We start from the raw sequence: 287,088 nt of genomic DNA on the forward strand, positions 1-287,088 counted from the left end.
CAGTGCAAGCAATAAAAACACCCAGAAGTTTTCTTTCCATCTTCTCAAATAAAGATTTTTTTCGTTTTGGAGAAAAGAATCTTTTAAGACTTTAAAATACAAGTAATAGAACAAATATTGATAATCATGAAAATAGAGGATTTATAGAGAAATGTCAACTTATGCAGCAGTTCACTAGAAGGATGTGAAAATGGAAATGGAAAAATTCCTCCTTCAGTGATGACTCTTGCCCTTTAAAAAACAGCCAGATGAGACCCTTTCTACCCACAGGGCTCTCCTGCAGTGACAGCTACATTAACCTTTGCTGACAAGCACTTCTCTTTGCTTGTAAAATCAGCTTAGTGAGTTCAAAATTCTTCCAGACTTTAAAATGGTTACTATCAAATGGAGATACGCTCCATGCAAAACAAAACATCCGCGTGCCTTACAATTACTCGTGTTATTTATGCTGCTCTGAGATCACTGGATGGGCTGATGCAGGATGATGTCTGGGCATCTGTCTGTTTTGGCTAATATTGTAGAAGAGATGTGAATGTAGGAAAGGACACTGGGTTTTTTGCTGCATTTCTCTCCCTGGGCATTTTTCCATGCTTATCATCACATTGTCTGTGCAATGAGCAACACAGCAGAGGAGCAGTAATATATGCTTTGATTATTAGTTTGTTGCTATTAGAGCAATGCTTCAGAATAGCAGATAAAGCCAGCGCGCTCCCTCCTGCACGCAGGCACGCATGTACATGAACACATGCTCCTTTCTGTCATCCTATTTCCCCATATTAATTTCACATCCTTCTTGCTTATACGTCTGAGCCGTCCTTTATATGCGAGGAACTCCTCCTGTGCAGAGGGAATTCTTCTGGGCTTGGGCAAAAGGAGGCTCTGCCAGTCTCCTCCCGCCCTGTAACAGCACCAAGCCTTCGAAAGTGGGTCACACGAGCCCTGCCACCTCATCAGAGTCAAGCTTCTACATCACCTAGGGCTATTTCATAGACTTTGTAGCCCTACGGATTGAATTTAAACGATGCAGCAGATACAATTTTGATGCAGTTGATACTTCTGTAATATTTCTGTGACATTTGTAATTGCTGACCAAAAATCTCCAGGACTAGGACCATGCTCTGAATCTACTCCACCCCATCAAAAAATCTGTCATATGTAGACCTCAACAAAGTACAGGAATCCAGTGCATCACTGAAAAGATAAAAAAAGTGCTTAAGATAGGATAGGATAGCATAGAATAGAATGCATTAAAAGTGCTTGAAATTACCTTTATGGGTAATTGGCTAATTTTGCAGTGTAAACACAATACATTCTTGTACTGTCTTTCCTTTAAGGCTCCACTGCCAATCCATGATATTCATTGCAAAACTCCTACTGAGCTCAAATATGCAAACCTGGCTTTCAAACCTGCCTTTTCGCTGCACTTGGAATTGCCTGAGTCAAATAATTGACTGTTAAAACCTTCAAGTAAAATGTTAATTTGAGTGTGAGAAAGGAGCAGGCTTCTGCTGCAAAAACAATGGGAAATGACTTAGCTGCAAGCACAGATGCAAATCAGCTGAAGTTACTTTTCTAATAGTTTCTAAATTAAATAGTTCTTACTATTTGCATTATTCTAGGATGTTGGACTTGTCGGTTTTGTAGAGATGCAAAGTTAACTGGCAAATCAGGCAAAGAATGCTGACTTTCTAAGAAGCTCATTGTGTGTACTTGGTATTATCAGGTGAAATGTTGGAATGCACCTGGTCTTCTATGTTATAAAATTTAGTTGTATAACACAGTTCATTAGGGAAGAGGTCCATGAACTCTTGCTGAAACTAAACCAAGTGCCTTGTGAAGTAGATTTACAAAAAATTGTATCATGATGCTTAGAGGCAAAATGATTTTCTGCCTCCTGTATGCCCACATGAAGGACTGCCAACATCTTGTTTAATGCAGGTATAATGCCATTATTTTGACACTGAACAAATCCAAAATAAATACAGCTGTGAGAATTCAGACCTGTTTTCTGTTGATCACAGAGGCACAATCTTCACACATGTAAGTCAATGGTAGCACGGCCCCCAGCTTCATTTGGGCCAGGATTTCAGCCAGGGTATTTTGTTGTGCAAGATTGCACATGAGAAAGTTTAAAATAACCCACCAAGAAAGGAAAGGACCATGGATAATGCAGCCAGGGTGCCTCACCCAAATGAGGTTTACAGCTGTGCACTACAGTCAGCTCGTAAGCCAAAGCTCCTATCTCTAAAACACAGCATAGCCCTTTGGACAGTGAGCTCCTTGGGACTGAAAGCACTTTGCTGGGTGTGCTTGTTCGGCACCCAGCACAGCTGGCCCTTGTTCCCAGGGATGGATTCCAGGTGCTACTGCAATGCTTCCAAATATTAAACCTAATTGTGGCATATGGGAAGGAGGTTATGAAAGAGAAGATTAAAGAAGGTATAAACTGGGATTTAGGAAGACTTTTTACAATGCATGTGCAGTGATGAGAAGCATTTAAATGAAATGACTAGTAGGGCTGACGTACCCCTGGAAAGCATTACAGGAACACCAGCAGCTCACACAGGTGGAGGGCCCACGCTTTCAGGGGAAAATGCTCTAAGTGCTGCAGGCTGGTAGTACAAGCAAGCCCAGAGCTGCCTCCCCAGCCTGACAGGCAGCTCTGTTGATTAAGCTATCAGAGGTAGGATTCAGAAGCAATCTTGCTGGTCCCTGGGTCAGCAGACCCTGAGAAGAATGGGAAATAACCCTTCCCAGATTGTTCAAGGCTGAGTTTGCAGGAGAGAGCATTGAGGAAGATAATGGCTTTTTAAAAGTAATCAGGAGGAACAGAGAAAAAAGCATTAATTCAAGAAAAAGGGTCAAGATGCAGGTCCTGCATGACTGCATGGCACATCATTCCTTGGCTGCTGCTGTGAGCAGCCTCTCCAGCTGCCCCCATCCCATGGATGATGAAGGGGGCAGAGGGGCTCAGCCTGCAGCCCTGGGCTCCTCTGTGCTCTGGTTCTACCAGCTGAAGTGTAGTTGGCCCCTTGCACTTTGCTGGGACTGTGGTGCTATAGACTTTGCGTGTCTCAGTACAAACCAGTTCAGGTCTGTCTAGATTTGCTAAGCTCCATCTTGCCATTAGCCAGGATAGAGCCAGGCTTGCTCCAACAGAGACTCAGGGATCTGCACTGTGCTTGGCAGCACTTCATTACCCATCTTTTTCCCTTTTCAGAGAATCATAGAATGCCATAGAATAGTTAGGGTTGGAAAGGACCTTAAGATCATCTAGTTCCAACCCCATGCCATGGGCAGGGACACCTCACACTAGTCCATGTCACTCAAGGCTCTGTTCAACCTGGCCTTGAATACTTACAGGGATGGAGCATTTACCACTTCTTTGGACAACCCATTCCAGTGCCTCACCACCCTCACAGTAAAGAAGTTCTTCCTTGTATCTAACCTGAACTTCCCCTGTTTAAGTTTGATCTCATTACCCCTTGTCCTGTCACTACAGTCCCTGATGAAGAAGACTTTTCTGTGGTACCCCAGCCCCACATGAGCCCAAATGCTGCAGATGTAACTGCAGAGGACATGGAGCAAAGCACTGATGTGCTGCTGGTGCCAGCAGACAGGCTGGCCGCTGCCGCATGAATTTGCAGGCCAAAGATGCTGGGAGAGGCTGACACCCTGGGACAACGTTACTGCCAAGATCATAGACCCCCAGGTTGGGACACTGGTATGCTTCTTTTATTAATGGACTATTTATGGATGGGAATCCAAATGATTCCAGTTAATGGAGTAATAAGACTTTAAAGTTGTGCAAGACTTTTTTTCCTGGTATCCCTGCCCATTTAGCAACCTAGCATTAACAGCATGGCTGGTGGTGATCAGCCACAGGATCTAAGATTCTTTCTGTGCAGTACATCCCTTTACTACGAAAAGAGGTAATTTAAAAGGCATATACCACCCACTTGCCTCCTGGACACCCGTCTGCTCCCCGCAACCTTAAGATAAATATCAGCTGTTCTGCTGCCAGAGGTTCCCAAGCCTCTCAGCCACTCTATGCCCATCTTGCTCAGACTCCAACACCTTCTGGCTGGGGGCTGGTTTTGTTTTATACCTTGTCAAGTGTTGAGATGCTTGGGGTTTTTATTCAGCACCAACAAATAAGTCTGATAATTGGCTCAGACAGCAATTACTTTGGGAATGTTTTTTATTTGATTTTGGTTGGTTTGCAACTAAATTGCTATGAAGAACAAAACACCGGTTCAGTGCCTCAGCTTTAAGAGGCAAATAGGGCTTCTGTTAGATTTACTTCACAGTTTCAGCTGTGAATAAAACTAATCAAGCCATGTAAAGTAACCACCGTGTCAGAACAGTTCAGGAAAAGGTCACTAATAATCTAAAACTGTGGTCAGAATGTCTGGATTTTAAAGTCTGAAAGAGCCATGGGACGGGGAGGCTGTTTTTTCCTACACTTAAACACTTAAATTCATATGTAGAAATGTAACCAGTTTAATTTCTACAACTCTTGTGACTTAGACTATCCACAGTTTCTGGTATCAAACTAGTAAAGCCTCAGACGGGTATTTGGGAAGCAGGGTGATTATTATTTCAATCTGATCCAAGATCTAAAGGAATTTCTAATTTATCCTATCAAGGTTCTCTGATGAGTAGCCATGAGGGAGATTTCAAAGGTCAGGAGAAATGAAATGCAGATTTAAATTCAAATTAATCAGAGGCAGACTCTAGACTGGCTTACGCTTACATGGGTAAACATTCACCATGGGCTATATATCACTCCAAAACATTGAAATATAATCTAGAAGGGAATTTCAGATCAGCAAACACAATGTAAACCATAGGAAAGAAACTGTGATTGAAGGTGCAAACTAGACAGTGGCTTCTGGGAAGCAATGGGGCAGGGAAAATGGGTATGTGCCCAGCCAAGCCATGTCACACACCAGGGCAACCTGAAAGCTGCTGTAATTGGTGCCATCATTAGTCTAAAGACACTTTTCCACTGTCTAACACTTGCTCCTTTTCTGGGATTTGCCCCTCTTGCAGGATGGGGAAGAATCCCTGAGGGCCCATGCCGTGACATAGAGACCGTAACGCTGCCCAGGTCTGAGGCATAGGGATTTTACACGTGAGCTGTAGGAAGTTTGGAAAGTTTTGGTCCAAAGGCATATAGAAGCTCTGTTAGATGTGTTTGCTTTATTTAATCCATATGTTTGCCCATTAAATAATTCAGAGGATGTTATATTAAACAGACTTCAGAGAAAAGTGATGCAAGTGCATTTGCTGAAGCAAGAGCTTGTATAATGAGATATTCCATAAAAGAAGCTGGACTTTTAAAGTCAGAATGGATTAAGGGCATGAATTCATGTGTCCCATGAGAACTTATAAACTCGAAGGACATTCAGAGACCTTCAGAAAGAAGCATCTCTCACTCTTGAGTTTAATTTTAATATCATTGCAGTTATAAATAAATTGGTTCTATAGTTGTTTCAGTGTGAGTAAGAATGAAGAATGCTGATCACCCAATTAGCAGTATGGGGTTTTTGTAAACAATGAGGAGTTTATTAGGGATTATTTTACACACTTCTGAAGAAAAAAAAATGTAGCTAAAAAAAATGTGCCATTCTTTTAAGACTACAAAAAAAGTGAATTTAAATTACACCAAATAAATCACTTTGAAAAAAAGCCAAATATATTCTTCCCTATCTGTACCATTGTTATAACATAATCTGCTTGAGCACTGATAACAACCTCAACAGGTTGATGGTTGATTTCATGTTCTCATACAGTAATAATTGCATTATGATCACTCTAACTATAATGCTGCCAAGACTGCAGGAAAATGATCATTTTCCTTAAAGTAATACCTTCAGTAGTGTGTAAAAAAAAGAAACCCAAACTGGAAACTTTCCCACTAGCCCCCAGTTGCAGGTGAGGGTCTTGTTCCCCAAACGAGGATGAGGAGGGCGGTGATGCAGGGGCCTCATCCTGCAAGCATTGCGTGCTGGCCTGTCCTTTAAGACATTTGTTTTTCAGAGCCTATTTTGCAAAGTGAGCTTCAGTGATGCCTCACAGAATAACGCAAATCCTCTTCTCTCATCCTGCTCTGTTTCCCTTTCCCTCCTCATTTTCACGGAGAATTCGGCTTTTTTTTGTCCATCCCTCTTTGATTTTTCTGTAGCAGCAATAATATCTCCCCTAGTTTTCTAGGAAAAAAGTTTATTTTAAAAGTGCTCTTGAGCAGTTTCTGCATTGGACATGAACTACCCCAGTTATAGGTGTGTGCAAAATGCAGTAGAATAGAATATTTCAGTTGGAAAGGACCTACAACAATCATCTAGGCTGCCCCTGCGCAATGGATGGCTTTTACCCAGCTCAGGCTCTTAAATAAGAGCAGCAAGCTCATAAATATCACCCATCGACCCTGTCTGCTGCCAGTGAGACACTTCCCTGCTATTCTTCAGCAAGGTTTGACCTCTCCTACGTGGTGGGTGAAAGACGATGACTGATCTGAGGCCTGGATCTCATTTGAATGAGGTAACATGTGGACAGGCAACAGTTTCATTAATTGTCCAGATTTTTTCTGCAGTAACTGCTGTGTGTTAGGTTCATAGCCAGCGTTATGCAAGATTTTAAGACAGGGTCTGAGAAGGGGAAATATTAAGATCTCTTAGGCGCCAGGTTGTCCCCTCATAATAATTTTAGCATTAAATAATGATGTAATCAGTTAATGTTTTTTTATTAAAAAGATCTGATCTCATTTATCAACTGCAAACTTATTTCACCTTTTCCCACCCATGAATTTAAGATTCATTTAAGGCTGATCCGCTGTGAGTAAAAGCAAGTCCTATTCTTACTTAGCCAAAGGAATATTTGCACTTAAATAATAAGTGCTCTTAAGTGCACTTAAGCCTAAGTAGCATTTCTTGCTCTATCAAGACTTTTGCATTTCAGTTGTCAAATGCAAACATATAAATAGATGTATATATTAATAAAATTATTAGACTAATATTTAAAGCACTTTAATGACTTGATCAAAAAGAAGTCTCCTTTGTTTGTGTTATCTTTGTCTAGCTGCTGTAGATAAAGATCTGCCATCTCTTGCCTTATAGAAAGAACTCTCAGTGATCACAGACAATTTCCCTAGGATCAAAGCAGTAGACTTTTAGAGTGTCTTAGCACTACCACAGTAAAGAGCAGGAGAAATAACAGTATATGAAGTTTTTGAAAAGTGTAGGCTTAGTACCTCCAAAGGCTTAACCTGTCTGTTTATCCCAAGGGTAACCAAGGGAAGGGACATAAAACATTTTTCCTCCGTCAGCACACCCCACTCCTGGCTTGGACCATATTTCCAAGCTCATTCTGATGCCTAAGTAATTCAAATCTCCCTATACCTACTAAATCACTGTCAGGGATGAGGCTTATGATTGGGTTCTCTGTGATGTTGAGATGCAGACACCTGTTAATAAGAAAGTTGACCAAGACACCAACTCGATTGACACCAGCTATTTAGCAGCTGTCAGGAGGTAATAACTCCCAGTCACTGCCTTTCTCGGCTGGGTTTGAACCAGTAACCCAGTGGCAAAGGGCTCATATCTCATTGTTGGTGGTCCCTCAAGCCACCCCATTCCCTTGCAGCAGATGCCTATTGCATTAGTGTCAAAAAGAGGTAATCATGTCCTACACTGGAAGAAGCTTGTAAAGGCACATCTGTCCAGCACCTAAAAGCACCACCCTGCACCCAGAAAGTGCTGGGGCAGGCTGCTGGGTGACAGGGATGTACTGCAGACTCTGTCCCCCTGCGTGGGCTCCTACACTCCTGCCTCCCTTTGCATCCCAGTGCCCAGTGTACTTCCAAATGGAAAAGGGGCTTCAAGTCTTTATTATATTCTTACTAAGACTACTGTGTGTGGCCTTTTAAAATAGCTGGGAGGCAGAAGCAGGGGCACCAAATTATAGACAAATGTAAAATCCATTCAGGTTAGCTGAGCTGCTCTCGCTTATCCCAAGAGAGGATTCAGCTCATCCAGTGAAGCTCAAATGACTAGGCTTACCTGTCTAACATACCTGAGAAGTACAAGGACTGCAAAATAATCTGCCTCTAAGAAGATGGATAAAAATAACAGCAGCCAAACGCACTGTGGTTTTGGCTTCAGTTTATCAGGAGTCTGATCCAGCTAGTATTCAGGAGCAAGCAGTGGCTAGACCGTATTTACAAGCTGCAAAACAGACTAATCCTGGGATAGAAATGGCAATAAACCATTAGTTGAAGAAGCTACATGTAAAAATAGCCCTTGCTCTCTCCCTTCCCCCAGCTTTCAATTTGGCGATGCTGAGCTCTGCCTATGGAAACAAACCCTGTAGGGATGCTGCTTCCAGCTGGGCTGGTGCTGAATAGCAGGCAGGGTCCCCTTGCAGGCCCCACAGCAGCTTTTCCAGTCTGTCAGGTCAGGTAAGTGAAGCAAAGAACAAAAGCATGACTGTGTGTGGGAAGGGGCAGCAGCAGTGACCTGTGACTCCCACAGCCCACCTTGCCTTTGCCCTGGCCCCCAGCAGTAAGGAGAGACCATTGCTCAGGGTTAAAACTAAGTAACTGCTGCTGGTGTCAGTGATGAGGTTTACCTTAACAGAGAAGTTGGCAGGTCTCTAAAAGCCTCTCCACATTATTATTATTATTTTTTATTATTATTATTATTATTATTATTAGGAGGAGGAGGAGGAGGAGTATTGGTGGTAGTATTAGTATCAGTATTAGTATTAGTATTACAACTTGTGTGACAGTTGCTTCTGTGGTCCCCAGTTACAAACTCCAGCCCGTGTCGGGTAACAGCACTGGCTGCAGAAAGGCTTCCTTCCCTGATCAGCAAGTTTCTCAAGAACACCAGACTTGTGTCCAGGAACTAGTTGCTCTTTATTGCCTGCACAAGAGCAACAACAACAATCCTTTTCTACAGTAAACTGTGCAAGATGTTGATGTGCTCAGTGATCGAGAGGGGAGGAAAGGGAGGTGCAGCTCTTGTGCCATCACAGATATCACACAGATGTGGTTCTGGGAATAGCTAGTAGCAGACAGGCTTGAGGGGATGGGGCAAACACCAACTAGCTTAAGAGGCTATGCCATGCACAGGAGGATCAGGAGAGTCTCCGATCACTGCTGTCTGCTTCCCAGCCACTTGGCTGGCTCCTGGGGGATATTTTCCTGGCTCCTTATGATGGTGTTAGACCTAACCTAGAACCCTGCCCTAAACTGCCTGTTGAGGGAACTTCCCCCTTGTTTTTTCTTCATCCCTCTCTCTCTCTTTTCATTACTTACACAGGGTTTGCTCAGAAATGTGCCTCCCAGTTCACGTAACATGGAAACTCCCTTTCCGATAGCCTTTCTCTTCCACTGTCCTCTGCAGGTCCCTCAATTGAAAACAAATACCATATACAGCAGTAACTACTGTGTTTCTTGTCGCAGAGAAATTCATTGCTTGGGACTGTTTCTGTAATCAAATATCCAAAGCTAGACTTATTAAAGCACTGTTAAGATGAAGCGTTGGACGCTTTATGGACAGACTGGATCCTATCTTTTGCTGGTGGCAATGCATGCTCCTCCCTTGTTTGCTACACCATTTGCCACCACTCTGCCATATTTTCTACTCGTGAGCCACCACCAGCTCTCTCTACTCTTGAGGCCAGCCCAGCTCAGTAGCAGACCAGCTACATCAGTAGCAGAGAGCAGAAGTCCACGTGGCTCAGCTGGAAGCATCAGGAGGGTTGTTTAAGCCACTGCACATTTTAACGGACAGGTGACCGGACCAGAGCAACCTCACCCACAGGGCTGGTCCTCACCAGCGATGCTGTTGGTGATCCCAGCAATAAGGCTGACCTGAAGGACATGGGGTTAAACTGCAGGGAGCACAAGGGCGTAATGAATTTGCTTTGATTGGCTCTGTTTAGCTGGAACTTTGGTTTCCGGAGTTGTCAATTCTGGAAACTCTCCTGAGCATTACATTTACTTCTAATGAAAGCAAAGCAGGGAGTACAGCAAATACATTCAAATGTGCAAGCAGAACTGATCAATTAAGCCTGGTACATCCTGCGTGCTATCAAAATCAATGTACATCATGGTTTAAAGTAGTATCTGCAGAGAAAACCTCGAGCTGTACCCGAAATGTGAGTCCTCAAGTTTATCTGCTCCGGAAATGAAGGGAAGAGACTAAAAATAAGATCATAAGGATGGGGATCTTTGCTGCTCTGGCTGCTCAGTGCTAGAACAATTCCTGGGTCTGACAGATTATCTCCGCACTGTTAAAAAGGATCAGAGCCCCAGGGCAATTAATTCCTCACTTTCAGAGTTTTACTTCTGTGGCAACAAGGATTGCTATGGACAATAATGTGGGTTGGGGAAAGGGGGGGGTTCAGAGCCGAGGTAAACAACCGCCTGGCAGAGAATGAGCGGCGAATACAAAGGCACGGCAACCTGCTAGCTGAAGGAAAAAGCCCAAGCCAGAGCAGTGCTGCTGTGACCCACTGAGCTGGGGGGAAGGCAATGCCAAGCAGCATCACACCAGTGGCAGAGGCGCAGGACATTTAATGACAGGCAGTGCCATGGTGGGGAAGGCATCGAGCCTCACCATGGCAATCAATTACCATGCTGCCACCTCGGCTTCCCCCCAGCTCCAGTGGGGAGAGTGTGGCATCCTGCCTCCACTTTGTATGCAGATGGCATCCCCATTGGTAACGTGTCCCTGTCCGGCAGCAGCGGTGAACGTGGGCAGAATGCAGAGGCAGCAGAGTCACTTGCCACCAGGAGCTGCTGTGGCCACCCAGGCCAGAGAGGAGATTCCAGCCAAGCCAGGGGGTGTACTGACTGGGAGGAGTGCTGGTTAGGAGGTCTGCAATGGCACCACCTTCCCACTTGGTTAGCATTTGCCCATCATGCGGTCCCCAGCCCCACACCACGCAGCTGACAAGGTGTCTGTGTTTGCAAGGTGTCCCTCCCCAGCACCCAGCCCAAAATACCAGACCCAGCAAGGGCCGGTCCAAACTAAGGGTGGAAGCGTAGAGTAGAAAACAGATCTGCAGGCTCCAGGAGGTTTCTTATTTTCACATGCGCAAGAAGAGACAAGCTGGAAGTGCTATATTTATTCTGAATTGCAAGCATGATTTCCTGGAGGGCTTTCCCTCATTCAGCTGGGTGTGACAATGAGGACCCTTTGGAAAATGTGAGTCTGGCTTCCATCAAAAACATCCTCAGAATTCAGGGACCTCTGATGCATCAGCACCATAAACATCTTATCTGCATCCTTTGCTTTGGAATTAATTGCTTTGAAAGGCAGTCGTTATCAGGAACAGAAAGTGAGACATAGCTTGAAGACCTGTGACAGCAACCCTGGGGTCTTGTGCAACCTCTCTGCAGTTAGAATGAGTGCAGGGCAAGGGCACTTTGTCCTTTTTTCCAATCTGGGTTCAATTTCATTTCATTTCAAATACCACACAAGGCAAAATGAAAGAGTAATGTGTCTGATCACAAAGAAATCCCTTTGGTGTATCACACCACATCTTATATCACTATCGATCATAGATCTTCCTTGGAAAGACTGATGACAGTTTTGCGTAAGAAAGAAATCTGTGGAGTTTTTATTTTTGCATAGGATTCACTAATATTGGATGTTGTCATATATGCCACTGTTCCTTTAACTTGCGCTGCTTGACACTGAATTATTCAGATATCTTTATGATATATAGAAGTGGTGTCAGCATTTTAGGGCATGACTCTCCTTTCTCATCTGCTGTAAAATCCCAGTGGCTTCAGTGAGCTATAAAAGGCAAAATTAGGTCCTCAGCGGCATTGTTGTCTTGCAAGCAGAAAATATGCTTTACCTCTGAGTGAAGGGCACCAACAGGCCTAGCTCATAGCATAAAAGCAGGTATTTGTAAGTCCCTGGTTCATCAGTACATATAAGAGGTCATTTATTCCTTTGTAAATGAGAAATAAGAGCGTAATGAAGACAGGGGATAGTGTAACATCATCTCTTTTCTCTACTGCAGAACTGCTCAGGTTTCATCGACCTCATGCTGCTAATACCAATGGCCTCGTCTGCTTGAATAGCGAGGTGTCTGGTCTGTAGGCACCAGTGCCAAGCCTAAACACAGAGCTGTGCCACGGAAACCCAGTGTATGTGGAGTGGGGGAGCCCAGAAGAGCTGTGGGGGCTGCTGCATCCCCAGGGCATGGGCTGCTTGGGGGCAACCTGCCAGGCTCGGAGGCTGATCAGGCTGTAACCACTTGCCATGGCACTGAATGCTCCCTGGGAACAGCACTGATATTTTTCCATCCTTGGGTTAATTTTTCTTCTGTTTTTAAACAAATGACAGCAAAAATAATTCAGTTGAAGCTGGTCTAAATTCATTGTTGCACACGGAACAGCACTCACTCTGCCTCACCCAAAACGTCTACAAGGGGCTGTTAGAGTCATTAAGGAAAACACGAATAGAGGCAAAGAGAGAAAAAATAGTATGCATGTAATATCAATATACTCTTGGCAAAACCAGTGTTTAAATCACCAGTGGCTTAAATGATGCACATCTAAATCCCTGGCGCTCCTTGGGCCTTATGAATGGATGGATGCTGCACACCCAGGAAAGACACAACTAAAATCTGGGAGTGTTTTTGTCCTGCAAAACCACCTCCTGCAAATACCTCCAGGCTGCAGGAACCAAGCTCTGGCTCCAGACACAGAGAGCCCACTCCTGCAAGCCCTGCATGTAACTCAAGGCAGAACTTGTCCTCAACAATGTACCCCAATGTCAGGGTTAACGGAGGGGTGCAGCTTAGTGATGCCGAGACATAAAGGTGTAAAACTTACTTCCATTTCTCCCAGCTATTTGTTGGATCATCTGTGTTTGTAAAGGAGTATTTACAAAAGGCAAAGATGTATCAAGCTATCTCTGGCCTTCTTCCCATGTTAGATAGGATGGTAAATATTTTTGGAAGGGATGTAAACCTTAATGCTTCTGGGAAGAAGCCAAGTGGTAGCAGATGGCAGAGAGGAGAAAACTCACCCTATGGGCAGGTTTTTCACAATGTTCTCATAAGCATCTGGTATTTGCCACTGGCAGAGACAATACAGGGGCCAGCGCCCTGATCCAGCCTGCCTGCCACCCTATTCCTGCTACTGGCTGATTTCTTACCCATTCAGAAACAGTTTAATGAAATTTTTATTTCTTGACACACATTTGGATTCAAGGTGTCAGTGGCATTCCTCTTTGGGTAGATTATGGGGGAGGAGGAGGCTCAGCTCACCAGCACATGGCCACAGCTCAGCGCATGGTGATACTGGTGATTCACATGTTATAAGAGTTCGGGGATTTTTCTTAATATTTGGGAAAAAAAAATCAATTACTCTGATATTGTATGCAGCCTTCTGACTGCACAATGAAGTTGGATCTTCACCACACTGAACTAGCAGTGAAATTTTTCCTCTAGCTATTTTGTATGAATTTGGGAACATGAATTTACCAACATACAGATAAGGGATGCGGCGGAAAAAAACTATATTGTGTTGCAAGACATGGTTAGAAACTTCAGTGAAAATGAACTTTTGGGAAATGCTGTGTGTGACAGGATTTTTATGGGCTTTTTCTACTTGACTCAAATGTACCATGTATGCCTACTCTGTAACTGATCTGACTTGGTCTTGCTCCAACAGCCCTGTAAGGGTCCCTGCACGGAGCAGATCTGGACCCAGCATGTGAATGTGGACCTCTTGGGTGAATGCAGGACATTTTGAAATGGGACTGGAAAATAGCTATAGTTTAAGACATACCTTGAGCATACACACCTCCCATGTCTTCCTTCAAGGACCAGCTCTCCATCTCCGCTGGTCTCCAATTTGGATGCTGCTCTTAGTAGCAGTGTTTAGAGGCTACTGCTTATGCCTCTTGGAGGACCTGTTTTTCTGGCATGGCAAAGAGTTTGCTGGTCACAACCATAATTCTTCTCTGAATATCCTGAAGGCTTTCAAACAAGTTCGTGCATTTTAGAATTTTACTAGCAGTTTCAGGGCACAAAATAAAAAGGCTTTGTGGACACAAGATGAAACCTTACACTACACCATACTACTTTTGTAAGGAGAGTGAATGAACTGGACGGCCCAGTTATATTGCCAGAAGCCAGCATTAAGGAGTGCTGCATAATCTTCCAAGAGACTGCTTTTTCCTCATAGCTCAGCCAGATGGGCAAGTGGAGGGATGAAGCCTTTCCACAGGAAGGTTCAGCTGATCTGGGAAAAGAAGGAAGAATGATGCATGGCAGTTCTCAGGTAGCTGCTAACTGGAAAAATGTTCTGGCTGAAAATACTGTTTAATCAGGCTAGAAGCGAGGTACCTATCTTGATAGCAGAGATTAGGAGCCTTGCACATTTTTTGTTATCGCACAGCTTTGTTGCACAAAACAGAGCTCCCACTGTCGCAATCTGGATGGTGTATTTCCAAACATTAATCAAGGATTAGTCCTTGGCGCTGATTTATGAGAAAATACCGATGCTGCAGAGGATTTATAACCCATGTAAATGATTCATGGAGTACATGTTTTAAGGAGGTGGGTCCTCAGAGTGTGTAAACTGGAGCATGGCCTTGATGCACACGCAGCAGTGTGTACTTCCTAGGCTGCCTTGCAAAAGCAAGGTCCTGGGAGAGTCCCACTGGGATTCCTCCTGCCCGTCTGCCCACTCCCACACACGAGGAGTGAGTGGGCTTTGGGAGAGCCACCCCTCTGGTAGGAGGGAAGCCGTAGCACAGACCTGAGCTGTGGTGGTGTCTTCTGTAATACTAATGTAGCCCTGTAGAGGGAATGCTTTGACTTCAATGAGGCGGTGTATCGCTATGTTGCACCAGGGACCAAACTCATTCTTTGTGTCCCCAACTGAGTTCAGGAGCTAACATCAAGAGCAATTTTACCCAGTAGGTGGTTTTGGTTTTGGTTTTGTTGTTTTCTAAAATTCTTATGATGCTATAATTCGCTTTAAAATTTTATCCCTGACTGAAGAGGGTGGAAGTGTCCATTTGATTCAATGCAAGAGATAGGCTTTGATGCTGTCTTACATGGGCATCAAAGCTTAAGATAACATGCATATTAAAAGTGTTTTTCACTGGAAGCTTGCAGAAGGCCCCATGGCCAGATATAACAAAAAGGAATCCGTAGTGTGTTGTTTATCAGCTTGTCCTATGCTTCATCTTAAATCGGCATGGAGAAATCATAACGCCTCCTGAACAACACTGGGAAATGGGCTTTGTTCACCAAAACTAAAAACACAAACCCATCAAAAATACTCTGACGTTACATACTACCTGTGTTGATTAAAAATCTGCTTGCAACACTGGGTTTGCTATCGATCATAAAACTGCACTGACCTAGTCCTTTCCCTCCAAGGTATCAAAACACTTAAAAAACTACCTCATTCCAGCCCCAGTTCCACTGTGCCCGTAAATCATCTGGGCCACAGACACTACCTGATACCTCCAAGCTTCACCCCTCTGCTCTAGCATTGCTGCCTTGCCTTTCCAAGATGAAGGGATTTTCCTGTACTGCAATGCAAGGTCCACCTTGAAGAGAAGACAAAGGAGCAGAATGGGTAATGATGCATGGTGTTCACTCGATTCAGGCCTCATCACTCAAACGCACTGGCCCTATCCCACGCTCTTCATTGCTAATGGAGGAGTCTTTCACTGGGCACTCATCAGGACCAGATGCCATCTGCTTACCCATCTGCAATTTCAATGCCACCTCCAGAGCATACAGGCCTCTGGATGCTAAGTGCAGCAGGCCACCATGCTTTCATGGCCACCTGGGCACCAGAACGACAGCAAACCCCTTGTGAATGGCAGCAGGGTGGATCTGTGTCATTAACATTTCTGAAAGCACAGACATACCCACCGAGTACTGAAAGCAAGACTTAATCATCACAGGGACTTCCTCTGTGGATATTAATAATCTCCTCACTTCCTCTGAGGAGCCCCCCTGTCTGCTGGGCTCCATCTCTGCAGAAGCATCAATAAAGCTCAGACTTTGAAAGGTTTCACTTAAGAAAAAACAGCTTTTCTTGGGAAAAAGATGAAGGAAACCTCAGACAAGCCAAACACTACACTGCCTGGGCTGGGCACCACCATGCCATAGCTGCACCTGTATCTGTGGTGCAGCCACTGGAGGCTTCTCCCCTCTTGACTTTGGTCAGCAATGAACAATTGCTCTCCAGGGTCCCCCTGCTCTGCTCCTCCTTTTCCGAGCCACTGGGGATCTGCTAGTCAGATCAGTGTTTGGGAGGGTCTGGGAGAAGCACTTTCTGCTTCCTGTGGGGAAGGATGTGATTACAGCCTTGTAAATAAATGCTTGGCTAAGAAAATGCCTGGGTGCCTTCAAGACACAATGCAGCCACCACCAGTGGTAGCGTGCCCCATTAACAGAGGGTGCTACCTTCTGGTGGCCTGGCTCAAGGTAGTGAGAAGCAGGAGATGAGGCATGTCCTGATCACACACCAAGCTGGCCGTGGCCTGTCTGAGGGGTCCCAGACCCCAGAGGCAGTGACCTATCGGCACAGGCGCCTGCTGGCCTCCACGTCCTAAGGGCTGACTCTGCTGCTGAGGTGGCAGCCTCAGGAAGGGCTGACCAGCCATGGCCAGGGCTGCACCTTCTGCAGAGCTGCCACCAAGCTGGGCACCCAGGTCAGAGCACAGCTGGCCCTGGGTGGCCCTGCTCTACCTGCTCCCCCTGAAGGGAGCAAACAGGCCTCACCGCTGGCTTGTACAATGTGATTCCCTCCTCTCTGGGGAACTACCCTTGTGTGGGAATGTGCTAGGGAAGAATTGTCCTCTTCACATCTTCATGTCTGTGTGGCAGTGTGTTACCAGGGATCCACCACCTGCAAGCCCCACACAAAATGAACACTAGTGTCCATGCTCTGCCCGAAGCTTCTCTTGCCCTTTTGATAATTGAGGGATAAAAGCTACTTTGGGAGAAGGGACAACAGTGCCCATGGAGGGGATGAACTCCCTCAGGCGCAGAGCCGTCCTGCTGTTCCAGTTCAGCAGGGAACAGGCACTCATCTTAATTTGCCAAGGGCATATGCCAGGAGCAGAGCCTTGTGCAGAAAAACATCCAAGAAACTGCAGCTTTACTGAGTGAGACTTAGGAAGATAACACCAAAAGGCAGAAGTTGCAATCCTCCATCCCTCTCTGTTCTGATGTTCCCTCCACACACAGGACATCTGCTCTGCATTCCATGCTCTGGCATTGGATTTGATGTTTCTTTATAACCAGAGGGTGTCTTGACCAGTTTTCCAGTGTGGTCAGAAACTTGAGGTTGCAGAGGGGGTTAACCCTGGTGTCAAATCATTTACAGAGATTCTTCAGGACCTCAAAGCTGGTGATTCCCTGGGGCTTTTTAAGGATACTCATGCAGGAAACAGCTGGCAGCACTGCTCTGTACCCACGCATCTTTCATTTTTACAACGCCAAAAAGCAGCCTAAAGAGAGATAGCATGGCCCAAGTAAAAGTACATTAGACTAAAAGTCAGGGGATATGATGCAAGGATAGAGGAAATCTGCCTACATGTTGCCTAGGAAATCCACTTATGAACTTTCTGTTCCCCTCACTGGGTTCTGATGTGTGCAGAAGCTGGCATGCCTGCTCCTGACAGTAAGGACCACTAGGACCTGGGCAGATTTTGCCGAGGAATAAGCCATATCTGTGTCTTCAGGGCAGTTTCCTCCCGCACCTCTGAGGTCTGAAGGACTATGCTGGTCCCAAGAGCAGAGAGGTGGCAGGGATGCTGGAACCGGCTCCTTCGACCTGCAGGCTCTGGCCGAGGCAGGAGGGACGCGGGGACAAAGGCGGCCGCCTCGGAGGGAGAGCGGGCTGAGGGGAGCGGGGCCGGGCGCCGGTGACAAAGGCCGTGGCGGGAGGGTGGCAGCAGCGGAGGTGCCACGAGAGATCCCTCTCCGCTCCCGGCCCGATCCTGGGTCCCTCCCCGCGGCTGGCGAGAGCGGGGCCGGGGCCGCTCGGGCGCCGCTTCCCCGGGCCACCCGTCGGGAGCGTTTTCCTGCCTGTCCAACCCCACCCTTCCCGGGATGGTGTTCCTCCGGTAGTTTGCCTTTTAAAAAAAGGCAAAACCAACAAAAAAAAAGGCAAAAAGAGGGTGGGAGACACGCGGGGGGGGGGGGGAGGAGCAGTGAGCTGGATGCGGCGGGCAGGACAGGGCAGGGCACGGCAGGGCGGGCGGAGGGAGGGCGGGAGCGGCCCCATCCCTTTGTACCTGCCGTTTGAAGGCGCCAGGCGGCCCCGCATTGGCTGCGGCGGCGCGGCTCCGGTAACCCGAGCCGGCGGCGGGGCGCGGCGCACCGGGGCCTGGCCAGCGCCCAGCCCGGCAGCCAACGGGGCGGCGCTCGGCTCAGCCCGGCTCGGCTCGGCTCGGCTCGGCTCGGCTCGGCTCGGCTCAGCCCGGCCCAGCGCTCCTCCGCTCCTCCGCCAGCAGCCGGCTCTGCTTCTCCGCCGCTCGGCTCGGGTGCGCTGGGGCAGGGCCGCGCCTCCCTGCCTGGCAGGAGGTGGGACCAGCGCCGGCGCTGCCGCCCGCCTCCTCCCTCCCTCCTCCCGAGGGCTGAGCCATTCCGGGAAGGCGCCGGCTCCCCCACCGCTGCTCGGCAGCGCAGCACCGGCATCGGCCGCCGCCACGCCGGGCTCGGCCCCACGTCGCCGCGGAGCTGCGAGCGAGCCGCGGAGGAGCGGGACAGCGGCGGCGGGTGCGCGGTCTCCCGCGGTGGGGAGCGGCAGGCGGCGGGGGGGCGGGCGGGAGGACAAGTGGCCGGAGAACGGGGCGGGGGGAGCGGCCGCCGCGTAGTTGTTTTGCCCGGGGTAAGTTGGCCGATCCCCGTCTGAGGCTTCGCTCGGAGGGGCAGCGCTTGGCTCCCGACTCCTGCCGCCCCAGCCCCCTTGGGGGGAGCGTCTTTTTTTCCTGCCCCCTTCCCCCTGGGTTGGGTTTTTATATTATTATTGTTATTATGGGGTCTGTGGGGGAGCAGATCTTCCGCTCAGACGTTGCTCTTTATCCTTGTCCAACGCTCTGCGGAGAACTATAATATTTCTTCCCCGAGATGCTGCAGTGAATTTTAGTCCCAGGAAATCAGGCGAACAAAATAATCTGAATAACCCGAACCATTTGTTACCGTGCGAGAGCAAACGCTGCCTAGGCACAGATGATGGCAAAAAATTCCCTGGAAGGGTCTAAAGAAGACCTGAGCAAAATTTCGGAAGAGGAGATGCTGAGGTGGAGCAAGGAAGAGCTGGTGAAAAGACTGAGGAAAGTGGAGAATGAAAAGATGAACTTAATGGTGGAACACGGCAACTTGATGAAGGACGTGAACCGGCGGCTGCAGCTCCACCTGCACGAGATCCGCGGGCTGAAGGAGGTGAACCAGAAGTTGCAGGACGACAACCAGGAGCTGAGGGAGCTCTGTTGCTTCTTGGACGACGACCGGCAGAAAGGCAAAAAGCTGTCGAGGGAATGGCAGCGCTTCGGGAGGCACACGGCCAGCGTGATGTGGAAAGAGGTGGGCATGTACCAGCAGAAGCTGAAGGACTTGGAGGCCAGGCAGGAGACCCTCCTGCGGGAGAACGTGGAGCTGAAGGAGATGGTGCTCATGCTGGACGAGGAGCGGAGCGGGGCCGGCTCGCGGAGCTCCATCGACAGCCAGGCCAGCCTGACCAACCTCAACGGCGGGTCGGCCACCCGGGACGTGGGGGACGGGAGCAGCACCTCCAGCACGGGCAGCGCCGGCAGCCCCGACCACCATCACCACCACCTCCACCACCACAAGGCCGGCGACAGCAAGGCGGGGGCCATGCGGAGGTCTATGGATGACCTGTCCGCGCCTCTCCACCACCGAAGCATCCCCAACGGCCTCAACGGTGAGCGACATCCCCCGACACCCAGCCCCGCGGGCAGCAGGTGCCGCCGGCCCGGCGCTGTGCCCGCTCCGCTGGCAGGTCCGGTCCCCCGGGGGGTGGGTGAGGGATGCCGGGGGAGGGGGGTCCCGGCGGCCCCCAGCCCTGGTGACCTCGGGAGGAGCAGCCCCGGGGGTCGGGGAAGGACCCAGTGTGTGTGTGTGCTCCATGACTATGTTATCGATGTCTGGGGCTGAGGGTTGGAGCCTTTTTTATCTGGAGGGTTGGTGTCTTGTTTTGTTTGTTTATTTTGGTTTTGTGTTTTGTTTTTCTGATAAAAACGAGCCTGGGTTTTCAGGGTTAAATAAACGCTCCATCTTCTCCTTCTCCCTCTCTCTCCCGCCTTTTAAATATTTTGTTTTACATTGGGCTTGTTTGTTTGCTAGTCTGATCAGGTTGATAAAGAGCCTCGCTGAGAGTTTGGAAGTATCTCAAGTGCAGGTCTGCCCCACAGAGCATCACCTGTTAGCTCCATGGGCTTTCAGGGCAGGCTGGCTCTGGAGAGCACCGCAGTTTTGGAGAGGTGCAATTCAGCTTGCCCCGCTCCGCTTCAGAAACGGGAGGTTTGTTTATAGAGAAGAGATTGCTCTCGAAGGGACGCTGTGCTCACAATTTTGTTCAGCCTAATCATTAAAGTTAGGAACAAGCTCCACTGTGAAATCATGTCAAGCCTCCTCTGACAGTTTGTATTCACGCAAAGTTTCTCCTGTTGTCTAATAGTGATCAGGCATTGAAACAATAATATTGGAATGTCTTTAAAATTGAGATTATTTTTTTCTCTTTTGAAACCAACAAGACTAAATACTTCTAGAAGCAGAAGTTTGGCCAAGAGGGTTCAATAGGAATCAAACCAGGCACCAATCCAATTAATTGTTGTATATAAGACTCCTTTTAACGTTCTTAATCCTCTTTTCCAACCAGAGAGGACTGTTTTCTGGTTGGGCTACCCTTTCCCCCCTCCATGCACAGAGCGGGGGGCTGAAGCCCCAGAGATTGGCTCTGACTTGGTGTCAGCAGTGGATGTGTTTACCAGATAACCATGCCTTCAGCTCCCAGAGGTTTCGGTGGTCCTGGTGGGACCAGGGACTGCTGGTCCCTTTTTTTTGTGATTTATGGCAAATCCTTGTGCCCCAAGAGATCTGAGGGCACACAGCACTGATTAACCCAGCTCTCAAGTACTGTGCTCATCCATGAATTTGCTGTGTGTGGTCCTCTTGCCGCAGCTGTGTGTTTCTACTCACAGCTGGAGATGTTCTGGCCACTTCACTAGGTAGTCAGGGATTGGTTTGAAGCGTGATCCAGTCGCCAGATGGTGCAGGGTGCAGCAAGTGTCTTTAAATGTTTGGTGGTTTGTTTTTTTAAATCTCTCTCTTCTATTGTTGTGTAAATCAGAAGTATTTACAAACCATAGAAATGGTTTGTAGATCTGCAGATAGCTTTTGCTCCCGATGTGACTTGACTTTCCTTTCTTAAAGCGTTGCTCTCCAGAGAGGCCCGGAGAGGACATGGTAGATATTGAATGTGCGGTTACTGTTTTGGACAGAAGGGCTTCGCGGTTCTGGTTTCTGATCCTTAGACCACATCCCTTTTAGGTATCAACAGCTGACTAGGACAAAGCCAGTTGAACTCCTCTGTTAACCCAGGGCTCTTGTGCATGCGGGACACCACCATACTCTGAGCTGTCCCTTAAACCCGGTGCGAGGCACCATGGGATGCTTTGCCTGGGATTCAGGTCTTCCCATTCTGTGTGAAGAGGAAAGTCTCTGCTTGCAGAGCGGGGTTCTTATTGCCCTTCTCAAATGCTGTGTGCGGGACTGTGCCCAGCAGCATCATTCAGAGAGGACTGATTGCTCTTCTCTCACTCATGTCCTACCCTATGTAGGGTAGGTGTAGGGAGGGATGGTAGAGCATCTGCACATGTTTATGTTTCCATGCATGCCTTTGCACCCTTTTTCATGGTCCTGTATAGAAAAGAGGAGTATGGGCTCAAGCATTTCAGGCGTGACCTTAGGTTCTGGTTCTGGGGTGCTTGTAGAAGATGGTCTCTGTGGGAAGCACTGAAGACAGCTCTTTGCTGCGAACTTGCGTGGCTTCATTTCTGAGTGTGGGACAGATACGATCAGCACTTTTAAGGCTAGTAATCCTTGTAAAGATGCAAACAAGCCTGATCTCTCTACTTAGGTAGTGAAGCTGTAGAATGACTTGAATAGTTGTCATTCTCAGATAGCATCGGTATTCAGCAAGGCCATTTCCCTGACTGTGCCTTTGGAAATGCTTCTCAATACATATGCAAATGTAAAGCTTATCAGGCCCTTTTTCTGACTGACAGCAAGAAGTCTAGGAGGGGGGCTTGCCTGGGACCAAGCGGCAATTCTGTTAAGCCGGTGACAGTGTGGAGGAGCAGAACAGGTGAACATGAAAAGCAACCCCAGTGAGTCAGGTGGCTGGTGGAGCTGTGGTGGAGGAGCCCCTGCAGCGAGCATCCTTCTGAGCATCCTTCTGAGCATCCTTCCGAGCATCCTTCCATGCATCCTTGATCTCAGCCTTCTTGCACTCTTTTTCAGATTATTTATTTATTTATGTATTTAACCCATCTGTAAAACAGAAGGGGGAAAAAGGAGATGTAGCCTTTCATTTCTAGCTTGCAAACTTCACTGTGCTTTGCTGTTGTCATGTGTCTTTAAAGATCTGGGTAACTAACTGTTGGGTAAAGCAGAGACTGCCCACCCAGCTCAGCTAATACCATGATGAACAGCCCTTGTGTACTTTCTTGTGGAGAGTGGAAGCTGATCTGAAAGTGATGTAGAGCAGAATTTAGCATCTGTAGTAAGGACACAGCAGAAGCCTTGGACAACTGATGGGGGCAAGGCATGGTGAGCTGCTTGCTAGAGCACTTATGGATGTGGAAAAATTGGAAAGTCCTGAAATTGGAAGCTGGAAAGTCCTGAAATGTGCTGGCCCTGCTGGTGGTATGTGTTGGGCTTTGTATGGTGCAGAACTGTTTCACTTGTTTAGTGCTTTTCTAAAGGAGTCGGGAGTATGGTGGCAGTTAAACAGTCCCAGGGAAGTAGCTTTTTAATGAAATCTTAACGAGCAAGTGTGGATTAAATATTTCTCCTTCTCTCTTCAGCAATCCTTTGGAAGTGTGTTGGTAAACCAAGGCTTGATTTATTGGCCCCAGTGACCCACCCCAATGTGAGGTGATGAACTTGTAGGATGAATTCAGTATAAATGGTATGAGTTTAAACAACAAAACCAACCCAACATGTGGTCCACTGTCCCTTTGTTTTTCTGGATATGTACTTTTATGAAATGGCTTTTTGAAAGCTGATGATTAATTATTTGCTCATGGAAGATAAGGTAATAAGTATAACTCATAGTGTGAAAAGGGCTAATATTAGATGACACATTAATCTTATGCAGCTATGGATATGCTGCTGAAAGCCAAAAGGAAATCTTAGTCTGAAAGTAAGTAGTATGTCCATTCTCTGTGTGTGAGCTGGGATCTGAATGCAGGGCAAAGGCATTTCCAGGCTCCATGATAGGAACTGGCCACTTGCATCTGTGTTGAGTGATATCTCACAGTTCCCATAAATCTACCCACAGATGCAGGAAATCCAGGCACAGTCACTGTGTTGTGCTTGCGAGTGCTTTGACTTTCCTTTGTATGTATGGTGGGAGTCTCTGTGTGTGCACATTGTCTTTCTGCCTGTCTGGCTTTAGGCAGACCGGTTGGAGTGACGGCCATTGCAACTGCTTTGTTTCTGCCAGAATAAAGTTTAAAAAAGAAGAAAAAAGACAGTCACATTGAGTGATATTAACATGCCCTGGGGGAAGAAAAAAGCCTTCAGGTACCATAGTGTATGTCCCTGGACTGTGAGGTATGTGGGAACATTGGGAGGAGTGACTTGAAGCTCCCCGAGGCCAGGGCAATGGCTTCCACTGGTTTTAGCCTTATCTAGATCTGACTGGGACAACTGTTTATCCATCTGCAAGCCTGGAGGCATACAGACTCACTAGCTGGTGATGTGCCTGGGACAAAATCCTGTGCATGCAGGCAAAGCTTTCAGGCCTTAATGTTTTTTCCCTCCCATCAACTGAGTGTTGTCGTTAGAACTTCACCTTCCACTGAAGCTGTTTGCTCTGGGTTCCCAAAATGGGCCATGTGGTTTCCAGTGTCTCTGACCTTATTCCAGTTGAGTAAAAGTAGTCAGAGAGGCCCAAAAGAAAGCCTGGGTACAACAGATAGCCTGTAGTAGCACAGACATTCATCTATGGCCTCTCGCTGCTGTCTGCTCCAATGAAAGAAGAATAGCCTCTCTGGGTGAGGGGGTGGGAAGATCTCTAGTTCTATTGATTCCCACTTGTAAATGTCCACATATTTACCTACAGGGTACGATATATTGCAGTTAAAATGGTGGCAAGGAGAAATGGCTGTTCCCTGTGGGTTGGTATTGATTGGACATGCAGCTACCCTGTACTTATTTCTCCACTTCTCTACACACGCTTTAGGCCAAACTCCTTTGGTTTTATTAGTGTATTTATAATCAATATATGTATTATTTACTGTGATATATTAATGAGGCCTTTGAGATGAGAAGATGCGGGGCAGAAGCAAAGGGTGAGGTTCATCCCATTTAATTTGAGATAACTCCAGTATAGACTTTAACATCTGTGTCCCCTTGGGCTTCCTTTATTGGCCATGTAGGGAAAGGCACTTCGGTGTCATGATTTATGTCAACTATCCTGCTTTAGAGGGGGAAGAGTTGTATGCTAGACATGCTCTTTCTTTCTGCTGATGGGAAGGAAGCCTGGTCAGCTGGTTCATATGCAACCATCTAAAGTCAGTTGGTGCTGTAAGCTGCTAGGTACAGGTTTCTTGTGATTAAGCCAGGAAACTTGCCCTGGGCTGATACACTAGGCGTAGAAACACCCGTTTCCATCTCTGCTGTAAGGTCAATGAGTTCTGCTAATAGGCTTATCGATGCTGAGGTCTCGGACGCTAAGGGTACAGCTTGAGTTTCTTGGAGCCAGTGGTCATTGGCCACTCATTCAAGGGGCCTCAGTGGGTGCTTGAGGCATCTTTGTTGTTGCCTGCTCCTGATTTCTTGCTGGGGACTGCCTGTGTGCCAGTGTGCTAGGCTCCTGAGCTTCAGGATAGCTGGTGTCCCTGAAAATAAGGCTTAAGGTGCTTAACCCAGGTACCAAAATTGCACCATATTTGGAAATACATTCTCCATAGTAGTGTGTGCTAATTTTATTTTTTTCTTTCAATTTTCTATAAAAATACCTTATTCTCAGCTCTCCTGTTGAAGGAGAAAAAAAAAAGTATTGATTAAATGGCTTTTTTCCATGGGCCTTTGATGGAATTATCTGCTTACACTTGTCAAAGCAATTACAATAAGGGGAATAAACTTTGTTGGTTACATGTAAATTATTTGGTCCTCTGGAGGCATTTCATCAAATAAAGCTGAGGATCGAATTAAATGGTGATCTAATTAAGTGGCAGGCATGGGAACCCAAAATGCATCCTTGGCAGGTGTTACATTCGGTGTGTCTGTGGAGATGAGGGGTGTGAGCACTAACAGAAGCATTGCATCTGAAAGCTCGAGGAGCTTTTGTGGAGACAAGGCTGGCCACATTCATGCAACCTGACTGTGGCCTTGCTTGCATCTCACACAGATGTAACCATGGCAGGGTCTGCTGATGTTGGCCCCTTAGGTTGCCCCTGCAGCATCCTTCCGTGCTGGGGCTGCCTTTAGGAGGTGCTCTGGGAGCAGAAGGATAGACCATGACCTCAGTGGTAGGCATGATGGGGGTGGGGTGCTTAACCTGTCAGAAGTGTCTGGTATACATCAGAAGGTGTGGAGTGAGGCAAGTGAAAAAAATTGTAAGTCCATATAAAATATGCTTAAAATGCTTGACCCCAGAAAGGCTGAAGTTCTTTCCGTGCTCGCACTCAGGCCTAATGCACCCCACTGCAAAACACGCAGTGTTGCTCGCCTGCAACAGGGAAGGTTTGGGAGCCGTGCATCCAGTTTTCCTGTGAATTAGCCACGACTGACTGGGTTTGCTTCTGCATTCTGTATTTTTAACCTGACTTTTTGTCTGCCAGCCAGAATTCATCCTGCCCTGTCGCCAAATGTCATCATCCCCTTGTGGTTAACTTGCTGCAATTCATGAAACACTTGGCTGCCATAAATAGTTATGTGCAGAGGTTCCTCCGCACGTGGAGCGGGCAGAAATTCGCAGGCAGCGCTGCTAGGCACTCACACACTAACATGTCCACCAAGAGAAAGTTGACCCACTTCTGCAAATAGATAACTCCTGGCAGAAAAAGTAACACTGTCTCAGAGAATCTATCTTCCCTCTGCCTACTGAGTTGTGAAGCAAAAAGCAAGCCAGCTCCATCTTCTGAATTAACGGCGATATGAGCACAGTACTCCCCATTGAAACACGAGTGTGTAAATCAGCCCTTGATCTGAGGAGGACTTAAAATGCGCACAGTACATTTGTGATTTTCATTTTTTTTTTTCAATATAATGAGCGCTTTTGTTAGTGAATGAGGAGTGTGGAGTTCAGGGCTCAGCTGCTCTTAGGCATTAGGAAACATTTATCACCATGGCAATTGAAGGCTGCTGTACAGGTTATTTTGAACACTTTTCTAGTGACTCATGTCTGGACTGATGCCATTTATGCCAGGTTACTTCAGTGCCCGTGCATACAGGTGTATATATATACTCTTCCTTCCCTTAAGTTGTTTTCTGCCTTATTATTTGTTATTCTCAGGAAGCTCATTGCTTGTACTGACTTCTTAGGGCTCTGAGCAATGGTCGTGCCAAGTGTTTGCCTTGCTCAGAGACACTCTTGTAAAAGGTCTTTGTGAAAGATAGTCCTTGTGAAGTAGATTACAGGTTATTTATCAGTTGGATTTGGGACTTCAGGGATCTTGGGGTGAGACTGCAGTGATCCTAAATCTGATGTGAATTAGCCCATCATCTTCATGGGCTTCTCCTACAGGCCTGTGGGATGGGATGTCTCCTGTTTGTGTAGTGTGCCTGTCGCGGGAGAGGGCTGTGCTCTCTGCAGCAGCATGAGCACCAGCAGTGAGTGCTCGGCTTATGGCACTGGGGCTTTGGTCAGCTGTAAACTACAGTCACAGGGGTGACACGCTAGCTGTCTTGTGCGGTTGTGTCAACTCTGGCTTGCTGGCAGAATTAATTCAATCAAAGCTGGAGTGCTCTGGAAAGTCCTTCAGACCGCTCTGTGCAGCGACACTCAGGACTGCATGCTGCTACCTTTCCCCCCATTTCATCCTCAAATTCATCTGCTGCTGGGGTTTCATTCACATCCAGGGGCGTCAATGGCATTTGAATGTTTGTGGGAGATGGCGGATGAAGTGTGTGGAGCGGATGGATGGAGCAGTGCTTAGGCTGAGAAGCAAGAGGAGATACTGTGCTGCTGTTTCAAGCCATCTCCAGGGCAGTAGGATGCTCCAGGGCTGCGTTTGCTTGGGGTTTGGTTGCCATGTCTGACCTTCCTCTGCCTTCCCTGGGCAACGAGATGAGACCACGTTGTGCTGAGATCCCCACTTTGGTGTGGTGCGGTGAGCTGCAGAGTGGGTGCTGCAGAAGGCCCATGGAGGAAAGGAGCAGGCAAAAGGACTACTCAAAGTAGAGCAGTAAACCCAAACCATTATTTCAGAGAAGAAGAAAAAGTAAGCCTTACAGCATATCCAGTCCCCAAAGCTTAATATTTCTATGGAAACCAATGCAGCAGGAGGCTTGCTGTCAGTCTCTGATCTAGTGGGATTGACTAGATTTAAAAAATGTTTGTCCTTCCCCACATCTTCCATCCTGGATCATTTGAAGACAGGTTGCTGTGTATCACAAATGCAAGATTAAAACCTGCATTCCTGGTTTCCGACCCTCCGTTAAGTGCTAATCATTCTCTGGAGGGTTGGCAACCATCTTTCATCTGCAGTTTTTTACATGCTAAGGTACATTTCATTTACTCTGTGACACTTACTGATAATGCCTTGTCCTATAAATGCCACTCCTGTGACACTGCTCCTTGAAGGATGACTGTGACTTTGTATCAGGCCATGGACCGTTCAGTGATGTGATGCTTCTCAGCGCCCAGTCACTGCAGGGACACTGTTCTACTTGAATGGAGTTAAGACTTGGACTCTTTACACTTGCTTTAGCCTTTTATTCAAAGGAGATCCATAATGTCTGTGATCTCCAACAACAGACGTACTCTGGCCTATTAGGTAATAGTCTGTTTGATTTTTATGTAGCTAGAGGACTACCCCTGGTTATCTACCTGCAGCTATTTACCTTTGTCATGTTGATGTTTTCACTGTTTTCCCACCATTTTTGTTTTCAGTGGGATGGCTCAAGGACAACCTACATAAAAGTCCACTGTTTTATGCTGGAGTAGCATCATTTAGATGCTAGCAGAGTATCAGTAGTAAAAAAATAACTCATTTTTGTTGATGCTGAATCTCTTTCAGCTCCTAACAAAGGTGTTAAGAAAATCTTATTTTTATGTACAATCTTAAAGGACTTTTGTGATACATAGTATTATTTTGTCTTCCTGGTTTCTTTTTCTTATCTCCCTTACTGGGGCTTGCAGTCTCATATTTGTATATTTCCCAGCAGCTGAATATAACTTTGATCTATGCTTTGGATCTGTGGAGCTTTTAATCCCTTTCCACTGAGTTAAAAGCTTGTTTGCTGTTGAATGTGATACATAGTTATAGGTTATATGATCTTCAGCAGCAGCTCATGCATCATACAAAGATGGCATATTATGAAAAACTCTGATAAAATGTCCCCTTGTTTGTTTTCCTGATTGCGACTCAAACCCAGTATGGGAGTAAGTCAGTCGTTTGCTCCTGGTAAGACGGCTGGTACACCCATCCTTTGCTGTTATGTATATCTATGGACTCACTTTGTTTATTTCAGTTGTTCATTCATTTCTTTGTGATGTTTACTTTTGAGGCTGCAAACCATTTGAGTACTTCAGCCAGTGCAGCAGCCCTTCTGTCTTCCAATTCTGGTAACACGTGCAGTGTTTTCCCTCTTCATCCTCCCAGGTGCTTGTTACCTTTTAATATATGGGGATCAGTTTTTAAAGCCCATATGTTTATTCTTCTTTGATATCCTGAAACACAATAATATACGCCCTGTTTGTTGGAGATCTGGAGTGGCTGCAGGTTCCACTGTGGGAAAAATAATGATTTCTGCAGCTCTGTCCTCCAGGCCATGTGGATGCAGCTGTATGTGTGTGACTCTATTCAGCTGCCTTCTGAAAGTTGTTCTTTTTGAGTTTCTGGTGTAGCTGTTCACTCTCTGGATTCTGAGCAGTTTATTTGGAAGTCTCCCCTGCTTGTCTTCTGATCTCTTGTAACAAATTGCAGTCCTCTTTTGACAAGATCAGTTAAGACTGTATTGTTTTAGGTGTAAGCTTTGAAATTACAAAAGGATGGATGTTTTCATAATTTACAGCACTGAATTTGGACTCTGATTTGGTGGCTTTCTCATTGTACCATGGCTTTCTAAGGTGGTCTTAGGTAAATTACAGGATCTGTGGTTCTCATTTTATGCAACCAGGATAATGTATTTCCTTTGTCTTTTCCAAGTTCGTTGTGGTTCATTGGGTCATTTATAATGTGCTCATACAATGCTCAACAGAATTAGACCCTTACCTCAAATGGGGCCTCTAGCCATTGCTATGATACCAGTGATAACAAACAACACAGGTTTTGAGTTATAATGAGCTAGCAAGGAAGGAGCAGCATTTGTAGTAACTCCACACATTTCTAATTCCCAGTTTTGGAGTTGCTTCAAATCTTGTTTCAACTTTACTGGGATACAAGCACTTTACGTGTTGGGAGTGTTTCTTTCTGTATTGTATATACTTCTTGGGATCAGGATGATGAAGTATGGACAGTCTCCAGCTGACTGTCAAAAATAGAAACTTCTCAAATAATAATTATTCTCCCAAATGAGAAGACAAGGAGCAGAATAAGATATCAAGAGCAGTGTTTGCCTCTCCACAGAGACAAGTGCAGAACAATGCTGCTGCTGTCACAGCAACAGGTTACCTCAGTATCTTTCAGAGACTGGGGACAGTTTGTTGTTATTTCAGCTTATCCCATTTGCATTGCCCAGTTAGGTATCATACTGTAGATGTGTATTTAAAATACAGTTTATCTGGCAGCCTTGTGCAGTTTTGGCTGAGGTGAAGAATCTCAGCTGTGAAGCGGATGGGTTCTTGTCGCATTGCTCCCTGTGTCACTGCAAAGCAGCAGTGTCTTTGATGTAATTGCTGAAGACACTTTTCCTCTTTCCAATTAAATTCTTACCTTATCCCTTGTTTACTCTGACGCTGATAATTTGGTACCTCCTAACAAGTCCTGATTGAAAAGTCATCAAAGTCACTCTTGGGGGTGAGCCCAATCTTTCTTAACCGTCCTGGGCTTTTATTCCCATTTGCGTAGTGGAATTTGTAGGGAGGATCTATTTGCCAGCGTATCACTGAATCATTAGGAGGGTGACAAGACTGCAATAGCTCTTTGTATGCAATTATATATGAAAGATTGTCAGTATGAGTAGTAGGGGAAGTTAAAAACCTTAATTTTCATTTGGAATTGAAACCCTAATGACTTTCCACTCCCACAGCTCATAAAGACCTTGTTTCAGCCTCAAGTTGACCAAAAAAAAGAAAGGGGAAGGCCTCTTTTATTGCACTTTTTTATGCAGGATTTTTATGAAAATGCAGATTTATGAGTCACTGTTCTTTGTATAAAAGATAATTGCTGGAGTACGAACCTCAGAAAAGTGACATTTTATAACTTCACCGCTAGCCACACAGCGCAAGCTTTTGCTTTCTCTCTTCAATTAGTTAAACATCTCAGTTTGAAAGGACTAATTATGTTCCTGTTTGTTGTTTGCTTTATATGCTAAATGTTTTCTATATGTAAAGCTAAGCAGTGGGGATGGGGAAAGAAACAATCACCCCAAATGCATGCTATTTAATTGTTTAAAATGATAGGTGTAGATCCTATGGGGCGAAGTGGATTGTTGTATTCAGTCACATCCATCACTCACAGCGTAGTGAGGAAGAGAAACTGGATCACGCAAATCCTTTTGTTAACCCTAGGAGCATAATTTAGTTTCTCTGGAAATTTGTTCTTTTAAAACACATTCCTCTGAGCAACAATATTGATTAATCCATGCTTAAATGTAAAGCTACATGTTTATCCACTTCTGTGTTGTTAGTTGTTATTGGTTTTGTGTTCTTTGTTTTGAGGTAAAGGGAGCATTTTGTAATGCAGTAGCACCTGCTGCCTAGTGCAAATGAGAGCTGAGGGTGAGTGTGGGCATAGGGGTGGTACATGTAGGTCACAGTCCTCCTTTGGCTCTGCAGCAGCAGGTCAAGAGTTTGCACAATGGCAGGTGATCCAGAGCATCTGTGGTTTTGGGGATCCATTGGGATACCTGGAGGGCATCCTCTGTTCAGAGGACAGGTGCTCTGCATTTTCAGCATGTTAAGGATTCTGAATGTCATTCAGACTTTGCTCTTGGAAGTATCTGAGGTGACTAGATAATTTTCCTGGCCTTGGGGCTCTGTAGTTGAGAAAGCATTGTTGCATAGCTGTAAATACCTTCTGTCTGTGACAGCATAGGTGCAATAAGCTTTCTGATCTCACAGCTGTGGACACAAGCCTGCTTGGAGTCCTGCAAGATGAGGATCAGATCACATAAATAGCAGCTGATGCAGTTGTTGGAGAGCCCTCTATTTTTCCTTTCAGCCCATTTTATAGTATTTTGGCCAGGTTGGACAGGGAAGGTTTCCGATGGAAAAATCTGCTGTCCTGTCCTTTCATTCTGCCTTATTTGGATAAAAATTAGAAGGCTGTCCTTTTTTTTTTATTTTTCATTTGGCAGTTCGAAGTGAAGCAAATGCAGGATTTTTGGGAAAGGCTTGGAACTGGCCCTGTAAAAGGAATGTTATCTAAAGGGTAAAACTCCCTGACTGTGTTATGTTTAAAGATGGCAATATTTGAATTTGACCTTTTCTTTTTAAATGAGAGACTTCATATCTGGATTTAAACCAAAACCATATCAAACACAAAGGGACAGGGTTGTTCTGTCAAAAACAACATCTATAGAGCCGGAGGGAAGGGCTGGGCAGCATGGAGTGTGTGTCCTGGCAGGGGGGCCATGGAGGTGCCAGCATCCTGGACGTGCTGCAGGAGGGTAGAGAGCAAGAGGGCAGTTGTGGGGAGAACTGTCAAGCTCAAAGCTCTTGTGCAGCCCCCATGCCCTCACAGTGGGTGAGGAGCGGGCATCACGAATTGCCTGCTTAGCTCAAGATGGAGTTGGAGACCATCACAAAGGGGTGCGGCAGCAGCCCGAAGGAGGAGATGGAGTAAATGAGTCCAAAGATGTGGTTTGGGAGCTGGCTGTTATTTTTAACAGCCAGTTTCATTGAACTGGATTGAACTCCCTCCAGCATGGCATTGATGATGGTGCCTGGAGCTATAAAGATTGTATTTTGATCAGCAAGTCAAAAGCAAGTCTACCACTAGTTATGAATACATTTTCAGAATTGCAAGCATAGGAGATCCCAGAATAATAATGGGCAGAAAAAAGTTGCCTGAAGGAACCAGATTCCTCGATAAATGCTGGAGGAGGTGTAGACCTGAATTTTGCACTCCTTCCCATCTCAGCTTTTTAAAATGTGCAGACAGATTTAGTTCCTGAGTTTTGAACCTGTTGAAATCCTGAGCAGACATAATGTAAGGTGGCAGGAAACCCAACAACAATAAAGTTTTGAAAATATAAATAGATCAATTGTAGATGTGTGGGATAAATGAGGAAAAAAAGTGCGTGTGTGTTCTGTGCTGTATATTGTTGACCCAGTTGGTTATTCAATGATGAAGTCTGATCTGTATGTTTCGAATGACAGATCTGGGTTCTGATGTGCTTATGATTAGATTAAGACAGTGTAGTAAACCTTAATGGTGCATGAAAAGCTACTGCTGGATTTGCAGTAATACATACTTTTCTGCCTTAGAACAGCATGAACAATACTTTATGGTTGTATAACTCCTTCCAGACGAGGAGTCCAAGAGTGCTTTGTAAACACTAATGAGTTTGGCCTCATGGCGTATTTATAAGCCTGAGAAGTAGCGTTATTCCCCCTTTTTTTTTAATGGTTTGGATGTTGACTAGCCTAAGTATGCAACGAGCAGGCAGCAGAGCTTTTATCTCCTGGCCCTCAGTCCTGGGCCTTACCTGCAGGACTGGAAAGGCTTCTTAAGTGTGTCTGAGGCATGCTCAGAAATTTACTGCAGATTCAGTCCAGCAAAAGGGTTGTTTTTTGAAAACCTCTGGGTATCCTTTGTAAAGCAAAAAGCATTGTAATTATTTGATGGTTATTTCTTGCTCGCCTTTTCGTTCTACGGCAGCAGAGATTGAAGCTAATCCTCTAGTGGAATGGAATCAGTTTGGGCATTATGAATATCATTTCCTTGCCCAGAACAAAGAGGCTAAGCTAATGTGAATGAAAACTCCTGTTATCTTTCCATGGGAGTTGCAGGTGGGTAAGGAATGTGAGGTCAGCTGGGATTGGGAGCAGTTAATTGCCTGTGTCAAAGGGCAGTGAGAGTGATGCCTGTGAAAAATGCCTTGCAAAGTAGGTGGGATCGGGCATCGCAATGGGCACATGCAGATTTTTCTCTAGCAACTTCTTCATCCCAGAATGTCTTCATTATTTGTACAGATTTATGTAGTGGGATGTTCTGCAACGTGAGCATTGTGTGGACTATAGATAAATTTTATAAATATTTCATGTGTGAATTCAGTGTTTGGTGACAACTGCTGAAAGACAGTTCTAGAGGGAGAAGTCCCTCTTTGGCTGTAGGATAAGCATATGCAAGCAGACATTTCACATACTGCTTTCACATTCCTAATCTGAATCCAGATCTCAGTGCTTTTTCATGGACTGGAGACCAAGGAGGATCCCAAGGAGTCTGTCAAGTTACAGATGTGGAGGTGGTGATCTTCATGATGTAGCCGTGCATCTGCTAGCAGAATTTGTTGTTAGGATGAGCAGCATTTGTGGTCTCAAATCACAGAATCATAGAATGCTTTGGGTTGAAAGGGATCTTTAAGGATCGTCTAGTCCAATGACCCAGCAATGAGCAGTGACATCTTTAGATCAGGTTGCTCAGAGCACCATCCAGCCTGAACTTGAATGTTTCCAGGGATGGGCAACCTGTTCCAGTGTCTCCCCACCCTCATAATAAAAAATATCTTCCTTATATCTATCTAAATCTAACCTTTTTTAGTTTTAAAACCATTAGTCCTTGTCCTGTTGCAACAGGCCCTACTAAAATGTCCCCATCTTTCTAATAAGCCCTCTTTAAGTACTGAGAGGCCACAGTAAGGTCTCCCTGGAGCTGCCTTTTCTCCAGGCTGAACAACCCCAGCTCTCTCAGCCCGTCTTCATAGCAGAGGTGCTCCAGCCTTCTGAGCATCTTGTGGCCCTTCTCTGGACCTGCTCCAACAGGCCCATGTCTTTTGTGTGCTGAGGGCTCCAGAGCTGGATGCAGTACTCCAGGTGGGTCTCCTGAGATCATTGTAGAGGGGCAGAATCACCTCCCTTGACTTCCTGGTCACACTTTTGATGCAGCCCAGGATATGGTTGGCTTTCTGGGCTGTGAGCTCACATTGCTTTTCATCCACAAATACTCCTTCTTGGCCCATGGTGGTCAAGCCAGAAGACTAAGGAGCTCCTGAAGCTGTTTTTTGAGCTCGAAGTTGGGTGGGATAGTGACTGTAGTGGAAGTTTGGTGGTGAGGATTGGAAATGGGAAAACATACCTGTGTTTTCTACAAGTAGTTTCTTTAGAACAGACTTGGGGAGTTTCCTAGGAAGATTTACATGTGGTTGATAATTATTTTGTTGGCACGATGGTGACTGCAATAATAAGCTAGTTGGCACTTGAAAAAAGGTGCTGATTTTCTTTTTTTCAGAGGAACTTCTTTGTTTACTTTGTCTTTCCACATGTAGATCAGGCTCGTCTCAGATTTTGAGATATTACTGCACTGAAGAAGGCTATTTTTGAGGCTGTTTACATTCAGTAACTGAGCTATACCAAAGGTGAATTTAGCTCACGGTCCCTTCTGCTATGCAGGTTATGACCACGTGAACGTGAAGAGGGTTGTTTGGTTTCCAGCAGATTGATTCTAAACATATAAATGGCAGCTGGGGTCATAAGCAGAAGGAAGGAAAGATATGAAGTGTGTGTTAATGGACATTACCTGAATGATTTCAGGAAGACAATCTCTGTGACACCAGTATTCCTTTCTACCATGACATCCACGGCCCAGAAGTATGAGAGCTGTACTACACCATGTGTTCTGGTGGTGAAATTGTGTTCAGTATATTGCTGCACTTCAAATGTGTGTCTCAGTGAGTTAAATGGCATTAAAGCAGTTGGCTGCTCCATGTGACTGGCCTGGGTTTTTAGTCTGATTCTGGTATATTAAATGCTATATTGGCATGTGGCCTTTTTCCTTATCTGGCTACTTCTGGAACATAACCTAGCCTTAGCTCTTCAGCACAGAACAAAAATTTTTCTGAAACACTGTTTGCTCAAGGGTACAGATAACAAACTTCAGGTGATTAACAAGAGGTTTTGGCAAGTCATGCAGATATACAGGGTATTTCAGTAAGTGACGTGGCATCCTTGCCAAGCCAGGAGCTGGAGCATCCTATAGAGAGGCTCTTAGTTGACTCTGCAGTGCTTAATCTTTATAATACAGCTCATAATATGTAGTGAAAGATCTAGATAATGCAAGAAAATAGTTATTTATCTGGGATTAGCCTACATAAAACACTTACACTGAGCAGAAACTAGGCCAGAATACCATTCTTTCGTAAATGCTGGTGATGAATTGTGACCTGATCCAAAATCTTTTGTAGTCAAAGGAGCCATTTTAGTTCCTTCAGTGAATGGACTTTGGACCCTGGGCTTTGGCTTAGCGTGGACTCTTTGGACCCTTGGACTTTGGCTTAGTACTACAGTCTATGTGTTTCAGTGTTCTCATTGCAAAGGGGAACGTCTTTTAGTTTAAAAAAGAAACAAAATCCACTTCAGGTCCCCAAGTACCCAAACAAGCATGCCAAATAAACAGAGTGCAATTAATGTAATATTTGTAACAAACTCTCAGGTTGGCTGCTTATCAATGCCTCCTTATGAAGAATAGCCTGCCTGCTTTTCTGAATCCCTGCTCTGCTAGCGGTGCACAAGGCATTTTCCTCATGATTTATTATGGTGGGAGCTACAGAGTAATCCTTAGTAAATAGATTTATACATGTGACACTCTACTGAATGGGAGATTTATACTTGGCTATTCCATGTCTGCTTATTACCATATGATCTTTCATTGAATGCAATTATATGTCTGCCTCTACTCTTTAAAGTCAAGAAAGGTTTCACAGTATTACTATCTTCTGCTCAGCAAAGCCTCACAAAGAAAGAGGCACTTTCCAACATGATGGATAGAGTTTGCGGGTGGCTTTGTCCCTGGTAGGCCTGGTTGGTGAAGGTTTTGGCTGTTAGCAAGAACTATTACGCTGATGGTGTTTTAGAAGTTGAGCTTAACTTTGCCAGCTGCCTGAGCTCTTACAGTTTTGCACTGCAGAAATGACCTGGTCTTATAGGCTGTTAGCTGGGAAGATCCTCATAACTCCTACAGGTGTTAGAAGGATGTGTAGATCTTTCCTCTTGATGAGTTTAGTGTAACATATTCATCGCACCAGCTGAAGATCAGAATAGAGTATTTTCTTTGACATTAGAATTTATATTTTTATTTTTCACCTAGTTTCTTTGGCACAGATTCTAATGCTACTGTTTACTCTGCTATCTGCCACATTTTTAATCAGAAAACATTCCCATTAGACTAAAATAATTTCTTTCCCCCTTTGGAAGTCAGTACAATTTAAAATCTTTTCAAAACAGTGGCTTAAAGCAGTGAGGTCTGCTAGGTGTTTTACTTAGTATAGGTATTTCAGGAGACACCCTGGCTGCACTGAGGTCTGTGGCAAAACTTCCCTTGTTTTGGAAGGACGAGGATTTCACGTCTTATTTTCCAATTGCCCATAACTTTTCGTTCCTGGCTAGTGCATATTACATCTTTAATGATTTTATTTTGACATGGCTTTTAGAAACCATGACCTTTTTTGTCCATGGTCAAGCCCTGTGTTGCTGCACCCTTGTGATCTGAGACCTCATTCATAAACATTTCTCCGCACACGGCTCTTTATCCTGTGTCCAGGGATGCGAGAGAATCCCAAACAATAGCGAGGCTGAGACAAAAGCATCCATTGTGGAGGGGGCGACAGGGCGGGAGCATGGAGGGGCCCGGGAGCCTTGGCGGGCTGGGACTATTGTGCCTGTAATTGGATTTCTGCTGGCGGTGGCCATCCGGTGGGAGCGGGACCTGCCAGGGCAGGCATGCCCACCGCTGTAAACCTGGCACTGATTGGAGGAGGCAGATGACCTTTAAAGCCTGTGTTGTTGAGCGAGACCTAATACGGTACAAATGCACCAGGTTGCAACTTTATTAGTGATTAGACACAGAGATAAGCCTCAGCACATTGCCTAATCTGCAGAGCCTAATTCCAGGCATTGAAACCAGGGATGCTGATGCAGACTGAGCGTCCGTTTAGTCTGAGTGAGCTGGGGCGACTGCAGGCAATATGGTAGGAAGTTTCTGGATAACCCGGGTCTAGGACAGATTCTGATTAGCGTCTACTGTGGGGGTGCTGGGGCAGGGAAGCAGGCACTGAAAGTTGTAACTGGTGAGAGCGTCATACAGCTGTTAACTTCAAACCCAGCTTAACTTCTGTGATGGTTGATCAGAAGAGTATTTTCAGTGAGCAAGGATTGGTCATTCCTAACAGAAATAAGGTGAAGGCTACAGACCGAAGCAATTAACAAGTGGAGTATTTAAGGGGGAACCAAACTTCCATATTTCCATTTTTCCGTCTGAGGCTGTTCCTGGGTGCTCTGGAGCTAATTCTGAGTTCTTCTCATCTTCTTTTGAACAGAGTACCCTTTCCTGAGGCTCAGGGTAAAGGCTAAGATGGGTTTGGCCCATTGTAATTGATCCATGCTGGATGTTTTAGACTGTGGCTGAATCGTACTGATGTGTCTGCATGAATGGTGGTGGAAGATGTTAGAGGTTGCAAGCAAAGATGAATTGCCATAGGCCAAGGGTTAAGACAGCATAGCAAGTATGCTGCTGTGGTATGCTATGTTATTGGATTTCCTCCAGCGATTGCTGGCCTCACGGCATGCTCCAGAGACCTGCTGCTTGATGCCATCCTTTAAACATAATGTGGGAGCCTCCAGTTGGATTGTATACAGATCTTAGTCTGTGTTACAAATATATGCATTGAAATGTTTGGCAGATACACTCTGCAAATCCAGACAAGCCCATGCAACCCTAACTTTTAAATCCATGGCTTGGAAATCTGCCTTCAAGAGCCACTGCGGACTTCCTTATCCTGGACTCTCTTGGTGGCATCTGCCTTGTCGTCAGAACCACCTGTACAAATACGCAAATATGATCTAAGAAACCAGCTTGCTAATAGCCACACTCTCTTAGCTTGATCGATTGGAGGTGCTCTTTTTGACCTTTATTTGGGCACGCTGGTATGAAACTAATCCCACCTGATCTCTGTAGTGTCAGTGTGACCTTTTTTATTTTTTAAATACTGTAAAATGATGTTACTGAGGTTACTGCATCCCACTGCCTTTGCCCCTTGCCTCCAGGCAAAATCCATGTGGGATTCCTGCTTCTCTTTCTCTTAGCCCTTTGTGACTGTGTTTTGACTTGTGTTTTGGAACACCTGGCTCTGCTTTTGGGGCTGAAAAGGGGTGAGAAGCTTTATTTGTTGTAAGAGAAGAAGTATCACTGGGATAACATGCCAACAAGAGGTGACAGGCCATAGAAATTCCCTAGGAGAAACCAGAACCTTGTCCTTGTGATGTTAAACTCTCCAGCTTCTTAAGAGGTAATTGGGAGATGTTAAATTCTGCAATGGTCTGTTCAGAACTGGAGAGTGACCAGGCCAAGGCTGAGCTATAGGTGAGTCCTCGGTAGGTCCCAGGCCAGGGCCCCCGTCCCTGGGAGAGCACCTTGTTGGGCTACTGTATCAGCTTCCCTGTGGCTTTACATTGTTTTCCCTTTTATCACCCAGCCAGGGCTTGTTGTCAGTGTCTTTTGTCTCCAGAGTTTTGGAGAGGAGCCACTGGCTTCCCTTTCTGTTCAAGGAGGCTCTGCATTAACTAGTCCTCTCCTCTGGCTGAAAAGGTGTGAATCTGGAGAGGAAGTTTCTGTTGCTTTGAGCAAATCTGGGCCTGATTTTGTGAAGTCAAAATCTATGAAGAGAAAACGATAGAAACTGCATGTCTGGTGCCAGGTGGCATGTCCAGGCCCACTTGGTCATCTTCCCTGCAGCTCTAAAATGAGTATTATTCCACTGATCTTGTGTTTCATGCATCACCTTTCCTCAGGGTAGGATTAAACTTGTTTCTAGGGGTGCTTGGAGGAGCTGAAGTGGGGAGAGGTCGCTCAGCTCACAGCTCCGTTGCCTGTCTGCGATGGGCAGTATGTGTGGTTTCCTGATGCAAAATTTGGTTTTGTGCATAGAATCATAGAATAGTTCGGATTGGAAAGGACCTTAAGATCATCTACTTCCAACCCCCCTGCCATGGGCAGGGACACCTCACACTAGACCATGTCGCCCAAGGCTCTGTCCAACCTGGCCTTGAACACTGCCAGGGATGGATCATTTACCACTTTTTTGGGCAACCTGTTCCAGTGCCTCACCACCCTCACAGTAAAGAACTTCTTCCTTATATCTAACCTGAATTTCCCTATTTCCCCTGTTTAAGTTTGAAGCCATTACCCCTTGTCCTATCACTACAGTCCCTGATGAAGAGTCCCTCTGCAGCATCCTTGTAGGCCCCCTTCAGATACTCTGCTGGTTTTGTTTTCTGCTTGCATCTGATGCAGCCAGAGCACGCTTTGCTCCAGAGCAAATGTTATTGCTGGGAGCTCATTAGAGTAGGATTGGATCTAAAGCTTTAAGAGAAGCCTAAAACCTTCTGCAGCAGAAGAGAACTCCTTGTTTGCTCCATTGTCTTGGGAAGTAGTGATGTGACTTTTTCCCACCCACTTCCTTGGCGGTAAGGCCAGCACAAGCAATAGATGCTTGAGATAACTTGTATTTGAGGCTTACTGAGCAGCATGCTCTTCACTGCCTGCTGGCATCTCCTTCCTCTGAGCCGGCAACATTGCAGTCCTCTGCTGTGCAGACCCTTCCTAACCCACCCTCAGCAATGGGAGCTCCTGGGGCACGCCGTGGGGCCAGGCAATACTTTGTTCACTAATCCCCAGACAGTGTGGCCTTAGTTAAATAAAACCATGCCTATGGGCAGCTTTCTGGGGCTCATTATAATACTAATTCAGTTGAATTCCTAATTGGAGACCAGTGGTTTCGTGTGGGTATTGGAAGTTGGTGTAAATTTCTTAGGGTGGAGGAGCCACTGAAAGCTGCTTTGGGGACAGAGGCTGAAATGACATCAGAATCTCAAAAAACCCCAAAGATGTCTGTAAAATAAAACAACTGTTTTAGGTGTGTTATAAAGCTGGTGTATTACTTCAGATCAGCTAGGGTGTGAAATTATTCTTTTAGTTGACTTTTTATGCAACTTCAGCAAGAGGACTGTGTAAACACGTCCACAGATGAAGAGATCTCTCTGCCTTGAAATACTAGAGAGAACAGTTATCAAGCCCAAGTCCAGTGTTATTTCTTTGGGTTAGGTGAGGGGGCTGGTTCAGTTAATTTGAATTAAGGTTAATTAAAGACAGCTTTCAAGAGAGAGAGAATCCAGAGCAAGCCCTGCCTGATGCCTCAGTATCTGTGAAGAAATCCCAGCAATATCCCTGTTTGACCATTCAGGATTAGAAATCTCCAGAACAAGCACAACTAATGATTATAACCTGTGTATTTTAATTTTGTAAATTGGAAGAAGTAATCTGTCCGCATTCTGTACCATGTCCTGGCTTAGACTCATGATCTCTTCTATTTATCCTGCCTTTTCTGTTTGGAAGGGCTATGCTGCAAGGGTTTAATTCAGGAAGTGTTTTTGCATGTGTTTTTGTGTTGGTGTTGCACTCTATCATTGCTCTAATGGACCTCTGGAGGAATGTGATACAATAGTTAATGCTGCCTATGCCGTTAAATAGTAGCTCCTTCAGGAAGGAAGTGAAGAAAAATTTATGTACAGGAAAGCAGAACAGGTATACAGCGAACAATAAAAATAGGTAAGCTGTGATTTCATTAAAACAGTTGAGCCAGCTCCTATAGCAGGAAGTTGCTTGGGCTCTGTGATGCCTGTGGGTCCCTCCAGCATGGTGCCAGCAGTGACAGCTCCCTGAGGCTGGATGGCCAGGGCTCCAGGAGCTTGAGCTCTCAGGAGGACATGACGGGGAGAGGGGCAAAGCCTGGGAGTTGTTCAGCTGGTGCTGAGTACTGACATATGTATGGATCCAGCAGCCCCAAAGCAACGTCCTTGCAAATGCACTGCAAAAATAACACACTTGTCAGGGTTTCATGAGGGCGAGGGTGTTACCCCCAAAGTACAATTTTGGTGTGAGGGGCACTGCTGGAGCTTGTTTATGCTGGGATTGGACTATAAACTGTGAGCTGCCTTTTGATTGTACCAATACACTTGTTCTTGTCTAAATAGATTTGTGCATTAGCATACTTATAGTCTGCTGGACACTCTCAACTTCTGTTATGATAGCCTTCCTTTTGTATTTAAATGTAAATAAATATTGATGGAGTAGATGGGGCTCCATCTGGGCAGTGGGGCTGGAAAGGAGGCTGTGCCCTTACTGTGTGCCTGTGAGCTCCTCAAATAAACAGAGACCTTCTCAAGGGCTACTGAGAGAACTCCCTCACTGTTAATTTTAAAAGTAACCTATAAATCAAAGTATATCTATCACTTTCCTTCCTTTGGAATTCCACTTTTGAGAGAGGTTAACTTTTGCAGTGCACAGCTGAAATGTCAGATTTTGATTACTCCTTGCCTTTGGTCATAGAGATGTATTATTTAAGTGTAAATACATTCACATGAGAAGTTGTATCCTGTGTCTAAGCTGTTAGGAAGTGATCACCGTTTATCTTGTCAAAGAAACTTCTTGGCCTATCTGCAGGCTTCACCTGACCCCCCTGTGCCCCAGCGCCTCTCTCTCTATTTCAGACATGTACTGGGACCCCTGCAAAGCCTCTCAAGCAGGAAAGACATGAAAGCAGGGAAATCCCAGTTGCATTCTTGTAAAGAAGCAGACCACCTATGTGATAGGGCATCTGGGCACGTAGGTCAGCAGTATATTTTGAGAACGTGGATTACCTGTGGTGGGGCTGCAGTTTACATTGCTGTACAGTGGGGGACTGGGTAATGCTGTCTGGTACTTCTGGCTACAGCACCGCTATCGCTTTTCTACTAAAGTTCAGATAGTAATTTTAAACCATGGGAAAGCATTTTTTCTCTTTGAAGAGCATTGTTAGTCACTTGAAGTCTCCTCCTTTGTTCCTTCTCTGAGTGCATCCGCCCTCGATCAGATTGTGGGTAGCCCATGATTCCCCAGGTGGGGTGGGAGGGGGTTGCCCACTGCCAGGATGGATGCATGGGGCAGAGGGGGCTGGCATCGTTTTTCTTCTGGGTTTGACTCATGTGGGTGTGGGTGCAGGAATGAGAACAGCCACATTTGAATTATTGTCAGATCAAATTAACCAACATTTTAGAAGAGATTTTTGCATATTTGCAAATTACAGTTATGTCAAGAAAATACTAATTGCCTGCAATTTTCCCTTTACCCCCTCTCACCTCCCAGCGTATCTGTGTTTCCTCACTGAATAAAATTCCACCTCTCTGGAAATGTAGTCAAATGCCTGCATGTATTGCAGTGGAAATGTCATTACAGTAAAAGTCCTTAGTTTCTTACGTACTGTCAGGTGTTATTGGCACAGGGGGGAAATCTGCACTTTAACAGATCCTTGACTTAATAAAGTGAAAATGATGCCTTGTATCTTAGGATTGTTTTTTTTTTAAAGCTATCCCTACTCTCCCAGGAACAATGCAAATTCACTCTGAAGTACTTGCATATCAATAGCACTGTCTGGTTTTTTATTCCATACTGGGATGAGTGAGATCTGATAATGCTGTCCAGGGTGGAAAACCTTGATAACTTGAGCTGTTAATATGAAACAACATACTGTGTTGCATGAAAAGATAAGGCTGCAAAGGTGTGGTGCCTTTTTTTTTTATACATTTTGTGGGTTTTTCTTTCCTTGAGGCAAGAGCTGTGTTTGGTCATGGCAAAGTTCGAGCAGGGGGGAGCCCAAATTTGTTGCTGGTGGAATTGCAACTGTGATGAATACACACTACCTTGCCACAGATCCTTTTATAGATGTTACAAATACAAGGTCTCACCTGGAAGGTGATGAGTGATGGTAGGAAGCAACCTAATGTAATATCTTTTTGAAGCTTTCTGCTTTTTTTTTCCTGAGCTTCTGGAAACCGTATCTACCAAACACCTCTGCAGTGCTGAGGAGGGTAAGGAAATCCCCACCAGCAGGCTGGTGCATAGCGGGTGTGCTGCTTGCCCTTACGTTAAAAACAAACCCCAAAACCCCAACAGAACTAGAGCAAACAAAAGGCAAGACTGCAGGGAAGGGTATGCTGAGAATCTGACCCCAGGAGCACAAAGCCAAAAGGGCAGCGGTGGGAGCAGGGTTACGGCCATCCTGGTGCGGCAGCTTCCAAGCTGTTTATTCAGTTGCCTTTTAATTAAAAGCTGGGGAGGTAGCAGGCACATTGTTATTTATTTATTTATTTGTGCCAGCAGAAGCTCTTTTCTTTAGGAAAGTTTATTTCTGAAGGGGATGTAGCTTGAGTGCTGGAGAACCATGGTTGCCTTTCTGAAGAGTAACTTGTGGCATTGCTTGTTACCTGATGGCCTCAGTCCCGTCTTCTTTGGTGGGCTCGCTTCAGTAATAATCTTGCAGCTACAAAATCGGAAGTAATGTTGATAAACTAATTACTGTAGAACCATAAAATCATTTGGGTTGGAAAAGACCTTTAAGATCATCGAGTTCAGCCGTTAACCCAGCACTGCCAAGTCCACCACTCAATCATGTCCTTAAGTGCTACATCTACATGTCTTTTAAATACCTCCAAGGATGGTGACTCCACCACTTCCCTGGGCAGCCTGTTCCAATGCTTGACAACATTTTCAGGGAAGAAATTTTTCCTGATACTCAATCTAAGCCTCCCCTGGCACAACTTGAGGCTGTTTCCTCTCATGCTAATTATGAGCATCTCCTTCTAATGGAAAATGGGTATCCAGAAAAGGCTTGTGCCTGGTGAGGGAATATTGGTCCATTTAGTTTGTTTTCCCTGGTACAGACCCCAGGTTGAAGCACATCCTCTGCCATTTGTGCCCCAGACCTTATTATTGCTGTTTCTGCTCCACGCAGGTGAAAGAACCAATCTAGATACCTGTGTGATCCTGTTAGATCTGGGCTTAAATGCATGGGCATTCCCAAAAATGTGATAAGCTGATGGATTTTTTTTTTCAAAGGAGTAGAGCACTGTTGATCCATTGATACCAGAGGATTTGTAGGTATATTTTCTTGTGTGCACCAAGCCTTGTGATCTTGATTACATCCAGGACTTGATATTTCTGTGAGGTTTTCAGCAAGAATATTGAATTAAAATTCAATGTCACTCTGCTGTCTTTAATGATACCAAGGCAGATAGTACAGGCAGGTAATTTCTGAGATAGGCAACAATCTTCATATATACTAGGAATAATCTTGCATTGAGTATGCCTTAATTAATACAAATGCTAACTACTCTTATAAATAAGTTACATTTAAACGTCAAACACTTGTTATTCATTGCCTGTGAGTAATTTTTCTTGCTTACATATGTGTGAATTAAGCGTATGTTTTAAGTAGTTAAGTATCCGAGGTCATAACTAAAAATAGTGAGCGTGCATTGTTTGTTTGCCGGCAAGAGTTAGAAGAAATTCTTCATCACAGACGGTTTCTTCCTGTGTGGAGTTCAAAGGAGAGAGAAGCATTTGTGTGGTGCTGCGGGATCTTCCTGAGCACTGGAGTTTGTAGGTTAGGGTAGATTTTTTACTTTTCATTCTGAATTTCCTTGTTTGTACAGCCTGCAGCATGGGTGTCCTTCACAGGTGAAGAGCTGTGAATCCAGATGTGCCACTTTAAAAAGGGAGGGAGGCAAAGCATGGTCCTGCTGTTTGCTTTTCCCTTTGTGTTCACCAGTGTGTTTATCCTGTTCCAAAATGATCAGCAAAGAAATGGTTACCAGCCTTTGCATTTTAATACCCGTATATGGAAATAAGTGGCAGCAGTTTGAACCCTGCGAGGGCTGTGTTGGCTTGAACTGTTGTTTCCTGGTAGTTTTGCTCATTGCATGCTGACACGGGCCTTCAGCTGCTGGGTTGTTGGATCTTGCAAAGGACAGAGCAGGCAGGGCAGGCTGCCCGGTGGCCCAAACTGCTCCAGCCCCTCACTGCTGGTGGGGGATGCTTGGAAGAGTCCACAGTGACGATGTTTGGAAGAGTCTTTGTTGGGGGTGCTTGGAAAAGGCCTTGTTGGGGGTACTCGGAAAAATCTTTGTGTAACCAATCCTTGAAGCCATTTATCTGGAATGGGTGTTGGGTTTTCTTCGTTCAGGAATACCTTAGTCACAGCTTTTGCTATTCTAAGAGGTGGAAAGTGAGGTTTTCCTGTGGTGAAGGAGGTAGAAAAGGAAGCTTTTCTAGGAAGCCACAAGGCAAGTGCCAAGGTGCTGCTCTCCATTTGTGCTTTAAGGCTTCATGCAGCTGCTGCTGCTGAGACACCTGGTTCATGAAAATGCTCCTGGAGCTGTAATTCTCCTGGAGCATAAGCTGGCTCATGGGACTGTGCATGCACCTGAAGGAAAAGCTAGCTCACTCTGATGCAGAGCCTGTCCAACACAGAAAGGTTCATCTGTAGAGCAAGCTGAACTGAGCTGACTCTTGCCCTTGAGCTGGCTTTCCATGTCCCCTGTGGCCTGGCCGTTGAAGCTGTGCTGGATGAGATGGAGGTGCAGGGACAGAATAAGCGCTGTCAGAGTTGGAAGCTGGAAATGATGCTCTGTATCCAGGCATGCTACAGGGAAAAAGTATCTGAATTTTGGCCTCTCCTTCAAAACTTTTTGTATCCATTTGCACCTCTTCACCACAGCAGAGCCTTTCTTATTTTATTCTCTTTGTGGAAGAGACTGGGACGTGGTGAGGAGGGAGTGCAGGTGAGGAACAGCAGCCTGTGGAGGATTCAAAGTATGCCCAGCTCACGCATCGTTCAATGAACAAAGCTGTGAACCTGTTCATGTTGCTGGAGGAAGGCTACCAGGAACAACAGGACTGGGGCTCTTGTTTTGGAGCAGAACTGCTCCCAAAGCAGCCTGGTTTGGCAGGAGACTGCTGCACGGACCTGGCTAGCCTCCTGCCCCCTGCTTGGCCCTCTGCTTCCTCTGATGCTTGGTGCTGCGACCTGGGAAGAGGCCTCTGATTATTTTATTGCTGGGTTTAGGGCTGCTTCTGGAGCTGTCTTGAGCAATGTGGTTCTGGGGAGAGTTAGCCTGTGCTGTGGTTAGGCAATCTCTGCTTTGAGCAATAAAGAGCCTTAATTCTGCTGCACTAAGGGTCTTGAAAGGCAGACATCAGAGCTGTAAAACCAGAGGTTTGAGTCAAAGGATCCATCCTGAGTGTCTCAATTCCTTGGCCCTAGGTAGTAAAGAAGAATTATAGCTGGCATTTCTAATCCCTTCCCATAACATGGCCTTGGGTGACAACAGAAGAAAGAATATTCAAGACTTTTCTCCCCTGTAATGGACGAAATGAATGGTGACGCCCCAGACTGTCCGTAACCTCCGAGCTTGTCAGAGATTCTCTAGCAGATTCCCCTGCCAGCCTAGGTTTCTGCTTTGAAATGCCTGTGACTTTAATCTCTGCTAAAGCATCCTGGGTGATAAGGGATGTTTTTATTTTCTCCATTCCTCCTCATGCTTTCCAGGAGGCGGTAGGTATTTCACAAAAGCAAAAGGTGCCATTTTAGGCAGCAGTACGCTTATTAGCTACTGGAGTCAGGTGCCTGTCTTCCTCCAGGTTTTGTGCAGGACTGATCCCTCTGGCAGCAATAAATAACAGCAGTTCCCTGTTGTGCAGATGGAGGTGTCTAAACAGTCCTTGCTCGGAGGTAGATGTAAGCCCTGGGGTTACCCTCAGTAGAGTTTCCAATGTCTACATTGAAATCTGTAGCGATGTGGTCCTATTTGCATTGCGCTGAGGTCGGTATACATCAGGGGTGGCTGTCAAGCTCTGAAGTTCCATCCCATGAGCTGAGATCATGAGCTGATTACCCTGCAGAGCCACCAAAATGTGCCCATGGCCTGCTCTAGGATGGACAGATGGATGGACTTTGGCACCTGCTGGGCTCTGAAGTTGTACCCGTGGGGCCAAACTGAAGGTGCTCTGGTGGCCTGAGCCTTCCCCTAGAGCCAAGCTGGCAAAACGGGTTCAAACAAGCTGCTGCTGCTAATCTGCTTAATGTCTCCACACGCAATAGCGCATCATCTGCTGCCGCTGCTGGGGAACAGGGCTGTTAGCAGCAGTAGTTTCAAGTGCTTGGTCATGCTGCTGAAATGGATACAATGCAAGTTGCAGAACTGACCCGGTTCATTAAAAACTTGGTGTATGAATTTATATTTTTGTTAAAATTAAAAAGAAGTCATTATTTTCTCACATGGGTTGAACCCAAGAAGGCCCCCAGCCCTCCAGCTTCTAGCTGTGGCTCATTTAATGCCTTTGGGTTTCTTTGTGCAGTGTGTCCCTGCAGCTTGGTGTAATGGTTCCGCTCTGAAGGGAGAGCTGAGAGTGAGCGCCATGCTGGGAAGGAGGAGGAGCACTGGGGAGCTAGACCTGTTCTGTTCTCACATGCTTGCCAGGGCTGGGAGGTGGAGGAACGGGATCCTCCCAAGGTGTGTCACTGCAGCAGTGTGTACTCAGCTCTGTGGGTTTGGTGCCTGCCTCTTGTGTTTGTTTGCCGTAACCTGTGTAGTTACTCCTGGCTTGGGCATAGCTTTAGCTACAGGAACATGTCATACGTCACTGTGGCTTGTTCTTGGTGGGAAGAGGGTGGTGGTGGTAGCGAACACACGTGTATGCTGGTGTGACAGCATTGGAGCAAAGAGAAAAGGGGCTGTTTCTTCCTCGGCTCCACTGGTGCTGATTCAGTGATGCAACTTACTTGTGTTCAAACAAGGCTTTGTGCAGAAAAGTGGCATTTTTGGACCTGGCTGCCCTGATGGAAGAAGTTGATGTTCTTGGCAAGGTGAGACTTGCCCTTTCTGATTAGTGGCTCCACTGATCTGCCAATGCAGCAGGTCCCTAATGAAGCAGAATTGCCATTCTCACAGAGTGCCTGGACGAACTCTTCACCTAACTTGTCTGGAGCCAAGCAATCAAACTGCTGGGGAAAGAGTATATTTTGTGTAAAGGGAGGAATGAGTATATTGTTACTTTGCTTATTTAAATATGTGTATTTGAACTGGAAGTAAAGCATAAAACAGCAGCAACAGAAGGCACAGAAGCAGCGATTGATGAAGATGTGGAGGAGGAGGAGCGTCAGCAAATGAATCTAGAAGATAGGAAAATGTAGACGGGATCAAACAAAACAAATGCAAGGCAAAGTTATGGTCAGACATAGCTCCCCTTGAGCAGAGGGTGTGCGGTCCCTCTCTTGCAGCAGCCCTGCCTGGGGATGTGCTGTGGGATCTCTCTGCCTTGGAGGGAGCGGATGGTCTCCTGGGTCGGGTCCAGCCTCCTAACTCCCTCCCATTGCATCAGCAGGGATTTTGTCTGAGGAGGAACTGCTTGCTGAGTACTATAAAAGAGAGCAGCAACACAGCTGGGTTCTCTTCGGAGAAAGGGTACAGACTTCAGTGGATTTTTTTTGTGTGTGTGCATTTAAAAACAATGGTGACGAGAAGGCTTTTCTGAAGCGTATTGGTCTTTTCAAAGCCTAGGGAAGATTTCTTTTTTGCATGTCCCACCTATTTGAAAAGATGTGGGAGGGTAGGGAGTGATCCACAGCACTCATCAATACATATGTGAGCTCCTTATACAATAGCTAATGAGATTGCTCTCAGAATGTAGTCAGTGATTTATATGAGGGTGGCTGTTAAGCATGAGGCTTATGAATTGCTCTGGGATTTGAATAATGTTTGTATTTTTTACGAAACAGCTCTCCAAGCCTTACGAAACAGTATTTCATTGTCAGAACCAAGGAATGTCCAACTCCCTCATCTGAGGGCAGTGTTTCAGCGTATGAGATCCTTATTTGTCTCTGACGTTCTGCATTGGTGCTGCTGTCGCACCATGGGGTGAGAGCCTCCAGGACGAAAGCCCCAAGGCCTTAAAAAAGAAATCTCTTGTAATAAAACTGTACTGCTTTCACACAAATGTGGAACCCAAAATAAACTCTTCTGTCTTAACAGCCATTTAGAACAAGGTTTAATTTGATTTGGGAATCACTTTTTTCCTTTTGTTTTTATCAAGAAATGATTTTATTTTTGCTTCAGCAGAAACCAACCTCCCTTCAGTTGTATGGGGTGTTGTTGGCTGCTGCACTCAGGCTAAGTTAAAGGTTTGCTGGGACCATCTGAGGCTTTGGAGACCACTATGGTTAATGTATGCAGTCTCACCTGTGTCTGTGGGTGGGAACTCACCTCAGGATACCCACTTTCACAGTGCCTGGGGTAATGGGGCTGTAATCCCTTTAGGAGTCTTTAGGTACTTCAACAGAAGTAACAACCAGGTATCATGCGCAAATTGAGAACTGGTCCCTGGTGTATGTGGGGCAGGTGGGATGGTTAATCACAGCCTTAGATGGGGATGCTCTGCCATGGTGGGTACCAGTACAGGATCACATGCACTTGGCACAATTAATCTCCGAACAGAAGCAAGGAGGCAGCCATTGCAAGACTCCACAATTCCTTGTGTGTCCCTGCTTTAGCTGTGATGTCTCCAGTCACTTGGGAATGAAAAACTTGTCTTTATGTTTGTGTCTGAACAGCAGCTCAGACAAGACTTCTTGTCTGTGACTAGGCTTATAATGCAAAAAACAACTACATAATACTAATATTTAAGCAAAAAATAGTAGCAGGATGAAGATTGCAGTCTGTTGTTTTGGTTTTTTTTTCCCCCTAATGTTTCCTGGGGTTTTGTTGTTAAGTAAATGCTCATCGGCCCTATCTGACTGCTTGTCACGCAGCATTTATGGAGAGGGATTCTTGTTAATGCATATCCTTTTATTGAGGTTCGTGAGATGAAATTGTGCAGCTGTTTCACTTCAGAAATGCTCTGTTCAGTACTTCTGGGGGTTTTGTTTCCCACCGTTTTTCTGTCCATGTAAGACTGGCATTCGGTGTGATTTGGAGAGCTTTAAAACAGGCCGAAAGCTGTCCCTTGCTTACGACCATCCAGATTGTCTCACACTTTTGGGTGGAAAGGGGGATTTTGAACCTTTTCAGTTCAACGGATTATTTGTTTATTTTGCTGAAGTCAGACAACTTGTCTCCCTTTAGAAGCAAGGTGCCAGGTCTGGTACTGGATTTGGGGAGGGGGCTAGGAAGGAGCCTAAGGACCGGGCGGCGTGCCCAGCCCCTGGCTGTATGTACCCCCTGTGGGACAAGTCTCTCTTCTCTCATCCACTTCTTTTGCCAGAGAGGGTGGTCAGGGGGAGCTGGTGCTAATGATTTGGTCCAGCCCAAGTGGAGGTGGGTGTCTTCGACTCAGGGAGAGGAGTGAGGAGGCTGGTGGCTTGTATTGATGCAGTTTTAGTCCCTTTGAGAGAAGGGGAGAAGCAGCACTTGCTGGACTCTGGTCGTGTCCCTGCTTTGGTGGCGATGGCACTTTGCCCTGCTGCTTTCTGACTTTTTCTTAACCCCTCTTGTGCGAATGTGGAAATAACCTGATTTCAGGAGAGTAGGTCTGTAGCCCAAATTGAGTTGAATACCTAAATGTTCTTTGAGAATGAGGTCCATTGCTGTGGTGTTTTGGTGAGTTATTTGCTATATTAGTCAAGTAATGTCCAGAGTCTCAGACATAAGTCAGGGACTGACCATTGGGGCAGCAAAAACATTGTGCCCGCTCCAGAGCATTTCTATTTAGAGATTGGAGACAACCAGCTGTACTGGGACACATCATCACTACATGTTATATTGCCTGGCTCTTACTAGTGTTTCTATAATACCACTTCAGGGAGTGCAACCAGTAATTCTGCACTTGTGTTGTTTGGGGTTTTTTTGTGATCAGTTTTTTCCCTAGTAATTCTCTGAAGTAAGGGATGCAGGAAACTGCAGATCTGGCAATCCCAATCTTGGATCCTCTTGACCCTTTCAGAAATGGAACAAACATTATCTGACGGTTTAAAACCTCCCCCCCCGCAGGGCACTGTGGATGGGAAGCTGAGTGTGTTTTAGTTCTTGCAGAGCTGAGCTCTTAAATTGATAGTGCCTGTAGTTACATGTAGCTCTTGTGAAGGAAAATAAGAAAAAACATCTTAAATCTTTAAACCTCTCAAGGCCATCCTTTCTGTGCCATGCTGTGAGAAGTGTGTAACTCTATAGTGTCAGAAGAAATCCAACATGAGTGTAGCCATGCCAATATGTGCTTACAGATAAGATGCTGGGCATGAATGAGTGCCTGCCAGGGTCACTTGTGGGGGTCTTTCAGGCTCCTGTAGTCTGTTTTTAATGTACCTGGCTTTTGAAAGTGTTGCACATGTTTCAGAAAGCAATAGAGTGATGCTGTAGTTGCTGCATTCACATCGTGTAGATCTTGAAGATTGTTAGTTTCTGTACTGAAATACTTTTTCTAAAATAAAAGTGGATGGCATGTATGTCTGACCAGATCTGCTTTGAGCTCTGGAATGAATGTGGGTTGCGCTTTCATTTTATTTAGACTTGGTTTAACTATTGAGAAGCACAAGTAAATGTTGTTTGTTGCCTAGAGGGAGATCTTGAATGTGGATCATTAAGAAATGGGGTCAGATGAAGAAGAGAAAATATCACCGTCCCCAAACTGGAACTTGCAAACCCATGCACTGTGCAATGCCCCACGGAGCTGAAAATCTTCTGTCAATGCTGATACGATTGTGATGGTCTGCAGTGGTGATAGCAGTGCCTGGCTTCAGGGTCTGTGCTATCCCTACATGTCACAACCGCTGTGTTTCAGAAGGCTGGATTGCATTTCCTCCTGGAGAGTTTGTCTGATTAATTGCTCACAGCACATAACAATTTGAAAATGAGTTTGGGTTTAGTAATAAACCTTTATGGCTCTTGCAAAGTGCGTCTCTCCAGACTGGTTGGGGCAGAGGAACAGCTCTAGCTGACCTCTGGTTTGGGAAGACTGCCAGCCCACATGGAGGGAAGATGAGGTTGTCAGGAAAAGGGGAAACAAAAGGGTTTTCTCTCACTTATTCTGAAAACCCACAGCTTGGCAAAATATATGTTTCTCCAAAATTCTGAAAAAATATTGAATTAATGTAGCTGTAAGTTATGTGAAATGAAATACAGAGGCATTAATTAGAATTCTGAACCATATGGTCATGCAAATATGGAGACCCACGCAACTGCATTTTCATATCTAATGTTGACACATTAAAATTCATCAGTTTGCAGCCAGAGTTGTCATAGTTAATTTAACTAATACCATAACGTTCCTGAGATGCATCATTACACCTCATCATGTAAATATAAACCGGGATGATTAGGGGAGAACCACTTGCTTCAAAGACTTAATATAGCTGGAAAACTGCTTACAATTTAGAAGAATTAAAATAAAATGCTAAATATGTTTCCTTATGCCCCTTGTTAAAGCCAGACCTTTATTAGTTTACACAGTACCTGATTTCTGATGGTGTATTTTAGCCAATGGCTTCTTTACACTTACTTGTTTACAATGTGCCATTGCGTTAGATGTTTGAGTGTTGGGGGCTGTAATGCAGGTTCTGAATGGGAGCTTTAAGGAAGAGGTTGTTCAGCTTGGTGGGCTGAATTGGCACCTTGGCTCCAGAAATGTGTATTCCTCAGTATGAGCTGGCCATTGCCATGCCTTGGAAGGAAGAAATGATGCCCTCAGGGAGAGGGAGCTAGAAGGGAAGGCAACTGTTTCAGCTGAAATGCTGACTGAGGGCTCACCTGCGCTATGGTGGGATGCAAAGCCTGGCTCACCTCTGTTGTCTTTGGCAGGGAGCGTGGTTGGACCTTCCATGATTGTGTATAATCTTTGGCATAGGAAGGTGGAAGAGGCTTGGGTTTCCCTTCATGCATCACTGTAACTAGAAACTGTCTGCTTTGATCTGTGTCTAATTAGATGCATGTTGCAAGACCGTTGGGTTCAAAAAGTCGATGCATTCTTGATGTCTGCTTAGATACTGTTTTTTTTTGTCCTGACTGTAAACAGTCATGTTTTGTGTCTTGAATATCTGTGCACTGTAAAAACATACAAGGAGACAGAATACACCCCTTGTCATTACAGCACTCAGCTTGCAGATTTAGGTGTCCAGCAACAAAAGCATTCATGGGGTTTTGCTCCATTTGTGTGTACAAGGTTGGGGCTGCATTGGTGACAAGCTGGCCAAGGGACACCAGTTCTGGAGAGCAATGGCTGCGCTCCGGAGTTTTGTGTGATTCTCTGCCAGCTCCGCTGTCATTTGGAACTCTTGTCCTTGTGAGCAAGACCAGCTGCTCTGGAGCTCCTCCACTGCGTGAAGCCAACAAGCAAAGCAGATATGATCTTGTGGTTACCTTTTTTGTTAGTGGGAATTTGGGACCAGCCTCCTATAGAGCAGTAGTCCCGGGAGGACTGGGCTTAGCGTGGAATTGTGGGCGTTGAGAACAGGCCTCAAAGCAACCGATTTGAAAATTATGATATTGATTTGTGAACCACTGTTACTAATTGTATAAGAGACAATAGGACATGAAAGAGTCTTCCTGGGATCATCTATCCCAGCTCACTGCCCTAAAGCAAGACCAGCTTGTATCTAAATAGATATTTCTTATAGCCTGGTCTTGAAAACCTCTGCAGATGGCAATTCCATAACCTCAACAGGCAATGACTTCCAGTGTGGCACTGTCATTCCCAACTGGAAGGCTTTTCCTAACCTCTAAGCTAGATCTTCATCATTGCAATTTAGGTCTGGTTTTGCCTTGTCCAATCTGCTGTGGGAAAGGATAACAGGTTCTTGTTTCCAGCTACTTGTCATGTATTTTAGAGATAGCTATTGTGTCTCTTCTCAGTTTTTGCTAGACTAAACAACCTAGTTCCTTCAGTCATTCTTTGTAGGTCATGTTTTCTAGGCTGCAGAGAAGTCTTGTTCCCCAGTGGACTGTCAAATCAATCTGCTTCCCTTTTTTGAAGCGTGCCCCAAACCAGCTGGCTGTGCAAGGGTGATGCCAAGCAGAGAGGGAGAAGTTGGTACGGGCTGGCTGCTGGTCACCAGGAGCTCAGTGTGCCAGTCTCCTTGAGCAGGGCATCGTAATTGGCACACATGGCCTGGTCTCAGAGAGGGAGGAACCTCCTCGGTGCATGGTCGTGCCTCTGAGGTTGCCACGTGTCAGAGCAGGTTGTTGGAGCTCCAGTGGAATTTGCAGCCTGGGCTGAGTTTGTTGGGAGGGTTATAGGATCCCGGAGGTATCTACGAGCAGGTCCTTTTGTAGTTCGATCTTCCATTTTTAGTGTTACCATCTCTACTGTCAAGCAGAAATACATGAAAAAGAGGAGGCTGAGGGAAGGGAACAAAGTATTTCTCCCCTTGGCTTGTACAGTGAGTTACCTGAGTTGCCAGAGCGCCTCTCAAGTTTTGCCTCTTTAAAAACTTGGCAGGTTGCCATTGCTTTAGGAATTTATTTTATTTTTTTTTATTATTTACTCCTAGTGTTTCAGCTGATTTCATAAGAAACTGTGGAGTGTGGTGTGTGTAGGGACCTTGTGCAATGAAACCAAACCAAGGGACCATGCTCATTGTCTTAGTGTGACATAGGTTGAGGAACCTCCTCTGCCTTGAAATCACAGTTTCTGCTCGGGCTCAAAATAGACCTCACACAAAGCGGTTGCATGGGAAGGGCCAGCTACCCAGCATGTTTTCTTCTGCAGCAAAACTGGTTGCTCACCAGCCTTTCCTTCCATGCCACCAGTCCGCTATAAGTTATCTTGTCTTCCTCTGCAATGACCAGGAATTCCAGCATCAAAGTCAAGCCACCTCCTACAGTCACACATATGACAAAGGCACCTCAGCAAATCAAGCTCCCAAAATGTGGCCAACCGGGTACCTTGCAGCCAAGCCGCTTGCCCAAGGCTGGGCGTCAAGCCGTGTCCCAAGTGGCATTACCTGTGGCAAAAGAATGACTAAAGGAGCCCTCCAGCCTTTTTCCCAGCACTCAGAATCACACCCCTGCGCATTCTTCTCTCTGCTCCCTGACAGATGCCCATGCTTTCCCCTCCTTGAACCAGCGGGCCACATGCCAGCCCTGGGAGTTGCGCAAGTGCTCGCTTAACCTTGCCAGGCTGCCAGGCGCAGGGATGTTTCAAGAGGACACAGGGCTGTTCTTGCAGTGTTTTGAGGCAATAATCCTAGTTTCCCCTTTCTTCAGTACTGGCAACAGCTTTAAAGGATGGAAGACAATTATCCTGTGAAATAGATTAGATTTCCTACTAGGCCTTTTGTCCCTGCCAGGTAGTCTTAAACCTCGATGGGTTTGGAGCAAGAATTTCATAATACATGAACGATCATTCAACAGTCCACATGTGGATTTGACCTTGGAGTGTTTGTACAGACTCATTGGAGCTGTTGAATACAAATGTTTTCTTTTTACTTCCTTGGTATTTGCTAAGCATTTGGGTCTCAATCATCTGCTGACTTGCCGTTTGGGGCTGCACACGCCAACAAGCAAATGCTGCTGTTTGCTCCGCTCCTTTCTCCCTGCCACACTGTGGGTTAAACAATAACCGAGTTGGCACATTCATTACTTGGGTGAAGCATCTCTTGGAGCTCTGCTCCAATTCATGGCAAGATTTATGACCTGGTGAATAAATTGGATTTTGCAGAACTGAAGCTGTAATAAAATGATTGTATCAGATTGCAGCATGTAGATATGGGTGTGGGGGTCAGGTGGGACTCAGATTCCTCCTGAGAATACTCACTTTTTCATCCTCCTTCTCCTTTAAAACCTCGCTAAAGCAGTGAAGAAAAACAAAGCAGATAGGTTTGGAAAGGATCACTTCTGACTGGCTGACTTCAGAAGGATGGGTAATTTTAAAACAACAGCATTATTTCTTTGAGGTTGAACTGACCCGGAGCATTTCTTCTCCCCTTCCTCCCACCCTAAAGGATAGAGTTTATTTTGTTCCAAGTAACAGGTTCAGCCTGAGTTAAAAAAAAAAGGTTTCATTATTAAATGTTTTTGGGGGGAATCCTCAAGGCGAATTTGGCCTGTGTGTTAAAATCTTTGAGAAATGGGCTGTACCTCAGTGTGTTTCTTTCCCTGCTCCTTTGCTATCCTGCTTTGAAACATCTGGTACCTAAACCAGGGAAAAAGCACTAAGAAAATGCTGGCGGTAGAAGGAAAGGAAGATGGAAGATCAACATGATCTTCCTACTCTATCCAACACCCTGCTGGGATTAATGCTTTGGCCTGTGATTGTTTGTTTGTTGGTTTTGGACAGAAGATGGGATGTTATTGATGAAGTGCTGAATGGAGGCAGACCAAAGCTATGGAGTAAGCCAGGCCAACAGTCTAGGCACGACTGTTGATGCATCTGGAAAGGACAGCCCTGTACCTGGCTTCAAAACTCGCATTCAGGTTGTTGCTGTTCCTGTCTGAGTAGGTCTGTCACTGGCTAGGATGGCATTGGATGTGTATTTTGGGTTTAAGCACCTATTATTAGTGTGGTCTCCCTGGCTGAGAAGGGTAGGCCAGCACCACATCTGTATGGTGGCAGGAAGCTGGTCCTGTTTATTCCTGGGTCTCCTCAATGCAGAAGAGGTGTTGAAAGCTTTTTGGACATGGTTGTATGCTCCAGAACTCTCTGGGAGGGGATGAGAACTGGCCAGCCAAGCACTGTAACATCCTTGGGATTAAGTGACCTCTTCCTGGAAAAAAGGAAGGAGGGAGAGGAATATATCAGGGCATCATGGAGAGGAGAGGTGGTTCTTCCCCTCGGGAGCAAAGCAGCTGTCCTTCGCAGTGCTTCAGAGCTCCACATTGCTTCCAGGAGCCTCAAGCCATACAAACTAACACGAAGCACATTAATATAGTCAATCCAAAGCCTAATTTTATGATGGCTACAAAGCAAACTGGATTGGGGAGGCAGGTCAACTTTCTCCCTACAACTAGTTTTCATTAAAATGATTTGTAGGGTGTGCCTGTAACTTGTCATGGAGCACAACCCAGGGATGGACAGATGCCTGTGGGAATGAAGGCTGTAGCGGTGGATCTGGGTGTAACGTAACCTCCTCCGGGGAAAGTTGTGCGTCAGGACTTGTTCACTTGGCCGCAGTGCTATCCTGCTCTACTCGCTTGAGATCTGCCTGGCGTTGCTCTTGGTTCTCCCTGCCACACCTTCTGCAGAGAGCAGATAAGCACTTTTGGGGGATGATGTAAGTTTTTCCATTTTGAAAGCTACAGCGCTGATTTTAGGGTAACAAAGTGCATCCTACCTAATGAGTGCTGCTTGGATGGATTCAACCGCATAGCTTCAGATCTTGTGCAAACTGGAGAAACAGTTGATGTTCATGGAAAACAGGCGATCCCAATACAAATGCAGCACTGACTGAGAGAGGTTGTCAGGGTGCACAGGAGATTTATTTGCATTATATATATATGTGTGTGTATATATATGTACACACACACAGAGGTAATAGTAATAGTAAATCAAGTAATAACAATAGTTATTGCAGTCTGAGAAGCATTTCTGGACATTTTGTGGACACAGGCATTTTCTGGCATTGAGGACTACGGTCAGTAGAAACCGTGCTCATTCCATTAAAAATAATGCTCATAATTGGTTGGTTCAAAATTCACCAGTACAGATCATTGCTTTCCAGGAGCAGCGCTTTATGCTTTTCATTGGACATTGCTTACAGCATCAGTGGACAGTGCAAGGAGAAAATGTACTCATTAGATATGAGCTTAATTGAGAGTGACATGGCTGGGTATTAATATTAGTCTTGCCGCAGGCTTTTCCTTTCCTTTTTTGTGTTTATAGTCATGCTAGTGGATACTGAGCATGTTATCCGTTTACAGAATTCCACAACAGCGCCTTCAATAAAAGGCATAGATTTCCCAGTTCCGTTCTAAATGGAGATGCAGCATCAGATGTTCATCTCCTCCAGATGTGGGAGCAGGACCATTAAAGCAGGAGGGCAGGGCTCTGCCTGGCTCCAAGCATAGGTCATCCTTGTTACTGATGTGACCTTTTTTTTATGTATTTCAGTTTGCAGGAATCTGCATTTATAGTGGTTATGGTGGCTTATGGAATTTAACTTGGCATTTGTTTTCCTGGGGAATGTTGTGGTGACAAGAAACTGATGCAGATTTCTTTGGGGTCCTGTCCCTGGGCACTCCTACCTCTTTCCCCTCCCCCTGAATGTGCTTGGGAGAAGAAATAAATTAATTAGAGGAAATGAAGGGGTCCATTTTCACTGGAAACAAGAGAAGCACGCCGGGAAACACGGGTGAGCGCGGGGCTCTGATTGGTGCTCAGGGAGGCGGTGGTTTGTATAAATAGCAGGATGTGCTCCTTTGTGCTTGAGAGGTTTCCCATGTAAGGCAGGGCAAAGATGCTGGATGTGTTGCTGTCGCGACTAATGCAACTCTTTTTGGTACATAAGCTTTTTTTTAGGGCATGTTCCTTTTTTCCCAGCCTTTCCCCCTGCACACACACTCTGTACGCAGACCCATTGCAGGGTGTTTTTGGCTGCACGGTCCCTGGCTCCATGCGCTCTCCTGCTGCTCATGGCCAGGATGAGCAATTATCAGAGCAGTTTGTCTCACAAGTCAGTGCCATCTGTTTGCTGAACAAAAGGATTTGGAGGGTTTGAGGGGCTATGGCTTTAAAAACCCCAACTGAATGGAAGAAAGGATGCTGTCACCTGCTTCTAACTACACGCTGGAGCACTGTTTCCTCCCAAAACATTCAGTGTCAATTTTATTACCTGCAGCCATGCCAGCTCTCGGCAGCACAGTGTTTTATTTGGGGACAGGGTAATAGATTCAGTCCTTCTGCCTGCTACTGATATGTTTTGTTTTGTTTATATATATTTTACAGGGTTCAGTCTGACAGTTTTGTCTCCTGGGTAATTAAGCTGAATTATTGAAGGCCCTGAAATGAACACTGTCATTTTTAATAATTAAAATAAAGTAAATCCCAGCCTGTTTCACGAGTTATTTCCTCTTCCTGATTTTGAAGGTGCGTGTGAACTTGTTTAGAAGAATGTGAGCACTCGGGTAGCTTGGTTTTAACATTTTGTTTAACAAAATATGGGGGAAAACCCTAAGCTTCCTGTAAGGTCTCTCAAAACATCCAAGCCTTAAAAGAAAAGAGAGTGGTAGGTGGGGGAAGTCAGTGTATGTTAGGCACTGCTGGTAGTCTTTCCTGCCCACTGCTCTAAGCAAATACTAGAGAATAAGAGTGTGTTGGAGAGTATCCTGGAGCAGGGAAGGAGCTTTACAGGCAGATTTACCTTTCTTTTTTTCTTCAAAGTTTTAACACTGTCCTCAAAATTTTTTACATTGTGTGTTTAGATCTTTTAAAAATTTTTTTTCAAAGATTTCATAAAAAAGAATTTCATTTTTCAAGTCGATATTGAAATTTCCTATTTGCTGTAGATTTGGGAATACTTCTCGTTGGCTGTTTGGGAATTTTGGGATGGTGGATTTCAAGTCCCACCAGTGCTGCTGCCTGGTATGTGTGAGCATTTTGTAGGAGTGAAGAAGCAATGGGAGTCAAGGCCAGGATGGTCAGACTGGAAAAGACCTCAGGAAATATCTAATACCTAACTGCAACCTGCTGCTCAAAGCAGGGTTGGTCATGAGACCAGAGGAGGTTCCCCAGGGCATTGTTCTGTTCAGTCTCGAAAACCTCGAAGGCTGGAGACCACGTAACTTCTCCAGGCAGCCTGTTGCAATGTTGGACTGAAGGAATGAGGAAACTCCGCAGGCCAGTAAGTCTGTGCCTCTGCTTGTGTGTGTGCTAATGTTTAATGCCGCAGAGAAGGTCACAGGTAGGTTAGAAGAGCTGGAGAACAGGCGGAGTAGCTCCAATCCCAGTGAATTTGTCTGGTTGGTCTGTGCACACCCAACAAGTCTTATTGATAAGCATATTGTTGTATTTCCTTGGTGACACACTCTGTTATGTCAACAGCTGGCTCTGAGTTTGCAGCCTGCAGATAAAGGTGAGTAAGTGATGGAGTGTTGGCCAGGGCAAGAGCTGGGGCCGAGGGTTTTTCTATGGGGATAAATATGGGCCATAAGCTCCAGTCACTGCATGAGACTTCACCGCTGCTCTCGAAGTTGCTGGCAACTGTGGGGCACTTGCCAAGGATGCCAAGGCTCAAGGATGTGGCTTTGCCTTGCAAAATGTCAGCAGCTCTTAAGCTTCAGACCGGTCACCACATGAAAGAGAGGAGCTGGAGTGTGGTTAAAGCACTGGATTGGGCCTCGTGGGACTGGGATTGGCTGCATACTTCTTGTGTGTCCTTAGGCAAGTCACTTTGGTTCTCTGTATCTTGGTTCCTGTTGGTCAAACAGGGATAGCAAGGCTTCCTCCATTCATTGTGTCCAGCTGAACCATAAGTTCTTTGGGCAGCAGTAGCATTCCTGGGCATTGCAAATGGGACTTCAGACTCTGCTGTGGGTTGTCCGGGTGCTGGTGTCACAGCCAGCTCCAAGGCCAACATGCTGAGGTAGACCACTGCTTTAAAAATAAGGGAGATTGCTTTAGCATCCAGGAGGACACGCTTCCTAAAGCTTGCCAGCCACTAGTGAGTTTGAGCAGGCTGAGGTGCTGAATGGCCCCTGCGCTTGGCACTGTATGGGGGATGTCTCTCCTTCCCTATCCTGAGGAAGAGATTCTGCTCGCTTACCTCTCCACAGCTTTGCGTTTTAGGTTTGTAGAGCCTCTTTCGTCCCCACAGAAGCAGAAACATCTCTTACCCCATTTAGAGTCCTGCATGGCAACATGTGGCTCAGACCTGCCTGGAGGGAGTTTCAGCATCTCTCATGGAGGACCTCTGTGGGCTGAGTTTGCTGAGTTCAGGGGGAAAAGGGATGGGTAGGAGGCATTGGAGGTGGCCCCATCTCCGAGGGGTTTGCAGGCTTCCTTGTTTTTGCTTCATCTTGTGCTTACTTGTTGCTGCTGAGCACCTGCAGGAAATTGAGGCATTCATTCTGAAATAATGCTGTTGTTAAAGCACACATCTTAAAGATTTTTAACTTCGTCTACCTTCTGGCCCACTTTCCACCTCATTCATTTGCTGAGGAACAGGTAAAGTGTGAAGGGATCGCTTGAGCTGTGTATGTTCCTTATGTTCCTGTTTCACTGGAGCATCTCCCAAATCACTTGCAAAGAAACATTTCAGCATTCAGATGCTGAGCTGGTACTTCAGAAAGTCCCTTCAGATGAAATACTTGGCAAATCCATTTTCACATCTCTGAAACTGTGGGAAGGTTTTTTTAATTGGAAGATCTGGTTTGGTCCCTTCCTAATTTTCGGGAAAGACTGATGGAAGGATTATGACCAACCCTAATTTTGCAACTGAGGTAAGGAAGCAAAGCCCGTATAACAAAACCACAGGGTAATGTGTCATCTTGTGTTCTTTCTTCACTCACTAGGCGCATAACAGTTTAGTTGTAATGATGTGTGAACTTTTCTCCAAGTAAATCTTCTGGAATATGTTTTGCCAAAGGAAAGAAGTCTCAGTAATACCAGATCTCATGATATCTCCCTGCTGTTTGGGGCATGCAAATTATGGGCGAGTTTCTAATGTGTTAAGTTCCCACAAGCCTAAACCAAATCCTTAAGGAGAAGCCAGTGGGAAAGGCATTTCCCAAAACAGCAAGACTGTTTTTCCTCCTAGCCTTGCAAAGAGTTTTTTTTCTTCTAATTTTTTTTCTTTTTTAATAATGAGCATCAATATTAGCTAAGGTTCCTCCTCTTAGGAACATAAAGCATGAACTTTCCCATTGCCATGTGGGCACGTTGCCTGAGCAAGGGCTGGTGGATTCATCCTGTGGGGCTCGGCGCTCCCAGCATTTTCATATCAAGAGCTGACTTCTTAATGCTGAGCAGATGAAAGCCTGGGTGACCACGCAGGAGGGTGTGAGGAGCTGCCCCAGAGGCGAGCAGAGGGCAGCAGGGCTGGGAGGTGCAGGGCATGATGCTGACTTGCAGATGAGTGCTGCAAGAGCAGGTCTGGTGTCTCAGGGCCTGTGGCAGCAGGGGAGAAACTTGCTGTGGGATCACACCTACCAGCAGTGGGAAAGCTTGACTGGCTCATCCTGCCTATCTGTCTCCCCAGTGCTCGTGTTGAATTGGCCATCTAATGTGTGTAATGTTCCCAGGGAATTGCTTTTCCAAACTGGTGTTCCCTGCATCTGGCCGATACCCGCCACTGTTGCTGTTTTCTTGGTTTCCAAGTGGTGCACCCTATTCAGCCTGGGAACCAGGCACAAAGCGGTTGTCCGGTATCTTTTTCCCAGGTAAACATTGCAGTAGATGCTGCAGCTGGATTATGCAATGCAGATAGGTGGGGATGGTCTTTTTTCTGCTAGTGGTAGAAAGGGAAAGTTGTTTTACTAAGATAAAAGTGGGATTTTCTCCAATAGCTTGGTGCACAATATAACACCCCTTTCTCAACTGTGTTATCCTTGGCAGCTGGGGACGGCTGGAGCTCTGCTCCTGGGGAGAGAGGCAGTGGGTAAATCAGACCTTTGGGAGTGCATCTTTTTTGACCAGGGTTTTGAACATTTCTCTATTCTCCAGGGGAAAGGCAGGGGAGGGGTGCGCTCTGCATGCACCTAGGGTGGCACACGGGGTGACCTGGGTGCTGGCTGTCCCTGCGAGCCTGCCTGTGCTTGTGGGCCAGCACCGTGCTCCTCTTGACATCGCTATCCCTGCGCCTGTCAGCTGAGATGCAGCCCCCGGCTGTGTCCTCACGCCGTTACCCTCTGCGGAGCTCACCAGGGGTTTGCTGCTGCTGTTGTTAGGGCTCAGACACTGGCTGCCTGTGTCTGCGCGGCTTCCCCAGATGCTAGCAAGGCTGTTAGTGCTAAAATTAGAGTGGCAGGCGGTAGGTCCCCAAGCACCGATGGCAGCACGTGCATCACCATGGGGCTTCCTGCTCCCTGCTGCAGCTGTGCTGTGGGCACAGAGAGCCGCTCTGCAGGCAGAGCCCAGCCGGGCAGCTTGCCTGCCCCCGTGCCCCTGGCTCTGCTGCCTTGGCGGCACCCGGCACACAAGTGGTCTGAATGGAATACAGCAGTTTTGTGCTCTTGTGCAACAGACTTGCTGACAGTTTGGGGGCCAAGAGGGGTAAGGATAAAAAGAGTTACATTTTCTGGTTTATGTCTGTGTTTTCTTGCCCTTGATGGTGTCCTTTACAGGCAAACCCACAGACAAGTGTAATATGTGTGCATCATTTTAATATCACTATTCATAGTTCACAACAAGGCTTGATAAAGTCAAGGATATCCCAGTAACTATGGTAAACTCCCTGTGATAAACTTCCCAAGGGCTTTGTGAAGGCCCCATGGCTCTTCTGTTGATTGCAAATCCATTGAGTAAGTGTGTAGAACTGTGAGAAGCTGCCAGTTGTTACATGGAAATAAAAGAATATTTGTAACATATTTTGTTCTGGCGCTTTGTAAGTTATTGTCACTGCACCTGTGGTTCTGACATCTGAAAATTGGAGATCCTCTTAAAAAATGAAGATGATGCCAGTAAAAGCAAAAAAAAAACAAACCCCAAGGAGTGAATCTTTACTTTGTGTTCACTGTCTAAATTGAAAGTAATTACCAAGAGCAAAGTATTTGCACTTCATTGTGTGGGGACTGACTTTTCTGACTGAGGGATTGTGAGACTGGGAAGAAAATTCAGTTCAAGGATGAGCCCAACGTGAAGTCTGTTAAGTAGTGTCTGTCATCTTCCCTTCTTCAGTCAAGTTGTATTAATCTGTCTGAAAGCTCACATTCCCAAGAGCCACCCAGTGCTTGCTATGATGTGGCAGTGACCTGAAGGAAAGTGTGTTACTTGTGTTATTTTGTAGAAAAGCTGAAACTTAAGTTTTTACCTAACCAAAACCATCAGTGAAACCAGCAGTTGAAGTGCTAGAGGATCCTACGACAAGAGGCACTTTTACCCATTGTCTTCACCCTGGACATGCCCATCTCTACATGTGATCACATGTTTGTCCAAAAGACCCATTACCCCTTTGCGGGTTCACAGCTCATCTGGTAGTAATGAGACATGGGTATTCAATTGGCCAAGTTCATCCCTGGGGTCATTTCATTGACTTCAGTAGAATTAAATCAGGACTAAATTTGCTCCTGAATCTTTCTGTTTGCAAATTAATTTGGGTGGAATCTCCTTTTAATTATGCTTTACCTAATTATTATACCAGATTTACCGTCACAAGAGAGGAATGCTCTAATACCCAAAACAAGCACAGTGAGTATGGCTGTCCCTTTAGATTAATGTTACATTGATGCTGTGTGTGACGTGATGATAGTGTGTGTGTATATATATACATATATGCAGAATGCACCAGTGTTAAAGGACATGTGAAATCAGAAGGGACCTTTGGGGTTGGTGAGTGGGATCTTGTGCCACAGTGAGCACTCTTACTTGACACTGCCTGCCTTCTGAAATTTTTGAGTCTACTGCTTGTATTGCAAAGCTGCTCCTGAATCTCGTGCCTCCTTTTCCTGATTTTTCACCTAAATGTCTTCAAATCTAGTCTGTATTAATATTTTCATCCCTTTCAGCTGCTGAACATTTTGCTTTTCCTGCTATCTCGTTGCCCAAGGCAAATGCTGCAGGGTCCTGAAGGAACGCAAATGTGTCTGTGTGAATCCTGAGTTCTGGTGTCATTACATCCCTTTCATCCTAATAACAGTTTCTAACCTCATGATGTGTGCTACAGATGTCATAGGCAGCCCTGCAAAATGACTCTCGACCTTTCAGTTCCCACCTGGGAACCTGGGCTAATGCAGTATGCTGGAAGAAGATCCATAGGAGCATAGTCAAGGGCAGTGTAAAATTCCCAGTAGGTTGTTATGTTTGCAGAGAAACATATTTGAGGCAGTGTTGGCTCACAGAAGGGCTAGTGTAACTCCTCTGGTGTGCACCGTGCTGCTGTGCCTTGCACCCCTCTGCTCAGCATTTTTACTTGGGGTGCCCTCCCTAGGCCGTTTTGAGTGAAGATGAACATTGGTGCTGAGGAGCATGTGGGGACCTGCCGGGGACATGCTGCACTGAGCATCCTGTGCTAGCAAGCAGGATGTGTCCTGGCCCTGTTGGCTGTGCCAGGCATGGGGGGAATGGTGCGGAGAAGACAGCCTGCTGCCTGAAGCATGGGGCCTGGAGGTAGGCGAGGAAGGCTTTGTTCCTGGCTATACTGAAGGCTTGTGACTCACAGCAAAACATACGGATGTGTGACTGACTTAGGCACTGGCTTTTTAGCATTCCTTGGGTTACTGAGCTGTGCAGCCAGGGTGTAACACTTCCCTACCTCTGTGGGAAGCTTTGCTTTATTGGTACGAAATTTATTCACATTTTTCCTCTTGATGGGGGGGGGGGCAGGGCAAAGCTCATGGGGGTGTTTGTATGGTGCCATTGGCACCCAGCAGTGCAGACCAGAACCCAGGACTGTATCAGGTTTTATGGGAAGTGCTATCAGTACTATGTAGTGCATTGACAGTACCAGATTTGTTGGTACCAGATTTATTAGCGCTGCAGAGACAATAGGTTTGCTACCCAGCATGGCTGGGATGCTATTTGGGCTGAACCACCTTGGTATAACAACATGTGCTTTTCATTCTGCTCAGCCAAATATCCTGCGCTACAGAGGGTAAAAACCAGCAGGGAGCTATTAGCTCCGGTTTGGCGATGAAGCGCTCGGCATGTGGTTTCACAAGCGGCTTCGACTGACCTTGTGCTGGGTGGCTGCCAACGACCGGTGCTGGGTCCCCATGCCCAGCTGCACGTCCCCTCCTGCCTCGTGCCGTCCCCACCCGGGGATGCTGTGCGTCACTGGCTCATCGCAGGATGCCATGGGGTAGCATCACCCCTTTAGGCAGCTCTCTGCACTTGAATGGGCACAAAAGCCTAGGTCTTGCCCATTGTTAGTGGCAAGCTTTTAAGTATAACATAGACTTTGCAGCTCCTGGGCTTTGGCTCCCTGCCTCCCCCATGCTCCAGTCCTTGCCCTCCTGCAGTCACTGTTACAGGATTTCCCAGATCTGAGATCCCTAGCCAACTCTGGTATCTTCTGTGGCTGAAAACAGCACTTTTATGCATTGAGGGAGTAAGTAGGAACCTTTTTGTTTTCGTGATACCTCTTAATGCATTTTGCTTGAGGAAGCGTTTGTTAAAAGGGTTGAGCATGGTTAAAGAAGATAAATTTGGGCCTCTGGGTGTGCTTGATGGGCACAAAGCTCTTTCTGTCTCTGCCTCTGTCAGAGACTTGCAGAGCCATCATATCAAAGCCTGGCACCAGCTACTGTACCATCATCAGCACTCACTTCTCTCCTCCTTCTGGCAAGAAATTTGCTGGGAAACCATTTGTATTATTTAACTAATGGTGGCCAATACTTGAGAGTGGATATCTGTAGAATGTAGGACTGTGCTTGTCTGAGATCTCAGCTCTTACCCTCTCTTTTCTGTGCCTAAGAACACAACCTTCCCTAAAAAGATAAAAATGAAAAATACCTTACAGGAATCTTTTTCATTCACCCTTTTTGAGAATGAATCATCCTGAAAAAGAGTTCTCTAAAAATGCCCATCTCGGTGTTTGTTGAGGCAAAACTGGGTGATAAGTAGTTTGGGGGAGAAGCAGAGAAGTGCTGGAGGCCCTTGTCTCTTCCGGGACATGCAGTCTTGTGTGCTTTTGGCAGGGGTTGTCCTAGTGCTAGTGACAGCCAGATCTCCAGCATCTTCTACCTTCACTCCCTTGTGTGTGGAGGCAGGCCTTGTCCCTCTGGTGTAGGGACAAGGGACTCATGTCTCCATGCATCTGAGGCTGCAAAGGCTCGTCCTGGCTTCTGGAAGCAGCTGAGGATGGCTGGAGGATCCCTCAAAGGGCGTTGAGGGTGAAGGGCAGCTGGGCTTTTGCAAACATATACCCCTGTGCAGTCCCATCCCGGTTGCTGCAAGGAGAACAGCAACTCACAGCCCGGGCACCCTGCGCCAGGCAAAGTCTGAACAGCTCCTTGGAGGTCCCAAGCAGCTCCGTATGATGGAGCACACCAAAATTAGTCCGCTCTGTGGCATGTGCAGCTGGTTGGGCTGAGCTCACCAGGAATGAAGCTTTTGCCTCGTGTGCCATTTTTGAACACTGTGTTATGACTTGCATGTTGCTTTGCTTTGGCTGGTGTGTCCTGCTGCTGGGTACTTATGAAGCCTCCAAGGTCTGAGAGGTCTCTGTTTAATTTAGTTTTATTTTTTTAGTTTTTTTGGAAAATGATTTACCCATTTGCAATCTTACTCTTTTCTCCCCATCGCCTTTCAGGACAGTGCCTGCTTCTTTCCTAAAGAAGCCATTAGCTTGCATGCGCCAAACCAAAATGTTAGCTCAGCTGTAACAGATGGATGGGTATGGGTATCGTCTGGCAACTTAATGAATAATATATGTCACCTAATTTCCTGAAAGTTGGCATGTAATGAGGCTGGTGCCATGACTATTACCTCTGTAAATCATGACTTTAAGATGATGACAATCCTTCCTGCCCCAAGGATACAGGACAGCCAGACAATAATGTACATTTAATTGCTGTGTGAGAGAGGCAATGTGTTCAGGAGCATGCCATTGCCTCTAAATTATCTTCTGCAGCACAGACGCTAGAGGAGATTAGTGCAGATTGGAGGGGATGGAGGGCCCTGCCATGCTGTGAGGTGCTGTATATATGTGTGTGTTTATTCACATGAGCCAGCCAGTGGTGGTGGCATGAGCTGGCTGGGCTGAGATGGAGGTGTGACTCCCAGGTTTGATCTCGGTCTCTCCCCAGTACTGAAGAACCAGGAAACGGAAAGGGGATTGCTCACAACTGTGTAGAGATGCTTCCTTTGCTTTTCTGATGAGTGTTTGTGGTGAATACTTCTGTGGACAGAGGATTGTGGCCTCCCAAACAGCGGCCTTGGCTTGGGGGATGAAAGCTGTGAAACCTCTGCCCAGACCTCATCCCTCTACAGGAAATCTCTGTTGCTATTTTCTTCCTACCACAAGCCACGGCTGGCCATAAAGCAGAACTGATGCCCACACTGTGGCCTCTCAGCTTGCTCACGTGACTGCTTCCTAGTCAAGGGAGGCATCCCTGCTTGCAGGGCCCTCCCACAGCATCTTGTTCTTCATCAGTGGATTGAACAACCACTCCTGGTGAAATTATTACTCTGCTGGGCTTTTAAGGTGTCTTTCATTAGGTGCTATGTTAACCCTATGACCGTTGACAGGGATGTGGCTGGGTAGTGAATGAATTGGATATTGCAGCTGACCCTTGGAAAGCAGCTACTAGCAGCCTGCCTGTACTGCTGGTTAGTGCTGCTCTTTTTTGCTGCATTGCCCCTTGTTGCTTGAGTACTTCTTTGTGTTTGTTTCGTTTTTCTTTTCCTTTTAATTCTGTCCCATCTCCCTGATGTGCCAGTCAGCGTGGTTGTGAGCTGGCTGGAGCAGTGGACTGCCGCTGCTTGGTCCTTTCCTCCACTTCGGTGCTTCCAAGCCATGTGATGAGAAGACGTGACAATAACCTTAAAACTGTGGCTGCTTTGGGTTGGACCAAAGATCCCCCTGGCCTGATGTCCTGTTTCCAGCAGTGCCCTGGGGAATTAAAACTAGGGAAACATGATGATCACATACAATGATGTGTTTCACTACAATACTTGCCCAGCCACCAGTGATTTTGCAGCTCAAGGACTTCCTAAGCCAGGAGTTTTACTTTAGAGTTTGGTGGCCCCTGTGCAGCCACCATCAGCATCATCATGACTGCTTTCCACTCCTGCAGCTCAGCTCCCAAACCCAGATGCTCCCCTGGTTTGTGGGGAGACATCTGTAAAACCAGCAATACTGTGACTGGTTGAATAATGTGAGCAATAGGCCATCTCCAAAGCCACCCAGTGCTCTGAACCCTGTGGGATGGGACTGCTCAACTGTGTGATGGTGGCCACCGAGGTGCTGGAAGAGGAGACCCATAGCGCTGGTGGACCTCTGCATGTGCAGGGGGGTGGTGTGCCTTAAATTAGCCTCTTGTCCCTCTTTCATGTTATCTTCCACAGCGGTGACCAGTGTCACCCTCCTCTGTCCCTGGCTTGCAGGGCTCCCAGCTCAGGTTCCGCAGAAGGAAGGTGAGGGTGCGGGCAGCCTGCACAACGCAGAACCAGAGGCCACAAGTGTGCATCCCTCATTAAGATCTTTCTGTGGCTCTGTGAGCAGCCGCCTTGGGAACACCCTTAGGTTTGCCATTCCCTGAGGACATTTGCAGCCAAAAGGTGGCCTGGAGCATTTCTTTCTTTCCTTCCCCCAAATAAGCATCCTGCCAGTACTTTGCAATGCCAGGAGATATTCCCATACCTGCTGGAAAGATGCTATCTGCTAAAGCAATGGTGGCCATGCTGGTTGGTTTCCCAAAGTAATGTGGTTTCTTCTCTTTAATTCTCCATGGTGAATTGGCTGCTGTTGTTCTGAGCCTGCATTGAGCCTTTTTGTCACTAAAGACATTGTAGTGCTTATGGCATTAGCAGTTGCATAAGCTGGCTGTCTCTGAGGGGATTTTGCCATGGCATGATGCTCCTTTAGGGTTAGGTAAGAGCCAGCCGCCGAGCAGGGGGATGTGAAGAAAAGATACATATCTGTAGTCGAGAGACTTACTTGAACTTAACACGCCCCACAGGAAAACCCAGATTTCGGAGTATTCATGTATTCTCTCTGGCTCCACAGATTAGAGGGGGGACCGTGGGAAAGCTGCCAGGGCTTGGAGATCAATCCAGCCTTTGTAAATCCTTTCATCTGACTGGCGGCTTCATACAATTGAGTATTACCCAGTTTATTATTGTTCGTTGATTAAATTCCTGTTGGTCAACACAAATAGTGCTGTGCAGGCTGTGCATTAGTGGGATGGAAATTGGCATTGCAAAGCACTTCCTAGAGAAAGGCAGGGACAACCTGTCATTTAGAACTGCATTCAGGGGACATTTTGCAGGGGGGAAAGGACAAATCCCTCCATACAAGCAGCTTCCCAGGCTTTTCTCACATGCCTGTGGAGGCTGCGCCTGCGGCAAGCGAGTGTGAGGGTCAGGTCCCTGCTTTTCTGGCAGTGGGGCAAGCGGCTTTGACAGGGATGTGCTCACCAAGCCCCCATGTCTGCAGGGCTGGGGAGTCACAGTGTGGGGTGGAACCAGTGTGTATGACCAGGATTAATGGGATGAAATTAGGTGAAGGAGAAAGTGGTCAGGAAATGTTTCCTCAAGGTGAAAGCTATTAGGCTGTGACACAGTTCCTCGAGGGAAGTGATGGGCACTTACTTGGCCATGTTAAAATGAGAATGAGAAAAATCTGGCTTTGGGGACAAGATGGGTGTTATCAGCGGCTTCAGGGGGCTCCAGGGAGACATGAACACACACACACGCACACACAGGAATATTCCTGGAAGGGATGGAGGGGTTGTGAGTGGGACGTTTGCCTTTCTGCAGGGCAGGATCTTCAGTTGAGGTTTGTGCTTAGGGGAGCTGTGGACTGCTGTCTGCCAAAGCAAGGTGTTACTGGTAAGCCAGCAGCAAGGACTTGTCCCAGTGTGAGGCAGGGCTCTGGTAGGCCCCAAGACAGCACTCCCTGAATTCACTGGTCTTTTAGAATACTCTTTCTAAATACTGCCTGGCTTGTAAGAGAGGGCATAGGACATATCTCTCAAGAGAGAGTAATTGGCAAGCAAAACAGTTTGGGAACCTCAGTGGTAGATGATCTGAAACATCTTTATGTTTTTATGAATGGTGTTACCTTGAACACACATGTATTTTCTTTCCCTATCCTTGAGCCTGAACCAAAGCAACCCTCTTTATCTTTGGGTGTAATGATTCATCTCTCATTTCTGTGCAACATGCACCCCTAGAAAATGAGCCCACTTGGTTATTTGGGGAGGAGATGGGGGATATCAGTGGCTTTAGGGGGCCTGTGCTTAGTAGTCTTTTTTCTTTTGACAAAGAACTGTCCTGTGGAAATAAGATCATTTCCCCTTTACTAGTTCTCTGGTAGTCCTGGGATGCAGACACAGAGGAGCCCCAGGTGCACCTCTGCAGTGAGCAGACAGGAGATGCCTGGAGCAACATGTGGTTGGGAAGGAAGACGTTCCTGTCAGGGTCCCCTTCCATATTCCTTCCCTTTGCCCCAGCTCTGCCATGATGTGTGTAACCAGAACCAACTCACGAATGTGGCACTCCGAAGTGAGCAGGATCCACGCTACTGAGAGCCCACTCTTCAGGGCCAAAATGCAGAATATGCATTTGAGAGGCAGTGTGCGACAATGGATCCTGCAGGCGCCTGGTGCTGCTGGAGCGGCGAGGCCAAGAGTCAGCCAGGGGGACCGCTTCGGAGACCCAGGGAAGCGCATGTTAACTTGCCTTGTGGGGAGCGGTCAGCCACCGGTCCAAAGGGCTTGAGTGAGAGGTAATGAACCTGTTAATAAATAACAGGCAAAGCTGGCTGTGTTGCATAGTTTTAATTTCTGAATGTAACCTCAGGGAAGGTTTGCACAGTCCTTTTGCAAAGCTGTAGCAAGCACTTGTGAAACCGCTTGGCTTGTGGAACCACTCGGCTTGTGGAACCACTCAGCTTGTGAAAGCAGAGGCTCTTCCGATTCCCTGCTCTCTGAATCGTGTAGGATTGATTTTATTCTCCCTGGTGGCCAAATGCTTGGGCTCTCCTGGGCTGCCCTAGGCAAGGTGACAGTGCAGTTCCCTGCTTTGCTGTAATTGCTGGGAGACATCCTGCGGGATGCTCCCCAGCCACCTTCCCTCGCAGCGGGAGTTGCTCAGCATCCCATGGAAAGGGTCAGGGCTGGCAAGCACTGGCTTTGTAGAGCACTTCCTAGAACTCCTGGCTGAGGGTGGCAGCATCAGAGTAAGTCACAGTTATCAGGGAGATTTATCTGAGGATTGAGTTGCTATTTCTAAATGATTTATCCTATTTACTGTAGTAGCATTGTACCATTAACTTATTTTAAACCAGGTTTTGTTTCCTATTGTCTCATTATTTCAATCCATCACAGTGATACACTGTAATCTGCTCTTCCATCTTGTTTCTACTCCCGTTAGACATTGTGCAGTTAGGAAATGCTTAGGTATTGTCTAGCCTTTCTTTCCAGGCATTAATTATACGTTTACTGTACTCAGATTCTTAAGCCATACCACGTGTCACTCGCTTAGGTATCTGGAGTCCCTATTCTGCTCAGTTTTGGGTTATAGCATATTTTTGGCTGGCCTACTGCTGTTCCCAGCTGGCCCTGACAAAGCCCACGCTAGCTCAGCATAGCCAACGTGTTACACTTGACAGCCATTCTCCTGGTTTAATTTCCTTTTGCTAACTCCCATGGCAGGGCAGCGGGTACAGGCAGGACAGGGGGGCAGGTAGGAACTGGGGCAACACTGCTTTCCAAAACAAGCAGTGCTTTATCCTTGTGTAAGAATATGGGCAACAGCCTCTGGCTCCATTCATGTAATTCGATGGCAAAAACAAGCTCCTCTATGACCCAGCTCGACACTGAAGTATTATGAGTTAACTGTACGTACTTTATTGGTTTCATGTGTGGCTGTTTTTCCTGTCTGTACTGAGTCCTTAAAGGTGTTTGGGAAGAAACACACCTTCCTCCCACCATCATGCTGCCGTTAGTACTTAAGTGAGTTAAATTACTAGGCAATTACAGCACGTAATGTTTAACTACAATCTGCAGTAGAAGAGCACAAGGCTGAATGGTTTTGTGCTGCTGGGTGGAAAGGAGGAATTGGGTAGGCGAAGAGAGAAGAACTGCCTCAGAAAATACCCCAAATCAGAGGGGGGACCAGGGTCCCCTCGGTGCTCTGGACTACAGCAGAGTTTTGCTTCCTGAAGCACTGGCTTTCTGCGAGAGACCAGCACATTAAACCAGCTAATCGCAAAATATTCATTCAGAATGGAATGATGGGCGAATGTTGGGACCTATGCAGGTACCCATCCTAGCTGGTAGGAGTCACTAGCCCTACAACTGTAGTTAGTTTTGGCAAATAGGGCTGGGCGCAGGGTTTCTGCCTGCAGTTTAGCAAGGCTCGGTATCCTTGGCCATAGAAATTTGTGCGTCTTTGACACAGAAGCATGCAATCCCCAACTCCAGAAGAGCTTAGCATGCAGGGATTTAGACATTCTCTGGCGATTGCCTTAAGCCATGGGCTCACAGCTATTTTAGGCTTTCTCCCTTTCTTTCTCTGAGGGTCTGACCAGAAATTTCATCCTGAGCTAAAAATGGCATGAAATTGGATGCCTGTGTTAAAAAATGCTCTCTTGATAAATCAGTATTTTCCTATAAAAACCTGCTTTACCTAAAAATTCCCAATCAGCCCTCAGCCCAATTAGTGTGGCAGCAGTGGGTGATACCATGAAGCCATGCGTCTTGCTCATCACTTGGGCAAGAGCCCTTCCGCACCAGCCGCAGGTGTGGGAATGAGGTTTGTTACTGGTACGTAAAAGCCAGCCATGACTGGGTAAATGCTTTCTGCTGGAAAAAGGCCAGCAACTTTCAGCACCTTTGCTACCTTACACTTCTTTAGGCACAAGGGGAGAGATGGGGCAGCCAGCACTAGGGCTAAGGATGGGGTGTGGGGCAGCCTGGACGGGGAGGGGGGGGGGGATAACAAATTCCTGGGCACATGATGAGCAAGCGTTGGGCTCCGGCGGGCCCCTGGGTGGAAGGACTTTGATCTGACTCCAGCCTTTTCCCACTGAGGCATCGCTTTTGAATGCGTTCCTGCTCTCAGCCTTGCCGTGCGCGCTAGACAAAGGCGAGGGGAGCGGGAAAGAACGAGAGGGGGCTGTTTACCCTCATCAGGAATGGTCGAGTGGCCCGAGTCAATAGAGCCTATTTTTCATTAACCTAATCATTATTTTTTTCTCACTGCCAGTTACATTTTTCCTGTTAGTACTCAGAAGGGCATCATTTGCATCTATGAGATTCATTTTTTAATAGGGGACTTCCTGGACGTGGTGGGGGTATTTGAGGAGTGGAAATTAAAGTTCAGTTTCTCTCTGGACGGAATAGGATTTTTGAGTTTTAATTATCACGCAGCTTGGATTCCTGACCGCATTGGAAAGGCTGGATTTCATTGTGTGAAGTGGATAATTATGCAGCCCTCTTCCAGGCTCGCTGCGTTTATTGTCCAGAAGAATCTTCCCAAGCAAAAGAGGGGAGCAGATTTACAACCCGAAATGCATTTCAGAGCCTCCAAAAGTTTCAACTTGATGTTTGCAAAGAAAGACTTTAGCAAATATTTAAGATCTTCTTATTTACCCTTTTAACAAAAAAAGCCCACCATCAATTAATCTGGTAATCTGCCTTTACCCCTGCAGGTTGCTTAGGAAGTAGTTTTGTAAACTAAAGAGAGCACTTCTGCAGCTGGACTGATTTGTGCTATCTGTTTCTAAGCAGGATTCTTTCGAAGGCAGTGGGAATTTCTGCATAAATCCTACCTGCCAATTTGTATGTGCAATGTCAAACATAAGATTTACAGCATCTGAAACTTGGCAGTGCTTCTTACCTAGGAGGTAATGTTAATCTATTCAGGAGAAATTACTGAAGGATTCAAACAAACCTAAAATTTCAAAGCGAAACTCATTCACAACTCTTCTGTTTCACAAGGCTTTTAATTAGCCTGGTGTCTTTCCCACAGGCTTTTGAACCACTGATGGTCAGTAAGTTGCTGTGAAAATGGAGAAACTTTAGCAAAGGTCTTGTCAAATTCGGTGAAGCTTTTGCAAATGCAACAACTGTGCCAAATATTTCAAGGGTGGGATCAAATCTGCATGTGTTTGGGTGGGTTCAGATATGGGGGCAAATGTCTTGTGCAGCTTTGGTCAGTGTGATGAGTTCAAAGAGAAAAATACCGATTGTGGATGCTCACTGTTCCTTCTTGCTGAGAGCTGGAGCAGCAGTAGTGCCAAATGGAAACCAGGGAGCTGATTCCGGGATACACTTGCACTCATTTCAATGGATTTGCAAGAGGTAACTAACAGGGCACCTGGGTGTGTAAACATTGCACATCAGCCTGTTTTCCAGAGCTTTCTGGCTGTGACAGTGAGAAAGGGCTCTAAACCCAACTTGGCTTTCATTTGCAACTCTTTTTGGTTTCACTGGTGCAAACTCAAGAATCTTTGCGCTGCTGATAGCTACCTTCCTATCTTCAAAGATCATGTGGTTATTTTGGGGAAGGTAGCGAAGGTAGCAAAGGTAGCAGCTTATTCTGGACTATTACAACAGTTTAGGACAACCTGATCTCCATCCCCCACATACTCAGTTTTCAAATTAGCACCTTCGTACTTTCAAATTAGTACTTTTGTACTTTGTACTTTACCTTGTGCTGCCCTAAGACTCGTAGACATGGTCACGGCTGTGTCTGTAGCCTTCTCCAGCCCCTTCCTCTGTCACGGTGACTATGAGCCTTGGCCGCAGTTGGACTGTCAGTGCTGCTGAGGCTGTTTCCTAACCCACATGGTTTCCTGGCATTCCGCAGCTTGTCTGTATTTATTGAGCTCCTCTTTTTTAGGCTCTTTCGGCTAGAGACCATATGTTGTTACTATAGTCATACCGAGCCTCATGCATGTTGGCCTTCTGTGATTTAGGACTGTGAATTTCTTTGGGAAAGCTGGAAATGATAATGCTAAAGATAAGAACTCTCTTTTTGTTGTGGAGGTACTAACTCTTAAAATCTCTGGCTGTATTTTAAAACATCCAACTGTTTCCAGTATAACATTTTTACTGCAAACATCCTATTAGTATTGGAGGGCCCTACTCCAGCATTTGTTCTTCTCCACACTGTCTTCCCAGCCCCGCTTTCTTCTTTGCCAGCCACCGTGCAGTTAGGTGAGACTTTCTGCAGGTGATGGAAAACCAAAATGTGTGGATGGTTTCAGATTTATTGAACTGACATGCCAATCAAAGGCTGTTTAATGATTCCATTTTTGCCTTCAACTAATTGTGGTGCTTGCTTTCTCGAATGTAAGTGAAATAAATAGCCTGAGATTTTCTCATGTGATACTTGGACAGGATAGGCATGGCAAACAGAACTGAAGGGCTCTCAGGGTCACTTAACCATCCCTTTGCCTCAGGGCAGGCTCAGCGATACCTAAACTACTTCTGAGAGATGTTTGTCTAACCTGCTCATGAAAGCCACCTTCAGTGGCAATTCTACCACCTCCCAAGGCAATCTCTTCTAGCCCTTAAATTGTTATTAGGGAGCTTGCTCTTGCTGTGTGGACATGAAGAACAATTTATTCACTTCATCTTTTTTTGACAATCATTTACATATTTGAACCCATTACTACATCTGTGTTTGGTCTTTTCTTCTCCAAGTTAAACAATCTGGATTCCCTTAAGCTCTCCTGCTAGATTATGCTTTCCACACTCTGATCCTTCTTATTTCTCTCCTGAATTCCTTCCAACTAGCCCGCATGAGTCTTGAAGCGTGATGCCTAAAACTAGTCACAGATCCCTGTTCAAGATCTTTAATAGCACCAATGAAGGAGGATTATTCTCCCTGTTTACATACAGGGCTCTTGTTTCTGCATCACTGTATACTGCTTTTGCCCCAGCATGACACTGATTTGTGCACAGTTTACAAACTGCAACAGCCCCCAGGATCCTTTCTTACAGAACTGCTGTGTATGAGGAACTGAAGGATGCTGCCACAAAAGTTTAGGTTGCCTTTGGCAGAGGTTTTGAGTGTAGCATGCTGGCAATGGGATTGGCTTAGTAAGCCTTTGGTTGCTATTGTAGAGAATGGGACAGCGGCTACTGCAGCAGTAGCCCAAGTCAGGTGGGAAGGGTTGAGTTTTGGAGGTGGGAGGGAGGAATTAAGTAACTAGATGGAAAGTGGAAATGAGTACAGCCTGTCCCCTTGGTTTCAGGGATTTCCCCTGGGCTCATAGCCTCTTGGTGAGTTCTAGAGGCTGCAGCATTCATCAAAGTGCCGCCAAAAGGAGGGCATGGAGCTAAGCAGGCTACTCTTTCTGAAGCCTCCAAACCATCCCAAATGTTTTGAGTTCTTTGTGGCCGGTGGAAAGCCACTAATCGGCTTTGGGGCTTTTTTTGACTGGGTCACGTGACTGTGCTATCAAGATTAAAGCAGCACGAGGAAGGAAAAGAGGCTTAAACAGCTGAGGGTGCCTGGCAGGTCATTTTAACCTTTTCGTAATCATTAAAGCTGCAGAATCCCATTAGCGGTGAGTAACTTGCAGCTCCAGCCCCCAAATGAGCGCTGGTGACACAACTTACTGTGCACCTCTGCCTTCCCCTAAGGGAGAGTCCATCACAAGTGGCTGGTAGGGCCCAAACTTCGAGCAGAGAGTCTGGCTGTTGCTTCCTGTGCATCGAGGAGGCTATCGCACCAATGAGAAGCAATCCATGGGTCTATGAGAAGTGGAGGATTTATCTCTCTGTATCTAAAATTAGACTCTCATGGAAGGTCCTGCTTAAGCCATACTGTGGTAGATCAGCCCTTGCCCATCTGTGGCAATAGTAGAGAGGTACAGGATAAGGAAGATTATGATGATCTCCTAATTCACTGCTTTGGCACTGGTCAGTTCGCTATGGCTTTACTCTGCCTGGATTGGCAACAGCAGAAGATCCTGCAGGGCAGCTCTGACATGGAAAGCAAAGCTTTTTGGATGGAGTTACATTGACTAAGGCATGAGGCAGTCAAAAAGCCTCCAGTTTGTTGATAATACTCATCTTTTCCTCTCTTACAAATTTTTATGAGCACAGTATCATGTTCAGTTGTCAGTCTGATCTTGCCCTGTACTTTCTCCAGCTTCTGCATTTTTTATTGTCTGCCTTCATATCAGCTAGGAAAAGCTGATAGCAAAATGCTGGTATTACAGTGTCTGGAAGGGAGAATTGCTCTGATCCACCTATGATTTGAATATTGTTGTAGAATTGTCCTTTCTGCATTCAGGCAATCCTTCACTGAGTACATCTATGTAGTTGCACAGTGTGCCCGGGCAGCTGGTGAAGGTGCCATGCTCTGCAAGCAGATCCTCTTACAAGGATAACTGTGGAAAGCCCTGGAGAGCTGCAGCAGCACTGTCTGTCCCTTCCCACTCCCAACAGCAGAAGAGCCGCTACCAGTTGTCCCCCTCAGGAGAGGGGAAGTGTGGTGTCACACTACAAGACTTACTACCTTCCCTTTAAGCAGGTTTTAGGGGTTGAGTGGGTTAGACATCCTGAGATGGAAGCGATTCTAGTGGTTCCTGCTGTGCTATTCCTTGATAGAAAGACAGGTCCCGTGAAGATTGTAATGTAAAGGTCACCCAAGCAAAGAAGGAGAAACTGGTGGCCACTTTCTGATGGGACAAGACAGCTCTCTTCCAGCTGCGCTGCAGTACATGGACACACACATGCACGCGCTCCTGCTTCACTATCAGCCGCCTCCTAATGGAATCCTGGTATCAGGATATCTTGAGCTCCTGTTGACAGTTGTCACAGGCAGATGTTTTGCTGTGTGCAGAGATGATGTCATGGCTGGAAGTTGCAGTGGGGAGGTGTAAAAACCCAAGTCAGGAGAGACCTTATCAAATGGTTACAGACTGACTTGAGGCCGCTAAGCTCCCAGACAGGCCTAATGAACTGGAACTGAGTTGGGAACGTGTGGTCTTGAAAAACTTGAGAGCTCATAGTTACAGGCTTGCTATGAAATGTTAATTAAATAGCTGCAGTGGCATATGTTGCATCCTGCCAGAGCAGCATTTAGCAGCAGCACAGCACATCGCCAGTGGATAACCACTGCCTTGTGAGAGTTGAGTTAAAAAAATGTGTATTAGTTAAGAACAGATTTCTTTGCTATTTGTGATTGGACTGATAACACACTTCTCTCTTGTTTTGACTAACATTTGTATACCTGTTCTATACCTGAGTTATCACCTGCACCTTAAAAATGAGGTCTGATCCTACCAGTCTTATAAAGACAGATGTTATCATGGATGGCTTTGGGTGCTCCATATGAGCCTTTTAGTTATTTAACATAGTCTAATGCAGTGTCTATTCAGTAGAAGTGTGCTGCATCATCTCAGCTATGGAAATAATGACATTTGGCCTTAGTTCTGTAAGTGCCCTCCTGACACCTCTTTAACACTGCCCAGCAGAGTGCAGAGGAAACTATTCCCTGCACAACCCACAGTGAATGAGGTGGAGGGACAAGAGATAGAGCAGGTTGGTATGGTTTGCTTGCAGAATATCTTGCAAAGCTACTAAAGGCTGGGAGCTTCTGTCTGCCATAGACCTTGTCGTTGCGTATTGTCTTACCATATCCCAAGGGAGATCCTAAACTGTGCACAAACTCCTACCTGGAGAGGCATGGGGATTGGGGTTAGCAGCGTAAGGTATTCCAGACCTGAGAGAAGAGAAGGAGGGTTTAGGTCAGTGAGGTGGTGGGCAGAGGTGGTGGGCAAAGGTGGTGGGTTTGTCCATCTCTCAGTAATTTGCTTTAATGACAGTGTATGAAGATATGTGAGATTCATCTCCTTCCCAGATGCTCTGGAAGAGTGCTGTTGGCTTGATAAATCAACTTCCTTACAAGAGTACTGGCCTATTTTTCATCCTGCTTGTCTGTGTCAAGAAGCAAAACCAGGAGAGCAATACACATCTGAAATATGCTGCTGAAGAGCAGAGGTGTGATAACAAAACTGCCGACAAACAGCAAAATGTTTTATTGAGCACAGGTGAAGGCCTGTTTATGAGACAATCTTTGATGGAAGGGAAGGAAGTGAAAATGTCAGCATCTCATCACATGAAGGAGAAGGTGGCAGCTGGCCACAAGGTGCTAACCTGGCACAGCATCACTCCTTCCTGCATCTTTCCTCCTTGGGTTTGGATTATGGAGAATCGTGTTAGGGATGCTGCTTTTTATGAGGACAGAAAGAGCCTTGTTTGCAGGACATCATTGACAAAATATAGCTGTGCATACTGTCTCAAATCATGCTTAGTAAAAGCAGCTCCTGGAGAAAAAATGCAGCGTGAGGCAGCAGGTGTCCAGCCTTGCTGCTGGGGGTGTGGGGCACCCCCGTGGTGCATGTGAGGACAGTGCTGGAATGGGGCACCATGGTCCTGACCTGCCAGCCAGCACCCCATCCAGACACTGCGTAACCCCCTCTTTGTAGCAGACGTCAAAAAGACAAACCAAACCTCAGTGGGGTGCTGTGGAAGGGGACTAAGGCACCTCTGTTGGCTCACGTCTGCTCGTGGCAACTTGTTCCATATTGCCCAGGCTGGGCGTAGGAACCATCCTGCTGCGAGTCCCATAAGAGGGCTCTTGGCAGCTTTCTTGTCTCACGGACACCTACAATAACCTTTTCTTGCAGCTCTGTTGTGAACCACCCTAAGAAAAGCAATTTCATTTTTTTCATTCATTCATTTCAATGCTAAAACCTCGTTAGTAAAAGGTCTTAAATGAAAGTGTCTCAATCCCAACCATGTAGCTATCACACAAACCTCTGCTCTGTGTGCCTGTGGTTTGGAGAAATGACATAGAAGGAAACAAAAACATTTATTTTGCTACTATCAAAATAAATGTATAATTCATAGTATTTACCTCTCTGACACATTCTTCTGAAATCTCCTATGAGAATCAGAATGGTTCCAGTATCTCCAAGTGCCTCTTCAAACAACACTGTTCTGTGCTTTGCAGGCTGAAAGTTTGTTTTCATTGTTAAAACAGTTTCAAATTTATTTTTAAAAATGCTTCAGGAGCCAAGTGGTTCCCTGCTCTCTCAAAGGCTGAGTTAAAACAAGGTAGAGTGATTTGTCTTGCCTCAATTTAGCTGTAATGAGTATTAAGTGGTTTATCTATGTGGAGAAAAGTTGCTCAGCTAGGTTACATCCAAGTTGAATTACACCCTGTTCCAGGTGGAGTATATATTTAAGACAGTAAATCTTGAGGAGGGTGGATAACAGTAATGCTCTTTTTTAGGCTGGAATGTGACTCTTCCACCTCTCTTGGAGAAAATGTGTGGCGCTACATCCAGTTAGTTTTTCAAAGGCTTTGTGAAGAAACGGGACTTCAGGTTTTACAGCTCTGTGAACAATTTAGCTTGAAGCATCTACACTGTACAAGAGATCAGTGGCTCATGGTGATTATGGTTTTCATCCATTTTGCTGTTGCAGGTAGCAGCCTGGAGGGCATGATACCGTCTCTCTCCCCAGCTTCCTCTTCTGTACCAGTGTGATGGTTGGCTGTGACAGGGAGGGTGTTGTGTGGGAGGTGAGGTGTTCTGATGGGAAATTCCTTCCCTCTGGTGCCATCTGGTCCACTATGGCACCCATTGCTCATGCAGCTGTGCTTGTGGCCCTGAGGAGTAACTGGAGGAGGATGTTGGCACTGCTGTCATCCCAGATGGCACTGAGTGCCAGACCGTCCTCCCAAAAAGCTTATCCTTGACCACCTTGCTTAGCCTTGGCTGTGTGGCTTTGGCCTTGTCTGCTTCCCTGATACCGTAGCTCCCTTTCACTGTGCTAGAGCTAGCTGGCTGGTTTTCCAGCCAGGCTAGGACAAGGTGTCAGGTCAGTGGCAGGGCACCAGCAGGCATGGGTGGACTCAAAGTCGGTGCTGCAAGGTGGTGGCTGGGTGGGTGTGCTGGCGGTACGCCCCAGCACCCAGGTCTGGGAGCTGCTCCTGCCAGTGAGCAGAGTGCATTGGGGCTGGTGAAGGTGGAGCATTCCTCACAGCGTGTGGCAGGCTTTGACAAGGCAATGAGGACATTTTGTTTAATTTCTAATGAAGGGGGTGAGGGGGTCCAAGCCATGAGTGGTTCAGCTCTGCTGCCTCTCTGGGTGGGTCAGCAGGGCTGTCCTTGCCCTACGGCTCTGGGGGAGGCAGGAGAGGAGGGAAGCTCTGATAAGAGGAAGGTCAGAGGCAGAAAAATGTTGGGAATGTGTTTCTTGATCTAATATGGGAGAGACGCAGCCTAGAGTTTCTCTGCTCAGCCCGGCAGTGTTACTGCCTGCTGCTATGAGAACTATGGGGTTTTTAAACCCAAGATCAAGATGCAAATGGCTCACTTGGCACCTACTTCAACACAGGCAGGTGGAGGCAGTTAGTCTGTGAGGGCACAGTAACAATGGTGATGGCTCTGAGTGCTGTTTCTCAGCGTTTGCCTGAGATGGAGCATCTTCTTCTGACAGAACAGCTCATTTGCTTTTTTTCTTTTTTTCCTGCATATATTTTATGTTGCTGTGGGGTGTTGTCTGGCTGAGGTCAGACATTGGACATGGTTTGGGGTTGAACAGTGGTGATTGAAGAATTCTAGTGAATCTCAGAGCAGGCTTTCAATACTGTGGGTAACTGTAGAGAGCCATGGGGATGCAGGGATTGCCTTCCCAAGGAATACCCTTTTTTTGCGAGGAATATGAAACCAAAGTGAGGAAATAATTCTCTTTCAATTTCCTTTTCTTTGGCAGACATGCTCTATTTTTTCCATCAACCAACCAGTCAGCCCTTGTAGCATTCGGGGCCTGAACACAACAGCTTCTGTGACACCGTTCATCCACTTAACATAAATTTCCTGTAGCTGTTAGCAGTGCTGGAACCCACCACAACCACATATTGAAGAGGTTGCTCATGAGGTTCAGGTTGCCTGCCTCCACCTTGGGTAACTTCCCACTGTGCTTGAACACAGAGCTGCTGGAGAAGACCTCCTGCAGTTTCTCTGCTCTCCATGGGCACAGAACTCTGAGAAAGAGCTTGTTTGCATCAGAAATAGGGTTTTTTTGGTTGCTGCGGATGTGGTGTGGTGGTTCACAATATAAACACTTAGTAGTGGTAAGAGAGTACAAAGGTAAGGGGGAACGCTGCATATAGCAGGCTCTCTGCCACCTGGGAAACAGGCTTGGGCTACTAACAGGCAACAGGATTAGTTGGTGCTGTGGTTCTTGTGGCGTCTGTGTCTGTTACCGGCATCACATTGAGATCTTCTTTAGCATTATCTAACATTTTTACAGTTGTTCATGCAAGTGTTGCTGTCTGCGCAAATTATGCTCGCAGAGGCTGCACTCGATCCAGAGGCATATCTCTGATTCCCAAGCAGGCATGGATGGAGCCTTTGTTTGACACCACTTTGAATCCTTCCTTGAAGCTGCTTTGAATGCCCTGATACTTTGAGATAAAAATCAGGATCTGTTGTATCAGGATCACTGCATTCATTGTGTAGAGGCACTTGGCCCTGCTGCTGCCCTGGCAGCATGCGGGTACAGGGCAGAGGGGGAAGAACACCTTATCTGACCAGATCTACTGATGGAGGCTGTTGTATCCAGCACATGAGTGGAATGGCAGAGCCTCTGGTTGTCTTCAGACAGACCTGGAGGCTGTTCCTGGAAGTATTTAGCCAAACAGTATTATTGGACTGAATTTAGGGGTAAGGTAATAAAGTGTGGTGGCCTGGGTCCTGTAGGAGTTAGTAAAGTGTGGAGGCCTGTAGTCCTCCTGGCGTTGTATTTAAGAGCCTCAAACTCCCCTCTTGTCCTGCTGGAGGACAGATTCATTACTAATTCAGCAAGTTGTTCAAGCTGATGCTGAATCTTGCTGACTTAAGCACTAATCTTCAGCAGCATGATACTCACCACCTTTTGATATGCATGACTAAATTCAGATGTTGTTGGCACAAGGCCTTTGCGGGGAAGGTGCTATGGATTGATTCTATAACCTATATAACCTACCTGGTTTGCCCTCTTCTCCTCTGACCTGGAGATCCCTCCCGCGTTGGGGTTGTTGTTGGACAGTTTGTGGTCCCTGCAGCTGAAGGTGATATTGCTGTGAACCTTACCACCAGTTGAACTATTCACTGAACTTACATAGCTTCCTACAGTGTCATCTTAACCTTTTTCATGAGGACAGTTTGGATTTCCTCAGTTTGGATGAAGCACAATCCAAACAAAAAAGTGAGCATGTTTCCTCTGAGAGTGTTTGTGCTTTAGATGGGCGCTTGACTTGATCCATCCTGCTGTTCCTTTATGTGCGGTTTGGCACTTGTCTATGGCAGCACTTTTTCAAGCATATTCCAATTTTTCTCTTGAATGGTCAAAGCACTCTCAGTGATTAACTATAGCCTGCATGCTAGCTCTTCTGCTAAACTGCCCCCAGAGTGGCCAAGAAACAGCATCCAGGCTTGTGCTGAGTGCATTCGGTAGGTATTGGCAAAGGCAAAGATAAGCTGTTTAGCACAGAGCCAGCCTAAACCTTATGTGTGTGCATGGGTGCGTGTTCGTGTGCGGGGAGATGCAGGCAGTGGTGCCTGCTAACCACGGTGGGGCTGATCCTGAAGGGTGCTGGCAATCAGCAACACACACTGGCCAGCATCAGCACAGCTGCTCATTGATTCACGGTTGGTGAGAAGCCCTATGGTTGAATAGTGGCTTTTGCAGTCATACCATGATAAATGAAATGAGGTAAAATATAATTCCGTTTTGCAGAGCCCCTTTAGCAGTGCAGAAAATGTTTGGGGGTTTTTGTACACTTAAGCTGCAAAACCCTTTTCCTGCTGCTGTAACAACTCACAGCATCTGCTACCAAAGTGGAGGAGAAATTCTGCGAACATCTAGGTGGCTGGAAGGGACTATTGCAAACCACTAAGCTGTAATGAAAATGGAGAAAAGGTTATCCCAGGTTCCTTTATTTTCTTCCCTTGGAATTTGCAAATGTGTTGCTTCAAAGCACATTTCGAAACAAGAATCAGATGTTTTGGAGAGCAGTAAGCCACCCACGTAGCTCTCCAGCAAGTTATCTTCTATGCCAAGTCACCCTATCTGGTGTTGCTGTCCTATTGCAATGGAAAACTGGCCATTACATTCTTGCAGGTCGAATATTACCATTTTATGTGAGGGTTTTCTGTATTTTATTCTCCTGGAATTTTTCTGTTTGGTGTTATGTGCTTCCACTAGAAAAAACAGATGTTCTGGGCAGGCACTTGCTGTGTGCACCAGGCTGTGTGCATGCTGCAGCTCTGTGGCCTTGCTGTGTACAGTTCTTCCCCTTTTACAGCACTGGGAGTTGTGGCAGTGATCTCCTTGTAGGGCTGTGCCAGCCACTTATTTTTGTAAGGTTTTCAGATGTTTTTGAAAGAAAAAAGGCATGTGTGTGGAGAGGTTGTTTGTTCAAGCCTAAAAGGAAACATCTTGTTCTGTTGTTGAGTATTTTGGTACATTTTAGATGAATGAGAATGGCTTTCAAAGCTAGGAAATTACTTTTATACAATTATGAAACACAGTATTTCAACTTCAATTTCCTTCTTTACTCCCTCACTCCACAACCTAGTGGCACTGACGTGAGTTCACATGGTAGTCCCCTCCTCACCCTATACACTTGGGATTTTATTCGTTTGGTCTTTCTAGAACATGCCTTCCATGGAGTGGGAAAACGTATCACTGTCTGTCAGTACTTGCCTGTAGCACAAGAAGCTTAAATGTATTTTTTTCTCTTTTCCTAAAGATTCGTCTTCCAACTATATCAGGCAACTTGAAACAAAAGTGAAACTGCTGGAGGATGACAACAAGCTTCTTTCCCAGGTAGGTTTTTTATTGCCTAATAGATATTAATGTGGCTTAGTTCTCCTGTTTCCTTATAGTTGTGTCTGACTGCCCACTTGAATGCACAAAGGCTTTTGGTGGACATCCTGACAGGGAAGAGCATAATGGACTTTCATGTCAAGCACCCACTGGTAGAATTTGGTCTCCTTTTGTCAAAAAAAAAAAAAAGGGAGGAAAAGGAAAAAAGGTGAACCCTCTGTTAGTGTCTGTGTGTGTTTCGGAGATGCATTTACGCCTCCCTGCAGAACAGCTTGATCCATCCTGCTTTTGGGGATGCTGCGAGAGTGTGGTGCTGCCTGTGCCCTTGCTGTAGGATTTTGTCTCGCTTGCCCATTTACATTGACTTTAATCTTGTTGAAAGAGGAGGCTGTAGTCAAAAGACAGCCTTGGGAATAGTTTTGTGTGGTGCTGGCTCCCAGCTTTTATTTGAGATCTTGCTTAAATCTGAACAGAACTCTCTAAACTGGCACTTTTTGCTTGCATCTGCCCTTCAAAGTCTACTCCACGTGCCACTGGGCTTTTGATCACTCCTGGTGCTTACCTACCTGTATACAGCAATGTCAAGCAGCGGGAAGAAAACAGTCATTCTGTCTGGTATGTCCCCTGGATGCCCCCATAAAACACCGTGCTTGCTGTAAACAGGGGCAGCTTTGCTGAATTCAACTGTCTATTTAAACTATTGCAAGAGCTAGCCTTTTTCTCTTGTTCTTTGCATCCTTTCACTGTTGTCTGTTCTACCTCCCTTGCATTTTAAAGGTTTTTTCTATACTTTGCTTCTTACTTCAAGCACCGAGTTTCACGATCATTTTGTTCCAGATTCTTTCCAATTATAAAGACTGGAAATGAAAAAACCCTCCTAATTATTTAAAAGAAAAAATACCTTTTTGCCAGTTTATGTTGTGCTGTTCTTTGCATTTCACCAAGTCTGAAAATGGCCTCCTCCAGGATCTATGTTTCTAAAACATCCCTGTTAAAGGATGAAGGACCTATGCTTACTGAAATGTCAATAAAATAATTTTGTCAAACCTTGATTTTACTGAAATACACATTTTAACCTGACTGTGAGCTTTTTTTTTTTTTTTTTTGACATTCACCCCAAATTTCCAGTGTACTCATTGGCATTGCTAGCTGTGAAACAAAACTCACAGGGCACCAAAGGGTTAAAGCCCCAAAAGGGTGCTCAACTCAACAGCTACCGAGTGGCTTCATGTATTAATCAATTGCTAATTCAATTTTAACTCCCTTTGTCTTTCTCCCAACCCTGAGTGAGCTGGTGGCGGTCGAAACCCCAAGACCATTTAATTGGAGCTATTGATAAGCAGACGGGCTGTGTGTGGGCAGCTGAGATGCACATGGATTCAGGAATGGGCTTGATGTGCCCTTGGCCCAGCTTTGTCCTGACACAGCTGAGCACATTACTCCATCAGATCTGCCTTATGAGGTCAAAAAAAAAAACCCGTGGCTGGTAATTAGTCGGTGGTAAATTAATAGGAGCTGAATAGCTGCCTGGGCTTATTGCATTGGGAAGGTGAAGCCCAGTCAGTCTAGGAGAGCGTGGGGCTGAAGCAGCCCCGTGAGCCCTTCCCCTTCTTGCTGTCCTGGATGGGAAGGCTGTGCCTTTTCCTCTAAGTGCAACTCTCCTCAGGTGTCCTCACCTTTCAGGCTGTGTCGCTATGGGTGTTTGAATCCAGGAGGGAAATGATTTTAAAACAGCTCTATGCGATGGTGAAGGGCAGCTGCCTCCCCGGCAGCAGCATGTGCCAATGACAGCATGGCTGTGACCTTCCATGCAGCCCATGTGTGATGTCTTAATGGCCCTCCAAAAAGACCAGGATCTGATCTATTTTAGGTCACGCTCAGGAATACTTCTTTTTATCATACACAGCTTTCCTTACGGCAACAGGAGAAGTGTTGAAGCTACCACGGTCTGGGTGAACTCCCTGGGAATACTGAGCTGTATCACCTCCAAATCTGTCATGCTACAAACCTAGATTTGGATTTTTTCTTTTTCAATGAGAAAGATGAGGAAAATCTGTATAGGCACAAACTCACATGCATATGTACGTGTTGCTCCCAGCACTTTCCTGGAAAAGTGTAATCCACTTACTGTATTCTTACTTGCTTCATCTGATTGGGACGTGTTTAGCTGTTCCCATGCGGATCTTAGGATAAGACTCTAGTCAAAAAGGATCCTGGCAAACTTTCTTCTGTTTTTAAAGCTGCCTGGTGATCCTGGCTGTTTGAACTCTGCAGTGCCAAACTGGCTTGTCAACACCAAAGTCACATTTTAACTCGGCTTGGCTTTCTCCCTGGGAGTATTGACATTGCAATAATATTTGCAGTCTGGTGTCAAGAAGTTCTATCACCAGGATGCCGAGGAGTGATGAAACCTCACGTCCTAAGTAACAAACAGTGCCTGTGCGTTAAAGGATTAACAAATCAGTAGTGGTTATGGAAGTCTTTCTGGCTTCTTTCCAAGTGCTAAACATAGAGCTGAAATGGTGCTTCATCCAGAGGCACCCGAGAAGGCCGGTGCTGCAAATGATATTGCAAGTTTACAGGAGGATTTATATTACGGTGTCTGGTGACACAATGCCTCTTTGCTAGGTGGTGCATCCTGAGCGAGATTTCTTGCTTTATCTTCTTCAGCATCTGGTGCTGGAAGCTATGCTGAGAGGTGGTGTCTTTGTACCACCTTCAGGTATGGGATTAAGTTGGTGCAGGGGTCCCCAGCCTGCACTTTTTCTCACAAAATCTCCTTTCTCTTCCATCAGAAGAAGAGCTCTCCAGCCCATGCCGAGGCAGCTGCTCTGCGCTGTGTTACGTACAGTGCAGGCGTGCTGGGATTCACAGTTCTCTTTTTCTGGTGACTCATTTGAACAGATCAATGGCGAAAGCTGTTCCTCCCCTTGGGAGATCAAGAAGTACCATCTCAAGAGCCACACTTTGCCATGGGAGGAAATTCAGTGGAGAAGCGGATGTTACTTAAGATAGCCATGTGTGGATTTATTTGGTGCCTTTGGTTTATAAGCCTATATTTCCAGTTGGAAAATGAGCTGCTTCTGACATTGCCAACCCATCAGTAATCATGGCTTTTCCCAATCTCCTTTCTCTGAGCAGAAGCGGCTCCAGCTGTATACCTTTCTTTGACTCAGGTTTACACTGTAATGTTTTGCTGGCATGGCTGTGTTAACTATAAAGTCATGCTCTTGGATAGCATTACTGTGCTGGCAAAATCCCTGGCAACAATTGTAACAGTGCACAGCTTTTGTTGCCCTGGTTTATATGGGTTGGGGAGATGCAGTAGTGAATGCTGTTACCAGAAAGGGCCCCTTATTGCCTGCTCAGCGATGCTGGTAGGTCTCTGTGATGTAAGCACAGTGGCAAAGCCTCTGCAGGGCAGGTGGGGACCTCAGTGTCTTGGGGTGGATGATGTCAGCCTTTCTCACAAGTGTACCTGGTTTCTGGAAGTTTTAGTCAAGGTGTAATGAAGATGAGTGTAAGCTCCGAGGGTTGTGTGTTGGCTTTGGAGAGCTTCACAGGCATCACTTTTATAGTCTCAAATTCTCTGTGGAAGAAGTGCACTAAGTTCTGCTGTGTGCATGCAATTGATCTGTGCAATATCATGTGGGAGAAGTCCTGCTTTTCCACTGTGTCATTGTAGAAAGCGCCCAGAAGAGCTGGTGTTAATGTCTCTTTTGTGGTGTCTGGTTGCCTCGGATGAGAGTGCCTTCCATATTGCTAAGATATAACCCCTGAGATGAGAGACCATATTTGCTTTCAATTCCTCTGAGCTGAAAGTGTCTAAGCAGAAAATAGACCCCTTAAGCCACCTCACACTGCCCCGTAAACTAAAAATGAGTTTGTAATTACACCCTTTCCCCTCAAGATTTGTGAAACCTGGTTTTACGAGTTTTGGGAGCTCCAAAGGTAATTCTGGTTAGTTTTATAACTAGTGTATACATTTTAGAGATAATAACAGTGACAAACTTGTGGCCATTCTTTCACATTATTTTGCATTTTCAGCCATTCTGTACAATGGCAAGGGTTGGGCACTTTTAACTAAAACTGAAGCTTACAGGCTTTGTGGACTCATCACCCTGTTCTTCCTCTTCACAGCATAGCATGATGGGCTGTCTGTCAGGACTTCTTTTGGTTTATAGTCTTTGCTGAGCTGTGTCTGGGTTTTCCCTTAAGAACAGGAATGCCTGAGGCCTTTTCCTGCTCAAGGGCATGTTGTACACCTTTGTTTCAAAAAGCCCAGTTTTGAACAGAGCGGATGTATTGGGCAGGTGAGACTCACTCAGAGTAACTGGATGTTTGACAATGAGGTCCTGGTGTATCTCTCAGGGAAAATTTCAGGTCCCCTGGTCCAGATCAGAAATACAAAAAATTCTTCTCTGGGGAGTGGAAGACTCTTGGGATTTATGAAGAACATAAAATTATTTAATTAAAATTGCCAAATAGACTTCACTATTACCAGCACTTCACAGCATTTCAGCATCTGGCTGCTAGCTGATGGGGATTTAGAGTATCCTTGGAAGCTCCTTAGAGCATCCCTGGAAGGTCTTGAAAACTGTGGTTAGTCTTATTTTTAAGAAACTGCATACTTAGCCTGAATTAAAAGAATGCTGCAGCTGTACAGATAGATAGTAAAATAATAGTAAATAATGTCTGTAAACACTGCTATTAAAGCAGAGCTGAGGTTTTTGAACTGGCAACTTCCATGGCGAGGGCTTCTACAGGCTGCCTCAATTCTTCTTAGGCAAATGTGAACTTGGCACAAACATGCGCTCAGCAGGCAGTTTCTAGCATATTGTTCTGAAAATGAGGGGGAAAAACTGGACCCCAGGATTGAAGAGAACCTGAGACTTGTTAGTACTGCAAAGAACAAAAATGTAAATGCCGTTCAGCAGAGAGCTTGATCTCTTTCTGAAGAGCAGAGGACGGAGGAGAAAAAGAAATTGCCCACAGTATGCTGGCTGGCTCCAGGAGAGTCAGAGTGCAATTTCCTCTCTTGTTTTATTGTCAGACACTTTTGTGCCAAGTCTGCCATTAGCAGATCCTGCTTGTGGAGTTGCCTTTTGGCTCTCGGAGCTGCTATAGGGTCTTAACATTTGGGCCTCTCCTTGAATTGCGGCTACAGGGTTTTGTTGCGAGGCCATGGCTTGTGCCAGGAATGTTGCACATTCCACACAAAGCGGAACAAAATTACAAACCTGTCTTATTTCCCCAAAGTCTACCTACTGTTTGTGTGTGAGGAAGATAAGTATAATTGCTTTAATTTAAGGTCTCACAAGGGAAATTGGATTTTTTTGTAATAGAAAGCAACTCAGACATGAAAGCTTTCCAGTTCATTTGGTCTCCGTTTAAATTCAGAGTACTGAAGGGGACATGCCCTAGGTTACTATATTACCATTTTTATGCGCTGTTTAAATGTTTAGATGCATATTAATTGTAACTAATCAAAAAGGAGATGCATATTTGGGGACTAATCCAAATATTTCTTTGAAGTCAATGGTGGGTCTTTCTGTTGGACTCCATGCATTTTGGAGTACATCTCATGCAGAACCAGATTTTCATGGGGCCTTTCATGAGACCACTCTCCAAACTTTGATTTAGGCCTGTAATTGCATTGCATTGCTTACATGTGTAAATGCAAAAGATGTTAACAGAATCCACGAAATGTAGCTTCCTTAGCTGTGGCAGCACTACGTCGAAGTGTGTTTCATTTCACCTCCTTCTTACATGATTTAAAATGTCAAGACTGATCTGAGCAATTTGCTATCAAATAAATGGACCTGAGATTTAAGTATACAATATGAATCTATTGAATAAAATGTGGTTGGTTTTTTTTTCCCCAAATAAGAAATGTACAGTTTTGTAAGAGCAGTTCGACTTGCATCCAAAATACTTTCAAGCCCTTTAAGACAATAGAGTTCCTTCTCTTGACTTTGGACATCAGGGTCTTGGACTGCTATCTAGCAAAGTAAATATTCTCTTGGTATTCACCTCCTATTCATAGGTAGCAGCCTGTCTAAACAGCAGGATCAATGGCAGAAATGAGCTTTTGCAACTTGTCATGAAAGCTGGGTGGTGTAGTGTGTGATCTGGGATTGTCACCTGTGGAATCAAGGGATTTTGCAAGAGTGCCACCTGGCATGTATAAATAGAGTTCCCCAACAACCTAGGAAATAAAAATTTGAGGAGTTCTGAATCCAGAAGTCAAACTACAGACAGAAACATACAGTATCGATTGAATCTCAGGAATTTGAGATAATCATATCATTTCTTTCAACTGAGTAAAAATTTTCGAAGGACTGGAGCTGGATTTCTGTGTAAGAGTGTGAGTGTGAGAGATGCACACATGCAAAACTCTGCCATGCCCCATTTGTTTCTGTTTTGGGTAAGAAAGGACATTGGGTTTAATGAGGCTCAGTTTAACCTCCAGCTGTGAAGTGCAGGATTAGTCATATCCTATGCTTAACCAGCTTTGTGATAATTTCAGGAGATGCCACTTTTTTCTGTATATGAAGACAGGGTCAGGGAAAAACCTCTTAACTGCAGTTAGATCAGGCTATGAAGAAGCAGCATTTTCTGTGTTTGTAACTTGTAGAGAGGTTCAAAGTATACAGATTCTCAGTGACTGATCCATCTGAGAAGGACTGAAAAATGTTTTAAGGGGAAACTAAACAATAGCTGCAGAGGCTTAAAACCAGATTTTTGCAAGAAGTTCAATGCCAAGTTCAAGATCAGCTCAAGAAAATCTTGGTGTCTGGTATGTGAAAACAACTTGGGGAAGTATGAGAAGGATGTTAATCACTCATTGCTTTGAGGTGGGGAGGAGAAAAAAAGAGGCTTCACCCAAAACTGTAAGTTTGTGACAAAATTTTCAGTTTTGTTTTGCTGTTGATGAAGCCAAAAATGCAAATTAAATCTTTGTAGGAGACTTTTAAAGAATATTCAAGCTATCGCATAAAAATTTGGACTGGCTCTAACTGATTCTTCCCGACTATTGGAGTCCTGGTTCAGTAGAGAGCTTTGAACATCTGAGTGGTGCTCCAGAAGAGGGGGATTTGAGTGTCCATCCTGCCCTGAGTGCTGCCCAAAGGAAGAGAGAGGTGGCCAGCAGAGCCCTTGGCCAGCTTGGTCCCAGATTAGTTAAAGCCTGCAAGAGACCTCTTCTGATTTGTGAGAAGGGGATTGAGGTCTTTGCCTTCCTCATTCCCAGCTCCCTCATTTTATGGGATGTGGGGGGTGTCTTAAAGGCAGCCCCAGCGGTGTTGCTGTGGATGAGCTTCGGGGAGTAGATGTGGTGGTTCCCGTTGGCCTTGTTTGTTCCCTGAAGTGCAGTTAACAGAAGAAAATGAATGGTGATTCCAGGAGATGGTCCAGTGAGTTTATTTGAGTGTATCCACATCTATATCCACTGGTCTGGCGGAACTGGGGCAGCATTCCTTAGCTTCTTCATTGACATCCCTAATGAAGAGATTTATTTTGGTGCTAATGAGCCACGGATGGGTTCCATTAGTCTGAGACTCTTAAACTCATTACATACAAGCCACAGACCATACCAATGTTTGGTTTGGTTTTGTTTGGTTTTGTTAACTATTGAGCTGCATTTCTGCTTGGGTTATAGGCTGTGATGCTTGAATCTCAGCTGCACCAGCCCATATTCTCTCTTGAGCAAAGCCTGCCAGTTGTGTGATTATAATTATGTACTGCAGTTTGATTTGAGCTGATTATCGGAGTCTCCCATGAGTTATGGGATTGATCTTTCTCTGCTGATCTAAAACAAGAGGGAAAAAATACAGACACTCTTGAATATTAACAGTGTACTAAAGTTCCCTACCATAGTTGCTATAGAGAATAGAGAGGTTTGAAACTTGCACTGCTTTTATTGCCTGTACCCTACTGAGATACTAATAAAAATATTTTTCAAGGGTGGTTTTACATGGCAAAATCTGCTAAGCTTCTTACTGACTGTCTCCTGATATTTATTAAGCTTATCCTGGTGTTAGCTCCCCTGACAATAGAGAATTCCAGTTGTCACCATTGCAACCAGATGAATTCTGCTCCTTCAGCTTGTATGAATACAATGCATGATATGAGGAGAAGGAGCATAGGCAGAAGTGGGGATGCTTGTTCCTGCATTACGTTTGTGAGTAGCTGATATCCAGCCACGGCACAACATCCAAAATGCACCCTTATAGCTCCCCGTGCTGCTGCTGTGCAAGGACTGTGAACATGATTCTCAGGGTCATACCATTTCCAGTTCCACATGAACAACTGAAAATGGCTTTACTGCTGAAGCTGGCTGAGGTTGTGCTCATGACCTGCTGGCTGAATACTGGAGAGAGAATTGGGACAATAGGTGCCTTGGCAGACCGTCGTCCTCTAAAGCCTTTGTCACCAGTTGAAGGAATGATCCTTGGATGCACTGCATGTACAACAGGAATATGAACCAGTGTAGAGGAATTTAATCTCTCCTGTTACAGAAAGCTCATATTATTACATGACATGGAAGATGTTAAATAGTTTTAATCTCATAATTTTTTTTTTCTTATTTGCAGAGTTCTTTCAAAATCAAAGACGTTGATTTTTTATTGCACTCTCGTGTGTAATTTCCAGCTTGCCTGATAGATGCTGTTGAAGCTAATGGGACTCTTCACATATACTTAAAGTCAGATATGTGCTTTGCTGAGCTTATTTTTGCTTGAATATGTCTTGTAGTGATAACTGCAATTACTGAACCTTAATTCAATTATTTGCTAGCTTCACACAGTGAAATTGCCCATCCCTCAACTTCCTGGTTCATGAGACCCTAAAACATGGATTAATGAGATAAGGAGGAAATCTTTGTGCAAAGTCATGTGGTGTGGGACATTTGCTGGAGCACAAGGCCGCCTGAAAGGGTCACTTGTATGTGGTGCTGAGGTCAGAAGAAACCAGGGCCATTTCCCTGATGCCTGTGTGAGACTCATGCAAGGCAGGCTTTTTGCAGCATCTGCTGCACAGTATTTCAGATATGTTTCTTTGCTTTACCTGGGCAAAATATTGCTGCTTGCTGCGATTACTAAGGATATCTTGGGCCAGGTTGTTCTTACAGAATGGTGTATTCTGATAGTGCCATTGAACTCTGCAGGTATGGTAAAATATCTGAAGAAAAGTAAGTTGATCAAGCTTTAGCAACTGTTTGTGGGGTCACAATGCTCTAAATCAGGATAGTAAGATGTTAATGTTTGTGTAGTTAATGATGGGTTCTGCAAGACTTCATTCATTAATATGGGGTTAAAGTGGGGTTAATATGGGCAAATGGGGTTAAAGTTCAAAGAGTGGTATTATCTTGTCAAGTACTGCAAATACTACATGCTTGTTTTAGTCATTCTGTGGTAAAGATAGAGTTATTTCTAAGATTATGAAAGAACTTTTTTCTTCTGTGAAGTTTCCAAATGTATAATGTTCTTCTGTTCCCTTCTAGCTGGCTGACTGCAACAGCTTGCCACGAAATTTCAGTAAGGTAGAGAGAGCTAATGCATCCAACAAACAGCTTCTTTCTTGGATCTGGGGCTGCCTTTTAGTATTGCTGCTGGTTGGTTGGGGCTCTGATTGCTTGTACTTTCACATGCTAATGTTGGTGATTTCCATTTTTTAATCATCTGAATCATATTAAATATGCCTGTAATTATTTTTTATTTCCCTCCTGTACTTGTGCAAAAGACATTGGTTAGTAATATCTGAGTTTTGACCAACTTCAAATCAAAGCCATTCCCCTACCTGAAGAGAAGTTGGTACTTTAGCTAAATTGCTGCAGGAAATAACAGGAAAGGATTTTGAGCTAAACCTTCCATTTAATTACTCGGTTGCAAACAATGGGTTGTTGAGTGTCAAAATTGAGGCAGTTTCAATTACTGGAACAATTATGGTTTAGAAAATTGTTGCTGGTAGGTTTAAGAATTTACATTACAGTGACAGGCAAGTAATTCAGGTAATGGGCAGTACAAGAGTCCATAAAGATGAAAGCAGCCTGACACAGTGGACTGAAATAAAACCTTTCTCCTTCACAACTACATAGAATTACAAGCCAAGCAGAGTTTTCCAACTAAACCCCGAGATTTGTGGGGTAAAACTAGAATATGAAGTAAGAAGAACGACATTTTTTTCACATAGACTTTTTTTCATAAAGCCCAGATCCTTACAGATTTACATGATATTTAAATGACAACTAAAGGAAATCCTGTGCTTTGTGAAAGGGTGGAGCAGCCACTAAAAAATGGAAATTGCTTGTCACTCTGAGGGCTGGGTGATGGTGTGGCATCTTCATTTGGCCAAAGAAAATCTTCTGGACTGGTGTCAATAGGGGTGTCTTCTATTACCAGTATTGAGTTCTTCACATTATGCTTTTCCATCTAGTTGCACTTCATGTTAAGGTACATAATTTCTTCTAATGTTATGTTGAATAGCAGATATAATATTAATACATTTAAGTGATGCGGTGTGTAATCCGCTGTCTCTTGAGCTTAGTGCCACTAGGTCTGCATTGTGGGAAAACGAAGCTGATTATTATAAAGCCTTCAAAATGACAGTCCTCTGGGAAGTCTGCTGTCGGTGACTCACATACGGTTGATTCTCCTCTTCATTCTGGACAGAGTTTTCCATCCCTTTATAAAGGGACTCCCCAGAGGTAAACAGAAAGGGGATTTCTAGGACTCCTGGCCTTCAAATTGGTGCTTGTTTTTTGTTTTTTTTTTTTAATGGCATGTAGGTCAGGAGACGAAGCTTTCACAATGCAGGATGTTACAAATGAGTTACACAGAGGTGAAGCAACCGTCATCTCAGGGACTCAGGCATAGTCCTCAGGTGCCACCAGCGCCATCCCTGCTGCCTCCTGCCATGCGGCAGAAGGATGTACGACTCTAGCAGCTCTTCATCACATCTGCCAAGCCTCCGCGGTTGCCTTGGGCACGCTCAGGCACGGGATGCCCATGTGTAGACACCTGAATTACTCCCAGGTGACCCTGCAGCCCGTGGGGAGAAGGGAGGCTGTGGCCCTTGTAAAGGCTTTAGTATTTTGCATGGCACAGGGTCGAACCCATCATTTATGATTAATTTTTTTAAAGCTCTCTTTTGCCTTCAGCTGTTACAACTTGCACAAAAGGAGAAAATAGTGTTTTCAATTAAAGGCTACTTATGTAACAACCCTGTTTTGAATGCTAATGCATGTATTACTTGTGTCACTTTTTAATTTTCCTTGGTCACTTCAGCGCCTAATTCAAATTGAAATAGTTCTGGGTTGTTTTCTGATCTCTTTCATGAATGCCGAGAAATATCTGCCAAGTAAATTTCTGTCTTTCTGTTCTTAATTTCTGCTAAGAGTGATCCATTTTGTTACATGAAAGTATTTCAGAAATAAATCTTTGTCTTCTTTTTTCTCCCTTCCAGCAGAAGTAACACCAAAGGGTAACAGAAAAGATAATTTGTCTAACTTGTCTGTAAGTTTTCAACACTTTATCTTCACAGTTGGTTCAACATGGCCACAGCACTGCTCCAACTTTACTGGACAGAAACGGAAAGGAAAATAAATGTTTCTTCATAGTACTTTGACCTTAAAATACCACAAACTATCCATCTTCTTGTGTTATTTGTGTTATTTTCAAATTGAATCACTCAGCACATCAGGTCAAAAAGTCAAAGGCCACCATTTCTTCTCCTTGCTATCAGGATAGAAAGCTTTGATAGGAACAAGTGTTCGCTGATTTTTTAAAAATGTAATTTTTGGCTTTGGTAAGCACCAAGACTTTAATTTCTGTCTGGGGAACTTAAAATGATTCATTATTTTTTATGGAAAATACTTAACCACTTTCCATCCATGTTAATCAGATTGCTTCTGGTTTCTAGACAGAGAAAAACTTGTGTTTGCAATCCATTTTTACTAAAAACCTGATTTGTTGGTCCTGTTATTTTCTCACTGATATGAGTAGGCAAAACTCCCTTCCCTGCCAGGAGGGGCTTATCTAGGTCCATTTCTTTCGTGACAGGGCTGACAAAGATCTTGGGTTTTGATCCAAGAACAGCATCTTCCAGGGTCACTTCAAGTTCTGCCTAGTTGAAAAATTTAGCAATAAATGTCATGTCAGTATTTCCAGATAATGAAGAGTTATTGTGTTTGAGTGACCGCTGTGGAGCTGTGAGCACTGGTAGTGTGTAGCACAGGTTGGTGCTGAAGGCGAAGCACTGGGTCTGCAGATTTGTCCCTATGCTAATCAGCTGATAAAGGGAGGTGACACCATGTAGAGTGATGCTGAGTTAGACCTAGGGGAGGTCTTGCACTTTTGTACCATTGTAAAAGTTAGTTAGGAGATGCTTCTTCCCTGTTTCCTTCCCTTTTCCTTCCCCTCCCCCCTTTTTTTTTTTGTTGTTTTGTTGGGGTTTTTTTGTTGTTTTGTTTAATATTTGGATGAAACTAGTGTTTCATAAAAATTCACTGTAAAAGAGCAAGAGCTAATCTGGAGTAGTCAATGGCCAGTTGTTGGCATTTGCTGAGAACAACTGAATTTCAGGTTATGCAAGTTGTAAATTTAATCAGGTTAAGTGAAGACTGACTGTGAGTCTCCTCAGCTTTCTCTTGGTCTCCTTTTCTGTGTCACTCCCACTCTCTCTGCTCCTCGTCTCAGAAAACATTCCCAATAATAGTTCAGTTGAAACAGCACTCTCCTGTGGAGTTTTAGTTCAGATGTAGATGATTTTGCTCATAAATTCCTTGAAACTCCAGAAATGTGAAGTGATTTTACCTGAAGGGTAATTTATTATAGACATGTTGCCCATTAATTGAGATAATCTCCAACAATGATGATGAACAGAGATGATCAGGGATTTTGTACTTTTAAAATGCCATTCTGACAAGAAAGGCAATTTGGGATCCACTTACATCTCAGTAATGAAAATTGGGTAAGGTAATAAGAGATTTCGTTTTGTGAATGAATTGACAATGCAAATACCAGGATTTTTAATTTAGGTTTAAGTGGAGTAATGGCTACTCATTCTGATGCGCCATTAGTCATACTGCCTTTTAATGAGGGATTCGCTTTCTTTTCCTGGTTAGCTCTAACACTGATAGCAAAGCCCAGTGAATGTGTAAATGTTTACGGAGGTCTGATGAATACGTTTCAGTGCACCATTTTAATTTAAAACAGGAAGAAAAAGCATTATGGTGAAGAAATACACATTTGCTGTTCATGCAAGGAAAATAAATAGTGCAGAGCTGTGATTAGTTGGGTGTTGGAAAAAATAACTAGGGTAAGATATATTCTGAAACAAATTCTAGAAACTATAGAAGGAAAATTGTGTTGAGGGGAATGCTGGTGAAAGGGACTGGCTTTATGGCTGACAGTGGTAGGAAAAAGAGGTCCTTTGGCCATGTCCAACACGGATGTGTTACAAATAACAGCAAATGAAGATTATTCTTGCACTACCAAACCCACCCTGTGCCCCAAATGTGTTTGTTCAGCATTTTTATTTCTTAGATGTCCTTTCTTTTCGCCTCCCTTTTTTTTTTTTTTTTTGTCTTTAATTGAGAGCTTGTTTTGATGTTCATTGAACTCAGTGGGAATCTTTCCATCAAATTGAATGCATTAGGTCAGATTCATAATCAGCAGTCACTGAAACAACCAACAATAGTTTTGTCACACACAAGTGCACTGTCTTAAATGGGATTTGCTTAAGAAAAGCAATAGAACTAATCCATTATAAACACTTGTTACAGCAGAGTTTTGACTGTATCTGTGTATTTACCAAAACAATTTCAACCAATTTAAGCCAAATTGAAATTAATGCAGACTCTTGCTCCAGGCAGGAGCATAGGGCAGTTAAATTAAATCGATTTAAACTAGTGTATTTTTAGCTCCAGCAGTATGATCTTGTGTGTTGGTTAGACTTAGGTCCAGTTGCCTTACTGCCTTACTTACTTACTGCGTTACGCTGGGTGAGGTGTTTTGACGTTCTGTGGGGACAAGCCAGAGTGTGATGAAACACATGCTAGGTCTCTTGCTACAGCAAGAGAACAAGTGTCTAGGAGGCAAACAAATGTCCACCAAATCTCTTTCTCGTGCCTGTTTCTACACTCCTGATGCCTCCTAGCATGTGACATCTTGCAAGTCTCAGTGTGGTTTGCAAAAGCCTAAGCAATCCAGAGCCTCTAAACACTGGTGAGGCAGTACATGTTCTTCTGGAGCAGAGCCTTCGAGGAGATCAGTGACCTTTGGGGTCTCCAGCACAAAGCTACAACCTCAGGTTTTCACTCTGCTGTTTTATTGTGCTTTTCCCTTGCTTGTGTAAGTGCCCATTCATTACAAACATCAGGGAAGGGTGCCTGAGCTGACACACTGAAGAAGTGGGTAGCAGAGTGTCAGGACCTCTCCAGGAGGTTGCCATCCCCCCGTGCACATACAATAGTGAAGAAGAAGTTGCACAAAGCAGGGCAGTGGAATCGTAACCAGCCAGGGTAAAATCCTTTCAGAATAACCTCCCAGAGACCCCTACATATCATATGCCTGGGAAAATGCCAGTAAATGAAGAGTCTTCTCATCATCTTCCTTTGTGACCCACTAACCTTCCTTTGAAAGCATATACCTCCCAGGCACGGTGAGGGAAACTCAGTTTTGCAGCAGTCACATTTTAGCTTCAACAAGTTATCTCCTTCAGATCTTTCTCTGACTCTCTGTTGTGAAATGTGAAAGAAATATAGGCCACAGTCATCTTTGACGCCACCTTGTAAATTTAAGGCAATCCCAGACATCCAATATGCTGAAGTCATTCTGTAACACTTGACTCTATGTGAGGCATAACAGTTCCCAGCAGACTGGGTGATACAGGACTAGCATCCTTTTCTCCTGATGGGTTTCTTGAAAACTGCCCTTTTTCTTCACAGCTTGTAAAAGGAAAGTTGATAGGGTGAGTGCACCAGAATGGTTGTGAAAGCACTGGGTCATGCTTGATGTTTTAACCTAAGAAAACAACATTTTGAAATAAAACCAAAGCTGAACGTGTCCTAAAACAGGCCATGGAGCTACAAGAAAATATTTCTGACACTGATAGAAAATGACGTATCCAGTCTAAATGCACCAATTCTTCTCTGCTAAATGGGAGCAAGAAATGGAAATTAACTTTCTCTATTTCCAGAGAGCTGTGCACGGCCGCAGTCTCCAAAGTCTTGGTTATGGTCAGGCCTTTGGGGTTACTGAGGGGTTTTTATATACAATTGACCTGATTTATGAGATTTCCTGTTAAATTTTATTGCACCAGTGGCTTTTCTTTGGTTCTTTTGAAGTAGAAAACATCATTTCTGCAGCATATGCAAGTCAAAAGTCTTAATGGAGCATAAAAATCTAAAAGGTTGTGATTTTATAGGTTTGAAATAGAGGACAGTGCACTGCTTGATACTCTTAAAAACAGGAAAAGTTAATGAGGATGTTTATCGGTAATGAAAAGACATAAGCATCTCCTGGACCTTTGATTTTGGCTATTTGTGTATTGGCTTTTTAAGGGTGTACTTTTATAAATAAGAAACGCTTCTCATTTCTAGGACTGGCCTGCTTCAGAATCGCAGAGAGAACTGACAACATGAGGCAGAACCTTTGTCCCAGGGAGATTATTCAGTGCTCTTAACACTCGGTGCTGATTCTCCCTTTGAGCACAGACTATTGATTACGTTCTTCTGGTTTCTAGGGTCATGTAGACTACCTCTGTTTATGTGGCTTTGTTTAAGACCTGTGGGGGCATGCAAATTTTAAGCAAATAAGAAACTGTTCCTGTGACACACATTTTGCAGGCTTAGGTGGATCACAGTAGCACTGTTTACAAACTGTCATTGCTTTCCACATATAGATGATCGGAATAGTGTACAGTGTTGTAAAATGAAAAATCTAGAAAATGCCTCCTGATGGATTTCTTCTGTGGATTTTGATTTAATCTGAACTCTTAAAAATACTTTTTTCCATTTGCATATTAACAAATGTTTTTAACGAACATGTGGGAACTTAGGCAAAATAGAAAAGCCTTCTTGCTGTATCACCTAATGGAGTAGACCTTGAATGATTCACTGCTTGCAAATGTTTTCTCCAGGTGTGGGCATGGAAAAAGCATTTTATCACATTGTTCACTGTACCTGCTGTTGCAGGGAGAAGTAACGGGAGCAGGTCACAGGACAGAAGTGGTCATGGAAAAAACCAGCACAGCACAAGGGTCACAGCTTTCCTTCTTCTGGTTAATACAGACTACCCTGTTTTCTGTCGTTGTCTTTGCAGCAGTCCAGCACGGGGGACCTGAGGACTCTGAGGAAAGGGTTGTCTCCATACCACTCTGAGTCACAGCTCTCATCACTGCCGCAGTATCAAGATGCCCTGCAAAACGTAAGAGACATTTCCTTACCTATACACACAGAACCACAGGTTTCCCCGAAAGCGGTCATGGCTAGAGGGGAGCATGTGAAGGCTGCAGGGGAGCTCTCCCAGCTGAGAATTCACCCTGAAACCAGTGGTACAGATGTGCAGCTGAAACCTGCAGCTGCAGAGAGGATGGGGAGCCCCTGGAAATACTGATCTTTACCTGAGTTTAGACCGTCAGCTTCCCAGCATAGGTTTTTCGGTTAGCTGATGGTCACTGTTGTGCATCTTTTAAAGCAAGGGTGAGTCTTGTTATACCTGCTGCTCCTTCTTTGTCAGTGCTCTGTATGCCTGCTGTCAAAAAGCTAGTCATGGATGAAACAAAAGGTGGTTTGCCAAGTGTCTGACAGTGCGTGGTCAGGGTTGCTTTAGCAATAAAGTTCTTATGACTTTAGTTACAGGTTTTTCTGTATCATGAATGAGGTTTATTTTTCCTGAGATTTGCCTGCATTGCTTCTTCTCAAACAACAGAGGAATCTTGATTAAAGCCTCTTGCAAAAGTTGGATACTGTGCTGCTGTGCCAGGGTTCCTCCTGCACTGGTGTGCCAGGCATGGCTGAGGAGGCTGAGCCCTGCCAGGCCCTTGTCTTCCAGGTGTTTTCATGACTGCCTGAGACACTGCATTTGCATGGTGACATTGTTTTCCAGGCTGCAGGAAAAGCGTGGATGCAGTCAGGGAGCCCTGCTGTGAGTCTCGTGAACGTGAGCAGCAGCCTGATGGCAGCACAGACAGGGGACCTCCCTGCTGCCCCGTGTCTTCTGCTCCATGCCCAGGGCACCGGTCAGCAGAGCTGCAGGTGCTGCAGGACCAGTTGTACGTTGGCTGCCTGCTTGGGTGAAAGCCATTCTGTAGATTTAGTGTGCCTCTTGCAGCTATAAAACATTGGGTAATAACGATTTAAGATAGTTTGCATAAATAAGACTCCGTGAAAGCAGAGCCCCTTTCTACCCCTGCTGAACTGCAGGATGGATGGAGACCCTCCAGCAAAAAAAAATGTACAAAGCCATGCAAATGATACGGAAGACTGTGGCTGAATATGCCATTTTCTAACTTTGTGCCCCATATATAAACTCAGGAGACTTTATAGAGAGGGCAGGGAGAGACGAGCCTCGAGGTGTTTGGCTGTGCCAGTGCCTTACAGTTTTGGGGGTTTTGCTTTGCTTCTCTTCTGCTTGGGCTTCTGATCCCCAGCTTGGTTCCAGACACAATTTTATGTTCATCTTGTGGGTCAGGCTGGGGTACAGCCAGCAGCTTCCTGCACAGGAGCTGTGCCAGGGCTGGGAGCTGGCAGGGGACTTCTCTACCTGAGCGCTGGCCCCCGCAGCTCACCAGTGCTGTGTGAGGGCTGGTGGCAGATGGTGCTGCCTGCTGGAGCCCTTCCCGGCCACTTGTCCCTGCTTTCCCTCCTTCCTTAAGGAAGAGGTGGCACCTGGCATTTATGGAGAGGCCCAGGTGCTGCGTGACACTCACCTTCATCTGTCACCCCGGCTGTGGTCTGCCTTCTTTGCGGGAAGATGATAGATTAAAAACAAAACCAGCTCTGGATCCAGATCCTCATCATCTGGGATACTTATGTAGCCGTTTGTATACCTGTTCCTACCAAAATCCCTTTGGTTTGTGGCTTGACATGATGTATTGTTTTTGTGATGAAGAATAGCAATCACAAATTCATGCAGGTGTCTTTGAATGTCTCAGGCATGTCCCAGAAGGTGGACACTAAGATATACCTGACTTTCTCTGCAGCCTTGTTTTTCTGACAGCAGGCATGAGTTTGTGAGAAATCGTTCCTCCTTGTGCTTGCACAGGCTTCACACATGTGAGTGATGGACGATTGGTGTTGGCTCCAAAGCTGTCACATCCGTTCAGGGTCTCATCATCGTCACTGCCAGTGTAGCTCTTTGGGGAAGTTCCTCAGCACATCCCTCACTGTCACACAGTTCGCACGTAGGCACCACTCCAGCTCTCTCTGGCCCTGACGTACCTCAGTTAATGAAACAATTTGGTGTTTCCAGTGGATCCTGGATCACGGACACCAGTGCACGCTCAAGATGCATAATCAAGACAGTTGCAATCTGTGCACTGTTTAATCAGTGGTGCATTGTTCAGATGGAGGATTATAGATTTGCTCTGTGGGTCTGCAGCAGTTACCAAATATCCAGGAAAAGCAGTCCCAGGGGATTAGTTCTGACCTACAGGCCCCTGGCCATTGCGAGGGAAGGTGTGACATGCGTGTTAGCTTGAATTTAGAGCAGGCTGGTCTAACTCACCAGCCCTGGGAACGGCAAACCAGAGTAATCTCATGGTGTAGTAGAGGCTCCCTGTGCTGTTTGGAAGATGAAGGTGATTCCCTTGGGCTTGGACTCTGGGTGAGGCATAAGAGGAGGTGACAACAAGCAGCTCCTTGTGGGACCAGGATTCCCCTGAGATGAGAAGGACAGGCTCCAGGGCAAGCTGGTTGGGCTGGCTTCATCTTTCCCATAGCCAGCAGCCTCCAGACCTGCTCAGCCTTGAGTGAGATGATGCCCAGGCGTGGCAGCTGATGTTGAGGTACCTGTAAGCAGTGCACCCCTTAGGGCCTAGTGGCCTGGTGTTGAGGAGGACCTGGTGTCTGGGCGTTGTGGTTTAACCCCAGCCGGCAACTAAGCACCACCCAGCCACTCACTCAGTCTCCCCTGGCGGCATGGCAAAGAGCATCAGAAGAGTAAAAGTGACAAAACATGTGGGCTGAGATAGAGAAACAGTTTAATAGGTAAAGCAAAAGTTGTGCACACAAGCAAAGCAAACCAAGGAATTCATTCTCCACTTCCCATCAGCTGGCAGGTGTTCATCATCCCCAGGAAAGCAGGGCTCCATCATGTGTAATGGTTACTTGGGAAGACAAATGCCATCATTCCGACCGTGTCCCCTTCCTTCTTCTTCTCCTAACTTTATATGCTGAGCATGACACCATATGGTATGGAACATCCCTTTGGTCAGTTGGGGTCAGCTGTCCTGGCTGTGTCCCTTCCCAATGACTTGTGCACACCCAGCCACTCACTGGTGGGGTGGTGTGAGCAGCAGACCTTGACTCTGTAAGCACTGCTCAGCAATAACTAAAACATCCCTGTGTTATCAACACAGTTTCCAGCACAAACCCAAAACGCAGCCCCATACTAGGTACTGTGAAGAAAACGAACTCTACCCCAGCCAAAAGCAGCACACTGAGTGTCAGCAGTGGAAGTGGTCCCAGAGCATCCTTGGAGGGCTTGTGCTTCTAGTTGCTATTTGCCAGGCTGTTGCTATGTCTTCAGTACTTTGTTTCTCCATGGTAGCTGGAACAGATATTTTTCACCTATGTTGTTCCATGTCTTACCTGCAGTGCATGTGTTCCCTTCGTGGCTGCTCCATGTGGATGCAGCAACACTTGGGATGAGTTACTGCACTCAGATTAGCAGCCCTTTGATTTACCGCAGGAAGCTGTTGGAGGAGTAACAGGTCAGATGCATGTGTGGCTTGAGTGCATAGAGAAGGTGATGCTCAGTCTGTCCTGGAGACTCTTCCAGATCAGAGCTGTTCTGGAGTTTAACAGTACCAAATGGAAGTTACCAACTTCCCATTTTGTTTGTTGCCATTGTCCAAAGAGTCTGGATTGCCTGATTGTATGGTTTCACCTCTGGTTGGTGAGATGGAAATTACATCTCAGTAACACTGAGGGGCTTAGGAGAATAACGCTGTGTTTGGGTAATTGCCATTGGAGGAGAAGAGGAGCCCTGTTGGTGTAGTGCTGTGAATCAGGACTGGGAGCCGTGTCTGCCACCGTGGAGGGACTCTTCTCTGCAAACATATGTTCCTTCTTTTCACTTCTCCGTGCCTCAGTATTTCCCTTGAAGGAATTGGGTGGGAAATCACTCATTCCATAGCGTGGTTTTCAGGCAGTTCTTTACTATTAAGCTAAATACCACTAAGTGCTCCACAATCCTCCAGGGGTGGACACTAAAAGGTGGTGTTTAATTTTTGGAACAGTATAGTGTTGCTGGAGAGTTCACTTCTTTTGTGGGCTTTCTGCAGCTCCATTTGAATGATGACTGGAAGATGGAGCTGTCCACGCTCAGTGTCAGCTCTCACGTCTCTCATTCTCTGTAAAGCCACCCTACACAGTACTTAACCTATGGTCACATCTAATGATTGATGAGTTATGATTCTGACATGGGGAGAATGTACGGTGGAAAAGGAAACTCGCTGTCCACAGCAGTAAGCTCTTATTTTGTTACTAATAGTCATGTTTCAGCAATTCATTTTCTAAGAGGTGGAATCTCGGCTGTTGAATTCTGGAGCATGAGATCCCTGTAGCACACAGTTAAGCATGAATGTGGTGGCTGAGGCATGTTCCAGAGCTTGCATCTCTGTCTCTTCTGTGCTCCCTTTGGCCTCTTGGGTGCTCTGGCTGCCTACCTGGATACATGGTACCTGCAGACCTCCACGTTCCTGCCTGCTGCCCCAGGCATGTCTCAGTGCCCAGGCATGGGAATGTGGCCTGAGGACTGTTCATGTTCCTATTATTGGAGGTACCTTCACCTTGAGAAGCTTATAAGCCAGCTGCCTGGGGGAGCCATTTATCCACATTGGCATAAAACACCATTGAACCAGCCTGTTACTACAGTCAGAGCTAGCCTGGCTGGCTTAGACTTTAAATTTACTACCAGCTTTCATGTGATTTATAATAGGAACCCTGCCTTTGGTGGGAGTAACTGTAGAGGTTTGTAATGGAAACATAAAGATTAGCATGGATGGAGTGTGAATGGAAAAGTATGTGTGAAAACACCAGGAGGAATACTACTAGAGCAAGGGACGTAGGGATGGCCTGTGCTGATGGCCAAAGACACAACTGACAGCAAACAAATGGGTAAACATGGCAGGATGCGTGGTTTGTGTCAGGACCAAGAGGTCTGTGCTGTGATAAGGCCACAGCACAGATGGCTCATCACTAGAAGACCTATTCCCTGATAACAGGAGGAAGGTTACACTGTGATGTGCCATGCGCTTCCTGTCATTCCAAGAGGAAGTCTTAGATAAGGTGCCCAAAATGAGGGAGAAGCAACAGGCAGCAGCTTTCCATGGTTTTATGGTGGGTGAGTAAAGCAAGATGCTGAGATAAGGGTCAGCCTGTAATAACCATTGACTCCTAAAGCATGTGAAAAATGTGTCCAAACCCCAGATCTTTGCTACCAATGAGGAGGGATGCCAGAGCTGTCATTAGGATTTGCTGGTGTGTGTCCCTTGTCCTCTGTGTCACACACAGTAACTCTGACCACGCCACATGGACATCCATCTACCTTTTGGTGAATGCATAAGCATGAGTTTGTAGGTGTGGGGGTGTGAGTGACGCGTTAGAGAAATAAGTTTTATGTTAAAAGAAATATCACCTTCCCCCTCCTTAAGTGTTTGTATTGAGTTTGTGCTGTGGTAGTTTTCTGTGTGACCCCTTGCTGAGGAGCAGGAGCATCCAAGGGTGCCCTGGCGGGTGCAGGAGGACATGTCTGCAGGTGCTGTAGGTGGCGGCCGGAGGAAGGGACCTGTGCTTATCTGGGATCTGGAGCTGGGAGTCCCCAGGGAAAGCACCTTTAAATACGCTTTGTGAGAGCTGAGCAAAGCTCCCTCTTCTGAGAAGACAGTGGTGATGGTGCCTGTGCTCAGCCTTCATATACATCCCTAGGGACTGCAAGACGTATTTCCAGAAAACAGTGAGGTTTCCATTAGGGTATTCAAAGCCACATCTCTCAGGAGTCTGATTTAGACTACAGCCCAGGCTGGGAAGAGACAATTTTGTTTTCCTTCCTAAATCTACCCCAAACCCAGCAAGGTCATAGGAAAATATGAAGAAGCAGGACAAGCCGAGAGCACTCAACTGAGGGCCGCCAAGTCCCTGACTTCCTGCCACTGCCTCTTGTGCCTTTTCTGCAGTGCCTGTTTCATGCAGGATGCAAGGCCTGGGTGATGGCTCTGGCTGCCCAGCTACGGCACTGACTTCTTGGGCTCCTATCCTTGATTCCCACCATGCTGTCACAGCCAGTCGTGTCTCATAGCTGTGCTTTGTAGAGATACTTGGGAGAAGCATATTCCGTTTTGCCAGATGGCATGCATACTATTATAAAAACAAACCCAAATGTTTGCGGTCCGTAGGTGTAAAGAAAAGCCATTAGATGGGGTGGGAAGGGATGATAGGAGCATCCTTGGCTGACGCACTGACTGTCTCCTGAGCAGAGCAGCAGTGAGGGGAGTGGTATGAGGACATGTAGCCACTAAATCCCAGCCCCAGTGGCAGTCATGTCTCTTCCTTTTGACTGGAAAGATGGTGGTCTCCATCCTCTTTCATACAAAGGCTAAGGCAGAAGAAAACCCAAGAAGGTGACTTGGTATCTCTCCCTCAGCTCCCTATAGAGGAAGGACCAAGCTGGCCCCTATGCCAACCTTCTGTCAGCAAGGAGATGTGGCTGTGGCCCAAGCCTGGTCTCGTGTCTCAGTGGGGGACCCAGAACAACTCTGCTAGTCCCTTACTCAGTCTGCTTGGTAGTAAATCTGTTCCTCTCAGCGAGGAGAACTGGATCGTCTCCTTAAAGCCAACCTGACTTTTAAAATCTAGTTTGGAATATCCAGAGACCACTGTTCCCATCATGGTGCCCAGGAGATGCACCCAGAAGAGCCAGGGGAACCCTCTGGGCATTGGTGCCCTTGCAGAGTCACCTGGAGCCCTGGGGACCTCAGTGTGGCCCCAAGGTGTCCCTGCACAGCACAGGGACCCTGTCACCGCCACCATGGAGCCCTCAGCCTCTGGGCGCAGGGATCCCCAGGCTGCCTGGTGCCTGTGGCATCCCTGGGACCGCTCTTCACAGCTTCGGCATTGCGTCACGGCCTCTCAAAATGCCTTCAGCCCCTTCTGCACTCCCCCAAGCCCATCCTGTGCAGCACCCCGATGGTCCCCTGCCTTCTCCCATCCATGCGCGCCATCCCTGCGGCTGTCAGTTGAGCTTAGCGCTGCCAGCATGTGTCAGAGGACGCCCCAGGCCTGTTTCTCTCCTTCCAGCGGTGACGGCCACAGTTCCTTTTTAGGCAGGAGGAGACAGTGATTGAGGAGCATGGCACAAGGCAGCTCCTTCCCACCAGCGTCACTGATACCACCAGGATGCCATTAGGCAGACAAAGAGAGAAATTCAAGGCAGCCGTTTTGCTGCTGCAGCAACAGCGGCTGCGGAAGGAAAGTAAAATGAAAGGTTTGTCAGGATTTGCAGCCTGGGGAGCACTATTGTGAAGCTTCAGAGTGTATTACCCGCAGCTGAGAACAAGCTGATCCATTTTGGAAGGCAGCTGCCCTTCATCAGCAGTTATTACAGTGGTTCTGAGCAGTGGGTGGCTTTTTTCCCTATGGCAGCCAAGCGGCACGAAGTTTGTCAATGGCAAAGTTTGGGGATTTGATGAGCAAAAGAAGCACGGACAAGCTGTATCCATAATCTGCCCTTACAGGTGACTGCAGGAGGTGAGAAAAAATGATCTGCTTTGAGGATCTGCTGTAGGTTCTCATGCTCACTTCTCGCATGCATTTGTGTGGGACTGGCAATGGGTCAGGGGAGAGATAGGGGCACAGCAGATCTTTCCTCTGCCCCAGGCCTGGGAGGAGGCAATGGCCAGGGCAGCCAAGCTGAAATGGGGACCTGGAGGGGCAATACAGACGTGCACGGGTATCACTCCCTGTCTGCATGCATCTTGCACCCACCCAGAGGCTTTCGCCTGGGCCACCCACAAATGAGGTTTGCTTCAAAATCAGGAAAGTCTTAAAAATACCCACGTTTTCCTTCTGAAATCAGATGTGCTTGATGTTCCTTTATTAAAAGAACTAGCACCTCTCAAAATACGCTGAGAGTGCCCCTGTGAGTCGGTCGGAGTTAGTGCACTTTGTCTGTGAGTACAGCATGGGCTCACTGTGTCCGTCAGACTTCTTGTTTGCTTGTATCAGGTAGTTACAGGCTGAAATTGCTCTGAATATGTCATGTGTGTAATAGTGTCACAATCCCAGGGGGCAGTTGGAGCTGTCGATGGGGCTTTTTAACAGGGCTGGAGCTGCAGTGCTGTGAACAGACACCTTTCCTGTTTGTAGATGAGATCCAGTTGCAAACAATGTCCTGACTTTGTTTATGCTGTCTTTGGCAGTCCCTGAAATCTTCCCTTTCCTTTGGTGCCCCAGCACAGCCCATACAGCCAGCGCTGTCATGCCTGCCAGGGAGAAGAGCTATTCTGTTGTTGGATGTCCTTGATGTTTATGCTCAGAAAGCAATGAAACAGTTAAATTATTTCTTTATTAATCAAAACGGCCATGTGAACCCCTAAATAGATACCCATGAATGCAGCAGAGGCCATGAAGATGCAGGAGGTGGTGGCTGAGCCATACAGACAGGCTCCGCCTGGCTCCTGTGTGGACCCAGCGGTTAATGCATGGATTTGAATGTTTACATGAGCAGCTGCTCTCCATGATTAAAGGCTGCAAATTAAGTAATGCCAAAGGAGATTAGCATCTGCAGTAGAGTCCCTTGATTTGATAGGGAAGATGCTAATACAGAGTACTGATGGCTCCTGCACTCACTCCTGCTGGTGGCCAGGACCCACGTTGTGCTGGGAAGCCGGTGTCCGTCTGCAGAATCCCCCACGTGTTCTTTCTCCCGTGCCTGGTGGCAGGGTGACAGGGTGTCAAGCGCTCGCAGCTGCGAGGCAGCCCGCTGTGACTTTGGGAACATAGGGCTGAGCAGCCATTTGAGTGCACAAGAGGGGAGCGGGTGGGTTGTTTTGAGCGGGATGCTGGCAGGCTTTCTGCACAGTAGGCATGGAGTAACAATAACCAAGTGTCATCCTTGGTTTGGATCATCTACCAGGCAGACTGGACACATCAGGGACCTGGGTACTCCCTAGCTCTGCCGAGGGTGTCCCGCGCTCAAGCATGGGGACAAGAGTCTTGCATCACCTGCAGCAGAGTGGCAAAAAGCTGTGCTTTGCACAGTGTGGTTTCCAGAGGAAACAATGCTGGTTGCTTCTTCGTGCATCTGGGAAATCTCCTTGCAGCCAGTGAGGAGCCCTGGGGCTGCTGCCGGGGTACTTTCAGCTAGCCTTGTCCCTGTGGGGCCATAAGAGGAGCTGGACCCTTTCAGGAGCACCGCGTGTGGTGGCAATGGCAGAGCTGCCGTGGGCATGAGAAGATGCAGCAAGGAGGGAAGGTGCTTCAAAGGGAGAGAGGGTGAAACGTCAGCCCAGAGCCATGTCACGCTTCAGTGCCGCACGGCTCCGTCTCTTTGTTTCAGCCATTAACACCCCTGCAGCTGCAAGGCAGAGGAGAATGGGAAACATGGCCCAGGCTGCAAAACGGTGAGGGGTGTGATCTGCCTTTGTGGGGCCCAGGGAAGTTCTCCAGCTGGTGGTAATGGGAGGTATTTTTGTGTGTGTCATCTGGGGATGTCGCTCATCTCTCCGTGATGGCACATTTCTCTTTCTGAATGGACTGTCTGTCTGCCTGCCTGAGCCTGGAGCTTGCCCTTGGTGCTGCCTGTGCTATGTTTCTGATGGGACACCACGCTTCAGGGCTTCAGTGCGTTCCCTGCGAGGGTTTGGGGATGCTTCTTCCATGCCAGAGTGGTGGCCCTGTGTTCTCAGTTTTGCTGCTGGTTTTCCTGCTCTGCCCCCCAGCACTGCTTCTGGCTGGAGCTGCTCCAGGAGCTTCGTAAACTTGATAGCCACAAGAACCATTCACAAAGCCAAAATATGCTGGGCTCCCATTCTGCCAGCATGCCAGGGTTGGGGTTTGCAGTCAGACATGGCACCTTTCCGTGTTACTGCCCAGCTCTGCTACCTGTTTTCCACATGGCTGTGTGTATGCTACTGCCTCCTGCTTGTCCCTTAATTTAGTTGTTCCTAATTAACAGAGCGGTGTCGGCACCTTTATTTGTGTAAAACAAATATGGTGGCAAGGTGCTAAGGAAGGGCCCAAGTATAATTCAAACCTGGATAAGCAGGCTGCAGACAAAATCACTGCGAGATAAGTAGATTTGCCTGGGAATTTCATTGTCTGACAGGGCCTGCCTGTAATGTAATTTTCCTTGTTCTGTCTCGGCAATAAAAACTTCACAGTGTCTGAAATGACTCCATTTAGCTTTAATATTGTCTGAGGAATGCCATTAGAAAAGTGTGGGTTATTTAATCGGGTTTGAATCCTAAATGTCTGCTTGTTTTTTGAAATGGTAGAAAAAAATTAATAGAAGGGAACAAGAAGATGTGAGGTTCAGAAGCATTAATGCTTGCTCATACGCTCTGTGTTGGTCTGAAGCATCCTCACTGCCTGGTCTGTGACTGTTAGGTGAAGTAAAATCAGCATGATGTTCTCCTCTGGGTTTTGAAACTTAGTCTTTTGCAGTCTTTCTGCAGATCAGGAATAGCTCTCTTAGAGCAGAGGTAGGAAAGGATGTCATTAAAAGACAGAATATAATTGAGCAGAAAGAGATTGAAAACTGATGGCAGGACTAAGGTCTCATGTCTTTTCAGATCCCCGGAGGAATCAAGGAGAAATTGTTTATTGCAATTTCTTTGTTCCTTTTTGAGATTTCCAACCCAAAACCTCTAAAAGAGCAGACACCTGTCATCCCCAGTTAGACTCTTTTCTTCTTGGGTTCCAAAGCATTCCCACTGTTATTAAGAAATGTTCATATTTTAAGCCTTACTTTGCCTCTCTAGAGGTGTGTTATTATCAGGAGTTCCCAGCATGCCCTATTACAGAAAGTCCTATTAATTTTGTTCCTCCAAACATGTAGGAATAGAGTGTCGATGGTGGTACTTGTCAGCATCTGTGCTGGACCACATCCCATGCAACCAGATAGAGCCAGCAAGGACTCATTAGGCAACTTGGTCTTAGACATTGGCAATGCCATCTGTGGCTTGATAGTTGCAGATGTTCTTCAGCACCTGCAGGTTGAGGCCTCTGTTCTTCATTTTTTGTGTCAGATTAAAAAGGATCACTGGCAGTATTCATGGTCTTTGGATTTTCTTTCCCACATAAGTGCTGTTGCTTTGCTGATTGTCTTTGGATTCTGGGCTGGAGCAGTGAGTGGGGATAGCTTGATTTGATTTGTTTTCTGCTTTGGATTTGAGGCTGTTATCAGGTCAAGTATCATTCTTAGCAATAGAGAACTGGGGTTTTATCCCCTGTGCATAGCATATTGCTTCAAGGATGCTCTGGTATGAGAGACTGCAGAGTTCCTCTCTCCTTTCTTAGTCTGTTAATGAAACAGCTGGGCTGTGAATCTCCTTACTGACTTGGAGATTGATCCGCAAGCCCTGCAGGCTCCAGTGAGAGGTTTCTGGGAGGGTCTCAAACAGAACTGGACTTCTCTGGTGCACTTGTGGTTTGAGCATGCACGATGTCGGGCTGGTGTGATGGGGATGGGGGCTGATGCTAAGTGGCATTGTAGCTGGCTGTGAATGAAACAGAAAGTGGTGTATGATGCAGTTCTACCCAGCTGTCCATTTGACACCACAACATAGATACACAGTTGTTTCCTTTTGAATGACGAGTTCATTGTGTAAGTGATGAATTAAACAAAAGCAAACTTCCAGTCTTGTCTCTGCTGCTGTAAACTTGGAGCAACTCTAAAGCTAGTTGGGCCAAAGAGAATAAAGAAACTTTGCGCTTTGAAATGACTCAGCTTCTCATTCTGCTGAGGTTCAGCCTCAGCAGAACTAGAAAAATTATCAAGTTGGTATTTCTCAGTAACTTTATTATAAATGTAGTGTCATTCTTTGGGTGACTTCAGAGCTGTCTTTTAGCACTATTCATTTATATAGTTATGTGACACCTCAGCCACATGTCTGAAGATGAAGAGTGAACCATCTCTGAGCTACCAAATGCTATGAAAACCTATCTAGTTGAAAAGCCAGATGTCCATCTAATATAGAGATGGCATGTTTGAGAAACCCAGGCAGGGAGAGGAAATGGAGTGATTCATGCACCAGAAGACACCGTATTGCTTTTTGCCTGTATGGACAATTTCTGCTTCTTAGGATGTAACCAGATTAACCTTGCTGTTATTGTCTGTCAGGGTGCTGAGTCAGTGTGTTCCCATGGCTGTGAAAATATCAGCTATAGGGAATGGGAAGGGCATGGGTTTCTGCAGTGATGGAGGTCCTCAGAGTGGCTGAGTTAGAGTGCTGGGGTGCAGCTGTGGTAATTCTTACCTCCAGTTTCCAAACGCATCTATTTTAGGCATGAGGAATCTCCTCCATCTGTGCGGTTTCAGCTACTACATTAACAATGACTTCCTGAGATTTCGCCCGCCCTCCTGCCCTTCTTCCAATCTCCTGTCTCGTATCTCTGGTTCCCCCTCCCCTGCATTTCATCTCAACTGGTTTCCTGCTCAGAAAATGTACATCCTCTTCTTTCTTCCCATTCCCTGACTTTTCTCCTATGTTGGCATTTTTCCAGTCCAGCAACCTTGACCTTATCTCCAATTCCTTCCATTTCCTCCCCTTCAACTAACAGTATCGGTGAACTCTGCCCGTTTTCCTCTCCTCCATCCTCCAAAGGCTGGCCATGCATCCTGCTGGATATGTTGTCATTTCTTTCCTTGCTGACTACAGCCCCCTCTTTTCTGGCCTCCTTTATGTATGCCTCCATGCAGGAAGCTGATAGGAGTTTAGCTGAAGCTTTTATTTTCTGTGAACTATACTGAAATCAATGGGAATAAAGCACCTTACCCCTCTTATAAAACTCTGTTTCTTTGTGTGTCTGGAAAGAGCCTTTTCTAAGGGTGCAACTGCACAAAAAGCACTAAGTGTAACGATAAACATTATGCCACTGTTAGCAGCGTGGGTATTGTTACTTGTGCATCCTACACTTGGAAAGAGTGTGGATGTTGGTGGGGTCTTTGCTTGTCTCCTACTTTCTTCCTGTGCATGTTTGGCCTTTTGCAGTGACAGTCTGATGTGGTGGGTACGCCTCTGTGGCTTGGGGCATAGCGGGTCGCTGCTGTGGTTGGTTGGTGCTCTCGCCATTGCTGACAATTGCACTCAGCAATTTGGACATCTGTTTCAGTTGGCTGGGGGTTTTGGCTTCCAAGCTGAGGATCAAGGATCATGCCTGTTTTAGAAATTAAGTCATCTGTTGCTGAGACTCCAACAGCAAGTTTGGGGCCTACCTCCCCTGCTTCATCCCTCTTTCTTTAATGTTATTTTTCTCTTCTTCAGTCAAATTCTCTACCTGTGTTCAGGTGGAGCTCAGTTGATAGCTCTTGATGAATTTCAGCAACTTACCCAAGAAGGAAGGTGACCCTTTTCAATGTTTTTTGTGTTATACAATATATGCCCTGCATCACCGTGCTTGCAAGATTACTTTTATCTTGTCGGTATGGTGATCTGTTAAGTATGTTCAAGCTCTTTAGAAAAAATTTCTCTCTAATCATTCTGGTTTCATTTGCATTGTATAATGATTTTGAGAGTGATTACGATCATGGAAATGCTTTGTAGCTCATTAGTGACTTCAGTTCTGTGAGGAGAAGCTGCTGCTGCCTGTTGTACAGGAGACCTTGTGATATACTCTAGTTTGGTCAGAAAACTGTGTTTTAAACACAGTTTTTAATCTGTTATCAACAGCCAGATCCATCAGAATTCCTTTTACTTTGTCAGATTACTCTCAACTCAGAAGAAATATTAGATGTTAGACCTTTGCTTGGTATTTCCTGTGTTATTTCTAAAGAGGGCTGTGGGGGAAGATCCATATCAAGTGTCATTCATGGCTGCAAACTCCTGAGTATTCTGCTTTCAGTTGTCATAATCTTGGTCATTTTTGGAAAGAAGGCACCTTTCATGCTGAAGCCACAGGAATTATGCATGTGTTGGTGTCTTTGACCTCTGTAGGAGGCTGATTCTGGAAGGACTCTGTTGCATTTACCAGCCCTGTGGGAAATTGGTAACCCAGTTTTGCAGTCTTAAATCACAGCTGTGACCCAGTCCCTGGTCCCCAACTTCTGCCTTTTCTATGTGGTGTTATGGATGGGATGGCTGAAGACATGTCCCCATGTGGCCACAGCTCCAGCAAGCTGTAACCCTCTGCCAGCAAGTCCAGAACTATGCCCAGCCTATGAGTGTCTGTTGGTCTCTGTGCTTTGTCAGTCTGCTACATCTCCTTGGAGAACTACTGTGGAGTTACTAAGTCTTATTTTCCTTTTTCTGAGATGCCTGCCTCTCAGAAGGAAGTTCTTGTATCACCAGCATCTCAGTTATGAGTATATGGCTGTTGGTCATGACAAGGGTTAAGCACAGATCAGTGGCCTAGACATGAACAGCTCCATGCCTTTCATGTTATTTTTGTCTGTAGCCTAACGGATTGGCCCATCTTTTTCTTTAATGTATGCACATGAATACTTTTATTAGTAAAAAGGCTCCCACAACTTAAAACATTTGGAAAGGCAAGAGGTGGCGAAGTGCCCCTCCATTCGTCCTCCTTTCTGGCACAACTAGCTTGCTGGCCTGGGCTTAGAAGGCAAAGTGATGAGATGAAGTATAAAACATGCTGTGTTTTTAAATGCGGAAAAGATGAGAAAGGAGTGCCTCGTGTTGTATGTGAAAGCATTCTTGTGATGGTGCTACATGCCGCTCTGCCATCCTAATTTGCTTTCAAAGACTCAGTATAATCATTCTTTGTATTTCCTAAAGGATGTGAAGACTAAATAGAATTTGGTCAATGGTTTCATTGTTGATTTCTCCCACTGCTACAAAGCAGTGCAAAAATATTAGGGACAGGCAGGGTGCATCTCACTGAATAAAGATACTGTGTCTCTCATAATCCAAGTCGGATGCATTTAGAAAAAGGGAAAGCCCTATGAAAAGTGCTTACAAGACTGTTTGGACAGTAGAAATCTTTCGTAAAATGTAATTTCGGCATCCTTCCCAATGGGATCCTTCATGCAGGAGGACTGGCCAGCATTTTGGAAACAAACCCGGCCAACATTAGGTTTGGACATCTGCTTGTTTTAAGGTTGCTTTCACAATTCTCTCTGTAGCTGAAGATTGGAACTTGATGTCTGTGTATGTAAAAATGTTGCCAGAAAAGCAATGAAGTTACACCAACTGTTTCTTTCATGAATGCAGCTTCTTAGTTCTTAGCAATGACTGCTTTATGCTGGAAAATCATCTTGTTTGCTTTGTGCAAAAATGCTTGTTTGCTCCCTTGGCTAGAAGGATGAGACCGTTTGATCTTGTCCTTGTACAAAGTTATCCTAAATGAGCGAAAAATGTTTCTTGAATCAATTTAGCTTTGAACTGGGGTGATCTCCTGCCCGAGTACATCTAGGCTGAGTGATGGTAGGCTTAAATGGCATTAAGTCAGGTGACTTGTGAGGAAGAGTAGTGGTGTCTTTTGTCTTTGCAGGTGGCTGATTGAATTTGAGAGAAGATAGATAGCACTCAAATTTTCTTGTTATTTTCTTCCTCCTTTCTTAAACCACCCAAAAGGAATTAAAGCATATCTTCTCTTATTTCAACAGGGACCAGCTCGCATGACATCTGATCTTGCATCTTCTCCTGCAGCAGGATATGTCCCTGTGGGTCAGAAGCCAGAGGCTGTTGTGCACGCTATGAAGGTAAGGATGCTGCACATCCCGCATGGCTGTGCAGTGTGGTGCCATACCATGTGGTGTGGTGCAGCTAACACTGAAGTGGCAGAACTAGACGTTTGCTCTTCTCATGGAAACACAACAACTGGAAAGTTAGTGCTCAGGCAGATTGTTGGTAACCAGCACCTGTATCATGATGAATAAATCATTGCTTCAAATAGTTGTTGAGTTAAGCAAGATTGTGCATGACTATTTTTTGGTGTGGGAAACCTCCAACAAAAGCTGCTGATGCTGAAGGTGTTGGTTACCCTTTCTGTTCTGTTGGTTACCCTTTCTCTACTTCAAAGCTTTGTTGATTGCTAGGAACGGCTGGAAGAAATTCTCCTCTGCAATTTCATAATTTGCCCAGTGTGGTATGCTTGTCTGTTTCCAAACCCCTGGAAAGCACTGTGGCTGGGGTCAGGAAGCAGGTAGCACAGCAGTCACATCTCATGGGCCATAAATGATCTCACATGACGTGTCCTGCTCACACACAGGGTTAAGAGTATTCTCACATTTGAAGTGAGGAGGAAATTCTCCTGTAGGTCAGTGTGGCAGGGAGGCATAGAAGGTGTTTATTTTTCCATCCTGTGGCCCATTTCCAAGGATCAGCTGGTAACTGAAAAGACTGAGAAAACTGGCCATGTTCTCATGTGGCACAGTGAGATTGTGGCTGTTGGTCTCCAGCTGCGGATCTTAAACTGGGTAGAAGATGATGTTTTTTGGCCATGGCGTGCTGTAGCATATGGGGTGGGTCTTATTTACACCCTGCAGAACTGGATAGCTTTTCCAGTGCCAGCCCCTGCATGTGGGAAACTGGATGCAGCTTAGACCCTCACTGCCTGAGATACAGTTCATGACCTTGCCTTGAGGAGGGAATAGAGAAGAGAGTAGCCTACAAATGAGACTTTATGCTTTGGCTATACCACATCAGATATTAGAAGAAGCCCTTGTTGGTTGTGTAAAGGACTCCTTATGGCTGTAGCAGGCTAGCTCCTTACCATGAGGAAAAGCAAGGAGAGGTGGAAGTTGGCTTTGCTTGTCTTGCGGGATGCTTGCATTCAAGTCTGTCCAGTGCAGTCAAGCGAAGGGCACTGAGGGGCTGTGCACTCTGCAGGGCTTATGGATTGCCTCATCTGCACCCATCTATGTAGTATTCTCTAGGCTATTTCCTTGGCTTTTTCTGGCAGCTGAATACTGGCTATGTGGCTGAAGCGTTGTCTGCCATTTAGCATAAATAAGTTCTTCCTTTAGCACGTTTAGGGGTTTTCTTTATTTTTGCTTCTGAAATAGTTTTTGTTTATTTGCGCCTACTAAATAAGGAGCAAAATGACAGGTTGGCACTCCTAACAGCTGTTTTTGCTAACAAGAATAAAAGGTACATATGCTACAGCTCAGTATCTCACTGAACATCAAAGCACTTTTCTTGGGAATTGAGAAAACCTGCTAAAGATGTGGGGAGGTGAGAAGCAGGCAAATGTGAGAGAATGACATTCAGCCTATAACCCAGCCACCCCACAGCAGCAGCCTGGGCCTTTTCCATGTGCACAGAGCCATCAACAGGTGATCAATCACTCCTGCTGATCTTGGGTAAGGCAGGATTTGGCCCTGCCAAAACTAGGGAAAAGTCCTAGCAGGGCATGTAGACTGTTCCCTTGCTGAAGCAGGATGACATGTTCCCCAGTGTTTTGTCCAGTTGAGTTATAAATCAGTAAAATCAGTGAGGCTTGCACCCTTCGGAAAGCATCCCTCACTCTCAGAGTGCTTTCTGGTACAGAAACGCTTAACCCCTACTTTCAGCTTCCCTTCCACAGCTTTACTACAGTCATCCAGACTCTCTGGTGGGGTTTTTTGTTTATTTGTTTGTTAAGCATGCATTGCATGGCCATGCAGGGCTAGTACAGCCAGTCAGAAGGGAGGTGGATGTGATGGACTGGGTGACTTCGAGGTGACACTGCCTTGATCACAGACTTCAGTGAAGGACAACTAAATATACTTGAGGTGTTCCTCACAGTTCACACATTATCAGGGAGAAAGCCAGACAAGCCGCATGCTCACTTAGAGCGAGATGCAGGTTGTCTTCAGGAGGTGGTGTCCCCAGGCAGAGGAGCAGCATCACCCGGTCCAGCCCCATTCGCCTGCATCCGAGTGGAGCAGGCTGCCCGAGCTGGCTGCCATTTTATCCAGGGTCATTGCATCGCATTGTGTCCGCAAAGGGACAGGTGCTGCCAGTGCACCTTGAACAACAGCAGAAGGGAGGGGATGGCATGAGCCACTTCCAAGCGTGGGGTACATTTGTCTGCTTTCTGTGGGCTCCTGGGTTGGGATGTGGCAGGAACCATGGCAGGATTTCTTAGATCCAAGCTGAATCCACAGTCCTTGAACTTTAGCTGAGCCATAGGCAATTTATGTGAAGGCACATCCGTAGTCCCCAGCAGTGTAATTGGAGGAACATTAAACTGCTCTAAACAGCTGAGGAGGCGCCTGGCAGGATCTGAGAATGACTGGGGCTGGGTCAGCACTAAGAGTCCTTCCTGTCTTTCTTCAGGACCTGATTTCACTCATCAGAATGTATTTTTTTCTAGCATGCCTTTCCAGGCTAGGCTGTTGAGTTTAATCCCCCCAGACTGCTTTTTCACATACCCAAGATGCTAATACATCTTTACAGATGCCTACGTAGATGTGAGGTGGGACTTGGGAGCAGGATAGTTTCCAGAGTAAATGAGTCCCAAGTCATTCAGAAATGAAATACAACCATAACTTCTGTCTGCTCAGCTTTCAGCTCCGGCTCTGCCTGGTTTACACCATTAAAAGACATTTCTACTGAAAGAAATGGGCTGTGCCATCCTTCCACACCCCCTGGACTAGGGAATGTGGTTTTAGTTTAAGCACAAGTTCTAGAAAAACAGTTTATTTTTGTCCACTGGGACTCTTGTGCCTGCAAGATTGATGGCTGGTGGAAGCAGAGGCTGGAACTGATGTGATCTTTAGCTAATCTAAACCATGGCTGTCCTTGATGCTTGCCCTGTGGACACAGCCGGTGCTTAGCTGCCAGCCAGGCAGCCCTGGCGCTCCGCGAGGGGATGTGATCCTGCAGGCTGCTGCCTTTGCAGCTGAGCGTTGGAGGCACTCTGACTCCGGACGAGCAAATTCGATGTGCCAGTCCGGCTGGATCAATAATTAATTCCCTCCTCTTTAGCAAAAAATAGATGCTCTCTTTGTCAGCACGCACATGCCTTTTGCATCCTTCTTGCCCGTCCTCTACTCTTAGAAAAGATGAAGATAATTCTTACCTGTGCAAAGATTGGTCCCAAGTAGGTTAAGGGCCCTAGGAGAATGACCTATTTTTGTTTGTAACACAGTTTGAGTATAGCAAGATTGCTGTGTGGAGGCAGACGCAGGGATAATCTACTCTGGTATCCCATTTCATGGAGCAGCCAGTGCTGTATACCTCAGGAAAGGATGAAACCCATCCTTGCACTGTATCTAGCTCTGTACTTCCCTAGGAGGTGTAGGAATAGTTTCACACACAAATACACCTGCTGTACGGCTTTATATGCGTGTGGACGTATCACGATGAATAAGAACAGATGCTGTTTGATGGCATCGGGTGATTCCAGGAGCTTTGACCCTGCACAATGAGCTGACCACCTTGCTCACCAGTGGGAAAGCCCTGGGTGAGGTATGTAGGTCACTCATCTGGAGGTAGTCCTGTGCTGTAATGCACCCAACTTGTGCAACACGCCTGTCTGGAGGAGCAATCTGAATATGTGCGGATGCGACGGAGGGGGTTATTGAAGGGGCTGCCTTGTTGGGGCAGCTGCCTGGAAGGTGGAGCTATTAGCAGCCTTCCTGGAAGAGATGTGTCTGTGGCAGCTCACTGCCACTTTCCACATGGTCCCCCAGGACTGTGGTGGCAGCCATACCGTGCAGGGAGTGGGACAGATCCATGCCATCACCAGTGAAGGAGGAGGGTGGAGGCACCCCTCTTCATGTCATGCTTGTCTTGGCTCATCTCGAGGTTTTGTGACTCCTGCCAATTTAGATACTGATTAATGATGTTGTTAGGGGCACATAATTATTTGAGGAGAATAATGCTTTTGTAATGTTTTTTGTAGGTCCTTGAGGTCCATGAAAATTTGGACAGGCAAATGCAAGACAACTATGAGGAAGACCTGAGTGAAAAGGAGAAAGCGATCGTTCGTGAAATGTGCAATGTAAGAAGTCCTCTCAGTAACTCTAGGGGTTTCTTTCATGGTCTTTTGTTGTAAGTGTGGAGGAGCAGGGGTCTGCTGTCTGCAAGCTCTGCTTGATGTGAGATCCACACGCACAAGGGCAGAGTGAAGGCTCTGCTGATCACTGCTTTGGGTATTAGTAACCTGAGTGCCTCATTCACTGCATGGAGCAGCCTTTGCTCAGCTGCTAATTCCCACTTTGCTGCCTTGAAGTGTAGAGTAGCTAGTCAAGCTGACAGAGAGCCGTGCAAGTGGCGCTCCCTGCCTAGGAGAGTCCTGTTAGCAATTGGCTCTGCCTGTGCCCTTAGGGACTCGGTTTGGGCTGAGCAGCAATTGGTTGCCATCTTTACAGCTGTACAGCTTGAATGGGTTTGAACCTAAACCGTAAGATAACATCAGAGGGAGAATCATCTTGTCTGAAGCTGTTGGACAGCACCGTGATGTGTGGAGTGCTATCAGCACTGCTAACATTTTGGGCAACCACACTGTTAACTGAGCTTGCTACATCCTGTATGGTGGGCCTTCGTACCAAACCTCTGCTCTGCTGTGCCCGCTGCCGTGGCACTGCCTCCAGCTGCAGAGCACCTCTGCCACGCTTCGGCTTTGAGCAGAGTTTGAGAACAAGCATCCTTGGCAAGGGCTGAGGTACTTCACTTTGGTTGCTGGATCCCGATAAGCAAAGCCAAGACCAGAGTAAACGGGTACATGCTCTTTAGGGTATTTTGTCTGCTTAATGCCACATTCCCTTGTGGCCATGCAGGGGGAAACATAAACACCGTAACTTCATCCTTCCAAATGGACTCATGTCTGTTTGTCTGTCATCAGCTGGTTTTTCTTTAAATATTCATTTGATGTAGGCAGATATAAAGTGCTTTGCAGCTTCTTATTTTTAAAAACATTGTCTTCCTCCACCCAGTGGTCCTACAGTGACAAAATATATGTTTTTAGAAAGTCATAGATGTGTATTTTTACTCATTGCCTTTTTCATTATTTTTGTGTTCGAGGTAACATCTTTTCTGTAAGCATGGCACTGCTGACCTAACATTGAACTTAACTTCTGAATCTAGTGTATTTGTTTTATGCTGTTACCCCAAGCAAAAATAGTTCTAATTTCAAGAGGGACTAATTAGAAAAATGCATCAATGGTGTTTTCCTTGGGAACTGGTGCGCAGGTGCCATCCAGTGGCTCTGCTGAGAATTACAGCGCAGCTCTAGGAAACGGCTGATGGTGGCTTTCAGACTGCACTTGTAGAAATACTGCAAATCACAGAATCATAGAGTCATAGGTTAGGGTTGGAAAGGACCTTAAGATCATCTAGTTCCAACCCCCTGCCATGGGCAGGGACACCTCACACAAGACCATGTTGCCCAAGGCTCTGTCCAACCTGGCCTTGAACACTGCCAGGGATGGAGCACTTAATTCCTCAGAGGCTTTGGATTTTAATTCCCGTCTTTCCCTCCCTCACCCTTTATTTTCTCTTACAGGTTGTCTGGAGAAAGCTGGGTGATGCCGCAAGCTCCAAACCCTCCATCAGGCAACATCTGTCAGGAAACCAGTTTAAGGGCCCCTTGTAGGAACAGCATCCCGGAGACTGGAAGTGATTGATTCTGTGAAGACTGAAGAGGCAGAGCTCAGCGTTTCTGGCTGCCTGTTCTTTGGGAGTTGGGGTTGAGTTTTTTCAGGGTTTCCTTTTTTTCTTTTTCTTCCCCCAGCTTTTTTTTTTTTTTGTAACAATAGTGTAAATATGGCAGCTAAAGGCCTGATTTCCAGGCTGTGGTGCTCTGGAACTACTGTTCAATGGGTAACCATCCAATAATGCCAGACTTGCATCATTTGTATTGTAGTTCAAACCTGCTTTGTTGTAATGGTCTGTTTGTAGAATTGACTAACTTGAGAGAATTTCTATGAGGAACAAGAAGAACCCTTAAACTGCAGAGAAGTCACAGTTTGTATCACTCCTGTCCACCCGCTTGTCAGTGATTCATAGCTGGGTTAGTGGCTCCAGGCAGCACCTTCCAAGGAAGATGCAACTTGAATTCATTGGCTTACTGCCTGCCAAGCTCCTGAGCTGCTAACACTTGCTTTTGGAGGTCCTTACTCAGAAGAATGACATGCAACTATTTTCACAAAGCGCTGTGGAAAATACTGAGTGGCGAGCTAAAAAACACTGGCACCACTCTACATTGTACGGTGGCACTCACCACACAAGCCTACAGAAAGGCGTGAGACTCCATATCAGCTGTTAATGAACTATTTTTCCTTAAATTGACACGAGATTTCTGCAGTCACAATGTGAATGAAGTCACTTAGCCACACACCAGTATTCCCTACAAACACGGCAACACTTTCCCTGTAAAGCTTTTACTACAGAGTAATTCAGCAGAAACTGCCGTCCTCACAGTGCTTGTGGTGTTCACAGGATCTTCGAGAGCAGCAAACCTTTCACATAAGGAAGATTCGGGTGTTTTTTTTAATGGTCTTGCTGGATCCTTTACCTATACTGGTTCCTGTGTAAGGTAACTGAACAACAACCTTGCAGAGCTGAATAAAAACTCCATAAACACAGGCTGTCGGCTGAGACTACTTTCTGCCATTCAAGCTTTATTTTTGTTAATGAACCAAAACAAGTGGGTTTTCCCTCTTCAGATGGTTGTATATAAAACAGTGGGACTTACTTTCTGCTATTGTGGAGTAGCTGCTTGTATAGTTGTAAGAATTTGCCCCCCTTCTTTTCCAAGTTGTCACAGCAGCTGTCCCTGTATTTCATTAGATGTTCTTTCCCAATAGTCCAAGGAAGCAGGGCTTGGTTGTTTTAAACTCATTGCTGTAAAATAATTTTAAAGACAGGCCTGTGAAAAGATCAAAGCCTCCTCTTCAAATATGCATTGATTATAGTGATTAGTTTGAAGCTTTAATGACCTCAAACACCATCACTTTCTTTTTATCTATCTCCATAAGAATCGGTCACAGCTACAGACAGCTGAATTAGCTGGACATGTTCTTCCTCTTAAATTAATTTGTTCTACCAGTTGAGTTATTTGACTTGTGGTATTGTGTTAACAAGGAGCACCGATACAATGCCAAGGAGCCCATGCTGCAAGTAAGTTATGAAAGGTAATTGGTCCCATGGTATACAATAAACTAGCTGCCTGGGTGAAGAATTTGCAGTGTCAGAGCTGGAATCTGTAACCAGTAAAAAATAAGGAATACAACCAAAACGCCCAGTAACCAGTAAGCACCACTTCATTATTCATTTCAGAAATAAAAATGGAACAGTCAAGATAGATAAGATGAGTAGGTTATTTTTAAAAAAATCAAGAACCATCCCTCAAAACACAGACACATACTCTCACTTGCACATTTACCAGTAGCTTCTTACTACTTGCTCAGTCAGCAAACACTGACTTAGCTAACTCTAAGTGTAGTAATATTTGCTACATAAATATTGTAGTGGAGTCTGGAAAAATCCACTCTAGAGTCGGTCTCCTTTAAAATATAGCATCTTTGGAGGATTCTGGATTTCCTCCTCTTTGCCTTTTGTTTTGACTGCCAGTTTCTAGTCACCATTGATTACTTGTCTTCCTCCTGTACAATTTATACCTTGTTGTACCAGAAAAGGTGATGTAAAGCAGAGACATCATTCTTCCTTAACATCTAATATTGAACAGAGGGTTACTTTAATCTGTGTGCTTGAAAGCCCATCCTAATTTTGATGGCATCTAATGGCTGGATTAAGCAGAGAATTTAAGCATATTGGGAACAAGGTTAATTTACATCAGTGAATTTTGACTAAAGCAATGCAAATGTTGCCAGCAGTTGTAGAGAGTTAATTGTGTTGATGACATGCTTGCTATTTTAGGAGTGTATTAGACTAGCAGGTCCTCTCAACAAGACAAGAGCTATACTACTAATCAGATTACTAGTCTCACCAGCCATGTAATTCCCAAATATTCCCTGCTATCAAATCTCTCTCAAAATCTATTCAACGACTTCAAGCAAAGCTTGTTTTATTCCACCTGCAGAGATCTCATCTCCAAAGGAAAGAGTGCTGCAATTGGGGCCTATTAGCGCTGCAAATCCTGAAGAGCCAGTTTACAGGGTAGCCAGTAGTTCAACTGAACAACCTTTATACTCCTAGGGTAGATCCCACTTTTTTTAAGATTCTCTTTGGCAGCATAAGTCTTCAGTGTAAGCTGTGTGTCACTGATTTTGCAGAAGAACATGCTGTACGTTGGGATGCTCTTGTTTGGGGGCTTTCAGAATTGCTACTCTTCATAGTTAGCTCCATTTGAGCTGTAAAGTGTCTTCCTTGGGTAAAATGACGCTCAACGACTTTACAGGATGACTTGGGTGCTGAATTTTCAGTTGTCTAAAAAGATGGGGTTTACACATATTTAGATGCACTTACCTATGTGCTAAGTCTTCTGTGAAAACTATCCGAGAAGCTTTATGTATTCAGTTGGAGGGAAGCATCCCTTGAAATAGCAGCCATTAATCTGATCTATTTAGAGCAATAGTCCAATTTCCTCAAGATTGAAGACCTGGGTTCTGCAATCCTCTGGCAAAGAAAGCATCCATTGTTTACACATGGACTTTGCTTGCTTAAGGAAAGTAAAATCTCATCCTTCACTTTTGTTGGAGTGGCTGAAGGAAGCAGCATTTCCTTAAGAGTTTTGGAAATGCTGGGGTGTAACCAGCTTCAGCTGGCACTCTGCACCTTGAGAAGAATGCTGAGCACAACCTTGTTTGAGAATGGCACATTTTTATCCAAATACCAGATATTAAAAGAAATCAGTGTTAAAGTGACCTTTTATCTTTCTAGAAACTGTGGGGGAAGAGTACTACTGATCTTTTTCAAAGTGCATGACTGTAAAGTGATAAAAATGTATATTTTTCATAATGTGGGGAAAGTCTATTTGTGCTGCTTTAGAAATCAGTTTTAAAAAGTTTGATTTCTGTTAAACCTGTGATCTTACAGCCCTGCTCTATTTTCTGTATATGATTTACAAAGAACTGGAAAAGTCAGCACCTGCTGTTGTATATATAACAAAATTCTTTAGACCGTAGCACGCCTTTTTACCTATTATTGAACCACTCTGGCTTTTTGGGGGCGGGAAAGTAATAGTACAGATTTTTTTAATAATGTGTGTAATACATTCATTTGAAATATTTTAGTAAAAATGAAGTAAGAGATTGATTGTGATAGTGTATACTTCTAGTTGAATAAAATAAAATACATTCTTTTTAAATAAACTGATGAATAAGATTTGGGAGACCCCTGCTGAAATATCTTGCAATAAGTACCACAGTTATGAATCCTGAATTAATATGAAAAACCTGGAAATCCACTAAATTCAGAACCAATTTTATTTGAGTAGATGTGAGCAAAGTAGTCCCATTTATAACCAGGATGTTCATCACAGTAGGTTGTTACATTCAGACTTTCACACTTACAAAATATATATATTATGTACAGGAATTTGCAAATAGGTGTAAACATACAATACTTTAAGATACCAGTACATTCCAAAACAAAAATATCAGCAAGGCCAACACCTCAAAATGATTCCAGTCAGCTAGCACTCAGAATCTCTCTTAAATACAGTAGCTTTTACGCTTGGCATTGTGGTGTTTTAATTATTAAACACAAAAGTTTCCTATTACAGATCAAATTTCATGGTATCCGGCTATTTTAGATAGGCAAAAACAGGCACTGATTTCTAGAAGGAAATTTTCTTCTTGCTGATATAATTGAGCCAATATGGCTGGTTTTGCTAGTACAAAGTAATCCAGTGCTGGAATAACTCAAGACAATTTAAACTTAAGTCAAATGTATAAAGTTAGGATACTGCAAAGCTGATTAAAATCTAGAAGCCTATATAACTCACCATAAACAATACTGCAAACAGATCAGCTAAATTTTCAATTCACCTCCTCATTTCTTCATCTAAATTATACAAATTACCCTCCTCTTCATCTTTACAATGTACGTTTTGGTTAGCTACTCCTGCCTAGAAAGGGATATGGTGCAAATTACCTCATGCTATCTCATCCACGTAGCACGTCCAAGTCCTGCTACAGGTGGCATACCAGGTGGTGGAATTGGAGGTGGTACAGGCGGCTGTCCACCTGGGGGAACAGTAGGTGGGGGGTAACTAGCTGGTGGCATTCCCAGCCCTGGAGGTGGATGAGGTGGTACTGCATGAGTTGGAGGCAGTCTTGGAGGTGGGAAATTAGGGTTGTATGTGGGTGGAGGAGGATATCCTGGAGTGGGAGGTGGAATATTGGGCGGGGGGAATGAAGCAGGGGGTGGAGGAGGAACTGGTGGTGGAGGGTTGGGAGGATAGACATGAGGATGATACGGTAGATGAGCTGGTGGTCCGTAGGCCGGTGGTAAACCTCCGTAAGTTGGTCCTTCTGTTTTCATCATTGACTGAAGACTCTGATAACCCTCCCCTGACATATAGGAATTTGTAGTAGACATCCCTGTAATATAACTGGTGGGGGGTGGGGGCGGGGGACGATGCGGCAGAGGCGGAGGTTGATGTACTGGGGCAGGATGAGCAGGGGGAGGAATCTGGACCTTTGGCATATCTACTGAGTCCACAGTAGCAGATTGCTCTGCTTCTCCCATTGAAACTGCAGTTGTCAAAGGAGGCTTGCGCTCTGCAAAAGAAAATTTCACTCATTTTTCTGAAGGATAGCAGCAATATCAGCTTCTGAATACTTTATATTTTTCTTCCAGTTAACATATCAAAAGAGGACTCAATTCTCCAAGTCTCTGAATGCCATCTGATATCCAGTCAGACCTTCTTATGCCACTAGAAAATAAGTAAGCTGCCTAACAAAGCTCGAAGGTCAGCTTTTCCCATTCTAAAAGTTAAATACATCTTCCTTTCTTACTACTATTTTCTTACAATTTAAATATTGTTCTACAGTCAGCAGAAATTAGCAGATTGGATGGACAGAACTACAACTAGCAGATGCAGAAGTCATGGGACCCAAGAAACCAAAAATCTTTTGATCATGCTTCAAATCTTCTTCAGTGCAGGAGGAGGACACCTTTCTACCTCTTTTATACTCCAGGAGGTGGCCTGGGATTACCCTCTGCACTTCACCTGCCTCCCACATTCAGAAATTATTTGAGAATACAGCCTGAAGTCTCAAGTCTTTAACACTTGCTTCTAAACCTGTTTGTAAAATGAAAACTGGAGGGTAAGTAAGAAAAAGCAATAGGTTGCTTGGGACATGAAATCTGATCAGCTTTGTTCCACTGATTAGTTTCAGGGAACTCATTACCTGACAGTCTGGGGAAGTTCATGAAAAGGTCAGAATTTTACAGAACCATACTTGGCCATTTCTGAGAAGAACATGCTTTAAGCTGTCTTCTCTTTAAATAAGAATCAGAATTATTTCTTTTTCCTCCTAATGCAGATGTTATAAAGTAAGGAATACCACAATAAGACGACTGACCTATGGCAATATCTCTGTATGGTCATACAGTCAGTACTAAAATGCACAACAAAACAAAAGTTTGCGGCACCTTGACATCCACCTTGCTTGTATATATAAACATCTAAGACATTGTTCAGTAAGAAAAGTTATTCAGAAGCAGATGTAGGGCAGTAATTTCCAGTGACATACAACAACTAAACTGACAGTGCTAAATTTGAGATAAATCCCCTTTCTAGAACTTCTGTTCATTTGGTCAATAAATATTCTTGATTTTCACCTCAGAGTCCCAAAAGATGAGTTGGCCTCTAAAGACTGTTGTTAAAATATTTCAGTGCTCATAGAATGATTTGCTTGTATAAATTCTAAGAGGAAAATTTTAGATAACATGGGAAACAAATTCGTTACCTGCCTGCATAGGATTTACCTTATCTAAGCAGTCATAATTTTAACAGCAAAATTGTCCCCTGGGACAACTACATAATTAGATCATGCAAGGTGGGTATGCTGGCTGTGGTACCTATGATTTCAATTACTTCTAGTTCCTAAATTATAGCAGGTAATAATTTCCCCATTTGCTCCTTTTCAGAATAATTCTGGATGCAAGACGTGCACTCAAGATTTTAACAACTGAAGGAATAATGAACATGGTATTTAGAAGAACCCCTTCATTCTTAATTTAACAAACAGGAAAAACGGTCCTACTATATTTCAGAGCACTTATTCTCTCTTATAGTTCCCTATTAGAAGCTGTCATCTTAGAGTTACATTATGGACCATGCTTTATAAAATATTTATGTCATATTTAAGGGTCACTGGAAGGACAGCTAATGCATCAAGTCACTGGAAGCACATTTTTATAACAGTACGATTCATTTTGCAAACATAAGATGTGTGCAATGTTAAAGTTCTCCGGCAGATACAAGCCCTCTTTTGGGACACAGCAAAGAAAGCATCTCCCTTACTGTTCAAAAGTTACACACCTGAAGAATTTCTATACTAAGGATGTAACATGGAGGACTTCTATAGGACAACTGGAAGATACTTTAGTAATATGGCATCTGGCATCCTTTTGAGCATGCAAGTCCCTTTTTTGCCTGCTAGTGGCAATTACAGTCTTCTAGGCCTTTAACAGTAACAACTTTGTTTTGCCTTTGTCCACCTGGGACAGTCTTGCTTCCATCATAACTTCTTTGCTTCTGCCTGGAAAAGCCTGTGCTACCAAAATCAAATTCCCTCTAGAGCTTACCGACCTAATGCTTTTACTTGCCAAGCTGATTAATCAAGGCAACAACCCCTGGCCCCACACTGTGACCATCATCTGAATGAAAAGCAAGGCAATTAACAGCAAGAGCAAATGTGTTTATGAAAATGAAAGCTTACCTGGAGGTGGATGTGCAGGAGGTATTGGTGGATGTGAAGTTTCAATTTTCGGAATTTTAGATGGTGGTGGTTCTAAAAAACATTTGGAAGTTCCTAATTGACCATTGCTCTGCAATATTTTCCAAATTCCAACTCTGGTCTTACACTAATGATTATCATATCACTCTATGCAAAAGTACAGTGGAAATCCTATATACTAGCTATGTTTAATAAAAAAACCTAAAATATAGACCTTTGTATGAATAAAGTGGCATCAAGCACCACATAAAAGTCTTCCAAAAGAACACATGGCTACAAGTTCAAGCTGTGTATTTTATAACTAGAGATGAGTTGTCCCAGGAACAGTATGTAAGTGAAGATAAGCACGTGTACATTTTCTAGCACAAAACTTGTAAATAGTTAAAACAAATCTAAGAAAATGTTGAATTATTTTCTGCTAGGGGAACACGTGTCTAGAAATAAAACAAAACTACAATTGCACAGGAGAAGGGAAAAGAGACAGCTCTCTGGAATCTATCTGCAGAGCCATAGGGGGGGAAGTGCCAGACTTACTTAAGAAAAGGTTACAGAATCACATCCTAGCTATCCTAAAATACTTTGTTCCAGAACAGCAAAATGAAGAAAAAAAAACCGCAAACAAACAAAAAGAAGTAGATGTGATCACTGCAGTGAAGCATTTCTTAATCTAGGCTATACACTGATACAAAATACTTTTCAGTGGCATCCATGCCAACAACTGATAACAAATGTCACTGACTACCAACAGACTTATCATTAGTGCAGCTGTTTAATGACATGGTACTTTCAATTGCTTCAAGGTCCCACAGCTTGCTAAAGAACTACTCTAAATGATGCATGGAGTTATACATTGAGAGTTGAGTAGGCTAGCAAGACTTCTACTGACCAGACTGTATCAAGGGGCTCCACTCGGGGAAGAGATATACTCCATTTTTTCAAGTTTTGCACTTAGGAACATTTTAAAAATAATTACGGTATATATTTAAAGACACATTGCTAGGACCAAAATAGTTTAAATCTGCCAAGCCCGTAAGCAAACAAAGTGTACATGAGCAAATGACTTATTTTGGTTAAAACAGTAAAATGCAAGCAATACAGAATATCATAATTTACCTGATGTCTTTGTATCTTCTTTTGGAGATACAGCCTGTTTAAAAATAAATAAACAAATAAATAAATAAATAAGACCTTTGCAAAATACAAAGCATTTTAAAATGGTAGTAAGAGAGCAAAATAGGAAGCAACTTATAACCTGCTGAAGAGCTTTTGTACAGCTCTGACTAAACCAGAACCAGTCTCCAACTCAGAACCAGTTTCCTCCTCCCTTCCCTAAAAGGAGGCAGGACAAACCCTTTATTCATTCCTGTATTTTTACTAGAAGGCTAATAATGTCCAGTCTCTTTAGACAGATGCAATACAAACACTGACCAAAGTCAGATCACATTGGGAAAGCCCAGCTTAACTGGCAGAATGAACAAGACTGAAAAAAAAAAATAAAATAGCAGGTTATTTTAGACACAGCGTTTTCCTGCTGTTTTCACTGTTGAGTACTGCATCTCATTTAACTTATTTATCATCCACTGCACATACGTCACGGTCCAGTACACTGCTCACTGAGCTGAAAGCAAGAGACTTGGACTCTGTTCCCGATTCTGCTTTGACCTGTCATTCAACCTTTGCCAAAATCACTTCAGGCCTTTATGCTTTATTTACCAGGACAGGAGGGCAGTGAAAGTGTTGCTCAGGGTAAAACATTTCAGAAGCCTTCAGATGGAAAGCACTGTATAAAAGCCAAATGTTATGGTAGAAAATAAACTTTATGCACACTGAGCAAAAGTGTGCACAAAACCTCCCATCATCCTTTCAATCCCAAGTTTTTGGTTGGGTTTTTTTTGTGGTGGTGGTTTTGTTGTGAAAAGTCTTTCCAGCTTGCCTAGTCCAACTGAGATGGGTAGCTGATGGTCTTCGAGAAAAGCAGAAAACCTCACTGAAATTTTAAGTACAATAAGCATAGTTACAAACATATTTAAAATCAATGATAAAAGTTAGAGGGCTGTGGTACATGGCTTCTCTGTCTTTTGAATGAAAGGGTCCTTTTTAAGGGACCGTCTACCTCAGTGGCTTTACCTTCATCAAACTGTTGCTCAGCCCCCATCACATTACTTTCCATGCCAAGAAGGAACATATATTTCACTCCAACTTGAAAAATGTTCCTTAATTCTGATGGGTATCCTCAAGATTTTTGCTGTCCAATACAAAGGTACCCAAGGCCTGCTTGTGGCTACCTCATTCTTATATTCATAGTCATTTCAATTCATCTCTAGCCACCTTCTTTCTGGCTGCTCTCCTGCTTTTTAAAAACAATCTTTACCTTCCCATTCCAAACATACATACTTTTCCTGATGACTCTCAAAAACTCATCTGCTGCCTTCATTTTGCTGGGTGGTCTTTTCTTGATTTTCTAGCACTAAATTCTTTGCCTGTAAAACTGCATGCAAACATCAGATCTCCCTGCATGTTCAAATAGAAGCAAGTCTCCACTACGTATTGCAACATTCCCAAAAATCACTCATTCTGTGAAGTCAGTTGATTACTTCAAGAGGCAAGTAACTCCATTATTGTGCATTTGCTAACATGAAGTAATGTTCAGAATATAATGTCACTGAAGTACAGTTAGAAGGGAAGAAGCAACTGGAGCCAAGAAAAAAAAAAAAAAAAATAAAAATAAAAATCAAGAAGCAACAAAACCAAAGCCTATAAAAATTAAATCACTTCTTTAACAATGGCAGCTGCCAAAAGAGATGAGGGATTTTTTGGTCCTTCTACTGCACCATAGTTTGTATTGCTCCAGCCATGACATCCCAGGGTCAACATTATTTTTTAGCACACTGATTGTCATTTAATAAGCTAAATCCATACCTCAGTAGAACTGTTCTTTTAGTGCTGTTTCCATGTGCATTGAAATTGTTCCCACTAACAATTTCTAGTTTAACCAAACTAAATATACTATTTACATCTAATGATTCACCAGTATATTTTTAGTGAAGTCAACTGAACATTAAAGCACTCTTAACTACTAGAAATGTAAAGGATGTGCAGATACTTTAGACATTTGATATAGGTCTGTAAGTCATGGGCCAATGCCTCAGCTAGTTGAAAGTATCATGGCTCAGTAGAAGGTAATGGAGTTATATGAGTTCTTGTAAATGGAAAATCTAGCCTCCAGGAACAAAGTGTATTTATGTTCTTGTACAAACCAAAGGAGAAGTCACACAAAGCCCTATTTATAGGAGGCAAACATTTTAAGTAAGGTTTATGGACATCTAACTGAAGAACATTTTAGAAGCACCAAGCAGATCTTTCAAACGCTACACATCTTGTTCCCCTAGACTGCTCTCCGAGAAAGAACAGTTTGAGACCATCACATTTGCTTCTCTCAAATTCATGCTGTTTGTGCTGTTCTGCTACAGAAGTGCTACTGAGTCACACTTTGCTCTACATCTGTTCTGGATGCCTACGATGTACCAGGACTTACCTTTTTATCTGTACTATTCACTTCCACTCGTACAGGCTTCCCAGAAAAGTTGTGGCTACACAATTCCTGGAAGTGTTCTAGGCCAGCCTGGATGGGGCTTCGGGCAACCTGGTCTAATGAAAGGTGTCCTGGCTTGTGGCAGGGGGTTGGAACTACACTTTAAGGTCCCTTCCAATCCAAACCATTCCATGATTCGATGATGTCCCAGGCACTTTTATTGGGGGTGGGAAAGGCTGGGTGGAGTGGGGAGGAGAAGTTCCCTGCCCCACAGATCTAACAAGCCAAGCAAGCAGCATTTATGCCAGTGGTAGAAGTGGTATGAAAAGAAATACATACTACCTATAAAGAGCTCTCCCAATTTTCAAGCTAATTAACAAATTTTATCAGCTTTCTATCCTGAACAACTCTGAAGTTCAGTCCAAGACTATACAAATCAGTGCAGAGTTTTCCCTCTAGTAGTAGGATATGTCCTGCAATTACAAGAGACCAAGGTTTTACAGCACTACATTTTTCTCTTTTTTGGGACGCTGTTACCAGAAAGGTGCTGCACACTTCGAATTCTATCTCATTCTATCACTTGTTGCTTCTTCCTGGGTTTTGGGTTGGTTTTTTTGTTACTGCTTTGGTTTGGGTTTTTTTATTTTTTCCTCTTGACATCTGTTCTCTAATTTGGGCATGCATTAATTACAATGAGCAAAAGCTACAAAAAATTTCATTTCTAAATGGACTTGTTCCAAAGATTTTACTTCTTAAAACACTCTTCTTACTAAGTATATGGGAGAAGATTTGGGTAACACCTTAACCCTTTTTTGTTCAGTTGGGGTGTTGGTTTTTTTTGGGGGTGTTTTTTTTTGGGGGGGGGTGTTGGGGTGGGTTTTGTTTTTTGTGGTTTTTTTTTTTTTTTTTAAATTAACTTACAAGTAAAAAAACCCCACCAAACAACAAAAAGTGCAGATTAAAAATCCAAAGCTTCAGTTGAATTTGATTACTGTGGGAAAGCACTCTGAGTACTTGTAATATTATCCAACTGCTAACATACCTTCTTATTTTCAATGAGGTGATACTACAGACAAAGTGAGACCTTAATGTATGATACATTTATAGGCTTCTACTGTTACTAGATTATTTTGAAAGGCTCTTTTTAAAAACTTTGACATACTTTTATAAGTCAGCATTCTATGTAAGAGAAATGTAATCAAAGACCAGAGTCAAATAACGTCATCAGCATTGTGCATATATACATTCAGGTATGGCACAAGAGACCCTCCCTAAATCAAGTCTGATTAATAGCAGAAACAACCAGAACTTGATAGTACAGAACCACAAACAATCAGAACCTTACTAGCTTGTGCTGACTTAAAAGCCTCTCCACTAGTTTTACCTCAAGTGGAATACAAATGCGGTATGCCAAAACTAACATACTTGCCATATAACCGGTGAAGTTTACCATCTACACTAACATACCTTGCCATATAACCAATGGAAGTCTACCTACCATACCAACTTCATTACCAGGCTCATTCTTAAAGCAAACACAAGTCTGCTGCACACTGCAGGCTTTAAATCAACTGAATGTCAGATCAGCTTGAAAATAAAATGCAAGTTAAAGTTCAAAGTTAAACTTACTGCCGGTCTTTTAATCTGTCTAGGAGGACTTGACTGGGGAGAGGGCTTTTTAGATTGCTGTGCCTGTGTTTGCTGCTGCTGCTGTTGCTGTGCTGACTGCTGCGAATCTTTTTGCTGCTGAGTTTGTGATTGCTCTGAACTCTGAGACTGTTGTGATTGCTGTACCATAGGTGTCTGGGGTGTGGATTGAAGAGATGGTGGCTGCTGCAACTGGTGAGGAGTATGATGTGGCATTTGCTGTTTTCCCTGTGAGTATAGATCCAGGATCTGATGACAGATGTCTGGAAAAAAAAAAAAAAAAAATTCCAAAGTATTATACTCCCATAATATACAAGTGTATATTTAACATACAATTATAAACTCAGCTTAATTCTTTTAAAACAGCCTATTTTTCAATTTATACTTGCATTTCAGTTTCTTCTGCCTGCGCTGAACAATATGTAAAGGTATATGCACACCTTCCAGAAGAACAGTGTCTTGGTATTAATATACCACATGCCATTATTGTGCACTTGGAGAGCCATGTAACTGTGTAACTACAAGGTAGTAATACAGTAAGAAACTGAGGGAAAGAAGATTATATGTTAAAACTTACATGTCTAGTTAAGCTAGTCAAAAAAGTTTTAGGAAACTAAGTAAAGGGCTAGTACTAAACTCTATTTCCAACACATCAGCAGCTCAAGGCTGTAAGAAACATGTAGGACCAACTGATAACCAGGTGCAAGATCAGCACTCAAGAAAACCTTTCTAGGAAAGCTAAATGAGTTTTTTTCATGAGCATTCACTGGTGCAGTAGCAGAAACTGAAGAAATGCCCATACTACAACCTTCTTTGACAAGGATTCAATAAAGGATCTATCTGAAACTGAAGGAACTCTGAAAAAAAGCCATAATAAAAACACAGCAAGTAACCGTCTAAGAAATCATTAGAACTGTAGGATGTTCACCTAAAAGTTCTAAGAGCAACACAGGTCAAATGACCTGAACAGCAACGCATGGTATTTCACTTAAAAAATCCTTAGAATCCAATGCCAGACTGTAATAAACATCAATTTTTAAAGGCATCTAAAGCAATTTACAGAACTAGAAGTATGCTTCGCCTGACATTTATTCCAGCTAAGACATTAAAAACTTTAATGAAGACAGATCAGTGACCACATAACCACTATTTACTTAACAAGAGTCAAGAAAGGTCTAGGTTTATTTTATGAACTTCCTGGGGTTCTCTCCCTCAAGAGGACAAGCAGCACGTAAATGTAAGCAATATCTATACACAAAGGCAATAGTATCAAGATATCTGTATTGATGAAAAAGATTCATAATTCATCCTCTGTCAGAATTCACCCTCATAATCTGTTCCTCAGTCATGCTACACCACAAAAAACAAAACCAAAAAACGAAACCAAAAAACCACCTAGCATAATTTGGTTGAAGAGGTCAATCACCAATGAGAAAACCACTGGAAAAAGATCAGGCTCCATTAGTTCCAGTGTTCATCAGGCTGCTTATTTAAAATGGGGAAAAGGGAATAATTAAAAAAATAGAAAACACACACCATGACAATTTAGCAGCTAATTAGCTATGTTATAAACTAAATAAATCATAAAGCAAATACTGACCAGAAGACTAATCACGATAACCAAGTGTGCTTCCAGACTAAGCCAGTCTAATGAGTTTAATTTAAAACCTGGTTAAGGCATAGCACATGTGACCTGAGTTATATACTCTACACATGATTATTTTGACTAAATAGATAGAAAGCTAGATAGAAAGCAATTTGCATTTATTTACGACCTAGGTCACACAGTTAAAGGAAATACTGTGTCTGTGGCAAATGTTTTTTCATACCTTCCAGAACGTCAACAGGAACATCTTGGACAAACTGCTCCCACCATCGTCTGTACATTGGTTTTGATGTCCATTCCTGTATTTCAAACTTACACAAACGGCCTGCTAAGTACATAACTGCAACAGCTATGATCTCAGGTTCCCACTGCAGCGACAGTGTAGTGCAGAGACTGGAATACGAATAAATAAAAATAAATAACAGTAGTAAGAAATAACCCCCACAACTATGAAGATATCTCTGACTGTCACATTACAACAGTTCAATGTACAACAACTATAACTAACAGGATATAAAATCCCACAACACTTCAACATCTCAGGCAATTAAAATTAAGATCCTTGTTAAACAAAAGAGTTTACTAACTGTTTCTGCACTACTGCTATCATGAAACAAGGTAATTTTACACAGATAATGCAGAGGGCACGTCTATACAAGCAAAACACCACTTATGAACATCAAGTTTGGAGTTTAAAAATAGAAAACCTAAAACTATATGAATGTGGAAGCATTATATTCTAAGTACGGGCAGCTACTTTCCACTGTATTTTACCTGTAGTGTTAACTAAACATAGTGTTCATGTTCATTGCTACACAAGTGTGCTGTCACTGCATTAACTGGTTAGGGAATGATAGACACATTTGGATTTTGGAGTTTCCCAATGTTTTGCTATAAAATGTAAACAAATACTACCCATCCCTCTCTCCCCTAAACAGCCAACTTGTAAAGCACGATATAAGTTTTACATCAAGCTGTAAAAACTGTAAAAGGTTCTCTCTTGAATAGCTTCTGATAAAGCTAATGCTAAGATAACTGGTATTATTGATATTAACTAAGTTCCCGTCATAATCAAATTTACTGCTTCCTGATATTAAATTTAAATGACAAGATCTGGTTTTCTTTTTCGTTTTCCTTTTTTAAGTTTTCCTCCAAGATTCTGTAACTTACGATCTGCTTAAAGACTTTTAACTCCAGCTAGCCAGCTAAGTTTCTGCAAATTCATTATTATGTCCTTAAAGTTTTCCCTGTCAATCTCAGTGGTGACAGTCAAACCATATTTTTGTGCCACCTGTAAGACCATCACCTGCAAGAATGACAGCAGCTGAAGAAAGTATCTCCTGACATCCAAATACATTAAGCAAACTTTGGCTCAAATTAATTTGGAGATTTTAGGTGGTATCTATAGGATTTGGACCCACACTGAGGTACTACAAATTAGGGTATGAATAAAAATGCACATCTGTTTTTAAGCTGTTCTACTGCTGTAGGTATGACTGAAAGCAGTGTATTTAGCATTTCTGGATAGTCAGACCACTTATACATTTTCTTCAGGTTTTCTCTGGAAATTAAAAATTACATTTAAGCATCCTTGGTGAATTAATTTGCCCAGCTCTGCAGAATCCTCCTCAACAAGTCTAAGATGCATTCGGCTGTTTTGTGGGGTTTTTTTGTTTTGGCTTTGGGTTTTTTTTTTCCGGTGCCACACTACACATGAAAAGTGCTTCTACATACACTCCTGTTAAATGATGTGACCCTTGTATTGCGAATCCAATATTTAAGAAATTATAAATCTAGCACTAAAACCTGTATTCCTCCCTGAATTTAATGGCTAGTTTACTTTTACCAAAATATCACTTAAATAAAAAAAAATTGACCAACATGATGGAATTAGGAAGTGGCAGCTTCTCCCAGGAAGTGCCACGTATCGCAGATTGGGCACGAAGTCAGCTTCTACCCTGGACATCTACCATTTCGTTTGGCTCTTTCGAACAGGAACTTTTTTTTAATGCTGCACTAAATCATTACCACAAAACTGCAAAGGTCTTAATGGTCTACTTCTATACTCATCCTAAATTTCCTGCTCAATGAAACTATCATGGTAATGATAGAAGAAAAACTATGAACACAATCATGAAAATATGTAACAAGCAGAAAACAAACATTTGTCAAAGAAATATCTAATCACAGACTAAAGTAAGCAACAGTAACTGTTTCACTTTCAAAAGGTTTTGTAGGAGTGCCTTACCTGTCATTGACAAAAGTCCATGCCATTTGAACCAGTTTTTGAATTTTATTTTTGTCTCCTGAAAAACAATCGGGAAAGTTACCAGAAAAAAAATTAGGAAGGACAAACAGTTGGAATACAGTATTCTTGCACTTTTAATGTAAATTAAGTTCTGAAACTTAATAGCAGGTATTACTTGCTCACCCTGTAATATTTTACCTTTGAGCTGTTTGGCATACTTGAGAAGAAATTGGTATGGATGTTCCACTTGCAAATCAAACTTTATTGTTTGTAGTAAGATTCTTTCAAGGACCATCACTTCTTCCTAGAGAATGTTACAGGGTAACCACAATATTATTCCTTCTTTTAGGCACAAATACTTTATGCTGATATAAAGCATGACTACATACGTCTCCAGGTAAATGTGCTTGTCTGCTTTTGCTTGATTAGGGCTTGTCCCCGAGAAGAACAAAAATCTTTCTAACTTAAAACATTATCTTGAACTCAGATACTTTTTCTTCACATGTACTTGAGTCAGGAGAGAAGATATGGTGTTTAAGATTCCTTTCCCTTCATGGAGGAAAGGACTGAACCAGACACAGCATGAAAATGCCAGATCAACAAAATCACAAAAAAAGGTAAGCTCTCACCACACTTCTTTCTGAGTTTCAGATCCTTCTGCTATTTATAATAAGCAAATTTTGAGAGAAGCATACTTTTGCTAAGTCAAGTACTCTAAACAGGAAACTTCTCAATACTTTTGAGATTTAGTTCTTTTACTTGACCTCAGATTTGCTATTAATGGCTTCCTAAAATGACACTAAGACTGTCGAATATGATTTATGTCAATGACATTTCTAGCTCTGACCAGAATTACTCAAAACTACTTTAATTTACAAAATAACAGTGGAACTTACCTGAAATCAAATGTAAATTTTTTATACAATTACCCCAGTAGGCTCCCAAAGCCTATCACATTACCCAAAAGAGCCATAAATGTATGCTGAATGTATAGTTTGAATCTGAACAACTGAAAATCGGCCAGTGCTCTTAGGAATGCATTTCACTTTGCTTGAGCAGTAGGATGAAATCAATTTCAACATGAGTGTTTTTACCTTTGGGTCATCTCCAAACTGTCCAAACTGTACATCATTTAGCAAGCTACGAGCTGTTTTAATTATATCTTTACATTTCTTAGGTGTTTCTTCAACTTTTCCTGCTAGGAAGAGACAGCAGGCTCCTGTCACCTAAAAAACAAAGTGCTTTCAAAAAGTTGTCTGCATGCAGATAGGCAATACAGTCTAACACTGTAAAAGCACTGTCAGTTTCCATTAACAGTTCTGTAAAAGTTTCCCCGTAAAGACTTAATGAGCATATTAATTTCTAATTTTATTATAGTGTTAATTTAAACCTTTACTTTCTCACAGGAAAAACTACAGAATTTGGAAGACTGCCTGTTTTATACAACTTTATTTCAAGGTCAGAAACCCAAAGCAGAATTTGACCTGGACTATCAAGGAGTTTTAAATGCTATTACACTTCTTTTTTTCTTTTAGCCAACACAGGAGTGCCAGCACTATAGCTGTTATTCCTTCTAAAGAACAGTATCTTCAGACATAACTGCAATGTCAGTGTTTCTAAGCCTGAATAGAAATGTATAAACAAGCAAGAACAGTGTATTTTAAGCTGTTATGATTAAAAGCTAAAATGCTTATTTTTCATCATTCATAGTGGTGGCCAGCAGTAGCACCCAAGTGACTTAGCACCATTTCAATAGCGCATGCCTAGTGCAATCACTGCACAAGGTCATCAATACTGTAAATACTTACATATCTTGGGAATTGTTTGAAGGAATGAAACATATAAAACCGATGGAAATAAATTATTCCGGTTGCTAGAGTATCATAATGTCTGTGGTGCAGAATAAGGACTTTCAAACATAAAACAAATTTAAAACCAAACATGCACAGAGGAAAACATATATTCTGCTGTATCAAGTACCTCAAGTTCAGTGACCAGCTAGAAAACAACACAAGTAAAATGGGAGCTTTAGGGGAAAAAAAGCCACAAAACCCCTTATGGCTCTGTAAATGTTATGATTCAGCCCAGAAGCATTTATTGGAAGTGTGCAAAGTCACAATCACATCTATAAGAGGATCCATGCAAGGTCATCCTGATGTTAAATCACACCTGCTTCAGGGAAGGTCAAAACCCACAATAAGCACATAAAAGAACAGAACAATTACCATTTCACATTAAAATGCTGGTGTGGAAGAAGGTTACTAACTATTCACACCTACAAAGGGAAATAAACTCTGAACATACTCCCTACTCTTCTCTTTAGTAAGAGTAAAATTTCGTTTTCACCAGGTTTTATTAAACAAAGAACTGAGGGGATTAAAAGAAGCATAGGAATATAACAGGAAGCAAGAAGTTTAAGTGGCAGTCTATGAGAGAATGGAACTTACTAATATATACAAAGTTGTAAACTCCAATCTAAACAAAACAACCCAAAACCAAACAAACAAAAAACCAAACCAAAGAAAAAAAACCAAGAGTGGGGAGGCAGAGGTTATAAGACTCAGAGGCAAAATACGGAATTGCAATATTCAATATAGCAAATTGAATGTTAAATACAAGACTCTAGAAGTTACACAGATTCATGTAATAAAAGACTGAGTTTCACAACTGCCAAAAGTTATCCTTAATTGACAATTCTGTATCACCTCACTTCTCTGTTGCCAAAATGGTTCAGCTGAAATGTTGTTTACCCAATGAATGGATAAAAATTGTGCAGAAACACATTACCTCAAAAGTAAACGCAAAGAGATTTTGGTTAATGATTAAGAAACATTTGAACAGCTGAGCACATGACATTCCTGTACATTCATTCATAAAGTCCCCATTCATAAAGACATTTCACAGTAACATGAGTTTAAAGGATACAGCCCTAAACGTGTTCCCACATCGAATATGAATCTGGCCCCTTCCCTGCGGTATCGTGCCTCAGTAGCTGGATCAAGCCCTTCTAGCTGTGACGGTGTATGTGCCAAATCCTTCTTATCCCAGTACCAACATGGCTTTGTATGGTCCAGGTTTGCCAAGTTTACAGAAGGGCTGGAATTTTCTTTATTCTCCTTCATTTATTAAAACAGAATTGTTCTTGCTTTTGAAGTTTTCAAAAAGGAAGTCTTCAGATAGTCGCTTCAGAACCTTTAAGAAAATACAAAAGGAATTCTTAAAAAAAGGAGGGGATTTCCCCCCCCCCACACACACACTGCCTGCTCAAAGATGAGTAAAGAGGAAGGTGTTTAGCCTTGCCCATTAGAAGGGACATTTTCTACACTCAAAGACAAAAAATATTTAACCTTGCCCTTATCCTCCCCATCTTTGCTATTACCTGTTTAATAAAGAAACTTCAAGAATGCATTATCAGCTCTATCGGCTAGCTCTTAGTAGAACAACTTTCACCTATTTCGTCCATAAAATAAGGAAAAACAGTTCAGTGATGGTAGCAGCAAGATTTTAAAAGCTGGTGGGGGATATCAACTCACTATTCATAACATTTGCGTATATATATTCCATGTATGTACATCACCAAGCTCTACAGGCAACTTTCTGGTGTGTATGACTAATGTTCAGCCATGCCTCAATTTACAGACAGAATGGAGACTGTCTCACTGCCTTTATTTCTTTCCTGTACCAGTCTATTCTCACTGTAATTCAATGAGCTACAGATACTATGCTCAAATTACTCCAATCACCTGCAAATGTCGCTTAATAAATAACGATTATGATGCAACAGATTTGCTCTAAGCAAAACTGTAAGAGGAAGACCCAAACTTAAAACTCTTAATTTTAAGCTGTTAATTTTCCAGATGTTTCCCTTCTGAAAACGGAAGGAGAAATCACACGAACTGCCAGAAAAACGATGCCTGTGCTCAGCATCTCGATCAACGTCAGAAGTTTCTGGTTTTCAGAAAAAAGAAAACCGTCTTTGTTTCACGTTGGTTTTGGAAAAACCTTCACAACCGATGATACCAGTCACAGACCAATTCAAGCTTTACCACAAATAAGCAAATGGCTACTTAAAACTATTTCGAAAAGCAACAAAAGGGCATCCTGCCACGACCACACGTTCGTATCGTATTTAGCAAGAAAGCGTTACTTTTTACAGCAATTAAGGTTCTTCTTCCTTACAAGCTATTTCGCTTCCTAAGCTCTGAACAGTTTAAAACTCAATTAGCACTAAAACCGCCCGAAGCGACGAGAGCTGCTTCTATATGCAGCGAAAGCATCTCTGAATGCAAAAGTGGAATAACCGAAAACATCCTAAAGGAACTATCTCAAGCACCCCAATCCAAACCATACGGACCGACAAGAGCCATGGAAGCCCTGCTGCTGCCTTTCCACGCACCCGATTAATAGACGATCCCGGCAGCCTGACCCCGGGTTTTTTCCATCCTACCTTACACGAACCAGCCGCCCGAGAGCCCAGCCCCGTCCCCTGCAGCTCCGCGCCGGAGGGGGTGCTCAGCGCTCCCAGAGCCGGCCCGCCCGCCGCTGCCGGTGCCCGGGGAGGCGCTCGCTCGCTCCCTCCCGCCCCAGCCTCTCCGCTCCCTTCCCCTCTTCGCCAGGCCCCGGCTCCCGCCAGCGGGCGGCCCCAAGGCGGGGCGGGAGGCGCCGGCCGCCGGCGCCCCGCGGCCCCGCACGCGCGCGGCGCACTCACAGACCAGGCGCGGGAGAGGAGACCCCAGCGGAGCGCCGAGCCTCTAACGACAGCGCAGCCTCCGCGCCCTGCGCGCCGCCATCTTGGGAACCAGGCCAGGCCGCCTGCTACGTCATCACCCCGGCGTCACACAGCGCGCGAGGACGGAGCCCGTGCTTGCCTAAATGGCCAATGAGAAGCGGCAACCCCTACACCCCTGCCAATCCCGTCTCCTTCAGCAGCGGCTGAGGGCAAGAAGCAGGCGGGCGACGTGCCCCCGTAGTCTTGAAGAAGGCCAATCAGAAAGGCGGCGGGAGAAGATTGCAAGCAATAGAAGCCAATGGGAGCCTGAAGGCACGGGTTAAATCCTAGCCAATGGGGGAGCTGCCATGCCCTTTTTTAAGGCCGGTAGCGAAGGCGAGCGGCTGGTCGCTGAGGATTGGTTGCCGGGGGCCCCGGAGGGGGTGTGGCCTTCCGGCCGGACGCGGCTCAGCCAATGGCGGCGGCGGGGCGAGGGAGGGGGCGGGGCCGGGCCGGGAGTGCGGGGCTGGGGCGAGCTCGGCCGCCGCCTCCCCACCCGCGGGCAGCGGCGTCCGGCGCGAGGGGCTGGGGCTCCGCACCGCTCGCAGCAGGCGAGGCAGGAGCCGCCGCCGCGCGGGAGGTAAGGCGGGGCCGTGCCCAGGCCCCCTCCCCTGGCTGAGCCGCTCACTTCCCAGCCTGGGCCACCCCCCCCGCACCTATCCCGGCGGGACCCAGGCCCTTCCCCTCAGCCTTCCTGGGGGGCCTCGCCCCGGCGCGGTTCGCTCCGTCGCACGGGAGACGCCGCTCCTTCCGGACACCGCTTTCCCCCGCCGCTCCGGGACACGCTCCGTGGGCCCAGGCCTCGCCGCCCTCCTCCGCCCCGCGGCCCCGGTCTCCTCCCTCGTCCGTGGCCTGGCGACCCGGGCGGCCGCTGCCCCACGCGCGGGGCGCCTACGCGCCACGCCCCTTGTGCGGGGCCGCGCCCCCCCCTTCCCCCGGGGAGCGGCCGCCTCCGTGGCGGGGGCGCGGGGCCGGCCCCCGCTGGCGCTCCGCGGCCGCGCCGCAGGAGGCTGGCGGGCGCTCCCGGCCCGCCGCCGGCCCGCTCCGCCGTGGGTGGATCGGACTCGTTTCAACCCGGTCTGCGCGGGTTGGAAGCGAGCGAGGCGATGACATTCGCGTGTTCACGCGCGTTTCCCTTGTCCCACCACCCCCACCCCGCCCCCCCGAGAGGCTGATCAGAAACCGGAGTAAAACAAGTGGCTTAAAACTGCTTTCCCCGTGATGTAATGCCTTTTTTTATATGTGACACATCTTGAATACTCCCCACTCCTACTTCCTCAGCTTTCCAGAGAGCCTCCTGTACCTCCAGCGCTCGGGGTCTGGCTGAGGAGTGTGCTTGCTGGTACGTGGCTCCTCAAGAGTCCTCCCCTGGCAGGAAAAGAGTGCTCTGGTTTCTTTCCCTTTCTCACCCCGTCTGCAACCTGCTTTAGTAAAGGGGTTAAAGCTTTGGAGGAAAAAGGTGGGTTTTAAAGTTAGAATAATGTAAACTGTTTATCTGCAGGGGTGTTACTCCTGAAACAGGAGTTTCAGCCTCCCCCTGTTACTACAGCAGCTGCTGAAGTGGATCTTCTCCTGAACCCTTCCTCTTCCTTCTTACCCAGCAGCACTCGCTTAGAGTTGCTTAAGCTGAGGTTGCGCTTTGCATTTGTCTCTAATTCTTAGCAACTTCCTAAATTTTGAACTAAAGTGGCATTTGTGTTTCTACCCAAAGGCAACATTTAGCTGCCAGGACAAGCTCAGTTCTTCCTTTTGGAAGTTGTCCCTCACAGCTTAGTTCAAAGCTCCTCTTCTTCCAAGCTTGGTATCTGCTCTTTTGGGTGGACTTGTCCTTGGAACTTAATCATGAGATAAAGTTGAAAGCAAATTGCCTTTGTCCGTTCTAAGAGCATGTAACATAAATACCTGTCTCTTTCGGTGACAGCTTTGTTCTGTGGAAATTGCTGCTAATGTCTCACAAGTGTTTTCTGCTTTCAGTTGTTGTAAGCTTGTAACTATAAAAGGAAATAAAGCATTTTGTAGGTGAGTAAACAGCTGTAGCATTCTGCATGTCTGCTATCTGGTTCCTGGTATAAAATAGTAAGCCAGTGTACAAGTTGTTGGAAGGAATAGCATGATGGGCACAACAGAGAGAGTGTTTCCTGATAATTTTGCTCAGTTAAGTAACTTAACATGGTAGAGATTCAAGCATGCCAGCTTGCACTTCAGTAGAGCTCTCAGTTACATTTAGCAGGCTGGATTGAAGTATATGTTGAAGTACAGTTGAAGATACATCCTTGGCATGGTGAACCTAGAAAAAATTTAGGGTGTTGGGGGAAGAAATGAAATCATTTGTAGTCTCTTTGTTACTGTTCTCAGACATGGCCTGATCTGTAGCTGAAGTCAGAGGAGTCTTGAAATAGGCTTCTAATTTGAGTAGGGCACGTGATTTAAAAATAAGCCATATTATGCCTCTCTGTATGGAAGAATGTACATCTTGACAGTGTTTTTATTGTAATAAATAGAATGTACTTAGACACATCTGCTGTATCAAAAGTATTACATACTTTCTCATGGTGGTGCTGATTATCTAGTTGATGTATTTGGTAGTTTCAGCAAATGAGTGTTCGAGTGGTTGCTCTTTGAAAGAAAGAGGCAGTTTAAGGGTATTGGAGATCTCGGGAGATCTCTGTCTTTACTACCAGGATATCATAGTGCTCAGGGCTTGTTAAAGGACACGTCATGATGCCAGTGGCTTAAGCATTGAGTGTTTTTGGAGGCCTGGGCTGTTCTGTTAGGTCTCTTCATGCTGATGACTGAAGTTGGAGTGACTTGCTTCATTCTCAATCAGGAGTTATATTTATAAAGTGACATTAATATTTCCTAAATTAAAAACATACTTAGAAACATGCAGATAAAAGCAGTACATTAGGTTTTCTAATTAATTCTGCTTGAAAGGAATTTGGGGGGAAAAGTCTGGGAGTCTTCAGGAGGAGCTAAACCCAAGCAAAGAAATGAAATGACAAAAACTGGCAAAGTAGTAAAGTTTGACAGCTTCTTTTCTGTGAAGAGTAAATATTCTTTTTCTTTTCTGGTCAAATAGTTGTCTGAGAAGCTGGTTCAAGAGGTGCAAGGGAGTTGTAATGATTAAGAAAGAGTTTGAGTTGTTCCCTGGGGGGCAGTTAGTAAGCTGTCTTGCCTAGAATATCAGTGAGGTGTTTATAGTAAGAAGCACTCCTTCTGCCTAAGAAAGCTTTAATGGAAAGTGGGGGGACGTGGGGACAATCCTATAGTTATTAATAAAATAGCTCAGAATCAGCAAGCTGGTAAAAATGATAGTAATTATGAAATATGTACTTTTCTTTCCGATGTTGTGGATGTAGCCATTTTTCTTTGCCCTTCGGCATTTTCTGTTACCTTCAAATTAATAATTTCTTACCAGAAGTTTATATTTAATTTATGAGGCAGTCTTGTATTTAGTATCTAACTAGGTTCAACTGCGGGCGGCGTGGGGGGAGAAGAATGTCAAACTGACAGTACTTACTTATTTTTTTGGGAGATCAGGAGTATCTTGAGCATCCCAAGTCAGAATATTGTCAAGATGTGTTCTCTTTGATTCTAATTATAACACTAAATGTCTTCTGAAATTTGCTTCCCAACACATAGCTAAATTAGTTGGTGTTTTTTCTAACTGAATCAAATAAACATTTAGCTGATTTTGGTAACTTCTTTTGATATTATTCTGCAGTGTGGCTTCTTCCCAATATCACAGCAATATTTATATATCATCATTCTTTCCTTAACCTGAAACCAGAATGGGATTAATAAAGTTTGTTCTTTGCAGGGTAGATGCATACACTGTATACAGCACTGGTTCAATCTTCTCTCTTTTCTAGATGGTTTAGACTTGTGTTGATGTTGACAAACCTGTGATGGCACAGCTTTTTTTTATAGAGAATAGGGGACAATTAGTTTAATTCTGGCCATCCTTTGCCAGCTAACTTATTAGAGACACTTTACCTTCCTAGAGCTGGTTTTATATGTCTAATAATGCTTTAACCAAGACTACTAAGCATAAAATACGAGAGGACCTCTCAAATCTAAATAAAGTACGGTAGGAGTTCTTCATCATTCCATAAAAATGCCCCATTAGTGTTGTCTGGCCTTGGTCTTGTATATTTGGAGCTAGACTTTGAAGAGGCTTGCCTGTGTAGGAATTAAAAGGCAAGTTCACTGCCCAGGAGTGTTTTAACATTGCTTTACATTCTTGCTCTTGCCCTTCCTCTGCTGTAACCTTCTTTGCTCCCATTTTCTGTTTTTAGCTGCTCTGCCCTACATTGGTTCTTGCCTGTATCTCTTCCACCAAATGACTATTCCAGTTGCTTCATCTATCCCTGTCTGTCCTTTACCACTTCCCATACTGTTCAGCAATCTGCTAATGCTTTTTCTTCCTTTGAAGCAAGGAAGAATTAGAAACAAAGTCTTGCATTTCAATCTGGGATCTGTTACCAGGCTAGAGCAGCAGATCTGTCAGCTGCAGGGAGGATTCCACCTGTCTTTCTAGCCTGGGCTGAAGCATGCAGAGATGGGAATGACTGTGCTTGAGATCAGTTTTATCTCCAGTGAGTGCATGCAAACAGGTGTGTACATGCTCTGAAGCTGGACACAGCTAAGTAATATATAAGGCATGCTTCTGAGACTGTAGCTGCTAATATCCTATTATGAATCAAAATACAATGTAACCTCTAATTTGAGAGGTTTCTTTTACTTTACAGGATTTTTTGATCCCAAAGTGAAAGGCTGTTAATTTATTTATTAGAGGATGACAGAGTAGTATCTACTTCCTGTTTTGTTTTATTCTTTGATATCTTCCCAATATCTCTGATGGAATTGGCTGACCTGTCCTGGAAGTGCCTGAAAAGCAGTGCTTGAACCACTATGGTTTTCAGCCAGTGTGTTTTAATGTAGGTCAAAATTGTCCTTGTGGTTGAAAATGGACTATAAACTGTATCCATTCTAGTAAGTTGCTTTTCAGTCATTTCTGTTAAGAGTGTAAGCAACCTGCATCGAAAGGAGGGAAGTCCATCTCCGGGGCTCTTGTTTTAGCTGTCTGATTCTAGCCTTTTGTGTGTGGATCAATTGTCTTCAATGCTTTATAGCACTAATGGCCAAAGCTTTCATGCAGTATTGTTTTAGTGGAGTAGGAAGAGGAGGTGACATATGGGTTTCTGCTTCCGTGGAACCTGTGTTGACTGTTCAGTACCTCTCCTGTGCTGGGTCTTGCTCAGTGTGCCCATTCTGATGATGATTTAAGGGAATGTGATTTACTTTGTGGGGGGGAGACAGTGGCAACCAAGCATGAGGCACAGGCTGTTTCCTGCCGCTTCCAGGCCTTCTGAGGGTTTGGATTAATTGTCTGCTCTTGGAGCCATTTGGTTATTTTTATTTGATGACAAAGTTTACAGTTGTAGCCACCATAAAAACTTCAAGTACTGAGAGAAGGAGCTTTTGAGTTTAAGAACTTTTGTATGGAAATATTTGATGACGACTACTGAAAGATCTAGTTTAGCAGATTTTGCTTCTGGGTAATTCAGGTGAACAGTATCTCGGCATCTGCAATTACACGAATTGTGAATCTGTATGTATACTCTCTCCCATTGTGCAAGTCATCAATGAGGATGGTAAACAGTGTTGGTACCAGTATTAATCCCTGTGGTTACACCACTGTGACCATCTGCACCTGTGAACAGCATCCAGTACTCTTCCATCAAGGTTACAAGGTCAGTCAGGCATGACTTCTTCTCCGTCTGTCCATGCTGACTGGCCCCAGTCACCTTGCCCTTCATATGTTTGGGAGTGGCTTCCAAGTTTACTTGCTTCAACAGCTTCCCTCCACTCAGTGCTGGTGCGGCCACACCTGGAGTACCGTGTCCAGTTCTTCCAGTGTGAGATTCTGTGAGATTAAGTTTGCTTAAATGTTTCCTATCCTGATCCTCTTTCACTGAGGATAAGTCTTCCTTACACCAGGTCTTAGGGCCTGGGATTCCTGAAGGCAGATCTTGCCAGTGAAGAAGGCATAGAGTACCAAAATTCCACCCCTCCCCCCCGTGTCCTTTGTCACCAGGTCCCCTGCCTTCATTCAGCAGCAGGCTCACACTTTGCCTAGTCTTAGCTTCATTTAGCTCCTGATGTACCTGTAGAAGCCATTCTTACTGTCTCTGTTGTTGTACTTCATGTCCCTTGTCAGTTTCAACTCCAAATGGGCTTTGGCTTTCCTGACCACATCCCTGCATACTCAAACAGTGCCTTGCTTCCTCCTGACTCACCTGGCCCTGCTTCCACCTCTTCTGTTTGAGTTTTGTCAGGAGCATCTTGTTCATTCATGCAGGCCTCCCTACCACCTTTGCTTAACATAGGGAGGCACATAGGGATGAACCATTCCTGAGCTTGAAAGAAGTCATCGTTGAAGGTCTTACCTCTTAAAAATGGAGTAGTAGCAGAATAGCTTTCTTTCCATTGTTCAGTTTTCAATTACGTATGCTAAGGGGTGAAAGTAGTAGGCCACTAGAGCATATTTTGTGAAACTAAGAACAGATGCCTGAGGTAGCAAATACTGAGTTACCATCTTGCATCAATCTCTGGTTCCAGGAAGCTATATAGGATTTGTTGGAGCATTTGTTGCTACTTCCCCCTTCCCCCCCCCCCCCCCCAAAAGCAATTTATCATTTTGAAAACTATAACCAAAGGTTAAAGTGTTCAGGCATATATATGACTTCATTCCATTTTTGATACCTGTATAGACAACACCTCAGTGTTTGTCAAAACAGTTCTGGTTTAGTACTTTGACAAACACTATACCTTATTCTGGTTTTAAAATTTCTTTTCTGGACTTGGTCTTTAGCTGGGATATAATGAATAGTTACCAGTTTGCTTTTCCATTGACTATTGATGGAGTGGAATGGAATAGAGGTTGATACCAGTGTTCACAAAGTTGGTTGTCTTAATCTTTCAAATCCAGTGATAAAATGTTTGGATCTTCCAGTCTTTGCTGGTGCCCTGCCTCTATTTACGGGTTAAGTTATTCAGTTCTGCTAATTGAATCCTTGATACAAAACCATTTCTTTATAGAAATGCATAGGTTGTTTCTTGTTGAACATGTTACTTGGAAATAGCTACCGGTATGTGTCTAAAAAAGCCTGTGACCCATTTGTCCAATTTTCAGGTTTTTACATAAATAAAACTGACTTATCAACATAGGCTCTCAACCTTCTGGGTCAATACTCCTTTGACTTGAGCAGGCTCCGGGTGGTCTGTGAGCTAACAGGTGGCATGGCCTAGAATTAAGGAACTTGATGAGACCAATACATTTCAATGGTCTTTTTTGTGGTACACTGTTGCTAACCTCTAAGCCAGCAGCACCTTTTATAACTACTATGGCTCACTGTAGAGGGTAATACCGCCTCGGTTTGGATATTCCTGGTGTGTCTTAATGTTTGGAGGCTGTTATATATGTATCTCTGATATCGCAACTGGATAGTCTTTTGGAAACTGTCTTCTCAAAATAAAGTAGGCCTCAGCAGGAAGTTGAGCTGTGTATGGGTGAATTTTTCCTTGAGGAACTTTGCATGTTGGAATAGTATTTTTAGACTTGCAGAAAGTAGCAAAGGTTGGCTAGTAAAGAAGTAAAAATGGCTGTCTACTTTGGGTGACCATGTACAATGTTTAATCTTCCCCTTTGCTAAAGAGAGTTGCATTGATAGCATATTAATTTATTAACTCTCCTTAAAATAGAGACGCATCCATTCCCACTGGAGTATGCTGCACCTGATTCTGTCAGTCAGGAGCAAGTAAAATGGATGTTGTCAGACCAATTTGGGAGGCTTCATGTGCAGATACAGTGAAGACTGATATAACTGTAAAGCTTAGAGTTGCAGAAAATGACTGTTGGGTTTTCATGTAGCTGTCAGATTCGGGTGGCTATCTGTTCTCTGCCCCTTTTTCTAAAATTCAGCATTCAAGCAGTTTATTTCTCACTTTGTTCCCAGCTGATGCTTGGGAACAATAGTGAGCTCTCTAAGAGTTCATGAAATTACAATTTTTGCATTTCTCACTGCTGTATTAAAAAAAATAGAATTCCTGCTTTCAAGACAATGACAGATAATGTTGTGATTTCCTTCTGTCACCATAGGATGCATGGCTTGTGCAGCCTGTTTCTCTGGCTCATTAAATCTTTGAATCCGTGCCTTAAGATAAAAAACTGTCCCATTCACTTTGGTTTTGGGCATTTAGACTAAAATGAAACGATAGCCTAATGCGATAACTGCTTGCTTTGTTTTGTGGTGTCTTCTAGTTGGTCTCTGCAACTGATGTTTGCAAAGTTTTTGGCTGTTCACTAGTAAGTGGTGGCTATAGTCTTAAAGGTACAGTGTATGTCTACTTTGAAGGTGGGAAGTTAGTGTAGTGATGCAGCTTGTGTTTGTTTTACCAGGGTTTTACTGTTGTACTCAAAGAAAGCAAAATTCTGTGCAACTTTGAGGAACATTTTACCTTCTGTAAAAATACAACTTTATCTTTTCCAGAAAACTCTGAAACGCCAGATCAGGTTAAGAACAAAAGCTGGTTTGAGCACATTTCTGCAGACTTCTACCCTGACAGTATGGGACATGTTGGCCTAAGGCATAGGATATGAGCAGTCTAGTTCTGGAAAGTACTGCTGCTCCCAGAATGCATTTTTCTCTGATGAATAGAGATTTACCGGTATCCTCTGCAGCAAGATGTCAGGAGCAGCTTCTCTATGGTAGTAGTCGTGGTGTTTGTACTCAGTTCTGTCCTTTGTGCTCTCTAAGGAAGAATTACTTGCTCTGAGTGGAAGTCATCTCTATCTAGAAATTTGCCAGGCTACTAGATAGTGGTTCTATTTGTGGAAGCAGGAAACTCAGCTGCAAGAACTGGGATACAGAATATTAACAGTAACAGCCAGTCTTGTGAGGAGTCATGCTGCTAGCCCTCCTCTGGGTTTTAGTGCATGGCCTTCCGTGGGGCCAGAGGGATAGGCTGGTGACATAGCTAATAGTTTGCATCAAAATAAGGCAGAGCAGGAGAACTGATTTTCAGCAGGCATGTTGACAGTGCATTAGTATACTTGAGGCAGTCAGCTTGTGAAAAGATGCTGTTCAATCTTTCTCCCTTAATATACAGAAGAGGACTTTGTTCAGAAAGTGGTGTGGCCTTCCTGGATCTGTTCTGGGACTGGAGGGGGCAATGCATTTATTCTGTAATGTGTGTGCTGAAATAAATGTTCAAAATATTTCTGCTTGAGTCTGTTTTGTCACCTGCAAACATGTTAAAAAAATTCTTACCAAGCAGTTCTACCATAGCTCTTCTGAGTTGAGGATTAAAATTCTGAGAAGCTGGTGGCAATTTACAGTGTCTGTGGTCTGTATACATTTGGTTATTACTTTATCAAACATCTGAAAGCTCAGGGGTGAAGCCAAGTAACACTTAATACTGCTGCATCTTTCATGTTCCTGAGAGCCCAGTAAATGCCAGCTTTCCTATTTCAAGTGTCACTAGTTTGAGTAAAGATGGAGGAGACTAAGGGCTCAAGTTGCCAACTATGAATGCCAGACTATAAAAAGGGGCTTGGAGGAACCTGCCTCTTCACTTTCAAGGTCTAGAGTAAAAAGAAAACTGCCAGTATTTAACCTGAAACTTGTAGTCACACTTTCTAGAATAGTCACCATTTTAACCACTAGTTAGGGAGTGGGCTTAAGGCAAGTGGATTTGGATTTCCAACAGTTGTTAAGCTCTCAATAACGTCACTTACCAGGCATTCATAGCAGAAGTTCTTAACTTTTTTTTTTTTTTCTTCTGCAGTGTGCATAGCACTTAAATATTGTCAGAAGTTCCTCTCCACACTGTCAAAATAGTATTCTTTGGGGATTTAAAATGCTGAGTGCTTGGTTTGCTATGTGTGTTTTTCAAGGACACTAAAATTACAGTATGTTGAAATGTAATCATAACTGGGCTTTAGGGCTGTGATCTCTTTAGTGAGAGTTCCCCAGCAAAAAAAAGCCCCTAAGCATTAGCACCTGTTAGGGGGCAGGTCTTTAATAATCTTATTGGGAAAGATTTTTCCTTTGAGCTATTAAATGCTTTGGAGGTGCACTTCTTACCACTTGCATTGCAGTAAATCTGTGCGCTGCTACAGTTTATGTTGGCAATCATTGTATGACCTTACCATATAACAGAGTTCAGTTTCCCTCAAATTTCACATGGGTGCATATGGAATGAATGACCAGAGGGATTTCTTTTATATATACAGCTAGCAGATGTCAGTCTGCACCCAGAGCAGGAAGGCAGGCAGGTGTGTTATCTGGGTGTAAAAAAGTGCAGCATGGTCTCACAGCAGTGGAGTGTCACTCCAGACTTCTGGTTTGGTTTTTTTTTTCCTTCCTGCTACCATGAACTCAGTCTTCTTTCAACATGAGCAATCTGGTGTCCTTCAGAATTGTGCAGGGCGCATGATATCACTTAAGAGCAAGCACATTAACTGGTGTAGATACTCTCACATGTCCTAGAAAGGTTAAGAAAAGGCACACAAATACCTATTGGAGTTATCCATACTGTTACCTTTTTCACCCTAGTTTGTACTGTGGTTCCTGGCCACAGCTCAGAAGTCCTTGGCATTGTATAGACATGTCTGTACCATTCAGATGTGCTTTCTTCATTGTGCTCTGATAGTGATCCTTAAGCACTGCTGGTAAAGGTGAAGTGCCAGCAGTACCATCTCTGAGTATACCTTTAGGGAGTTCATCTGCTGTGGGCAGAAGCTTGGTGAAACAGTTGTGCTTCATTCAGCTAGAGAAAATTACAGCAGTTATTTTGAAACTGCTTAGATTCTCTTCTGTAAGGACAGGGTATTCCAGGAAACAACACAAAACTGTAGCTGAATTTAGCTATTTATAACTTCAAGTACAATTTAATTATGTACACTGGGTAGTGTCAATTCAGTATCCAAATATAGGTCCTTAAGATTTTCCTTTTTTTTTTTTTTTTTTTTTTTTTTTTGTTCCAGCAGTGGTATTGAAACATTCAGCCAATTTAAGTTGTTACAAGACATGAATGTATAATGAAACTCATTTTGAGGGTAAGCCTCACATATCCTGCCATATAGAATAAAACAGGCCTTGAAGCTTGTAGAAACTTGTTTTCTGCTGTGGATAGCATCTTTCCTTCCTTCTTTTCATGAGAGAGACTTGCAAGATGTTTTTTGTCACTTAATGTATTACAAGGACTGTGTGGGTAGGAAGTCCTTTCAAATAAAAAGGGATGTGGCATATCTGGTGTACAGCTACATCTGTATTACCTGGCTGCTTGCTGGAGAAACTTCATGTGGATTGGAACTAGGTATCTTAAGGTCCTTTCCAACCCTAACCATTCTATGATTATTAGAAGGGTGCAGGGACTGTGGCAATCACTTTTATAGGATCTCTTGCCTATGCTGTGATCAGAGATGTGGGTTGTCAGTATGATGGTCCTACATAATTACCTGATTGGAAAGGAGCAACCTAGCAGGCAATAGTAAATCATATTGGAGCTGAAATATGTGTAGGAAGCAGAGGGCAGGGGAAGGTGTTAAGACAAAAAATAAACAGAACTGATAGAATTTTTCAGTGTGTAGAAATAATCATGGGCCCAATTGCTACTAGGCTGCTTGAGGGCATTCCACTTAGGTGGAATTATTGTTGCAATTAAACAGTAGTCCTTGGCATTAAGCATCTTCAGCTTTAAATCTCTTCCTTAGAGACAGTCCAGTTAATTGGAATATATGTTATTGCCTAGTTTTGTATTATTTATGCCATTGACTATAACACAATTAAAAAGGACTTTAAAAAAAAAAAAAATCTATGCAGTGATAGCCAAGAATTTTTTTTTTTCTGTTCAGTTTCTTCTGCACTAGCTGTTACATGAAGCAGCAGATGCAGTGATACGTATCCAGTCTTTTCTGTGCATCTTGGAGAATTTATGTACAAAATACGTAGGTGATGCTACACACACACTTTATTTTTTTCAGTAACATGTAGAGGAATAGGTTAAGTTCTTGTTAGAAGTTCTTCCACTGCTTTAAAGAGGTGCTGCCTCTTTTCTGGTGGTTAAATTTATTATGATTCTTAGTGACTTAGAAGGCGCGGTGAGGGCTAACCCATGTGAAATGTACAATTTGGGTTAAAAAATAAATCCTATTGAAGTGTGTACACTTAGGGTGTCATCATCATAAAGTTTTTGGTTGCATGCAAGGTTTTGTCAAAATTTCAAAGCACATCAGTGGTTTTGAAAGGGGACTGAACTTCTCCTCTTAGTCATTCACTTTGGGGCAATGTATTGAGTGATGTACTGTTTTGTTGCACCTCTATTACACAGTATTGCTGAATTTCAGCTCTTACTCATCCCTTCGTAGTCATCAGCGGTGACTGATTTTCTTACTGTTGTAACTTTAGTCTGTCTCTAAGCAAAATACAGGGAAACAGTGATAAAAGGTCCTAGTTGTTGATCGTGTAAGTCATGTAAGTTTTACATAAAGTAGTCATAGTGACTATCCTGTATTTACCCTGTAAAATAAGTTCACCGTGAGCATGCTAGCATGGCTCAAGAAGTCACTGTCTGAAAACTGACTAAAGTGATCTTGAGCGTTGTTAGCAATGGTAAGTAGGATAGGTTGTGTTAAGCCATCACAGGAGCTAATTTGGAAATTTATGGAATTTTTGGATCTTTACAGATCGGTTAAAGTACATGCAGGGGTAGCATATAGTTTTTAGTTCATGTCTTAGCATATGAACGTTTGGAATTAAAGATAGTGTAGTATGTTATTTCCTGATGTATGTGTACAGAGTAATAGGTAAAACCAAAGTAACTTTCTAACTGTAAGTCCTGCACAGCTGTGACATACTGGCTAATGAAGATTTGGGGCCGTACTAGCATTTCTGTATTTATGGTTATACCATTTGGGGATATTTTCTTCTGTGAGCATTGGGAGTGTAGCTTTTAACAACAACTAATATAATTCCTTTTGTAGACCAAACCTTTTTAAAGTTCCTTGTATATGTTGAGGGGGTTGTTTTGGGGATTACACAGTCATAGTAAACAGATCCTCCAGCATGAAACATGTAAGCAGTGTTCTCACAAAAAATCAAAATGTATTTTACATCTGGCTTTATTGAAACACAAGTCAATTGTGCGACTGTCCTATGCCTTTTGTAATTCTACAGCCCTGTTGTAGAATTAAGTAGAAGCAGCATCCTGTTCAAAAACATATGCTTTGCGTGAACTGGATTTTTCTGAATAAGTACAAATGCAAAAATGTTATCTCACAATGGTTTTTGATGTACTTATAGAATCACAGAATCATAGAATAGTAAGGGTTGGAAAGGACCTTAAGATCATCTAGTTCCAACCCCCCTGCCATGGGCAGGGACACCTTGCCCTAAACCACGTGGTCCAAGGCTCTGTCCAACCTGGCCTTGAACACCGCCAGGGATGGAGCATCCACAACCTCCCTGGGCAACCCATTCCAGTGCCTCACCACCCTCACAGTAAAGAACTTCTTCCTTATATCTAATCTAAACTTCTCCTGTTTAAGTTTGAACCCATAAGTTTGAACTTAGTTGACAACTGTTTTTAAAGTAGTGACAAATGCATATACTGTAACTGTATTTCAGACCATCCTGTAGGAAAAGAAATAAAGCATTCATTTTGAAGCATTAAGAATATAGTCATATATTTCTAATGATTTTTTTTTTTTTTTTTTTTTTGCCAGTAAGTTCTTTTCATTAGTGCAAACTTGGGATATGTTTTCAGTTTCAGGGTTTTGTGTGGGTTTGTTTTGTTTTGTTTGCTTTTTGGGTTTTGTTTTGTTTGGGGCTTTTTTGGGTGTGGAGGTTTTGGGGTTTTGTTTTGGTTTTGTGTTTTATTCTTCCTTTTTTGGTTGTTTTTACTCTTTCAGTGTTTTAAGAATTTATTCTTAATAAATTTTAGGTAATTGAAGTTTTGATATAATACTGTACCTACTTTAAGGAACAGTGAAGCTTAAAACCGTTGGCTTGGAAGACTTCTTGATGAAAATAGATGTTTGGGAGAACCAAGTAGCCCAGCAAGTGGAGACAAGTAAAAGGTAGCTGCCTCCTAAAGGGGATAAAATACATCTGCTGTCTGGTTGTGAAAGAAGAGAAAATGTTGTGGGGAGAAAACACCTGAATCAAAAAACCTGAGGCTTGCAGAGAGCTTATTTCAGGAAGAGTGTTCTTGATAAGAAGTGATGGGGACAACTTACTTCATTTGCCTTCCCTGAGAGGTGCAGAAACTACAGATGGATCGTGTGGCTAAATTGGGTCTTTGAAAGGAAAATAAAACTGAATTTCTGTATTAAGTGGGAAAAGCTGACCTGAGTAATTTCACAACCTTATGAAGAAGGAAAGCTTACTACTTTGCAGCTGGGAGTGCAAGAAGCTGGGTGAACATACTGCAGAAAAATCCCTTCGTGTTTTTCCTGTAGCTCTCTAAGTACCTGCTCTTGGTTGCTGTCACTGTTACTTTTCCTCTGGTAAAAGACATGATGGGGAGAGAAGAGAAATAAAGATGGCTATGATGAAGATGAAAACTGTAGACCTTGAAAAGAAACAGAGCAGAGCAACTTCTGTTGTCGCTGTTCCTCCAGCAGATGGTGGATGCTGCTCAGTGCTGTTCTTTAGAGATGGGAAGATACTAGGGGATGTGGCAAGTCTTTTTTAATCAAGAAAACTGAATCTGGGGAGCAGACATTAGAAAAGGAGGGAGGAATGATAAGCAGAATCTAGTAAGATGGAGCTAGAAGAAAACTGTAACCGATACATGCGACCAATACCAGTATCTGTCTCTTCCTGCCAAACATGTGTATCTGGAGCTATCGGCTGTTGCCCAGAATGCTGATGGCATTCTTGACTTGATGATCAGATGAAAAATCTACACATGGCAGTCATTTTATATAGGAGGGAGTTTACATTTTCTTAACTAGCGGAAGGAAACTGCATTTGGGGGGTGCAAGTTGTTTTGGGAGAACAGAAGAACCTAGGGCACTCTGTATTAGTTGAGCCATGAACTGGACTGATTCAGAGTATAGCATCTTGCCATAAGGAGCAAGTGTATCAAAGGTAGCTCTTGAAGAAGGAAATAGTGTGAGTATGGCTAAGGAAGTTCTTGAGAAATATAAATTTACATTGTAAGCAGAATGCAGTTCTAAGTGGATACAGTATGGGCTTTTCTATCATTAATCTTACTAGTGTATCCTGTAGGTAATTTTTGTCAGCGTTGTCATTGGTGTTATGGCTATACTTCAGATCCCATTTAAAAAAAAAAAGATTGCCTTGTTACAAGCCCTCTATAATCACCAGAGTTCCCACTTCCAAAAGAGCTTACAATTTAAACAGAAGAACAGAAACATGCTGGAGAAGGAAACTACACACAGTGGACTGCAATGACATAATACAATGTCATTGTATGTAGTGGGGCTTTTGGGGCAAGTTTCTAGAGGAAATGAAGAAATGGAAGAAAAGGAAAGTGCGCGGTGGTGGGAGAGGAGAATTAATAGTGAGAAGGAGTAGAGTGCAGCAGAGGTGAGAGGTTGAGAGCTGGGGGAAAGGGACTGAATCCATAACTAGTCATTTATTTAGTAGGAACACCTAGATTAATACCTTAGGAGTGAAGTGAGTGTTAATGTGGTTTCCAAGTGACATGGCGTAGGTGGTTTTCACAAGCAAACATAATGTTCATTGTAAATGCATAAGCTGAATTTTGCTTAAAGATCACAGATCTCTTCCTCCACCCACGCTGTTCTTACACTTCTTGATATCATGCTTTCTATTTGCTATAAAATGTATTTATCTTTTTACCTGCAGTCATAAGGTTGATGTTTAGGAGGGGGGGAAAAAAAAAAACCAACAAAAAACCCACACCAAACTTGGAACAGTGGAAGCAAAAGATCACATTCCTGGTAAACACTGGTCATATCGAGTATAAAACTGTGTTCTACATATGGATTAGAGAACTCCTGTCAGTTGCCTGTAAGCATTAAGCTTGTCCCTTAAGACCCCAGCTGTTCAACATATGTTGGTACAAGAGGTAATACGCTTCCCTCTCAAAGTAGAGGGGCAAATGACTTAGTCTAGGCAAACAAACTAGAAAAAAAAATTGCAAGCCTGGTTTGTGTGCCTGGTACTTACCTGTCCTCCCTCTCGATGCAGCCCAGGAACATATCTCACAACCACCTGCTATGCTTACCTCTCCATGCACTTTGCGTGGCTTGAGAATTTGCTCGTCTTCTCCTTGCCTGCCCTTGTTGAGCCATGTCTGTCCTTCTGATACTGGTTCTAGATCTGCACTCCTCACCTTCTGTGCTAGTGTATGCCAAGATGATGCGTGGGGTGGGAGTTATTATGTAATGGAACATAATGTAATTAGCATCTACAGGGATCTGAATTAAGAAGATACAATGTTAAGATACTGCACTGGAAATACACAGAGTCCTTGAAGCAAAGTTAAACTTCAATGGATAATTCTTGCTGTGGGAATTCTTAACTTGGTTGTTATTGTAAAAGCTCAGCAAATTTTTGAGAAGCTGGTTTACTATTCTGTAAAGTAAAAAGTAATAGCTGAAGCAAGTAAGGCTTCTGTCTGCTGGGCAGTTCTTCACGCTTCACCCATCAACTTATTGGATGTTTTTAATCAATTCTGACAGTGGGAGAACTCAAAAGTAAGTTGGTGGGCTTGCTACAGGAAAAACTGTGTTGGGAAGAGTTTATCTGCTGGTTGGCCTGTTCTTTAGCCAGTCAACATGTGCGCTGACGGTTTTGCCCAACATGCACAGTTAAATCGAAACCTTCAAAAGAAGATGCTGCCTGGCTAGTAAGGTCATGTGGTGAGGGAACTGAAAACTATGTAGAGTCCTGGAAGAGATGAGAAGGGTAACTGAGAGCTCTGTGGGGATTCTGGGACCATTAGAAAAGGCCTGTGTGTGTAAGAAAGGGAGATGCACATCCGGAAGAAATCAGGCTCCATATAATCTGCATCGTGTAGGATAAATAATTTAAAACTAACTCAGTTAAATACTTAAAAACTAATATAGTGTTTGCTTAGCACAATTACTATATTCACAGTTTTGTAACAAAGATTGCAAGCTTGTATTTTTACCCAGTGAGTGAGAGGTAGGCGTTTTTATAGTGTCTCATGATAGATTTTTATGTTTTTTTCCCCTCTATCAAACTTAACTGCAGCTCTACGTAATGCCACAGTAAACTTCTTGGTGGTGATGCGAATCTGAGAAGTGGGGAGAGGGACGGGGAGGTGTTAATGATTAAATGGATTATTATTTTCTGAAGCATTGTTTGGTAAGATCCATATTTTATCGTGTGAGCTTGGCATTGCTTCTGTAAGGAAATGTGGTCCTGTGATGTAGTCAGGTTCTTTTAACACCAGAAGTATAGCTTGCTTAAATAAAATGTTTAAGCAGTCATGGGTTTTTAAAAAACAAAACAATACCACATGCACTTGGTGGTAGTTCTTTAGTACTCTTGGGATTTTTGTACAGACACCCCGTGGTTACCTTCTAAAACTGTTAGGTGAACATGCTCACTTTTAAAAGCTGTAAGTCAAGAGGAGGCATATTTTACAGCTCATTAAAATATTATTTGTGTGTGATGCAGAAACAAGTTCAAAGTCTGACACAACACAACTGCTCTTTGATAGCATTAGAGGGGGAAGATGGATCATTTACACCCCTCACTGCCAGTTTTGGAGTGATTCTTTTTGCCAAGCCAGCTGATACACTATATTTGGAAATGTGGCTGTGTTATGTATTACGAAGCTTATTCATCATTGCTGTCAGTGTACTCTCTCTCTGCAGAATGCTTTCAGGAATTTTCAACAGAGTTCGTTTGAAAGGAAACATAGCATAGTACTTAAAAAATATTCACCAGAAGACAACCAGAAAAGCAGACTTGCAAAAAACCCCCCAAAACGTGTATTGCTGCTGCTTCAGATATTTATGAAGTCTGCAGTTCATCTCAGTCCTGAAGGATTTTTTGGTGTAATTTTCTCCACATGTCATGCAGCTACATTTTAAATTGCCACTTCTGTTGTCATGCATGTACTGGCAAAACAGCCTGTCTTTCTCATTGCTGTGTTGAGAAACAGACTCACACTTCATTTATTTCGAAACAATAGCTTGTCACTTGCAAAAAAGATGCTTTGTATCTGAAATTTTATTACAAATTAAAAAATACTGTTTTCTCTGAAGTTATCTATCTTTTTAGGAATTCCCAGGATTTCTTTAGAATTGAAATTGTACTCTAAACTGTTTCATGAACTGTAATTTTAATTACAAAAAGCAGTTTCACTTAGGAACCACACTTACTTTCTCCATATTGGATCTCATCATTGAAAGTCATCATTTGCTGTTTAAATATGGCCGAGCATTGCTCAGCTAAACTGGTTTTTGCCAAATGTGAAATTATATTACGTTGTATGTTAGTTTTCAGAAATTTTGAGGAAAACTTTCATGATCTATTTTTCAATCATATATTATATAAAATATAACGTGATTGTTTTCATGCTACCCCTGGCAGTGTTCAAGGCCAGGCTGGATGGGGCTTTGAGCAATCTGGTCTGGTGGAAGGGGTCCCTGCCCATGGCAGCGGGGTTGGAACTAGATGATCTTTAAGGTCCCTTTCAATCCAAACCATCCTGTGATTCTATACATAGCTCTACTGGGTTGGTATTTGGAATACGTTTTCTAGACAGCTATGTATAGCAGCAATTCCTTTTAAATTGTGGCTTTCACTAAACAATACAGCTGTCAGACACAGATTTTAAATAGTTATATCTGTAACTGAGCAGTGAATGGAGATAAGTAACATAGGAAGTACATTTCTGATTGGATTTTAAAAAGTACGGTTTTGATCAAGATAGATGATTCCTTAAAAGGAAATACTTCCGTGCCAAGATATCTCAAGATATCAGTCTGCTTGGTTTTGCTTTTTTGTGCAGGAGACTTGCTGATTTAATCATGCATGCAGCATATTTTCTCTATAGAAATTCTGATGACTAAGAAGCAATAGTTTAGACAAGATACGTGCATCAAAGGAGAGAACAAAGATACTTCCAGAGCTTATTTCATGTTCATCTACTGGTAGCATCCTCCTGAAAAAAAAAAATATGCATTTCTGATTACGGCACCATCAATCCAATGAGTTGTGTTCACTGAACTTGGTATGTTTGCTGCATGTTACCTGAGCAATAGGAGATGTGACATCTTGTGTAGCCTTGAAATTCTTTCTTGGGCAGATTTTGGCTAGAGATACGAGGGTTTTTTGCCTCTAAAACAATATTCACCTGTGATATTCATGGAAATAAGCATTGTTTGAATTTTTTTTTTTTTTTTGGTCATATTTAGGAAACTGAAGTTCATATACTCTAAAATGCCCCAAGATTTCACAGTCTCCATGTACTCAGGGGTAGTCCTGTTCCTTCTGCTGTGTTCAGTGTCAGAAAATGAAAGAATTTGGTTTGTTTGCCTTCTTTTTTGAAAACACCTTATGGTTTTGCTTTAGATTTCCCCCCCCCTTCCCCTTTTGATACAAGGTGTTGTCTTTTCAGTTGGTTTTAAGCTCCTTTAACTTTCAGTTAATAAGTTAACCATGTTAACCTTGACTTGCATTGTGATCATTCAGGGTTACTCTTTAAAATAAGCCTTGGGTTTGGCAGTTTGTTGTTCACTCTAATTTTAATGGAAGATGAAAGCAGCCAGATTATGTACCTTTCCCACCAGATTTTTTTTTTTTTACATATAGCATTTGTATTTAAACAATCTGCCATGTACACTTAACATGGGTTGCAATTGTTTCAGCCTTGGTCACTGTGGAGAAGCAGCTTTTCAGCTGCTGGTCGATACATTCCAGTATTAATACCAGCTGCCAAAGAACAAAAACTTTTTGATAGGAGTATGACAGGAAACATTTCATTTTAGGTACGCTACACTGACTAAGGATCAGAGGATCCCTTTTATATGTACAGAGTGCTCAGAACACCTGGAATCCAAAGTACTTCTGCGCAGTGTTTTTTAGGATTTTTATGGATTTTACTGTGCAGTGTGATAATTTAAAGCTGCTATGGCTGAGGTGATCTTGATGACTCAGGCAGCTGAAATCCATCAGGTGTCCAAAGCTACCTGAATATGTCTGACTCTCCTCTCACTGTGAAGTAAATGGACATAGAACCTTCTATACTGTACAGGAAGATGCTGTATACCAGGAAGACCACATAGGCTGCCTATACAGATGTGAAAACATTGGTTGCAGTAATATGTAGAATCATAGAAGAATGTAAATGGGAAGGGATCTCTGGAGATTGAGAGACTCAGTTTTCTTTAACTTCAAAGTTAGATCAGGTCGCTTAGAGCCTTGCCCAGTAAAATTTTTTAGTTCTCCAAGGTTGCTTGGAGATGCTGTTACATCTCCATCCTGTTCAGTGCTCAACCACCTTCACGGTGAGGAGTTTCTTTGTATTTATTTGGGGTTTTCCTTGCAGCATCGTGTAATTGTTGCCTGTTGCCTGTTAATAAAGTTCGTGTTGCCTTTTCTGTGCTTGCCTGAGAAGAATCTGCCTGCAACCTTTGTATAACTCCCTGTTATGTAGGTGACGAAAGTAGTGGGCTCCTTTTCTTCTCCAGACTGAACAAATCCAATTCCCTCATTGTCTTTCATCTCACGTGTCAGGCCTTTTGCTGTTTTAATGGCCTTCCTCTGGATGTGCTCCAGTTTGCAAGCACCTCCTGTTCTGTATGGCCCCAAACTGTACAGTACTCTAAATGTGGCCTCACTGCTGCCAAGCTGCCACGGTTTAAGCTGAACCCACGACACAAGCAGAAGGGAATAATTATTTCCCTTGACCTGCTGCTTATCATCTTGCTTATACAGCTCAAATTACAGTTAGTTTTCATTGTTTTAAGGGTGCGCTGCTAGCCTGTGCTCAACTTGCTGTCTGCTAGAGTCTCCAAGTCCTTTTCTGCGGAGCTGCTGCCTGTCCAGTCTGCAGCTGTAAAGCTGAATAGGACTTTTCTTTCCCAAATGCAGAACACTTTATATTTGCCTTTTATAAAGTTCCTGTTGGCCTCTTCCTCCAGTTTGCTGAGGTCCCTCTGAATGATGGCCCTGCCTTCAACATGTTGACTGCTTTCCCTGGTTTATATCACCTGTAGATTTACTGAGAATGCTGTCTGTCCTAGCATCTAAATCTGAAGGAAATGTTTCCCAGCACTGACCACTGTGGAATACTGCATCTAACCAGTTGGCATTAAGACTTACAATTATTGACCACAACTCTTTGAACCTCATGGTCCAAGGAATTTTTTTTTGCCCTCTTTGTTGTCCACCTATTCAGTCCATGTCTCCTCAGTTTGTCAACCAGGATGCTATGGAAGATAGCGTTAAAAGCATTGCTTAAGTGAAAGCAACTGGCAACCATTGATTCCCCCTGGTCCCAGAGCCACTTATTTCTTCAGAAGGCAGGCAGGTTGGTTGTACAGTTTGCATTTAGAAGTCTGATCCCAGTCACATTCATGTCCATTATGCCTGGAAATAGCTTCCCTTTAGGACGCATTCTGCATTTTGTACAGCAAATGAGGTGAGACTGACTACTATGTAGTTTCCTGGATCCTTTATCTTCTCCTACCGCTACCTGGCTTTTCTCTTGGGTTTCATTTGTTTGTTTCTAAGTTACCTGTTTTCCTGTCAAAGGCGATCACCGTGACTTTTCAAAGATGATAGCCAGCAGCCTTCAATTGACATCAGCTGGCTTTCTCACTACCTTGGATGTTTCCCATCTGGGTCTTACCTATTTATACAATAGGTCCAGCTTACCTGAATAGTCTTTTAACTTGATAGCTCTTCTCCCTCGACCTTTGCTACCAAATGCAGACACCTGGGAAGCCTGATAGCAGACCTTGCTGGGAGAGACCATGCCCAAGGATTGGGTACCTCAACTTTTTCTGTACCTTTCATCACTAGGTTGATTTCCAATTCAGCAGCTGAACTACACTTTCCCCATTCTCTCCTCTGCTCATGGTGTACCTGTTGAATTGTTTCTTCTTACATTTCACATATTTCTTTAGTATCAACTCCAGACAAGCTTTGGCCTCCCTAATTCAGTCTCTTCTTGCCCAGACAGTGCATCTATATTCTCCAGTTGCTTGTCCCCACTTCCACTTTACATATGTTTGTTTCGTCTGAGCTCAGTCAGTGAGGAGTCCCACACACAGTCAGCTGCTCTCCTGCTATGCCTGCTGATTTTCTTGTGTGTTGGAAGGATTGTTTTTATGCTCAGAGAAGAGAGTTCAGGAAAATGACTGGGTGTCATGGGCTCCTTGTAGCTTCCCAGGGCATTCTGGTTACCGTTTCCTCAACAAGCCCCTGCTCTACTGTTGTGAGTCCAGAGTCTTAGTCTGCTTCTTTCTTTCCTTTCCTTCCTGAAGTTCTTGCACTACCATTTCACAGTTACTGCATCCAAGGCTGCTGTTGGCTGTCATATGCATGAGTAGTTCTTCCGTATTCATGAGTACCAGATCCTGTGCAACCCCAATCCCAGAAGCTTGTTCAGTGCCAGCATCTAAAATTGTTCCCAGTGCATGTGAAAAACTCATTGGATATTTCACGCCCTGCTGTGTTGCCCTTCTGGTAGATGTGTCATTTAAGAAAACAAAGGACTCCGAATATTGGAAAACCTGCTTAGGATGATGTTCCATTTATTGTGGTAACTGAAAATAAGTTTTCCTTAACTAGTATTGAAGAAGCTGCTGCAAAGACATATATAGTGTTTTGATTTTATTTTGAAATGGAATACTAAATTTTCTATTCATTTTGAATTACTAGTTTAGTGCAGTCACAAATACTAATTCAGCTGATGTCTGGGGTGCATCTGATGGGGTAAAATAATCTGGTTATATAACATGGATACTTTGTTATCCATAATATTTGTTCACAGCTAATGAATTTGGAAGTGATCTGGATGTTTTCTTTTTTTTTACCTTTAAGATTTCTGCTTTTTAAATACCCTGAAGTAATTAATGTGCAACTACATGAAATACTGCTTCAGATCGCACTGTATGGTTGTCTTACATTCAAGCCGTGCAATATTTGCACTTATATATGAGCCAGAAACAACTCTTCATGCCTTATTTTTTTTTTTTTTTTTTTTAAGAGACTAATAAGAGAAGATCTTGTCCATTCATCATTATTGTATTTTGTTTCTTGGTAATTGGTGACAGTGTGCTGCTTAATCTGTTTTAGTTGGAAGATGGGGAAGAAGAGCCGAGTAAAAACTCAGAAGTCAGGCACAGGAGCCACAGCGACAGTATCTCCAAAGGAAATGTTGAATCTAATTAGTGAGTTATTGCAAAGTAAGTTTGGTTTTTATGCCTCTCTGGGAAAAAGAATGGTGTGCAGACCACTCAAAAGTGTTCTCTTGTTGAAGTCAGTGAAATCTATTCATTTCCTGAAAGTGGCCAAGCTTGCTGTTTCAGCTTGCTTAAGATAGTATAGTATGTATCTCTGTTAGTATCTACCATTACTAGTTTATTTATATGTGTATATATTGGATGTACATATTCCTGGCAGCTTTTGGCTTTGTATCTAAATGCAAACATTAAATACTGGGTGAGATTAGATTTTAAAAAAACCCTAGATAACTTGACATTGAAGCTTTGTCAATAACGTTTTTCGTCTAAACCCCGAGAATTGCACTGTTTCTGTTTATGAACAGTTCTTTGAACTGATATCAGATTAGATAAATTAACTGTGGAAAGCAGCAGTACAACTCAGTACAATTGCACTGATATTCTTGTTGCTTAAATAAAAATTTTGTTGTTGTTGCTGCTGTTTGGAAACTTTTTGTCGTGCTTAGTTCTTGGGTATAGACCAAAGGTTGATTCACTTGTTGAGGAACTTGGAACTCATCCATTATTTTTAGTAAATATGAAAAGCAGAGCATAATTTCATATGATGATGCTAAAATATTGTTCACTCTTTCTCCTGTCATCAGTGACTGCTAAGCTACACTTCTTGTTGAAATACAAGTCCAAATTTTTATATCGTGGACACATCTAAATGTTGCCTTAGAAAAATTTTTCTTTAGCATTGCTCACAAAGAGGAGTCAAGGAGTTGGCAGGGCTGTTTGCTTATGATACGATTGGCCTCTGCTTTGCTACCAAAAATAAAACATAGATCTAACTTTCTAAGCAAAGACAAGTATCAGATGTTCTTTTTGCAAGCTGCAATATTTCATTCAATGCAAGGTAATCTTCAGCTGTCCTCTTAGATTTATCCGGCTTAGATCAAGATATCCACACACTGGCATTTAGTATATTGTCAGAGACACTGTGGGTATAATCTAAAGCTAAAGCTTGGCTAAGTGTTCCTTTGCTTGTCCTTCCAGTACACACGCATCTATGAAAACAGTATTGGCTAGGCAGGTCAAGTGTATGTACCAGCAGATTTCTCAATTACTTAAGGTAAGCTCTGTGCTATTATCATCTGCTTTCATTACAGCAAGAACGATGGCAAACAGGCTAATGTAAACAGAGTGCTTTGCTTGGATTGTTGAAAACATAGACCTTTTTTGTTTGTTTGTTTATCTGAGAGACTACTTAATGGTCTAGTTGTTTACCCATTTTTCTTCTTAGCTTTTAGGCATTTGATATTTCTACATTTGAAAGAATATTGAAAAAGTGCTTGAAGCAAGTTGTACTGTGAAAATTTCAAAAGCCTCTATGTCTCTATCCCATGTTAAAGAACAAGATGGTTGTAACAATGGGGACTATTGTGTTTACAATTTAAACATATATGAAGGACAGGTAGTACTAAGGTTCAGTTAAAGTTTCTGTGAAACCATGACCTTTTATCTGATGTGAAAATATATATATACACTTTATTAAGGAAAATATTTTTATTTGGTGTTATTTCCAGAATGCAGCAGTCCTACTCCTGGCCCTGGAAAAGAATGGGAAGAATATGTACAGATTCGCTCACTTGTAGAGAAAATTCGCAAAAAACAAAAAGGTAAATGCAAAAGACTATAAGATAAGGGTGCCTCAGAGTATTGATTAGCCTAAAGAATTGTCTGTTGACAGCTAAAAGGAATATTGCTGTTATTATATAAGTATTATGAAATCCTATTACTTTGTGACAAAAAAATATCTTAATTCTCTGGCATGCAGTTGCTTTTTGTACTTGCAGGTGTTTCTGAAACACTCTGGTGGGCGTGACACTGGCATTAACCATTTTAATACTTAGAATTCTGAGTGAATATCAAACAGGTGATCATGTGATAATTCCATCTTATAAGTAGAAAGAAAAAGGAGCTTGAGATTGTGATGAGAGGACAATCTGAAGGACTAGAAGTAAAAATCCTTTGAGAATAATAGGCCTTTTTGATTCCTGATTGCATAGCCTGCCCCTCTGCCTCTATGAATCTGAACATTTTGAATTAAATTTCATGATTATTTTAATATGAACACTTTACTGGATATGAAAAATGTTTTCAGCAATTCAACATCATGACATTAAAGCATAACAATATAAATATTATGTAAATGGACAAAATAAAGACATCAGCTAATAAATCTGCTATAAATCAAGTACATAATTAAAATAAATACCTATAGTACCACAGTTAATATGGAGCTTTATTGCCATTTTTTGTAACTTTTAAGGTATACTTATTTTTCACACTACAACAGTTTTCTTCCAGTATGTTCTGCAACAACTATCTGTTGTTGATACTTTATTTTCATATTAGCTTTGTTTTTACTCGGAGATATGTTCTAAAAAAATGCTTTTAATGTAATTTTAGTAAAAATAACCTCTTTTATGACTGAGCAATAACTTTTTAACCTTGGAATGAATAGATTTGGTCTGGACATACCTGACAAAGTCCTGAAACAATTCTTTCTTCTCTGGTATTTATACAGTGATGGCAAAAAAGCCAGACTGCAATTAAAATGGAGTTTGAGTGGTTTGTGTATTTGCTTGATAAAGCAAGTACTTAGAGGCTTGAAATGTCCTTTCACACCTGTTTTTAATGTATTTTGACTGATGCATAAAATCTTTATAAAAGAATTCGAAGCCTCTGAAGATCAGATATTGGCAGAGGTCATATGGAAAATAGATGATACCATTTGAGTGACTGCATCCCGTAGCTGTGTGGAGATGAACTTGATTCATTGTTTTGCTGTCCCATAAACAGCTTCTATAAACTTATGGTAGATGTCCATGTTCTTATGATGCAATACATGTGTAAAACATAATTTGGGTTAACAAGAACAGAGTTAGCTTTGGGATTGGCCTGTTTATCAGCTGCACCAGAAAGACCGAACCATCCATGGGCAAAATGGCTGCTGGCAGAGGTGGTAAAATTAATATAACAGTATTATGTTAACAAAGCATTAATTTTTTTTTCCTTGAAAGATGCAAAACCTAGTAACCACAACACTGTTGACATACAAATATCTTTTAATGTAACACTTTTACAGACATAATGTGAATATTACGCTCTCTTTCAAAACCATTTTTTAATGGAACATAGTAATGTATACTACACATACACAGTTTTCTAGCTTAATAAAGGCTTTAAACAATTAGCAAAGGAAATATAAATTGCTGTTGGGAATTGAGATGTACAAATGAATATATATTGCCTAAAGTGTTGTACTTCATACTTTTTTTTAATAGACCACTGGCTTGCAGAACATGGACTAAAATGAGCTTGGTTATAGAAAACTTTTAATGTGAAAACTGAATATTTCTACTTTCTAAAATTTTTTCTCAACTCATTAGCAAAATCTTAAAGCTATTTTTCCAATATGGATTTTCATCAGGATAGCTATATTGTGTTCAGTATAGAAATAAATTGTTCCCCAATTTGTAGATGGTGCTTATAATTTAAAGGAGCTGCTCTTTTTAATTTGGTAAAATGTGTTAAGTGTCAGACCACATCATGTGTGAGGAACAGAAGTATATATGAATAGATATGAATTCATATATGAATATATGAATTTCAGAGATGCCTACAGAATGGTTCCAAATACAAGCTGGAGGTTAAAGACTTCCAGTAGCCTTATTTAATATTTGCTTTTCAACCCTTATCAAGTAGGAAATGTTGGAAATCAAAAGAGCAAAGTCCTGGACAGTATAAACACCTATAAAGTTCTGTGGAAGCTATGCAATTAGTCTTATGAGGTTTGTAAGGCTTTAATTCTGGATATATTCCACAGAAAATGGCATACTGAAGGGAGGATGAAATAAAGCAGAAATGCCAACTTTAAGGAAAAAAAAAAGAAAAAAAGACCAAAACACTGTACCACATTCTCATTTCATTCAAAAAAACCCTTTATCAATATTGAGTTTTTATACTGCATCATCAAAGACTATAGTTTTAGATGATACTTGCACTTTTAACTGCAAATTTGATTGGTCTGGGGGCTTGAAGTTCATGGTTTGGAGGGGGAGGAAAATTTCAAATACCCTAATGCTTCTTTTCTGAAATCTCTTTAATCTAAAGATGTATTTATCACCTGTACTTAACCAAAATATCTTTGGATGTAAGCAACTTGATGATGACATTTTCATAGAATCACACAATGGTTTGGGTTGGAAAGGACCTTAAGATCATCTAGTTCCAACCCCCCCGCCATGGGCAGGGACACTTCCACTAGACCAGGTTGCTTAAGGCCCCGTCCAGCCTGGCCTTCAACACTGCCAGGGATGGGACATTGACAGCTTCCTTGGGCAACCTGTGCCAGTGTCTCACCACCCTCAGTAAAGAATTTATTCCTTATGGCTAACCTAAATCTCCCCTGCTTAAGTTTTATCACTCATAACATGGCCTGAGCATTTCGGGAGCATATGGACACTTTTAACATGATCAGACGTGAGTTTGGGTTGAAAAGAACAAGAGACAAAGTACAAAAGGAACTGGTTGAGTGTAGCCAGGAACTATAATGCATAGGTTCAAATCAGATGACAGAAAAGGGGAAAACTGAGAAAATGAATGAGGCTTGTGATTTCACAGGTGGATCATGTTTCTGTTGGAGAAGTAAAGCATAAAAATTTGGACAAGCTCTGTGTTGTTGGGAAGATGATCAGTCCTTAGTTGTTTCAGAAAATCCACGTGCTACAGGAAAAAGCTAACTGCCTTGTATGTGAGAGAAGAAGCTTGAGATCTGCTTACTGTAATTTCCAGTGCTGAATTAATGAAATTGCAGCTGCCTCTCAAATTCCTCCTTGTGTCTGTATTAACATGTGGTGATGATTGCATTTATCATCAGTATTAAGCTGGAAAATATTTTTGCTCAGCTTATTTAAAAGGGAAAGTGTAGGGAGTCTTCATATTTCATCGCAGCTCAGTTTAGGTGGTTGTGTTTTTAAGATGACTGATAAGCCAATTTGGCAGATTTAAGATTTCAGCAGTTTAAGTTTGTGAAAATTGGGTATGACACTTACATGCTATTGACTAACACTTAACAAAGACCACTTCTGACTCAGCCACTTCACAGTAGAACTGCTGCGGGATAGCAGGTTGCTTTACATATGCATTTATATTGAGCTTCTTTTATCTTATTTCTGCATTTGTTTTTAAAAAATTGTGTATGTAGGTTTGTCTGTTGTCTTTGATGGAAAAAGAGATGACTATTTCCCTGAACTGATAAAGTGGGCAACTGAAAATGGAGCATCCACAGAGGGTTTTGAAATAGCTAACTTTGAAGAGGAGGGGTTTGGTTTGAAAGCAACAAGAGAGATAAAGGTAAGCATGTGAACGTTTGGCTTAGATTAGAAAATTGTGCTTGGAATGTAGCTGAAGAGCTCTGAAACACTTACTACCTTCTCTCCCCCCTTCTAACTGCTTATGAAACTCCTGTCCAATCTGTGTGCTTGAAATAAATTTATTGATAAAATTGAGTGTTGTTTTTTGACTATTGGATAGTAATGTGAATTTTTAATTGGTCTTTTTTTCTCTCTGTTGCCTATATTCTTTACCTAATCACTAGAATACTCTACCTCATTGATACATCCCTGTCTTCCATGTTTACTAAATACTTAGTCTCTTCTCCTCTCTTTTTTCGTGTCCCTTCTTTCAAAGCACTGGGCTTTTTGCCTCAGAAAGAGGTATTTGCAGTACTTAATTTCCAGGAAAAATGAAAAAAAAACCCCAAAACCCCAACCAAACCCAAAACAAATTACCTGACAATTGTAAAGAATATCTTTTGATCATCAGGTAAGGAATAGAGACATACACAGCTAGCTAACTGTTAAAAGATAAGCATTTAAGATTGCCTCATTCCATTCCCATTTTACAGATGGGAAAGAGCTTTGAGGAACAGTCAGTTGCTGTAGAAATAATATTAGAAAACAAAAATATTATCTTGATTTTAGGGCTTTAATAGCAAGTAGTTGATAAGGCTAGCATTACTGGTTGATAAAAATCTGAAGAGTAGTTCTAAAATAAGAATGGGCAATGTGAAAAACCTCTACTGGGAGAAAATATTTGATCACATAGTTAATAGCAATATAATCTGGTAGCTTTGAGGTTGTGTGGGCAATCTACATGTTAGCAGTTCCAAACTGAAGCACTTTATTTTGTAATCTAAGTCTTTGTTTTGAGCTTTGTGTAGTGCAGACTGGAACAGTTGGTTACCACAATGTAAAAGATAGCATGTTTGTTTAATTTGCAGTGGAAGAGAAAGAGGAATTTTGGTTCACAATAATTTTGACTTAAAAAAAAAAAACAAACCCAAAAAAACCCCCAACCCAACCTTTAATTAAAGATGATGCAGATTTGAGACACTTGGGCATATCATATAAATGCTAACTGACCCTCTGTGCTTTTTTTTTTTTTTTAACTTTCTGTAGGCTGAAGAGCTGTTTCTGTGGGTTCCTAGAAGACTGTTGATGACAGTTGAGTCAGCTAAAAATTCAGTACTAGGTAAGGCCTTAAAGTCCCTAAGCAAGAAGTTGATCTGTATGGGATCATTAAGTAGAAGAAATTAATTTTTTAGCTGATCTCCTTTATTACAGGACTTGCTTATCATGCCAACCATAGGGTTTAGAGTACCTAGCAACTTGAAGTGTCAGTGAAAAGAATTTAATTTTCCCTTTGTTTATGGCGGAGTGCACTAGTACATGAGACATTTACAGTGTCAAATAACTTGCAGCATAATACAATGTGGACAGCTAAATATTCTAGAAACCTGAAAAAGCTGCGGGTTTGGGTTTGTTTTGTTTTTCTAAATTCTTACGTGTTATCTCATCATGTTCATTTAAAGTAAATCTACGATGCTAGTTTCCTTAGGCAATTAACTTAGTGCATCATCTTTCTGGGTTAATTCAGGATCGCTGTATTCTCAAGATCGAATTCTTCAAGCCATGGGCAATATAACATTGGCATTCCATCTTCTTTGTGAGCGAGCCAACCCCAACTCTTTCTGGCTGCCCTACATCCAGACACTTCCCAGTGAATATGATACTCCTCTCTATTTTGAAGAAGATGAAGTGCAGTATCTTCAGTCAACTCAGGCCATACATGATGTTTTTAGCCAATATAAAAATACAGCTCGACAGTATGCTTATTTCTACAGGGTTATCCAGGTAAGCATCTTAAATGTAATATATAGTATATGTTGTTCTCATGATGATGATTGAGGAAGGTGTGAAAACAGTGATGCTAAATAATAGAGCAAGTGTATTGCTTTTAAAGGTTTGAATCATTAAAGCAATTTCCTGCTGTTTTTTGAACTGCTGTTACAATTTCACAGATCAGTAGGCTTATGAATATGTAAGAATGTATTTAGTTGGTTGAGAGGGGTGATTACTGCCTTTTGTTTAGCATTGGGTGAGGCTTCATCTGGAACACTGTACAATTCTGGGCCCAGCAGTACAAGAAACATGTTGACAAACTGGAATGAGATCAGAGGAGGGCTATTAAGATGTCATTTGCTTCAGCCCTTTATCCATACAAGGAGAGACTAAGGGAGCTGGATTTTTTTATTTTGAGGAAAATGAGATAAGGGATGATCCAGTTACTGTTTTCAATTGCTACTGATAGCCCATCTCAGAAGTTTGCCTGTGGGAAGTCGGGCTAGGTGACCTGCAGAGACCTACAACCTATGCCTCTATGACTCGTAAAATGTATAGTCTGCAGTAAACAAAGTAAAATTGTAATTGTTATTGACATAGAATAAAACCATTATGTGTGTTGTATTTCCAGCGACGTGGATTAACTCTTATTTTCTATTCTATTTAACACAATTATTTTGGTTGCTTTCAAATAAAAATATAAACCCATCTGGTAACTATTTGAGTATGGGGAGGCTTGAGATGGGTGAACTTTTCATCATGTTCTGAATTAATGATTTAAATTGAGTTTCTCAGAACTGTTACTCTGATGCTTAGAGATAATGGATGTTGTAAGTGAATGGTGATGTAGTGTTGTCAAGGTAGTACTTAATGTCCAAATATCCGAAGCTTTTTGTGTCACAATCTGTAAAAAGTGTATAACTCTACTTGAATTTCCACGATTGTGTGATCTACAGACATTTCTTTTTTTTTGGCCATAGGAGACGTCAGAAGACAAAACAATTCTGTTCTCCTTTAACATTATCAGAGTTGCAAAGCTTTTCTATTACCTATTTTAAGTCCACAAAATTAAATAATTTTGCATAGCTGTTTGGTGTTTGAAGAACTTAATATATTTCAGATACAGTGTCAATTTATCAAGTATAAGGAGTGGAGGAATACATTTTGAAAACCAAAGTTATGAAAATAGTGTGTGAAAACCAAATAAGAGGCACTTAATTTTGAGGCAAGGAGTATGGTACGAACAATGGGTTTGATATAGGGAAGGAATAAAATCCTTCCTTCCAGGTGTCACAATTCAGGAAACGATAGTTTAGCTAATCTCTTTTCTTGCCATGTCCTATTCTAGGCTGCCAGTCAACGCTTGACCTTCCAGCTTTTCACTTTGCTTCTCAAAGTATACTGTCTCAGCAGACAGAACTCCTAAATTTTTTATCTTTAGAATGTCTTTTTACCCCTAAATAGTTCTACTGTTTTCAAAGAGTTATTAAGCAGAATATTGTGTAACATTATCCAGTTCTTCCAACTGCTATTCATGCTCTTGCATGTGCTTGATCAGACAGCTAAACTCTCACTATGGCTAGTTCCATCATTTTCATTGACTAATCCTGCACTAGTAATATTATGTGAGAGGTTATGTGGTCACAAGATTAGTTTAGCAAAAAAAAAAAAATAAAATACAGTTCTACAGAGAAATGAGATCTGGAATAAAACCCTGGATTTTGACTGCCATGTGTCCAGTGTTTCAGAACCACTTCTCAGTGATTGATTAATGCATGAAGACTGATATCAAAGTGATGCAAACACAGCTGAAGAATGTATATAAAATGCAGTGGTGTAACATCAGTGAAGCATGAGATACCTATTAAATGAAAAGCAGCTTAAATGTTTGACAAAACGTTTTTGTTGTGAAAGTAACAATTTGTTACAATTTGTTACAATTGCTTTCATAACAAACTTGTTATTTTTGCAACTTGTTATGCACATGAGTAATTTCGTGTGGCATGTACTCACTGTATCTCCTGTTGTCTCTTGAACTTAATCAAAGATCATTTGTACAGCACTTAAGCTAATGTGGTCCAAGTAGTGCCTCACTAAAAAATAAGTTATATTCTGCATCAAAGTCCATGCAAAGAAAATAATATACATGAGATGACATTAGGAGCAGACTGTCTTTGGAAGCCCAGTGATGGTGATCTGCTGTACTTGGTAACAAGCCTTTAATACTCTGCACTTATATTTTCTGCATTTACAGTTCTATGGAAGCTGATATGGCAGCTCATAGAAGAAAATTTCTCAGTCTGAGATTGTTGAGACTGATTCAGTTCAGTTCGATCTACAGCAGTGGGAAACCTTTGTGGAAATAGTGTTTAAATAAATTACTATATTCTCTTTGAGCTTCATATTAGTGTACCCAAGAAAGTGGTTAGTACTATACTGTTGCCTTTTGTATGAACTGTTAAAATGTAGGTTCTGGTCACTTATAGTCAGAAATCAGACCAGATAATAATAGACCAGATTTTTTCTTGTTCTTCTGACAAATTGTTTTTATTACTTGTGTTCTTGTATAATACAGCTGTTGTTTCATGTTGAACGTGAGCATGAAGGTAGGTAGGGTAGGAATAATTTGCTTTATTTACTTGTTCTTTGGAGATTGAGTGGTAATAAATATTAGGCAAATTGTAGGTATGTTCTGATTGTTTGGTGCCATTCACTGCCACATAACCACAGTTTCAGCTGAATATTTCTTTAGTACTTTTCAGTAAATGTCACAGTAGGAAGATAGATAATTTCAGCTGTCTCCAGGAGTGCCAAGTGAATGTGCTGGGTACCTATTATTAATGCTTTTGATGAAAACTCTGGGAAAAGTTTCAAAACTTCTTGATTTCTATTTCTCCTCTCAAAAAAAAAGAGCTTCTAATTTATAAATGGTGGAGGAAAAAAAGTCTGGGGGGAGGGAGGGAAGCCTCTTCCTTAAAACAAAGTACCATTTTCCACTGCTTAGAAAAGCTTAAATGAATTTTGGTATCATCTTGCATGCACTTATTTTATGAACAAAGTTGACCCACAAAATACTTGTGCTAAGGGTAATTCATGAGCATGTAGAAAAGGGAAGGAGAGGTGGTAAGAGAAAAATTCATCATATAAATGGAAACAAAGCAAAGCAAAACCACTTTCCTGTGAAAGGCAGTATAAAGCTCTGTAAGCTTTATGAAAGTGAATGCTAGTTTTGTGTATACCATAATTTCATTTGCTGCTGCTACTACTATTTTTGCATAAGTGTTTTAATGAAAGCTGTCTTGTGTGAACAGGATTTTGATATTGCTTCAGGTATGCAGACTAGTATTTTTTAAAATTTACAAATATACTTTTTGTAATCCAAAAATCTTATGTAATGCATAAATCTTCAACATATTTATTTTCTTGATAGCTATAAATCTTCTAAATATTTTCTCGATAGCTACAAATCTTCTAAATACTTATTTTCTTGATAGCTATTCTACTGCAGAAAGTAAAACTAGTAGCATCTTAAGGTTGTTTTGATATTTGGAGACACTGAAAAAGGGAATATTTTGTGCAGGCAAAATATCTTCATTCCTTTGTAGCATTTTTAGTCTGCAAAATGTTTCTAATGGCTGGAGAAATAAAAGAGCTAACAAATAATTTCTTCAAATGCTTCATTTTCCTTCCAAACAGGATTGCTAGACTGTTATTAAAATAATTTGGCGTCTGATAGGTGTGCAGTTTTAAATGTTGTTTGACAAGTGTTGGTCTGTTTTATTTCCCTAGCTTCTCTGTAAGGGTGGCTTTCTCAGAATGCTGCTGTTCTAAGTCTTTCTCCATGTGCTTAGTCAGGATACAGATGAAGAATGGGCAGATTTATGAATTTCGCAGCTGTTGCAAGCTAAACCGTAGTCTGGTTTGATAAGCAGAAACAGGTGGGATGTTGAGTAGACAAAAATAAACTCTTGAGCATGTTAGCCAGGCTCTGCAAACCGCACTGACACCTTTCTAAGCATATGTAATCTGATAACTAAAAAATAGTTAGTTCTTACAGATAGACTTTAAAGGCATATTTGGCCTCTGCATTGCTACCAAAGTACAATGAATGGTCAAAAGAGTACCTTCATTGCAGCAGACATGTAGTTTGCAAAGTGTTTTTGTAGCTTGATCCAAAGAGAAATTTTGTAAACTGCAGGGTTATTTCTTCCCCTGAAAGGTGTGTGTGTGACTTCCGTTAACATTTACGGGTACTGCGTGTCTACTGAAGGGTGAACAAACACCAAATACTTACGGTTTAATGTGAATTTTTTTTTTTGTACGCTGACATGTGGTAAAATAGGCACAAGAGGGAGCCATATAGTTTACAGACATTCACAGTGAGATTATGTTCCTAAAGAAAATACAGCCAAGTTTGAACCTTTTTTAAAATAATATGCAGTGGTCTTCATGTTTGACTTTCAGTTGTATCTGTATGCCTGTTTGTAGTCCACTACAGAGAATTTTTTGTAAATCAGAACAAAGACATCAAGGAGTGCTGTTAGAGAACGTGGAAAACTATTTGTATTTTAGAATGTGCTCAAGCTCAATTTACATCTTGTATACTATGGGTCTGAAGCAGTGTTCTATCTTTTCCCCAGGTGTAGTAAAGGCTGTTATCTGCCTTATTAAAAGACAATTTTATGTGATAGTTTTAGTTAACTTTTAAAATCTTTGAAATGGTAAGTCTGAAACCAGCAGAGCCCATCAGCCAGCCATAGCTTTTGCCACGGTAGTCAGCATTCAGTGGAACTCTGTGTGTAAGTAGTGTGTGTATGTAGCTGCCCCTCATGCACTGGAAAAAGGATCAGTTTGCAGGTCTGTCCAGGATGGCAGTTTGTCATTGCTTTAGACAGTGCTTTCAGCCTGTAGTCTCTAGACCACTGGGGGACTGCAGATTTTTCTGAAGGGCATCAGCAAGCTAGCTGTCTGTAAAAACAAACAAAAATAAAACAACACAAATAATATGGGTGACGCTGTATTGGGTATCTGCTACAGGCTGCCTCATCAGGAGGAAGGAAGGAGTGGATGAAGCCTTCTACAGACAGCTAGAAATAGCCTCATGTTTGCAGGCCTTGGTCCTCATGGGGGACTTCAACCACCCCAGTATCTGTTAAATGGAAAACACAGCAGGGTATAAGCAATCCAGGAGGTTCATAGAGAGCACTGATGACAGCTTTCTGACCCAAGCAATAGAGAACCCAATGACGATAGTTAGTATTTACATCCATGTACCTCATACTTACAAACAAGGAAGGTTTTGTTGGGGATGTGAAAGTCAAAGACACCTTGGCTGCAGTGACCATGAGATGGTGGAGTTCAGGAGCTTGAAAGGAGGCAGCAGAGCAAAAAGCAAGATCACAGTGCTGGACTTCAGGAGAGCAATATTGGTGTCTTTGTGGATCTGCTTGGGAAAGTCACATGGGATAAGGCTCTGGAGGAAAGAGGGTCCCAAGAAAGAAAACATGGTTAATACTGAAGGATTGTGTTCTCCGCATTCAAGAGCAGTGCATCCATGAGCAGGAAGTCAGGCAAAAATACCAAGAGACCTGCATGGATGAACAAGGAGCTCCTGGGAAAACTCAAAGACCAAAAGGAAGCATACTGAGGGTGGAAGCAGGGACAGGTAGCCTGGGAGGAATATGGAAATACTGTCCAATCATCCAGGGATGAGATTAAGAAAGTAAAAGCCCAGCAGGAATTAAACCTGGCAAGGAATGTGAAAGGCAACCAGAACAGCTTCAATAAGTCTATGGGTGACAAAAGGATTACTATGGAGAATGTGGGCTTTCTGCTGAATGGGGCAGGGGACCTAGTGACACAGAACATGGGGAAAAAGCTGAGATATTGAATGGTGCCTTTGTCTCAGTCTTTACTGGCAAGACCAGCCTTCACGAATCCCAGTTCCCAGACACCAGGAGGAAAGGCTGGAGCAAGGAAGATGTACTCCTAGTGGAAGAGGATTGGGTCAGGGAATACTTAAGCAAACCAGACATAATTCAAGTTCGTGGGCCCTGATGGAATCCACCCACAAGTGCTGGGGGAGCTGTCTGATGTTATTGTGAGGTGACTCATGCCTGAGGGATGGGATGTCAACCAGAGGGACCTGGACAAGCTTGAGAAGTGGGCCCATGTGGACCTCGTAAGATTCAACAAGGCCAAGTGCCAAGGTCCTGCACCTGGGTCATGCAACTGCCAGGATCAAGACAGGCTGGGGGATGAAGGGATTGAGAGCAGCCCTTTGGAGGACTTGCGAGTACTGGTGGATGAAATGCTGTACATAAGCCAGCAATGTGTGCTCACAGCCCAGAAAGCCAACCATATCCTGGGCTGCATCAAAAGAAGCGTGACCAGCAGGTCAAGGGAGGTGATTCTGCCCCTCCACTACACTCTGATGAGACCCCACCTGGAGTACTGTGTCCGGCTCTGGAGCCCTCAGCACAGGAAAGACATGGACCTGTGGAGCAGGTCCAGAGGAGGGCTGCAAAGATGCTCAGAGGGCTGGAGCACCTCTGCTATGAAGACAGGCTGAGAGAGTTGGGGTTGTTCAGCATGGAGAAAAGGCTCTGGAGAGACCTTATCGTGGCTTAAAGGGGGCTTATTAGAAAGATAGGGACAAACTTTTTAGCAGGGCTTGTTGCAATACAAGGATTAATGGTTTTAAACTAAAAGAGAGTAGATTTAGATAGATACAAGGAAGAAATTTTTTATGAGGGTGGTGAGACATTGAAACAGGTTGCCCATCCCTGGAAACATTCACGGTCAGGTGAGATCATGAGCAACCTGATATAGTTGAGGATGCCCATACTCACTGCCAGGGGGTTGAACTAACTGACCTTTAAATGTCTTTTCCAACTCAAACCATTTGGTGAATTTATGACTCTTGGTGATTGGGAGAGATGCCTGAGAACAGGAGGAAAGCAAATGCCACCCCTGTCTTCAGGAAGGAGGACCCAGGGGACTACAAGCCTGTCAGCCTCACTTCAGTCCCCTGGAAGGTGCCATCCAGGGACCTTGGCAGGCTGGATAAGTGGGCTGACAGTTGAAGAAGTTCAGCAAGAAGGTCCTGCTCTTGAGGAGGAAGTGTTGCCAGCAGGTCAGGGGAGGTGATCCTTCCCCTCTGCTCAGCACTGGTGCGTACTGGACACAGAGTACTGTGTCCAGTGCTGGGCTCCCAGTACACAAGAGAGGCCAGAAGAATTTTAGAATTAAAACAAATAGAGAAAGCAAAGTCACCTGTTTAACATTTTAGCAAGTAAATTTGATTTTCTTTGACTCAGTTTTATGTTTCTTTGCTAGGTTAATGAGCAAATACTTGCAAATGCTTTCTTTGCCTTCTGTCAAGCTACTGTTACTCAAGAAGGCAGAAGCTGCCCCATGAATCACACTTTTTTTTAAAATAGAATCTTATTTGGTAGGAGTCATTAATACTTTCAGATAATATCTGTTGTCTGGTTTGTATCCAGTGTTCTGTAGGAGCACTCGTACCAATTTTCTGACTAGTGTGTACTGACATCTGGACAGCGCTTGTGAAAGTGTTATTGTAGACCCATCGTGAATACAGTCCTTGCAGGAATCTATCCAAAGATGTTTTGATCTGTTTGTGTGCATTATTGGACAGAGAACTTAATTTCCTGGAGGCTGTAATCCCTTTTGATCAGATACTAAATTTGATTTATTATTCATATAAAATTTGACTAATTGATTTAGCGTGAATGAAATTCTAAAATCCAGTTATTAGCTGTTGGGCACTGCAATATCATTTTAGTTAGGACGCTTTAACACATGAAGTTCTAGATCTCAAAATAATATTATAGCTTCTTTAAAATCTGGTATCACATTTGACTCATCAATATTGGGTATATTAGGTGAGATTTCACGTCTCTAGCTTAATTTTGACACCAGTTTTTGAAGTTGCGATGATACTTTCAATATGACTTATGCTGCTCTTTCGTTATTTTTCTGTTCTGTTTCTGATCTATCCTATTCTAATAAGCATATGATTTTCCAGGTCAGCGTGAAGTACAACGTCTGGTGTCTCTCTGTACTTGGCTTTAAGATACCACCATTTAACTTCCATGTGCTAAATAACATTTGAGTTGAATGCAGAGAACTATACTGCCTTTTAAAACACTCTTAAGATATTCAAATGTTTGGAAGTTGTTTATTATTTTTAAGTTGATCTAATAGAGAATATTTTAATACTTCTAAGGAGTTCAACCAGTATGCAGTTAAAAGCAAATATATTTGGAAGCAGAATACAGTTTTGATCATGTATCAGGTAGGTCCTTGGGGTTCTCACTTCCCCCCTGACTTGATTTATACTCATTGGCATGCTAGTCAAATAGCCTTTTCCAGAAGTGATGTCAGTGACACTCTAAACAATGGGTGGAAGAAAGATGTCACAGTTTAATCCCTATAAAATCTTTCCCTTTTGTTCCCTTGTCTACTATACATGTTACCTTAAGGAGAAATTTAAAATTCCATTGAGTGGGCAGTTACAAAGGTAAAATTGTGTTGCTATTTGATTTGCTTTGTCTGAATTTCAACGCCTGAGTTGTTTTGCTTGATCAATAATAAATCAATAGGCAGTTAATAATGGAACATATTTATGCCTTTCTGTGTTCTTCCTCTCTGTGAAGGCCAAAATATTGCATTAATCTGTTTTGCTGGCAGCAAACTGAAGATTGACTGTATGCTTGTACCACTTAGTGTATCTAGTGTAAGGTGGTTTAGACTTTGCAAACATGTGCCAAATTCCTGATTTTTGTGTCACTTCTGGTATATCCCACCCCCAGCTATGATGACAGTAATGGCAGATCCTGGGGCTTCACTGGGCCATTCCTGTGGCTGCCCCTCCCCATCACAGAAGCAGCTACAGGCTTCACTGAGTTGCGTCTGTCCATCTCAGACAAATGAAGAGCTCAAGTCCTTGTGTGGGTAGGAGGTCTGCTGCCTTCTTCCCCTGTTCCTTCCTTGCCTTCCACAGGAACACGGTGACAGCTCTGGGCTTTCAGCCAGCCGGACACAGGAGGAGGTGTTTGGCTGTTCGGGCAGCATTTGCTCCTCAAACAGCTGTTCCCTATCTCCTCCAAGGAAAAGGTGGCAGGCCATATGGAGGTATCCTGTGGTCCAGATTCAGCCGATGGGCGCCAGTTGGACTGTGATGGCCTAGATCAGAATACCGGCACGTCCTACTTGATGTCTGCTATTTCTTACAGTCAAAATGTTTTAAAGTTGGAGGACAGACAGGATAAAACATATCTTTCTGGATATAGACGTTTTCTTTATTCGGACATTTCATTGTTAAGATCTCCTAGTCGGTAGGTTTTAATTTATTTTATATATTGAGTGGTTTGGATTCTGTTATACTAGCCCAAACGCCCTCTTTCCTCTGGAGAAGCAGAGATGTACTTCAAAACGTATATGCCAGTGCTAAACAAAATCTGCTTCTGCACGGTTTAAACTCCATTTGGGAGGAATACTACGTTCTGTTGTTAGTATTATGGGCTTTTAAGGCATTTTTTTGGAAGATGGAGTTCTCAACCACTCTCCTGGTTGAGAATGCAGATAAGCATCTGTTTTTACAGCCAATAGAGTGGAGAGGGGGTTTTGTTTGCTCTTCTGTTGGTTGCTTTTATTTTTATTTTTTAACTGAGTTGCACTTTCTGGGGCAGTTGAGTTTATCCCCAGAGTTGCTGTCTGTGTCTTGTGGAAGTGAGTGCCTCAGCAGACATCAGGAGATCATCACGCACTTACACGTATACTTTCTCATATAAAGTTTGTACTTATTGTGCGGATTTAATATTTTTCCTGATATAACAGCAGTTACAAATGTTCCATAAATTTAAAATATGATAACAAGCTGATGTTTCTTAGAATGGAATACTCAAAGGATGTATTCTTTAAGCACTGCAAAATTATACAGGGGACTTATCTTTGTTAAAATTAGTAATTTAACTAAATTACAAAGTGGATTATCCTCTTCAGTCAGACCCAATGCTAATACTCCACACAGTAGGAGATTGATAATGTTGCTAAGTAAACCAAAGTTTATTTTCTTCTACTATGGTTTGAATGCGAGTTGAAGAGTAAGTGGTAAGTTTTTAGCATGTGTCTGTACTGTAGTCTTAGTACATCTGGTTCCAGGACTCACCATGCCCCATGTGCCATGCTGGTTGTGCAGTGCTGTACCTTGGTTGTAAGATGCTTATGATCCAAGCTTCCACCTAAGTGGCTTCTGGTATGATCTGTAACCTTGAGTCGTTGATTCACAGGTAACAAAATTTTGGCCATACTGCATAATATTAATGCTTGTTAGGAAACTCTTTGGATGTGGAGTGGTTGTGAATAGGAAATACTGTCCCTGTCCTTTTAAAGAAGTTCACTTCAGGCTTTCCATCACAGCATTTTATTTGTGATTTACTGAATTAGTAGTAGAATTGTGTGATGAATTTGTGCATGAACATAGTGCACATGTGTTGCACTAAACAAAATGAACAACGTAAACCTTGTACCTCAGGAGGAGACTAAAGAGTAAATGACATCTTGTGGTATGCAGGCATAGACCCTTGTGAGGAAGCAATTTACTGTAGCTGTGTTACTGTACCTTACTGTATCTTACTGTGTGAATGAAGTACTGCATACTTATGAGCTTATCAATCTAAGGCTCAACATGAACACTAAAGTCATATTTTGTTAGGAGATTTGCCACACAAGATAATGGACCTAGTGTATCTTTCTATTCACATGAATGGGGACAGTTGGGAGGGTGGTCTCATTGCAAAACATGTCCAGTCTTAGGCCAGCTTGCTCTCCCACTTCGTCTCATTGGCCCCTAGTGGAGCTACATTCAGAGCTAAGTGATTTTGCAAAAGGACAGGAAAAGGTATAGAAAAATTTGTGTCATATCTGAGTACCTTCTTTTCTGAGAAAGATTAGTATTTTAGAATCTTGTATGTTAGGAAGTTTTCTGTAAATGGTGTGATCAAGAAATACATGTTAAGAAGTCCATCACTGTCTTGCCTCTGTTTAATAAAGGAGATGCCACAGGTTTGTAGGGAGGGTGCTCATTTGCAGCTGGTTCAAAATTTCTGTGTACTCAATCAGCTAACTGGTAATGTCCCGTTTGCACATAAAGTGGGTTTTCAGTCCTTCAGACTCCTGAGGTAGTAGTTGGTGCCATGGCTTGAGTTGTCTGTTATGCCACTGCTGTCACATTAACTAAAACCAATTTTTGCAGGTAGAAGGTACAGTAAAAGGTGCAGTTAAATTCCATTGCACCAGAAGGAGTCATTCCACTCTGCTTCCGCTACATGAATCCCCTAATAGCCTGGAACAGTACTTTCTTTTGTATATTGGCAGAAAGTAAATAAAAATTGCGGACATAAAGAATAAGCAAGAATGTTATTTAAATTTAATAAGTTTCAATCCTGTGGCACCTTTTTAATTTCAAGATTTGTTCTATTAAGTTTTGCAAAGTAGGATGATCTTTCTTCGGTTAGAAAAGTCATATAACCGCACAAGTTTGTGGACCTAATTCCTAGTGCTTCATGAATTGGGCTGTTTGAAAATTCCAGAGCATTCTTCTGTAGTTATTAACTGTTATTACAAAGTAAAATAATCTTGGCTTTTTCTCCTGTCTGTGGACTGACTTCACCTCATTAGCTTACGCTTCTTATATTGAATGGAAAAAGTGAATTCTTGTATCCCTATAGATCGCTAGGATCCTCCACTCTGAATTCTTTATTTTACTTAGCTTTAGGGCAGTTAAAGCCTCAGCAGCTCCACAGAGAGGAGTTTCTGTTCAAGGCTGCTGCTTCAAAGGATTTCCAAAGCAGGGAAAGGGACAGTAACCAGCAAACGCTGACAGATCTTCCTGCTTCTGGCCCTGAAAGTGTGCGTGTTGTGTGTGTTTGTGTTTTTGTACACCTACACATTGGCCTGAAACCATCAAGTAGCATCCAGCGAGGCTCAGAACAAAATCTCCCAATGTTAACGAGTACATTGGAAAGAGGGGAGAATCCACACAGAAGAGGAGGAAAAAATTGTTTGGTCAAAAAGAACAAACCCTTGGCCTTCAAGTTCAAAGAAATGAAAGTTAACAAGGTGGAAGCTTAAACTGGTTTTGGCTTTCACTGGCTTTAACCTCCATACCCTTAGTGTTTTGGGGGCTGGAAGGGGAGTGGACTGATGGCCTCAGTATAATCTCAGCACTTGGTTTGATGCTTTCCTGAGTTAGAAATGGAGCTGTCGCTACTTTAGTGGTACACAAGAGGGACATTTTTGAGGATACTGAAATCTGATTTAGTAATACTGGTACAGAGATTGCCCACAACTTTGCCCTGGACTTGTGAGTACTTGAGAGATTCTTCACAGAAATCCAACAAGCTTTGTGTCTACAAACTCAGGAAACCAACAAAACCAAGGATTTTATTGTTGTTTTTTTTAGTTATGTATTGCAGTGGAATAGTAGATGGCTCCGATGGTCAGCTTATCTTAGCTGAGGAAGTGTCTTTAAACCTAATTTTTTTTCTTACCCAGAGTATACAAGGGCTAATGGCCCAAAGGAATATACTGGCCAAAATGATTTCACACCAAAATACATCAATTCTTTTCAAGACATGTGGTAGCATAGATAGGAACACAAATTTAACACTATGTAAACTTGTACACTAATTTTAACTTTTACTCAAGACATTTTATTGCATGTTACAGTAATAGGACTTGTACTTTGCATCACTTGGTAAACAAGCAAATATTTAATTTTAATGGAAATTCCTCATCAAATTAGGAACTCTGATAAATGGAAAAATTTATGGATAAATGGATAAATTTATGGAAAGAAGTGGATAAATGAAAAATAGGAGCTTTTGCATTTTGTGATTGAATGAGGTTACTGCCTCTAATAGACTGGCCACTCTTTTACAGGAGGTTAATGCCCTCGCAAGCTGAATTGCAGAAGTAAAGGTTATGATGGCTTCTCAGACGGAAAAGCACCCAGCCTTTCCACGTTGAAACCTTGATGGTGTCCAAATAAAATCAAGCCTTCTGAGAAGTGGAGGAGTCCTCTAGCATCTAGTTTATAAGACTTGAGAATCATTATTTTGTGATGTCCATCCAAAGATGTGATGGAGAGATTATTAGTACAAAGGCCCCTATGGGGCATCAGGAGTTGTGGTTTCTTGTGAGACATTAAATATGAGACACGAACCCCTGGATATTACTGCTTCCCAGAAAAATGTCTGAAAGTGTCTTTTCCTTTTTTGCTTCCCTCCCCCTGGCTCCCCCTCCCCCCTTTTTCTCTGGTTGCCATACTGAGTAACTGGCTTCTAGTCTGATAGTGTTTTAGGTGACTAGAATAACAGTCTGTCTCTTTCCGCAGTGGCTGCAGACAATCTGGCAGCAATCACTGTTACTTTTTAATATTTCTGGTTATTTTGAGATATCCTCCAAATGTCTCAAAGAAGGCTTGGAACGTTGAAAGGGAAGGAGCATTTTTTATTTTTTTATTTTTTTTTTAGGAATAGCAGCATCAGGAGGAAAATGAAATTCAGCGTGCCACTATTTGTTTTTGCAGTGGTCATCACCCTGATTGCCAGCTCTGACAATATTTTCACAGAAAGGGTAACGAAATAGATGGTATTTGTTCTTTATAATAACTCTTTCAGTAGAATGTCAGGACCTGCATCTAAATGAATATATTTACATTTTCATGTTCCCATTTCTTATTTAAAGCTTCCCCTCCCAACTTTTTGAAACTACTTCATACAGACTTGGTAAGTTAAAATTAGGGTTCATGCAGTGGAGAATGTCACATTTCAAAGCTAATCTGTAGAGACCTAGCTGCGTGAACCTATAAAAGCTAGATCTGATTTTTTCTACGTATTAAGTGTTTGTTTAGTTTAAATATGTCTGTATCTTTTTTGATCAGCCTGAGCAATTTGCATGCTGTGCAGCAGTCATCTTCTATACTTTATTAAATATCTGTCAATTATAAATATCAAGGTTTTACATTAATGTCAAGATAGTACATCAAAAATTCATGGAATATGTGACTTTTTTCAAGGGTATTTAATACTTAATGCATTTGTGTCATTTTTCTTTCTAGATATATTGACAGGTTTTATTAAGTGTTTGTTAGGGAGATTTCATTTTTACCAAGGGACTATAAAGAGAAGCTGCATGCTAAATCAATTTTTTAATCAGAATATTGTTCTTTTTTGTGTGTCTTCAGATTGTTGTAATCTGTAGGGTTTTTTAAATTACATAGTAAAATATTCCAAGTCAGAAATCTAACATGGTCAAATATGGTGATGTATTTTAACTTTAAAATAGCTATGAAATATTGTACCATGGAATGTTATAAATATGGTGATTATGTACACTGGGAGTTTATTCTGCTTCATGCCTTTTAAGACCCTGTATTTTGTCCTTTATTGTAATTTACTAGTGGGCTTTTGTGAATGGTGTCTGGACAGTCTCCATATAGGGGCAGTAGTCCCCAAGTTTCACAGATACACAAATGGGGGGGTTGCAGAGTGTTTTGCATCCAGAATCTTTGCCCATGGGATGTGCTTTCAAGTTGACTCGTTAGAGAGGGATTACTTAACGTCAAATGAACAATTAACCTCACTGTGATCTGCTGATATAATACAGATTTTTCTTAGGGAGAGGACAACGGCAACATGTATGTATCATGCTTCCTATGTAGGTATTTGTTCCAAGTTAGGGCTGAGCATATTGGCTGCTGCTCCCCACATAGTAGGAACTGTGCACGGGCAACATGTTTGCTCTGTAAAATACTCCTTTTGCACTGTTACAGTCTCTGTAATGCCTTCTTATTTCTAGTGCGGTATTACCGTAGTAATTATCGCCATTTGGAAAATAATTTGTTCCGTGGAAAACTGCAGTTTGGGAAGAGGGAAGAGAGCAGCAAAGGGCAGAGAGGAAGGGCAGGGGCTGTCCGTGTGCATCTAACCTGGGATCTTTCTCCGGCCGTGAACTTGTCCGACCCTCGGTTCGAACTGAGGCGGCAGCGTTCATTTACCCGAAGGGAAGCTGTCCAAAACCGGGATTTCCCGATGCTGGAACAGCACCTCGGGCCGCTGCGGAGGAGCGTCGGTTGAGTTCTGTGTTTGGTGCCGCTGGGAGCGGGCGGAACGGCTGCAGGCGGTGCCGGTGGCCGGCGCTGCTCCGCTGGCGCCGGGGTTGCGCGGCGGCACCGGCAGGTGGCACTGACGGTCCGCGCGGGCGGCGTGTGGCCGCCGCCCCTCGGCCGCTCGGCACCGGCGCCCCCGGTACCCCCATCGCGCCGGGTGTCCGCGCTCGGGCCGGGAGGACTGCTCAGGGAGGGGGGGGGCGGAGAAGGGGCAGGCGCGGTGTTGGAAGCGGTGATGCGAAGCAAGGCTTGCTCCCGCGCAAGCTGGGCGCGTGGTGTGCTAAGAAACGGAACGGTGAAGAGGGGGGTTGCTTTGGGAGCCTGACTTCTCCGCTCGTGTGAAACATCTGCTTCAGGTGCTCACTGAGAGTCCGACTTACCCCAACCAACAGTAATAGATGGGAACGTTATAGTGTTTTTAAACTCACAGGCTTACATGTCTCACTGTTGGTGTTGACTCCCTGCTTAGCTCATGCCACTGCTGTGAAACAGATTAATAGTACCAGCAGTAGAAGTTGAAATTAAGTTGTCATAAAGAAATAATACAGCGTTGTGTTTGCTTGTAAGAATTACTATTTCCAGTTGAAGGCTGAGTTCCCGAGTTCATTTCTGGAATCGAGTCTGGACTGCTCTATTGCAGGGAAGCCACCTCCTGGGATGTGTTGGCTTGGGGTTCAGTTCTGGTTCTGGGTGGAATGTGTTGGTGAGAAGAAATAACTGTAAAATGTGTACAATTAAACTCGAGGGGATTTGTTATGCAGTGGCCATAGATAGCTTCCATATGAATGAAAATCGTAGGGAAATGTAGTGTGTTTTAAAAAGAGAGAAAAGAATTAAAAAAGGAGAAAAACGTGAGGGAAAGGGACAGGAGGCGCTGGACCTGTAACTTCTGTCGGGTTTCAGAGAAACCCCATCCAAAGGGTTAACTGGGGGGGCTGAGGGAGAACAGGCACCTGGGACCTCACACCCGATTGGCAGTCTTTTGTAATATATAATTTGCCTAAAATTGCTCACTGAGCACAAGCTTTTGTTTTCTAATTGATTTACGGTTTGAGCCACTTTTACCTCATCCCCTACTGTCCTGCACACAGTGCCAGCAAGTACATTACAGTGAGAAATGATAAATTACTGTGCACTTGTGATGCTAATGCATCAAGAGTAAAAAAACCTGCATACTACATGGAGCTTCATGCATTAAGAGTGTCATGCAAAGATAGAGCTATGCAAAAAATCATTTGTAACTTCTGAAATAACCGTTTGATCATTTACTTCAATTCATCTCTGAGAACTAATTGAACCTGAAGGTTAAAATTTACGCTGTTATGGCTTTCCATCTGTGAATTGGAACAAAGTTCTAAAGAAGGTGTGTGAGCACTTAAAGCTGCCTGTGTTTTTTAAAGTTTTAATGAGCTAATTGATCAGGAAAGCTACAGGTATTGCAGGTTCTTAAAGCCTTTTTCAAATCTAAATACTTTGCTTGTGTTGATGACAATTACAGTATGCATTCCTAAAGGGCATTGCTCAATTTTTAGATAGGAGCATGTGTAGATGGGTTAATGCAGATACTATCTAATCAGTGTTTGTCACCAAAACTATTCAAATAGTTTAATCTGATTTGTTTCAAAGATATAACGCAACTTTTATTGAACTAGTATAAAGGAAGAATTGAAAATTTTATATATTTTTTTCTTGCATTTGTGAAATACTGTACTGATATCCCAGAGAAGAGGAAAATGTAGAAGTTGGTGAAACCCAGTGTGTGCGTATTGTCTAATTTCTCTCCCCCACACTGCATCAAGGGCTGGATTTTGTTTTACCTTCACATACTCAGTCCACCTTAAATTTTTTATTTTTTTTTACAATGTCTGTGGGTTCCAGTCTTGAAATATGAAGAAACAGATTTATGGCGGCTGCTGGGCACAACAAATTAAGTTGACAGTGATGTATGAGAGCATAATAGCATGATGATCCCTCTGTAGCGCGGCTGGACGCCTCCTGCTTCATTTGGCTCTTGTTAGGATCTGTTAGGCAGCTAAATAATGAAATTCTGCTGACTGATTTCTGATTTCTCTTTTCTTTCTCTTTTCACCTTTTTCTGAAACTTGCATTTCCCAGACCAGCAAACTGCCCTTAAAGGATTCTTTCACTTATGACGACTACAGGTTGGTCTGTTGTTTAATTTCTTAATAAATAATAAATAAATAAATATTTGATAAATAAAAAATTTCTCGATAAATATGCAGACTTTAATTGTTACAAAGGAATAGTCATTATGAGCAGTTAATTTAGCTAACTGCCACACGTAGTCTGAGATTAGGACAGTAATTCGTTGTTTCTGAAGAAAATCCTTCCGCTGACGTTGCAGGAGGTTTGGGTTTAATTTTTTTTAAATTACTTTTTTATTTTTATAAAAAGGCTTTACCATCACATACTAGTAAAAACTAGTATTTACAGTGGCTGTTGAACAGGAAGAGATGGAGAACTTAAGTTGTACATGTGAAGCAGGAGTGTCATTTGGAGGTGCTATAGGGAGCGACTAGATAAAAATAAGAATAATTAAGATAATGAGAGCTTTAATTCTGTTAAGTAATTAAAGTAGCATGAATAAAAGGCATTCATGAGGTCTTACAGGGACTTTTTTAGGCTAGTTGTACTTCTGGGTAAGTGTATGAAAGTGGGGTTTCCAAAGCATGCCCCCTTCCCTGATATGGTCCCTGAGGAACAAGCCAACTTGCATGTGAAGTGGTCTAAAATTTTGCAGATAAATTACCACAATTAAAAAGAAACATATTGCTATGATATTTAAAATAGTGTTTGTATATCCACAATTTTAGTTTGCTTTTTAGAAATTAAGTAGATTTCAATTTGACAGCATCTTTCTAAGCAATCTGTAATCCTTCTGAAAGTCTAATTCTGTATATTAAGTACTTGAAGTCTATGCAAACTAAAATTATTTTGACCTTCTCCTGGTGATATACTTTTTTTTCCTAAAAAACCCATAACAAATATATGTATTAAGGCCAGAAGCATTCTTTTTTTTTTCCCATTTAGCATTTATTATTAATTTTTGTCTGAAATAAAACCATAATTTTAGAAAATACTGAAATGTTAAGATTTTCTGGAGTAGGTAGCTGGCATTCTATTTGCTTAACCTGGCTTAGAAGGGGATTAAATGATGTCTGTGTGATCTAAATTATGTTACACTTTCATCATTCTTTTTACCTGGATATCTGTTTGGAGTATTGAGGTTTTTTCTCTTCTTTATTCTGTTAAGGAAAAAATTTAGCAATACTGATCTAAGTCAAAAGTTTGCAAACTGAAGAGACGTGCTTACCAAAATATCATGTATGTATCAGGTGACAACACTGGTTTCCAGTTCAGGCAGTACATAAGCTTTTTAGGGAGCAAGGGGAAAAATACGTTCTGGCTCGTACAAGAGTCTGCGCGTAGATGAGAGTTACTGCTGCCAAGCAGTAGCTGTGAGCTACTCTGGAGCCTGCAGAAGTAGCTGACCCCGGGTTTAGGATGTGTGGTGAGAGGTGTCTGTGCAGTGAAGGGTTGGGGCAGCAGAAGGAGGCACAGGGGTGGGCACTGGTTGAGGTAACGGAAGGTATGAAGGTTCTGTTGCAAAGAGTGCAGAAGAGGGGCGGGATTAAAATCATGGTTTGGGAATTGGTCTGTGTGCATGTCTTGGAAACCTTAAGAGCTGCTCCTTCTCCTATGAGTGTATTGCCTTCTACTGTTACTATAGTCAGTGTGACTGTTACTATAGTCAGTGTGATCTTTAAGAAAACTAAATTTGGAAACTCCCAGCCTGAATGATTGCTTCAGGTTGCACTACAGTCAATTAATCATATTTTGATGTTTTGAGCATTGACCATCTAATGTTTTTAACTTTTGTAGATGGGCAGTTTCCTCTGTTATGACACGGCAGAACCAGATTCCAACAGAAGATGGTTCCAGAGTTACGTTGGCTCTAATACCTTTATGGGACATGTGTAATCATACTAATGGACTGGTAAGGATTTCTTCAGTGTAGCTGAAGACCTTTAGGGCTTAAGTATTAAGCCTTTCAACTGCCGTAGAACAGTTCAATAACACTTTTCATTATGCTTCTTAACACAGGTGTTTTATCTTCCCAAGTGACCCTAAAAAACTAATATCTGAAAGAAAAGTTTGTCAGTTCCTTAAATGTCTTACAATAGCTTTTCAGGGAGAACTTTCTTCATCTAGAGAAAACTTTAGAAGTTGTTGGATACTTAGAGTTATGCCTCGTACATGTATAATCAGTTTTGTTCCTGTTTCCAGGCTGAAAAAGATTCACAATACTGGACAGAACTGTTCTGAGAATAGGAGAGCAGACAGTGATGGAGGCTGCCTCTTGTAGCTACCACTAGGGAAAGTGGTTAGAAATTTGCAACTGAGAAATACTGCCTGCTCTCCTAACCATGCCCAAAGAGCCTTGTTATAGAGACAGCAACAAGAACAAAGCCTAGTTCAACAAAAACAGAACATCTCTCACTACATCAAAGAAACAAAATGCAAAAATACAACTTTAGGGCATATTAAACATTTAAAAGGTGACATATGTATATAGAAAGCCAGACCTGTTGACATTTTGGCTTTCGTGAGCTAGCTCAGAGCACAAGGTCTTGATTTCATTAACAGGCTAGTTAATGTTGAAGTGAGGAAATGGAAAGCTGTAAGAGGATGGTTTATCGATGATATTTAGGCAATCTCATGTATGCTTCAAAGTTCATACCCTCCAATTGTGTTTCCAGTAGATAGTATTATTTATTGTAAGCAATGAATATGACCATACTATTCAAGTAATCTGGCTCTTTTGTGGGAGAGTTGAACTGAGTGTTAGGACAGCAGCTTGTGTTAGTATTGTTGGTATAAGAAAATTGTAAAGCAAGTAGTTTCTCACTTGACATTTAGGTAATTTATAATTAGTATGACTGTACCAAATATAGCACTTTAGGCTAGGCTACAAAGTTGCAAGTGTTCGGGGTTTTTTTGTTTATATATTTTCCTTATTAAAAGGTGATTGCGTGTTGTTCTTTAACAGTGATTCTTGCCTTTCACTGTTTGTTATGCAATCTCATAACTTTGATTTAGCAATAAAGCTTGAATGAGAGTTTTCAATATAAAGAAAATTCAGGAAATTGTAAATAAAATTCAGAAATGTATGTTTTTGTAATAGAAGTCTTAGCTGCAAGCATCAGTACTTCCTGTACCCTTTTCCTGCTGGGCATCTCTTTCAGGTGCTTTTGCAGAGACTTGTCTGTATTCATTAGACAACTCTTAATGAATGCCTTCAAAGTTGGGATTAGAGAAAAGAGGAAGAGAATTAAGGTTCTGGGAGGGAAAAAATTAAGTAGCCTATATTAAAAGAGCAGCTCATTATGTTGTTTTAATCATTCAAACTTCTATTTAAATTGATAAAGTAATTTTTATTTTTATTATGCTCTTTAGCAGTGGGTTTGATATGGAGCCAGCCTCTGGAGCTAAACCTGCTAATGCAGTAGTATGTCAGGGTTGGAAGCACTTTTTTATGCTGAAGTATATCCTAAAGGGTGGGGGGGTGGGGTGCTGAACTTAAGCATTTTGTATGTGTATACAGACTTCACTCACTTGTTTCATATTTCTCCAGAAAATAGTTTAAATGTCTATCCTTCCTAAATCTATAAACAACTGGAATATGGATAACAGCTTAAGAAAAGCTACTAAACCTACTTTTGTTGTGTTTTGGTTTCCTTCTACTACCAGAGATGGGGGAAAAACTGCTAAGATAACTAAGCTGCTAAAACAACTGTAAGCTGTCTGTATTATAGTCTATATTATTGTAGAGTGAGAAAAGGGTAGGTTCTGCTCTAATCATAGCGCATCCCTTGAAAATACACGAAAGGAATTGTTCTTCATTTCAAGAAATTAGGAAACAAAAGATGGCATAGTATGTGCCCGTCTTGTCTATTCCAAATGTAGTGCTGAAATACTTCTCAAATTGGCCAGCTACTATATATCCCTGTTCTTGCTTTATTCCACAGGGCCCCTTTCCATTGGCTAGATAATAAAATGCTCTTTGGGTTTTAACTAGAGCTAGCTCCATCCAGCTTTTTTGTTCTTCTGACCCTATTAATTAGATCAACCTGGCTCTAAGAACTATATCAAAATGGCTGTCTTCATGCATTTCTCATTGTTATTCTTTAGTGGGATTGTATTTTGACAGTCAGAGGTTGATTACCAGTTCTGACAGAGCTTTGAATAAGCTACATTTTGCCCGTTGGGCTGGGTCCATCCTTAATCACTGACCAAGCAGACTACTGCATGCTTTATACACAACTTGAAATTCATGTATCAGTCTGTTTCAGAAATAAAACTGAAGGGATGCAATTTGTCAGCTATCATGTGGGAAGAGAAGTAAACACCCTGTTAATTCTCTTACATGACTACTATTAAAAGAAAGAGGAAATAAGAGTCTAGCACTCCATTATGTTTTATAGAAGAGCCTTTCAGAAGCACTGCTGTTTCTAGTTTTTTTGATGTGTGGTGTTTTTATATTTGCCTTTATGGAAGAAAAAAAAAATCCAAAAAATGAGCAGTGTTCTAGTGAAGCATGCTTCAACTGACAGAATCCTTCTCTTAACATACTGGAATTTTCCCAGTCCTTGAAAGCCTCCTTTTCCACAGGCATTTCAAGAGACTGGGATAGACTTTTCACATTCAGAAGTCTTTCATTGAGTTTACACACGAAGAAAATTTTAGGCTGTATTGTGTGGCTCTCGTATTCTTTTCTGATCTCGATACACCACAAACCCATAGTAGACCTGTGGTGGTGGCATCCTCAGGCAGAGTAGTGCTGCAATCCTCCACAGGGCCGGACTGCTCGTGCTTGGGGCTGCTGTCTTGGATTTGCTGCATCGGGGACAAGTTCCCCATGCTCACTTTGTGAAAGCACTGTTATGGCTGACAAATGCTTGATGATGCAAGCAGCCTAAACTATTATCGTGTAAACCATCAACCAAGCTTTCAAAATAATTCATGGAGTTCTGTCTTTGGACAAACTGCAACCAAGGTGGGAATCCGGGTATACTGCAACTCATGTGTCTGCCAGCTTACAAAAAAGTATGTTTTCACTTAGGAAGGCTGAGAGAGAATCTTCAGCTTATTCTCGTTTTGTTTTTTTTTTTCCCCAGGCCAAGAGCATATTTTTCCATAAGTTAGCTTTGTCAGGGCTGAATTCAGAATACCTACCGTAAAAGTTGCTTCCTGATCATTCAGCAGCTTATATTTCATCCTGTGGCCGAACCTGTACTGGCATCTAATATTACTCAAGAAGATGCTGTTTGTCACTTTATAAAAGTATTGCATTTTTAGGATAGCCTTACTTGGTAGTGTAAAGACCCCTTTACAGTTCTGTAATTTTTTTTTTGAAAAGTACAGGTTTGTTAAAGTTTATCCTCTTCCATTGCCTGCTACCATAAAAAAAAAATCTTTTAGCATTTTAAGAGTATTGCTTAACTTTTAGATAAAGGGATTATTTGCAAGTAAATTATAATTCTCTGAAGACTGTATCCCCTAAAGATCCACAGTTATCTAATCCTTTTTCATTGAGAGATCAAAAATGTGTTGGCAGTTGAAGGATAAAGCATAGCATATAGTGCTGTCAGTGCCTTGCTCCCTTGGGCCTCATGGGAGCTACTGAAAGCTCCAGAACTTTTTAACAAGCTGCTGGCTTTAGCATGGGACTGCCTGTGGTCTATGGAGGGTACTTCTCTCAGAGCCTTCTGTTCACTTCAGGTAAGTTACTTCCTCCATTAGATTTCTTTAATGCAGAGATTTTTTTTTAAAAGAGATTGCTCAGGAGTCATAAAACAGTCAGTACCAGCTGTGCTATATTGTGCAGAGAAAGAAATATATGCAATTGCTGTTGTTAATGTGTTTCCAATAGGACGTTTTGTCAATGGTGGGAGAGAGAAATATAAAATGCTAAAGGTGCTTTTGTTCCTCTTTCCTTGGATAGATCACTACAGGCTACAATTTAGAAGATGACCGTTGTGAATGTGTAGCGCTTCAAGATTTCAAGGCTGGAGAACAGGTAGTGTGAACAGTTATCTACATAATTGTTCTTTAATTAAGTTTTGTGGGCACTTGGTAATTCCATACAGCATTTTAATAGCAGAGTGGTTGTGGATTAAGCCCTGCTACTTTAGAATGTTATTATGGTGAGTTAATTTTGTGGGAACGTGCTACCAAACTAAGTGCGCATTTTTCAGAATAAAATATTTTCTGTCACTTGGTACACCCCAACTTCAGAAGAGTTTTGATTCCTCATATTTTAGAGAACTAGTTGAAATATTTAATCACTGGTAAATGCACATACATAGGCACTGAGTTTGGTATTCTGGATAGGTTAATAAAAGGCCATATCAAAAGGACCGAAGATAAATATATTTTAGATTTGGGGCACCACTTTGAATGCAGTAGCATATTGTAGAGTCTTTCTTGACAATGTTGTTGGTTTGTTTGTTAGTCTTCATTTAACAAGAGGTTAAATGCAGTATGGTGGCCAGTCATTTACCCATGTTGTCATTCCCATACTTGGTGAAAATGAGAAAGGACCTAAAAATGTACTTACTCCCTTTCACACAGGCATGCGTGTACACACCCCTTCATCCTCAAGCAGCAAGTACCAAGGGAGAGTCTTGCAAAGATGCATGAAACAGTTCAGAATCCAGTATTTTGTTCAAAGCTGCTAAGAAACAAAAAAGAGTGTTAAAACTAGTCATGGATTGAAGACAGTGGTTCCAGGAGTGTAGGAAATCTCCAGTAGGAGGGTTCCTGTGCTGTGTCAGCAGTCAGCCTAAACCTGCAAGTGTAGTAGCACTCCGTTTTTCCTGCTCATTGTGCAACTGCAGCCAGCATGGCCAGAAAAATACTTTGTCTATGAAACATCCTGCATCTCTTGAGTTATTACCTTTAGAGTATTATTTTGCCAGTCTTACACTTTATAGTCTTTTGATTTTTCTTATATATTGTTACCTTCATTTTTTATAACAAAAATATGTCTGAAATTTTATTTTTAAGTATGTCTTTCCAGAGGTATGTTTATCCTCATTGCTATGCCGAGTTTTACAGTGATTGTATATTTTTTGTGTTGCTCTTAGAATTTGTTATGGTAGTCAAATATTTGCTGTTTTTTCCAATACTGGTATGATGAGTTAAAAGGGGTCCACAGTTCTTCCACAAGTGATCCAATTTATAATTTTCCACAGCTGGCAGTGGATGTGTCACAAAGCTGTTCTGGCTGCTCTCTCCATTTCAATTATAGAGGCTTCTTCTATTTTGATTTTATTTTAGTAGTTTCACTTTGTCTGCTATTTATCAGTTTGGGGTTTTTTTATATTTCTGTGCAAACTTTAACTGTTATTGACATCATTAAGGCACTTTAATTATATAATGCTTCAGTCTTTAATGTACTGTGCAGATGTTATTTCTTACAGTTTCAGCAGGAAGAGGGTATGATCTCTGCTTTTACTACTAAAAAATGTGAGGCAGCAGAAGTCCACAGAATCTGTCCAACACTGGCCTTGAATAACGCAGCTCTCTCATACCATTTGTGTTTTTTATAAAACAGTCTTAAAGTGTAAAAGCATACTGTATAGTCTACATATGATATGTGACTTTTATTTTAATATGGGACATATCATGGTAGTTTTAAAACCAGAGAGGGTTAGCAACTCTCTCCTTAACCACTGCCTTAAGATACCTAGGCAGGTCATTTGTTCATTATAGGAGTGTGTTACAGTACAATGTTTACTATAATTTAGTGTCAAGCATAAGCATTTAGTGCTTAGGATAAATAGTTCTAATCTGAAATTGAAAACAAAGAAAGTAAATGTCATTGTCACTACTGAGCCCTTAAGAGAACACTGTGCCTTTCTCTGTAGCTAGAGAAGAGTAGAAGTTTACAGGTATCCAGAGCACTGCTGTACCCTAAGGTTAAAAAGGGAGTCCTGTAAGTGTTGAAACTTTTTCTGATTGACAGTTCCATTATCAAACAAAAGGGGAAAATATCCTCTTGATGCTGGAGAAGACAATTGCTACTCTGACCTCTTGCCCACGTACTTCATACAGCCTAGCCCTGAATTAAACACTTCTTGGTTATATTTAGGATCTTCTACAATGTGAATTAAGTAACCTATATGCTTTAGATGAAGAGTTCAGAGTACAACACAAAAATAACTACTGGCTGAACATAGATCGGATCTCTCCGTGTGATATACTGTGGTATATCTATGTCTTAAGGTAACATCTAAACAAAAGCAAAGTTGATTCATCAGCAGTGTAGGTTACTCTTTTGGGTGGACATAGGGAGAGGAAGATGACCCCAGAAACACCATTTCTTTTAATAGGCCCTCCTTGTCTCAGATTTTTTAGTCTTTGAAAGGCATAGGATCATTGAATGCTTATTTCCATGTATGGGTATTCTATAAGTGTGAGAAAACAAAGCATTTTTATTTTAAAGTATAGAATAAGAACCTCTTTTTTCCTTTCAAAGTCTCTCAAACATGGATATGTTTACATCTACCTCTAAAGTACATTGCCACATTCTATACAGCATTTGAATTGACGTCGGAAAACAAAGCGTGTTTCTTTCTATAACCAAATATACCTTGTACTCAGAATAGTAACTCTTTCAGGAAATAACTTCCAAATTATGTCAGTTTTGTGAGCTGATCTTAAGCTTTTTTTCCTGTCCCTTCAACTTCTCTTTTCATCCTTCTAGATTTACATTTTTTATGGCACTCGGTCAAACGCTGAATTTGTGATCCACAGTGGTTTTTTCTTTGATAATAATTCACATGACAGAGTGAAAATAAAGCTTGGCGTGAGTAAAAGTGACAGGCTGTATGCTATGAAGGCAGAGGTCTTAGCTCGTGCTGGTATCCCAACGTAAGTAAAACACAATGCCATGGTTTTTTTAAATATTTCTGAAGTACATAGTGTCCAGTAGAGCACATATAAAGCTGTTCTATGATAGTTTTCTCGGGTGTAATATTTCTCCTGTTTGTGTAACAAATTATAGTTATTGTAATAACATTTACAGAAGTTCTCTGAGCTATATTATCATCTAATTTGGACCATATATAAGGGAAAAAGCCTTTGCTTTAATAACCATTTGAACAAAAGCAGAGTAAGGATTAATTTAAAGCAATCTGTGGGTTTTCTTTCTTTCCTATCCCTTGCAGACATACTATGATGCTCAGTATGCGAACCACAGCATTTTCCTTTAGTCTTTTCAGTCTAGAGGGTACTGTTAGGAGCAGCAGACGTGAAACATTGCATTTTCATGAATGTACTATAAAAGCTGTATAAAAATAATTGTAAGTGTAAAATTGTAGAGATAATTGTTCTTTTCAGACACAGGTTAGGGGAGCTTTTTTCCAGTTAGAACTAGTATTACCTAATTTTTTAAAAGTTACTTTTATAACAGTGCATTTGTTGTATACTTGTAAGGTGTTTTATGTTGAAATGAGTTCAAAGGTACAACAATAGAGCTTACATTTACTGTTGTTGTTTGTTTCTTTTATTAGTTCTAGTGTTTTTGCCTTGCACTCCACTGAGCCTCCAATCTCTGCCCAGCTTTTGGCTTTCCTTCGAGTGTTTTGTATGTGCGAAGGTAAGATGTTTTATAAAGATATCCAAACCAAATGTTAATTAGGTTATGTTTGGGGGTTAGTTGTTTGTTTGTTGTTGGCATTGTGTTGTTTGGGGTTTTTTTAATGCAGGAATGTGATGGACATTTATATAAAATGTTAAGCTGGAAGACTGGAAAAATTGAGGAGTTGAGGTTAAAAAGGGATCTATAAACCAGTGAGAAACTCAGTCTTTTGCCATGTTGCCTGCAGGAATATTTCAGTAACATAGGCTAACATAGGCTATTCTGCAACTCCTAAAGCATAGCCGATACATTTTTTTATGGTTGGTTTGTTTGTTTTTTTATCTCCCAGGCTGTTGTGAATGAGTGAGCTTTGGAGCTTGATCTTTAGTTCTTAGGTTAAAAAATGATTCACAGAACAAGATTATGCAGGACTTGGGGGTTGTAAAAAATGCTTAAAATCATAGCAGATTAGCCATTGCTGCTAGAATCACTTAGCTATGATATTGGAATGTTCTGTACTGTAGGAGAAATATGAAAGAGACATTTCAAAGATTGGTATTTTAAATATTTTTGTTAATTCATAAGCTAAAACCAACTTATATATTTGCAAACTGTTTTTGTAGTGTTTCTCTTATGTTAGGGGTTTGGGGAGGAATATGTGTACAATTAATAAATATTCACCTAATTTGTGCATGTGAAACTTTTGATTAAATGTTTGTAATAGCTGCTTGCTGCCTAGGTGCAGTTTTGGAGGTTATAGATGTGATAGTGTTTCATGACAGTGAATTTCCTTGCAGTTAGGGATGCTGTGCACATGACGTGGATTTTAATACCAGTAGGAATACTTAATTTGTTAGGGTTTTGCATGTGCTTTATTTGCTGTCTTTAACAAAAACAACCTAACTTATTTAGTTTCATGCCTTCACTGCATCCTGTCATCCATCTTTTAGAACATAGTAAGAAACTGGAATAGAATAGTTCAGTTGGAAGGGACCTACAGCAATCATCTAGTCCAACTGCCTGACCACTTCAGGGCAGTAAATTCAAGTAAAGAAAATTTTAGGATGCTGATGAGGGGTGAATTTTGGCTCGGAGAAGAAAATGTAGCTAGTGGACAATTTAATTGCATTTCTCTGATGTGAATAAGCTGAGCACAATCATATATGTCTTAAATACTGTAGAAGAAAACTGTTTGTTGAGAAACTACATGCAAGTGGTCTGTGAAGTTTGTGATAGCTGCTTTGCAGGAGTGAAATTTGGTAATTAAAAGATTAATGGAATTTGTGTAATGTCAAGGAGCTGCTAAACATTTTCTGCTCTGTGTGAGGTTTTTTTGATGGATGTCTTTTCTGACCAACTGTAGGGAGTTTCTGCTACTGAAAAAGATTACCAAAACAATAGGGGAAAAAAAATTCCATTGCTGTTTGCACACTCTGGCCTGTTCCTTTTATTACCAAAGTTCACTGAACTCTTTCAAGAATTGCTCCCTTTGGCTTATCAAGCATTATACAAAACATTGTCTTGCTGTTACAGAGTTATGCTGTGTTTGAGAGGCTATGACATATAAAGTATCTTTATTTCCATATGGAGCAGAAGGTTGGTCCATTTTTTGCTAACTTCAAGACTTCCAGTTGTCTCTTCAAGGAGAACCCTAGAAATAACCAGCATATCTGATAATTCTTATTTGAGGAGAGGTGGTTTTTTTGTTAGCTGCTCAAAGCTATACTATTGAAAATAAAGCTTTCTGCAGTTTGTCAACTGACAAAGTGAATGATGAGATTATTTTTTAACAGATTGGTTTTATGCTTATTGCAGAAGAGCTGAAGGAACACTTGATAGGCGAGCATGCCATTGACAAAATCTTCACTCTAGGGAACTCTGAGTTTCCCATTAGCTGGGACAATGAAGTTAAACTCTGGACATTCCTAGAAGCTAGAGCATCCCTTCTCTTGAAAACCTATAAAACAACTGTGGAGGTAAAATTATCATTATCATTACATGTAATTTAAATGTCTGAAATGTCCTGTGTTATGATTGTAGGAAAAGATATTTTGTCCCCCATCTTGTCTTTACAAACTTCAGTCTGAATGTTAGCATGTAATTAATTCTGTCCTTTTTAAACTGTAGAAGCAGATTTGCATTATCTAAGGAAAATCAAATAAGATTGCAAAAAAGAAAATTTTGTTAATGTAATTTTGTTAATGTATTTTTTCTTTGATTCTCCAAATAGAGGCTACCTGCTCTTTCTCTGCAAGTGAAATGGGGAATCAGTTTCAACTTGCTGTCTGTTAGACTTAGTGTCACTTACTGTTAACTCAGAGAAGAGTTGAGCGATTTTTTTTTATTGTGTTGCTTGTTATTAACAAACTTGCTTTTTTCTTTTCTAACAGGATGATAGGTCCTTCTTGGAGACCCATGACCTTACTTCACATGCGATAATGGCCATCAAATTGCGCTTAGGTGAAAAAGAGATCTTGGAGAAAGCAGTGAAGAGTGCAGCTGCTAGCCGAGAGTATTACACCAAACAAATGGCAGAAGGAGCTCCGCTTCCTAAATATGAAGAGAGCAATATTGCCTTGTTGGAGAACACTGTGGCAGACTCTAGACTCCCTATTGTCTTGAGAAACCTAGAAGATGTGGGAGAGCAAGAGGACTTAAAGATTGATGAAGCTATTAATGCTGAAGTCACAGAGAATGGGTTTGTAAATGGTGAAAACTCTCTATTTAATGGGACCAAATCAGAAAGCGAAAATCTAAATAAAGAGAAAAGCAACAGAGAGACTGAAGATGCCAAAGAATCTTCTTCAGAAAGTACTGATGAGGTTAAAGAATAGTCCTAACATTTTACTTTCTTGTGAAATTAAATTAGCTGAAGTTTATGAACAGTGCATTTATGTTGGTGTGTTTCTTTGTTAACATTTCTCTTTCTGCAGAGAAAAATGGTTTTGCTGCTTTATATAAAAATGAATTTTTAAGTTATTTAAAAGATTTAGCATCCCTTTTCAATTAAGATTGCCATCTTGCTTTCAGGCAAAAACTGGGGAAAGAGGTGCCTTTGGAAGATTTTGCAGCCCTTTGTTGAACCAAATGTATTTTCTTCCTGGGGAAGAATTAAGCTCTTCTATCTGCTGTGCTTTTGTTGTTCTGTCACTCTGACTACCGAAATTAAAAGCTTGCTCTGCCTCCTGCCAAGAAAAGCAGAAGGCAGGACTGACTCGGTATTCAGCATGAAGGTGGGAAAGCAGTACAGCAGAAAGCTGGATAAGAGGATCAGAAACTTGGGAGACTGGAGGAAAACCTGTTTAAAATCAGGTATGCCAGTCCAGAGAAAGGTAAGGTGGCAACCTTATGATTGGTAGTTTTAAATGTTGATGAGAATCCAAATTGTATACACTTAAAGTGATCTCTGAAGATTTCAGTTTACTTTGTTTCTTGTTTACTGTATAAAAATATCTCATCTTTCTTCTTCAGTCAGAGTTAGGCTGCTACAATACAACATTCACCAACTTTTAAAGGCTGACTTCCTTTTATTTCCAGGTGGTACTTTTTATTTACAAGGTTGGCAGATGCTGCTGGAGAGTTTGAAAGCAGATAGGCCAAGCCACGGCTTTAAACTGTACTGTTCAAAGCGAGGTCGCTTCCCAGCTGCTTCAGGTTTTCACAGCTAGCTAGAGATTTTCAAAGCTACACTTTTGACTAAACCATTATTAAAAAGGAAAATATGATTAATATTCCTGTCTGCTACTCCTTCCTTTCTCTGTTGTTGGATGTAACATTGAATGTGACATGGTTACCTGATCTTACTCTACTTATCTTTTGGTTAAGATATTAATTGATGCTGTTTTCTTGAAGGAAATGGCAGGCAGGCTAATGTATCTTTGGCCCAAGTCCAGACCACAGCCAAGTCTGCAGTATGCTTTGCCATTTAGATTGCATCTCCATCTGATGCACATTTCTTGGGATACCTCCGCAAGTTAAGCAGGTCTACTGTCTTGAGCGGTTTTGGTCACCCTCATACTATGTTTTGATTTCTAGATGAAAACAATACAATCATAGTATAGTGAAATACCAGAACAAGGGTAATTCCAAGGCTTGACTTCGAAATTACCTGGGTACTGGGAGGAGAGGAAGGCGGAATATTTTTATTTTGTGGGTGAATGGAGAGGAATGTAAGTGATTTAATTCTGTTCTCAATATTAAGGACTTTGTCTTTTACCTTTGTGTCCTTAAGTTCAAGATAATGCATAAAATGGACAAGCTTGGACAATTGTTTAAAGCTGTTGAAATTGTTAAAGGTTGATGTTGCAACCTGCTCATCCAAGATCAGTTACAGTAAAATATCTCTTGGCATATTCATAGTTTTATTAGATTTTGCTTCTTTTATACTGCAACTTGGAAATGTGTTTTTGCATAAATCTTTGGTGCAATACACATGATAAGTAGTGACTTTCGGGTTGTCATAGCAGTTTTGGTGTTCAGCTAGTATCAGTGTGGGGAAAATAGGAAAAAAAATTAGTTTTTTAAAGAATATTTCACTAAGAATGGCACATTGCCATTGCACCTTGGATATTGCTTCACCACTAACAAGATGCTGGACCGGTATTTTTGTAACTATATGCTGCCTTTGGTAGAATGTTATGAATTATTGTCTTGACAGTTTAAATGTCATACAAAAGTCATTACATTAAGGTTTTTATTAGGACCAATATTCCATTTCTGTTTCTGCCACTTACATTGCACAACATTGTACTAGATACTATGATGCAATTCTGAAACTAGCCTTCCCTGAAAACTATAACTGTAATTCAGAATTTAAATGCTTTGATTCATCTGATACACTGTATTTTGTTCCAGTATTTGCTGATATCTATGGCTTAGCAAAGCCTGTGGTCACCATAGGACAGAATGTGTGGGTTTTCTTGAATAAAATATAGTTCTACCATGTTTACTGTAGTGAGTGTATTCCACAAACAAACCTCCTACCTGCTACCGCTGTATCTTTTGGGATCTGTTCGGAGAGGAATAACTGTCCAGGTACAGATAAAGATTCAAGGAGAAATAGCTGGGGGGAAAATAAAAAAGAGTGATTCTAGTAAACAGAAAGGGAAAGTGGTCTGTTAAGCGCATGGTCAAATTCTTATCTTCATCTGTTACTGTTATTTAGAAAAATATGTTGCACACAATAAAAATAGTGAGTAATCTAATTTTGCAATTTGCATTTTTCCTCTGTGCATGTAATGGTTTCTCAGAAGCACTAACCTAAAACTTAAGCTTTTGAAAACTGAGGTGAAAACAAAAAAAATTGGCACTGATGAGCCCTTATTACCATCTGTCATGAAAACAGACCTTTCAAAGCATTTTAAAGTTAACTTTCTTCATAATGTTTGGTTAAGAGGCTGTTCACACTAATCCCAGGCTAAATGCCAAATCTTGCTTCTGTTTAGCTAGCTATCTGAAGTATTCCTGTAAGAAAGACATCACTTGGATTTCTCGGACTGTTCTCCAAAAACAAAATGGGAGGGGGGAAAAAAAAAACCCTTTTGAATTTTACATGAACCTACCTACTGATGAATCATTTCCCTAACAACCCATAACTCCTTCAGCTCTATGCTGCAAGATGATGTCCGTACAGCCCTGTTGATAAAGTCAAATATACAAAATGGAGTAACAACCTCCATTCTGAAAAAATGCTTTTAAAGTATATAAATGCAACCTTAGCTGAAGTGCTGTCATGAAACAAAGAAGAGCTGAGAGCCTTTTGGCTCTGGAGGTAGGATCTTGGCTAAAATAAGTTGTGTTTTAGCATCTTGGCTAAAATAAGTATTCCTTCGTTTGGATGTCATTAAAAGGCAGTATGAGCAGAAAATCTATGCAACTCAACAGTAGCTGCATTCTTGAGCCTAATTTGCCTTTAGAGAGGACTGATCATGATAAGAGTCATGGAACTTGCATGTTTCAAAGGTACACTGGAAGATTTAGGTTACACAAGCTGTTCTCTAATTCACATGTTTAGAAACAGTATTTAGTATCTGCTGCTGCGACTTTTATCACTCTTACTTTATTGAAAGGCATGTGAAGTAATTATGAAACGTAGTTAGAAGTGTTTCAGTCTGACACAATAAATGTGCTTCCAAAATCTATTGGTTTTTTCTTTTCTGGATGGAAAGCCGGCCCTTGCTATTTCTCGTACTCTATGCCAAACAGGAGTGTTCAGAAAAAAACATTGCTCTTTCAAATTTATCTGGTGAAGCAGCACCCATTCCTTTTTCTCTAGAAGCTTTTTAACTGATCCTTGAAGTCAAATATGACCCATGGTTTTCACATAATTACCATCTATATTTAATAGTTTCTAACATGCTTCCTTCTCTGAGTGCACTGCTTGCTATATGAACTACAGCACAGAAATTGGTGACTCATGGTTAGAAGAGCTTCCTTAGCCTTTCTCGGTTTCTCCATCTACTTCCTAACAAATGCCACAAGTTTGGAAACTATGTGGAGGATTTTTCAGTTAAAATTAAAAAAAAAAAATCATACTTAAGAAAAAAAGCCACAAATGGGTTCCTTGGGGGTTTGTGTCTCCTTACGTTCAGTGCTGTACTCGGTGTAGTTCAAAACTGCATGAAAGACTGCTATAGAGTTAGTGTACCTGACATGAACTTGACCTTCAGTAACAGAAATGAAATCTATAATAATTTATTTGGTGAAAAACACAAATTGGAATTTTGCCAAATGCCAAAGCACGCACCCTGCAGTACCAAGCAGAAACCAGAACACCCCCTTTTTAAGATTTTTTTTTGTAGCCTTTTGCTGAATATGGAGTGCTCTAGTGCTTATATTCCTGGATTATCAGTTAACAGGCTTTAAAATATGCTTGAATAAGCTGTTTCGTGTAGCAGCGTACATTGGGTGGTATATGGTGCTCATGTATTTCTAACATGATTTTTTGCCTATTGTTAGTCTTAAACAATGATATTTTCAATGTACGTAGACATCAAACTTCACTTACAAATTAAATAATATCTTTTTTTATCCACATTGCTAGCATCATGAACTGAACCTAGCCGTTTACAAAAGCAATCAAGTTGGTTGTCAGTGTTTGCGTTGCCCAGAAAGTGTTGTACAATCTGTACTGGAGGAGTTGGAAACCAGAAAGCATTTGACTTTTGCCTTTGTCTCTCCTGCTAGGAAGCCATACCAGCTGGAGTTGGTGCCTGTTTTCATCATGAAAGATTAAGCCAGATAGGGGAGGAAAGCAAGGAGGTGTCTTTCCTCAAGTGGAAAATAAAAGCTGGACAACTGTACACTAGCTTGTCTTGGATGCAGGGGTTGCTATCCTAAAAAGTAAGAAATGTAGGAATCGTTTCAGTGTGTATTCAAAAAGAGAGTATCTCCAATTTGTACTGTAATTACTGTGGATTTTTAATCTCTCAATTAGATAAGTGCTTCACTTTCCCTAGGAACAGGTAAAAACATATGAATTACAAACTGTTGTAATGAGTTAAACTGGCAAGTGAGGAGCAGATGTAAGTGGCTGCTTGCCTTGTCAGCACAGTGCTGAGGGCAGCCTGAGTGCAGTCTGGGTTGGAGCCGCTGTTGCCCATTAACTTGCTCCTTTGCCATTGTGGGAGAACTACTCACCACTGAGGGGTAAGGAGAGGCTTCGTGAATCCAGGATGGATGTGGACAAAGCCACAGAGAGCAATATGAAAATAGAAGGCAGTGTTGAATTCAGGACCCTCACCTGAAACGTAGTGTCTTGACTTAGGGACCTTTGTAATATTTTTGTGTATAAAGCTTGTTATTATATAAAGTTGATCAAGCGCAGAAGAGGCTTTTGAACCTGAGTCTTCCATCTTAACATCACAATTTAGATAAGCTAGGCAATCGTTTTCCAATTAAATACAGTTCAGACATGGCAAAACAGGTAATGCAGACCACCACAACCTGTACCTTTGAGGAGCTTAACGTGGAGTGAAACGGATCTGTAGCCCTTTGAGACTTGACGTTGCTTCTTCAGAAAGGCGTTTAAAATCTGCATGACGATAGGGTATAAAATCTTGCATGTGTGAGCAATGCTGATTTCCCAACTGAATCACCATTACTTATGCACAGATTTAGACACCAGCAGAATTAGATAATTTAACTTAAACACTTAGCTTTTTATTTATATCAAGCATATATTGTTCTTGAAAAAAAGGCCAGCTTGACAGCCCTGAGCACACAAGTCATTTGTCCTTTGAATAGAATCAACGGGGGCAAGCAGCAAGATTCCCTGCAGCATCCCACACATGGCAAGACTGAGAGTAGCTTAATTCTAGCCTGGTCCTTGTTTCACTTATAGATGTTACTGGCCAGGTAGCCTCTTGCTTTGTGTCAGGCTGGGGCCACCTACCCTTTCCCTAGATGCACTTGCTATCCACAGGAGGAATACTGGCTGTCCTCCTGGCCAATTTATCAGTGTTTGACACAGTGAGTGGAGGATTTGTGTTGTGCTGCTGACTCAGATCTGTGCAAATGGACTTTGGGGTTGAGGTTTTTTTAAGCTTTATTCTTGTGAATGCTGTTTGATTTAAATATTCTGCAGTTTGTTTCACATTTACGAAAGTTGTCTGTTTCTCCTCTGTCAGGCTGAAATTTGGGAACTGTGTGGGTGTCCTTCATCTAGTAATTGCTTTATGGTATGGGTGAAGGCAAATTCGTTTCCCTGTGCTGGTTCACCATTTTCAGTGCTGTTAGTAACTCAGCCATGGCTCCTAATTTCAGCACTAATAAGTGGGGTGGTATACAGATCTATGGTCCAAAGGTAGGCATAATGTGCTTAAAATTGAATGTCCGTACACAACAGACATTCACCATCAGCCTCCTATGAACTGCAAAGGAATTTATAGATTTACTTGAAGATCTGCAAGAAAGCCCCATTGCCTTGCAGCAATTAGTTCAAGTGATTGGATGCTAGGAACGGTTTATTATAATTGCACACAGGTAGTAATTTATTAGGGTGGCTGTTTCTTTTGGCATATGTCAAGAAGGTCAGAGTTTAGACTTTTGTGGACATTAACCTAGTCTTCTGAAACTCTGAAGTTCCACTTTTTGGTCATTAATTTCATACATGCTGAGATTGTGACAATTAACCCACTTAATAAAGGTCAAGTTTCAATTTTTTCCAATTTCTGGAACACTTAACTTTATTCCTTCTTGAAAATGGGCAGATACAGAATGATAAATAGTTATTAAATGAGAACGAAGATGTTCTTCTGCTGTCAAGATACTTTGAACGGTTAGTAACAAAAGGACCAGAACTGCTATGGATTTGAAGTAAAAGGAATAGCCTAAAACAGACTACAGGAAAATGAAACAGAAAGGTGAAGATTACAGTAAGCTGTTTAAAATAATTTCCACTAACATCCTTGTTAACTTATTCTACCTTAGCTTCTAATTATGCAAATCCATAATTTGTCCCTTTAATTATTTTCAGGTATACATGTGATTTTTTTTCCCTACAGCTGTAAAGCAGCATCTAACCACAGCTGAAAGGCATAAGCAAGCAAAGTGAATAAGGAAATGGTGGTGATGTTTTCAGATGACCAAAGCTTAGTTATACTGCATTTTAATAATACTGGATTTCAATGAGCTACAAGATTAGATAAAAATAAACCCTTGGTTCTATGTAGTCGCATCAGTTCCTAATGGATACATTGGTAGGTTGGTTCTGTCACTTGAAAATTAGAACTGAAGTATGCTGTCATTTTTGAAACCTCTGAAAAGTATGTATCAAAAATCATATTTAGTCATTTTAAATTGCATCATCCATTGAAGAAGTGTTTGTGGATGAATCGGAAGTAGTAATTTTCTATGTTAATAAAATCATTGAACCTTTAGTATTATGTCACTGACAAGTGTCTTTTGGACACCTATTCTTCACGTACATTTTTGAATAGTTTTTAGGTATCAACTAAGATAGTGAGTCCTTCTGGAGCATTACTGCAGCAGTTTTATAGGTTGATGCTGAACACTACAAAGTAGGAATGACATCCAAATCTTACAATGATGTGGATTGAATAGTGTTTCCTGTAAAATTTTTTCATGAAATAACGCAAGTACTATTACCCAAACCTTAGACAGGGAGGTATCGTCACAAATTCTCAGTCCTGTTCTGTGGAAGCTGCAGCTTCTGAACAGGCTCATTTCAAGTACAGATGTACAAAGCGTGTGGCACTATTAACACAGGCACCAGTCTAATTGCACAACATTCATATTCTAATATCCTCACTCAAGATTAGATGAAATTATTTTCCCCCTGGAAAAAAGTGTGACTTTTGAGTTTAAAATACTGAAATACAGTTTGGCACTGATGTCCCTTATTTTTCACGGGTGAGGTTTAGCTGTTGCTTTAAAAGCTTGTATTGTCCCCAGAGGCTTTTACACACACACACAAACACACACACACAGAGTCTTGAGGTACTCTCTGCCCCTTCTCCCTTTGAGAGGAGTTATTAGCCTGTGCTAATGCTGCCTAAATGCTCACCAGTTAGGAATAATACTTGGGGGACAGATGATTTATAGCCACTTGATTGAAAAGATTTTCAGCTAAAGCTAAGTAATAATTTCAAATGATCAAATATCATCTGCCACAAGAAGCAAATACACGGCACAATGATAGTTACCAAGCTTACTCTCAGCAAAGTATATTAATCTTTTCCTCGATTTTACTTTTGGGAGTAGTAATACTCTCTGACAGAACAGTTCAGTCATCTTAAGCTGAGTTTCAAGAAGTAGCAGCATTTTTCCTCAGTGAAATGAGGTTCAACAGGTAGAACTTCAGCCTAAAAATAATGTGCAGTCTTGAGGTGGACCTCATGATTTTGCACAAGAAATTGGCTAGCCTTTTCCTCCTCTTTCTCTTTATTAAGAAAGCTATTTTTGTTGTCCATATTGGGCAACTGTATAAAAATAGGCAAGTTTTATATCTTGGCAGGATTAAATGAGAAGTATGTACGTCTTTTTTCATATCCTTGAATAGCAAAACAAGGCAAGCCTATTTAGGAACTAGAATTTTATTACTTAACATATATTTGCATCATGCAGAGAAGACATTCACTTTCATGGCACGTTTTCTCCCAATGGTTTCCAAATGCCTCGCAGCTCTCACAAAGCTGAATTTTTGCAGTACTTTTCTCAGATGAAGAAGCATTATTTTGTTTTCTGACATGAAGAAGGGGCTACAATAGGGTGGCAGAGCCTGAATCTGTGGTTCTGGTCATGAGAAATGGTTTTGTTAAATGTTTTCAGGATCAAGTGAAATAGTTTTGTGAACAAACAATAAGATTGTTTCTAGAAAGAGAAAAAGAAGATGCACCTGCTATTTGTTTAGAACAAATGTTTGCTAAAATAAGCTGTTCATCTTTAGGAATAGAAGATCATTAAGCATTGGTGGCTTTTTTCTCCCTAGCCATGGATTGGGGGAAGAAAGGAATGCTACAAAAGTAGTGCTAAGCCTCCCGCAAGAGAACACATAATGATAAAGTCTGGTCATCCCATTTCTGAGAAGATATAAAGGGTCAAATACAGGCAAAAAAAGCCAAAGTGGAGCTTCTGCATGAGAGAGCCTCTAAAGACTTTAAGGTAAAGAGTGGTTGTGATACAGATACACGAAGTAACAAAAGGCACTGTAGGGGAAAGCATAGCTGGTTGATTTAGTGACAAAAGTGTTCTCTCAGGAATGTGTTGGTCTAAACTGCACAAATCTAAACTGCAGGAAAGGGTGAGATTTAGCATGTCTTCCTCATGTGTAAAACTTCTGAAAACATTGCATCTATCAAAACCTCCTACTTTGATGTTGCAAGGCTGATTTGTTAGAGGAACAAAACCTGGGCAGTGATGCAACCTTTTTGCACTCCCCTACATGTTACTTAAGTACTTAAATTACTTAAATGTCAAGTGTTAAGAATTTCATAGAATCACAGACAGGTTTGGGTTGGAAGGGACCTTAAAGATCATCTAGTTCCAAACCCCTGCCTCTTTGGTCATTTTCAAATCTGAAAAAATTATGGAAAGCTCAAAGAATGCTGAGTCCCATAATGACAATCACCAGCCAGGTAGTGCCCTGCTTTAGGGACAGACCTGCTTCACAATCTCATGTGTGCTCATGCATAAAATCCATGTGAAGACAGCAGTTCATGGTTAGCCACGAGAGCCAGAAGAAAACCATGCCTCTCTCTTCACAAAAGCAACTTACATTTAAAATCTCTGATTTGGGCTTGAAATGACCTTTTAAGATTGTAAGATAGCGTGATTTAAAGACTTGAACCGATTTATTTGAAATATTGAAGTAAAAGATTCAAAATTATCAGTATCTTAATAGGTTTTGTCCTCTGGTGCAAATGCTCAGGAATGAATTTTACTGCAAATCGAAGAACAAACTAGAATCTGAATTGGAAAGTTGCTTTCTGGTCCAGCCCCAGCCCCATTCATCCTTCTCTGTGTAGGAGCACCAGGGGCAGTCTGAAAGGCAGAGAACCCCAGACTGACCCAATAAAACATAGTTGACCACTGACATTTCATATTATAGCAAAAACCCCAAAAAACTCAGGAGGAGTCTGAAAAAGCAAAGCATTGGTCTTACTGCTTCAGATTTCTGTTAAAGGAAATAGACAAAATTAAGAAGACAATTAGCTCTCCACCCTAAAATTACAAGCAGATTCAGATTGAGGGTTAAAGGTAGAAACTTATCTCATGGGCTGGCAATTACGCAGTTCTCTAAGGAGCAAGGTTTTTGCATTGCTTTTGATGCTTTTTCTATGCACAACAGAGTGGAAGTTCAGTGGTCTGAGCTGGATTTCCTACATTCCTCGAAAGACCAGTCAGACTGAGTCTTTGATAACAGACTCATCAGTTTGGCAATATGGAGTTTGAGGAAGTGTGCATAAGTTTCCCTTCTATTTTATTTTATTTGACAACCTTTTTTTGAAGATCAGAGCATACTTAAAATTTTTATAGAACTCCTAAATCATTAAACTTACCACATATGCTTATAAATGGCTTTTGTAGTCTGCTCAGCTTTTTCATACACTGGGTTTATATCAGGTAAACTGGAATAAATGCAGGCTCCTGACTCCCACCTGATTCTTGATATCCCCATGAACACTTACTGGCAGATTGAGGTAACTTTCTACCACTTGAAATAGCCACTAAATAAGGTCCACATGCTTTTCAACTTTCTAACCTTTTTGGTCCAGTTACAAGTCAAATGGAGCATGTAAGTGGTATACCAACCTTCGTAGGGGTTGATACGACTCTCCATCATCTTCAGCCTTCACAGGCTCCTAGAGAGTACAACTGCTTTGGTCACCTGGCATTTGGCTATAGGACCTCACCAGTTATTAATACAAAGGAGGAGAACGTGCATAGAGCAGGTGCCACTGAGGTGGTCAAAAAGTCTGGGATGAAATAATCCAGACAGAGCAATAGTAATGAGTCAGTTGAAACCATAATCTCAAACACAGAAATCTTAAACCTAATAAAACTAAAAATCTGATGTGTGTCAATTTTCCTGTTTGTTTAGGTTTGTTGGGGTTTTTTTTAATGTCTTTCGTATTTGCAAGATCTCTAAAGACACCCGTGCCCTCTCTGGTAATGGGATAAATACGGTACTTACTGGAATGAGATCTCATTTTGTTCAGTTTCAAACCAAGTAAGTGTGCTTTAGAGATCATCAGAAGTCTGTAAAGGGGTTTACCTCCAAAGCTAACAAACCAGCCAGGGAACAAAGGGAGAATAGCCCTAGTTTGAAGTCAGTGGTTACCAAAATGCAGTACATTGGCACTCTGAGTGCCAGTTTTTCCTTTTGTAAAGCATGCTGCAGTGTTCTGGAGCAAGTGCCTCATGCTGTGGTGCAGGATTTCTACCTTTGCTGTCTCTCTTTCCCCTTTCACTGACATGCAGACAAAATTACAGCATGGACAGTCTTTGCTGCATCACTCTCCATACCTTTAAGCAGAGTTTCAGATGTTGTACTGCTTCTGTCTGGTTCAGATGGATCATGGGAGAAGATTATTTCATTAGTAAATGTAAGAACTGCAGAAGAACCTCATCTTAGCTGAATCTCAGGCCAGGACCTTAGACATGGGCTCCAGGTTATCCCTTCAGCCTGCAGCAGGGAACAGCTGACTAAATGCGCATCCAGAAGCGCCTAACATGAGACATGACCCAGCCAAGTTCACAGGGTAGGTGCATCCCTGATTTCAGCACAAGTAATATCCCCCTTATTTAAAAAAGGACCTGACCATGTCCTGTGCTTTCTGAGGGTCTGGAAAAACAAATGAAAAATAAACACAAGCTAACTCAGCATCAAGCTGTTCTGTTGTGCTTCTGGCTGAATCTCATCAGGCAATGGCTGGTGCCATGTTCAGAGCACTATTTCTTAATTCTCTCTCCTTCACTTTATACTTATCTCACTTTAAAAAGTGTGAAATTTTTCAGTTCATTATGTTCTGAACTGTTATTTAATTGAAGCCCGTAATGTTCAGTCAGTATACACTGCACACAGTCATTTAAAATATTCCAGCAGTGCACATTTTTTATAAGTGGTTCAATTGGAAGTGATCAAGGTTTGAGACTTGCAGCCTATAAAGGCTTCTGCTGTGGAAATGTGAAGTGCTGCTCTCAATAATTTCAAACTGCTTCCTAAGCAGGCCTTCTGTTCTGACTGTCTTAAACTGCAGCATAATTTCTCAGCACGGTATGCCCAGAACCTCCATTTAATGTCTCGCTCAGAATGGAGCAAGATTTGACAGAGGGTTTGACAGAGCCCACTAGCTGTGGAGCATGGTGGGAGCCCTCCCCTCTAAAAAGAGGTTGGGTGGGAGATTTTTGTTTCCTTCACCCCATCTTGTCCAGAAGTACTGGAACTGAGTGATTGCCCTTTGCTCTGCATGGTGTGTGCCATGCTTGCAGCTTTGTCCTCAGTTCCATGAGATCTTGTGTGTGACTGAGATACAAGCACAGCATCTCTCTAAATGGATTTCCTCCAGCAGTGCACTCTGAAACTCCAGTGTTGTAAAGGAGGACGGCACCCTAGAAGAAACTTAGGAAGAACCATGGCATTAGGAGCTCATATCAGAACCAACTGCAGTTTCACTGCTGCGGAGTGGAGCCGTGGTGAAGAGAAAGTACTACCCAGGGATAGGGGCAGCAGTGCAGCTATTTAAAGTTTACTCTGCTTGTATATTGGGCATGGCTGCAGCCTATTACAACACAGACTGCAAACTTAATTTTCTTTCATTTCCTGTAACCTGTGCACTGATGATAAAAGGATCTGTGCCAGGGGATGGTTGTCTTCAATCTTCCCCAGTCTGATCCTTTGCAGCAAAACAAAGACTCTACTTGTGAGGGAGAAAATGAAGCTCACCACCTCCCTTCTCCTGCTGCTCAGAGCAAAATGATACTCAGGGATCGCTAGCTGTCTGTTGTGGTGGGGCAGGACAGTGACAGTGGTAGACCACACTGTGTACCACACAGAAAAGAGTCTCCATTATTTTTCTGCATTGAAGTTTAAAGCCGAAGATGAGTCAGAGATTCCAGTTTTATTGAAAATGCTTGGTAATCTCTAGTAATGACCTAGTCTAACTAAAGAACAAGCACTCGTTAAAGGTCATTTATCTGAGCAGCGAAAAGTGTTCATTTTCCAAGTGCTGTCATCTTCTACTTTAATTAATATCAGCTGTGTATGCTGTTGGCAGTGGCTTCAAATATTGTAGCATAGGAAGACTGGACTTCCAGTGACATTTTTAATGAAAAAATGTAAATCATCTCTTGCAAACTCTGTAACCAAAGTGTTCATTATCTAACCCTGGACTGCAGAGGAACACCTACAGAAACAACCTGAACTCTGTGAATCTTGGAAAATTCTGTAGAAAAGAGAAGTCTTGCAGACATAACCCAGGAAGTTGCTATCAGCTGGGGATATGTCCGAAGAGGCATGGCCTGGGTAGCCAAAAAGACCATGAAAAAGACAGATGAAGCACAAAGAGGCAGAATTTAACTACTGATGCTTAATGGAAATGTAAAACCAGTAGCTTAGGAACCTGCAGATTTGGGAAGCTGCTTCTGTGAAGATCCTTCTTCTGGTCCTGTAAAGAGTTTGATGAAAGCCCTGAAGCACAAGCATACATCCTGTCCAGAATGCACCAGGAGTAAACCACTCCAACTCTAGATTTACACCTTGAGGCTGGAAGGGTCCAACTAGATCACTGACCCTGCCCTCCTCAACTGCATCCAGTTACCGCGCACTCGTACATAATGTGCCTTTGGCTAAGACAAAGGCATCCAATGTTGATACAAAGATAGGAAAAGATGGTGATTCCATTGTTATTCCTGGCAGCTTGTTTCAACATTTGATCATTCTCACTTTCAAAAAAAATATTTTCCTATTGCTTCAGGTCCTAATGGTAAATTTTGTATTGCTTTGTTTTGCTGGATGCAAAAGCACTCTCTCTAGTCCCCAGAAATTTCCCTCTGTGAATATACATGTATGGAATAATCAAGTTCACCTCCCAGGCTTCTTCTTTTGATGAGATAGGCAAAGCAAACCTCCCATTGTAAGCTGTTTCCTCCAGCCCGAAAGTAATTTTGGGGTGTCCCTTCTGTGTTCCTCTCATTTTTCAGCACTCTTTAAAGATTTCTCCACTAGAATATATATAGGTACTTGTAACACCCAGGCTGTTTATAGTGGTATTTATGTTTTTAATCACCATTTCTCCCGGTCAAATATCAGAGTAGTTCTTTACATCTTAGTGCTTCTTTGAAGGTCCCATTGAGTTCCCTGCACATCGTTCGAATCACTACTACCAACGATACAGTTTCCATAGTTCACAGGTAGTCCCTGTATTCCAGCTTCTAGTCATCTGGCTGTGAATTCAGGTGTATTAAAAAGTTCTCAGGTTTCATAATCCCATTTTAGCAAGGACATTGGGCCATACCAAGAGCTCCATGATCATCTTCACTTATCATGACTGAAATTGTTACGTCTTCTTCAATTCGTTTCTCAGATTAATTTGCTATTTTCTTATTTCTGTAAGTCCAGTGTTGTTTTGGGGGATTTTTTTTGATCGTCATAATTTTATGTGCTGCATGCCATGTTCTGACAAGAAGCTCTATAGTTAAGTTTAATGTCTTCCAGAATATTTTTACTTACACAGATAAAAATAGGGACATGTTCTCCAGTACATTTTTTTGGAACAGAGATTGCTAAACTCCACACTTTTCACATTTAGTCATAATTTTGGAAAAACAACAGTGCCAAACTGCTTGCAAAGTTTGTGAAGCTCAGCTCCAAATTCAGTTTTCCCAATAGTGGGATGAGACAAAACTTGTCTCTCCAGGTACCTTCACTTTTTACTGTGGATGAGGACTATACAGCATGGGTGTTTATGGCTTTTGTTAAATATGTTCATGGTCAGCAGTTAGTTTGTACAGTCCTTCAGTAAGGAAGAACGTGGATCATCTGCACTAGGCAATTCTCGAGGCAGGCATCTCGTAGAAATGGTCTTTAAGAAATGCTTCTGCCCAGTCAGGCTGTGTCAGGCCAGAGACATTTGCAAACCATGTCAGAGCTGAATGGCTTCATACCAGGGACTGTGCAAGCCTTCACATCAGAGAGAGCAACTGGATTCTCAAAGGGAAATTGCACCTTCAAATTAACTTTGTATGCAAGTTTTAAACATGCTTGTGTGAAGGACTGATGGGTGGCAGGCCCTTGGTGACAGAGGAAGGCTGAGTCAGAACTCATTTTAACTGCCCTGACCTTCTGGAAGGGCAGTAGGTGCTGCTTACCTAAAGCGGTTTCTGGAGGTAAGGGCTGAAGTTGCACTGCAGAATGGGCAGAGACTAGGCAAAGGAGAATGGGAAAGCTCTGATGACTGAGGAAAGTCTTTGAATTCTCTGTTTTCTATCAATGCTATAGAATATTTAGGTTAATTTTAAAAAAATGTTTTCTTGTATGTGTTTGTTCAAAGTAGCTTGGCCTGGGTTATTATCTATCTTCCCTTGGCTCTCAATTTCCAGTACTTCCTAACACATCATGTAGTGACACAAAAAGTAGGATTAGGCCCTGTTCATCTCCCACTGGAGGTGAGAGTTAAGATCAGCCCATCCACATTTAGTTGCTGAATAACTCCAGTGGACAATCCCTGTGGTATTGCCTGGGTTGCTGTATGCTCACCTGCAGAAAAAGACCACGGCCATTCATACAAGAGTGGGATTTTATGTGAGTGGGGTACTGCCAAGCCACACATGCACGGAGCGGAAGAGCAGCTCTGGCACCTTTCTCCGTCCTGAGCCATGCTTTTCATTTTGTTCAGACATTATTTTTCTCAGTTCCTACTGCATTTTCTTCCAGCCACCCCACTGTGTACCTGCCACCACAGATGCTGTAGTCTTTGTCTTTCACTTATGTCCTTCACACACATCCCACACAGAATCTAAACACAAAACCAGGAACCCAGCTGATGTAAAAGTGTGCAGGATTTCTGGTTTTTACGTTCACATTGTGGTGTGCATACATGAATGTCAGCTTGTAGCAGGTTCTTGTGAAACTGAAAATGTGTACTGGTAAGTTTTGCAAACAGCTGGGAAAGGGAAAATGTAATGGTAATTATTTGTACCATCCTGATGCTGGCAGCCACTGGCAGACTGGTAACCCATCGCACTAGAAACAAATCCCAGAATGCTCGTAGCCTACTGGCCTGTCATCATTTTGTGTGAATGTTACATTCCACCGTTCCTAATCCTAATGACAAGTCAGAGAGTGAGAGGTGTAAAGCTCTGGAAGAGAAGATTTCTAAATGAAAGATCACAGCTCTTTCCAGTGTATATGCCCAGTTAATACTCAGAACTCCTGATTCATACTATGGACAAAATGAGCTTATCTTCATTTCACCATGAGGCTGTATTTATACTCAGAAACTTGCAGTGAAGTTCTCAATGGCAGATTTATACAGCATTTTAAGAAAGTATCTTGGAAAAAGTTTGAACCTTGTTTGCTTAGGATCAAGCAGAGTCATTATTGGCATTTGAGATGAAAATTGCTCCCTACTTTCCTCCGAAGCTTAAACCAAATTGGTAAATACGTTTTTTTTTTTATTAAGTTTTAAATAACTCTTTTTATTTTGACTGAAGTCTATTGTAACTACCTTGTGTCTGAATCATAGAAGTCTTAGTATTTAGTTACCTTAGAACAGGTACCCTAATTCCCAAGATGGATGGCATGCTTACTGTACCCAGGATGGGCAGAAACCTCTGTATTAGTAACATTTGGTTCCCTGAAGCTACGGGTTTTCATATTTATCTATAAACCATTCATAAACTCATAAAGTTTAAACCAGTTATGTTTCTTGATCTCACTGCTTAGTACTTAGAAGTTGCTTCCCAAAGCCCTGTTGATATGCATGTGAAGAGTCAGTTCCTTCTGCTGTTGAAAATGGGTTTTTTCTCTAAAATACCAAGAATGATTTGAGAGATATTGCTGTCTTACATGCAACTTGTTAAGCCTGAGGCTGATTTTATAGCAAGAAAGGAAAACACAGTCAAAATGAGATGAATGAAAGCGTATATCTGCACATTGTACTTACAGGTGCCATTAAAGAAGAAATAATCGCAAGCTCTGTGAACTGTGACGTACCCAGACCATCTTCACTTTAACTCCTTTTACTTTCACACTGCTTCGAGCATCAGCATTTGGCTGATTTGTGTGGAGAGAGTTGCACTAAAATACACGTTTATAAAGAGTGAGAAGCCTGTGTACTCTTCCCTAGCAGGGACATGCAAAATCATAGAATCATATAATGGTTTGGGTTGGAAATGACCTTAAGATCATCTAGTTTCAACCCCCCTGCCATGGGCAGGGACACCACACACTAGACCAGGTTATTCAGCCTTGAATACTGCCAGGGATGGAGCATTCACGGCTTCTTTGGGCAACCTGTTCCAGTGTCTCACCACCCTCACAGAAATATTTTTTTCCTTATATCTAACTTAAATCTCCCTTGTTTAAGTTTGAACCCATTACCCCTTGTCCTATCACTACAGAGTTATATTATGCAGATTTTTCCTGACTTTGTTTAACCTGCAGATTTCAGTAGACCCTTTTGCTAATACAGCCTGGGTAAGTTTTAACATCTGTAAATGCTTGACCTGTCTAGGAACGAAGTTACTCAGGGTTGTTGAGCAAAGTTTAAACATCTTGCAGTGGCTCAGCTGACAAAACAACCACAGTGTGTGGAGGTGATGCTGCCCAGGAGTAGAAGGCACACTGAGGGTCAAGTATCCCAGCTCTTCCACTGCCCTACCCTGTGATCTCGAGAAAGGGCTCTGTTTTTCTGTGCCTGCTTCTCTGCCTATAAAAAAACATTTTGAGCTAAGTGCTTTGAGAGTAATGGATACTGTCCAGAGATTCCCTGGAAGAACTGAGCTAATTTGGTATCTAGGGTGTAGCAGAGTGAAGCCTTGTTTGGTAACATAGTGGTAGGATGGCACTGGTAATACTGAGAAAGAAACACTCTTCAAATCTCTGCGGTTTCTTGTTCTTGTGACTGGTGAGTTTAGGCTTAAGGCTAAAGTGCTATTTCATGAAATGAATAAGGAATGAGTGTGTTGAGCTATGACCTAAACTCCCTCACACATTAAAATGGGCAACAATATTTGTAGCCAAGTGTGAATCATGGTACCATGTACCATGGTGCCACATACCACGACAAATCATGTCATCAGTGACAAAATAGCATAATGATACTTTGCGGAGACAAGGCATTATGGACCTGCATTTCAGGAAAGTCGTCCACTTACGCTGCCAGCCCAGTCCTGAAGAGCTGCACCTGTTTGACTCCCTTGGTTAAATCCAGAGGCACTGGTTGGAACCGGTGGCTGTGGGGAGGCTGACTTCTGAGGAGCCATGCAATACCTCTCCAGCACCAGCAACACCCCACCGAAGGGGATGCAAACAAAAGTGGTGCTTCTACTCTCAACACTTGCATTTATCTGAAATAATGAGCTGAAGGGAAAACAAAATGCCTTCTATACTTGCAAAGCTGGGAGGAAAGGAAGTGCATCTAAGATTGCTTCAAATGAAACAGCAAGGCTCAGAGGAACCAGAGACTTCTGCTTGTATGCTGCATTCCTTACTCCTGAGACAAGTTTATGAAGGAACGGAGTGTCTTTAATCATTTAATTTGGTTAATTTAAAACTACATATGCATAATTTATTTACAGAGAGGTAAAAACCTCTAATTCCCGCATTTATTATTGTAACACACAGTATTAGAGTGATTTTTTTTTTTTACTATTGCAATCTGCACACTGTCTGAGAGACTTAGTGTTGAATCATGCTTGAATGAGTGTGTTTGAGGGGGTTTGAGACTCCAACCCATACCATCCTCCATAAATTATGCACATAACTTTCCAAAGGCGTTGCAGATATTATAATACAAATTAATTTACAGAGCTTTCATTCCCAGCCATTGTTTTATGCCCCTTATCTTAAAGGGAAAAAATACAAAGTCTCCTATTTCCCACTCCACACTGTAAGGGGGATTTGGTATTGGTGACACTGCAATAGTGCCTTATGTTGAAGTAGCATTTAGCTCATTCACAGCAAAACCCAGGGAACCTGTCTTGTTGAAACTATCTCCAAATACTATTTATGCAATCTATTCATGTAAGTGGGACACCTTTTCTAATTCTAGCTCATGGGAATTTAATTGCCAAGTTTGAGCCTTTGTCAGGATATCTATCACTTTTCAAGGACTTTATGGATGGATAAAGAATTCAGTGAGGTCCAGATCTTTTACAAGGCTTGACAACTAATTCTGACCTTCTCAATGTGTAAAACGTGAGCCCTGGAAGACCTGGCTGAGGCAAAGAGAGAGAATTGATTCCAGAGCTGCCTTATTCCCAGGTAGCTTTAAATTATGTTCCAGCCTGACACAGAAGGTTTCTCCAATGTAAGTATCAGCCCACTCACCTTTAGATAGCTGAATTTTCCCTCAATCTTTTTCTGACCTGGGCTGTACTTTGAGCAGCCAGCTTCACTGAAGACATTGTGTGTCCACCATAATGCCTCTCATCACTAATTCACAGTCCCCTGGTATGTATGAAAGCTTAAATTATTTCCTACAGTGTGCATTAGCTTGCACATGTCTATGCTGAATTTCATCTTCCATCATGCTGTCTGGTCAAGTCTTGCTGGAACACATCGTAGCTCCCCATAGTCTTGAGTAACCTAAAAAATTCTGTGTCATCCGGACATTTTGCTAATTCACTATTTACATACCTACTCCCAGGTCACTAAGAAACATCTCTTGCTACAAACTTTGGGCTGGCAGGCATAAATTCTTAATGTGTATTGAAGCCACGAGCCAATCCAGGGCTATTTTTTAGTTTGATTTATTTGAAGTAGCTTTTAATGGCTTATTAGTAGCTGTTGAAGGCAATGAAATCTGCAGCAGCATTACAGGTTTTGCTTTCTATAGCTGGGGTTGCCACTGAAGACAGCGGGGCTCACATTCTGCTCCCTTGAACTAGAAGATAGCTCTTTCCTAAATCTGTGTGGGATGTGAGCCTCTTCCCTTCACTGTATTTTTCCTGTGCGGGGAGGATAACAACTCCCAAAGGCTGCAGCAGCTAGCCGTGGTGCAGAAGTATGTGTCTCTATTCTAGGAAACTGGGTTGACCTATTCCCCTGCCTGCGCCGTGGTGGTTGGCACAAGAGAAGGAAACAGGGGCTGACAGAAGCAGACAAGAGCATGCAGAGGGGTAGGGAGAAGGAGTGTGAGCCAGTACTGGCTGTTGTCGAGCCTCCCACCAAGGTTATCTCCCCTATCTCTGTTTGTGTTGTGAGGCAGTTACTGACTTGCCCCTCAGAGTAGTTCCCTGTCTGCTTTCCCTGGAAACGCTGAAGGCAATATGGTCATATGGCTTTTCTTCCCAAAGATGAGATCCTTAGGATTGATGGGCCATGTTGAGCATAGCAAGTGCACTGTCTAACAGTGTCCCTTGGGAAGTAAGCATGACACGGCCTCATCCTTTTACTGTGGGATGTACCTCAAGAGATTCATTTAATCCACCTGGCTCCTCACCTACCATTGTAGAAACATTATATTTTATTATGTAAATACCCTCCATTTCTACTCTTAATACTCGTAGTGACAAAGAGGAGGTACTGTGGGGTATTAGTTGCTCTGGATGGAGAGAAGGGGATCTGGGCAATGTAGGGGATGTAGGAGGTAAGGTCAGATTTTGAAATTTTAATTTACAGAGAAGGTGGAATCTCCTTTTTCTTTGTCCCTTGCATGTGATCTCACATGATCTAAAATATTTGGGGGTCATGAGCATACCTGGCAAAGCCAGCACCACGCTGAAAAGGTTACCACCAGTTTCTGCTGTGATGTCCAGCAGCAGCAAAGGGAAAAAAGAGCTGAACACTTAAACAGTGAATCGTTGGCACAACAATGATGCTTTGTGGACAGCAATAGGATGGTATCTATTTCTTACTGATATTTGTTGTTCTAGGATATATGCAGGCTTCAGTGTATGAGACTGATTTGGTTTATGGTTAGCAACACTTAGAAGGTTATCTTTCTAATCAGAAGAAAAGACACTTTCAATTACATGCACAGTAAGACTATCAAGCTGGGGCAAATCCTGTGTTTAACTGTGTGCTACTGATCTGGGGTTTTAGCTGGTTCAGATTCTTGTCTTTGACTATTTCCTCATGAAATCACTTCCTGGGCTGGATGTTTTTGGTAGAATCATTTTGCATTAAAATGATGGAGGGCAAAGAAATATTTGACTGTCAGGCTGAGCATGCTTGGGAAAATACTGTTCTGCCCACAGCCCCCATCTGAACACAGATGAAGGCCACAGAGCTGCACAGGTACCTTTGCAAACCATCGCTCCTTCATACTGTGGCAAAGGGCTGGCATTGCCTCAGCCACCAGCTCAGGCCTCTGGTCCTGCTGGGGAAACAGGCAGCATGAAGCCCCCCCATGCTGTCCCAGCATCACACCAGGTAAAGACAAAGCGAAAGTCTCTGATTCCAGCTTGTCAACACTACCATATGGAGCAATGCTTGTTCGAACTTCTCCCTTTGGTGTTCACATGTGGGTTGCATTGATTCAGAGAGCTTTGGCAGTAAGCTAATGAGCAGCGTTACCTCTGGGTGGGGGCTGCGCTGCAGGTGCTGTGAAGGCATCTGCTTCCTCCAGATCATGTTCAGTCACCTGGTTCCCAGGCCGGAGGCTCAGGACAGGTCTGCCTTAGATTACATCTCCCATGTCACCCCGCACCTCATCATCCTTTCCACCCTCCTCCCTGTCACCCAGCCTTTCCTCCTGCCCTTGGCCACCCTCCTGCTGCCTCTCCGCCCCTCCAGCCATCCCCACTCCCCTGTCTGCATTCCTCTCCGTCTGTCCTGTTTGCCTCCAACCACAGCATCTAACAGACCCTGCCTTTCCACAAACAGACTGGGGCAATCGCCTACAGCTCTCCATAGAGCACTGGGTCCCAGCAGGCAGCAAGGCCTTTTCCCTTCTTCTGTGTTTGAGGCGGCTTGTAACACCCTGGGGGCTCCATGAGCACTGGAGCCAGCTCAGGGAGCTGGAGTTCAGCAGCGTGCCCCCCAGAGAGATTTCATTTGCTGGTTGGGGAGGTAAGGTGGGCAGGTTGGTGGTTGCCTTGTTAAAAAGGGGTTGACTTTGGGGGTCTTCAACTAAGCAGATGAGGCAGTGGGAAGGGGAACAAGAGGCAGGAACGCTGAGGAGCAGGGTGCGCTCAAGGCTGTTTGGGAGCTGTGGTTTCAGGTGCGAGCTCAACCATAAAGTAAAACTGCCTCCAGCACTGCCCTGCCAGGGCATGGAAATGTGGCCAGCCCCTGCTCAGGGGTAACATAAAGTCCCTCGCCTTCCCATGGTGCCCAGGCCAGGCCTGCCCTTGCTTTGCAGAGGGCTGCGAGCCCCGGGGAGAGCAGAGCCACTGGACTGTGGGATCCCACCAGGCAGGAGCTCTGCCTAGCCCCTCTGCCCCGCAGAGCTGGCGGGACCCAGCTGGCTCGCCTCCTCCAGGCCCTGCCAAGCAGCCCGACATGGTGGGTGTTTGCGTGGCGCTGGGGCTTTCACAGCACTTGGGTTTTGTTAGAGGAGGAGGAGTTTCTCCCTTGACATTTTCACAGCTCCGGAAGGAACAGGAGGGATTGATGACTCTGAGCACAGCAAAGACAAAGAGGTGATCCTGCCCTACCAGGCTTTGATAAACCCAGGCAGCCAGCCACCACTTGTTCTTACAATTCCCTCACTCCCACATATGCACAAGAAACACTATTATGGGGCCTCTTCAACATTAATGCATGCTTATTAACTGATGTGCCTTTGTTTTCTCTTAAAAATCTTGTTTCTAAACCTCTCCTTAAAACTCGCCACATAGACGCGTACGCATGCTTATTTTTCTGTCAAAGAAATCAGCTCTGTAGCATTTGAAGGGAAAAGTAAAAGACCATTTTAAGCTAAATTCTTTTTTTTTCTTTTCACCATTTTCTGTCGCCAGATAACTCTTAAGCTATTAATTTCACAGACATTGTGCTCAGTCTCAGTAGCCTGCACAGGTCTCTCGAGGTGTGATTGGGCAAGTCTTTTTCCAGCAAAACCTTCTTCATCTTTTTCTCAGAAGCACAATGTTTGCACCTTGCAAACCTGACACTGGTACTGAGGTGCAGATTTGTAAAGGTATTTTGGCATCTCCCTCCCAGCAAGTCAGACTCAGAGATTTGGCTTTTCCAGTTTGATAGTTTGCTCTTTTATTGGTTGGATTTTCCTTCTGTTGGAGGAATGGCAAATCTGAATTGACTTCTCTGGGAGCAAAATCACAGGAGCATAAGGCAAAATCCTTTACAAATAGCACCTGATTAACTCAACAGGGAAAACAGGCACTTTAACCCATTTTCTCCCCACAAACTCCCAGGTAAAGCAACTGGATCAGAATATGAGAACCCACTTCTCATTCAATGTGATGGCTACCTGGCTGGATGCAGCAACATGGAAGAATATGTAGCACAGAGGCTTCCTAACAGCTCTTAACGGTTCCCGACACCCGGGTGCTTTTCCAGCACTAACTCAGTAATTATGCAACACGGACAGGCCTACTTTTTCACCATTGCTTATGCATTTCACTGTAACTTTGCAAAATGATCAAATGATTGAGATCTAGAAAGTTCACGCTCTCTGTCCTGTATTCAGAATATTGCATGACACTATTGTGCAGTTTAGACCCTCAGTGAAACTAATTCTGTTTGCTGCTGTCCTGCCTAGAGAGCTATGGAGAACAGGACCCCGTTGTGCTAATTTCTGGATAAGCGTATAATGAGAGTCCCCATACTGACAAATCCATTATATAAATGGAAAAAGAGACCCAGAGAGAGCAGGGACACAAAAGGGAGCGAACAATACAGGAGCTGCGAATATCAGGTCAGTGAGGCTCTCGGCTTCAGTGTCCTACTCTCACTTGAGGCCAAGCATCTGAATAGCTTTCACAGGGATGGGAGTCTGTTGGATGCCCAAACCACAGCTGAGGTTGGAGCTCAGCATCTACGTCTATTCAAAGGGAATGTCAGGCCCGAGATGCTCTACTTGCTGTGCCATGTAGGATGCTGCATCGTTCTGTGAGGGAATCTGAAACATAATTCCCAAACAGCCACCAAACCCCAGCAAACTGCTGAAATGCAATTGAAATGGAGGAATTCTGATGTGGTCAGTTAACCCCCTGCTACCTCAAACCCTGATATCTCTGTATAAATAAAAGAAATGATAATAGCGCTGGATTGTTGGTATAGCTGGGGAGGAAAGCAGTGATACCATGGGACAGTTTCTTATTAATTATTTATTGGGCACTATGATCACGGCTAGGTTTAGCCTTTGCCCTGCTCTAGGTCATCACAAGTATATACTCCATGCCCTCACTCAAAGCATTAAGCATCCATGCCAAAGACAGGATCTTTGCATGACTGCCTCTAGATCTCAACACATACCCATGTAGCCCCTATAATGGACAAGCACATATATTATTAAGCAGCAGAAAGCACTCGTACAAGGCTGACGGCACACATGACTTATTTACACTGACCTAAAATAGCAGCACTTTAAGTGATACAAACACAGAAGACTTTTAAAGTGCTCCATGGAGATTTGTGAATACAGGAGAACCCTTTGGCTAATCCTGAAACATTGTTTTCTTAAAAAGTCAGCTCATTCTCTTTTATGCACCTGCCATTACTTTCCTTACCTAGAAGGATCTTCCTTCATTTTTCCCTATATATTGGATTATTAGCAGCTTGGTTAATAACAATCCTCCTACTTTTGTTGGCAGATGCAGTCTTTCAGAACTGACAGTTCCTAAGGGCTTAGGAATACTCTCCCGCAGGCTTGTAGGGTGGAGAATTCGTGGGGTTTTCCCTCCTTTTAGCTGGGTTTCCTGATGGAAAGTGGCTTTAAATGGGCCTGCTTCAGCTATGCCCACTGGCCAGGCTTGGCAAAGGTTGTCCCCACTGTCACTCAACGTCTGTTTGGGGACAGGGTCTGGGTGCCTGGTGTCCCTTAGGAAGTGTGTGCCCAGATGAGAAGGGAGGTCACTGCCAGGGTGGCTGGGGAAGGTTCCTGGGGGTATGCCAGGAGCGTGGGGTGGGAAGTAAGAACCAGTAAAACATTAAAATGTATGTGTGTGCATGCGGGGGGGGGGACCTTAAAGATTATTTAACCAAAAAAAAAAAAAAAAACCTCAACGTCTGACTTATATGAAATTTAATTTAATTTATTTTTACACCAGCAGCTGTCAGTTCAAAGAACAAAAACAAAGTAGCCATCTGTGCTTAATTTCATAAATCTACTGTAGATTGTCACATGATAGTGGAACTTGGACAAAAACGTGTCATGTGATTGGGTCCGGTCCCTTTAAAGTCACGCTTTCATACATGGTCTGATTTAGCTGCAGCTATAGGCATGAGGCCTGACTAAGCAGGCAGCAACCTGCCATAAGTGGAGTGGGGTCAGTCTGACAAAAATCTCCATTTCTAGAGCTTCTAACATCTTCCCCTCTTTTTGTAGCAAAAGTGGGGTTTGGGTTTGCTTTATTTTTTCTTTTTTTATTATGTTTCCAGCATTCGAGCAAAACCATGAGCCTATTTGATAATAACAACACCTGTAACATGAAAGAACTCCCCTTCCATGAGACCTAAAATGATACGGAGAAAACAGGGTGCCAGAAAGCTGTGGTGGACCAAGGGTGGTTGCAGAACCAGGCAATCTCACCTTATCAGAAACCCTTCCCTGGCTCTTCAGCTGGGAGGAAAAGAGTTTTCTTTAAACCTCCACAGATCACAGGTGAACCAGAGAAATGTAAAGAAATGACATTTCTTTTAGGCATTCAAGAGGCAAGGCTAATATGGAAAGTCAGAGTGTGTCTACTCTCCAAATTCATTACTAAGAAAGTGCAAGGGAGAGAGATCAGAGGGGGTGTAATTAAAATACAGATCAAAAAGTCGCATTTTTCAATTCGCCATGTGAAAAAAAAATAACAATCAGCTTGTCATATTCTCATTAAATACCAGATGGTTGAGCATGAGTAATAGATCTCTGGCTGACAGAAATCTGCAAACTCTTTTCTTTGGAGAGTTTTTAACTTAAGCAATCCGACCGTATCGAATAGTCAATAATGCTCTCAAGGTGAACGTATTTGTTTAGTATTTGCGTGCATGTATTTGTCTCTGCGTGTCAGAGTGTAACGTGCGTGTGGGGTGGAAATGAGCAGAGCCTTAGAGAAAGTAGAATTAATTCTTAGCAGGTAATTTTAGCTGCCTAATGCTTATACTCTTTACTCTCACACTCACTGACACAAGAGTTTCCTGAGGTTTTAATGCTTTCCACCTTCTAGGGGATAATTAAGTGATGACCACACCTATGCTGAAAGGAAAAGGCCACAGCTCCTTTAATGCAGCTACATAACCATAAATCAGGTTGTCGCTCTCGTGTCGAGCCCCACAGATCAATTGCTTTCTCACAGCGCTGCCATCCCCCTCCAGCGGGGCGAGCAGGCAGCTGCCGGCAGCTGCCGTTACTGAGGCCAGCTTGCCCGCAGGCTATCTCCAGCAGAAGTTTCACCATGGTCACGTTATTTCTCTGGTTTGCTGTTATTAGTGCTATATTACAGTAACACCAACGGGATGTGGCTGTAGACCACGACTGAGATGGTACAAACACAGAGTTAACAATATGCTTCTTTTCTTCCCCATATAACTTACTCTCTCAGTGTGCAGCATGAGGTAGCGCCTGGACATGGTCGGGTGGGGAAGTTCAGACCTAGCTGTATCAGAGGGTGCTCATGGAGACAGCACTGGCAGCATCAGCATTGCTGATCTCCTGGAGCCAAACCTTTATGTAGCCGGGTGCCTGTCTTGATCCCAAGTACAAAGACACATATGATTGCTACCTTATTGGATTTTAGCCATTTGCGAGGCTTGATATCAGCGCAGCCAAATGACTAGGAGCCCTGAAAGGCCAATGTAATAAAGGAAACGTTTAAGCCTGCCAGCAACATGAGGAATTTCAAAGAAATTCTGCATGTGTGCAGAGGCAGCAGCCATCTTCCTCTTGCCTGCTCCAGCCTGTCGCGGAAGCGAACCCGCGCTGATCTCTCTTGGAGACCTTGCATTTTAATTCCAGCCCCCCCCCTCTTCTCACTGCTGTTTTCCCTTAATCTAAAAGAAGTCATTTTGAATGAAAGTAGATGATCTGGTCCTTGTATATGGAAAAACAGCAATTACTGGCAAAGAACAGCAGTCTTTGTGGTAGGAGTGTGGTAGCTTTATTCTCCTACAAGTTTGGGCTGGATTGCTACTTAAAGTAATAGACATTACTGCCAGAAAAGAGCTTGTGAGGTTTTTTGGCCTAGTCTTTTTGCCAGCAAGGGATTTTTCCCTACAGGATATTGTAACCAAGCTTTAATTAAAAAAATTAGAAGGCATTAAAGCAGCACACAGTAATAGCCTCCTTTGGTGTACCTCACATTACCAACCAACTTGTTAGTCTCAGGCCTTCCTCTTCAACCTACTGACACATCTGTGTTCTTGGCAGATCCGGATCTTGCAACGCTGTGTAGTTCAGGGATACCTAGAAGTGGTATAGCTACATTAGCACGATAAATTAGCATGGGTAAAGCACCATGCTAATAAGTCTGGATTACTTCTCGTCCTCAAGCTAGTTCTTTTAGAGCTAACTCACTTAAGCATTATAATGTGCACTGCTGATGTACCCATGTGCTATACTAGTCTTTGGGAATGACACTGGTATTATGGGGAGCTCAGAAAATCCATGGGTGGTGGAAATAGTGGAAGTGGAAAAGCTGAAAAGCTTGGGCTCTCCCTGCTCAAGACTTTCAGTTGGTCAGAATAGTGGTGTTCTCTTTTCCTATGACAAGGCTCCTAGGAGGAAGTCTTGGCACCAATGAGACCTATAGAAGTTTTGCCACCAGCTATAGAAGTTCTAAAATTTTATCCTTTGTTAGTTTTCCCAGTCAAAGTGTTTTTTCTGGTGATAATAGGCTAATTCTCAAACTGTTGATTTCTTCTTAAATTCCATAAGGTTTGCCAGTTTCACAACATTTTCCTTATGTGCTTTTCATGTTTTTAGCTAATACCAGCATATATTACTGCCTGAATCACCTTTTTTGGGAGCTGCCATCTTATCACACCAGGCTCACTTTTCAGCTGTTACTTTTTCAGGAGTTCAACCCCCACCTCCCCTTTTTTGTTTGGCTTGACAGGACTGTCAGAGGCACATGTAAGCACTTGCTTTCTTGATCCTGGGCTTTAATGATTAGCTTAAGAAGTCTCATATGCTCTTGTCATACCTATTGCTACCTCTGTCAACTTTCTTTTTAACACAGCAGACTTCGATCACGCCTAGAGACAAGGTCTGCAGCAGCTGCTCTCAAAGGAAAAGGAAAGACATCTTCTGCTCATGAAGATTGACTAAGTAATGACTAACAAATTCACCTGGAGTTTTCATATGGCTCTTGAGTCTGTACTTCTCTAGTCTGGTGGCATTTACTGAGGGTAAGGTAACAGGATCCTCAGTTGGCCATGATTTCTGGCAGCTTCTAGGCTGTCTGGCTCCTCTGGGACCTGTGCATGTTCTATCTAACAGACTGTGTCCTTCCCGCCTTCTGTCTACAGGTAAGGTGGCATTGGAGATCTGCTGATGAGCCTCTTTCAGTGGTTTGCCTACACTGTCTTCATTAGGGTGACACGTCCAGCCACCGATACTCCAACAGACACCTAACAGGCACAAACCATGAGGAAGTTTCCATATGGATTTAGCCCATCTGACAGCTGTTTCATCTCTCAGGACCTCACGACCAAGGTCAGAGTCTTGGGCAGAGTTGCTATTTGCAGTGCCTGTCATCAGAACAAAAGAAGTCTTTAAGCTGGTTTTACAACCTTATCAAACCTCTGTGGGTGAGGCAGAAGAGAACAAACAAGTTTTCAGGACCACAGAGGTATACAAATCTGAGGGCAAGCAGATATACATATAGGTGTCTGATGAGTCGTCTGATATACCTGATTAGTGAGAAAGGACGCTTTTGAGGTTAAGACACTGGATAGGATTCAGGAAATCTGGATTTGGTTCCCAGCCTCACCATAGATTGCCTGTGGCATCTTGAGTAAGTTTGTTTGCTTGCACCTCAGCTCTCTGCGCAAAAAGGGGGCACAGGGCGTTCTAGCTTCTAGTTTTCTTTCAGATAGACGGAGCAAGTGCACCGATGCCCCCTAACCCATGTGGGCCCTCATCTCGCTGGGGATCTCCTGATACCGTCAGTGTGTGAATCACAATGCTCAAGGGAAGACAGCAATGTATATTTAATACATGTATGTACAAATGATGAACGGTTCCAGAAGTTATCAGTGAAGTATCAGAACCTGGCTACTTTAGAGAACACTAATAGTCTTACTTGCATCTGTCTCTGGCAGTCTCAAACTGTCAACCAAAATTTCAATCAAATCAGGACTGAGTATTTTATTTCATGGTTCACTGGGCAGCTAAGTGTTTAAACACCTCCATTTTCTTTCCTTTATGCCAATGCATATCCAGGTCCTGGCTGCAAGAATAACAAATTTGGAAGAAAGACAGGGCAAGACAGAACTACCTGGACAACATAGAGGCAGTGGACAGCAACACTGTTTCTCTTTGTTTATTGGTCTTTGTTAGATGGGCCTAAGGAGATGACACTCACTGAGCACCAAAGAAGTTCAGTGTGATAATTTGTCCATCGTCCTGTTAGATTCAAGTTTTCTCCTTGCTGGTTGAATTCCAACACAACCAGCCCCAGTCACTCGAGCCTCCACACTCTACAGTAACCGAAAAGAAAGAGTAGTATTATTATTTGCAATAGCAGTAACATCAATGAGTGAGAATCTCCAGAGATGCCCTATTATGTTCTTTTTTTTGTTGATTCAGTGGTCTTTCTATCTTTTTAATCCCTTCTAGGTTGTTAGTCAAAGATCCTGCTTTGAGGTTCTAGCTTGCAATGTCTTGCTTTAAGGCTGTTGTATGGCACTCTCTCTCGAGTCTTTTCTTGGCAAACTCTTGCAGCAGCAGGCTTTGTAGGCAGACTTCTTTCATTACGTAACCTTTTCCTCTTGATAGGGCATCTGTAGTACCGGAGGGAGGAGGATGCCTGATGCAGACAGGTTTCATCCTCCCACCCTGTTTTCATGTCCATGCATTTTCTTGTCTTTGAGAGGACTCTAATACTTCCCCTTGCTGCAGAAAGTAGGTGGAGGAACAGCCAGTCTTTCCTATCCTTGGCAAAATGCTGCTTCTGCTCTGTTACTTATTGTGGAGCAACGAGCACAAGCGCCCTCACTGTTGCAGTGATCCAGGAGGAGAAGCAGTGCTCCAGCTAGATTTCCTGGGCAGATATGCGACCCATCAGACATCCACTGAGAGCATCAATAGTTAACAGCCACCTTTGAAAGTGGGGTACCTTGGACTGAGCCAGGAGTTAGTTGTACGGAGGGTATTTATGCCTAGTGTTCAAGTGTCACCGAGATCGCCTTGCTCAAAGCTGCTCCAGAGAGGACCACTGGCGTGGATTGCTTGGGGAGGTCATGGAGTATCTATCCCCCAGACATTTTAAGTGACATGTATAGCTGATACTACAGTGGTGCAGGAAAGCACATTGGATTACCTCCTGGCATGCTCTGAACGTGCCTAGTGGAGTGGGAAATGCCTTAAAGTCTTCTGGGAACCAGTCCTTTCATCCTAGCCATCTGAGCCCATCTCCTCAGTAGTAGTGATTTAAACTTGAATCTCTCACATCCTTTGGCCTTACAGAGAAAGGTGTAAGAGTCAGGTTTGGTTTATAATTGAATGCAGGTATTTAATTAGCTATGGCAAAGTAGACCAGATTCAGCAGAGGGTATTAAGAAAGTCCTGTTCCCAAATACCTGAGAGGGTAGTGGTGAGGCCACTCTCCTCAGTGGGAGACCAAGGTTCAAATCTGCTTTCTAATCAGGTGTGTGGGCGAGGAGAGAGGAGGAAGACTTGAAAGCAGATTTCCTACCTCTTATGTGGCTAAGGGAAAAATATGGGGGAGATAACTGTTAGTTGTTTTTTAGATTTTTTCTGATCTCCAGGGAAGGATTTACAGCCAAGACTCCCAAAGGAGATAGATGCCACCTTCTCTCCCAGCAGTAGCTGTGTAACTGCCTCTGCTTAATTGCCTCACCACTAAATACTTCACACCACAAGGCCTCTTGTAGACATTTCTTACCTGCCAGCTTGGGCAGCTTCTGTTTTATCCTTTCCAGCTTCTCTAATCCCGTCCTGAGGTATCGGATTTACTCTGTCCCCTATGCCAGGCCTGGTACCCTGAGATGCCCGTGTCTCTAACCCAGGGCTGAGGATTCCAGTATGCACAGGGATAAATGGAAGTTAGATATTACAACAGTGTGTTTTTTCCTCTTTTGGTGTGAAATCTCCTTTTACCTCAACTATGAACATGCTAAACACTGAGGAAAGGAGTACTTTGGCTAAAGCATGCACACAATTAATCAAGCCTTGTGATCCTATGACACACAGCTCTTTGTCTCAGATCTTCTGTAAGGAGTTCCCTTTGGCTAAAATTATATGCTTAAGGCCTTTGTGCTGTTAAACCCAGCCTACTTTATACTTTCTGCCATGTGTGTGGGTCTTGAAGGGAGCTGGTGAGAGACAATGCTTGTATTCCTACTGGTACGTGGCTCTGCTTTTATAGATCAAAAAGTATTTCAGTTACCAGCCAGGGAAAGATAAATGTATTTCTTGAGGTTTTTTAATTCTTAATGAACAAGTTGAGTTTGTATGGGATGTTTCTCAAATTCTTTGCTTTACCATGGAAATTTTTATTTTCCCTTCTTACACTTAAATTGCATTTGCTTCAGTGGAAAATATCCCCATTCCCACACATTTTAACCTCCGTACTCTCCTTCCTATGAGCAGAAGTAGAAGCGAAGAGGAGTAAAGCAGTGAAAATTAACAGAGTTGGCTTGGGTTTTAGACCTACAGCTCTCTGATACCTGAGCCTGCTTGACAAATGGAATTAGTCACATTTTGTAGCATTTTATTTCATTGTTTTTACCTCTCTGGTCACTCTTTCTCTAGCCCTGGCATTTCAGGAAGAAGAAAGAGGAGGAGGAAAGCATTAGTCTTCGTTTCAGGACAGAGTACCCTTTTTCCCTTAGTCAAGTCGAAGATTATAGCAGCATGCTCCTGTCACAGATTCCCCCACAAATACACCAGGCCCATCCCTTGCTGGCCCCACTAAGGTCTTAAAACTCTCCCCCTTCAGGAGAGCGGGTAATTTTCACTGACGATGTGACATGTCTTCAGACTCAAAATTCACAGTGGTGCTCCCCACATGCACATGTCCCTGGCCCCGGCACCCACAGCATCACATGTGTGCATTTCCTATTTTTACTTGCATCACAAGATCAGGTTTTCCACCTCTTACCAAAGGTGGTCCACAAGTCTCATGACCTTCCAATTGGCATGGCACCATTTCCTGTGCTGCTGAACTATGGCTGTATACTATCCTCCAACTAACCTTTTAAGTGACATATTTCTGCACTCTTTCCTGGATCTGGTAGCTGGTGTTCAGAAGCTCACCAGAGCTTCACTTCTTGGGTTCCTGTTCTGCAGGTCTTCAGGTTAACCTTTCTAGCTTTAATCAAAAAAGATGATGTCACCAGGAATCATATTGTAGGCTTTCCCGGTGCCGATTGTAACCTTTATTGTTGGTTAATTGACAAAAGTGCTAAAAGTCTGTTTCAGAATTTCTGTTTCATAAAAATGTCTCCTTTGTTAAAGTATCAATTAGCAGTCTTGGTTCAAAGTTTATTTCTCTTCCATGCGGCCATTTATTCTGTAATAATTGTCTAGATTCTGACATTAAATACTGTAATTTCTCCTGCTATGTTTAAAACCACTTCCAAGGGCTTCTAAGTTTTATTTCCTTCCCATTTTCTACAGAAATAGCTGGAGTTTGTTCATGCTTGGGGAGATTAATAAAACTATATAGTAGATTGTGAAATTCACCCCAAACCAAAATACAATGAGCTCCATTCTCAGACCTCCTGCAGGCTCCATTTCTTTAATTAAATATATGCCAAGGTTCCTCTCCATGAAGTAAATATATAAAACTGCATATTTGAGGGCAATTATAAGCTAGTGTATTTTGACATTTCTTCACTGCAAATCTTTTAACCTTTATTAAGGGAATTCTAGTTGAACGGATTTCTACTTGAGATATATATAGCAAAAAAACTTATAGCCTGTGTGAAATTATGGACAAACTAAAGAGAAATCCTAGAAAATGTGAGTAAATGAAACCCTGATTTTGGTCTTACCAAAGGTTGTGGCCAGCAAAGGCTCATCATTAGCAAGAGCTACATGCTTGTACTGAAGCCAGGGAAGGTGTTTGCACTGGGGAAACTCCACCTTTCTCCATTCACAGTCTGGCTTTGCTGGTACAGAGCAGGACCTGTTTCCAACCCTTGTTGCCAAAGTGCCACAGAGAAGGCAAGGAGATAGGGCTAGTTGCAAATGGAGCAAATACTGAGTGTATGACCCCACTTAGCCAAGACAAAAGCTCTCTGCTCCTGCACTCTGTATTGTTTTAAATGGGAACAAGACATTAGTTGGCTTTTTGGTTAATCTTCTTTATGTCTCTAAGTTTCTTCTGACAGTGGATAATTGAGAGCATGAGATGTAGCTGTGAGGGTGACCCTGGATAGATGAGCATGGCAGGATGGGCCGGAAATGGGAGCCCTGAGTGGGGAAACAATGCTTGGAGGTCTTTTCCAGGTGTGCTGGCACTAACGGGGAGGACAGGGGGAAATTCCTAGGCTGCATGGTCCTTCTGTCCTCGGGGGTAGGGAGCTGATGCACTGCCAATGGCCACACTGTGAGTGGAATGGCCAAGGCAGAGGTGGGTGCTGCATGAGAGCTACCAAAGTCGTGGGGTGGGCCCAGGTTCCCACTCCTGGAGGACACCAGAGTCCTGCTGATCCTCGCATCTTTATCTCAGACTATCAAACCTGCTTGATCTTTTCCCAAAACTGCTCTGGATGTCAGAGGAAAGGGATAGGAAACTTTTCTGGGGAGGCCACAAGAGGGGTTAAAGCAGAGGGCATAGCTGGGGTTCTGATTCAGGTGTGGCCTGGAGCAGTAGGAGCTCCAGCAGCCACTGCTGCAGATGCTGGCGTGTAGGTACATTAATATGGGAAACCCCTGTGATATGGGAAACATCCTGGCAAAGAAGCTCCTGCTTGAGCCAGGAGACAGCAGTATGCCCATATTTTGGCATAGTTTGGCTATCATTTTGAGCAAACCCAGCAGTTTTCGGAAGCTGCTGGAGGCTAGTGGTTCTTTGCAAACTATCCACATGGTTCTGCCTTGGATATAACCTTGAACTTTATTTAAACTGTCCTAGAAACACAGACCAACACATGCTGCACTTTATGTACTAATAAACCCAAGCCTGTTCAAACCTGCTTACTTGACAGCAGGCTACTAGATGAAAGCAGGGTTGGTTCACTTATCATCCAGAAATAGAGAGCTCCAGAAGATTTTTCTTACACAGCATAGAAGTTTCCAACTTCTTTCTTTTTTCTTTTTCGTTTTTTTTTTTTTTTTCAGTGGTAATCATTCTACCATGGGAACGAAAGACAGCAAGAATAAAGCTCAAACTTGCCATTCTTAGCTGGTCAAAACAGAAGTTCTGTCTCCATAACTCCAACTTTCCCTTCAAATACATGTGTTGAAACTTTGCCATGGTTATTTTTCTGCCTTCTAAGAAAAAACATTAGATGATCCATCTATAAGAGGATCTCTGACATCAACTGGTAATGGATACTGCACACTAAAAAGATTCATTCTGAACAGCTCCTGCCCTGCACAAACCCTAAGCCTGTTTGGCCTGACCTTCTGTGGCTTTTCTTGCCTGCAGAATAACTTATGAAATTTTTAGCATTCCTGCAACCATAACATCTGGGCCTCATTGTTCTATACCTCGGAAAAAGGGGGGGCAATGACAAACATACTTTGCATTCACATCCTCTTTCACCTGTTTCTCTATATGTTTTGAATCAAGATGCTCAAGCATAAACTTCTGCTGGTCATTTCTGGATGCCCTCCTGAGGGGCAGCTCTCAGAGGAGAAGGGAGATAACCCAGCAGAGTGATTTTGTGCATACAGCACAGAGGTGATGCTTCGAGTTGGGCAGGTAAACTGAAGAGTCACTTATTCAACATATGCTGTGTATTGGGTTTATGTGGCAAGGTTTTGGTAGCGAGGGGCGGGCAACAGGGGTGGCTTCTGTGAGAAGCTGTTAGAAGCTTCCGCTATGTCAGATGGAGCCACTGCCAGTGGCTCCGAGATGGACCCGCCACTGGCCAAAACTGTCAGCAACGGTGGTAGCGCCTCTGGGATAACATAGTTAAGAAGGGGAAAAAGTTACTGCTCAGGAAACTGCAATAGAAGCTGGAGAGAGGGGTGAAAATATGTGAGAGAAACAGCTCTGCAGACACCGAGGGCAGTGAGGAAGGAGGGGAGGAGGTGCTCCAGGCGCCTGAGCAGAGATTCCCCTGCAGCCCATGGTACAGACCATGGTGAGGCAGGCTGTGCCCCTGCAGCCCATGGAGGTTAATGGTGGAGCAGATATCCCCCTGCAGGCCATGGAGGTTAATGGTGGAGCAGATATCCCCCTGCAGTCTGTAGGGGACCCTAGTCCAGAGCAGGTGGATGCCTGAAGGAGGCTGTGACCCTGTGGGAAACCCATGCTTGAGCAAGACTCCCGGCAGGACCTGTGCAGAGTGGAGCAGGTTTGTGACTCTGCAGGGGACCCACGCTGGAGCAGTCTGTTCCTGAAGGACTACACCCCATGGAAGGGATCCACACTGGAGCAGTTAATGAAGAACTGCAGGCTGTGGGAAGGACTCATGTTGGAGAACTTCATGAAGAACTGTCACCCATGGGAGGGACCCCATGCTGCATCAGGGGAAGAGTGTGAGGAGTCCTCCCCTAAGGAGGAAGGAGCGACAGATACAACAGTGTGATGAACTAACCTCCGTCCCCATTTTCTGTCCCCCTATGCCTCTGTTGGGGAGCAGGCAGAGAAATCGAAAATAAAGTTAAGCCCAGGAAGAAGAAGGGGTTGGGGGGTGGGGGGGAGGTTTTTTATGGTTTGGTTTTATTTCTCATCCTACTCTGGTTTGATTGGCAATAAATAAAACTGATTTCTCCAAGCCAAGTCTGTTTTGCCTGTGACAGTAATTGGTGAGTGATCTCTCCCTGTCCTTATCTCTACTCATAAGCCTTTCCTTATATTTTCTCTCCCCTGTCCAGCTGAGGGAGGGGAGCAATAGAAGAGCTTTGGTGGGCACCTGGTGTCCAGCCAGGGTCAACCCACCACATGCTGGAAGATTTTTGGCACTCTATTAAAAATACCAAAATAGTGCTGGTATATTTTTTCTAGTCCCTTTCACAGACCTGCAAGAGTTTCTCTGTTGCACATCACTAAACTGTAAGCTATGCACATTAAGAAGCCTTGGATGATTTGAACAAGATCATCTTCCTGTGGTTTTTGCAAAGTTAAAAAAATAATAAGATCCTTCTCCAATCGTTTGCTTTTGCCTCGGTCACTGACTTTATCATCTTACATAGTGGGTAGGAAATGCCATCAGTAACTTGTAAAGTTTCAGAAGTCAGGGGTCACGATATCAGTTTTGATGGACAAAAGTATTAGAGGAGCCACGTGTATGTCTTGGGGCTGGAAAGGGTAGGATCGAAAGGTGCAGTCATAGGCTCATTAACTTAAGGAGTACGGTGCTGCTTTGTTGTTATAATTTGTTAGAGTGCTTGGAAACAAGCAAAAGATCAGTTTGTGTTTGGGAAGGAATAATTCAGCCTCGTGTGGATGCCTTTTATTTTTAGAGAAATGTGTCTCCCTTAGACCCTTTTAAAAATAAATCATGTGGAACAGAGGGACAGTGCCTGAATGCAGAATCAACTATTTGCCAAATGTTTTCTTTGTTTAAAATATGCACTTGCTAGACTGAAGCCCAAACTGCAAAGTTCAAACCAACACTCAAATTCTAAACAGCGCAGACTTTAAAGTCACTAAAGTCCAACTGGGAATCGCGGCACTACAAGCAGTCCTGGAGTTGAATTTCCGCACCAGCCTTTGCTTACAAAATATCAGAAGAGGTGCAAGTGCTACCACCTGTTTCCTTCCTCACCACTCCCAGTTTTTGCAACAGCTCAGCGGTTGTGTGCTCCGCCAGGATGGGGATGACCCAAGTTTGGTTTCCAGAAGGATGGAAAAACATTTGAGCCCACAGACTCTCAGGATATCCTCAGGAGGGACTCCTTCAGTCAGTCCTGTGAAAGGCATTTGCACTGTTTCGATGATAGATAATAAATATAATAATAAATATAATAAAGAAATAAATATAATAAAATAAAATAATAAAAGATTTTTATCATGATTCCTCCCCCCCAGGCAAGATTACCTGAAATAAGGAGGCATGGGTATCAAGCTTTGCTCCAGGAAAAACTTTTTCAGGGCAAAATACTTAAGCAGGGGTTGGAGCTAAGAGCTGGAACCAGTGGGTTTTTTTCCTAGGTGAACACCTACATCTTTGCTAAATTAGTGTCAAGCACATGCTTTATGTGCCTGTCTGGCCTCCTTATAGTACAGGATTTTACTGCAGGCAGGGCAGTAATTGATAGCCTGGAGTTAGGAGGGGCTGATCGTGCAGGGGAGTGGAGAAGGAGAGAAGGGTTGTCTCCATCAGTGCAGAAGAGGGAGGCCACATTCTGGGCGAGGCACATTAAGCCACCAAATAGAGCAAAGGGGTAATGAATGCCCTGATATTCTTTACCCAGCCCAGTCTGGTAGGCACATTTGTGGCCACTTACTAGACAACCTCGTTGATCAGGGGCCATAATCAATGACAGCCTTTGGGGGATTTTGAGTTGCCAGTTGCACATAATTAGTTCAATTGGTTTAATAACCTATGAAGATCTTTGCAGAGAAGGAATTATTTGGTAAAGATGAAGGTTTCTTTAAATCTAATCTTTATAACGAATGAAGCATCACCCAGGACAACAACCGGTGATAATGGCTCCAGTATATGAAAACAGGATATTTATTATTTAACATCTCACAGTGCATGGCTTGAATCTCCAGTCTGGAACAAAGAGGTGCTACTCAGCAATTTCAAGATGATATCAGTGGGTGTTGGGCACCTGGATACTTCTAGATCCTTGGCCAAAGTGTCCAGGCTATCCCATGAACCAGATTCAGAGCTGTCAGTGGGGAAATATCCTGTGAAAGAGTCATGCTTCCTCTGTCATCCCTGGTAATCTTTCCTCAAGAGAAAAATCTTCGGGATTTTTCCACAAAAAAATCCACAGCATTGCTGTGGCTTGATTTAAATATGCAAGCAGAATGTGACTTCTTCCCTTACTTTGTAGTTAATGTAGAAAGTACCCATCTCTTGGCAATATCTCTGGTGCGGTGTGTAACACAGTAGGACTCAGCCCACCTGGGCTCCCGAGCTGGGGTTCACTCTGACACCAAAGTGGGCAGTACCTGAGGATAAAAAAGCAAACTGAAGGAAGGATGCAGTGCTCATGACAAAGTGACCTGAAGAGAAAGGTCTGATGTGCCCAGCTGGGATGACAGCCATTGAGAGAGCCCAGTGGACATCCTCAGGGAAGAAGCTCCATAGATGGAATCCCCGCCGAGAAGGTTCAAACAGCAAACCCAAGCGCAGCAAAACTGTACAGTTAAAAAAAAAAAGAAAGAAAAAAAGATAGTTTTCATGTTCCATAAGGCTATGATTATGTGATATACATATTTTTATTCAAGATCAAAGCGTTGTTTTTAATAGTTAAATATTCACAGATGCAAATGATCTTTGATTTGCATAAAGTGATAATTATGTTATTCATTAGGACTTGGTAAATGTTGTGTTCAAATTCCATGATCATTTTGCTTTAGGGTTACTGAGAAACAAGTTTATGAGTTTGAGGGGAAACCTATTGTGAAAGTAAATGGCGGGGTTTATTTCAACTGAGCTGGGATGATTTACCAACCTCCTACATTCTCAGCATGGCATGTCCAGTCTAGCCCATTATATCAGCTAATGTCTGTGGGGAGGCCCAGGGCTGCTGTCCCTGCAAGGTCATCTGTCAATGCCAGACGGGGAGGGGGAGCTGTCAGTCTCCCCGTGTAATTGTGCCTTCCCAGCTGCACTGCCTGCCTGCCACTGCCCGCACTGCCCGGGCCCCGGCTCTCGGTGCTGTGGGAGACCCATCTTCCCTCCCCGTCTCACACACACACACCTTCCCCTGGGTCAAGAGGAACAATGGAGCAGGGAGGACAGGGCAAGCCTCTGCCGAGCTGCAGACACTTGATAAATGGGTGGGCAGGCGGCAAGTGACAATATGCAGACAAGTGATATCATTTGCAAATGGATTCGGCAAGGAAGCAAGAATATAGAAAGGGGGGAAGACAAAGTCAGGGGCACAGAAAAGGTTTCTCGTTAACCCTTGCGGGAGGGTGGGAAATATGATAGCTTGACTCTCTGGGAAGAATGGTTGGGAATACTGCTTTTCAATCCTTCACCTACAACTTCTGGGAAAGCAAAACACGCTACAAGGAAGTCAAATGACACTAACTGCCTTCTTAAACCCCACATTTTTAATATCTGTACTGCGGGCTTTCTCTCCTGATGCATAGGTATGGGTGCCTAGGGATTTACCTGGGATTTACCTTGCTTAACTCCTTCTTTGAAGATATTCCCATCCCCTTGTCAGAAGCTGAGATTGGTGCCTCAAAATAAGACCCAGTGCTCAGGCTGCACTGACCTCCCTCTTTAGACACCCCAGCACTGGCATCACCCCACGTGATGATGTAGCCCCATCATCTCAGTGAGTCAGCATCTGGGATGACATCCATGTCCCACTGGCAGGCCAGCAGAGTCGGCGGGGAGATCAGGACCACTGCAGTTGCAAAGGGCTCTTCAGGAGGGGCTTACTGAGCCAGGCGAACTCGCCAACAGGAGATGTGCTATGCACAGTTTAAATATTTGTGTATGTAAATACTTTGTAAAGGTCAATCGTGAGATTGAACCATCTCCTTTCCCCAAACCCTTTTTAAACAATGGTATGAGAAACACTCATCATCCAGTAGGTTGGATCCACAAAGGACTGGACAGCCTACTTAAGCTGTAGGACCGGTTATTTTTTTAATTACAAAACTATTCCATGTCTCTCCTAGTAGCTGATGACCTCCATCTTTCTTCCATGTGTGCATTTTTTCTGGGCCCAGTCACACAAGAAGTCTGGCTACGTTTTATACCCACGCTGTTTGCTTCCAATGAACATGGGCTGTGTTCACACACCACAAGATTCGCCTTCCTGTCTCACAAGCCCAGTTGTGCCAGTGGACTTGATCCTACCCCACTGAGCTCAGGCTATCTTGGTGCATGCCAAGGAGGTTGGGCCATCTCTTGGAGAACATGATTGGGGATGGCTGCTGGGACAGAGCACTTTGGGACCATAGGGTTACTTGCAATCTGCTGCTCAGGCAGTGGCAGCATCACCTCTGCAAATAAGCCCCACTCAGAGTTTCTAAGAACATCAAGCATCAGGAGTGTTGTCAGCTTCTGTGTTCACAAAGATTACAGGCTGTGCCACCTACAATCACAGAATGTGTATAGAAGCAATGCTATGACCAAGTTTTGGTTTTATATTTTGTTCTTTGTATTGAGAAGGTTTTTGAGAGCTGGTAAGAGCTGGACAGGTCTGTAAGATGCTCCTCAGCTGTCTAACTTGTTCTCCTCTTATGATACAACTACTGTGATAGTGTTTCAGGCATAAGTCTCCGACTCATCTAAACTACAGAAGCCAGCAACCCCCTGTTCCATGGTAGGCAGCATTGGCTTGCAGTGAACCCTGGTAAAATGAACTAGATCAGGGCACGATTCTTCCCTGGTGACATTTGCAACCAGGGTTGTGCTGTGATAGAGGTTCCTGGAGTGCAGTATTTCATGTGATACATCCTTTCCTCTGTGTTTCCTGCCACTCTTGAGCATAGTGTGAACTTTGAAGTAATGCTTCCAGCCCTTTTCCCTGCGAAGAAATGTCATCTTCCTCTTTCTCTCTCCCTTTACTTGCAGGATATCAGCTGTAGCTACCATATTATAGTTATTCTATTTAAATGCACTAAAAATACAGATCAAATAGCTGGATCATCCATTAACTGTCTCATTATCCTGTTGAATGAAGACTCTTTCTGACTTTTATTGTGGACATGGACAGGATATATTAGAACTTGTCTGTCATTAATAACTTCGAGCACACACACACATATAAATGGCCAATTAATGTCCACATCTGCCTTAATGCTATTTATTAACTTGTATTACCTATAACAGCCACTAATGCTTGTGGAACTTATTTCACTTAGTTCCTTTTTTTTTCTGTTCTTTGGCCTGACATTAACATTGTATTACTTTCAGAACCTCTCTCATTGTAAGGAGGATGGACAAGATGACCTGATGGCCATCTCTAATTTCTATATGCACATTTCCCTCATTATGACACTCCTGCACAATAAAAGGCAGAGGATCAGGCTTAGCATCTGAAAAAAGTACTCTTTTTTTCCCTAGCCATCTTGCTGTGATGTTGGCCCTGATTTAGTCTTAGCAGCTATGCATCTGTTGCTCTTCAGGGCTCTGAGCCCAAAGATGGAAGGAGGTCATTAAGGGTCATATAGACTCCATCATTAGAAACAAAATTGCACATCTCCTTTCTTATCTGTTGCTCTCCTTTTCCTTTTTTTACGAGACTTTTACATTGGTCAGAGAAACCAAAGGTATGGGGTTTACTCCTCTTAGGTCAAGCACTGGCTTTCTGGCAATGAATAGAGGGGTCTTTCACTTCAGTCTTTCTGTGCCAGATCACTCGATTTCCCATGGAAATCCTCAATTCTTATGCACATGTCTTCAATGTTGAGGACATGCGTTTAAAGTTGCTTCTTCTACATGTTAATGACTGGCAATAGTAAAAAAAAAAAAAAAGTAGGAGGTTGGTCAGTAGGAGGTTGGTCTCATGGTCAAGGTTTTGGAATTGCATTTCAGGCATTTGGATTTCCTTTGTGATTTTGTGTGGTCACAGGAAAAAAATGTAGATTTCTCTGTGCCTCTGTTTCTTCATCTGACAATCTAGATTGCAGATTTTGTGGAACTGAATTCCTTCTGCTTTGCAAGACACATGAAAATCACACTTGGCTGCTCCCTGTTTAGTATTATCTGCATTAGGGGATGAGTTTGGGCTTATTCTGAACTGTCCGGGAAATCCTCGTTATGACAGATTTGCTTGATCTTGAGTGTGACTGGCCTTTTATTTCACCTGAGGTGACTGAAAAGGAGCGGAAGAGCAGCTGAACAAACAAAAAAAGTGCGTGGTAATAAATACGTAGTCAGAGCAAGACTGAAAATGTGATATTTGGAAAAACAATAACTACTAGTAAATTCTTATCCTGACTGATGATTTCTGCACTGGTCCTTTGGAGAAACTCCTGGGCCAAGAGGAGAAACAGGCATTTTCTTTGGGTGTCCTTCAGGACCTGAACTACAATTGCCAAGCAGTCTTGTGCAGCTCTACTTATGAGATAATACAAGGTGTTGGTCCAGGACAACAGGTTGGGGCTTCTCAAGTCCTTACAATGGGGTGACTTCCAGTTACTCTGAAGTCACTCTTAGCAGAAGAAAAATGTTAAGGTAAATGCAAAGAAGACTGTTTTAATTGCAATCCAAATTTAACAGCATAGTTACTCAATTTCAAGACAGGTGGATAGAAATAGAAAAACATAATTATAATTATCTATATGTTAGATCGCCCAAGAGGTGTCTCTCTCTGTTTCATCCAGCTAGCAAGCTGTCAGATACTTATGCAATTTCTTGGCACAGCTCTTCCTTACATAGAAGTGTAGTCTCGGGCTGAGCTTTCAGATTTAGGAACAGGTTTATCTTTATAACCCCCAACCTTCCCTGAGGATCCATTCTGAATCTGATATCTATGCAGGATAAATGTTCCCTTCTGCCTTGCAGAGCAGGGAATCAGCCCTCAGCATATGACTTCTTTATACATTGAGACCAACATTTCGTGTAACCACCTATACTTTATTCAACCTTACTTCTACAAAGAGAGAAATAAGAATAGTGTGCATAGTGCTTTCCAATTTCTCATCAAGATCAGACATGATGATAAGTAACCACTTCGGAGTGATAGTAGGTGTTAGATGGGGTGAACGAACCTTGGGCTGGGTTCTGAGGCATTCTGGGGCAGGGAATTTCAGTGCTGTGGATATTACTGACTAATGATAAAGAGGCTTACATTCCTGAACTCATCCTTTTATTTTGTATCTATTTAATTTTAATCTTAATTTATTATAAACAGGGGGAAAAAGCATATTCAAATCTCTACAAAGGCAGAAGGTTCTGGTTTTAATATTAAAATATGTCATTTGCAATAACCTTTACGGCTTTGTCATATACTCTCAATAAATGACTTCTAAGATTGATTAAAGACCTTAGCTTTGCTTCTCATGTTAATCAATCTCACCAGCCAATTAGAGCTTCTGTGCTAGAGAGCAACAGAGATCATCTCTTAGCTATATATGGCAGCACTTATTGTGCAAGCCAAACCTTTATGACCTAATACTGGTAGAGGAACTCATGAGAGTTTATGGGAAAAGAACATCAAAGAATTGCGAGATTATTCATGCTGATACTTGACGAGTAGATATTTAGAAGTTGTATTTCAGAAGGGGTAAAAGCTAAATGCAGAATTGGCTTTCCTGGGCTGAAAGCAGAATTGATGCTTAAGAATAGCAGATTCCTACTTCTAAACCACTCCATGTTCTTCCTTCTTTTTATGACTTGGAGTATGTCAATTAAATTTGCTTCAATTTCACTACTTGTAAAATGGGAATAAAACTACCTGGTTTTCCATCTGGATAAGCTGAGGATGAATTAGCTCATGCTGGAAGCAAATGAAAAGCAAGATGTCTGTTCCAGTGATACTATGGTTTCTCACACAAACAATTTAATTGGAAATGAATTTGGAGCAACAAGAGCAGAACTACATCAAGCTTGCAGGTCACTGCTTCCCGGTCCTGCTGCAGTGAGTGTGGTAGGCTATGGAAAATGAGCAGAGGGGGCTACAATCCATTTTCTGCATGTCTCCACAGCTGACCTGCTTAGTAGCTTTTATAGCAGAGAGGCCACAAGCTAGACATGGGAAATCAACACTTGTTGTGTCAGTTCAGCTCAGTGCTGAGGCACACTGATGTGCCTGAGTTATACATGAATAAACAGATGATTCCAGCCACCAGGGCTACAAGCCCCTGCATTTTTCAGAAGATTTTTAACTCACTCTAAACATAAAGAGGAATCCTGCGCTGTGTAGGATGTAGTGATTAAATGCCCAAGCAAGAACTGCCTTTTTATGTGTGTGCGCCCCCGTCCTTTCACCATGGATTGCTATGTCCTGACTGGACTCTCCAAATATTAATGTAATTTGAGTAAATAGCAGTACTTACAAATCAAGAGGTAAAGTAAACACAAAAATTGAAAGTAACCATAAATGACACAAAAGGTCTTCTGCTTTTTTCCATGGGGAATATTTATTCCAAAACACTTTTTGATATTGTGAGGTATTGCAATATCCTTTATTTCATAGAATACACATTTGAAAGTGTTGAAAGATCAAATACCTAGAATTCATCTATTCTTGAGGTGGATGTGAACAACATGTTAGTACTAGACTGAGGACATTATCTGAGTTCCATGTATAGCCTGAATTCCAGACGAGACTGAAGCCAATTTTGTTTATGTTTCGTCTTGGTATAATATCTTTCCCTCATTCAATTGTCTCAGTCTAAACACTTCAGGAAAGTTACTTTGAAATGAATGTCTGGGTGTCAGGGGCTAGCAAGATAATAGTATAATTACTTTTGTAGTCTTTATTAGTTGAAATGTTTATTAGAAAGCTTACTTTTTAACCAATGAAAGATGACAATCTGGGTTAGATTGAGCACTGTTTGTTGTTTTAATATTGTTAGCTGTGTGAATGGGTTAACACACTTCTCATCTTCCAGAAGCTGAAGGCTATGAGAAATCCCAGGGGTAGCCACTCCTCAGCCCACATTCGCTGCCTTTGCCAAGGAAAGATCCCATAAGATTTCCCCCCCTCCATCACTAAAGGGTTGTGATGATTTTTAATGTCACTGCCTAGATGGCCTGGAGATTTTTATCTATTGCACTTACAGGTCACCTTAATATTATCTCACTCAGAGGGGGGAAAAAGTTTCTAGTGGGATAATATTAAGTTATACAGCATGACACAAGGTCAGACTGTGAGAGACAAGAATATATGAATAAAGCCAGTGGCCATGAGAGTCACCAGTGTGAAAAAAAAAAAAAAAAAAAAAGAAAAAAGAAGAGAAAGAAGAACAAAGAGTAAGAGGGGGAAAGTGCTAGTGGAGGAGAAAAGAAGCAAGGAGAGAAGAAGGAGGAAAGATTAAAAGGGAAAAAGAAAGGATCAGGGTCAGAGTGGTTAATGTAAAGTCATCCTTCTTATCCCAATAAGCTGCACACTGTGTGCTCTCAGTGGCCATGTTCATACTGAATTAGCTCCAGACTGTTTCTTTTCTCTGGGACTCCATTTTTTTGAAAATACATCATCAGTACAACTCCATCCTGAAGGCATATTACGCTAATGCATCATTATTGCGATGGCTGACTGATGATGCGCTAGTGTCATACATCACCAGAGCTGTGCCTTGCTCTGATGAGATGTTGGTGTGACACATCTTCAGGGAGAAGCACACAGGTCCCACTACTAATGACTCCAGAGACGTAAACTACCCAGAATTAAAGCAAAAGCTTTGGAGAACGGTGGCCAGGAAAGGCGAGCATCCCTGAGAGTCCAGCAGCATCCTGAACCTCCTGAGAAAACCTGCGGTAACTTTGAGTTACATTAGTGGAAGTGCCTGGAAGACTGCCAAAATCCAGCTGCTAGGCTTGGACAAGAGACACGAAAGCCTTAGCAACATGGCAGTAATGAGAGGCAGCTACCATAAGCCAGAGAGGGCATACAGCAACATCCCACTCCAGCCCTGCTTGTGAAGGCAAAATCACAGCTTGACTGACAATCAGATCCACAACAAGGGAAGGGGAGGGATGGGGAAGGTGGAACGGAGGCGACACCTGTCCTCAGGTGGCTGGCCTTGGCTCCCTTCCACATGAACATGTCTCCTCCCTTCCCTAAAACACACTCACACTGCCTCTATAGGCCCCTGTGGAAGCCAGAGGCTGCCTCGAGGGATGGGCTTGCAGAATCTGGTCGCAGCAAGTGGGAAGCTGCATCACCCTGTTGTTAATCTGACTGTTTTGGGAGAGGGGTGGTGGAAGAAGAATGGAAACTTGGCTGAATGGGAGCCTGAAACTTGGCATGAAACAATCATTTCTTGATCGCCAGATACATACACTCTTCCTGTCCTGCAAAGAGTTTGCTCAACTGTATGCAGAAGCCCAACCAGTTGTTTCATACACAGCTACCTTTACCTCAGTGCTTCCTTCCAAGACAGCCAATGCACCTGGCTCACCCTCCAAACCAGAGGCTGGTCCCCTCTCTGCCTGTGGCTTCCCAGTGCCCTGGAGCAACTTCTGTCCCTGTGCCCCAGTTTCTCAACAGGCAGAGTGGGATCAGTGACATAAACACCCATTAGATGCAGAGTTGTATGGCTCTGAGCAAGGCCTCTGTTTTAGATTGTTTCTTACAAAATAAGTCTGAAATAAGGCTCTTTCGTCTCAAAGGATAGGTTGTTCCCTCACTTCACCAGGTGTAACTCCCCTGGGAATAAACACAAGCAATGGTCATGCCACTGGTAATCATTTCATCAGCTGGATTCCTCTCTTAGTCTTTTTCCATTGTGCCACCTGTGTAACAGAGGGTCTAGAGTACTTCTGAAGTGGCTCTGTTGTTCAGAATGGAATTACTCCAGTCTACACCCACATTGCTGAGAGTTGAATTTGCTCCAGTGATGCTAACCAAAGAGGATATTTACCAGATAGCTTGGAAATGTAAACTGTCAAAAATTAGAAAAAGCCTCAACTCAGCATATCAAGGTATCATTTTTTCCCTCAGTCTTGCAGAATTGCTGTGCACCTGCCATACTTCACATATCTTTTAATGGACTTAATATCCTGCTTTTTCACAAGGGAAATAATCCCATCACAAGATTGCAACTATATTAAGGAGCATTGGTTTGCAGTGTTCATCATATAAATACCAAATTGAGCTGTGTGCATTCCGACATTTAAGAATGAATGTGCTGCAACAAGAAGATCTGAGGCTTTGCAAGAATGAATGAATTTTGGCACCATTAGACAATACTTTTGCTTTTAAAGCGTGATTCCTTGCAACTCATTGCTGGCTGTAAGTTCTTCTAACGTACTCGTTTGAAAATTCTCTTCTAACACAGAAGGCCCCAGAGCAGGTCTTTGAAAGATTAGTTTCAGATTTTTGAGAGATTCATCAACAACTGGGGCTCGTCATCTGAGGGATGATGGGCAGAGAAAGTCTTCACCACAAAATCACAAACATGTGTGCGAACACATACTCAGGGAGGTGGCTCTTTGCAAAATAATCATTGTCTCTGGGTTTCTAGCACCTAATTTGTAATTTCTGTATGGCCATAAGCAGGAGCCGGAGTCACCGGCAGCGAGTGGGTCGATGGTAACAGGACTAACAAATAAGTGCCACAGGATATCTTGAGGCAAACCAGCCCCTGACAGGTTCATCCCTTCTGTTGAAGGTGGCAGAAGATAGACTCAGACAACAGATATGTCCTCGCCTTCCCTGCCTAGACTTGAAAAAGTTCTCTTCAAAGCTAATGATAAGCCTGAAATATAATACAAAAAGATGACGGTTCAGTTCAGGTAAGCACTCTGAAACACAGATGGCTATGTGGGCTGTCCAAGCAGCTTTGACCCTGCAACAACAGCGACCGTAAAATTAATCTGAAAAAAATCTAGTTTTTCTGCTTTTTATCCTCTCAGGACCCCTATAAGAACAGTGATTTCTCAGGTGATTTTCCAACACTGGGACTCACTCAGTTTACAGCTCTACTCCTCCAGTACTGGTCAAGATTAGGAGAGAGGGTCAGAAAAAAATAATTAAAAGACAGGTACAGAATGCCAGGCAAGGGGTGGTGATGCCCTCAGGGACAGTAAAGCAGGTGGCAGAAGATGGGACAGGCAGGAAAGTACTATAAGTTTCAGTACTGCAGCAGTACATTTGCTTGGATTTAAGGTTTGCTTTAGCCAGCGGTTTGTGTTGCTATTTGCCAGAAAAACTTAGAGCTCCACATCTTTTTGATACCCACTTCATAGCTTGCATCTGTGTCCAGCAATATAAGAAGATGACACAGGGAAGGTGCCTGAAGTTAGCCTCTGAAGAGGTCAGAAGGTTTATACCGCCTTTGTATCAGCCAGAAACACCTCTGGGGAAATCAATAATGCAACTTCTTTCCTTTAGATTTAATTAAAGAAACATTTCAGGCTGCAATTTGAAAGCAAACACAAACAACAAAAACCAACTTTGGCTTACTCTTACTGCTGCTATCTCCCTAGTGCACTGGAAAGTGAGGGGGAGGAATCATTTTTGCATAACATGTAGAGAGCAGGTTTTTTAATGTCTTAATTACTTCCCGTGTGCATAAAGCATTTCAGTCCTATTGTTTCTTCTCGCAATCTATTTGGGGTCATTGGTAAGCAGATCACTTTGCCCACCCAGAGGACTGTGAAACTCCAGGTAAAGCAAGAGAACTGCACGTATGTTTGCTGGTCCAAGGTTACCACTACCACTCCCGATGTTCAGAGTCTCCCCCATGTCCTTTGACAAATCAATTTGTAATATGCAGCTTGAATCTCGTTAGTAGCCCAGTCAAGACAATGCAGTTGGTATGAAACTTTACAGCAGTGCACAGATTACCAAAAACACATCAAGTCCTCCATGATCTTTGGCTTTCTTCTGAATAAACGTCAAGGGAAATGTCAAGCCTCAGCTCTTTTCTCAAAGTACTGCTTCCCCAAAAATCCAGGCTATTGTTTCAATCTCCTCGGTAAAGACTGGTTGGCAACTCTGAGCCTTGGAATCCCTGGCTTTTGCTGTTGTAAGATTGAAACTGGATGGAGGAGGGGCTGAGCTCTTGCTCATTCATGGAAGATAGAGCCAAGACCATCACGAGCAAGATGGTCCTCTGCTGCCAGGGCACCATGAACCTCTTTACTGTCCTCTTAACAGTGTTACAAAGGAAGAGATCCTTGAGTTAAAAAGCAATACAGGCAGACACAATTTATTGTAGGACAAACTGCTCATGAGAGATGTTAGTCAGAACCTTAATGCACTTCTGCTTATTTCCATGGAAAGTAAGAGTGGGTAAAGCCTGAATTTCTCTGGATTTCAAAGACAAGAATTAAATTTAACTCAACACACTTCTGACACCAACGCTGCACCATGCAGGTTCAAGCCAATTCTAGTCAAGCACTTTGTGCTTGGGAGTGTGGAATTCCTTTCAATCGTCCACTGCATTTAGCATACTAATTGAGTTGTAGTCATCAAACCCAAATTATTACAATTAACATTTAGTCTGTCTCTGCTGGACAACCTTCTGTATAGCTTACATTTGAAGGTATTCCAAAGATACATTAATTCCAAATGGAGGTAAATAAGTGAGTGACACTATGGTGTAGGTGGGATCTGTGAAAAGAGACATCAACTGTGGAATATCTTCTGGAAAAAAGAAACACAGATTAATCTTCGAGGTGTTTATTTATAGTATACACACAGATATATATATATATCACCCGAGGTTATTCAATCACATGTAAGTTTATCTCCCTTTCAGTAAAAGACTTTCTCAAGGAACAGAATAAGCAATTGATCACTTCAAAAAAAAAAAAAAAAAAAAAAAAAAAAAGAACCCAAAAAATCCTGCTGCATTGTGCAATGTCTTCTAATTTTCCAGTTTTACTACTTCAACAATTCTGAATTAGCATTTATTCATGGCAATTCCTAAAGTGTCACAAAATGAATTCTGCAGTGGAAGTCTATGCAAATGAAACTCTGTCCATGTTACCCCCTCCATTTGCAAACACACTGAGGCAAAGAGCTTTCTCCTGATGAAACTTCTGACAGCCTGGAGCTGGGGCAGAGATTCTGTGCAATGGAGCAGCTTTGTCATAGTTCTCACTCCTGCTCCTCAATGACAGGACACTGAGTACTCAAAGCACCCTGAGCACTGAAGTCCAGGATGGACAATTTGCAGATAGATGTAGCAGTAACTCTACTGTGTTTGGAAACATCCACATCCTCTGGGGTGAATTAAAGACCAACCATTTTCCATACTTACTAGAGAAAGCAGAATTCTTAATTTTCCACCCCTGGGTGAACAGCAACAGGAGTTTGGTAGGAAGGCACAAAGGATGAACTTGAGAGCTATTTAGATTTTGTTTTCTTCACTGGGAAAATGAGTTTGTCCTGGTATCAGAATTACTTTTGAAAATGAGAACAAGTTGGAGCTTGCAATTATTAGCAAGGTCACTGCACTCTCCTAGGCAGCATCTGCTTCTGAACTGGCCCAGATGAGGCCTCTGGCCACCCTGGTCTCCTATGTCTCTGCACCACATAGGCTTCATATGAAGCCTACTGTATTAGTATGAAGCCTATGAGATACTATATTCTTTTGAAACATATAGAAACAATGCAAATTTATTTACCCACCCTGGAATTTAGCCAGGGCTAAGGAGTATGGCACGTCCATCAGATGTTGTGCCAAGCTTGGTCACTGGTCACTGGTGGAGGCTGTAAGAGCAGAAGCTCTAAAGTGAGGTTATAGCTATTCCTTAATCTTACAGGCCAGAGTTTGCATGTTTACAAATGAGAGCTGTAAATCACCAGAAAGTCTTGCCAGATTCCTTGAGGAAGGCTCAGTGTATAAATGCAATGGGCATGATTCAAAATATTTTGCAGTAAACATGAGGATGGGGAACAACCACCAACTTTTAATATACTTTTCTTCTAAAATCTTGGTTTCTTTTCTTTCACAATCAACAAATGTAGGAGGTATCACGAAAAGTTAATCTCTTGGGCAAGTGGAGACAAATTTCCAAGGGGGTCCTAGGGAATGTGAGCTTTCCTTGTCAAGCAAGAAGGCATTTTCTGGAGCCATGGAGATGACTGCAGCTGTGTGTGTTCCTGGGGAGAATGACAAAATGTTGGATCTTCAGTTTAATGGCACAAGACAGGTGGGGGGCAACAGTATATGGAGAAAACCGTCACTTTCGTCCCTTAGCAATATAATCTAATAATGCAAAATTCTCCTCAAGGATTCTTGGTGTTAAGATTTATAACATGGCAGAAACATGTTTCCTAACCAAAGATGATGTGGAAACCTGCTAAGGTATTTGGAAGGTCTTCCCCACCAGCAAAGCTGCATGGAAAAGCTGTGAGCTTCTCTGGGATGGGAGGGTACAGGTGTTTCAGGCAGAACTGAGTAGTTTAAGATAAGAAGGAGATACTATATTCTTTTGAAACATATAGAAAAAACGCAAATTTATTTACCCACCCTGGAATTTAGCCAGGGCTAAGGAGAAAGTATTTTTGACAGCCACATGCAGTTAGTATTTCATCATTATACCTCCTAAAGGCCCAGGTCAGCGGTCTCTGGACAAGCATGGACTGGGGAGCTCTTCTGTCCCTCATCGTGTACTTCTGAGATGAAATGTCTCCACATCATCTAACTGCATACTGAGCACATACATCTAACACCCCAACAGCTCCTAGCACACCTGTGCAGCCCGAGGTGACTACATAAAAGAAGCTAATAAAGCAGCGCTTACATTGCATTCATTTTATTCGCCGGCTTGAGATTTCAGGGATGGAATGGAGCACAGCTGGCCTTTGGATGTTAAATATGTTTCATAAGCCAACACCGGTTCAGCACACAGGCAGAAGCCCTTCTCGTCTCATGGCTCTCCACAGGCAATAGAAAGGAAGTATGTTGCACTCTCACAAGCTGGCAGTGGGGTTGGCACAGGAATTGCTGTAAATACTGTTGTAGGCATGATGGTGCAAGCTGCCAGGGTGAGAGCGGGTCACCATGCCTCAAGGGGCTCCTAGCCACCCGCAGGAAGGCACAATGCAAAGTGCTTTGCTCTTTTTAACTGAAGTGAAGGGCAAAGGGTAGGGTGGGTAACTGAGATGTTGGATCAGGTCTGGCCTGACATGGACGGGTGCTCCTGAGAGTGGAGATACATCTCAGGAAGCTTTGGGGCTTTGCTACATTACTGGAGCAAGGAGCTTGTGACTGTGAAAAGCTCCACGTTCAGAGGCACTGTCTGGCCCTGGGTTTTTCCCTGCCCTGACAGAAGTACCCTTGCGTACTTGTTGTCCTGTACCTACTCTGATGCCTGGCCTACCAACCTCTTCACGTGGCAAAGGGAATCTTCCATTTCTGCCCCATCTCCCTTGAGAATATGAGAGTCCCACTGAAAACGATGTCATCTCGGGATGATTTGAGCTGCTGCTAGAAAGGAAAGGAGCACATGGGAAAGAGCTATGCTATGTCATAGAATCACAGAATCATAGAATCATATGTTGTTTGGCTCTTATTGCAGATGAGAATGTACTTTGTCAACTTGTTGCTCTTCCTCAGAGCCAAAGAGATTAAGAGGGCAGAGGTACATCTCCTAGGGAAGCAGAGGAGGCTCTCTAACCAGGTAATGTTTGTATCTGTGATTCTTGACATGTAATTTGCTCCTTATGACTATGTGCACAGTGCCAGTGAATTTCTGGGTTTATTAAATTATCCAGAGCAATTCCATTTTGGATGCACGTTGAGCTCCAGGGGAACTTCCTTTAAATGGCTGTTTCCCAGAGCAGGATGACTGCTTGTAAAAAGTGCTTGCCCTGGCTGGGTGCCTCTGCTTGCAGGGTGTGACAGCAGGGCCTGTCTGGTGTTGGGGCTTAGCCCCATCAGGTACCAAAATAAGCATCCAGATAGCCAGACCTATGGGCTGAGTGTAAAGACCTCTCCAAAGTCAGCTGTAAACATTGGGAACAGCTAGTGCTGAGCACAACTGAGAGGTGGCAGCCAAAAATGTCCTACCACTGGACCTCAACTTTCATTTCTGAAAAAACTGTTTTTCTCCTTAGGCATATCCTCACATCTCCTTCTGAAGCACATGAACAGCCAGTCTTCACACTCAGTGCAGAGCCTTTCTTCAGGCAATTCTACCTGAGTAGGGTCCATATGGAAGGACAAGGCAAATCCACATCCAGTTAATATGCCAGGCAGTAGCCACAGTTCAACTGAAGTAGCCCATAATGTCTTTACTTCTCACCAATAGCTATTAAGTTTAACAGGGCCATGAATTTCCCTGATGGTAGATGAGAGGCTGATAAATGAATAGGATTATATATCCAGCCTCTATAAGCAAGCACTGCATCAAAAAAAGAGAAAAACCCAGAACAACAACAGGAAAAAAAAAAAAAACCAAACCAAAACCGGCATTGATACTCAAAAGGGCTCAAATTTCTCATTTCAAATGCCCCCAAGGCTGTGGATGCTCAGAACTGAGATTCCAGTTTGGCCTCTTGTAAACCTGAAGAGTCACATGAAAAATTTGAAACTGAATTGCTTAACTCTAAGGCTTTTCACTCACATTGTGAGCACACATTGTCCAGAGCTCATCAAGTCTTGTTTTCATCCCATTTACACATGGGCATTGCCCAGTGGTTTAGTAGAGTAGTCCGTATGGTCATAGAGGAGGAAATTAGGGTCTAACTCCATGATAAGAAACACTTTCCAGGCAACGATGAAAGTGTTTTCATGAGCTTCTCTTCATGGTAACCCACCAATGTATCCATACCCCAAATTTAGTCTTTCTTTATATAATTGTAAAAGACACCTGAAGAACTTCATAATCTTAGAAAATGATTTTAAATGCCCTCAGTGCCTCCAAGTTCTAACACTACAAGTATTTTCCCCAGGGCACTTGATTACAGTAGAAAATTGTCTTTTTAATTTGCAGAACTCAGAAAAGTCAGAAGATGGCAGCAGTTCATTCATGCATTAAACAATCCCTAAATCTCATGAAGAGAACATCTCTTCCTTAAAGTTATTTGTGTTATGCAACCACCTAAGAATAAAGATCTATAATTTACTAAGCAAAATAATTTTGCTTACGCAGGTTCTACAGTCATCAAAGCTATTATTTCTCATACTCTTTTGTCTTTTTTTTTTTTGGTTATTGTTAGTGCAGTGGAGAAATTTTCAGGGGCCAGGGAAAGTACATTGTCATGGGAAAGGTTTTTAGATGGATACTTTTAATTGCAGACATATGTTTTCAGGATCCCTAAATGTCCTTCCTTATTTTTTGTTCTATTTTTCAAATATCACATAAGGAAAAAAAGAAATAAGATGGTTTTGATATTTCCAAATAACACAAGAAGTTAAAAAGAATTGTGTTTTTCCCTGCTTTTACAGTCAAATGTTTTTATCTTATACTATGCTAATCTACATACCTCATCATTTTCACACCATCAGCTGTGGGATCTCTTCTCTCCAAAGATTCAACAGTGTTAATGTTGCAGTAATGGCTTATATTACTAAATTTTCTCTACCTTGAGAAAATATATCATAGTACATTTAAAGTATGACATTAAGGGTTAGCATAAATAATTAAACTAAATTACAGCCATCAAAAAACAAGGCAGGCCAGATCCAAGCTGCCTCAGAAGAAATCTAGTGTAACTCCATTGCTGTCAGTAGAATTATTCCCAACTGACACTGGCTTAAGGGATGCAGAATCTGGCATCCTAGCTTTTGTAACACAACCTCCTTGTCATTGTGTGTTCACTTATTCACTTAATTCATAAAATTCAATCAATCGCAATGGGCCACCCAGCCACTAGAGTGAAGAAAAGAAAATCTATTGTATATGATATTTCTTTGATCAGCTACGTCTGAAAGTGCATTCCCCCTCTCCTACCCCCCAGCCAAAGAATGCATCAGAGACCAGGGCTGACATTGTGGTGCTGGAAGCTGATATTTCCCTCCAGCCTCATTTGTATTGCTTTATTGACATGTTAATGACAAAGTACTTCCTCAGGTCCTATGAAGTACAGAACAAGTCAGAGAAATTAGAATAATACCTAGTCCTAATTAGAAGCCAGGTATCTGCCTGACATGCTCCCATGTTGTATTTAGCAGCTTCAGATACTTGTACATTGATTGATTGCCCACTTGCTTGATTGATTGATAGAGAGGCTCCACCGAGCTCATAGACACACACATGAAGGGAAGCTTTTGATGTCAATATGAACAAAGATAATGATAGACTTACAAACAATACCAAATGCTGAGTCTACGAATTACACATAACGCAAACAGAAAATGTGCCCGGCACTGTTCTAAGAGCAATGAGACTAGAAGGAAAACGTGTTGTGTATGACTGAACTGCATAGCTACAGGCAAAATTATACTGTCAGGAAGATTTGCAGGTGATGTTTCTGATTGCCTGAAGATCTCTGCACATAAGCAGAAACTAATCCAAATCCTTCCTTTGCAGCATCACAAACACTGTTTTGGAAATGGGCTTCTAGAGCTGGCCTGCTCTGGGAGACAAGGGTTTATCCAGAAAGGAATCAGAGAGATAGATTTTCTGTATGTGAAGATCACAAATGTACTTCTATATGGGTGCTAGGGAATTAATTGATGAGAAGGGTCAGTGTGAAAAGACAGAAATGATCAGCAAAACACAGAAGGGCTGCAGATTTCTCTCTGCATTTCCCCCTCATCTGCCCCCAAATAAAAATATTAAACAACAAATAGAAAAACACAAAAACTTTAAGGGGCACCTTGATCCTCGGATGCTGCTGAGCCCATATTTCTCTGCCGCCTTTGATCTGTACTCCCCTCCTCTGTTCTGCACAGTGACAAATGCACTGCACACAGGGCACAGAGTGCAGCACAGCAGGACAGATCCTTTTAGCTAGAGCTGTGCAAAATGTTCATAGCAGAGCCCCAAATCACAAGAAACTTGCCTGGCTTCAGGTTTCATCGCAAACTTGGAACTCAGACCACGTTTGTCAAAAGGTTACTGAGATTTGCTAGCTCTTTGAGAAATTTCTCCCTTTCTTTCCCTTGTGCACTCCTTTTCTCTCTCTCTCTAATCTGCCTGAATTTCTAAGCCTGTTTCCACAGTGTTTAGGAGCTAGGAGGACTCACAGGTTTAGATTAAAAAACCTGCCAAAAGTACTCTCTCATGGTGTCAATTCAAAACCAGGTGAAAGTTGGTAATTCATTCCAAGAAAAACAACAAACAAAATACAGAAAATAAAAACAAGAGCACAAGGGTCAACTAACATCCTCTCAGTTCCTGCAAATCTGTGAGCGGCAGACTCGGTTCATCAAGGCCTTGAATGCCTTTCTTTGAGAGTGTCTCAGTAATCCTACCGATTGTCATAGTGTTAGGGCCAAAGCTGCATTTTTTGAAACCCAAAAGTCAAAATGAAACATGAGTGTGTAATTCCTTTGCAGACCAAAGTGAAATGAATCCCTGTGATATGAAATGGTAGTTTTACACAGCTCTTTTTTTCAGTACTGTATTTAGAGACACCATGTATGGATCAACAGAAGTTTGTATCACCTTGCTCTTACACCATCCCTCACTCAAAGATCTCACATCAGTTTCCAAAGATTATGTGAGTAATCAGCTGACATGTGGTCAAACAGAAATTCAGTGCTAAGGTTTCAACCAAGGTCTCCTTAGAGCTTTAAACTCAAGCTCATCTGCCTTGCTGGCAGAAGTGCTGTCTAGTTCTGTTTGTGCCAATGACATTTCGTGATTCAGTTTGCATATTTAAAGAATAGGTGAGTGATCTCTCTCTGGACATACCTTATGTGCTCTGGTGCACATAATATCAAGTGGCATATGAATTCAGCACAGTGATATGCACTTTTTCAGAGCTTTTTGCACAGTGTCTGAAGTATCTACCCTTTCAGTACCTAACAGAGAGGCTGGAACTTATGCGCAGATTGAATGAACATCTTCAGTTCAAGCCAGACTTTCAAGCAATGTGTGAAGTTATCACACACTGGTAGAGGATGCTTTTTGTTTTTGATTGACCAGATCCACGAATTTCAGAGAACCTAATGCTTTCACAGATACTCTATGAATAAGATCACTATTAAGCTAACACCTCTTGTGTCCTGATACAGATATCAGGCTTGCTTTGCAAGCTTGGAGGGACATTTAAAACAAAAGAAGAGAAAATAGTGCCTTAGGCTAGTTCAGATTCAGTTGAGTCATTATGTTTTAATGCCCAACCCTTGTTTGTTTTCTATTTCTCTTTGGAGATGTTTTGCCATGGAAGGTTAAAGATTACTGAGATAACTAACAATAAATGTGTTTGGCGTTGTGACTTTTGACCAATAATTGTAACTTGGGCTGACTGAAATGAATATGTATCCAATTTTACTTTACAACCTATTGCAACAAAATTTGACAAGCGTGTTAATTAAAACCTTAGTCCTGTTGATTAATATCAAAATGGAGATGGCCATTTCTCTGAGCGTTGATAACAACCTGAGCCCTTCTCTTTTATCAGCAGTGTGGACTGTACTGCTGCAGTAATTGCTTAACTGCTCCTTTGCCCGTTAGGACTCAAATGATTTGGCTTTGGAGTGGACTTGAGAAATGACTCAGACTTTCAACAGACACACCCAGTTACTGGCTTTGTAGTACATTAAATGTTTTCCAATATAACATTTTTTTAAAAGAAAGGCTGTGTATTGCTCTCTGTAGACCTGAGGGCATATATTCAGTCACAACAGAGGTGCAGGTTGAACGATAACTGTGCAAACTGCTGTCTCACCAGCCTGCTTCAGTTCTGTTCTGAAAGGGTACCTCCTGTAGGGAGAAGATCGCCTCTCTGTGTAAGCCCCAGCCTGACTGCTGCTGCTACTAGGGTTAGCAATAGGGATACTTACACAGCACGTAGTGCCCTCATGTCCTGTGTGCATTAGAGGTTGCAGCTGCAGGTGGCCATCAGCATACTTCCTGGTGCAGAGACCAAGATTAGGTGAGATTGCATAGGTTGGTCAGTCATTAACAATAGTCATGGCTTTGCTGGTCTACACTGAAAAGAAGCACCTTACAACCATACTGGTTTGTGGAGCTTTAACTAAGCCAGTCCTAGTGTGGTCATCTCCGAGGCAGCAATCAGTTTATTGAGAACAGCCATCAGATGTGGGCAGTTACAAACCAGGGCTGTGCTGGAACCAGTAACCAAGGCAAAAAGCATCAGTTATTCTCACTACCAAAGCATCCTGTCACCTAAGCCACAAAATCTTCACTATCAAGTCCAAGAGCCAACACTCTGGTCCACTCTGGCCACAGACATACTGTAGGCATACTGCAAAAATAAACATAAATTCTTGAATATATGCTTTATACCATTCACAAATCTTCAAACAGAAGAGTTTGACAAAAATAAATGAACTCAATTTCCAGAAGTTCTTAGATTTCCCCTGTTGTCCCTTTTTTTTTTTTTTTAATACAGATTAGGTGATTCTTCAACTAGAAAAGCTTTAGAAGCACTGTCTTCCACAATCAAACATGTTTATTAAACAGATTATTATCTTTCCTGCTTTAAGTAGTTTCTAACATTTTGGTGCCACAGAGGAAGAACAGCAGCAGGTTTAGTTATTAATAATATGTTGTCATGACAATTTTTTTTGCAATGTTGGAAAAATGCTCTCAGTAGCATTCTAGGTACAGGCAACTTTCAAGGTAGTTACAATGGCTGATTTCTTTGGGGAAGGTTGATAAGGGACAGGACTTGCCCTCTATCGACATTCCACAAATTTTCTAGGGGACAAACTGTGGTCTTTTTGCTTGCATCTGTAATTGTCCACTTATGTAAGTGGTCCAGTGAGACTTCTAAGATTATAGGGTATGAAGGAATGAAGACGAACGCAGCATTCATGGTACAGTTGAGATTTCTTTTTACTTTCAAGTTCACAATGCAAGGCAATTTCAGAAAGGTCTTTGAGAACTTTTTTGCCAATCTTGGACTCAAGAGTTCAGTGACAGAAATCCTCAGACAAAAACCCTGCAATTCCCCAGAAAGAGGTCTGTGTCAGAATGAAAAATGTACTAGAAATTTCTCCATTTTGAAGAGAGGTGTTGTCTAAGCCAAGAGAGATGAGGTGGTTGTGGCTCTGGGTTTATCATCATCCCTGAGATCCATGCTATTTTTAAGGAAAAATACTGGGTATTAGCCAAATGTGACTTCAGTCCCATCACAGGAGTAAACTTTACATTAGAGGAAGTCCTTTCAGAGGACCAGACTTACATTTTAAACTATTTAGATGCCTGCTGAATCTGGGCCTAAGAAGCCTGCCAAGACATACAGGTGTCCCATTCTACCCCATGGCAACCCCACCGTCTAAAATGGGAAGTAGAGACCACCTTTAAACTCTTTACCTGCTTGCTGCACATCTCTCAGCATCATGTGCTGCCCCCGGGCAACCAGATACTCTGGTCTTCCAGTTAGTCTACTTTATATGAAAAATAAATATCCATTGAACTGGAGGAGGAGAGCACTTGTGCATGTGTGAGGGGAGAGAGACTTACTCTGCTGCCAGAGATTAACGCACTAATGTGAAATAAGGAAGAGAGGTCCAAATCTCTGGGTGAATAAATATTTTATTATCTACAACAAGTGGAAGGACTTCCGCAAGAGAAGTCTTGCTGCTGAGAACAGTGTACGGTTGATTGGGCCTCTTCTCAGGGGAAACCTGGCCTTGAGCTCAGGCAGGATCGTAAGAGGAAAGCAAGCCTCCCCGTCTGTGTTGCATTCCTATCCAGACGATATGGGAGGAGACTTTTTTCTCCTCTCCACAAAGTGTTTATGAGAAAAGGCTGACCTGCTTTAGCAGCCCCCAATTTAAGACAGAGATGGATCCTTATCTACCTTTGTGGGGCAGGAGTTAGAGACATTTTATCTTCCTAGCACAAATACCTTCATTTCCAGCAAAAGTAATACACCACATCACAAATCACTTCTGGCAGCCAACAGCTGGACATGAATGTAGCAACAAGCAGTGAGTGAACCCTCCCTAAGCAAAACTGATCCCAATAGGCATCTCATGTCCCCATTACCCAGAGCAGGAGATGCAAGAACAGGAGCAGGATCAAGAGGCACTTCTGTGCTTGCTCAGTCACTCTCCTATGACAAAATCTCTCAGATGCTTTTCCCAGCCACCAGCCTGTCCAGCCCTGCTAAGGGTCTGACAGCAGCAAGGTGCTACAACAGGGCACCCTGGCCACACTGAGTTGGGGTTTTCTGTTGTCTGGATTGGTATTGCATTTATTTTTAAGTCAAGCTGGCATTTTTTATCTGATCTAAGTGAACAGTTACTATTAAATGTGTTTTGGTACATAGAGGTGTGCCACCCCCTTGTATCTGAGGATCTGGGGAGGTCGCTTTAGTCTCTTAATTTCCCCATTTGCATGGGTGAGTAGCCCCAGGAGAAGGACAGCACTGGGCTGCACCCTCAACTTGAGCCTGGAGGAGGCACAGGACAACTATATACAGGAGAGATATGGGGGCAAACAGCAGCAAAGAGGTACTGATAACCTGTCCGGGGAAGTTTGGTGCTGGACTTAACAGAGGCCTTCCACTACATGGGACTGACACATGGCTTTGGCAGAAAAGGCCCCTTAGTCCTCTAGTTATCTCTTAGATGAAGGAGGGAAGGTTCTTAGCATGGGACTTGGGAAAAATGTTTCTTTGGGAGAGACAAAAAACTTCATCTTCAGGATGATTGTGGGGAGAAGAGGACAGGCTTTGTGTGAGGGATGATGTTTATATTTTACAGCAGGGCCCTGTATACTTGTGCTTTCTGGGTACATGGGAAGGGGAGACAGAAGTCTTGCTTATATCCTTCGTACCCAGAGAACAATGCTCTACTGTCTTGGCAGAAGGAAGACTACTGTTAGATATGTAAGGGTAGGGTTTATGAGTACTGATAAGGTGGCTCAGTAAGGTAGCTACCTGAGCGGCCCAAGGTGTTGTATGTTAAGATTATTTTGGTTTTAGCTCTGAGCTGTACACCTGCAGATGCCGTGGGCATTTCCTGCCAGCCCAGGAAACTGGGCTGCTTGTGGCAGTACTGCCCATAATGCAGAGATGGATACATGCTGGTGTACAAGCCCCTCGGACTAGCCCTGAAACATCTGTCTCACAGGAGTTCAGGGACCTCAGCACCCTGCTACCACCACAGCCCACAGCAGCAACAGTATTCACTGTATTCGAACATTGTGATGGCTGCTATCCCTTTGAGAAGAGGTGGCGATGGCCTTTTCCCACCAAAAACATCCTAAGTTGTGAAAAAATTGTAGATCATAGTCGTGATCCTGGCCCATGTCAGAAGGAAGAGATGATGGAAACATCTTTGAAAAACACAGACTGCAATGGCTTCAGAAGGGCTCCTTACCTGGGAAAACCTTGACAAAGATACGCATCCCATGTCTTTGCTTCTCAAACCTTGGGAAGGCTGGCAGCAAGGAGCATGCTTTCACATGTGGGTAGTGGATGCCTGAGTAAAGGATGGGTAAGAGCACGCATGGTGGATGGGTGCTGTACATACAATGAAATTAGGTGTCATGTGAGGCGCATGATATCTCAGGTGCGCAGAAGAGTGCCAATCTGTGTAGCACAGAGAGCTGTGGGACAGATGTTACAACAAGGGGCGCTCCAGCTGGGATGTGGTTGCAGGTTCCAGCAGCATCGGGACACATGAAGTGCCCATATGCAGCCCAGGGAGTCTCTGATGTGATTGTTCCACCGCAATCGTTTGGGGATGGCAGAAGTCCTGGTCCCAGTACCGACAGGCGTTTCTGTGGGGAGGATCAAGTTGCAGTGCTGTGGCAGCTGACATGCAGAGAAGATGGCTGAGATCAGCCTGTGTTCCCATAACATATGGCTGGGCCATGAAGGATTGCAAAAACAGTCTCTACAACTGTAGACATTTAAACCACTGTTGAGCTGTTATTGAGCATGGTTTTGTTGTTTTCCCAAGCCATACTAGCACCATGCATGTTTGGGGATTAAAGCATACCTTGGGTACCTGAACATTACCTCTTGTCTTGTGGCTGTGGTGTGGAGCAATGTCCAGGACATATGGTTAGCTTTATTCATGAATAGCACTTCAGGCTCTAACATCTACCTGTGCTGTGGCTAAGCATGCACCAGGTGACATGAAGTTTGTAAGGATGAGTCATATGTTTATTAGAAAGGTGACAGACTTGGAAAGAAATGGACAACCTGCCAGGCACTCAACTTCCTTCAGGCAGAAGCAAGAGCAACAAACAATAAGCATATCCCTTAAACCACATCATTTCCTCTAATGACAGATTTTAGCTCTCCCTGCACAGCTTTCCTTTCTTATGGTTTATCAGGGATGCAAACCTACAAAATCTAATTTGGCACTGTTTTGATGTAGTGGGACAACCTTGCAAGCAGGAATCCCAGACAGGAGGTGTTATATTCCCAGGCACACTGTTCCTAGTGTCCTCATGGGCAGAGCTATCTCAGAAAGGCTTGCCATCGCTGAAAGAGTTAAGAACATCTTGTCAAGGATATGCAGTTATCTGGAACTTTTGTTTATACAGAGAGGCAATAAAACATTCAGCGCCTTAGACCAGTGTAAGAAGGGTCAATACAAGCTCCAGCAGTTGTATATAAATTAACCTTTTAAGTATGGCCTAATCCATAATGATTCATTGACAGGAATTATTCCAGGAGGCTGAGCTGCAACAAATTGTAGCAGTTGTAGCTAACTACAGTACCTCACAGCTGCTGAAAGCTTGGCTGCCTCTTAAGATGAGGTATCTAAGGGAACATTTTAAAAGGCTTTGACAATGTATTTCCACAATACTTGTTAGAACTAGGACGTCTCCAATGATCTTATGTTCCTAAAGTAGAATAAAAGTATGAGGAATCTGAATATATACATGAAGGATGTTTTGAGAGATTTTTGCTTTTACTGTAGCTCTGACAGAATATGAAAAGGATGCTTCACTCCTACACACTGGAGTGGTCACCCAAGAGAGCTCATTTCTTCTCCTCAGTAGGATTTAGCCAGGATAGTGCAACAAGCGTTTGAGCTGAGAAGCCTGCAGCGTATTTGCAATTGTCAGAATTAAAAGTGAAGGAAGACAAAACAACCTCTCCACTCCCACCCTCTGTCAAACATGCCTAATGAATAGCTCTACATGCACTATATCAGAAACCCCAAACGTTGACGGCGGTGCGAGGCACTAATTTGTTAGTTATCATAGCTGACAAATTGTCATCATGGTTCCACTCCTTCAGAGGGTGTTGTGCATGTGACCCGGGGAAGGGCTCTCAGGCTTGAGCTAATGGGTGTATGACTTGGAACAGAAGATGATGTGCCAAGTTGGGAACCACAGAGTGGGCTGCCAAAAAAGAACAGTATAATTATCTGTGCATAATTCACGGCCGGAGAATAAGCTTTCCTCCAAAGTTGTCTGCTGTAGAGCTGTACCAGATTCATGGCTTTTGCAGTGAGTATTCACAAAGTAGTGACAATCTGTGCAGAAATGTTCACTTCTCCAAACTTTTTTTTCCCCCTTATTGGACTAAAATAGACATTTCTATAGCACTCTGCTCTCAGGACTGGTCTGTTAAGACAAGTGATGACGCACAGATGTATATTCTTACTTTCTTGGATAGTTACCTCTCCCCTCACCCCACCTAATCCTTTCACTGATGGGATTTAAGGAAGAAAACCCAACGCAAAACCTCTGCAAGGAAAAGCACTAAAAATACAAACTATTGCAAGAGTATTGGCTCATTGAATCTTCAGAGCTGCTGCTATACTGGGACAACAGTGGTCCTAGTTCTCAGATTCTCAGGAGAAACACTCAGACATCATGAGCCAAAGGAAAATTTCCTTTAATTCTTAGCACTTTCAGGCAACACAACTTGCCAGTTCAGGTTCTGTTCAGCAGATGGCAAGGTATGAATGCACCCGTGAGAGCACATATATATATCCCACTGCTCTTTCACTTATAACTGGACTGTATGAGGGTTATTTTGTTCTTTTATCCTCATCAGAGACACCACCTCTTCATCCCTGTTATGGAAGACAGCTACTTTGCCTCAGCAATAAGTAAAAATTCCTTTTCCAAACCGTGTTCATTTTCTTGAAGGAGATTCAGCTTCCAAAAGAGAAAGCTTGGGAAATTCCTTATCTAGTAAGTCCTGGAGGAGATCGTGGAGAAGGACTGAATGTCCTATAAAGTCTATTCTGAATGGGAGGGAGAAGGCTCTTACAGAAAGGCAAAGGAGATGGAAAATGTTCCTATAATTGCTGGCAAGGAAGATGCAGATTCTGCTTGGGCACATTTCTCTTTGAAAGCTGATCCTGTTTTGTAAGGGTAGACAAGGAAGAGTTGCCAAATTCGTAGGACAACGAAGTTTGGAAAGCGCTGGCAAAATATGTGGAATTGGATTAAATTTGACAAAATGTCATATTGCTTTAAGGTTCCTCAGGGTGTCCTGAACCACTTTTGCTCCACGCAATGCAGCTTTCCTGTAAAGCTTTGGCACCACCACCTCCATCCTGAGCTGCTCAAAAATGCTGCTGTGGCCATGCTGAAGCTGTAGGCATCCCATCTCACGGGAGTTTTCCCAAAGAATTCGTGCTGATCTCCTTCTGATCTACGTGTAGGAAACCCCCAGGGAAAGTTCTGGTGCTGCAGGGAGCTTGTGGGCACGTGCATGGGGTCTGTGCCATCCAAGGGTGCTTAGGCAAAGCTCACTGCATCCAACTGGGGGCCGGAGGGGGCAGTGCTAAGTGGACATGAGAGTTTGGATCTGGAAGCACAAATGTGCTTTCCAGGCTCCAACTAGCTGCTTCTGGGGTTGGTTGTGTGGGATGACGCTTGTGCACTTGTGGTGGAAGCCTACCCTATGTCACTGCCTTATCTTCCATTACTTTGATAATGAAACATCAGGACTGGAGAAAGATGTCCTGGTTCTGGCAGAGTGCTTCACACAGTGGGATATAATTTCAAGCACATGCTTAATTGCTTTGCTGGATCGGTGTGCAAATTTCTTGGTAAATACTGCGAGACTTTCACTTTCTGGGAATGCTCTTGGAAGAAGGAAACAAAAACATTTCCTCTATAAATGTTTGTGGAAAATTAATAAAAATATGTGAGTATGCAATGAAAATGAATTTTCACTGCTTTATTGTGTTCACCAAACAACTCAACATAGTAATAAGAACCTAAGCTTACACAAACAGTGAGGAATGAGCTCTGCAGCCTTTAACCTGAGTGAAGAAACCTTTGGGTATAAATGTGTCCTGCAGTCCTGCACTCACGTAAATGTCTTTGTCAGGCTGACCAATTGTCCAGAGGGCATCAGATTGGAGCTACGAGAAGGGTGTCTCCTGGAAACACACCAGGGACCAGCTGGTTCCACACCTAAGGCTGCTTTGCTGATAACCAGATGACTTTAGTTTCCAGAGATCTCAACCTGAGAGCTTTCATCAGCATTGCATTGACTGAGAGGAAATTACAAAAAAAAATAAAACCATAAAAGTACTGAAAAATCAGTACTTTTAATACACGTTTTTTCATACATGTAACTAGCCCCAGCATTGATCTAACATAAATGGTAGCATTTATGAGGCCGATAATCCAGCTTCTCATTGATCTTGGCAGTACTAGTAGGGGGCAATATTTACATTTGGTTGAATTGCTCTTGGACAAATTTTCACCACAGTATTAAATACAAAGAAGCCTTCCATTAACACCAGGAGACCAGAGCTTTTCATTCATCTATTTTTTTTTTTATCTATTATAAAAAAAAAAAATACATGGCCCGCTTCTCTATTCTGCTGTTGGTAATATACTGGGATAGCTGCACTCGGTAAAGGAAAGTAGCAGCAAAAGAGAGTTGGGCTCTGAATATTTGCAGAAAACAGCAGAGTGTTCTCCTTTTTTAAGTACAAAAGAACAAGGAATTATTATCCTCCTTCTCCGAGCAAAACAGAGCAAAATCAATATTCTTCCCTGGGTTATTTCCCTAAGCTTCCTTCTTTACCTCACGCTATCTCCATTCTGGAGATACTCTGCAGTGTTGATAAAGAAAGGAGGGAAACAAGCATTTTTGGGGGAGTAAATCTTCAGATGTATTTTAGGCTAATATGAATTGCACCATAAAGTGCCTGTTTCTCTCCTGGTATGATAGAGTTCAAACCCTGAAAATGTGTGTGTGTGACTGTACAAGTCCTGCCCATTGGACCTGGGCAGTCCCATCACGTCTGGCCGGTTTTATTCTGCTAACTGGTAAAGATCCTGACCCCTTATGAAAGTGCAAAGGAGTTGCTGTCCCTGCATGTCTCAGCCCACCACCCTGGCAGTAGCTCTTAGTGCTGTGATGGATGATGCCTTTATGGACATCTCCAGCCTCCTCCTGGGAACACGACAGGGAGACAAGAATTGCAGGACAGAAGCATTTATCGGCACCAGGAAGCCAGTGTCTGTGGCATATCAGCATAAACAAAGAAATTGTCTTAATAGAGAGCCACACCTGGAAGTATTACAGTCCTCTCATGGGATCACACAGCATGTGGTACATGAACTCAGGTAGTGAACCCACAGCAAGCAAGGAAGAGCAAGTTTACAGAGCAGCAGCTAGAAAAAGAGCAAACAAGTACTGCAAAGGGAAACAAACCCCCCCCAGTATAGTAGCTGGGAATCCAGAACCAAGTCTGTATGCAGAGCTGACCATGAAAGATAAAGATGAGAAAATGAAGGTAAAGATTTTTACTGTCTCACTGGGAATTAAAGGACAAGAAGCGAGATGCTGTTGCCAGGAATAATGCCTGAAACACTGGAATAGCTGATAAAGGTGTTTGATTAGGATCATGACCCTGCAGACAGAATGAGACTCTGGAGAAATATTGTTTCTTTTACCCCACCTCAGGAAACAGGAGCTGAGATAGACACCCACCTTCCAGAGCTGCAAAATCTATAGCTCTGGAGATGTTAAACACGCCCTAAATGGAGCCAACATCATCTGTAGGACACATGAGTCCCTCTTACAGAAACGTATGAAAAGAGGAGATCTAGCCCTAGAGAAACACCTCAAGACAGCAAGGGAACAGCTAGCTATCCCAGGAAAAGGTCAAACCAATACAGCAAAGGAAGGCAGTGAGTGAGAGGAACAGCCTACCAATAACGCACGCAGCAGAGGCCAGTGTGGGAGCTCTGTAGTGAAACAACAAGAAAGGCTGAAAGAAAAATGCCTGGCAAGGGCAAAGATGCAAGAGAGGTGGAGAAATAAAACATTTGCCTCAATCCTGCAGCTTCCTAAAGAATTAAAAAGTGGAATGCCTTTCAGATACCCGCAGCATGGCTTCAAGAGCAGGAGGGACTTTGGGGATCCACACACTGGGCAGAGTGTGGTCACCTGCCTTCAGGACCCACATCTGCCCTTACATCAACAGCCAGGTCAGAGCCAACTGAGTCACGAAGCTGTGATGTCGTTGACAGAAATGATAAGCAGCAATTCTAACCTGGAGAAATGTGACCACATCATGGTGATGAACAATAAAACCACCTTGAGGTCAATGGGCAATGCAGGCTGCTGATAATAAATCCATGAAACAAGGAATGTTATTGCTCAGAGTTCATAGCAGTTGACATTCAAGATCATCACCCGGGGTAGAGCACTGGGGCAGTGCACAGCCGTCCTCTGGTCACGGTACAAACCCTCAGTACCCTCCACTTGTACGAGGAGACAGTCTCTGTGGGCCACGTCCAGGATGTGAACAGGACTAAAGGGCATAACTCTCTTCCCTGTGCCACGTCAGAAAAGATAACATCGCCAGAGAATCTGGCCCAAACACTGCCTGCATTGTGATCAGAGGCCTCCTGACTGCATGTCCCTGTGCATTGTGTACGAAGGGTAAAGGGGGAATGAAATAATCTGCTGGGCTTTGGGCACCCAGTTTTGGACATGTCTGAATACCTACACAAGGTACCGGAGAGATGGATCAGGTCCAGAACTTCTATGTTCCTGTTTCGGCAAGTGCATTATATTCTTTACAATAGACCTTATACTGCTAATTTATATAATCATCAAAAATTATGTCTTCAGCCTGTATTTTTAAGAGATGGCTAAATTTGTGATTTGCCTACTGTGCCAAGAGACTGGCACATGGCCATGTGCTTTCACACATCTCCTTGCAGACTATAGGGTCAAATTCTAAAACCAGTGGTGCCATCCTGCAGATGAAGAAATTCCATCTACATGAGCTCAAATGTAATCACAGTGGGACCAACTGCCTCTTTGTTTGGCATCAAGATGTATAAATATCTGACACATCCTATGCAGGTATCTATATATTTCAAAGTAACTGACATGCTAGAATTATCAATAAAAGAAAGAGAACTTACACAATGATCATCACTTCCTGACAGCTGAAATTTCAAAGGAATCCACTCTGCCCTTCTTTTAATGAAAATAAATAACAAAACCTTACCTATGTGAAGTTTGTCTCTCACTATCAAAACAACTTGGCTGACCTGTATTAAAGACAGAGTAAGAATTGTTGAGAAACAACAGGAAAGGAATAGGCAGAGATTTTAAGCTGGACATTCTCTCCAATAAATACAAGGCAGCACAGATGACCTAGCTTTAAAACATGGCCTTGTGGAACATCTGTTTTGTTATTCCCATGCATACTAGGTAAAGCCTGAAACATAGATTTAAACATGTATTTCTTTTGTAAATACAATTTTTGAAGCACAACTTGAGATAAGACATCTGTGCAACAACTGTAGATAAAAATACAGCATTTAATTCTCTTGGAAAAGTTATGCTTCATGATATCCTTCATGGGGAATTATGGATTTTTTTGTGCTGGCAAGGTACAAGCAAGATCCAAGAAAACAATCCCTTGCAGAAAGTGCTTACACAGCACTTACAAATCAGTTTCTTGGGTACCGAGGACAGTCACTTCATTCTGCTCCAAGTAATATTTAAACTAGAATCCGGGGGGGGGGGGGGGGTGGGTGGGGGGGGTGGAGAGGGGGGAAGAGAAGCATGTTAAACTGGATGATGATGCTGATAGTGGTTGTTACTAAGTGCACCTGCCTCTCAGAAGTCCCAACCTCATGCTCTGGCCAGCAGGATTTCGAAAGGTGTATGTGTCCCTTAAAATGTAATTAATACCTCGGTGGAGTCTTCAAAGGGCAGAAGTTCCTGGTTGCTATCTGTTTCAGTAGAAACAGAAAAATACTGGGCATCCTCTGGTTTGAAGTAAAGTGGAAATAATAACCAAAGGAGAGGGAGGACAAGGGTGAATACAGTGAAACCACCAGGATGTGAGACAGCAGTGATAAGGATATGAGGGCTCTGCAGTGATGTGGCAATTCCCTTAGCCTGTGGCAGGAATATTTCTCACTGATTAGAGCTAATTAGGGAGGACGAGGGTTGAGCCTTTTTTATTCTCCTCAGTAAATTTGCCTTTGATGCAGACCGGTTATAGCACAGCTCTGGTTCTAAAGTGGGTTTTGTGCGTCCTCCCTTCACCGGTCCATTTAAATAAATACAAAAAGCTCTCTAGGTCGGTTATGCACAATAAATCTATTTTGGTTCCAGATGACTGATTTCTTTGGCTCCGCAAATGAGGTGAGAACACCAGTTTTGTTTCTTTTTAGCACTGTAAAGGAAGTCTTGTGTAATTTTGTGAGTGCTGGAAAAAGTTCAGAGAAAAGGTAAGGAGGTGATAAGGATTCTGGTTCTGCACATCTTATTGACGTACCACAACTGACTTACTGGTGAGAAAGTTCAGAAATTCCATGACCAGAAACTGAGGATGACTGGCATTAGGAAAAGGATAGGACAGAGAACTGTATCAGAATTAAATCAGTTAGTCAGATCAGTTGGTTGGAGGCTGAAGCTGGACAAATTCGGGTTGGCAATAAGGTGCATTGGCTTTATAATTAGGGAGGCAATGTATTATTGAAACAATTCACTTAGGGTTGTTGCGGACTTGTCGTTAAGACAAGCCTGGGTGGCTTTCTACAAATCAAGTGTGAGCTGTGGGTTTGGTTGCTCGAAAGCCTGGGTGAGGTTCTGCTGCCTGCATTATGCGAGTAGCCTCTAGCCTTCAAACCAACTAATCCAAGTACTCGAGAGCAATGGGCAGATCTCTGAAAGTTGAAGGGTTTGAATTGCACATGCCCCAGAGACATGCGATTTGAATACCAAATGTTCCAAATGGCCAAAAAAGGAGACTCCTTGGGAAATCCAAATGGTTCACCATATTCATCAGAAAAATTAAGACCTCAGGCATACAAGAATATGCCTGCAGTGACATACATTTAAATTCAGGCAGCACCCAGCAGTGTACAAGCACAAGTATGCTGCATCAGGGAGCAGTGGGCACTTCTGCACAGCACCATGCAATGTAAGCAGCTGAAGAAGCCGAAGCCAAAGCCAGCTCAACACCCTGCCACATCAGGCCAGCCTTGATCCTTCCATCTGCTTCCCTGCACCAAATCTCACCTCCTGAACTCTACTAGGTGAGCAAAGCACAGCTGCTGACCTCTCACACCGACCCATCAGGCTTTCACTGCAGGTTCATTACTGTGCTCTTAATTGCTGTGCCCCAAAAGATGGTTTCTGGTCAGCCAAAGCCCCCTAGCTCTGAAGGTTTCTGCCTTGGCCAGCTCTGGAATGGTGTGGGGTTCATACTCTTGAAAGTACACAAAGCCCAAGCTGGTACAGAAGAGCAAGATGGTAACCAGAGGCACTTGGGATTCATGAGGTAAGCCTGAGTGCTGTGCGTGTGATTGAAGAAGCATTTGCTGTTTTAGTTCCTTTTATTGTGTTTAGTAAAGTGTCCTTTTTTTCTCTGAAATGCTGAGCCTTTTGGTTGGCACAGTTTGGGCTTTTGGCACATACAAGAGGTTTTTTTTTTTTCTCTCTGCAGTTAGGAAAAGCTCTTTTTTTAACTGTGAACTTTTCCACAAAAAAAAAAAAAAAGCCCAAATCTTAATAAAATCTGAAGATGGCAGCAATGAAACAGTAGCAACGATATGGCTACAGCTTCTAGGGCAGGTTTGCATCACACCGTGAAGAGATCCCCAGCCCACTGTTAAGCTGAGTTTGTAAGGTCTCATACCTTGGCAGTTTGGGTCCAGAAGGGTCTGTGGCTGAGTTGGTTAGCCCTGCATCACCAGCAGGGCTGTCCAGCCCTGTGTTGGGAAGAGCAGTGCTAGCTCACCACCCATGTCCACAGGCAGAAGCTGCCTGCGCAGAGCCCACTGGCAAGCCCAGCCCTCCTCAGCGTGTTTGAATGCCCTTCTGCAAACATGAGGCAGGTGTGTATACAGGGGTGAGAGTATTTGCAGGTTTTGTCTGTGGGGAGTTGATGTACACTGAGGCTTTTAGGCATGATGGTTTTACTGTGTTCATATTTTATATCCTTTCTAATATCAGCAGACTGTATCACACTGAAACTTTAAATTGGTTTGCATGGGTTGGTCATCTCAGAACAATGTCCAGCCTGCAGCAGACAGATATGCTGTACTTAGGTTCAGAGATAAGGCTTGCTTTGTCAGTGGTAAAAGTATTATCACCAGTGTTACTGGCCCATAGCCACAGTCCGGAGCACCCCACTTCCCCTCCTGCTGGTACCAAGGCTCCTCCTCTGACTTTCCCTGCAGGTAAGTGTGGAGAAGTTCAGCAAAGTCCACCCACCGCTACCAGAAACAGCCTGAGCAACGTGGCTGCCATAGAGAATGATAAAGCAACAGCTACCACCATGAGCTACCAGCATGGGATTAACTGCAGTGAAATCCACCCTGAAGAGTGAGGCTTCATCCTGAAAAAGAGCACAGAACAGTTCAATATGTCAGCAAGCTGCTGCAGAGCACAGGAGATAGTAGGTCTAAGTGCCCACAAGGCACTTAGGCTGCTTGAGATTTCCTTCCAGATTGCCCAATAAATCAGAGGCATGGCAGCAACAACAGCCTTGGTGGGGTCTTCGGAAGGGGAGAAGATCCATCAGCTGCCTAACGCTTGTGTCCTCGACTGTAGCGAGTCCAGAAGGTGGCCAAGGCTCCTGGCTGTGGTGCTAATGCCTGATTTCCCCCAGTTAGTTGCGTGATGGTCGGTGGGACAGGAGGCTGAGGGGGTGAGCAGGTCTTCCTGGACAGCACAATGGGGGATGATTAGGCAAGGACTGGCAGCATGCTCCTGCTGCTGCTACTGCTACCGTACGGTGCTTCATGGAGGGGATGCAGAGGCGTAGCAGGCAAGCAGCAGGAGAGTAGGATGCCACATGGCGAGGAGGAGGAAAAGAAAGAGGTGGAGGAGTAGGCAGAAGGGAGATTCAGTTTAACATGGCATGCCAGGCCTCCACTGCTGCTTCCCTCCCTCAGGCCTGCTCATCATGAATTTAATTTGCGCATGGGGTGAGGGGGATTTTGTTGGCATAGTTTTATTCTTATTCGACGTGCTCCTTTGCATGGCAAACGCTGGTAGTGTGCTCATCGCTGTGCATATAGGCAAATGTGGCCTTGGGTGTACTTTAGTATAGGGCCCTGATTCTGCAAACACATGAATAATCTAAAAAGCAAGACGACTTAGTAATATGCTTTAAATGACACCTGCTTGTGTCTCTATCTCTCTTTCCTTCCCCCTCCCAGTATACTTTTGTGTTTGGATAGCTAGTTTGAGTTATCTCAAGTAAGATTCGAATACAGAAAAGATAGTGGGTTTTTGGTTGTTTTGTTTTTTGTTTGTTTGTTTGTTTGTTTTTTAAATCTATATTTAGAAGTTGACCTCATCTACATATATTCAGTAAAACAAATAAAATCCACTTGTGCCCTGTTGCAGATAAGATTCAATATAAGACACCTTCTCCAGCAGGAAAGGCTCAGGAAGGGTCAGGTGTCGAATGGTAGCGGTTGATAGGTAAGGGCATTGCCATTTGGAAAGATCTGTCTTAACCTGACTCAGAAGAATTTAGGTATGTACCTCGGTAGATGATTGTTTGCTTTGCTTATAGGCATTAACTTGCTTTCTCAAAAAATTATATTTGGGAAAGCATCTCTTGAATTTTTGAGCAATTTAGTGGAAGGCAATGCAATTACCTGTAATTCTGAATGGGGATCAGAAAATTCACAAAAGGTAGAATAAGCGTGTGTGTGTGTGTGCATATACGCACACACACATATATATGTTTAAAAAATAGATTTCAAAAAACGTTCCTGGGCTTCGGTGTGGAGGCTCCGAGCAGCAGCAGACAGCTCCCTCTTCTCAGATGCTGCAACGTCGTTAGAAAAAAGATATAGAGGCACAGGAGCCACTATTCAAATGTAGCCCCTCAACTTCGTGACCACAAGTAGGTTCTATTTTGGTCCTTGCTTTTGAGGCTGCTTTTGATGAAGGGATCAGAGTTTTTCAGCTCCCTGCCATTACATGTTGCTGTTGACCTCTACCTGCTTCTAGCTTTTAGAACTTTGTTTCCATTTCCATTTCTTTAGTGTGAAGGTTAGGGATGGGAATCTGTATTTTCACAATCTTGGTGCCAACTGCTGTGTGCTGTTGTACTGTGGCTGACTTTTACCTCTCTTACATTTCTTCTTGTGTTTCCAGACCTGAATTGTCCAAAATATCTGTTGGAATATGGCCTATGGACCCACATATCCTGGTGACTGGGGACATAAACTGTTGTATGGCAAATCCTGACTTGATCAAATTGGCAATATAGCCTCGGAAGTTATTTAGGTAACTCATGACCACTGATTTTGGTAGCAGGTAAGCCCCAAATTGAGAATCTGTGCATTATTTTTTCTGTGGCTTGATGAGTCCCCTTCCAAATCAGAGTCTTTTCTAAACTACCTTTTTCTTCTCTCCTCTCAGCAGACGGTTGTTGTGGTAATCCCTGTGCTGCTGTTGCATGATCTCTGGACAACATTTCCAGTGGGCTGCTATAAATCTTTGAAGTCTTGCATTTCACATTATCTTCAGGCAGCCCAGGTTACGGCCCAGGCCATGGGGAAGCCAGCAATGGAGTGAGACCCTGCAGTCACTTGGCATCTGCAAATTCGCAGGTGTGCAGGAATAGCACAAACCTTGAGTACTCTCCACATATGACATTGGGTAACTTATTCCAATTGACCCTCTCCTTGTACAGCTCAGTAGCCGCGTACAGAGTAATAACATGACATTTAATATTGCTGTTGTTAAAGAAGAGAGGTAGAGGTGCTATTGGGAGATAGTTTTTTAGCAGTTAAGAGAACTGGTTTTTAGTCTTTACAATCTTGCATTTTTGCTTCTGTCCCACATCTTGGTTGGGTAACCTTTCAAGGTTATAGAAACACCTTTTATGCTCATTACTAGGAGAAGCATCTCAACCTTTATGAATCACCTGGAGACGCAAGTGAGACATAAATGCAAAAATAATATTATTGGTATTGTATTATTATTTTTCCCAAGGAAATCTCTGTTTTCCACAAAGCAGAGCACATGATTTCTTGTTTATTGTGTAATAATAGCCTTGTGTTTTGATGGTAAGTAGGACACAGATACAGCTTTTCAGTGATGTACAGTACTCTTTCTTATCTTTAATTAAATGCTATTCCCTTGTATTGGAACATATTCTATGATTACATGTGTTTACAGTCTCTAAGTAACTTACTATCAAATACACTAATGAAAATCAGTGCCCCAAAGTGACTTGTGCCTTTTGTCCTATATTATCCCACACCTCTCATATTTTTTACTTTTTTATTATTACTTCTAGTTTCCATTTTAAAAATTAAAGGGTTGAATTAAACACTTTTGTATGAATTTCCTCCAACCATCTCTGCTTTTGATCTAGGGACATGTACCTATCTAGCTCTCTGCCCTTCCCCAGAACAGTAACCCCCGGGGATACCATAGAGCATAGAGATGATACAATTTAATAAAGTCACAATAAAACATCCAAGGCCTTTCATACTTTTTCACTTTCTTTAACTCAATTTATTTTTCATTTCATGGACAGAGATTTAGTCCTGGTATTAGTTTATGATTTTGCTGAAAGAATTACCGAACACATACAAAAAGGAAATATTATTTTTATTATTTATTTTGTGGCATGTATACCATAGGAAAAAAAAAAAAAAGAGTTGAAATCACTTCAGTACCGCTGTGTTTTTCATTACAAAGTTATTACATATAGAAATTACTCCAAATTATCTGAAATGAATGGAAATTATGAGGTTTAAATTCCCCAGGTTACTGCAAGCACAGCACTGGAAATTTATTTTGTCATCTTGCTGAACATAATTGCTACAACAAAATTTCTTCCATTTTACAACTGCAGCATAACTTATTTATACCAGGGTTGTTGTAATTTTACATCAATAAGTTGCATGGGAAGGAGTACACAGGTGGTAATTGAAAACAATAATTTGTAGTGGGGTCCAGGTGGAACAGTTGGCTCAGAAAAGACTTCATTTGCTCTTCCATACATGCTTCACATCAATGCGGCCTTTGACGAGGGTGCTATCAAACCTCTGGTCCACCCAGCACCGAGGTGGCCTGATCATCCTAAATTACATTTCAAACTGTCAGTGGAGGTTAGAGGAACAACTGATCTATCATCGTGGCACTGACCTGCAGCTCACAGGCAGAAGCGAAAGCAAGGTGCCTGGGGAGAAGGCGAAATCAAAACTGGGAAAGTGGCAAGCACGATCCTGGAGTCAGGAGCAGCACCCTTCAAGGAACCGATCTGGAAGGAAACACAATCCAGGACTGGGGTGCGCACGTGTGAGTGCACACGTGTGCTCTTGGCATGTTACAGCCAATACCAGCTGCTGCCCACAGCTTTTCAGCTTGACCTCATCCTCAATGAGGGTCGCGATACATTGTCATTTGTTTGTCAAAGTGAATGCTGTTATTTGATCATTTTCAATTAACATGTGAGTAGTTGCCTGAGACAGAGCAATGACGTTCACATTCATACTTTGCTTCACTCTTTATGAACAGGAATGTGTAATTTGGGTGCAATACACAAGCACTCCCAGGCCAGGCATCCGCACTTCTGCAATCCGTAATTGTCAACAGGAATAATGAAACTGCAGAGGCTGGTACTGAACCTAGAAACTGATGAATTTCCCTGATTGAGTTCTGTTGCCCAAGTTAAAATAATAAAAATAATAACAATAACAATGCTAATATGTTACTATGGATATACCCTATTTAAATAAAGTAAGAAGAACATAGAGGGATAAAGGACAAGAATGAGGTGCTGTTCTCTTCTGATGTTCAGATTTGGATTTTCATGATTCACAAGAGACAGGCTGGAACGTTTCTGTTGTGAGTGCAAGCAGAAGATTTCATTGCTATGTTCAGAGCTTAGAGGCCTTTGTTATTTTAAACAATCCAAAGATTTCAAATCCTCTTAAAATCGTCTAAGAAGGGAAAGAGAAGAAATTGGTTGAAACTTGCACTTGAAAGTAGAGGAGTGCTGTGTGGATTCCAAATTTCAGGTTGTATGAGTTCTGAGGAGCACCTATAGAGGGAGGAGGGGGTTCTTTGTCCCCTTCACATGCAAACCGAGTCACACATGAATATCTCTCTCTCTCTGTTGACAATGTTAAGAATGTCCACAATGGAGCAAATTTTGAAAGTACCTCTTCAGACAAAAATATCCCTAAATTTTTAGGAGTTTTCCTGGGATTCTTTTTTTTTTTTCTTACAGTTTTCTGGTTCACAAAACTCAGCTTATTGCACCAAGCAATGATGGCATTTGTTTTCCGAAGACACAAACAATCCTTGGATTGAAGTTGTTAGGGAAGACGTGCCAGCTTCTTTAAAAAAGCCTTCCCAGCAACAGTGGATTTTGCCCATCTTCCTTTCCTTTTTTTTTTAATCACTATTTTTTGTAAGTAACAGTCCTCACCGGGGTGTTATATGGATGCCCAAATGGCATTCGTGGTACGACAGAGCATATCTAGTAGATGAGATGCTTGACTCTTATTTACTTTACCCTCTACCTTTGCCTGTCAGCGTGCATATGTAGATGCAGGTGGGTCTTTGCAGGATGAGAGAAGGTGCTGGAGAGAATTGTTATCGGACTGTTAGAGAGAGCCTCAAGTTACAAACGTAGGGGCAGGTCTTGTTCTCACTGCAGTCCCTGAGGGTCCTGCAGGTCATTTCAGTGCGGACACAACTGAATATCTACTATTGGAAAGCGTGAAGCTTAAACAGACCAAATTCTGCCTTTAGGAATGCACCTCTTACACTGAAGAAAAGAAACAGGGCCAAATCCTTAATTTTATCAGATAAGTAAATAAATAAATCAATAAGTGTTTTTCTCCTGCTCTGGCTTGTTGGTTCCATGATTATCATTATTATTTTTTTTTTTTTGGGGGGGGTGGGGGAGGTGTGGGGAAAGGTATTGTTTTGATCTTGTTAATTTTAATTGAAAAAAGGTGTGGGAGAAAACTGAGCCCCAGCATTTGGACTGTTATCCAGTATGTTTGACATTTGGAAGGAGTTGGAAAAATGAGAGACTCTACAGGAAAAAGCAAAAACAAACACAAAAGCAAAAAATTCTCAACACAAAACAACACACATACACAGAAACACAACCAAAAAGCCCAACCCACCAAACCCCACAGACCATTGACTGAACAGGGGGCTCCAGGGAAGGTTTAGAATGCAAATGTTGAGAAAATCTCATTTTCTGCATTCACTCCTGGAAACATCAGGAAGTGACAACCACCAAAAATAAGGAAACACCAAATGTCTTGAAAACACTGCAAAATCTGTATTGCTTTTGCCTCTCTCAAAAAAGTCTTGGGAGTGGGGCAGGGGATAATACATTATCCTCTTAAGCCTCCATTTCACTGCACCCTCAAATATAACAGTGTCATGGAAAAGAAAATCGAGTGAATAAATGTTGCAATTTATATATATTTGAATAGATAACAAGAACAATTTTACTGTTTGCCATAAATGAAAAACCCCACCAAATCATTCCTCTAATTGAGGTTCTGAAGCTCTGTTTATGGCTGCAAAGTGATTTGATACAAAAAAATTACACATTTTGAGTTATTATATCACCCAGAAATTTGATGCCACTTAACTATGTAATTTTCAGAAATGATATAAAACCACTGCAGAAAAATATTCAGGGAAGCCCAAAAGACCTCTTTTTATCTTTTTTTATGGGTCTAAAATGAGAACTCGCAGAGATCCTTGCACTGTATGTGAAGGCTGAACTGCCACCTCGGGAACTTTATTAATATGTATGTAAATATGATCTGGTTAGATCCTGTGTTTCTGTGTCTTTTCACAAGGTGGAGCGGCTAACTAAGCCGATCAGACCAACACCCTGTGTTTATTATTATTTATTTTTCTTTCCAAGCAGTAACATTTAAAGATTCAAAGCGCAGGAGGACAGCAGCCTCATTTATATCAAGATTGTCTCAAACCTCCTTCCTTCCTCCCTTCCTTCCCTCTCTTTCCCCCCCTCCAAATCCCAGATCTGTATCAAAAACAATTTACTTCTAACTTAGCATGAGCTTTCTCAGTAAAGACTGGGAAGAAACTAAAATCACATCACACAGAATCTGCAGCTCCAATTTTTCTTCCACTGAAAAGTTATTTGAGCAAATGGAGAGAAAGTGGAAATGCATTCGAAATGTGTCCAAGTGACACATCAAGCTTATCCTCTGTGAGAATACCGGGACTTCCTCTTTACACTGAAGCCACTGTTATTTATGTATTCACACCCATTCCAAATTTTAGCTGAAGACATTGCACGATTAAAAATAAAAAAAAAAAAGGGAAGAAGAAAGAAAAAGAAAGAAAAAGAAAAGCAAGCAAGAAAAAGAAAGAAAGGAAAGAAAGGAAGAAAGGAAGAAAGGAAGAAAGAAAGAAAGAAAGAAAGAAAGAAAGAAAGAAAGAAAGAAAGAAAGAAAGAAAGAAAGAAAGAAAGAAAGAAAGAAAGAAAGAAAGAAAGAAAGAAAGAAAGAAAGAAAGAAAGAAAGAAAGAGAAAGAAAGGAAAGAAAGAAAGGAAAGGAAGAAAGGAAGAAAGGAAGGAAGGAAGGAAGAAAGGAAGAAAGAAAGGAAGAAAGGAAGAAAGAAAGAAAGAAAGAAAGAAAGAAAGAAAGAAAGAGAAAAAAACCCCAGAAGCTGAACATGTGTGTGCAGAGAGTTCTTGACTCAGCATGCCTTGTTGTATATAGGATAAAATGGAATATTTAACATCATATTAGCTTGATTTCCCTTATGATAAGGACGGTGTTTTTGGATGAGAACTCTTCAAATCCCTGGTATATTATGAAGACAGAAAAGATAATTACCTTAATACAAGTTATTTTCTGCAAGAGAGTGCTTTTTTTCCCCCCTAATTTTAAACAAGAGACTTTAGCACCTTCGAAGCTAGCGAAAAGCCTGTTCCCTTCTTGCAGGTTTTGCTCCCGTTTTGCTTGGTTATTTTTATTTCTTTTGGGGATTTTTTTTCGTTGAAGTTGTTGTTGGGTTTTGGGGTGGTTTTGTTGTGGTTACGTGGAGCTGCGGCCCCAGGTTAGCAGGCCGGTGGCGGGAGCCCAGGCTGTGCCGTTCCCCCAGGTCGGGGGAGCAGGGGCCGGGGAACGGGCCCCCTTTCCCGGCCGCGGGCACTCAGCATGGCCGTGAAGCCCGGGACAAAGCGGGGCGATGCCGGGGCCGCCGCCGCCGCCCCGGGCAGCCCCCGGGGACCCCGGCCTCTCGGGGGGGAATGCTACCACCGGCTGCGGCGGGGGGGGGGGGGGGGGGAACACAAGCGCGGGGCCAGCTGCAGATGGAGGCGGGTCGAGGGATAGGTCAAGGTTAGAAAGAGCTTGCTATTGATCTGGCTTTGAACGCGAGACAGGGAGAGCAGAGAGACTAAAGGGGGAGCTGTGAGACAAGACATTAACAGCTTTCAGTGCTAATGATCACAAGTGCCAGACAGGGGAGGAAAGAGGAGACTGAGAAATCACTTTGGAATTTTTTTTTTTCCCTTATTGGGATGTATTTTCGGAGGAGGAGGAGGAGGAAGGTTGGGGGCTCGCCACCCTCAGCTCTGCCCGCAGCCGGCGGGAGGGGGCTCCGCAACCGGTGCGCCCGCCCGGTCAATCATTGCCGGACCTTATCTCCTGTTCTCAGTGCCCACTGGAAGACACTGGTTAATCAACAGATGATGCCCAGTAACTTCCCGATAAGCCGCACTCCGAAGGGGTGCAGCTTCCTGCAGCTCGCTGAGAAACGGCCGCAGCCGCTGCGGGCTGGACTTTGCACCCCCCGGCCCTGCCGTGACCGGGCCGCAGCCCCGCGGAGCCGGGCCGCGCTTTGCACGGCAGGCGCGGCGGCACGAAGCCTCTCAGCCTCGCCAGCCGCGAGGAGAGAAGTGATCAAAGCGGGGAGAAGAGTGAGGGCAGCCCCATCCCCGCTGACCGGCCCGGGCCCCCTTTCCCGCGGGTGCGGCGGCCAACAGAGGAAAGCCCCTTCTCTCCGCCCCCCGCAGAGTGCCGCGTCCCGACCCCGGAGGCCCATACGACCCTGGCCGGTAGGGTCGGCCCGGGGGCACCCGTCGGGGCCCGGGGCCGCGGGGCCCGTCCCTCTCCTGCCTGGCGGCGCAGAGCTCCCGCCACCACCACGCTCGTCTTTCTTTGCAGGACCCTGCTAAACAACCCAAAACACCCACGGCGAAGAACCTGAACACATTCAGCGCCGTTAAATGGCTTTTACGTGTTTGCCGTGCGCTAACAGAGGCGAGGGTTGAGCCGGGGGGCTGAGGAGAGGGGCACTGCGAGGCTGGCCCGGCGCCCCCTGCCCGGGGAGCTACGGGGGGGCCGGCTGCCCTCGGCGTGCGGCCGGGCCGGGCGCCCGGGGACCGGGGGTCTGGCAGCGAGCTGTGAGCGGGCGGGCGGGTGTGGGGAGGGAAAGGCAGATTTGTTGGAGGAGGCGAGAGCGATGCTGTTTAGCCAAATTCTACTCAAAGCTGATTAAGGGCACCGAGATGAATTCTGGTTCTCCCCCCAAAAGCTCTCACGCAATTTAATACAAAAAGATATTCACTTAAAGTGGAAAGTAAATGACATGACTGCCGAGCGGCTCTCCTAGCCTGCTCCGGGTGAAAGCTGGGTTACTTGGGTTTCTGCTCCATCTGCCTCCAAGCCCCCGCCCCCCTCCCCTCCCCACTCCCCTCGCCCTGTCCAGACCTGGTGCTGAAAAGCTGTTCGCACCGAACAATTTCCTTGTCTGGGGGCGAGGGGGCGGGGGGAAGATGGAGACAGAGGGAGAAAAAAAAACACAAATCAAATAATCGCAGGAGATGTGCTGGAGAGCGGAGGTAGAGGGGGAAAAGTTGGTTTCCAAGAATCTCCCAAGTTAGAAGCGCAGGCAGTT

General features: G+C 43.0%; 3 protein-coding genes across 11 annotated transcripts; 2 read left to right on the plus strand and 1 right to left on the minus strand.

The window, feature by feature from the left end:
• Positions 1 to 18,258: 18,258 nt before the first annotated feature.
• On the plus strand, positions 18,259 to 125,538 carry CCDC85C (coiled-coil domain containing 85C). Its single transcript, XM_030482708.1, has 6 exons — positions 18,259 to 19,954; positions 86,187 to 86,263; positions 102,586 to 102,690; positions 118,270 to 118,365; positions 122,496 to 122,594; positions 124,098 to 125,538. Exons 1-6 carry the CDS (start codon positions 19,243 to 19,245, stop codon positions 124,185 to 124,187), a joined length of 1,179 nt encoding a protein of 392 aa, XP_030338568.1. The 5' UTR covers positions 18,259 to 19,242; the 3' UTR covers positions 124,188 to 125,538.
• A 2,426-nt stretch (positions 125,539 to 127,964) lies between these two features.
• Positions 127,965 to 145,611, minus strand: CCNK (cyclin K). 3 transcript variants are annotated; one of them, XM_030482705.1, is made up of 11 exons: positions 145,208 to 145,611; positions 143,425 to 143,691; positions 142,308 to 142,389; positions 141,594 to 141,725; positions 140,698 to 140,803; positions 140,500 to 140,557; positions 138,475 to 138,644; positions 136,628 to 136,908; positions 132,580 to 132,613; positions 131,449 to 131,520; positions 127,965 to 129,279 (listed from the first exon to the last, which is right to left on the minus strand). In XM_030482705.1, exons 2-11 carry the CDS (start codon positions 143,619 to 143,621, stop codon positions 128,657 to 128,659), a joined length of 1,755 nt encoding a protein of 584 aa, XP_030338565.1. In that variant the 5' UTR covers positions 143,622 to 143,691; positions 145,208 to 145,611; the 3' UTR covers positions 127,965 to 128,656. The 3 variants fall into 3 exon arrangements, with proteins under 3 accessions (XP_030338565.1, XP_030338567.1, XP_030338566.1); XM_030482707.2 differs by having other exon boundaries at positions 145,212 to 145,314; XM_030482706.1 differs by lacking the exon at positions 145,208 to 145,611 and adding an exon at positions 144,947 to 145,190.
• A 51-nt stretch (positions 145,612 to 145,662) lies between these two features.
• Positions 145,663 to 208,022, plus strand: SETD3 (SET domain containing 3, actin histidine methyltransferase). Of its 7 annotated transcripts, XM_030482258.1 has the most exons (15): positions 145,733 to 145,847; positions 146,549 to 146,726; positions 147,623 to 147,684; positions 168,613 to 168,722; positions 170,288 to 170,380; positions 173,974 to 174,122; positions 175,229 to 175,301; positions 175,707 to 175,963; positions 193,266 to 193,312; positions 195,054 to 195,168; positions 199,177 to 199,251; positions 201,943 to 202,109; positions 202,751 to 202,836; positions 204,634 to 204,794; positions 205,209 to 208,022. In XM_030482258.1, the coding sequence occupies exons 4-15, from the start codon at positions 168,620 to 168,622 to the stop codon at positions 205,650 to 205,652; spliced, it is 1,770 nt and encodes a 589-aa protein (XP_030338118.1). In that variant the 5' UTR covers positions 145,733 to 145,847; positions 146,549 to 146,726; positions 147,623 to 147,684; positions 168,613 to 168,619; the 3' UTR covers positions 205,653 to 208,022. The 7 variants fall into 7 exon arrangements, with proteins under 7 accessions (XP_030338119.1, XP_030338118.1, XP_030338117.1 ...); XM_030482257.1 differs by lacking the exon at positions 147,623 to 147,684; XM_030482260.1 differs by lacking the exon at positions 147,623 to 147,684 and having other exon boundaries at positions 146,549 to 146,609.
• The last annotated feature ends 79,066 nt before the right edge of the window (positions 208,023 to 287,088 follow it).

The sequence above is a fragment of the Strigops habroptila genome, chromosome 4 (assembly GCF_004027225.2).
Source record: "Strigops habroptila isolate Jane chromosome 4, bStrHab1.2.pri, whole genome shotgun sequence".
NCBI classification, from domain to species: domain Eukaryota; kingdom Metazoa; phylum Chordata; class Aves; order Psittaciformes; family Psittacidae; genus Strigops; species Strigops habroptila.

What these genes read in the sequence shown, in the direction of transcription:
- CCNK (XM_030482705.1), bottom strand. Translation starts at nt 143,621, where the DNA reads ATGAAGGAGAATAAAGAAAATTCCAGCCCTTCTGTAAACTTGGCAAAC. An exon ending in GTGGGAACACGTTTAGGGCT is followed by an intron (nt 142,390 to 143,424) that starts GTATCCTTTAAA and finishes TCTGCACCACAG; the next exon opens with ACATTATGATACTCTAGCAA. An exon ending in TCCTGTTGACGTTCTGGAAG is followed by an intron (nt 136,909 to 138,474) that starts GTATGAAAAAAC and finishes TTTTTTTTCCAG; the next exon opens with ACATCTGTCATCAGATCCTG.
- SETD3 (XM_030482256.1), top strand. Translation starts at nt 157,213, where the DNA reads ATGAAGCAGCAGATGCAGTG. An exon ending in AATTCGCAAAAAACAAAAAG is followed by an intron (nt 170,381 to 173,973) that starts GTAAATGCAAAA and finishes TTGTGTATGTAG; the next exon opens with GTTTGTCTGTTGTCTTTGAT. An exon ending in TTCACTTATGACGACTACAG is followed by an intron (nt 193,313 to 195,053) that starts GTTGGTCTGTTG and finishes TAACTTTTGTAG; the next exon opens with ATGGGCAGTTTCCTCTGTTA.
- CCDC85C (XM_030482708.1), top strand. Translation starts at nt 19,243, where the DNA reads ATGATGGCAAAAAATTCCCTGGAAGGGTCTAAAGAAGACCTGAGCAAA. An exon ending in ACAACAAGCTTCTTTCCCAG is followed by an intron (nt 86,264 to 102,585) that starts GTAGGTTTTTTA and finishes TTGTCTTTGCAG; the next exon opens with CAGTCCAGCACGGGGGACCT. An exon ending in ATCAAGATGCCCTGCAAAAC is followed by an intron (nt 102,691 to 118,269) that starts GTAAGAGACATT and finishes TTATTTCAACAG; the next exon opens with GGACCAGCTCGCATGACATC.